Source organism: Salvelinus alpinus, chromosome 6 (assembly GCF_045679555.1).
Source record: "Salvelinus alpinus chromosome 6, SLU_Salpinus.1, whole genome shotgun sequence".
Taxonomy (NCBI): domain Eukaryota; kingdom Metazoa; phylum Chordata; class Actinopteri; order Salmoniformes; family Salmonidae; genus Salvelinus; species Salvelinus alpinus.
This window is the reverse complement of record NC_092091.1, coordinates 20,309,668-20,598,025: the sequence shown is the minus strand read 5'-3', so window position 1 is coordinate 20,598,025 and position 288,358 is coordinate 20,309,668. Positions and strand designations below refer to the sequence as shown.

The 288,358-nt window shown below is 42.9% G+C and overlaps 9 protein-coding genes and 2 long non-coding RNA genes across 37 annotated transcripts; 8 read left to right on the top strand and 3 right to left on the bottom strand.

Annotated features, from left to right (window-relative positions):
- Positions 1 to 9,500: 9,500 nt before the first annotated feature.
- On the bottom strand, positions 9,501 to 20,744 carry LOC139578325 (nuclear factor interleukin-3-regulated protein-like). Its single transcript, XM_071405758.1, has 2 exons — positions 20,611 to 20,744; positions 9,501 to 11,394 (listed from the first exon to the last, which is right to left on the bottom strand). Exon 2 carries the CDS (start codon positions 11,286 to 11,288, stop codon positions 10,449 to 10,451), a length of 840 nt encoding a protein of 279 aa, XP_071261859.1. The 5' UTR covers positions 11,289 to 11,394; positions 20,611 to 20,744; the 3' UTR covers positions 9,501 to 10,448.
- Positions 20,745 to 40,944: 20,200 nt separating this feature from the next.
- LOC139578324 (phospholipid-transporting ATPase IC-like) lies at positions 40,945 to 71,033 on the top strand. 2 transcript variants are annotated; one of them, XM_071405756.1, is made up of 30 exons: positions 40,945 to 41,170; positions 41,496 to 41,675; positions 41,805 to 41,863; positions 41,961 to 42,024; positions 42,566 to 42,657; positions 42,801 to 42,914; positions 43,859 to 43,957; positions 44,297 to 44,358; positions 45,736 to 45,808; positions 46,109 to 46,179; positions 46,305 to 46,396; positions 49,365 to 49,523; positions 49,649 to 49,737; positions 49,953 to 50,146; positions 50,348 to 50,559; positions 53,152 to 53,183; positions 53,345 to 53,501; positions 54,667 to 54,855; positions 55,171 to 55,283; positions 55,815 to 55,979; positions 56,158 to 56,269; positions 56,349 to 56,424; positions 56,619 to 56,742; positions 59,264 to 59,450; positions 59,643 to 59,866; positions 67,947 to 68,030; positions 68,168 to 68,392; positions 68,522 to 68,660; positions 68,775 to 68,905; positions 69,165 to 71,033. In XM_071405756.1, the coding sequence occupies exons 4-30, from the start codon at positions 41,988 to 41,990 to the stop codon at positions 69,417 to 69,419; spliced, it is 3,507 nt and encodes a 1,168-aa protein (XP_071261857.1). In that variant the 5' UTR covers positions 40,945 to 41,170; positions 41,496 to 41,675; positions 41,805 to 41,863; positions 41,961 to 41,987; the 3' UTR covers positions 69,420 to 71,033. The 2 variants fall into 2 exon arrangements, with proteins under 2 accessions (XP_071261857.1, XP_071261858.1); XM_071405757.1 differs by lacking the exon at positions 42,801 to 42,914.
- A 6,733-nt stretch (positions 71,034 to 77,766) lies between these two features.
- Positions 77,767 to 94,614, bottom strand: LOC139578322 (hepatocyte nuclear factor 6-like). Of its 2 annotated transcripts, none has more exons than XM_071405754.1 (2): positions 93,244 to 94,614; positions 77,767 to 78,161 (listed from the first exon to the last, which is right to left on the bottom strand). In XM_071405754.1, the coding sequence occupies exons 1-2, from the start codon at positions 94,283 to 94,285 to the stop codon at positions 77,869 to 77,871; spliced, it is 1,335 nt and encodes a 444-aa protein (XP_071261855.1). In that variant the 5' UTR covers positions 94,286 to 94,614; the 3' UTR covers positions 77,767 to 77,868. The 2 variants fall into 2 exon arrangements, with proteins under 2 accessions (XP_071261855.1, XP_071261856.1); XM_071405755.1 differs by lacking the exon at positions 77,767 to 78,161 and adding an exon at positions 83,188 to 84,222.
- A 52,690-nt stretch (positions 94,615 to 147,304) lies between these two features.
- On the bottom strand, positions 147,305 to 149,759 carry LOC139577822 (forkhead box protein D4-like). Its single transcript, XM_071404991.1, has 2 exons — positions 148,940 to 149,759; positions 147,305 to 147,969 (listed from the first exon to the last, which is right to left on the bottom strand). The coding sequence occupies exons 1-2, from the start codon at positions 149,372 to 149,374 to the stop codon at positions 147,589 to 147,591; spliced, it is 816 nt and encodes a 271-aa protein (XP_071261092.1). The 5' UTR covers positions 149,375 to 149,759; the 3' UTR covers positions 147,305 to 147,588.
- Positions 149,760 to 151,748: 1,989 nt separating this feature from the next.
- On the top strand, positions 151,749 to 163,065 carry LOC139578320 (E3 SUMO-protein ligase PIAS4-A-like). 3 transcript variants are annotated; one of them, XM_071405749.1, is made up of 11 exons: positions 151,749 to 151,901; positions 152,863 to 153,241; positions 154,948 to 155,032; positions 155,134 to 155,175; positions 157,669 to 157,759; positions 157,874 to 158,002; positions 158,177 to 158,282; positions 158,395 to 158,468; positions 158,839 to 158,999; positions 159,615 to 159,754; positions 159,938 to 163,065. In XM_071405749.1, exons 1-11 carry the CDS (start codon positions 151,875 to 151,877, stop codon positions 160,177 to 160,179), a joined length of 1,476 nt encoding a protein of 491 aa, XP_071261850.1. In that variant the 5' UTR covers positions 151,749 to 151,874; the 3' UTR covers positions 160,180 to 163,065. The 3 variants fall into 3 exon arrangements, with proteins under 3 accessions (XP_071261850.1, XP_071261851.1, XP_071261852.1); XM_071405750.1 differs by having other exon boundaries at positions 151,870 to 151,981; XM_071405751.1 differs by lacking the exon at positions 151,749 to 151,901 and adding an exon at positions 151,921 to 151,987.
- Positions 163,066 to 166,004: 2,939 nt separating this feature from the next.
- On the top strand, positions 166,005 to 176,790 carry LOC139578321 (dual specificity mitogen-activated protein kinase kinase 2-like). Of its 2 annotated transcripts, none has more exons than XM_071405752.1 (12): positions 166,005 to 166,438; positions 166,731 to 166,848; positions 167,119 to 167,329; positions 167,540 to 167,686; positions 168,089 to 168,166; positions 170,622 to 170,673; positions 171,467 to 171,591; positions 171,772 to 171,991; positions 172,179 to 172,243; positions 172,358 to 172,419; positions 172,830 to 172,875; positions 175,441 to 176,790. In XM_071405752.1, exons 1-12 carry the CDS (start codon positions 166,432 to 166,434, stop codon positions 175,549 to 175,551), a joined length of 1,242 nt encoding a protein of 413 aa, XP_071261853.1. In that variant the 5' UTR covers positions 166,005 to 166,431; the 3' UTR covers positions 175,552 to 176,790. The 2 variants fall into 2 exon arrangements, with proteins under 2 accessions (XP_071261853.1, XP_071261854.1); XM_071405753.1 differs by having other exon boundaries at positions 166,007 to 166,352.
- Positions 176,791 to 179,089: 2,299 nt separating this feature from the next.
- LOC139578319 (zinc finger and BTB domain-containing protein 7A-like) lies at positions 179,090 to 195,857 on the top strand. The gene is given in 5 exon segments (XM_071405748.1): positions 179,090 to 179,851; positions 179,854 to 179,891; positions 189,299 to 189,850; positions 190,512 to 191,440; positions 195,440 to 195,857. Coding segments are annotated over 5 exon segments (2,121 nt in total). The 5' UTR covers positions 179,090 to 179,667.
- A 21,058-nt stretch (positions 195,858 to 216,915) lies between these two features.
- Positions 216,916 to 245,858, top strand: LOC139578316 (transcription factor E2-alpha-like). Of its 13 annotated transcripts, XM_071405742.1 has the most exons (22): positions 216,916 to 217,227; positions 219,075 to 219,219; positions 220,481 to 220,582; positions 222,122 to 222,194; positions 231,232 to 231,305; positions 231,767 to 231,839; positions 232,435 to 232,475; positions 232,742 to 232,877; positions 234,784 to 234,830; positions 240,659 to 240,758; positions 240,925 to 241,061; positions 241,221 to 241,362; positions 241,561 to 241,619; positions 241,720 to 241,798; positions 241,980 to 242,056; positions 242,163 to 242,372; positions 242,537 to 242,648; positions 242,816 to 242,957; positions 243,254 to 243,316; positions 243,879 to 244,114; positions 244,382 to 244,533; positions 244,625 to 245,858. In XM_071405742.1, the coding sequence occupies exons 3-21, from the start codon at positions 220,502 to 220,504 to the stop codon at positions 244,525 to 244,527; spliced, it is 2,028 nt and encodes a 675-aa protein (XP_071261843.1). In that variant the 5' UTR covers positions 216,916 to 217,227; positions 219,075 to 219,219; positions 220,481 to 220,501; the 3' UTR covers positions 244,528 to 244,533; positions 244,625 to 245,858. The 13 variants fall into 13 exon arrangements, with proteins under 13 accessions (XP_071261843.1, XP_071261841.1, XP_071261844.1 ...); XM_071405743.1 differs by lacking the exon at positions 219,075 to 219,219 and having other exon boundaries at positions 216,973 to 217,227; positions 241,251 to 241,362; positions 244,625 to 244,759; XM_071405741.1 differs by lacking the exon at positions 219,075 to 219,219 and having other exon boundaries at positions 216,973 to 217,227; positions 240,925 to 241,082; positions 244,625 to 244,759.
- Positions 245,859 to 251,189: 5,331 nt separating this feature from the next.
- LOC139578318 (uncharacterized) lies at positions 251,190 to 252,062 on the top strand. Its single transcript, XR_011675532.1, has 2 exons — positions 251,190 to 251,747; positions 251,926 to 252,062. It is a non-coding gene; the product is annotated as an uncharacterized lncRNA (long non-coding RNA).
- Positions 252,063 to 265,880: 13,818 nt separating this feature from the next.
- Positions 265,881 to 276,889, top strand: LOC139578313 (methyl-CpG-binding domain protein 3-like). Of its 10 annotated transcripts, none has more exons than XR_011675529.1 (9): positions 266,922 to 267,219; positions 267,569 to 267,646; positions 269,750 to 269,909; positions 270,159 to 270,296; positions 270,424 to 270,514; positions 271,318 to 271,495; positions 271,659 to 272,584; positions 272,617 to 272,986; positions 273,856 to 275,494. XR_011675529.1 is itself a non-coding variant. In XM_071405729.1 (8 exons), exons 1-7 carry the CDS (start codon positions 266,092 to 266,094, stop codon positions 271,795 to 271,797), a joined length of 798 nt encoding a protein of 265 aa, XP_071261830.1. In that variant the 5' UTR covers positions 265,881 to 266,091; the 3' UTR covers positions 271,798 to 271,802; positions 273,856 to 275,494. The 10 variants fall into 10 exon arrangements, 7 of the variants coding, with proteins under 7 accessions (XP_071261830.1, XP_071261831.1, XP_071261829.1 ...); XR_011675530.1 differs by having other exon boundaries at positions 271,659 to 272,650; positions 272,715 to 272,986; XM_071405729.1 differs by lacking the exons at positions 266,922 to 267,219; positions 272,617 to 272,986 and adding an exon at positions 265,881 to 266,105 and having other exon boundaries at positions 271,659 to 271,802.
- Positions 276,890 to 287,333: 10,444 nt separating this feature from the next.
- On the top strand, positions 287,334 to 288,136 carry LOC139578315 (uncharacterized). The gene is made up of 3 exons (XR_011675531.1): positions 287,334 to 287,442; positions 287,665 to 287,709; positions 287,895 to 288,136. It is a non-coding gene; the product is annotated as an uncharacterized lncRNA (long non-coding RNA).
- The last annotated feature ends 222 nt before the right edge of the window (positions 288,137 to 288,358 follow it).

The window sequence follows — 288,358 nt, the reverse complement described above, 5'->3', positions numbered from 1 at the left end:
CAGCTGTCAGAGCAGCTCACAGATCACTGCACCTGTACATAGCCCATCTGTAAATAGCCCATCCAACTACCTCCTCCCCATACTGTATGTATTTATTTATCTTGCTCCTTTGCACCCCAGTATCTCTACTTGCACATTCATCTTCTGCACATTCTACCATTCCAGTGTTTAATTGCTATATTGAAATTACTTCGCCGCCATGGCCAATTTATTGCCTTACCTCCCTTATCCTACCTCATTTGCACATGCTGTATATATACTTTTTCTACTGTATTATTGATTGTATGTTTGTTTATTCCATATACAACTGTGTTATTGTATGTGTCGATCTGCTTTGCTTTATCTTGGCCAGGTCGCAGTTGCAAATGAGAACTTGTTCTCAACTAGCCTACCCGGTTAAATAATTTTAAAAATCAGTCTAAAATGTTGCACATACACTGCTGCCATCTAGTGGCCAAAATCTAAATTGCAACTGGGCTGGAATAATACATGATGGCCTTTCTCTTGCATTTCAAAGATGATGGTACAAAAAATACAAACAAATTTATGTTTTTTTCTTTGTATTATCTTTTACCAGATGTAATGTGTAATATTCTCCTACATTCCTTTCACATTTCCACAAACTTCAAAGTGTTTCCTTTCAAATGGTACCAATAATATGCATATCCTTGCTTCAGGGCTTTTGAAAATATGCTTTGCAGCGAAAGCAATCCAAGCTTTTCAATGCTAGAACAGCTAGCCCCAAATTAGCATGGTCACGAAAGTCAGAAAAGCAATACAATTAATCGCTTACCTTTGATAATCTTCGGATGTTTGCACTCACGAGACTCCCAGTTACACAATAAATGTTATTTTTGTTCGATAAATATTACTTTTATAACAAAAAAACACCATTTGGGTTGCGCGTTATGTTCAGAAAACCAAAGCCTCGTTCCGTTCGACGAAAATTCCAAAAAGTATCCGTAATGTTCGTAGAAACATGTCAAATGTTTTTTATAATCAATCCTCAGGTTGTTTTTAACAAACATAATCGATAATATTTCAACCGGACCGTAACCTATTCAATAAAAGAGAGAAAGAAAATGGAGAGCTACCCCTCTCGCGCGCAGGAACTAATCAAAGGACACCTGACTAGTTTAAAAAAATCTTGCTCATTTTTCAAAATAAAAGCCTGAAACTATGTCTAAAGCCTGGTCACAGCCTGAGGAAGCCATTGGAAAAGGAATCTGGTTGATACCCCTTTAAATGGAAGAAAGACGGGCAAGGAAACACAGATAAAAAAATATATAAAATCACTTCCGGGTTAGATTTCCTCAGGTTTTCACCTGCAGAATCAGTTTTGTTATACTCACAGACAATATTTTGACAGTTTTGGAAACTTTGGAGGGTTTTCTATCCCAATCTGTAAATTATATGCATATTCTATGATCTGGACCTGAAAAATTGTCCGTTTACCTTGGGAACGTTATTTTAAAAAATAAAGAATTCTGACCCCTAGCGTCAAGAGGTTTAAGAGGTTTTTAAAGTAGTTGGCAAAATCAGTGGGCTATGTGATGAATGAGCCATCTGATTCAATGAATGATGGAGCCGAGTTGGCCTTTTTCACGCTAATTTAATTTAAGGTGCCCCAAAGCTTTTTACTATCATTCTTTATAACATTTATCTTTGTTTCATAGTATAGTTTATTTTGATTTAGTTTAGTCACATGATTTCTTAATTTGCAAAACGTTTGCCTGTCAGTTGGGCTGCGGGCCAGAAGATTGAGAGTTCGCCGACCACCGCAGACAAGCTCCCTCTCCCTGCCTGTTTCATTACACTACGATCAGAGCTGGCTGCAGACAATGATCAGCTAGGGGGAAATCAGATTTTCAACATTTTGATGCCGTATTTATGATTATATCAAATATATGCAACGAATTTTCCACCTGTGCCAATACACCACACAACCAATAAACAAAGCATACCGACTTCAGGCGCTTCAATATCATGGTTTGCGTTTTCAACACCACAATAAATAGACTTTGTCAACCTCGACAAACAGAAAATACATCCCTCCCTACCTTATAAGCTATATCCAGTATCGAAGGCTTGGTTTAACAATCTCCGAATGTCATTCAACTTTTTGGTGTTTTGTAACAGATGTTTCTTTCCATTCATCTAATGGCCGCTGCACAGTTTGGATTGATTGATTGATTGACTCTATTTGTCAGTTTCAAAAAATACATACATACACAAAGATTTTTTTAAGTGACTGGGATTGCACACTAATGCCGGGGACATATTTCTATTGTGATCCCTATATTTTACATAAATAGATATACAATTACATAGATACAGACACATTACAGAGATAGAGACGAAAACATTCTCAACCTCCAGATGAGTATGAGGGGGGCGTTTATACAGGTGAAGTTGGAAGTTTACATACAGTGGGGCAAAAAAGTATTTAGTCAGCCACCAATTGTGCAAGTTCTCCCACTTAAAAAGATGAGAGATGCCTGTAATTTTCATCATAGGTACATTTCAACTATGACAGACAAAATGAGAAAAAAAATCCAGAAAATCACATTGTAGGATTTTTTATGAATTTATTAGCAAATTATGGTGGAAAATAAGTATTTGGTCAATAACAAAAGTTTATCTCAATACTTTGTTATATACCCTTTGTTGGCAACGACAGAGGTCAAACGTTTTCTGTAAGTCTTCACAAGGTTTTCACACACTGTTGCTGGTATTTTGGCCCATTCCTCCATGCAGATCTCCTCTAGAGCAGTGATGTTTTGGGGCTGTTGCTGGACAACACGGACTTTCAACTCCCTCCAAAGATTTTCTATGGGGTTGAGATCTGGAGACTGGCTAGGCCACTCCAGGACCTTGAAATGCTTCTTACGAAGCCACTCCTTCGTTGCCCGGGCGGTGTGTTTGGGATCATTGTCATGCTGAAAGACCCAGCCACGTTTCATCTTCAATGCCCTTGCTGATGGAAGGAGGTTTTCACTCAAAATCTCACGATACATAGCCCCATTCATTCTGTCCTTTACACGGATCAGTCGTCCTGGTCCCTTTGCAGAAAAACAGCCCCAAAGCATGATGTTTCCACCCCCATGCTTCACAGTAGGTATGGTGTTCTTTGGATGCAACTCAGCATTCTTTTTTACCAAAAAGTTATATTTTGGTTTCATCTGACCATATGACATTCTCCCAATCTTCTTCTGGATCATCCAAATGCTCTCTAGCAAACTTCAGACGGGCCTGGACATGTACTGGCTTAAGCAGGGGGACACGTCTGGCACTGCAGGATTTGAGTCCCTGGCGGCGTAGTGTGTTACTGATGGTAGGCTTTGTTACTTTGGTCCCAGCTCTCTGCAGGTCATTCACTAGGTCCCCCCGTGTGGTTCTGGGATTTTTGCTCACCGTTCTTGTGATCATTTTGACCCCACGGGGTGAGATCTTGCGTGGAGCCCCAGATCGAGGGAGATTATCAGTGGTCTTGTATGTCTTCCATTTCCTAATAATTGCTCCCACAGTTGATTTCTTCAAACCAAGCTGCTTACCTATTGCGGATTCAGTCTTCCCAGCCTGGTGCAGGTCTACAATTTTGTTTCTGGTGTCCTTTGACAGCTCTTTGGTCTTGGCCATAGTGGAGTTTGGAGTGTGACTGTTTGAGGTTGTGGACAGGTGTCTTTTATACTGATAACAAGTTCAAACAGGTGCCATTAATACAGGTAACGAGTGGAGGACAGAGGAGCCTCTTAAAGAAAAAGTTACAGGTCTGTGAGAGCCAGAAATCTTGCTTGTTTGTAGGTGACCAAATACTTATTTTCCACCATAATTTGCAAATAAATTCATTAAAAATCCTACAATGTGATTTTCTGGATTTCTTTTCTCATTTTGTCTGTCATAGTTGAAGTGTACCTATGATGAAAATTACAGGCCTCTCTCATCTTTTTAAGTGGGAGAACTTGCACAATTGGTGGCTGACTAAATACTTTTCTTGCCCCACTGTACACCTTAGCCAAATACATTTAAACTCAGTTTTCCACAACAACTCAGTTTTCTTTTAATCCTAGTAAAAATTCCCTGTCTTAGGTCAGTTAGGATCACCACTTTATTTTAAGAATGTGAAATGTCAGAATAATAATAGAGAGAATCATTTATTTCAGCTTATATTTCTTTCTTCACATTCCCAGTGGGTCAGAGGTCTACACTCAATTAGTATTTGGTAGCATTGCCAATAAATTGTTTAACTTGGGTCAAACGTTTTGGGTAGCCTTCCATAAGCTTCCCACAATAAGTTGGGTGAATTTTGGCCCATTCCTCCTGACAGAGCTGGTGTAACTGAGTCAGGTTTGTAGGCCTCCTTGCTCGCACACGCTTTTTCAGTTCTGCCCACACATTTTCTATAGGATTGAGGTCGGGGCTTTGTGATGGCCACTCCAATACCTTGACTTTGTTGTCATTAGTACATTTTTCCACAACTTTGGAAGTATGCTTGGGGTTATTGTCCATTTGGAAGACCCATTTACGACCAAGCTTTAACTTCCTGACTGATGTCTTGAGATGTTGCTTCAATATATCCACTTCATTTTGCTTCCTGATGAAGCCATCTATTTTGTGAAGTGGACCAGTCCCTCCTGCAGCAAAGCACCCCCACAACATGATGCTACCATCCCCGTCCTTCATGGTTGGGATGGTGTTCTTTGGCTTGCAAGCCTCTAACTTTTTCTTCCAAACATAACGATGGTCATTATGGCCAAACAGTTCTATTTTTGCTTCATCAGACCAGAGGACATTTCTCCAAAAAGTACAACCTTTGTCCCCATGTGCAGTTGCAAACCGTAGTCTGGCTTTTTTATGGCGGTTTTGGAGTAGTGGCTTCTTCCTTGCTGAGCGGACTTTCAGGTTATGTTGATATAGGACTCGTTTTACTGTGGATATAGATACTTTTGTACCTGTTTCCTCCAGCATCTTCACAAGGTCCTTTGCTGTTGTTCTGGGTTTGATTCTCACTTTTCGCACCAAAGGACGTTCATTTCTAGGAGAGAGAACGCGTCTCCTTCCTGAGCGGTATGACGGCTGCGTGGTCCCATGGTGTTTATACTTGCGTACTATTGTTTGTACAGATTTTCTGAGGTCGTGGCTGATTTCTTTTGATTTTCCCATGATGTCAAACAAAGAGGCACTGAGTTTGAAGGTAGGCCTTGAAATACACCCACAGGTACACCTCCAATTGACTCAAATTATGTCAATTAGCCTATCAGAAGCTTCTAAAGCCATGCCATCATTTTCTGGAATTTTCCAAGCTGTTTAAAGGCACAGTCAACTTAGTGTATGTAAACTTCTGACCCACTGGAATTGTGATACAGTGAATTATATGTGAAATAATCTGTCTGTAAACAATTGTTGGAAAAATGACTTGTGTCATGCACAAAGTAGATGTCCTAACCTACTTGCCAAAACTTAACAATAAATTTGTGGAGTGGCTGGAACCGAGTTTTAATGACTCCAACCTAAGTGTATGTAAACTTCCGACTTCAACTTGATATATAATGTAGTATATATATATATATATATATTTACTACATTACCAAAAGTATGTGGACACCTGCTCGTTGAACATCTCATTCCACAATCATGGGCATTAATATGGAGTTGGTCCCCCTTTGCTGCTATAACAGCCTCCATTCTTCTGGAAAGGCTTTCCACTAGATGTTGGAACATTGCTGCGGGGCCTTGGTGACATTCAGCAACAAGAGCATTAGTGAGGTCAGGCACTAATGTTGGGCGATTAGCCCTGGCTCGCAGTCGGCGTTCCAATTCATCCCAAAGGTGTTCGATGGGGTTAAGGTCAGGGCTCTATGCAGGCCAGTCAAGTTCTTCCGCACCAATCTCGGGGGAAAAAATAAAATAATAATAATAATTTTGTGCACAGGGGCATTGTCATGCTGAAACAGGAAAAGGCCTTCCCCAAACTGTTGCCACAAATTTGGAAGCACAAAATCATCTAGAATGATGTAGCATTAAGATTTCCCTTCACTGGAACTAAGAGACCTAGCCCGAACCATGAAAAACAGCCCCAGACCATTATTCCTCCTCCACCAAACTTTACAGTTGGCACTATGCATTCGGGCACGTAGCTTTCTCCTGCCAAACCCAGATTTGTCCGTCAGACTGCCAGAAGGTGAATTATGATTCATCACTCCAGAGAACGCGTTTCCACTGCTCCAGAGTCCAATGGCAGCGAGCTTTACACCACTCCAGCCAACGCTTGGAATTGCGCATGGTGATCTTAGGCCTGTGTGTGGCTGTTCGGACATGGAAACCCATTTCATGAAGCTTCTTGTGCTGACGTTGCTTCCAGAGCCAGTTTGGAACTTGGTTGTGAGTGTTGCAACCAAGGACAGAGGATTTTTACTCTTTACGCGCTTCAGCACTCGACGGTCCCGTTCTGTGAGAGTGTGTGGCTTACCACATAATTAACCAGGGCAGCTCTAGCAGGGCAGAAATGTGACAGACTAACTTGTTGGAAAGGTGGCATCCTATGACGGTGCCACGTTGAAAGTCACTGAGCTCTTTAGTAAAGCCATTTTTTTAACCAATGTTTGTCTATGGAGATTGCATGGCTGTGTGCTAAATTTTATACACCTGTCAGCATAGGGTGTGGCTGAAATAGCCGAAATGTCACGCCTACTCCCGGTCCCTCTCTCCAGCTCTCGACGTCGGTCTACTCACCACCGGCCCTGGCAACCATTATTACGCACACCTGCTCCACATCATTACGCCCACCTGGACTTCATCATCACCTTCATTACCTTCCCTTTATTTAGCCCTCATTAGCCTCAGTCATCAGTCAGTATTGGTTTGTTTTCATGTTCAGTACGCAACCCCTGTTTTGTTCATTTGCATTGCATCTTTGTTATTAAACTCTCCATCTGCACCTGCTTCCTGACTCCCTCCATATACGACACTAATCCACTCATTTGAAGGGGTGTCCACATACTTTTGTATATATGCATATATTGTATATGCATATATTTACAGTACCAGTCAAAAGTTTGGACACACCTACTCATTCAGGGGGTTTTCTTTATTTTTACTATTTTCTACATTGTAGAATAATAGTGAAGACATGAAAACTATGAAATATCACATATGGAATCATGTAGTAACCAAACAAGTGTTAAACAAATCAAAATATATTTTCAATTTTAGATTATTCTAAGTAGCCATCCTTTGCATTGATGACAGGTTTTCATACTCTTGGCATTCTATCAACCAGCTTCACCACGAATGCTTTTCCAACCGTCTTGAAGGAGTTCCCGCATATGCTGAGCACTTGTTGGCTGCTTTTCCTTCACTCTACGGTCAGCACTCCATCACTCTCCTTCTTGGTCAAATAGCCCTTACACAGCCTTGAGGTGTGTTGGACTCATCACACCAAAGGACATATTTCCACTGGTCTAATGTCCATTGCTCATGTTTCTTGGCCCAAGCAAGTCTCTTCTTCTTATTGGTGTCCCTTAGGAGTGGTTTATTTGCAGCAATTCAACCATGAAGGCCTGATTCACGCAGTCTCCTCTGAACATTTGCTGTTGAGATGTGTCTGTTACTTGAACTCTGAACTTATCCTCTGCAGCAGAGGTAACTCTGGGTCTTCCTTTTCTGTGGTGATCCTCATGAGACAGTTTCATCATAGCGCCTGATGGTTTTTGCGACTGCACTTGAAGATTTTCCAGATTGACTGACCTTCATGTCTGAAAGTAATGATGGACTTTCGTTTCTCTTTGCTTATTTGAGCTGTTCTTGCCATAATATGGACTTGTTCTTTTATCAACCCTACCCTGTCACAACACAACTGATTGCTCAAACGCATTAAGAAGGAAAGAAATTCAAACAAATTAACTTTTAACAATGCACACCTGTTAATTGGAATACATTGCAGGTGACTACCTCATGAAGCAGGTTGAAAGAATGCCAAGAGTGTGCAAAGCTGTCATCAAGGCAAAACGTGGCTACTTTGAAGAATCTCAATTAAAATATATTTTGATTTGTTTATCAATTTTTTCGTTACTACATGATTCTGTATGTTATTTCATCGTTTTAATGTCTTCACTATTATTCTACAGTGTAGAAAATACACTGTGTAGAAAATACCCTGGAATGAGTAGGTGTGTCCAAACTTTTGACTGGTACAGCCAATATAAAGTAAGAGAAGCTTAGTCATAACCCTAGTGTCACGTTTCTGACCTTATTTCCTTTGTTTAGTCTTTATTTAGTTGGTCAGGACGTGAGTTGGGTGGGTATTATCTATGTTGTCTGTTTCTATGTGGGGTTTTCTCGTTTGGCCTGATATGGTTCTCAATCAGAGGCAGCTGTCATTCATTGTCTCTGATTGGGAACCATATTTAGGTAGCCTGTTTTCTGTTGGGGTTTGTGGGTGATTGTCTATGTGTAGTGTTTGTGTCAGCACTATTGTTATTTAGCGTCACGGTTGTCACTTTGTTGTTTTTGTAGTGTTCAGTTTCTTTCATTAAATAATGACGAACACTTACCTCGCTGCGTATTGGTCCTCCGATCCTTCTCGCCTCTCCTCGTCAGATGAGTATGACGAAGACAGCCGTGACACCTAGAGAGATAGAGATAGGCCCGTGGTATGCTACGACACAAACATGCATTTCTTTATGTTAGATGACTACTGTGTCTGCTATACAGATATACATGTAGCCATAATGAAGGAGGATTATTAGTTCATTTTCAATCCAAATATTTTGTATAAATGTAAGCATGATATTGTTAGATTATAGGAGTAACTCTGAAAGGCCTGATACAGTCTTCCTCACCTCAAGTTCAACTGTCGGAGTCAGTTGGAGTGCCGTGGCACACTGCCTTCATATCATAGGCCTGCAGTAGCAATAGCTTGATAATAATAGCCACACCATACCAAACATTCACAAGCCTGTCTAAACTTTAATAGGATAATATCAAAAGTAAGTCAGGCCATTGTTTATTTGGAAAATACGAGCAGAAGAGCGAATGAAAACCAAGGAAAAAAACGCACTCCCCTCCCCTTTGCTCCCCAAAAAACCACACAACCCTCCCCAAAGCTTAAAAAAAAGTTTGTCAACCCTCCCCTATTTTGGACCAACCAGTAAATTTCGACCTATCCCTTAGAAAACATGTCACAGATGGCCCATCTCTCCACCTCAAAGTTTATGAAGTACATTTGAAATGCTGGCAGGCAGAGCAGACAAAAATAATATGTCTGTAACCACAACCCAAAAACACACTCCTCACCAGGGTTGTTGCCAGGGTCTGAATTTTAGTGCAGTCTTGAGAACAGCAAAAACAAGCATAAATTACCCCAGCATTTATCACATTGGTTGCTGTAGCTTCACCCACCTCAGTCTCTCTGAAAACACATAGCTATTAGCTATACAATTAGCCGCTACACACTAACTCAGCACCGGGAGTAAAAATATAATTTAATACATGAGGGATCTGTTAGCAGAAAAGTATTTTATTAACAAAGGTAAACAATTAAGTTTGCTTTACAGAACACATTTTTTCTTCAGTTTTACAGCCAATTTCCTGCAATTCTACACATTTTGCCATGACTTTTGCCAGGTTAATATGATATCTGAGTGAGAGTGACTAACAAAATCAATAGGGGCTCTGTGGAGGTCAGGGCAGCTTGCGTTTCCGATTGGTAATTCGGCCATGATTACTACAAGTTTAGATAGCTGGCTAGACTAACTAGACTAATTGACCAATCTAAAAATATTTAACTGACGTGGGTTAATTGAGTGACTGTCAGTGAGTGACATATACCAAGAGGAAAACTGCTGCAACAAAGTTTTGAAATTGCACCTTGTATGTTGTACTATTCTAACACAACAGTAAGTTGAGACCCCGACAGATTTTTTAAATGTATTATTATTTATATATATATATATTTTTAAATGACAGCGGTTTGGAGCTCGGCGTCCTCATGTGTAGCTACGGCCCTGCTCCTCACTCTAGAGAGGCACTGAACCACAGTGCTATCTTGCTCTACCAGCCAGCCAGCCAGCCAGCCAACCAACAAAACCTAAACATTACCCACACAGCAACGTAAACACTTAATTCGATAAAAAAAAAAAAAGATAAATTCCATCCAACCCCCCGGAGTCCCTCAGTACTATCAAACATAGCTTCATCCCAAAGTCCAGCTGGTTCAGCATGCTTTCCAGTAAAGTATATTACATTGTATTTAATCCAGTTAACTTGGGCAGTAAAGAAGCAAAACCTGAGAAGCAACAACTTTCAGAAAATCAATCAAAAGACAAATGTCTGTTTTAAGTTGGACATAGTCCTTTACTGTAAATTTGGTGTCAATGTTACAGCGCTAAGAGCATGGATCCTTCATGTTCTCAGTGCTGTGGTTGGTCTGCTCTGTGCCATGTGGTCAGTCAGTCAGATACATAGAGCGGGAGCGGGGGGGAGGCCCTGTCTCTGACATCCCTGTGGACAGTAGGAGCTCTGAGGGCCTTCAGCCTCAGCTTGTGCGGTAATGCAGCACTGGAGGAGGCTGCTGGGACCTGCTGTTCCCCCTCCTCATCTGAACCCCCTCTCCTAGGGGTGGGCCTCAGGAGGGAAACGCCCGGCCAGGACAATAGGGGAGAGGGGAGTAGCGGGGGCAGGAGAAGGGAGGATGAGTTTGCAGGGTGGACAACACCAGGAATTTCTAAGAAGTATGGATAGGCCCTTCTAGTTGGTAGAGCATGTGGATTGATCATGCCAGGAGCAAGTTGTCCAGTCAGGACAGGGGGTAGGTGGTGGTAATTTGGCAAAGTAGAGGGGTCTCTGTAGCTGGGCCTCCTACCCCAGTAGACGTCCTTGTCCAGGGGCTGGGTTGGGCTGCTGGGTGGCGGAGAATGAGGGCTGTGGGTATGGGCATGGTGGAGCCGTAGCAGGCTGTTCTGGTGGGCAGCATAGCCCACAGGGCTCACCAGGCCAAAGTGGAGTTTGAGGGCCAGCAGTTCTGTGTTCAACCGGGCGTTCTCTTTGTTCATGGCCGCCAGGCGGCTCTCCAGCACATAATCGTTTACCCTCCTCTTCTCCCTGGAGCGCTTGGCCGCCTCGTTGTTCTTGCGACGCTTCTCCCAGTAGGTGACGTCCTTCTTCTCCTCTGGAATGAACTCTCTCTTGCGCCTCAGGCCCTTGGGTGTCAGCGCCCCCTCTAGGGAGGCTGTATGACCATCCTCCACTGTCTCCGTGCTCCCATTTGGAGATACTGACATGGGCTCCATCTGGCCTCAGTATAGAAAGTAGGATGGCTATTTCTTGGTTGGGCAGATAAAAGGAGGATAAGTAAGTTCTCGTGCACTTCTGTCAGGTAGCTGTCTAGGATTTCACCTGTGAAGGGAAGGTTTATTATTAGTTATTTGCAAAATCCTATGATTAGGCTATACATTTACACATTTCTGCTATACAGTCTGGGTCACAGATCAGAACATTTATTAATTTCTGTGTTTGAGCATTGAAATCTTTGAATGACATGGTGTTGTAGAGCCACAAACACACTCATATCCCACTGTCTAACCGGATATACAGGCTGAATAAAGCAGTGGTGTATATGGTGGAAGGGCAGAGAGGAGGAGTTGTCTGAGGTGTAGCCATCCCCTCAAATGTGACTAAAATAATGTAACACGTTTTGCTCTTAATGTCTGAAAGACGTGTACATTTAACGTGTGATTCATCTCGTATACACAGAGACCAGACAGTATGCATGGCCTGCACGTTAAAATGCTCATGTTGGAGAGTTGGTATGATATAGTATACGTATATATAAGTATATATAGTCTAGTCTTTGCTGTGCCAGCTTTTATGTCAATCACACAACCAACTTCTAGATTTGACACAGGAACATCTCTGGACCTGTCTCTTCCTTCAACTTGACTAATAAACTCATATTGTTTTCCTAGATTACTATTACTTTTTTACTACCACTATTTCGTCTGACAGAACAGGCAAGTCAAGTGGTTGAGAGTTACGATCACACTCAATCTGCTTGATGCAGATCAGGCTCGTTTTAGAAACAAGGAAAGTTTTGGTTTCACAATTCTGCTCTCTCCCTCTCTCACACTCTTTTTTTCTGTGTCTCTGTGTGTCTCTGTGTGTCTCTCTCTCTCTCTCTCTCTCTCTCTCTCTCTCTCTCTCTCTCTCTCTCTCTCTCTCTCTCTCTCTCTCTCTCTCTCTCTCTCTCTCTCTCACACCGTCTTCTTTTTTTGATGGTGCACTGACTTGCCCACCCCTTCACAAGCAGCTACTGTGAAGGGGTGCTCATCTCAGGCTCCATATCCTCTACCTCCCTTTCATCTTCTATCCCCTCTGTATGAGATAAGAGGTTAGGTGCATGGGCCCTAGCCACAGCACAAGCTGTGCTGAAAAATAGAAACCCTAATACAACCCTAATAAAAGGCTCTCCTGAACCATTACATGCTTATTTGTAGGAAGAAGCCACTGCTCCAAAACCGCCATAAAAAAGCCAGACGACGGTTGCAACTGCACATGGGGACAAAAATCGTATTTTTTGGAGAAATGTTCTCTGGTCTGATGAAACAAAAATAGAACTGTTTGTCCATAATGATCATCGTTATGTTTGGAGGAAAAAGGGGAGGCTTGCAAGCTGAAGAACACCATCCCAACTGTGAAGCACGTGGGTGGCAGCATCATGTTGTGGGGGTGCTTTGCTGCAGGAGGGACTGGGGCACTTCACAAAATAGATGGCATCATGAGGAAGTCAAATGATGTGGATATATTGAAGCAACATCTCAAGACATCAGTCAGGAAGTTAAAGCTTGGTCGCAAATGTGTCTTCTAAATGGACAATGACCCCAAGCATACTTCCAAAGTTGTGGCAAAATGGCTTAAGGACAACAAAGTCAAGGTATTGGAGTGGCCATCACAAAACTCTGACCTCAATCCTATAGAAAATGTGTGGGCAGAACTGAAAAAGCGTGTGCGGACAAGGAGGCCTACAAACCTGACTCAGTTACACCAGCTCTGTCAGGAGGAATGGGCCAAAATTCACCCAATTTATTGTGGGAAGCTTGTGGAAGGCTACCCGAAACGCTTGACCCAAGTTTAACCATTTAAAGGCAATGCTACCAAATACTAATTGAGTGTATGCAAACTTCTGACCCACTGGGCATGTGATGAAAGAAATCAAATCTGAAATAAATCATTATCTCTACTATTATTCTGACATTTCACATTCTTAAAATAAAGTGGTGATCCTAACTGACCTAAGACAGGGAATTTGTACTAGGATTAAATGTCAGGAATTGTGAAAAACTGAGTTTAAATGTATGTGGCTAAGGTGTATGTAAACTTCCGACTTCAACTGAAGCTCTAGTCCATAAGTCAGTATAGACAAGATTATAGACAAGGTTATAGACAAGGTTATAGACAAGACCATAGACAAGACCATTGACAAGGTTATAGACAACGTTATAGACAAGGTTATAGACAAGACCATTGACAAGGTTATAGACAAGGTTATAGATGTATTTATAGACAAGGTTATACACATATTTATAGGCAAGGTTATAGACAAGGTTATAGACAAGGTTATAGACAGGGTTATAGACAAGGTTATAGACAAGGTTATAGACAGGGTTATAGACATGGTTATAGACAAGGTTATAGACAGGGTTATAGACAAGGTTATAGACAGGGTTATAGACAAGGCCATAGACAAGGTTATAGACAAGATTATAGACAAGGTTATGAACAGGGTTATAGACAAGGTTATAGACAAGGTTATAGACGGGGTTATAGACAGGGTTATTGACAGCGTTGTGGATAAGGTTATTGACCTTGGGGCTCCCGAGTGGTGCAGCGGTCTAAGGCACTGCATCTCAGTGTTAGAGGCATCACTACAGACCCTGGTTCGAATCCAGGCTGTATCACAACCGGCCGTGATTGGGAGTCCCATAGGGCAGCGCACATTTGACCCTGCGTCATAGTGTTTGGCCGGGGTAGGACGTCATTGTAAATAATAATTTGTTCTTAACTGACTTGCCTAGTTAAATAAAGGTTAAATAATAAATAAATATAAAATAGACAAGGTTATAGACAGGTTTATAGACAAGGTTATAGACAGGGTTATAGACATGGTTATAGACAATGTTATAGACAGGGTTATAGACATGGTTATAGACAAGGTTATAGACATGGTTATAGACAGGGTTATAGACATGGTAATAGACAAGGTTATAGACAAGGTTATAGACAACGTTATAGACAGGGTTATAGACATGGTTATAGACAGGGTTATAGACAGGGTTATAGACATGGTTATAGACAGGGTTATAGACAGGGTCATAGACATGGTTATAGACAGGGTTATAGACAGGGTTATAGACAAGGTTATAGACAGGGTTATAGACATGGTTATAGACAATGTTATAGACAGGGTTATAGACATGGTTATAGACAAGGTTATAGACATGGTTATAGACAGGGTTATAGACATGGTTATAGACAGGGTTATAGACATGGTAATAGACAAGGTTATAGACAAGGTTATAGACAATGTTATAGACAGGGTTATAGACATGGTTATAGACAAGGTCATAGACAGGGTTATAGACAAGGTTATAGACATGGTTATAGACAGGGTTATAGACATGGTTATAGACAGGGTTATAGACATGGTAATAGACAAGGTTATAGACAAGGTTATAGACAAGGTTATAGACAGGGTTATAGACATGGTTATAGACAGGGTTATAGACAGGGTTATAGACAAGGTTATAGACAGGGTTTTAGACAGGGTTATAGACAGGGTTATAGACAATGTTATAGACAACGTTATAGACAGAGTTATAGACAGGGTTATAGACAAGGTTATAGACAAGGTTATAGACAGAGTTATAGACAAGGTTATAGACAGGGTTATAGACAGGGTTATAGACAATGTTATAGACAACGTTATAGACAAGGTTATAGACAGGGTTATAGACAAGGTTATAGACAAGGTTATAGACAGGGTTATAGACAACGTTATAGACATGGTTATAGACAGGGTTATAGACAAGGTTATAGACAGGGTTATAGACAGGGTTATAGACAAGGTTATAGACAGGGTTATAGACAATGTTATAGACAACGTTATAGACAAGGTTATAGACAAGGTTATAGACAGGGTTATAGACAAGGTTATAGACAGGGTTATAGACAAGGTTATAGACAATGTTATAGACAACGTTATAGACATGGTTATAGACAGGGTTATAGACAAGGTTATAGACAGGGTTATAGACAAGGTTATAGACAGGGTTATAGACAATGTTATAGACAACGTTATAGACAAGGTTATAGACAAGGTTATAGACAAGGTTATAGACAGGGTTATAGACAGGGTTATAGACAAGGTTAGCAGGGACAAGGTTATAGACAAGGTTATAGACAAGGTTATAGACAAGGTTAGCAGGGACAAGGTTATAGACAACGTTATAGACAAGGTTAGCAGGGACAAGGTTATAGACAGGGTTATAGACAAGGTTATAGACAAGGTTATAGACAAGGTTAGCAGGGACAAGGTTATAGACAGGGTTATAGACAAGGTTATAGACAAGGTTATAGACAAGGTTAGCAGGGACAAGGTTATAGACAGGGTTATAGACAAGGTTATAGACAAGGTTATAGACAAGGTTAGCAGGGACAAGGTTATAGACAGGGTTATAGACAAGGTTATAGACAGGGTTATAGACAAGGTTAGCAGGGACAAGGTCATAGACAGGGTTATAGACAAGGTTATAGACAGGGTTATAGACAAGGTTATAGACAAGGTTAGCAGGGACAAGGTTATAGACAAGGTTATAGACAAGGTTAGCAGGGACAAGGTCATAGACAGGGTTATAGACAAGGTTATAGACAATGTTATAGACAAGGTTAGCAGGGACAAGGTTATAGACAAGGTTAGCAGGGACAAGGTTATAGACAAGGTTAGCAGGGACAAGGTTATAGACAGGGTTATAGACAAGGTTATAGACAAGGTTAGCAGGGACAAGGTTATAGACAGGGTTATAGACATGGTTATAGACAAGGTTATAGACAGGGTTATAGACAGGGTTATAGACAAGATTAGCAGGGACAAGGTTATAGACAGGGTTATAGACATGGTTATAGACAAGGTTATAGACAGGGTTATAGACAGGGTTATAGACAAGGTTATAGACAAGGTTAGCAGGGACAAGGTCATAGACAGGGTTATAGACAGGGTTATAGACAAGGTTTGCAGGGACAAGGTTATCAGGGACAAGGTAATGTCCTAGTGGTGTGTTGCAAACAAGATAGCTTGTAAATGTGAAATAGACAAAAATACACTAGAGATTTACACTACATTTATTTGCCAGTTATGTAACATGAGACCAACAATTATGTCATTTGAGCTTAGTGTAAGTCATACGATTTGGAGATATGAGGCCTTGAGGGAAAGGCATGTATTCAACTTCGTATGGCTTGTGCTGCTCTGCTCTCACTGTACCCTGGGACGAAGCTCAGTAAAATGTCAGTGTAAAAGGAAGTAAGCTACCGATTTGGGGATTTACTCTCTCAGATTTAAAATGTTGTAAACATACCAGCAATGACTGTGCCCTTGGGTGAGACCACTTACTCATCATACCTTTGATCAAATGTCTGATCACAATCACAACTGTAGGTAATACAGTGTGTCCATTCTAAACTGCTATAATCACACTGGCAGCCACACGTCTGTGTTGTACAAAATTCCCCAAAGGTTGTCATGTCTATGAAGGTAAACATTTTGCTCTGAGAGATAAAAATAACAATGATTTGTTAATAACCATGGGTCTGAGGGATGTTCCCACCTCACTCCCTTTTAGGGTTGCCAAGATACCAGTATCATGATACTCAGAAGTATCATGGCACGCAAACCAAACATGATAATTATTATTATTATGAAGCGGACTACATTTCTTGGGGAAAATCATTGTAATATTGAAAACATACAAACAGCCTTATGTTGTCATTCAGAGTCAAATTTGCAAATTTTCCTAACTATAGCACACACTATTTAACAAAAAGCAGGTTTTTAAAGAGTTAAGTCTTCTTTGTGTTTTACTTTTTTTTCATGGAAGGTCAAGTATAATAGTATTGTGATACTGGTATAGTGAGAGCCCTATTGCCTTTGACCAAGGTTTCAGCCTTTGGCTAATTAATATGATGAGTATATTGAGTCTTTTTAACTGCACATGCACACATGGGACACGCTCTCTTTATTGTCTCCATTTGTCAGATGTGTGCGTACTGGTAGCGAAGTCAGGTGCAGAAGAGCAGAGATTTGTGAACAGGCGCACACTTTATTTAGGCAAAAGTGCAAAACGCGCAAAACAGTCACAAGAATTATGTTTAACAATAAACATCTTTGTGAAAAAATAACACGGAAAAAACAAGCCAGTCTGGCGCGTCAACAAAACACACGTAACACAAACAATGATGGGGAACAGAGGAATAAATACATGTAGATTGATTGGGGAATGAAAACCAGGTGTGCAGGGAACAAGACAAAACAAATGGATACATGAAAAATGGAGCGGCGATGGCTAGAAAGCCGGTGATGTCGACTGCCGAACGCCGAACGAACAAGGAGAGGAGCCGACTTCGGTGGAAGTCGTGACACCATTAGGCAACATTACTGCTTCTTACCAGGCAAAATGTACAATCAGATATTACACCTCTTGTTGACCGCTGTACTTAACACTTCATAGATGCACTGCAAAATACGTTTTCGCACAGGATTTTGCACACGAACCAGTGCTGTATAAAGTGCATAAACATAACTATTATAGCTTTTTACCTCAACTTATAGTGAAATATCCTGCATGTTCTCGTTTTTATGAATACTTTGCGAGAAGTTTCACTGTCTGTCCTATTAGATTTATTATGTAGATCTTTGTCTGAAGCAATTTCACAACAACAATTAAATATTATGAAAGCTAACAATATTGAAAAGGAGTTTAAAAATGGAAATGTTGCATGTACGAGAACCCCAGAAAATACAACTCTGAGAATTTTACTATTCATGTAGATCACAGTAGACCGACGTTGTTGCGCGTTGCTGATACTTACTATTTGAAGTGGCAGTCAGAGCAAAGGACATAAACATTTACCCAAAGACTGAGATGAGAGACAGAGATTAGTGCTCTGCCTTGTGGTGGAGAGTACACGCGTTTAGAGGTCAAAATACCTATATATAGTCTACCCACTCCCCTACACCAGATATAGCTGGACTTCTCAACGTTTCCCTTGCAGTTGTACCTTCTCTTTACATTGTTGTATGAGAAGCTAGAATAATTGCAGGCCATAATAATTTCTTAATGCACATCTTCATCAATTGATAACTAGAAGCAACCAATCTGTTTATGGGGTGTACAATACACATCCAGACCATTTTAAACCTCATTGACATTGCTGCTGTACTGTTGCACAGTATTTCAAGCGGTGCTACATATTTACAGCCTGGTGCTAGAGGTGCTGGATGTAGAGCAGCTCTGTGTCTGGATGGCAGAGTGGCCTAAATGGGTACAAACTGGAAAAACTTGCCCCAACCCTTCCGTAAAAAGATTGCAGTCAGAGTGCAACATAACAGCAGTATACTGAAAATACTGCTTCCTTAATAACCGTTTTTTTTTACTGCAGTAAGTTTGCAGTGTAACTGCAGTTAAAGTGCAGTATAACTGCAGTTTTACTGCAGTTTCAAAACCTCAATCTTTTTTGTAAGGGAACAGTAAGTTGGAGGACATTTGTCAGGGGTCAAGGGCTGAGAACTAGCAAGAGGAGAGCAGTGATGATGTGTACAGCATTAGCGATTAGGGAAGCTTGCCAGCACAGGACTGCAGCAGAGAGAGTTGCTCAGCTTCCTGAACAGTCCTCTCCAGAGACGAGAACCTCAATGCTAGAGTTCTGCACCTGCTTCTTATTGACATGCTTATTATAGACCCTGCTTTTTAGTAAGAAACTCTCAAACTTCTTCTTTTGACACCTATCTGTTTTTACAGCAGCAGTCACAGCACCCGTTGGTCTGTTGTTGTTTCCTTCCTTGCTTTGTGAAGTACTTGAGTCTCTCTCCCTGGTTCCTAATAGGAAACCATTGGTTAACCTCCTGACTTTTGCTGTTTATGTTTTCAGCGAACTGTCACGGTGGCAATGATAGAAAATATCCAGTACCTCTTAAATTCTCCATGGAATATTGCCTTCATTACAAGCATGCTTTTCAGTTAACGCATATATTCTTCAAAAAATAACATATCAAATCAGTTAGGATCTTTCTTGCATTGTATGTGTCGATAAGAAAAGTACTTTTTTATTAATAACACTTTAATTGACTCTTATTTATTAGCTCGTCACCAGAAGAAGAAGAACAACAACAACGAGTTCCATTATGAATTTTCTGGTTGTTCTACCTTCTACAAGCTTTATACAGTATGTAGGGAGAAGTAACTAAGCCTTTAACTCTACAAAGTTTATACCATTTTCAACAGGGAATAAAATAGAAGATAATATCCGTCTGATACCCTTTTTACAATTATACATTTTCACCCTCTTATATATATCTTGCCATCTTTATGTAATACATGTATCACTAGCCACTTTAAACTACGCCACTTTATGTTTATATACCCTACATTACTCATCTCATATGTATATACTGTACTCTATACCATCTACTGCATCTTGCCTATGCCGTTCTGTACCATCACTCATTCATATATCTTTATGCACATATTATTTTCCCTTTACACTTGTGTGTATAAGGTAGTAGTTGTGGAATTGTTAGGTTAGATTACTCGTTGGTTATTACTGCATTGTCGGAACTAGAAGCACAAGCATTTCGCTACACTTGCATTAACATCTGTTAACCATGTGTATGTGACTAATAAAATTTGATTTGATTTGATTTATAGAACAATAATCGGTCAATTAAAAACATTTGTCATTGCTGTAATCACTTTTACTATGTAAATGTAGAAAGGTCTTACAGGTCCTACACTACCTGACTACATTTCACATTTCTCCTAGTTTACACTTATGCAACACATATGCAATAAATAGCATTATTGTATTGGTTTTTGTATGTTGTACAAATGTATTCTAAATAAGTTAAAGAAAGATGTTAATTTGTTTAAAAAACTAGCTCCTATCCAGTGTCAACATTTTATAAAATGTGTGATCTTTTTTGAATGGGGAAGTCACCTCATTTAAAATATACCCAGATCTGAGATACCATATCTAAAATAGACTTGCTATGATAACACACTCCAAAAATCTGAAAACCAGAATACTGTACATCAAGAGTAACTTTTCAAGTCTGAAAATATTAGTTACGAATTCAAAAGTGTAGTAATATTCTCTGATGACTGCTGCAAGCTGAGACTTGAGAGTTAGATCAGACGGCAGAGCATGACTCTAAAAAATGACATATTGTACCCAATCAACTCCTTGATATTTACCTCACTCTCTCTGTTGCTGTATACGTCATATGTGAAGGGAACTTTAATTTAGTTGGGTGAAAATTAGGTGAAAATGAACACAGGATCTTACCTTCTGCTGCCAGACAACTATATTCCAGTGAGTCCACCACTGATGCAACATGACAATGACCTCACTCAAAGTGCCACCGCCCACCCATTGCGTTTCTGTGAGAAACAGACGGCAACTTACAGAACTGTATAATCATCCTTCCACTGTAACTCAACTGAAGTTCACCTACAGTAATGTGGCTATGACCACCAATACTATGTGTGACATGTCACAACCTTTTGTTTTCTCACTCTTAGTGCATTAAGTCTGTCTGCCTGTTTTTCTTTCCACCCCTGCACCATCGAGCCTAGCCCATCTCTTGTGTTCTGTGTGTCTGTATCCCCCTCAGTCCCCCTCAGTCCCCCTCAGTGTAAAGTTCGAGGCTTACGCATGTTATCATCTGGGAGATGTGTTTGATCAGAGAGAGCCTGGAAGGGTCAGCCTTTAGATCTGATGATACCTGGCTTACCGTGTCCTTCCCAGAAACATCAAATATTTGTTTCTCTCTTTCTAGCCCTTAACCATCACTATGTATTCTATGCGGTGATAAAGCAATTTACTTTAAGATGCATAAAGTCCCTCATATGACCTCAAGTTTCCCACAAATGTTCAATAAAAATGTCTGTCCTTTTGTCATGTTAGGAATGACATACAGTACTTCTTTATCCACTAGGTTAAACACTGGAAAGTGGAATCTCTGAAAACGTTCTATTTCTTTATTATAAAATATTGTGTTGCAAATTTGAAATCAAGATCCAATTGGGAAATTCCAGTGCAATGGCAAAACATCATAGACCTAGTGTGTCACCACACTTTTTAATTCTCCAGCATCAACAGTTAGGCTACATTTGTTCACAACTGTCACAAGCTTTCTAGTTTGTTAATAACTAGTTAATAATTACTTCATACAATTTTACATCAAATATTTTTGGGATTAACCTGTAGGATTCGGAAGATTTTGACAAACAATACTTTATTGACCAAGCATGTCATGACTGAGATTCTGTGTCTGGTAGTAAAGTACTCCATCTACTGGCTTATCATAGAAACAGGTGTTGCATTTTTCTGCCATGTTGTGCAGTGTTCAGAGTGCTGTACTGCAGTATCCTCTGCTGGAGGTCTAATAACCTTTTACATGTAGAATAGTGCTGGTCTGAGGACCATGCTTCAAGGGTTCATGAGTTGCCCAATTGATTCTCTAATGTGATCTTGTTTTGTTATTATAACTGTTACTATACTGGTTTTGTAGTTACTGTCTACAAAATGGTTAGTTATAGTTGTAGTTATAGTAGTTATACAGTACCAGTCAAAAGTTCGGACACGCCTACTTATTCAAGGGTTTTTCTTTATAGACATCAAAACTATGAAATAACCCATATGGAATCATGTAGTAACGAAAAAAGTTGTAAACAAATTAAAATATATTTTATATTTGAGATTCTTCAAAGTAGCCACCCTTTGCCTTGATGACAGCTTTGCACACTCTTGGCATTCTCTCAACCAGCTTCATGAATGCATTTCAATTAACAGGTGTGCGTTAATTGAGGTTGTTAAAAGTTCATTTGTGGAATTTCTTTCCTTCTTAATGCGTTTGAGCCAATCAGTTGTGTTGTGACAAGGTAGGGGTAGTATACAGAAGATAGCCCTATTTGGTAAAAGACCAAGTCCATATTATGGCAAGAACAGCTCAAATAAGCAAAGAGAAACGACAGTCCATCATTACATTAAGACATGAAGGTCAGTCAATGCGGAAAATGTCAAGAACTTTGAAAGTTTCTTCAAGTGCAGTCGCAAAAAACTTCAAGCACTATGTTACCAGCCTCAGAAATTACAGCCCAAATAATTGCTTCACAGAGTTCAAGTAACAGACACATCTCAACATCAACTGTTCAGAGGAGACTACGTGAATCAGGCCTTCATGGTCGAATTGCTGCAAAGAAATCACCACTAAAGGACACCAATAATAGGAAGAGACTTGTTTGGGCCAAGAAACACAAGTAATGGACAATAGACCTGTGGAAATCTGTCCTTTGGTCTGATAAGTCCAAATTTGAGATTTTTGGTTCCAACTACTGCATCTTTCTGAGACGCAGAATAGGTGAATGGATGATCTCTGCACGAGTAGTTCCCACCGTGAAGCATGGAGGAGGAGGTGTGATGGTGTGGGGGTTCTTTGCTGGTGAATGTCAGTGATTTATTTAGAATTCAAGGCACACTTAACCAGCATGGCTACCACAGCATTCTGCAGTGATACGCCATCCCACCTGGTTTGCGCTTAGTCTAACTATTATTTGTTTTCAACAGGACAATGACCCAACACACCTCCAGGCTGTGTAAGGGCTATTTTACCAAGAAGAAGAGTGATGGAGTGCTGCATCAGATGACCTGGCCTCCACAATCACCTGACCTCAACCCAATTCAGATGGTTTGGGATGAGTTGGACCGCAGTGAACAAGCCAACAAGTGCTCAGCATATGTGTTAACTCCTTCAAGACTGTTGGAAAAGCATTCAGGTGAAGCTGGTTGAGAGAACGCCAAGCGTGTGCAAAGCTGTCATCAAGGCTACTTTGATGAATCTAAAATAGAAAATATATTTGGATTTGTTTAACACTTGCTTGGTTACTACATGATTCCATATGTGCTATTTCATAGTTTTAATGTCCTCACTATTATTCTACAACCCATATATCATATTGAATGAGTGATGTTCTCACACTGTAGCATGGGTGTGAAGGGCCTCAGTCAAAAATGAGATGAAACCAAAATAATTTAAAAAATATGTTTCAAGCTAATTCTTCAGGGACCCCCTCGTAATCAGAACAGATCTTGAGTGCGATAAAAAAAAGTCTACAAAGAGTTTCACTATGACATCTGCAGTGCATGGCTGGACAAACCAAGTCTCGAGCCTGGGGAAAGAACATTTAAAAGGCCCGCCTCTTGGCATCGTAGAGAGATTTTTGCAGTTTTCAAGCTTATTTCCGGCAATTCTACACATTTTGCCATGAGGCAGAGAGAAAACGTTGATGTATTAAAGCTTAAATTACAGTGCATTTATGTAAAAATTGACAATTGTTGGTGGAGTACTCCGGATACCAATGTCCCTGGGAGCCTCCCAGGCCCATGTTGCCCAGGGTTGAGAACATAAGTAGGCTACCTCGTCCACCGACCGCACTTTGAAGACCGTTGTTCTGAGGCATACAGTTGAAGTCGGAAGTTTACATACACTTAGGTTAGAGTTTTTCAACCACTCCACAAATTTCAAACTATAATTTTGGCAAGTCGGTTAGGACATCTGTGTGTATGACACAAGTCATTTTTCCAACAAATGTTTACAGACATATTATTTCACTTATAATTCACTGAATCACAATTCCAGTGGGTCAGAAGTTTACATACACTAAGTTGACTGTGCCTTTACACAGCTTGGAAAATTCCAGAAAATGATGTCACGGCTTTAGAAGCTTCTGATAGGCTAATTGACATAATTTGAGGCAATTGGAGGTGTACCTTTGGGTGTATTTCAAGGCCTACCTTCAAACTCAGTGCCTCTTTGCTTGACATCATGAGAAAATCTAAAGAAATCAGCCAAGACTTCAGAAAATATATTGGAAACCTCCACAAGTCTGGTTCATCCTTGGGAGTAATTTCCAAACGCCTGAAGGTACCACGTTCATCTGTATAAACAATAGTATGCAAGTATAAACATCATGGGACGACACAGCCATCATACCGCTCAGGAAGGAGACGCGTTCTGTCTCCTAGAGATGAACGTACTTTGGTGCGAAAAGTCCAAATCAATCCCAGAACAACAGCAAAGAACCTTGTGAAGATGAGGGAGGAAACAGGTACAAAGTATCTATATCCACAGTAAAACGAGTCCTATAACAACATAACCTGAAAGGCCGCTCAACAAAGAAGAAGCCACTGCTCCAAAACTGCCATAAAAAAGCCAGACTACGGTTTGCAACTGCACATGGGGACAAAGATCATACTTTTTGAAGAAATGTCCTCTGGTCTGATGAAACAAAAATAGAACTGTTTGGCCATAATGACCATCGTTATGTTTGGAGGAAAAAGGGGGAGGCTTGCAAGCCGAAGAACACCATCCCAACCGTGAAGCACGGGGGTGCCAGCATCATGTTGTGGGGGTGCTTTGCAGCAGGAGGGTGGTGCACTTCACAGAAGAGATGGCATTATGAGGAAGGAAAATTATATGGATATATTAAAGCAACATCTCAAGACATCAGTCAGGAAGTTCAAACCTGACTCAGTTACACCAGCTCTGTCAGGAGGAATGGGCCAAAATGCACCCAATTTATTGTGGGAAGCTTGTGGAAGGCTACACAAAACGTTTGACCCAAGTTAAGCAATTTAAAGGCAATGTTACCAAATACTAATTGAGTGTATGTAAACTTCTGACCCACTGGGAATGTGATGAAATAAATAAAAGCTGAAATAATTAATTATCTCTCTACTATTATTCTGACATTCACATTCTTAAAATAAAGTGGTGATCCTAACTGACCTAAGACACGGAATTTTTACTAGGATTAAATGTCTGGAATTGTGAAAAACTGAGTTTAAATGTATTTGGCTAAGGTGTATGTAAACTTCCGACCTTAATTGTATGTGAATTGTATTGTTTACACCTGCTGTATCCTGTACGCGTGACAAATACATTTCGATTTGTTTTGATTAGAAAATGTCTGCTTTCCCACGACAATGCATTGAATTAATGTCTAACTTTCTGCAATGTGCAATAGTTGTCAATAACGGAATTCTCAGTGTGGGGTAGAGGGGATTACCACCCACCAACCAAAAAGAGCACCCAGTTTCGATGCTTCACACCACAGAAAAAACACAATTTGAACGGTAAAATTCCTATAAGGCTAAGCTAAATGTTCAAGCCAATGTCGCTCATCTCCGTTTGCAGATGTCAAAGCATTTTAAATCCATATTTGCAGCGTGCGTTAGAAGGTCTGCTTGACGTGTTAGTGTCACTTCTTGACATTAGGCTAAGAAAGCAATAGTATTCCCCCACACCTAATAGAACAAAGTGATTGAAAATGTCACTTTGATCGCCTTCAAGCCTGCCCTGCGCTATATTGCTTATTTCAGAACTAGACAAATATTTGATTATCTTTGAAAACGTGTATGTTTCATTGGTGTAAAGATTCAATAATTAATTGAAAGAATATATAATCTGTCTATTTTATCCCTAATAATTGAATCTTCACTGTAATTGTAAAAGTTGTTAAACCAGTTTTGTTGCTGCGGTTAGAAAAATTACACTTGTAGGCCTATGAGGTATACAGCAGAATTAACTCGTTTTGATAAAAACTGATGAAATTAGAAAATACAAACAGAGTTAATTAATTGTAAACTTGTGTTCGATTAAAATATATTGTGTTTGAAAGGCATTTGTTTCGAAGAATAATTGTGCGAAAATGATAATTTTCTTAATCAAAAATAAGTACATTACATTCTCAATGGTTAATCTGTTTCTTGGGAAATACCAAATTGACGTTTTGCCCCCCAAAAAATGTTATGATATTCCTGCATGTAATAGTCTGACATTCATTCAATGAACTCCCAATTCACTCTCAAAATGTTATTTCTATACGTAATGCATTTATAACAATATTTGAAATGATAATTGCAATTGTTGATTAGTAACCTTTAATTAAATACAGTGTCCATTTATTATCTGACATTATCTGACATTTAAAAGACTCTTAGAAAAAAGGGTTCCAAAAGAGTTCTTTGGCTGTCCCCATAGGAAAACCTTTTTTTGTTCTAGGTGAAACCCTTTTTGGCTCCAGGTAGAACGATTTTGGGTTTCAGGTAGAAAGGGTTCTACGTGAAACCATTAACGGTTCTACTTGGAACCAAAAGGGTTCTACCTGGAACCAACAACAGTTATTCAAAAGGTTCTCCTATGGGGACAGCCGAAGGACCCTTTTAGGTTCTAGTTAGCACCTTTATTTCTAAGAATACCGTTACAATATGTATTAATATCTAGGTCTGATTTCTTCTTCGCGTCTCTGTTAGCTAGAAGCTGTTTGGACTGCGGTACCTTCTGAACTGAGCCAGAGTGTTGAACCTTCCCCTGAAGCCCCTGTGTATGTCCAAGACCTGGTGCTGCCCCTCACGCTCCTCCAGTGGCAGGTGGAGAGGCAGGCTGGGGTACAGGGCTGACTGGGGGAGGCTGGGGAAACCCCAGGGCATCAACAGGTTGGTATGCACTGAGGAATGACTAAGATCGGGCATCAGCAAATTCTGGGGTGGGCATGAAGAGGGGGTGATGATGGAGGAAGTGGGGAAAGGGTGAGAAGGGGGAAGGAAGGCTCTATTAGAGGCAGAAGGGGGTTCCTCGTTGCCAGGAAGATCATTGCTGGAGGAGACCTGGTGGTGAGCTGCTTTCTCTTGTTCAGCCAATCCAACACTCTCTGGAGCACAGGCTCTTCTCTGCGAGAGGAGGGATTGAGGGAAGAAACTAGGAAGACCTGAATCAAAACCAATCTGAGGACTACGTTGATTGAGACCCACACCACCACTGCTGGTTATCAATGTAGGGTTTACCATGGTTCTAAGGAACAGCCCTTCCAGATCCTGCTGGTCACCTAGGAGGGAGGTGGGATGGCGCCAGAGCAGTGGAGCTGAGCCATAGGAAGGCAGGGTGGCTGTGCCTGCCTCTTTCCCCAGGTCCATGTGGTACTGCAGGTTGAACACCTTGGCCCTCAGCCGGGCATTTTCCTCACTCAGGGCCAGCAACTGGCCCTCCAGCATAAGGTCATTCACCCTCCTCTTCTCCCTCGAGCGTTTGGCGGCCTCGTTGTTCTTTCGCCGCTTGTCCCAGTAGCTGGCGTCCTTCTTGTCAGTAGGGGTCATCTCTCTCTTGCGGCGTGTAGTCTCAAGCCTCAGTAGTCTCTGGCCCAGAAAGGACGGCCAGGCCACAGGGAAGATGAGGCCAGGGTCTGTCGACACCTCCTCCTCCCCACCACTGCTCTCAAACGAGGAGGAGGGCTGGCATATACCCTCCTGGGGCCCGTCCCTACTCCGTGGGGTAGACATGTCACTCAGTAGGCTATGAGAGAACACAGAATTTATTTATTTATCAGGGAGTCATACTGAGACCAAGTCTCTTTTACAGATTAGCACTTTACAGGATAGGCTCTATAGTAAAATTGTTTAAAGGTAATATATTGGACTTTGAAATATTTATCTTACACGGTAATTGACTTGATAATAGTTGACTTGATACAAAAAAAGCCAAGGTTGGAATTTCAACAAAATATACTGGAAAAGGTGATATTCTTTAGACTATTACAAAATATTGAGAAAACTATTAACTGCACAGTGGTGTAGGTATTTCCCATAATTTTCAAATAACGTTTTGGTAAGCTATAGTGACCGCTATAGTGACCGTATTTGGATGTTTTAGGCCTACCTTTGTTTCGCTGTCATGATGTGAAGTGATAATGAGACAATGCGCTCTGAAAACTTTTAAGCGTCTTGTGTGTGCGTGTGCACGCATGGTGTGTTTATTTCTGTGCACGCGCATCTATGTGGTTGGAAACAATGCTTACTTTCAGTAGTCTTACCTAGCTTCTTCAGGAGTTCTGAAAGGGAAATCCTGAGCAAGGTTGTAAAAAAAAAGGTTAATCAAGAAATTACTCAGTCTGAATTACCCATCCTACAGTATGTATCACTAATGTAGCCTACCTTACAAACATCCTATCCATAGAAATGGGTCAGTGTTTGTGTATCTATGGTTGAGCCATAGGCATGTGGTGAGTGGGGGGGTTATCCAGGCAGTAAGTGAGGGACAGTCTTGTGAGGAAAGGAAGCGTTGTGTTAAACATGTTGCTTGCGCTCTCCTGTGAGCCATCCACAGGTCTTCTATAGTTCTGAACTGCCAAAGCTCGACAACTTGTCAGATTCTGTGGTAATGATGACTCATAAAGTCTTGTCTATATTTCCGAACAACTGAAAGGGTTTAACCACAGACATTCACCTGAATTTGTATCAAGTCCGACTTACCGAAAGCATACCTTTTATGCCATTATACTGTAGAAGTGAAAAAGCACTTTGAAAAAACTGTCTTTGTGGGAGTACGGATCCATTTTGAGATTTAGTAGACAGGGCTTGTTGTGGTGCTCAGACTTATTATTGGTAGTGATTTCAAGATTCATTCTATACTTTACAGGTACCAGGGGGCAGTGTTTGGGAAGCTACTCTAAAAATATAGTTTACCAAGCTTCCAATTACTTCACACTGGAAGAAGTTAAGCTACACTAAAGCTAACCTTAATTAAGAAAAATATAGTTTGGTTAACTAAAGTAACTTTGAAAAAGTAGTTAACTACATCCAAACCACTTTGTGAAAAATTATCATGTGTAAATCTGTAATGTCATAGACTACAAATTGCAAGACAGATCACTTTGGGGTCATATGTTAACAGAATGTGTAATTTAGCATATTAAACACAAAAACTATGTTTCAAGTGAGAAATAGGCAGGTTTGATACCGAAAAAGAAGGAAATGATTTAATTTAATTTTTGCATAAAATGTAGTGTATAGTTCCAGTAGTTCCAGTGCATCGGAAAGTATTCAGACCCCTTGACTTTTTCCACATTTTGTTACGTTACAGTCTTATTCTAAAATGTAGTACATTGCCCCCCCCCCCCTTATCAATCCACACACAATACCCCATAATGACAAAGCAATAACAGGTTTAAAAAAATTTTTTTGCAAATGTATAAAAAAAAAAATCACATCACATTTTCATAAGTATTCAGACAATTTACTCAGTACTTTGTTGAAGCACCTTTGGCAGTGATAACAGCCTTGAGTCTTCTTGGGTATGATGCTTGGCACACCTGTATTTGGGGAGTTCCTCACATTCTTCTCTGCAAATCCTCTCAAGCACTGTCAGGTTGGATGGTGGAGCGTCACTGCACAGCTATTTTCAGGTCTCTCCAAAGATGTTTGATCGGGTTCAAGTCCGGGCTCTGGCTAGGCCAATCAAGGGCATTAAGAGACTTGTCCCGAAGCCAATCCTGCGTTGTCTTGGCTGTGTGCTTAGGGTGGATGTCCTGTTGGAAGGTGAACCTTCGCCTAAGTCTGAGGTCCTGAGCGCTCTGGAGCAGGTTTTCATCAAGGATATTTCTGTACTTTGCTTTGTTCATCTTTCCCCCAATCGTGACTAGTCTCCCAGTCCCTGCCACTAAAAAACATCCCCAAAATATGATGCTGCCACCACCATGCTTCACTGTAGGGATGTTGCCAAGTTTCCTACAGAAGTGACTCTTGGCATTCAGGCCAAAGAGTTAAATCTTGGTTTCATCAGACCAGACAATCTTGTTTTCATGGTCTGAGAGTCCTTTAGGTGCCTTCTGGCAAACACCAAGCTGACTGTCATGTGCCTTTTACTGAGGAGTGGCTTCCATCTGGCCACACTACCATAAAGGCCTGATTGGTGGAGTTCTGCAGAGATGGTTGTCCTTCTGGAAGGTTTTTGCTCTGACATGCAGTGGCAACTGTGGGACCGTATATAAACAGGTGTGTCCAATCAATTGAATATACCACAGGTGGACTCCAATAAAGTTGTAGAAAGATCTCAAGGATGAACAATGGAAACAGGATGCACCTGAGCTCAGCTTCAGAGCAAAGGGTATGAATACTTACAGTACCAGTCAAATGTTTGGACACACCTTCTCATTCAAGGGTTTTTCTATATTTTTACTATTTTCTACATTGTGGAATAGTAGTGAAGTCATCAAAACTATGAAATAACCCATATGGAATCACCTAGTAACCAGAAATGTGTTAAACAAATCAAAATATATTTCATATTTGAGATTCTTAAAAGTAGCCACCCTTTGCCTTGATAACAGCTTTGCACAGTCTTGATATTCTCTCAACCAGCTTCATAAGGTAGTCACCTGGAATGCATTTCAATTCACGTGTGCCTTGTTAAAAGTTAATTTGTGGGATTTCTTTCTTTCTTAATGCGTTTGAGCCAATCAGTTGTGTTGTGACAAGGTAGGGATGGTAAAGAAGATAGCTCTATTTGATAAAAGACCAAGTCCATACGCAAGAACAGCTCAAATAAGCAAAGAGAAATGACAGTCCATCATTACTTTAAGACATGAAGGTCAGACAATACGGAAAATGTCAAGAACTTTGAAAGTTTCTTCAAGTGCAGTCGCAAAAACCATCAAGCACTATGATGAAACTGGCTCTTATCAGGACCGCCACAGGAATGGAAGACCCAGAGTTACCTCTGCTGGAGAGGATAAGTTCATTAGAGTTACCAGCCTCAGAAATTGCAGCCCAAATAAATGCTTCACAGAGGTCAAGTAACAGACACATCTCAACAGCAAATGTTCAGAATCAGATCTTCATGGTTTCGAATTGCTGCAAAGAAACCACTACTAAAGGACACCAATAAGAAGAAGAGACTTACTTGGGCCAAGAAACACGAGCAATGGACATTAGACCAGTGAAAATCTGTCTTTTGGTCTGATGTGTCCAAATGTGAGATTTTTGGTTGCAACCCTTGTGTCTCTGCATGTGTGGTTCCCACAGTGAATCATGGAGGAAGAGGTGCGATGGTGTAGGTGTGCTTTGCTGGTGACACTGTCAGTGATTTGTTTAGAATTCAAGGCACAATTAACCAGCATGGCTACCGCAGCATTCTGCAGTGATACACCAGCGCTTCGTGAGACTGTAATTAGTTTTTTAACAGGACAATGACCCAACACACCTCCAGGCTGTGTAAGGGCTATTTGATTAGGAAGGAGAGTGATGGAGTGCTGCATCAGATGACCTGGCCTCCACAGTCACCTGACCTCAACCCAATTGAGATGGTTTGGGATGAGTTGGACCACAGAGTGAAGGATAAACTACCAACAAGTGCTTAGCATATGTGGGAACTCCTTCAGGACTGTTGGAAAAGCATTCCAGGTGAAGCTGGTTGACAGAATGCCAAGAGTGTGCAAAGCTGTCATCAAGACCAAGGGTGGCTACTTTGAAGAATCAACATTTTATATATATTTTTATTTGTTTAACTTCTCTGGGATATGTGGGACGCTAACGTCCCACTTGGCCAAAAGCCAGTAAAAATGCAGAGCGCCAAATTCAAATAAATTACTATAAAAATCAAACTTTCATTAAATCACACATGAAAGATACCAAATTAAAGCTACACTTGTTGTGAATCAAGCCAACATGTCTGATTTCAAAAAGGATTTACGGTGAAAGCACACCAAACGATTATGTTAGGTCAGTACATAGCCACAGAAAAACACAGCCATTTTTCCAGCCAAAGAGAGGAGTAACAAAAAGCAGAAATAGAGATAAAATTAATCACTAACCTTTGATGATCTTCATCAGATGACACTAATAGGACTTCATGTTACACAATACATGTATGTTTTGTTCAGTAAAGTTCATATTTATATCCAAAAATCTGAGTTTAGGCGGTACGCTATTGTCTCACTTGGCCAAAAGCCAGAGAAAATGCAGAGCGCCATATTCAAATAAATTACTATAAGAATTACTATAAAAATCAAACTTTCATTAAATCACACATGAAAGATACCAAATTAAAGCTACACTGGTTGTGAATCCAGCCAACATGTCAGAATTCAAATAGGCTTTACGGTGAAAGCAAACGATGCTATTATCTGAGTTAGCACCATTGTAAACAAAGGGAGATAAGCATATTTCAACCCTGCAGGTGCGACACAAAACGCAGAAATAAAAATATAATTCATGCCTTACCTTTGACGGGCTTCTGTTGTTGGCACTCCAATATGTCCCATAAACATCACAAATGGTCCTTTTGTTCGATTAATTCCATTGATATATATCCAAAATGTCCATTTATTTGGCGCGTTTGATCCAGAAAAACACCGGTTCCAACTCGTGAAACATGACTACAAAATATCTCAAAAGTTACCTGTAAACTTTGCCAAAACATTTCAAACTACTTTTGTAATACAACTTTAGGTATTTTGTAACGTAAATAATCGATAAAATTGAAGATGGGATGATCTGTGTTCAATACAGGATTAAAACAATCTGTAGCATGCTTTCTTGTCACGCGCCTCTTTCTAACAGTACACAACAAGTGACACTGATTCAAAATGGCCATACTTCTTCATTACACAAAGGAAAAACCCTCAACTAATTTCTAGACTGTTGACATCCAGTGTAAGCGGTAGGAACTGCAAGAAGGTCAATTAGAAATCTGTATTCCCAATGAAAATCCATTGAAAAGAGTGACCTCCAAAAAAAAAAATCTGAATGGTTTGTCCTCGGGGTTTCGCCTGCTAAATAAGTTATGTTATACTCACAGACATGATTCAAACAGTTTTAGAAACTTCAGTGTTTTCTATCCAAATTTACTAACATGCATATCTTATCTTCTGTGGATGAGTAGCTGGCAGTTGAATTTGAGTATGCTTTTCATCCAAACGTGAGAATGCTGCCCCCTATCCTAGAGAAGTTAACTCTTTTTTGGTTACTACATGATTCCGTATGTGTTGTTTGTGGAGCAGCGGTCTAAGGCACCTCATCTCAGTGCTTGAGGCATCACTACAGACACCCTGGTTTAATTCCAGGCTGCACAACCGGCCGTGATTGGGAGTCCCATAGGGCGGTGTACAATTGGCCCAGTGTTTGGCCGGTGTAGGTCGTCATTGTCAATAAGAATTTGTTCTTAACTGACTTGTCTAGTTAAATAAAGGTTAAATAAAAAAGTTAAAAAATGAAAATATCCGTTTGGATTTCTTCACTATTATTATACTATGTAGAATTTTTTTTAAATAAAGAAATACCCTTGAATGAGTAGACTTTGACTGATACTGTATGTAAATAAGGTATTTCTGTTTTTATTTTTAATATATCTGAAACATTTCTAAAAGCTTGTTTTCGCTTTGTCCATTTAATCCATTTTAGAATAAGCCTGTAACATAACAAAACGTGGAAAAGGGGAAGAGGTCTGAATACTTTCTGAATGGACTGTAGCTACACTGCTACATGGCAAAAAAAAGTAATTAACTACAGGAAATATTACCTATATTTGAGTTTAGTTCAACTACCACAAAGCTACTGCAAAATGTTTTAAAATTACTAGTTGAACTACATGTAGTTCACTACTTCCCAACACTGCCAGGAGGGCATATCAATAATAGTCTAAAGTAGTTTAAACTCATTTATCTGCACTGAACTGAGAATACATGGTGGCTGAAAACAATGTGGTGGATGGCCTATCGGGTATTTTCTCACAACTGTCCAGTTCTTTCACATTAGTGCAGATGGAGGTATGAGGAGAGGAAGCCACTTTAAACTATTGAGATACACTACAGGTTTCAGTTCATTGTGTGGCAAAACCACTTCCTGCCTTTATGCTTGCATGGAATTTTCCTCCTCTGCATACATAGGCCTACAGTATATCAACAAAGCGACACGCTAGCTAGCATATCTATAGGCAAGCAGCAGAACCCTGTCCATCTCACCTCTTCATCCTCCCAACCCCCATCTTATCACAGCTAACACACAGGGTGCTGCACCCATACACAGTCTCACATACAGTACTTCCGGAAAGTGGTTAATTGTGGTGTCCTGTAAACTAGTACACATCAAGTATTGTTTGACAGGTTACGACTCTTCATCTTACATGGTTAATTAAAGAGTTGATCAAAAAAATACTTTTAGAAAAAATATAAGACCTTTGGGCCTTGTTTCTTTTGCTTTCTGTTTCTAGTTGTCAGAAGTGTGTGCATGTGCATTTTGACAATTTAACATAATGTAATGTGAATGACAAGACGTGGTTCAATTTCAAAATAGATCATGTCTTCATGTTCACCATCTTGGTCGAAAGGCCCTTTTGAAATATTGTTGTCTTTGCATGATTCCTGCTCCTCTCCTGTCGGCTAAGGCTCTAACCACTCTACACAGGAAGTTTCACTGCCTCATTTAGCTCACAAGTGTCACCTCCTGCCTCAGATGCAGTGTGACTGGGTGACAGGGTGACAGGTTGACTGAGAGCAGAGGTTGGTCAGAGCCTGGATGGTATTCCCTGGCTGGTAGACTCTTCAAAGAGGAAAGTACAGTTCTCCCACACTAATCCACTCACCCATCGGTACATGTCACATCCAGTAGTATGTAAAGGGCCACAGAGATTACAGTTTGACCTCACAGTGTGTGAAGGTTTACAAGTCTGTAATTCGGGTCAGGGTGTTGCACTGCTTTTGAGCTCATGTGGAAGTTTTTCTAATGGCACCGGTGGGGATGGCTGCCGTTTTACAGGCTCCTAATCAACTGTGCTATTCTGTTAGTTTTATTTTGTACTTAAAGTTGCTGCTATTGTCTCTTATCACCAAAAAGAGCATCTGGACATCAGAAAAGCGATTGCTCACCTCGAACTGGATGAAGATGTTTTCTTTGATGAGTCCGACGCGAAGGATATACAAGACCTTTAAACAGGTCAACAGTCACAAGGCCGCGGGCCAGACGAATTACCAGGGCGTGTACTCAGAGCATGTGCAGACCAACTGGCAAGTGTCTTCACTGACATTTTCAACCTCTCCCTGACCGAGTCTGTAATACCTACATGTTTCAAGCAGATCACCATAGTCCCTGTGTCCAAGAATGTGAAGGTAATCTGCCTAAATGACCACCGCCCCGTAGCACTCATGTCTACAAATACCTAGGTGTCTGGCTAGACTGTAAACTCTCCTTCCAGACTCATATCAAACATCTCCAATCCAAAATCAAATCTAGAATCGGCTTTCTATTTCGCAACAAAGCCTCCTTCACTCACGCCGCCAAACTTACCCTCGTAAAACTGACTATCCTACCAATCCTCGACTTCGGCGATGTCATCTACAAAATAGCTTCCAATACTCTACTCAGCAAACTGGATGTAGTCTATCACAGTGCCATCCGTTTTGTTACCAAAGCGCCTTATACCACCCACCACTGCGACCTTTATGCTCTAGTCGGCTGGCCCTCGCTACATATTCATCGCCAGACCCACTGGCTCCAGGTCATCTATAAGTCTCTGCTAGGTAAAGCTCCGCCTTATCTCAGCTCACTGGTCATGATAACAACACCCACTAGTAGCATGCGCTCCAGCAGGTATATCTCACTGGTCATCCCCAAAGCCAACACCACCTTTGGCCGCCTTTCCTTCCAGTACTCTGCTACCAGTGACTGGAACGAATTGCAAAAATCTCTGAAGCTGGAGACTTACATTTCCCTCACTAACTTTAAACATCAGCTATCTGAGCAGCTAACCGATCGCTGCAGCTGTACATAGTCCATCTGTAAATTGCCCACCCAATCTACCTACCTCATCCCCATATTGTTTTTATTTACTTTTCTGCTCTTTTGCACACCAGTATCACTACTTACACACCATCATCTGCTCATCATCATCTGCTCATCTATCACTCCAGTGTTAATCTGCTAAATTGTAATTACTTTGCTACTACGGCCTATTTATTGCCTTACCTCCTCATGCCATTTGCACACACTGTATATAGACTTTCTTTTTTTCTATTGTGTTATTGACTGTACACTTGTTTATTCCATGTGTAACTCTGTGTTGTGTTTCTGTCGCACTGCTTTGCTTTATCTTGGCCAGGTCGCAGTTGTAAATGAGAACTTGTTCTCAACTAGCCTACCTGGTTAAATAAAGGTGAAATAATAAAAAATAAAAAAATGTCGGTAGCCATGAAGTGCTTTGAAAGGCTGGTCATGACTCACATCAACACCATCATTCCGGAAACACTAGACCCACTCCAATTCGCCAACCACCCCAACAGATCCAAAGATGACGTAATCTCAATCGCACTCCACACTGCCCTTTCCCACCTGGACAAAAGAAACACCTATGTGAGAATGCTGTTCATTGACTACAGCTCAGCATTCAACACCATAGTGCCCACAAAGCTCATCACTAAGCTAAGGATCCTGGGACTAAACACCTCTGTCTGCAACTGGATCCTGGACTTCCTGACGGGCCGCCTCCAGGTGGTAAGGGTAGGCAAAAACACATCTGCCACGCTGAAACTCAACACCAGGGCCCCTCAGGGGTGCGTGCTCAGTCCCCTCCTGTACTTCCTGTTCACCCACGACTGCGTGGCCAAGCACGGCTCCAACACCATCATTAAGTTTGCTGATGACACAACAGTGGTAGGCCTGATCACCGACAACGATGAGACAGCTTACAGAGAGGAGGTCAGAGACCTGGCAGTGTGGTGCCAGGACAACAACCTCTCCCTCAATGTGAGTAAGACAAAGGAGCTGATCGTGGACTACAGGAAAAGAAGGGCCGAACAGGCCCCCGATAACATCGACAGGGCTGAAGTGGAGAGTTTCAAGTTCCTTGGTGTCCCCATCACCAACAAACTATCATGGTCCAAACACACCAAGACAGTCGTGACGAGGGCACGACAACACCTTTTCCCCCTCAGGAGACTGATGAAAAGATTTGGCATGGGTCCCCAGATCCTCAAAAAGTTCTAAACCTGCACCATTGAGAGCATCCTGACCGGTTGCATCACTGCCTGATATGGCACCTGCTCGGCATCTGACAGTAAGGCGCTACAGAGGGTAGTGCATATGGCCCAATACATCACTGGGTCCAAGCTTCCTGCCATCCAGGACCTATATACTAGTCGGTGTCAAAGGAAGGCCCGAGAAATAGTCAAAGACTCCAGTCATAAACTGTTCTCTCTGCTACCGCACGGCAAGCGGTACCGGACCTCCAAGTCAAAGTCCAAAAGGCTCCTTAACAGCTTCTACCCCCAAGCCATAAGACTGCTGAACAATTAATCAAATGGCCACCCGGGCTGTTTATTATCCATGCATAGTCACTTTACCCCTACCTACATGTAAAAATTACTTCGACTAACCTGTACTCCCGCACATTGACTCGGTACAGGTACCCCCTGTATATAGCCTCATTATTGTTATGTAATCTTATTGTGTTACTTTTTATTACATTTTTTACTTTAGTTTATTTAGCAAATATTTTCTTAACTCTATTTCTTGAACTGCATTGTTGGTTAAGGGCTTGTAAGTAAGCATTTAACGGTAAGGTCTACAACTGTTGTATTCGGCGCATGTGACAAATACAATTTGATTTGATTTGATTGGACTGAGTACGGGTTTGCTCTAACCAGGTGAGATGGAGCTAGCTCAAAGGGGCCTCCAGTCCTCTCTCTTCAGAAGGTGTTATGTTGTGCACTATAGTGCTGCAGTTTGACACCAACACAGTGGTACTGATGTACTCCCAACTAAATATACTGCAGCATGTCTGCTGCCCATCCAGCTCTCTGTGTGTGGACATCAATCAGCAACTGTCCCAACGGTTACATGTACCATCATAAGTAGGCCTCCTCCTGTTGTGCTATTTCCAGTGGTGTGGTAGATTCACATCGAAGCGTATGTGTGTATGTGTGTATGTATGTGTGTATGTGTGTGTGTTTGTGTGTTTGTGTGTTTGCTGAGGGATATGAGGTTTAGCAGGTATAACAGGCAGCAGTTAAACTGTAGTGGAAAAAGCCTGGCCGACTGGTCTTATTGTGTGTGGAGGTTTGAGACTCCATGCCTCAACGCATCTCAGAAAACCACTCTGCTCAAGCCCACATTTAAAAATAGATGGGACTGATTGTTCCTGATAAAATACACAGTGTGCACACACAAAGACACTTGCGTTCAAGGTTTAGTATGGGGCCCTTTTGAGGATAATCAAATATAGGTATGAGTAAAAAACATAACCACATTTAACGCTATGTTAAATAGAGTACATATAATTGAACCATTTGAACTAGCTGTAAGATATTTATATGTGTTGACAGAACATGACGTCTTGTTAATGTTTATAGACTGGTAATAAATTGTTGAGTGGATTGTCAAGCTGCAGTGGTTATTTACAACCACCAGATGGCAATGCAACAGAGAAAAGCACAAGATGGTGGGCTGACTGAACAATGGATTTGTATGATATCTAAATGGCTCTGATAACACATGCCTTTTGAAGCTAAAACATGCTAATTGGTGTGGCCAATTAGTGGGAGCAGTCAACACACACACTTAACAAGATAGAGGATAGAGAGAAATTGAATGTAACCATGTTTGAACTTTTAGGAAACGTTCTGTGAAAGTAATGAAGTACCAATATATATTTTTTGTCAAGTTCAATATCCTTTTACTGCCGTGGGTTAAATCATGGTCACACAGAGGGTTTCTTGGTCGTCTTAAACAAATCTACTTCGAAACAAATGTATACACCTCACACACATGGTTAGGGTTTTAAACAAAAGAAGACACCTGTACCATGTCAGATATAGTTCAAATGTCTTACATTTAGAATTTGAATCCCAATGTTACACTTGATGTACATCACAGGAGACTGAAATATAGCAAAACAGTTTGACATAGAAACACCGGATAAAAAAATAAATTAAATAAAAAAGTTGATTAATTATGAAAAATATGAATAACATTCCACCCATGAGGCCACTAGAAGGCGATTTGGTCATTTGACTGTAGGAAAGAGCTACATGTGCTGTGTCACGTTCGTCATAAGGAATGGACCAAGGCGTAGCGTGCGTAGAGTTCCACATATTTTAATAAATAGAAACTCACCAAACAAAACAAACAAGAACAAACGGAACGTGACGTTCTGGACTACTCACAGGCAGCTACACAAACACAAGATCTCACAAAGCACAAAGGGGAAATGGCTTCCTAAATATGATCCCCAATCAGAGACAACGATAAACAGCTGCCTCTGATTGGGAACCATAACAGGCCAACATCGACATATAAACGCCTAGATGACCCACCCTAAATCACACCCCGACCTAACCAACATAGAGAATAAAAGTTCTCTGGTCAGGGCGTGACATGCTGAGAATGTTCCAAAGCCAAGCAACTTTCCTGCACCATTTCCAGAAAGTTGTATGCAAAATAACCATAAGACAAACACACTCTCACTGAGTTCTAAGAAACATATGGTTCTCAGAACATTATGTGCTAGCTGGGTGGTTTTCTGGTCCACGCCAGTCCTCTGAATGTGGTTGAGAACTTGAAATACACAAGAGGACTGGAAAAAGAATTTAGACCAGAATGGCTATTCAAATACTATAGGCCATACATATTGAATGTAATAGGCCTCTTACTGTAACATATTTTCCTTCACAGGTCTCATTGATTATCCCAATGCAATAGTGAGTTAACAGAACATGTCACTAAATAGCAGACAATCTTATGCCATAAACAATCAAATTGCTTATGGCATAACGTGGTATACCGAAAGCACTTTCCTAGTTGAGGTGTATGGAGGTTTTTCATCATGTTGTAAGGTCGATACATGGGGCTTTGTGTGGACAGGAGCTTCCCATTGAGGATAAAGACATAGTAACCACCCATGGGAGGGAGCTCACTGTGCCCCTCCATCCTCATCTCAGTCCTCCTGCAGCTTGGAGTGATCTAATAGACAGAGAAGGAAGGAGAGAAGGAGAGAGGAGGAGAGAAGAAGGGAGAAAGAGAGAGAGGGAGAGAGAGGTAGGGAAAAATAGAGCGAGAAGGAGAGAGGAGAGAGGAATGGAGAAAGAAGGAGGGAGAGAGGGAGAGAGGGAGAGAAAAGACAGAGGAAGAGATAGGAGGATAAGGAAAGGGAGAGGAGGGAAGAGGGAGAGAGGGGGATGTGGGGAAGAAAAGACAGAGGAAGAGATAGGAGGAGAAGGAAAGGGAGAGGAGAGAAGAGGGAGAAAGGGGGATGTGGGGAAGAAAAGGAGACCTCTGTGTTGTGAGGGGAAAGAACATGAAACCCATGGTGAAAGGAAATCAGAGCTGGGAATTTGGCCTGGTATTTCCAGGACAAAGATGGTGACCTATTACCTACTTATACATACTTTCACCTGACATTCAGGCCTGTGTTAGTTAGCCTTATTAGCATTGTGACAAAGACTAAATCTCAAAATAATTTCCTTGTTTTCTGTAGACCGCTTTCCCATCCTCCTTAAACTATTGAAATTCAGCCAAAGACGTCAATGAGTCCCTCTGTCCAGACGAGTACATCTCAATGGTCCAGTGTTGAATGGCCAGGGAAAAGGGGCTGGGGAACGAGGGACCACTGGTATTTGTGTTCTCCCACAAACTCTTATAACCTTTCCACCTTTCATTTTATTTTTTTCTCCCATCTCTCCTCATACATTGTCCCTCCCTCCCTCCCTCCCTCCCTCCCTCCCTCCCTCCCTCCCTCCCTCCCTCCCTCTGGCAGGTGCAGGTAGAATATGTTGATACTGAAGCTACCTGGGAAAGAGAGATGGGCAGGGACTGAGAGAGGCAGGAAGAGAGGGAGGAACGCCAGCAGGTGAATTGTTATGAAATGCTGTGGAGAATGTGTGGAAAGTCACCACCATGTTAATATTCAGCTGTGGTCTGACTGCTGAGGTCGTTGGCACGTGCGCCAGTCACCTGGTAACAGGTGTTATGTGACACACAGAGACACACATGCCATGGAGGGATACTCAAAGGCTGCTGTTTACAGGTGAGTGTTATTAACGACCACCTACACACCTACAAACTTTTTAACATCGAGCTATGAGTTTGTTAGGAAGTACGTTTCTTAGTTCATTTATTGTGGGAGCTTATTCGAGTTTGTGCTGTTTAAGCTAAATTGTGTGCGGGAGGCTAGTGTTTAGGGTTGGTGTTTGTTGTCATCAGGTAACATTTACCTGTTATCTCTTTTCTTTGTAAGGAGAAGAGGGAATTAGAGAGTTATAGCTAAGGAGGTGGAGTCCCTCTCTCTGGTCTATCTGAGGTGAACTGTGTCGACATTCATTCCACTGAATACGATCATTACTCCTCTTTAGGTCATGGTGACAGATGAAAACAGGATATCTACCACCGAACCACGATTCACCGCCTCTTGTTGTGTTACCTGTTGAGAGTCCTGGCTTAAAAGTATGATACTCAAATAGTTGGATCGACAAGTTTTACCAACTGCTTACCAAACAAAGACTTTCAACCAAAGCTGGGTTAACTCATGTTCGGTAGGTATTTTGTCATCTACTGATCGAACGTCTTAAATGTTAAACCTTGGGACCATTTGAGTTCACACTCAGTCACCTCAAACGACCAGTAGTAACATAGGATTTTGTGTGTCTTTCTGATGAGAATAGGTCACAGTCAATGATTTGAGAAGTCAAGATTCCCTCTTTCTCTCTGTGTGTTCTATGAGGTAAGCAAGCATGGCAGCAGTGTAATGAGTTACAAGGCTGGCATGAGAGTCAATGTTATGAATAACTTGCCTGTTGATTTCTATTTCACTCTTCCAGAACAGTATATTTAGTCATTATAGCACCATGCCCAAAGGGGATACTACCACCAACCCTGAAACAGGTCAGTCCAGTCTTTGTGTCCATCCATATTTGCATGAAACAAGTGAAAGTGTGTCTAGATGTCAAATAAAGCATCCTATATATGACCTTTGACCTAGTTTGATAATGACGGAGTGTTTTAAGGGATCCGGTTTCCTCAGAAGAAGCTATTAGAGTAATTTCTGCCTTCTCCAGGCGCGGGATAGGGGAATAAGGGGTTGCAAGATTCCCCCTGAGAGATGTAATAATAACACACTACAGTCTGTCACACACACACACACACACACACACACACACACACACACACACACACACACACACACACACACACACACACACACACACACACACACACACACACACACACACACACACACACACATACACACACACACACACACACACACACACACACACACACACATATGATCTCATCCTACCCCATATGTGATGGACAGTGACGTGACCTAGTCCCTGTGCTATGCCCTCCTCAAATCTCATTGGTGATAGAGAAAGCCAATTTGTGGTTGTAATAGGCTTTTCTTTAACCCTGTCTTTATCAGATATTACGTGGGAGGTGAGAGCAAACAGCCGCCACTTCCACAAACATCGACAGCGGAGATCCTTTCTGTGTTTCCGCTGGGGCCGATATGCCGTGAGTCACAGTACACTGTGTTGTTGTAACCCAACACTGTAGGCACAAACACACTAACCCACTAATTGACAAACACTCACATCTCCCTTGTGTCTCTCTCTCTGTGTTTCTTTCTGTGTCTGTCCGCTGGGTTGGGTTGCCAGGACAATGTGGTGCGCAGTTTTAAGTACTCCCCTCTGACCTTCCTACCCCTCACGCTGTACGAACAGTTCCAGCGAGTAGCTAACCTTTACTTCCTCCTCATGGTGGTGATGCAGGTCAGACTCTGGGTTTCATTTATCTACTCAGTTCATTTCTATGGTTTCTGAGGATGGGTAAATCATATGTTTTTTGGAGGCAATATTTGACATGAGTGATTTTATTTATCTGTATATATGTTGACAAAAGAATGGTAATATTTTCGATTGTTTTAGACTAGTGTTCTAGTATGAGCAGCTTATGTGCAATTTATACTTGTGATTCAGTGAATGTGGTACTCAATATGTGTGTGTGTGCGTGCATTAGTGCTGAGCGAACAGTGCTTTTTTAGGTCAGTTTGGTTTCAGTCCAATTATTAAAACATAATTAGGGTTTTTTGATTTTGGTTTTGATATTTTTTTTAAACATTAAATGCATTATGAAATAATGACATTGAAATGACTTTAGAGCTTTTTAATGGAAATTCTAAATCCGAAAATAGTGAACATTCAAATTCTATATCCTAAGTATGTCTGACAAAATCATTTGACTAGTTCTTCAAAGTAGATAAGGCATACTATCACATTCTTCTCTATCCCTCTCGTTGTTGTGTTGTGTACGTTCCTCTCTCATGCGTTCTATGCGGTGTGTCAATCTAACCTAATGTAGCAGCTGTAAAAGTGTATCCGTCTCTGTCCGAGCAGGAAAGAACAGGCACAATGGATTATGGTCATTGAAGGCAATTACCACATTTATGCACTGAACTAGGTTGAATATTTGCTTAATGTGAACTACAACTTCCTTCAGTCCAGGGTCCCACATAGTTCTTGACTTGATTTCTCTCGGGAATAATTTGATTTCTCTCTAGAGAAACAGCTCGTTGGGCTCACAAAAAAAAAATGGTATTCAAGTAATTGAACCAACGTCGGTCAATTAGTTGCTTAATAACAACAACAATAAAAATCTTGGTTAATCGCTCAGCACTAGAGTGCATGCATATGTGCATGTGTGTGTGTGTTTCCAGTGTGTCCCTGCCATCTCGTCCATCCCCTGGTACACCACCACCATTCCCCTGGTAATAGTGCTGTCAGTACGGGGGCTTAAAGACCTGGCCAATGACCTGGTGAGATCACTCACTCACCCTCCAATCACGCACCTCTCTTATTCATTGTCCTCATTTACTCCTTGTACTCATTGACAAACTGATCTTCCAAGTTGCATAGATTTTAGCTAGCTTCTCTCCTCCAGCAGCGATTATGTTTTGCATGGAGCATTCTGTGGTTAAGTGCATCACTGCGTTATGGTGTTGACTTGTCAATTAGTGAAGGATGTAAATCTCTCAGCTTGTGTCACTATATGGTCCCCTAATTGTGTTTTCTTTCTCTCTTTCTCTCTCGCTCTTTCCTATTCACCATTTACTATCTGTCTGTCTGTCTCTACTATCTCTCTCTCTCTCCCTCAGGCCAGGAGACGCAGTGACTCTCAGATTAATAGGCGACCCAGTGATGTTCTCATCTCCCAGAGGTGAGCACAAAGATGCCAGCTCTGCCTCTTAGGGCACAAACCTAACTTCAGACACCCTTGTGAATTGTAAAACATTTAAACGTTTGTGTCAATCTACTCTATGTCAGTTCCTTTGTGCTTCTAGTACAAGAGAAATAATATAGGTCTTTACCTCAACTCCTTTCTTTGTCCATTCTGTCTCTCTACTTTCTGTCTCTCTCCCTTCTGTCTCTCTCCCTTCTGTCTATCTCCTTTCTGTCTCTCTCCCTTCTGTCTCTCCTTTGTGTCTCTCTCCCTTCTGTCTCTCTCCCTTCTGTCTCTCTCCTTTCTGTCTCTCTCCCTTCTGTCTCTCCTTTCTGTCTCTCTCCCTTCTGTCTCTCTCCCTTCTGACTCTCTCCCTTCTGTCTCGCTCCCTTTTGACTCCCTCCCTTCTGACTCTCTCCCTTCTGTCTCTCTCCTTTCTGTCTCTCTCCCTTCTGTCTCTCTCCTTTCTGACTCTCTCCCTTCTGTCTCTCTCCTTTCTGACTCTCTCCCTTCTGTCTCTCTCCCTTCTGACTCTCTCACTTCTGTCTCTCTCCTTTCTGTCTCTCTCCCTTGTCTCTCTCCTTTCCGTCTCTCTCCCTTCTGACTCTCTCCCTTCTGTCTCTCTCCCTTCTGACTCTCTCCTTTCTTTCTCCCTCCCTTCTGTCTCTCTCCCTTCTGTCTCTCTCCCTTCTGTCTCTCTCCTTTCTGTCTCTCTCCTTTCTGAGTCTCTCCTTTCTGACTCTCTCCTTTCTGTCTCGCTCCCTTCTGTCTCTCTACCTTCTGACTCTCTCCTTTCTGTCTCGCTCCCTTCTGACTCTCTCCCTTCTGTCTCTCTCCTTTCTTTCTCTCTCCCTTCTGTCTCTCTCCCTTCTGTCTCTCTCCCTTCTGACTCTCTCCCTTCTGTCTCTCTCCTTTCTTTCTCTCTCCCTTCTGTCTCTCTCCCTTCTGACTCTCTCCTTTCTGTCTTGCTCCCTTCTGACTCTCTCCCTTCTGTCTCTCTCCTTTCTGTCTCTCTCCCTTCTGTCTCTCTCCCTTCTGTCTCTCTCCCTTCTGTCTCCCTCCTTTCTGTCTCTCTCCCTTCTGTCTCTCTCCTTTCTTTCTCTCCTTTCTGTCTCTCTCCCTTCTGTCTCTCTCCTTTCTATCTCTCTCCCTTCTGTCTCTCTCCCTTCTGACTCTCTCCCTTCTGACTCTCTCCCTTCTGTCTCTCTCCCTTCTGTCTCTCTCCCTTCTGTCTCTCTCCTTTCTGTCTCTCTCCTTTCTGGCTCTCTCCTTTCTGACTCTCTCCTTTCTGTCTCGCTCCCTTCTGTCTCTCTACCTTCTGCCTCTCTCCCTTCTGTCTCTCTACCTTCTGTCTCTCTCCACTCCACGTCTCAGTTTCAGCCCATCCCAGTGGAAGGATGTGTGTGTGGGAGATGTGTTGCGGATTCACAAAGACCAGATAATCCCGGTGAGTTTCCATGCCTAGGCTTTAGCTTCAGCTAAATCAGCACCACCTGCAGGTTTGCATAGAGTCAAATTAAAATCTGTTTATTCGTCATATACACATGCTATCCATGGAGAACACAGTGCAATTAAATGCTTACTTGCAGGTTTACCTCTCGACAGTCAACAACAATAGAAAAAGTAAATGGATAAAGAAAGGGTACTAAAAAAGGTCCAAAGCGGTTCCCTAGCCCTGACTGTCTGGTCGCCCATCTCCCTTTGTGCTTCTCTCTATAGACATCTTCTCCTTCTGTATCCCTTGTAGGCAGATCTACTGCTCCTCTGCAGCTCTGAGCCACACAGCCTGTGCTACGTAGAGACAGCTGACATTGATGGGTAGGGGACAGAAACATCCATATACTGACAATGTACTCTTGTCTATACTGTACACTGAACCAGATATGACCTGTTTATTTTAAGCTGAGGGTTATGAAGCCTGACCGTGGTCCCTGTCTTTGCAGAGAGACCAATCTAAAGTACCGGCAGGCCCTGGACGCCACCCACACAGAGATGACCTCTGACCCCACAGAACAGACCCTGGCTGCCTTCGATGGTAGGCACCACCTGACCCAAAGCATTAGGAGAGTTAGGAAAAAATGCAAAGCGTATGCAAAATAAGGTGAGCTCATAACTGAAGCAGACCCTATCTGCCTTCAATAGTAGTCACCGCCCTGACTCAGAGCATTAGGAAGTAAAGGGAATTAGGAAAAAATGCAAAGTGTATAAAAATGAGGATGAGCTCATAATAACAATATGTCAGTGTCAGGTTGCATTTGACATTTGAGTCATTTAGCAGACGCTCTTATCCAGAGCCACTTACAGTAGTGCGTTCATCCTAAAATAGCTAGGTGAAATTACAACATATCACAGTCATAGTAAGTACATGTTTCAGAGCTAGTGGGGGGGGGGGGGGGGGGGGGTGAAGTGTGAGTGTGAGTGTTAATTTACGAAAGGCAATTTATTTATTTAGAAAAATGTGGGTGCGAGGTTTTTTTTGGGAAGATGTTTTCGGAAGATGGGGAAGCTCTATGCTGTTTTAGCTTCACGTTCCACCATTGGGGTGCCAGGACAGAGAAGAGCTTGGACTGGACCGAGTGGGAGCTGGCCTCCTGTAGGGGTGGGAGGGCTAAGAGACCAGAGGTGGCAGAATCGAGTACTCGGGTTCGGATGTAGGGTTTGAGCACAGCCTGAAGGCAGTTCATCTTGCTGGCAAGTACCATGGTCTTGTAGTGAATGTGAGCTTTGACTGAAAGCCAATGGAGGGTGCGGAGAAGCGGGGTGACATGGGAGAACTTGGGAAGGTTGAACACCAGGTGGGCTGCAGCATTCTGGATAAGTTACAGGGGTTTGATGGCACAAGCGGGAAGCACAGCCAACAGAGAGTTGCAGTAGTCCAGACGGGAGATGACAAGTGGCTGGATTAGGACCTGCACCGCTTCCTGTGTGAGTTAGGGTCGTACTCTACGGATGTTGTAGCTAGAGCATGAACCTGCAGGAGCGAGTCACTGCTTTGATGTTTGCAGAGAATGACAGGGTGTTGTCCAGGGTCATGCCAGGGTGTTGTCCAGGGTCATGCCAGGGTGTTGTCCAGGGTCATGCCAGGGTGTTGTCCAGGGTCATGCCAGGGTGTTGTCCAGGGTTCTTTGGACTCTGGGTGGGGGACATTGTGGAGTTGTGAACCGGGATCGCTGGCATAACAGTTTCCCATTTTTAGACTTCTGGCTGGTGGCAATTATGTAATTACTTGTTCATTAATTAAAATGTAAAATTCAAACACTGGAAATTGTAAAATGTATTTTCGATGCAACAGCATACTAATCAGCTACCAATTATTTTTTTTGAATATACAACTGTCCTTTATAGCCTAACTGAACCTGAGCTGTCATCGCGCTCTCTTCCAGCTTGGATAGAAAGTGCTTAAAAACAATCTATTAATGCCAAATAATAGTCAGTCCACCCTAAAAACACAAGCTTATTGGGGATTGTTTCATTATGCAGTGTACTATCTATAGCTATATAGGCCTACAGTATTTACCCGCTATTTATAAACTTTTTATAAAAATGACAAATCAAATAGCCTGACAATGAGGAAAAAAGTGATTGAGTATAAATTCAGTCACTATTTATCGTTGAACTCAGTGGGTTTTATCTGGCCTACACAAATGGGCTGCAATATTTAAGGAATTTAAATTAAATGAAATCCAACTTCTTAGACTCCTCTGGTCTCCTGAAGTTCTCCTTTTTTGTGTGCAAATGTTTTCATTAGGCCTCTAGGTCCAGGTTGATTTCTATACTTAGTATTGCCAACCCAGACAGTCTTTCCTGACACATTGTGCATTATATGTCCATTGTGCTGCACATCAATTGAAATGAATGATATTGCAACCACACAACTCAAACACCGGTTCACCAGTAGGCCTATAAAAAAAGTCAAGCCCTCAAGAACTGTTTTCCACTAAAGATTATAATCTGTTTGCATCTGACAATTTATTGGCTGTCCACAATCCAGATGACCTATTGCCTGTCCTCAGAGCTTCCTATACAGTTAATCTCTTCCATAACGTGTTCAGGCTGGCAATTAAGGAGAATGAGAGTCTCAATTTAAGATGTTGCAGAAGTAATATGATTCACTACTCCCTTCTTGCAAGTTTCCCTGATGTTGCTGCTCTCCTCTGTGACACAGAGGAGAGCAGTCTCGGTTGAATGACCCGTCTTGAAGGCTGACTAGTTAGGGTCAGGAAGATAGTTCTGAGAGAGATAGCAAGAGAGTTGGTCAGAGACAGCACGCTGAAGTGTTTTGGAAAGAAAAGAAAGAAGGGATACCGGTTTGTACTTTTTGATGCCAGAGGGGTTGAGTGTTGGTTTCTTGAGGAGGGGAGTGACTCTGGCCATTTTGAAGTGAGGAATAGGAGAGGGAAGTGAGGAATAGGAGAAGGTCTCCAGAGATGGTCTGGAGAAGGGAGGAAGGGATGGGGTTGAGTTGGCAGGTTGTTGGTAGAAAGGGGCTTTAGCAGCAGATACAGAGGAAGAGAAGGTAGAGAGGAGGGAGTGAAATGATGATAGGTCCTCTGGAAGTTTTGTTTTCCACCAGTTTCGCTCAGCTGCCCGCAGCCCTTTTCTGTAGACTCCCACTGAGTCATTGAGCCACAGAGCAGGAGTGGAGGGCCGACCGGGAGGAAAGGGGACGGTGCGAGTCATAGGGTGTGGAAAGGGAGGAGAGTAGGGTCAAACAGGCAGAATTAGGAGACAGGAGGGAGTAGGATTTAGCAGAAGGGAAAGACGATAGGATAGAAGAGGAGAGAGTAGTGGGAGAGCGAGAGCGAAGATTGCGATGGCACATGACCATATGGGTAGGGGCTGAGTGGGTAGGGTTGGAGGAGAGGGTTTACAAATGTAAACAGCCTTTTCTTTCTTTTTATCCCTCCATCATTCTCTCTCTGCCTCCCTTTCTCTCTTTCTCCCTCCTTTCCTCTCTTATTCGCTCTCCACCCCATCTCTCCCTCTCTCCCTCCCTCTTTCAGGCGTTGTGTTGTGTGAGGAGCCCAACAGCCATCTGTACACCTTCCGGGGGGAGCTCCGCTGGAGAGGAGAGCGCCACCCTCTGGACAGTGAACACATCCTGCTGAGAGGAACAGTACTTCGAAATACAGACACAGCCTTTGGCATGGCCATATACACCGGTACTCAGCACACATACATAGCCCCTGCTTCAATACTTTATGCACCCTCTCTTTCCCCCTAACAGATCAATGACAAGGACAATGAAATTGAACATGTAAATAACACAGATCTTCCTGTCCCTCAGGCTCAGATAGTAAAATCCTTCGCAACGTTGGTCGGCTCAGAGTCAAGATGACTCAGATTGAGAAGGTCCTGAACAAAGTTGTCATTGGGGTGAGTGATAAAGACCAGGAGAGGATGAGGAAGTAAAGCAGTGTGAGAGTTATGGAGATAGATGGTTTAATCTGCTCATTTATATAACTCTCTTGTCTTGACTCATTTTATTATGATAAAGGATCCAACTTTTTTTATGTGTGTGCTTTTTTAAAGAATGATTTTATGTTAATGTGTGTGTTCATATACATGTATGTGTGGGTCTGTGATCTCAGATAGTGCTGTTCATACTTCTGATGGCTCTACTGCTGGCTGTGGGGTCGGGAGTATTTCAGGGGCGTGTGTCGTCCCAAATAGAGGTTCTGTCTGCCTTAACGAACGGAAACTCGCCCATCTACACAGCCTTCCTCACCTACTGGAGCTATGTGATCCTGCTCAGCCCTGCCATGCCCATGTCTCTCTACATCACGTGAGTAACACTACCAGGGTTGGTGTCAGTTCTATTTGAATTCATTCAATTCCAATACGAGAAATCGAAAAGTGGAATCAGCTCTTCCAATCCTATAGTACTGTACACAGCATACTTATTCAGCAGTCTATGAATCTCTATTGAAATGTATTTTGTCGGTCACATATCTAGTATTGAGTCTGTTTATGTCTCTGTGTGCAGGTTTGAGATGATCCACGTGCTGCACAGCCTGTTTATAGGCTGGGACGTAGAGATGCGAGGAGGGGTGGAGAGGTCCATCCCTGCCCAGGCCCGGAACACCTCTCTGAATGAGGAACTGGGTCAGGTGGGACATCTGTTGAGTGACAAGACAGGCACCCTCACCCAGAACCGCCTGCTCTTCAGACAGTGCTGCATTGCAGGGGACGTCTATGGTAAGGATGGCCTATGACCTGGAAACAACCACCCTCTGTCTGTGTGTGTTAGATTTGGTTTCACCACTAAACCTACAAGGGCCTGGAGTGCCTTGTGTTATTGTGCAGCGGGTTCTCAGTCTGCTCCCTGGTTCGGAAAGACAGTGACTGAACTCACTTTTGTTTGCATCTGACTAAAGACCAAGACCTATAATTGTATGTGTGTCAGACTCAGGGCTTGAGTTACAAGGCTGTCTGGAAGTGCTGGGCACTATAACAAAAAGTAACCGCCCCGCCCTCCTGGATACCTTTTCCCCAGAGCTGAAGATCCAAATCAAGTTCTGCGCATGTGTTTCTTTGCCTCTACTTTCCGAACACATTGTTGTGGTCACCCCCCTTTCACCTTTCTCACTGTCAATCGTAAATGCTAATTCTTCAAGTTTAACCGGTAAGACGTTTACGCAGCGTCTGCATACCAACCATTTGATCTCAATCAGTTTTATAGAGATATGCATTTAGATCATATTGAGTTATTCAGTGTTGTTTCGAAGTAGCCTACAATCTTGTTGTGAAGGATGTACAATGACCTCTACACCAGGCGGTGTCAGAGGAAGGCCCTAAAAATTGTCAAAGACCCCAGCCACCCCAGTCAAAGATTGTTCTCTCTACTACCGCATGGCAAGCGGTACCGGAGTGCCAAGTCTAGGACCTAAAGGCTTCTGAACAGTTTTTACCCCCAAGCCATAAGACTCCTGAACAGGTAATCAAATGGTTACCCGGACTATTTGCATTGTGTGCCACCCCAACCCCTCTTTTTACACTGCTGCTACTCTCTGTTTATCATATATGCATAGTCACTTTAACTATACATTCATGTACATACTACCTCAATTGGCCCGACCAACCAGTGCTCCGGCACATTGGCTAACCGGGCTATCTGCATTGTGTCCCGCCACCCACCACCCGCCAACCCCTCTTTTACGCTACTGCTACTCTCTTTTCATCATATATGCATAGTCACTTTAACCATATCTACATGTACATACTACCTCAATTGGGCCGACCAACCAGTGCTCCCGCACATTGGCTAACCGGGCTATCTGCATTGTGTCCCACCTGCCAACCCCTCTTTTCCGCTACTGCCACTCTCTGTTCATCATATATGCATAGTCACTTTAACCATATCTACATGTACATACTACCTCAATCAGCCTGACTAACCGGTGTCTGTATGTAGCCTCGCTACTTTTATAGCCTCGCTACTGTATATAGCCTGTCTTTTTACTGTTGTTATATTTCTTTACCTACCTATTGTTCACCTAATACCTTTTTTGCACTATTGGTTAGTAAGCATTTCACTGTAAGGTCTACACCTGTTGTATTCGGCGCACGTGACAAATAAACTTTGATTTGATTTTAGAGCAGATGGTGTTAACAAACTGTAGCATAGCCTACCTGTGTTTTAGTTGAAATCAAAGCCTATGTTTTGCCTAGTGGTCATGCTGTTGAGTTTTGAAAAATCTGATTTGAGAGAAAAATGTGACCATTCGCACAATCATGAATCATGAAATTAGGTGGTGTTTTTGTCTTACAGTAATGGTATACTCTGCTATTATATTTGGTTCTATTATGTAGAATACTATCATTATCTGATCTTGCAGACTTTGATTCAACTTTGATCCAACTTTATTAAACCAGCACCATTTACCAGAGTAGCCTGGCCTCTACGAGTAAAGCAGAGACTGTTTGTAAAGTAGAGAATCCTGCACATGCGCAGAATCTTCGGGACCTTTAGCTGTCGGGAAAGAGGGGTCCAGAAAAGTCGGATCCGCAGCCACTCTGATAACAAATCAGGGCACACTCGTAAGTGTTAAAATAATAATATAGACACGCCCATAAGTGTTAAATATTGAATGTTGGTCCAGCCCTCTAGAGTCAAGGTGTAATCTGAAATTTGTCTGGAATCACATTCCACATCTGCCCACTGTCTACTACTACTATCGGTCTGGTAGTTAGAACATGCTTACTGTCAGTCTAAAGGTCCCCACTCTAGCCACTCTCGCCACTCTCCCCACTCTCCCCACTCTCGCCACTCTCCCCACTCTCCCCACTCTCGCCACTCTCCCCACTCTCCCCACTCTCGCCACTCTCCCCACTCTCCCCACTCTCGCCACTCTCCCCACTCTCCCCACTCTCGCCACTCTCCCCACTCTCGCCACTCTCCCCACTCTCCCCACTCTCGCCACTCTCGCCACTCTCCCCACTCTCCCCACTCTCCCCACTCTCGCCACTCTCCCCACTCTCCCCACTCTCCCCACTCTCGCCACTCTCCCCACTCTCGCCACTCTCCCCACTCTCGCCACTCTCCCCACTCTCGCCACTCTCCCCACTCTCGCCACTCTCCCCACTCTCCCCACTCTCGCCACTCTCCCCACTCTCCCCACTCTCGCCACTCTCCCCACTCTCGCCACTCTCCCCACTCTCCCCACTCTCCTCACTCTCGCCACTCTCGCCACTCTCCCCACTCTCCTCACTCTCGCCACTCTCGCCACTCTCCCCACTCTCCCCACTCTATCTCAAAATGTCTTAATTTCTCTTTTTTGAAATTTTCAGGTGATGCGTCAATCAGTGCAGAGGAATCACAGGTAATGCTCCAGATTTAGATGTACCAAATCATTGTAGAGGAAAACATTCACGTTATGTGGTTAATTCAGTTTATTTGCACATTGTCAAATCAGTCATGAAGTAGTAGACAAACAAAATAACATAACTTCCATCTCTCTGCCCCACCTCTGCCTCCCCCCAGACATTAGACCTGAGCTGGAACCCGTTCTCCTGTGGCGGTCTGTATCTGTCTGACCAGCGGCTGGTGGACAAGTTGAGGGGGCAGCAGTGCACACAGAGCAGACAGTTCCTCACCACACTGGCACTCTGCCACACCGTCATGACCGAATGGAAGAACGGTGAGGGCAAACAAGTAATTATTGTGTAATTAACATTTTATCATGTAAGTTCGTAAATTTAACTCAGTAAATACTTGGTGTTTTCTGTACAGTAAAATAAAATTGTACTAAACCCTCTCAAGAAGTAGGAACACATCTCAGCATGATACAACAATACAGCTGGGTGATTCCATGCCAGCGTAGGCCAAATATATTTTTGGTATGGCAGATTGTTCTTGCAATTCACACATAGAAAATGAATTGGGAGGAAGGATGTTTGACATGCTTTTTACATTTGTATCACAAACCCTTTTGAAAGTGAAAGTTGACATTTTATGCCCTTTTTAGACCTATACATGCATCCTGTAAAACCCTATGATCTGTGAACCGTACCGTACAGACAACATCTTGGTGTCATTATACTCTTTGTAGTGTTCTCCAAAATATGGAGTTTGTCATGATTCTGAAATACATATTTTAAAAGTAATTTATTCAACATTAAAAACATTAATATCTCAAAAGAACCATTTTTGATTTTGTTCATTTTAAGACATATTGTTTGGAACAAGTACATCACATTTCCAGAGTGGGCTCTCTGCTAATTCTGAAGGTATGATACATTTTATGAGCAAGACAGTGAAGGGAAAATGGATTCAAAGGGAACATTATATTGATCTATAATGTCAATTTCTATGTATAAAATGGGTCATATCATTAAAAGTAGCAGAGCACCCACTCTGGAAATGTGACTTGTTTAAAGAGTATATTGTTCCAAGCAATATGTCTAAAAATAAGAAGCTATATCTAAAAGGGTTATTTTGAGATATTCATATTCATAATTCTGTGTTGAATAAATGAATGTGAAAAATAGTATTTCAGAATCTAGACGTACTCCATATTTGAGAGAGCACTATATGGAGCATAATGACACCAAGATGTTGTCTGTATCACGTACGGTTCACAGATCATAGGGTCTGACAAGAGGCATATATAGGTCTAAAAAGGGCCTAAAATTGCCACTTTCGTGATTTTCATGTAAAAAGTATGCCGAACATCCTTCCTCCTAATAAATCTACTATGTGAGAATTGCCAGAAGAATCTGAGATGCCAAAAAATAAATGTGTGCTATGCTGGCTTGGAATCGCCCAGATACTGTTACAGTTCTGTTGCGTGATGTTTGTCCCAGGGGCCCCGGTGTACCAGGCTGCGTCCCCAGACGAAGAGGCCCTGGTGGGGGCAGCCAGGGAGCTGGGCTGGGTCTTCCTCTCCAGGACCAGGGACTCTCTGACAGTCAGTGAGCTGGGCCTCAAACGCCACTACCAGCTCCTCACTCTGCTAGACTTCACCAGCCAGAGGCGACGCATGTCTGTACTGGGTAAGACTGACATTACTATCTGGCCATGTTAGAAAGGATGAATGTACGACCCTAACCTTGAGCTTACCCGTAAAAAATATATCCTAATGATGTACTTTCTCAAAAGATCTGACAGAATTTCCTCTTTTGTACGTTCTAGCATGGCTATCTAGTGACTACCTGAGTGAGACTGGATGCATCTGCCCCACAGCTCCCCTATCCTGGACCCTTTCCCTTTCTCTCCCTTCATCTCTCTATCCCTCAGTCTCTCATCTTGATGTATTCTCCTGACATGTATAAATGTGTTCTATCCTCTGATGTATTTTGTGTGTGCAGTGCGGGAGCCAGAGGGAGGGCTGAAGTTATACTGTAAAGGTGCTGACATAGTGATCCTGGAGAGACTACAAAAAGACTGTCCACATCTGGAAAGCACTGAGAGAGCCTTAGATGTAAAACACACACACACACACACACACACACACACACACACACACACACACACACACACACACACACACACACACACACACACACACACACACACACACACACACACACACACACACACACACACACACACACACACACACATACACACACACACACACTGGGGCGGCAGGTAGCCTACATGTACAAATTACATCGACTAACCTGTACCCCCGCACATTGACTCGGTACAGGTACCCCCTGCATATAGCCTTGTTATTGTTATTTTATTGTGTTACTTTTTATTAAATGTTTTACTTTAGCTTATTTAGTAAATATTTTCGTAACTCTATTTCTTGAACTGCATGGTTGGTTAAGGCCTTGTAAGTAAGCATTTCACTGTACGGTCTACACTTGTTGTATTCGGCGCATGTGACAGATACAATTAGATTTGATAATAAGCAGAGTAAGTAGATCTCATGCAGCATCTCATCCAGCATCTCATACAGCATCTCATACAGCATCTCATACAGTATATTCCTGTCCTCCTCCAGCTGTTTGCCCAGTCCTGTCTGAGGACTCTGTGCATAGCTGAGCGTACTGTATCTGAGGCCAAATGGGAGGAGTGGAGCAAAACCATGGCCCAGGCTGCCATGACAACCCGTAATCGTGATGACATGCTGGAACGGCTGCATGACGACATGGAGAGAGATCTAAAGGTATCCTCATAATCAGGGCACTGCATTACAGTATGTTTACCATACAATGACATTTGAGGAGAATTCCTATGCTCCAAAGGATGACGCCCATCAAGGAAACTCATGAACGCTTTATATAAATGCAATGTGATCCAAATCAGAGTGATAAACTCTCTACATCCTGGTTCCTGTTGTGCAGCTGCTGGGGGTGACAGCTATAGAGGACCGGTTGCAGGACGAGGTCCCTGAGACCATCTCCATGCTCAGACAGGCTGGACTCAAAGTCTGGGTGCTGACCGGGGACAAGAAAGGTAACTACTGCTCCCCGCTGTCTGTCTGTCTCTGTCTGTTGGTCTTTCACTCCTTTTTTCTCTCTCTTTCTCTCTGCAGAGACAGTGGTGAACATAGGGTACGCCTGCAGACTTCTGGATCCTGATACCAGACTACTAGAAGGGGATGAACTGAGGTCAAACATATTTACACACACACATACACACAGACGAAAACACACAGACACACAAAGACACACATTCCCGCACACACACACACACACATACACACGGACAAACACACAGAGACACACGGACACACACACATGGACACACACACACACATTGACGATACTTTCCAATATATCTATTTTTCTGTATCCTCCCACAGGCAGCTCCTCCAGTCTCCTGATCCAGAGATTACTTTCTCCAAGGGCAAAGAGACAGAGCTGTGGTGTGTGGACAGGGAGAGGGCTGGGGAGAAATCAGCACTGGTCCTCACCGGCCCTGAACTGGTAAACATACACTACCGGTTAAAAGTTTAGAAAACCTACTCATTTAAGAGTTTTTCTTTCTTCATTTTTTTAACACATTTGGAATCATGTAGTAAGCAAACAAGTGTTAAACAAATTCTTCGAATAACAACCCTTTGCCTTGACGACAGCTTTACACACTCTTGGCATTCTCTCAACCAGCTTCATTAGAAATGCTTTTCCAACTCTTGAAGGAGTTCCCACATATGCTAAGCACCTGTTGGCTGCTTTTCCTTCACTCTGCGCTCCAACTCATCTCAAACATCTCAGTTTGGTTGAGGTCAAGTGATTGTGGAGGCCAGGTCATCTGATGCAGCTCTCCATCACTCCCCTTGGTCAAATAGCCCTCACACAGCCTGGAGGTGTGTTGGGTCATTGTCCTGTTGAAAAACAAATTACAGTCCCACTAGGCACAAACCAAATGGGATGGCATATCGCTGCAGAATGCTGTGGTAGCCATGCTGGTTAAGTGTGCCTTGAATTCTAAATAAATCACTGACTGTGTCACCAGCAAAGCACCCCCACACCATCACACCTCCTCTTCCATGCTTCACGGTGGGAACCACACATACAGGAGATCATCCATTCACCTATTCTGCATCTCACAAAGACACGGCGGATGGAACCAAAAATCTCACATTTGCACTCCAGACCAAAGACAGATTTCCACTGGTCTAATGTTCATTGCTAGTGTTTCTTGGCCCAAGCAAGTCTCTTCTTCTTATTGGTGTCCTTTAGTAGTGGTTTCTTTGCAGCAATTTGACCATGAAGGCCTGATTCATACAGTCTCCTCTGAACAATTGATGTTGAGATGTGTCTCTTACTTGACCTCCATAAAGCATTTATTTGGGCTGCAATTTCTGAGGCTGGTAACTCTAATGAACTTATCCTCTGCAGCAGAGGTAACTCTGGGTCTTCCTTTCCTGTGGCGGACCTCATGATAGCCAGTTTCATCATAGTTCTTGATGGTTTTTGCGACTGCACTTGAAGAAACTTTCAAAGTTCTTGAAATGTTCCGTATTGACTGACCTTTACGTCTTAAACTAATGATGGACTGTCGTTTCTCTTTGCTTATTTGAGCTGTTCTTGCCATAATATGGACTTGGTCTTTTGCCAAATAGGGCTATCTTCTGTATCCCCCCCACCTTGTCACAACACAACTGATTGGCTCAAACGCATTAAGAAGGAAAGAAATTCCACAAATTTACTTTTAAGAAGGCACACCTGTTAATTGAAATGCATTCCAGGTGATTACCTCATGAAGCTGGTTGAGAGAATGTCATGAGATTACAAAGCTGTCATCAAGAAAAACGGTGGCTATTTGAAGAATCTCAAATATAAAATATATTTTCAATTGTTTAACACTTTTTTTATTTACTATATGATTCCATATGTGTTATTTCACAGTTTTGATGTCTTCACTATTATTCTACAATATAGAAAATAGTAAAAAAATAAAGAAAAATCCTTGAATGAGTAGGTGTTCTTATCACCTTTTAAGGAATGACCCAGGTGCAGACTGTCACGTTCGTTGAAATGAGCGGACCAAGGTGCAGCGTGCGTAGAGTTCCACATCTTTAATAATGAAACTCACAAAAAACAATAAACGATAAACGATACGTGAAGCAAATGCAGTGCTCACAGGCACTACACAAAAACAAGATCCCACAAACTAAAGGTGGAAAAAAGGCTGTCTAAGTATGATCCCCAATCAGAGACAACGATAGACAGCTGCCTCTGATTGGGAGCCATACCCGGACAACAAAGAAATAGAAAAACTAGAATGCCCACCCAAATCACACCGCGACCTAACCAAATAGAGAAATAAAAAGGCTCTCTAAGGTCAGGGCGTGACACAGACAGTGTTGAAGAAACTAAAGTTTATTCTTTAAACAGGGGCAGGAAAACGACAGGTCAAGGCTGGCAGGGGTCAATAATTCAGAGGGGATATAAGGCACCGGAACAGCAGGCAAGCTCAGGATCAGGTCAGGCAGAGGTCCGTAATCCACAGTAGTGGGTCAAAGGTACAGGACAACAGGCAGGCTCAGGGTCAGGGCAGGCAGAACGGTCAGAACCGGGAAACTAGAAAACAGGAGCAAGGAACAAGCGGGGGCAGGGAAACAAAACACAGGTAGGTTCTAAGAACAAAACGAACTGGCAACAGACAAACAGAGAACACAGGTATAAATACACAGGGGATCCTGGGGAAGATGGGCGACACTTGGTGGGGGGTGGAGACAAGCACAAAGACAGGTGAAACAGATCAGGGCGTGACAGTTCTAAATCTTTGGACCGGTAGTAAAGGTGTTAATGCTAATACGCTCAATTTTAAGACCATAAGACTGAAAACCTTATAGCTTAGTGATTATCCATAATTCTGTATCATTCATTTGCTCTGAGTCTAGTAAACACTCCCTTTATCTAAAGACTGCCTTATCTTGTTGTTTATTCAGAAAACCATCAGACAAAAGGTTAATAGTGTTCATGGTTTGTCCCTTCTCAGGCGGAGTTTGATGCCAGGCCAGAGTGGGGTGCCAGGTTCATGTCCCTGGCAGGGCTGTGCCAGTCAGTGCTCTGTTGCCGTGTGACTCCCGGCCAGAAGGCTGACGTGGTCACACTCGTTAGGAAAAACACCGCCTCCATCATCATGGCAATAGGTGACGGCGCCAACGACGTGAACATGATCAAGAGTGAGTGTGATGGACAAAAAGGTTGACTGTGAAATTATGTTATGATTTCTGTTCAAAGACAGGGTGTATTTAACATGTTCTTTCTCTCTCTCTCTCTCTCTCTCTCTCTCTCTCTCTCTCTCTCTCTCTCTCTCTCTCTCTCTCTCTCTCTCTCTCTCTCTCTCTCTCTCTCTCCCCTCCTCCCTCCTGTAGCGGCTCATATAGGGGTAGGTTTGGCTGGGGTAGAGGGGGGTCAGGCAGTTCAGAATGCTGACTATACCCTGGCCAAGTTCAGATTCCTACAGAGACTCCTATTGGTCCACGGACGCTGGTCGTACCGCCGAATTGCTGTCTTTCTGCGTTACTTCCTGTACAAAACCTGCAGCTTCGCTTTGGTGCACATTTGGTTCGGCTTCTTCAACGGCTTCAGTGCCCAGGTTAGATGGCAACACTGGTCACATTGGTTTAGCACCAGAATCATTCATATAACGCTAATGGTTTACGGGGGAGAGGGTTCTGGGTGGGGAATGACCAATGGGTGGGTTTCCCTGTGGGTCCTGTTTTTGTTTCACATCCATGGGCTTATTAACACTAAAGATAACAATTCCATCGTTAATAATGCATTCGTTTTTTTATGGCAACGCTACCCATTATTTCTTGGAATTTGAAAGGCCTCAATATTGCTATCAAATGTTACAGCTGTCTTGATATCCTAGCAATGAACCAGTGGTGGAAAAAGTATACAATTGTCACACTTGACTTAAAGTAAAGATACCTTAATAAAAAATTACTCAAGTAAAAGTGTTAGTCACCCAGTAAAATACTACTTGAGTAAAAGTCTAAAAGTATTTGGTTTTAAATATACTTAGGTATCAAAAGTAAATGTAATTGCTAAAATATACTTAAGTATCAAAAGTAAAAGTAGAAATCATTTCAAATTCCTTATATTAAGCAAACTAGACAGCACTATTTTCTTGTTTTTTAGTTTATGGCTAGAGGAGCACACTCCAACACTCAGACATCATTTATAAACGAAGCATGTGTGTTTAGTGAGTCCGCCAGATCAGAGGTAGTAGGGATGACCAGGGATGTGTGTGAATTGGACCATTTTCCTGTCCTGCTAAGCATTCAATGTAAGTACTTTTGGGTGTGAAGGAAAATGTATGGAGTAAAACGTACATTATTTTCTTTAGGAATGTAGTGAAGTAAAAGTACAAATTGTCAAAAATATAAATAGTAAAGTTAAGTACAGATACCCTTAAAAACTTCTTAAGTAGTACTTTAGAGTGTTGTTATTTAAGTACTTTACACCACTGCAAAAAAAACTACTCATTCAAGGGTTTTTCTTTATATTTACTATATTCTACATTGTAGAATAATAGTGAAGACATCATATGGAATCATATAGTAACCAAAAAAGTGTTAAACAAATCAAAATATATAAAATATATGTTATATTTCAGATTCTTTACAGAAGCCACCCTTTGCCTTGATAACAGCTTTGCACACTCTTGGCATTCTCTCAACCAGCTTCACCTGAAATGCTTTTCCAACAGTAAAAAAATATATTTAGATTTGTTTAACACTTTTTTGGTTACTATATGATTCCATATGTGTTATTTCATAGTTTTGATGTTTACAATGTAGAAAATCGTAAAAATAAAGAAAAACCCTTGAATGAGTAGGTGTGTCTGAACTTTTGACTGATACTGTACAGTTGAAGTCGGAAGTTTACATACACTTAGGTTGGAGTCATTAAAATTCGTTTTTCAACCCCTCCACGAATTTCTTGTTAACAAACTATAGTTTTTGCAAGTCGGTTAGGACATCTATTTTGTCCATGACACAAGTAATTTTTCCAACAATTGTTTACAGACAGATTATTTCACTTATAATTCACTTTATCACAATTCCAGTGGCTCAGAAGTTTACATACACTAAGTTGACTGTGCCTTTAAACAGCTTGGAAAATACCAGAAAATGATGTCACGGCTTTAGAAGCTTCTGATAGGCTAAATGACATCATTTGAGTCAATTGGAGGTGTACCTGTGGGTGTATTTCAAGGCCTACCTTCAAACTCAGTGCCTCTTTGCTTGACATCATGAGAAAATCAAAAGAAATCAGCGAAGACAGAAAAAATATTGTAGACCTCCACAAGTCTGGTTCTTCTTTGGGAGCAATTTCCAAACGCCTGAAGGTACCACGTTCATCTGTATAAACACTAGTATGCAAGTATAAACACCATGGAACCACACAGCCGTCATACCGATCAGGACGGAGACGCGTTCTGTCTCCTAGAGATGAATGTACTTTGGTGCGAAAAGTGCAAATCAATCCCAGAACAACAGCAAAGGACCTTGCGAAGATGCTGTAGGAAACAGGTACAACAATATCTATATCCACAGTAAAACGAGTCCTATATCGACATAACCTGAAAGGCCGCTCAACAAAGAAGAAGCCACTGCTCCAAAACCGCCATAAAAAAGCCAGACTACGGTTTGCAACTGCACATGGGGACAAAGATCATACTTTTTGATGAAATGTCCTCTGGTCTGATGAAACAAAAATAGAACTGTTTGGCCATAATGACCATCGTTATGTTTGGAGGAAAAAGGGGGACGCTTGCAAGCCGAAGAACACCATCCCAACTGTGAAGCACGGGGTGCTAACATCATGTTGTGGGGGTGCTTTGCTGCAGGAGGGACTGGTGCACTTCACAAAATAGATGGCATTATGAGGAAGGAAAATGATATGGATATATTAAAGCAACATCTCAAGACATCAGTCAGGAAGTTTATTAAAGCTTGGTCGCAAATGGGTCTTCCAAATGTACATTGACCCCAAGCATACTTCTAAAGTTGTGGCTTCAGGACAACAAAGTCTCTGATTGTAAATCCAGACCAGGCCTGACTAAGTTCTTTCTAAAATAATGAGGAACTCATCTTCTCTCAACAGAGGAAGCCACCTCGCTGGGAGACCAAGTCTCTCTCAATGATCTCAAAAGGGCATTGGGTAGTATGAATAAAGGCAAATCGCCTGTATGGGACGGTATTGCTTCTGAGCTCTATTTAAATTGTTGAAATCAATTAGGTCCAATATTGCTCAAAATTATTAACACAGCCGTTTACAAGGGTTTATTTAAGATGTGAATACAGCACTAATTTCCCCTTAATAAAACAAAGGTAAGGATGCCACCCAGTGTTCGACACTATGGCCCCAAATCTTTGATAAACACAGATATTAAACTGTTTTCCAAAATGTTGTCATCCCATCTCGAGATGTACTTACCAAAATTGGTCCACACTAACAAAATTAATTATCGCTGGATAACCGCCATCAATTACTACATACTGTATCTAAAATGCTTCATCAGAAACAACAGCTCCTTGACCTGTTTTATCTCTCGATGCATCATTTGTTTTTGATAGACTAGATTGGTCATATCTCTGGTCTGTCTTGGAACATACGGGAATTGGCTCCAATTTAATTAATATAATTAAAATGCTATATGCCAATCACATAGCCAAGTTTTAACAGGTCATATCTGCTCCTCTCTGTTCAGAATTACTAAAAGCAGCAGAAAAGGCGATCCAATTTCTCCTTTGCTAATTTTATTCTCAATGGAACATATGCAATTCATCAATCAAAGGAAATAATAGAAATTTCCCTCAAATCTACTGATCATTTAATCTCATTATACGCAAATGATACTTTACCATATCTAGACAATGTATATCAATCGCTCCCAAACGCATTGAAGATCATAGATAAATTCATCGTAATCTCAAGTTATAAAATTGATATAACCAAATCAGCCCTACTGCCTGATGGAAGACTCCACCTCTACCTGTGGAGGCTCCTCAGAAGAGGCAGGGGAGGACCATCCTCAGTGAATTTCATGAACATAAAAATAGTGCAACATTAAAAAAGTTAGCCTTTTTAGATAAAAATATTGTAAATATATTCACGTCACCAAATAATTGATTAAAACAGACTGTTTTGCAAGATCTACAGTAGCCTCAGCAGCACTCTGTAGGGTAGCACCATGATGTAGCCAGAGGACAGCTAGCTTCTGTCCTCCTCTAGATACATTGACTTCAATATAAAACCTAGGCGGCTCATGGTTCTCACCCCCTTCCATAGACTTACACAGTAATTGGGACAACTTCCGGAGGATGTCCTCCAACCTATCAGAGCTCTTGCAGCATGAACTGACATGTCGTCCACCCTATCAAAGGATCAGATAATTTATCTAGTACTGAAAGCATAAGCTACAGCTAGCTAGCACTGCAGCAAATAAATTGTGCTGAGGAGTTGACTCAAAGAGAGAGAAAGATAATAGTTGAACAGTTTTGAACACATTAATTTCTTCCAAAATTAAGGAGAAGCAAAAAGAGAGAGAGAGAGCGAGAGAGAGAGAGGGAGAGAGAGAGGGAGAGCTAGCTATATTTCCTAGTAAAACATTTTTCACTTTCACTTTCACTTAGCTAATGCAGCTAGTTAGTTTAGCCTACGTAAACACCCGGTTCAAACAGAGAGGGATGCTATGTTAGTTAGCTGGCTATGGCTATCCAACACTGGAAAAAGATGGCACCGACAGACATGGCAGCTCTGCTTCTAGCTCCTAAGCAACTTTGCAGTATTTTTTTTTTGTGTGTATTATTTCTTACATTATTACCCCAGAAAGTTTTTTGTGTTATTAGATACAGCCGGAAATAACTTTTGGATATCAGAGCGGCGGTAACTCACCTGCATTACGACCAGGAATACGACTTTCCCGAATTGGATCCTTTGTTCGAACACTCCATGGCAATTTAACTTATCCCAGAGGCTGCTCCAAGGCGCCACCGGTGGAGAAGAGGTATTCGGAGTGTACTTCTAGTCTGACTCAGGAGGCGTGCACACCATCCACCGCTTCCAAGTATATTACTCGCTAATGTTCAGTCTCCAGACAATGAAGTAGACGAGCTCAAGGCTAGGATCACCTTCCAGAGAGACGTCAGGGACTGTAACATTCTCTGTTTCACAGAATCATGGCTCTTTCCGGATATACTGTCCCCGTTCAATACAGCCAGCTGGGTTCTCAGTACATCGCGCAGACAGGAATAAAGAACTCTCCTGGAAGAAGAAAGACGGGGCTGTAGGTTTTATGATTAACCACTCATGGTGTGATTGTGATAACATACAGAAACTCAAGTCCTTTTGTTCACCCGACCTAGAATACCTCACAATCAAATGCCGACCGTATTACCTCCCAAGGGAATTCTCTTCGGTTATAGTCACAGCCGTGTAGATTCCCCCTCAAGCCGATACCACGACAGCCCTCAAGGAACTACACTGGACTTTGTGCAAACTGGAAACCACATATCCTGAGGCCCCATTTATTGTAGCTGGGAATTTTAACAAAGCAAATTTGAGGAAAACGCTACCAAAGTTCTATCAACAAATTGACTGTAGTACTTGCGCTGCTAAAACACTTGACCACTACCTCCAAGGCCCTCCCCCACCCTCCCTTCAGCAAATCAGATCATGACTCCATTTTGCTCATCCCTTCCTATAGGCACAAAACTCAAACAAGAAGTACCTGTGCTTAGGTCTATTCAACGCTGGTCTGACAAATCGGAATCGATGCTTCAAGATTGTTTTGATCACGCGGACTGGGAAGTGTTTCGGGTAGCCTCTGAGAATAACATCAACATATATACTGACACGGTGACTGACTTCATCATTTCCCACTGTGATTATTAAAACCTACCCAAATCGTAAACCGTGGATAGATGGCAGCATTCGCACAAAACTGAAAGCACGAACCACCGCATTTAACTATGGCAAGGTGACTGGGAATATGGTTGAATACAAACAGTGTAGTTATTCCCTCTATAAGGTAATCAAACTGGCAAAAAAATCAGTACAGAGACAAAGTGGAGTCGCCGAAGACGTATGTGGCAGGGTCTACAGACAATCACATATTACAAAGGGAAAACCAGCCACGTCACGGACACCGATGTCTTGCTCCCGGACAAGTTAAACACCTTCTTCGTCCGCTTTGAGGATAACACGGTGCCACACATGGCCCGCTCCCAAGGACTGTGGGCTCTTGTTCTCCGTGGCTGATGAGTGTAAGACATTTAAACGTGTTAACCCTCGCAAGACTGCCAGCCCAGACGTTATCCCTAGCCGCGTCCTCAGAGCATGCGCATGCTGGCTGGAGTATTTACGGACATATTCAATCTCTCCCTATTCCAGTCTGCTGTCCCCACTTGCTTCAAGATGGCCACCATTGTTCCTGTAGCTGAGAAAGCAAAGGTAACTGAACTAAATTACTATCGCCCCATAGCACTCGCTTCTGTTATCATGAAGTGCTTTGAGAGGGTAATTAAGGATCATATCACCTCTCCCTTACCTGACACCCTAGACCCACTTCAATTTATGATCGCACTGCACACTGCCCTATCCCATCTGGACAAGAGGAATACCTATGTAAGAATGCTGTTCATTGACTATAGCTCAGCCTTCAACACCAGGTGGTGAAGGTAGGAAACAACACCTTCACTTCGCTGATCCTCAACACAGGGGCCCCACAAGGGTGCGTGCTCAGCCCCCTCCTGTACTCCGTGTTCACCCACGACTGCGTGGCCACGCATGCCTCCAACTCAATCATCAAGTTTGCAGATGACACAACAGTTGTAGGCCTGATTACCAACAATGACGAGATGGCTTACAGGGAGGAGGTGAGGGCCCTGGTGGAGTGGTGCCAAGAAATTAACCTCTCCCTCAACATTAACAAAACAAAGGAGCTTAAACATACATGAATTTGGGGATAACGGGGATTAACATACATGAATTTGTCCAATAGAAACTCTTGTTTGCAATTATTGGACTAATGATTACACCCTAGATCAGCTAGATGCAGTCAAGAGTGCAAAGCGGTATTGAATGTGTCACTGTCTGTCACCTTGATTACTCAAAATTATCTCGACCTGTGCACCTACGTTGTAGTCTTTCATTCATAGGCTACATTGTAGCAACCTCATGATGGGTACAGAGAACATTTAAGACTGATGTAGTAGCCTCAACCTATCGATGTTACATTGAACTGGGTGAATGGGATTGAATGACAGTCATCCAATATGCTGTAATAGAAATAAATCCATGTTCATTAAAAAAAGTATAATTCTCCCTCATCTTAAACGGCACCGACCGCCACTGGTCTCTGCTCATGGAATCCCAGTTGTTTCCCATTTTACATATTTGGGAGTAGATATATTTCCTTCCTTGGATAAAACCACTGTCAGAAACCTTAACAGAACGCTCAAATCAATTCAATCCAACCTCAGTAGATGGAATAACTTTCCAGTTGCTTTAACCGGCAGAATAAATATTATTGAAATTAATATATTGCCCTGGCTGAATTTCTGTAGTTCAATGCTTCCCATGGCTTCCCCTTCTGGCTATTGAAAAACAATGTAACTGGTAATCAAGGTAATCAAAATGGCATGCCCATACTCCAATATTTCACAATAATGCCTTGCAATACGGAGGGAGGCCTTTTACATCCCAACCAACAGTCCAAATGTGGAAACCGTACCCTTGGCGATATCATGTACAGTAATGGTTTGAGAACATTCCAAGATTTGAAAGATACATACACATTACCAGGCAACTCCTTTTTTCTATATTTACAACTTAGGTCAGCTATCCTGGCCTATGGAGTCTCTCGGGAAACGCAACTCCCGAACCATCCAATTATGGAATTTAAAAATAAATTATCAACTTTTGGAAAGCTCATATTCTGAGACAGCCATTAAAAAGTATGGTCCACAGATCTGACTGAATCTGAACGACCGTTTAACTGGAAGAGAATATGGAAAAATATGACATTGGCATCCAGCAATCTAAACCAATTTATACATTTTAAGTTTGTTCACAGACTGTATTTAACACCAAGGAAACGTTTTACGATTAAATTGGCCCCAACTCCCACCTCTTCACTGTGTCCCCTAAATCAGGTAGCCACTTTCCTTCATATGATGTAGGAGTGCCCTGCAGTTAAATGTTTCTGGGGCAAAGTTACAAAATTAATTTAGAAGTGCTTGAATGTAAATATTCATGCTTTGCATCTATTATGTTACATAACGATGATAGCTCCTTGAATCTCTCAATCAATCAGAGACTGTTACAGCTGGCTGTTGGCTGGGGTTGGGGGAATGGGAGGCCCTTTTCTTTTTTTGTTTTCTTTTCCTGTTTATACTTAATTTATTATTAATTAAACAAAAAATATGATCCTTTGTAATGTTTTTATTTTATGTTCTCTTCTTTTTTTCTTCTTCTTTGGAGTGGCAGCCCACAGGTACAATGTATATATAATGAATAGAAAATATATGGATTATGAAATTATATGAACGTAAATACCTGTAACCCCCCCCAACAAATACCCCCCAAATCATATAATGGAACTGCAACCTTTTTTAAAAGAGCCCAATGTTTTAGCCATTTTCTGTGCTGTTTTCTTCCAGTCTCTGTATGAGAATTGGTTCATCATCCTGTACACTGTGTTCTACACTGCAATGCCAGTAGAATGCCTGGGCATTTTTGAGCAGGTAAGAGAAAAGAGAAAGGCATCTTTGTAACGAGGTGTGAAATCTCAAGGGGCCCAGTGTTTCTGTTTTACACCATGTGGCCATGGACACACTCCTGACTCTTACCATACTGTTGTTTGATCTGCTCTCTCCTATAGGATGTGAGTGCAGAGTGCAGTCTGAGCTGGCCGGAGCTCTACAAGGTTGGCCAGAGACAGGAGCTGTTCAACACCTGGCTGCTGGCTGCCACCCTGCTCCATGCCCTCTACACCTCTCTGGTTCTCTTCTTTATGCCCCTGGGGGTCTTCTACAACTCTGCCCTGGACTACCAGACCATGGCCGTCACTGTCAGCATAGCATTGTTGTTCTCTGCCACCATTGAGGTTAAAAGAGTTAGAGGTCATGGAACGGACGTAAACAGTTCTATGAAGTTACACATCACTGCTGATTATCGTTGATGATTATGATACATGTATTGACATGGACATTGTGTGTTGGTTTGTGTGTCTCAGATCATTCTCCTGACCAGACACTGGACTAAGTGGAGTGTGGCTGCGATGTGTGTCAGCTTTGACCTGTTCTTTGTGTGTACGCCTATCACTCACAGTCCCAAGCTATTTGAGATGTCCCCAGTTGACTACTACTTCCCTGGTACACACCTCACTTCTACCACTGTCTTAACATTGATATTTTATACTGTCTTGAACTGACTATGTGTGTGGTAATATTGAGGTGGTTGGGTGTGTCTGTCTGTGGTCTGATCAGGTGTGTCTCAGAATGCCTTCCCCAGCCCGGTGGTGTGGTTCACAGCCCTGCTGACAGCCTGGACTGCTGTCCTACCCTCCTTTACCATCCACACCCTCAACATCATCCTCACTAACCCAGACAAACATAGGGTGAGACTGCCATTGACTCTGTGTGTGTGTGTGTGTGTGTGTGTGTGTGTGTGTGTGTGTGTGTGTGTGTGTGTGTGTGTGTGTGTGTGTGTGTGTGTGTGTGTGTGTGTGTGTGTGTGTGTGTGTGTGTGTGTGTGTGTGTGTGTGTGTGTGTGTGTGTGTGTGTGTGTGTGTGCGTGCGTGCGCATGTGGAATGGCCATGTTACATTACCCACAGTGGAGAGAAGTCATGTTTGACCTGTTCTCTGATTTCCCCCAGGTTCACATCACCAAGCACGGGCCTGTAGAGCTGCAGAAGTCTGGCTTCAGGAGAGGAGACTCCCACCGCCGCTCCTCCTACGCCATGTCTCAGGGCCGAGGCATCGGCCGTCTCATCACTTCTGGAGCTAGTCGCCGTAGCACAGCTCCCCCGGTGGACAGGAGGGGAACTTTAGGTGAAAATGTCACACTAGCAGGCCAAACACAGAGCGATGATGCTCCGAAGAATATTACTGAAAATGGTTCATCCAAATAGATGGAAATGGGATTGATAATGTGTGTAGGTCCCTCCACAACTACAAGAATAATATATTTTCTACAGCAGTAAAAACATTGCAAATAGGGCCTGTCTATAGGGTCATAGTTTAACCCATGATTTAGCACTGGTAGTTCAGCACCTTGGACAGCAGAATCCCAGACCGGGGTGTAGCTGTTCAAATGATGGTTGGATGATATGGGAGTGGTTTGTGAGGATGGCATACAGATGTACGATCTTAATTTGATCACCCTGTTGCAGGAGATACACTACATTACCAAACATCTGTGGACTCCTGCTGGTTGAACATTTCATTCCAAAATCATGGGCATTAATATGGAGTTGGTTCCCACGTTGCTGCTTTAACAGCTTCCACTCTTCTGGAAAGGCTTCTCATTAGATGTTGGAACATTGCCAGTCAAGTTTTTACACACCGATCTCGACAAACCATTTCTGTATGGACTTCGCTCCATGCACGGAGGCATTGTCATGCTGAAACAAGAAAGGGCCTTCCCCAAACTGTTGCCGAAAAGTCTGAAGGACAGAATCGTCTAGAATGTAATTGTATGCTGTAGCGTTAAGATTTCCCTTCACTGGAACTAAGGGGCCTAGCCCGAACCATGAAAAACAGCCCCAGACCATTATTCCTTTTCCACCAAACCTTACAGTTGGCACTGTGCATTTGGGCAGGTAGCGTTCTCCTGGCATCCGCCAAACCCTGATTCATCTACTGGACTGCCAGATGGTGACGTGTGACTCATCACTCCAGAAAATGTGTTTCCACTGCTCCAGAGTCCAATGGTGGCGAGCTTAACACCACTCCAGCCGACGCTTGGCATTGCGCATGGTGATCTTAGGCTTGTGTGCGGCTGCTCGGCCATGGAAACCCATTTCGTGCAGCTCCTGACTAACAGTTATTGTGCTGACATTGCTTCCAGAGGCAGTTTGGAATTCGGTAGTGAATGTTGCATTTTTACGCACTACGCGCTTCAGCACTCGGTGGTCCCGTTCTGTGAGCTTGTGTGACCTACCACTTTGCGACTGAGCCGTTGTTGCTCCTAGATGTTTCCACTTCACAATAACAGTACTTCCAGTTGACCAGGGCAACTCTACCAGGGCAGATATTTGACAAACTGACTTGTTGGAAAGGTGGCATCCTATGACGGTGCCACGTTGAAAATCACTGAGCTCTTCAGTAAGGCCATTCTACTGCCAATGTCTGTCTATGGTGCTTGCATGGCTGTGTTCTCAATTTTATACACCTGTCAGCAACGGGTGTGGCTGAAATAGCTGAATCCACTCATTTGAAGGGATATAAACATACTTTGTATATATACAGTAGTGCATTTCCTGTAATGCTGAAAATGCATAACTTGTAGTGTATTTGAAGTTTAAAAAGGCTTCTGAAGTTTGTAATTTACCTTACGAAATATGTATCAACTCCTACAAAAATGTCAATTAATTATATAATCCACATAATAATTCACATGTCCTGTTGTTGCAGGATTATTTTCCTCCTGTAGCAAACTGTCTCAAATTGAAATCCTACATTTGTATGTTTTTCTGTTCTCTTTTGTATGCATTTTTTCTAAATAAATGATATTTGACACCTTATTGGTTTAAAAATCATATTTTTATTTCAGCAGTCACCTACATTGTTAAATTAGATGAATTCAATACACCTTGGGATGCATAGTAATTGAGAGAAGATTGTTTGGATTGCAACATACTGTAGGATGTGTGTGCCCCATGTTTTGGGGTATACATTTGTGTATTTTCCCATAGAACATTACATCCTTTCAAGAGCGAAAACAAACCAAACTGAGACAGCACAGATGTTTTACAATTGTTTTATTTGTTAATTTGTTTCAAAACACGCAATTTACCCATATTATCCTTTTTAAATTCTTATTTTCTGTAACGGTTATTACTCCGATTTTTTTCCCTTCTCGAAAGTATCCACTAAAGCTAAATAAAGAGTTATCCACAGGCTCTCCTGCTTCTGCAGTAGGAGGAGGGACAAGAGGCTCTCAGTGTGTTGGGCCTTCAGCACAGGTGTGTGTGTGTGTGTGTGTGTGTGTGTGTGTGTGTGTGTGTGTGTGTGTGTGTGTGTGTGTGTGTGTGTGTGTGTGTGTGTGTGTGTGTGTGTGTGTGTGTGTGTGTGTGTGTGTGTGTGTGTGTGTGTGTGTGTGTGTGTTTGTGTGTGTTTTCTAACAGCAAGGGAGGCATGTTTACATGGCCAGTGTTGAAATCACTCACAGGAAACTAGAGCAGCTTTAAGAGCTGGGCATGGTCTCGGTTCAGTTGTCAGATTGTCATACCTCTGAATTCAAATGCTCTCAAAGCGCAGACTTGTCTGTAATTCCATGCAGGTGAGTGAGTTTGTGTGTGTGTGTGTGTGTGTGTGTGTGTGTGTATGAGTATGTGTACTGTAAGTCGCCCTTGCCTTTAAAGAGTGCTCCTTCCATATGGATGTCTCTGCATTGATTGATTGGGGCCTTCGTTGCCCCTGAACAGAGACTATACAGTACAACATTGTAACACATTGAACCATGTAGCAAATTGATTTAGTCTACCCACTTGGGCATGGACTCCATTTCATGTAAATGACAGTTTGGGGTCTTTCTAAAAGCTGTAAAAGCACAGTCTGGTACACACTAGAGAGTCAGTGCTGCAGTGCCTCTCTTCTCCAGGCCCTCTCTACAGTACCCTGAGTGACTGAAGCTGCTAAACCCACTCTGGCGGAAACCGGGAAGGGGGCAGATGTCATGAAATGGAAAGGGTAGGTGGGGGATAGAAGTTTGTACACTCTGACCCAGCAGCAATGATTAAGATTGGGGGGTCAGGTGATTGCATAGTTTTCTGTGCAAAAGCCACCAGCCAGAGCCTCATATCTCTCATGGCTGGTTTCATCAACATTAGATCAGCAGGAGACCATGTTGGACAGGGGTCAGATGGGAAATGTAGTAACAGCTGTCTTGCATTGCACAGCACTGCATTGTGGGTTGCGTAGTTTGCATTGGGTTAATCATATAGACAAGGGGTGTCAGAGTAGGAGTGTCTCGAGGTAAGGTATAACTGTTTGGTTTGAGTTGTTTGTAATGATGTGTTGTTTGTGATGAGATTGATGATAGGGTGTGGGGTGGTGGGTAGTAGTGGGTAGTGGGCATATTTTTGCAGTCGGCGCAATACATCTGTAAATGACCCAGAGAGCCTCTTTTCCCGATTTCTCCTTCCAACCCCCCCTGCTGGCCTGTCCTCTCTCTACCTTTTTCTTGTTTTGAAACTGATTGTCTTCTACCATCACAAAGACACTTGGTTCTGATTGATTAACAGGCACCAGAAGAGGGAGAGCACAGTGAGACTGGGGTGTTAACCGGGTCTGACTGCAGGCAGACTGGCAACTTTACATCCCAAAGGAAGATGATGCACATATGCTGTTTAACAGTAGATGAACATTTCTAGTTGGAGGGGTCAGTTGCCAATGTACTGGTTGGTTGGTAAATGTTAGAATTTCGCTTGACAAAGATTGCAAACCAAAGAAAGATCACTTCTTCAGATAAATACAAATGCAGGCACACATACACACACAGACTGAAGAAAATGATGGCATACAGTACATACAGGCCTGTGGCTTAGTCCCTCTGATTAACTCCAAGGAAACAACCCGGCCTTGGAAAAGCAGGACAGCCACCAACAGGACCATGTTAGTAGCCAGGCTGAGGAATGAGATTGAATGAGATTGATTGGAGAGGAGGGGTGGAACCTCCCCCAGCACACTGTCCCCTACTGTCAGGATTTATATGCATTAAAAAAACATGGGGAGGGGAGAGGGTTGCAACAACACATGCACACAACCAGAGAATCCAACAGTGACAAAAATTTCTAAAAACAAATGCCAAATCCCGACCCCAGCCCACCCTTTTGCTAAATACCCCCCTCCATCCACCTCAGTCTTTCCTTCCTCTTATCGCACGAAATCACAGGTCATTCCTGTAGGTTTCTATACAGTTATACAATATCCATGCAGAAAAGAAATGTTGCACCTCCCTTTCAATAGGAGGTGCTGTTTTCAATATATTAATAACATCAGGAGCACTTGGAACACACTTCAAAAGTAACTGTTTTGGAGAAAAGAGAACAAAATGGCAGAAGAAAGCTTGGGATGAGTAAAAAAACATCTTCCTAAGATTGATATTCAAATTATGCTTTTTTTTTATCCGATCCAAATCCGTTACATTTTTTTTTCTTTAAAAATACACACCTCAAATAGCTGAGCTAAATATCTATCTATGTGTTAAGTAGCTCTTGTAGCCCTCTCTCTCTTCCCTTCCTCTTCTAGCATTCTCTCCTGTCTCTTCCTCTTTTTCCACAGAAACATTCACAATGTCTTTACTTTATGAAAACATTAAGTGCATGCCGCAGCAAAACAAACAGGAAACGTAAAAGAAAAATAAGCAAACAAATAAAAACATTGAACAGTATAAAGCTTCAAGTCACAAGTTCCAAAACTAACTATCATAGAATCATAGAATCATAGTATCATAGAATCATAGTCATTTTTATCATTAGGATGATTATTTTCAGTTAATTACATAAACTTGAAAGGTTTGAGGTATTTCAGAATTAATTGTCAACAGATGCCTACCAAGTCTTAGCTCTGGCCAGGGGGAGAGGTTGATGTGTGAGTATAGACAGGGTGGAGGCGGAGGGAGAGAGAAGTTGTGTCTGTCTATAATTGTCAATGACTGTTCAGGTGCCCCGCGCAGCATTAGTGCTTGCAGCAAGTGTGGAGGGAGAATGATATACAGTGGTAAGATATTACAACTACATCCTGGCCACTGTTGACTTCTGCCAAGCCCTTTACCTCCTCCCTCTCTGTTACATAAAAATATCTCTGTTGGGAGGAGTGAAGGGACGGAGAACAGAAGAACACCAGGCTAAGAAAACAAGGGCACCCTCTGAGCCCCTCCGACAGCAACTACTATGCAGTAACAAAGTGATTTACGGAATTCAAAGTAACATATTTTTGTCTGAAATAAATTGTGTCTAGAAAATGTTTTCTAGACTTTCTACATGATAAAGTGCTTTTATTCTAGTGTATCAAGATGGAAAGTCAATATGAAAGAAGATGCTGACACAGCCCCCACTCTGTGCCCCTTTCTGTCCATCTAATAACAAATTGTGTGTGTGTGTGTGTGTGTGTGTGTGTGTGTGTGTGTGTGTGTGTGTGTGTGTGTGTGTGTGTGTGTGTGTGTGTGTGTGTGTGTGTGTGTGTGTGTGTGTGTGTGTGTGTGTGTGTGTGTGTGTGTGTGTGTGTGTGTGTGCGTGCGTGCGTGCGTGCGTGCGTGTGTGTGTGTGCGTGCGTGTGTCCAGAGCAGTCCCACCTGTGGTTGAAGGAAAAAGGCACTCAACTCTATCTGCATGGTAGCCACCTCCTCCTTTGTGGTACAATGCAGCCTGACTGCACTGTACATTTACGGTATGTGTGTGGAGTGTGTCAGTGTGTCTGTTTGTGTCAGTGTGTCTGTCTTTAACAACGTTGGGGCAGAGGGGGGCTCTTTTTGGTGTGTGTCCCCCGGGTAGCATGGGACTGGCAGGCTGGAGTAATCTTTGGTATTCGTGGCGGTTTCACAAACCACTCAGCTTAGTGAGGTAGCCACATCGGTTCTCACTACAAACAAAGGTCATTTATTCAGCCACGTACATAAAGCTGAATTCTGTCCTTGCTGAACTGTGTACCACAAATCAATTTTTCTCATCGTTCGAGACTTTAAACTCACTGCTTATAGCAAAGCGAGTTTAGAGGCGTTCTATCAAACTATCAAAGTGTCTTATCTATTCTGCACAGTTAATCTAACTACATAGTTGGAAATGCTACAGTTGCATTTTAAGACCCCACAGATAACATCCATGTTCTAACTCCCCTTTAACCTTCATCCCTCCCTCCCCATACACACATATAATCAGCAAGGACATATGGAGGTCATGTTGTGTCCCCTTTTCACAGCCCGTTTTTGGGGCTCAGATGAACGAGGTGCTGAAGTACAGACCGCAGCCCTGACATGTAACGGCATGAAGAATACACCGTCCATCTCCCTGCTTTCTCCTTGTCTTGGGAAATGTCTCCTCCTTGTCAATATTCACATATAATGCAAAAAAAACGATGTCCTTCATTGGTCTAGGTCCACACATCGCTCTTTTTTTATTTTAAAAAGTCCTTTCATTTGTCTTTTTTTGATTTATCAACAAGGTGCCTTACTTATGCACGACAGAGCACAGAAGTAACAAGAAAGAGAAACTTTGTGTCTATGGTACTAATTACCCGCATCAATATTATAGAGTGAAAGAGGGAAAGAGAGGGAAAGAGAGAAAGAGAGAGAAAGAGAGGGAAGAGGGGGATGGGGGAAGAGGGGGTAGAGAACCAAAGATAGAATGAAAGAGAGAGATTTTCCTCTGTTTCAAAAATGTGTTGGTGGATTTGTCTTTGTTACACATATTGTGGTATCTTGTGGTTTTGAGGTTTGGTATTGTATGCCTTAAAATCTGGTTAACTTTTCGTTTTCTAAAAAAGTAGATTCTAATTCACTTAAAAGTTGATTGTTGGTTGCTATGGTACATGCTGCCCATCATTATGGGTAGGGTACACTGTAGCTGTGTGTGAATGCAGTACCATATTCTCTGATTATCATTAAGGCAGTTAGCATTGGCACTAGTTCTTGTAGCATTTGTGACTGTAGTGTGTGATGGCTAGCCACAGATAATAACCATTGTGTGGGAATATCCAGTGGGAAATTTGCTCTTTTCCAAATCTGCTGATCATAATTTTTGGTAACAGACGGATAAATGCATCTAAACTGTGTGTCATTTGAGATGTTTCAAAACAGGAAACCTCCTCACCATTTTTGCATAAATGATGAGGTAAAGCTCAATCTCCGTAGCACCTCAAATGTTTCTGGATCCATCATTACCCCTCTGTCCACTAAATGAAACTGAGACATATCTCTATATCAGCTGTATGTGTTTCTGTGTGTATCTTTTCAATACCCTAGCGTGTGGGTTGTGACACAAGGCCATCTATTTGCTTGGTGAGTATTATCAAGGTAACGTATTTGGAGTGTTTGCTAAAAACCTGACTTCTATTTTCCAGAGTACTGGGCGCTACTTGAACCATCCCCCTCCTCCTACTTCACCAGTCCTCGTTGGATGAGGAACAACAATAGGATAATGGCTCACTATTGATCTGCCTTCAGAGATCTGCGAGGGCCTGAACATGTGCCATGGCCTCTCTCTCCCCAGCCCTGGAACACACCGTGAGGCCTTTCCTAGAGGACTGCTGGCTGCAGCTTACTCTTATAACCAGCAGGGGGCACTGGGGCACCTTATGTGCAGAGCAGACTGGGCAGCTGTTAGGCCATTGTGTCGCCACCTCCACTGGGTTCCATGTGCTCTTCTTACATTCTATACAGCAGTTATAATGCCGTTCGCTTGTCGCCTGCCTGGCCGTGTTGTCGCTTGGTTTCTGTATTGATCAGTGAAAAGCAGCTCCCTCCTGAACAAAGAGCATGTCCAGACGTATCGCTCCCTCACCTCCCCGACAGACACTTCTGCTTCTCCCAAGCAACGAAAGTCTCCCTGCAGGCCTCCAACATCTGTGCAACAATATAGACCTAGGCAGCCGGGCAGATCTGAGTATCTTTATTGCCAAGCGTCTTCTGTTTCACCTTCAAGAAGGGTCAAAGCCCCGTTCCCTCTCCCTGTCTGCATCGATTCATTTTTCGATTCATTAGTTTGCCAGAGTATGATTCGAGTGGCTCGCTGAAATGGCTGGCCATCAGGGAATACCTTTGGCGAAGAAGGAGTGGATAGAGGGAGGAGAGGAAATGAGAGGTTGAGCTTTTGTTTTTTCAATGGGGTTGTGTTATTTTCTCCAGGATGGCCTTGTGCACAGAACTGGGTATGATCACAGGGCTGTGTGCTGTCATGTTTATTGCCGTTCTTCTGTCCTTTTTGCTTTGTGGAGAGATGAGAGATGTGAGGAGAGACTCAGAGTAGCTGACACAAAGGGGAGTGCTGGGAGGGATTCAGTAGCAACTACCTGGATAGGGAGGCTGGCCGAGGCTTGATTTTGAGATCGTTTAAACAAAGCAACATATCATGGTGTCTGTAGTGTAAATGGACTGACACCATCAACAGAAAGCTGATTCAATCGAAAAACAGATGATTGTCCTTGTGTGGACCTGACTACATGTTACCTTTACGTTTCACTTGCTTCATAACAGTCCAGTGGTGAGATGTTCAGGATCGTGGTGGTTACAGTTACGACTGACCAAGACGTGGTTGCATGGCACGAATGAGGAGGCATCAACATGGTTATTAGGAACGAAGTGGGATACAGGAGGTACCACCTCCCCATCCCCATGCCACCCCGTGGCTCCCCCCGGGCGTCTCAGGCCTTGGAGAAAGGGGTGGCCGAGGTGCCCGGCTGGCCGGGGCTGATGCTGTGCTCGTCGTGCCAGCGGTCCACGCAGCGGCGCCGGGCATTCATGAAGAAGTTGCTGACAGTGTTGAGCTCCAGGCCCAGCTGCTGGGAGATGGTGATCTGCATCTCCTTGGACGGGCGCTTGTTCTCCTTGAAGATGGCGATGAGTGTGCGGCGCTGCAGGTCCGTGAAGACCAGCCGCTGCTTTTTGGGCACCATGTTGCGGTCTTTGTGATGCTCCTGCTCCTTGCGCTTGCAGGCTGTGAGGGGTGATATGGGTGGGGTTGGGGAGACAAAGGGGGAGAGAACAACATAGCATAAATGCAGTGTTACAGTTATGGTACTGCAATACTATATGATTACGACTACTTCAGTGATAGTAAAAAGGTGAGAGATGCAGAGGGAGAATTAAGGGAAGATGTGGGAAATGAGTCATTAGCCAGTACTTAAAGATGTAAAAACGGGTTTATACAGCAGCAAAATATATTGAGCTTGCGTATATTGCCATGTATTAAACTTGATTTAAAGCTAATCCATCCCTGGTGCCCAGTGGGAATATTCCTTCCATCCTGCAGAGTGCAGACAGGGAGCTAGCCTGCGGTGAGCTGCTCTGGCTGCCTGGTGGAGACACTGCTGTTTGATTCAATATTAATGCAGTTTGGGTCGCAATGGGAGACTGAGTGACTGTTGCACAATAGTAAGCATTTGTGTGCGCGTACGCGTGCGTACGTGCGAGAGAGAGAGAGAGAGAGAGAGAGAGAGAGAGAGAGAGAGAGAGAGAGAGAGAGAGAGAGAGAGAGAGAGAGAGAGAGAGAGAGAGAGAGAGAGAGAGAGAGAGAGAGAGAGAGAGGAGAGCGAAACAGAGATCAGTGTGTGTGCATGTGTGTATGAGAGAAAAGGAGTGGTGGAGAGGGATATATTGACCCACATTGCTGTAGGAATTGGGGGGTTCTCTACAGGGACTGAGGTCAGAATCCCCTCCAGCAGGTCTGCAGTCTGCTACTTCAAACAGAGCCCACTGGAGCCCTATCCATTGAGCGCTGAGATGGTATTTATAACTGCCTCCAACACAAACTGGAGTGTTAAGTGTGCACTGACTTCTATGGGGAGAAATTTGAAAAGAAAACCTCTAGTAGTACTTAGAAGCACCAAATAGAAACATATACTGCTTACCGTATGTACTGGACCTGTGTATAAAGGTGATATGAACAGTGAAAACATGAGGAGACAGGTTTAGATGCATAGGAGGAGGATTTGATGCAGTCAGTTTTTTCCCCTGTTGTCGCCTCTCTTTTTTCACTCCAATCTTACTTTATTCCTTCATTCCTTCATACTCTCTCTGGTGTGTGTGTGTGTGTGTGTGTGTGTGTGTGTGTGTGTGTGTGTGTGTGTGTGTGTGTGTGTGTGTGTGTGTGTGCGTGCGTGCGTGCGTGCGTGCGTGTGCGTGCGTGTGTGCGTGTGTGTGTGTGTGATTGTGCTGAAATTGCTGGAGCCACGCTGTGGTGCTGTGTGTCTAATTACAGTGGGACAGAGCCCATTGATCAACCATTGCAGTCAAATCTGTTTACTACAGTGGCCTAACCTCCACATGAGCACAACTATCATATTTGTATTTCACATCAAGACTACTCCAGACCTCTCCTAAGCACAATCATACACTATACACTGTGTCTGCTCTATAGACAGACTGGTGGTGGTGATGATGATGATGATGATGATGATGATGATGATGATGATGATGATGATGATGATGATGATGATGATAGTTTCATACGGTCTAGAGTGGATATATCATCATTGTAGTTTTCTTGGGCAACAGGTGATAACAGATTCAATATCCTAGTTATGTGTGTATTGTATAATTATTAACACAGCTATCCATTCGTATCCCTCTCTCCATCCAGCCCCTTCATCCCATTATGTTTGAGTTGTACACAGAGCTCTGTGGGAGACTTTTGACCCTGTTGTTTTATCGTCTCTTAGTCAGTAGGTGTCACTCGCGCTGTGCCCTGGCCGTACGGGGCGCCATACTGGGCTGTCTTGCTACAGGCGCTGGATTTAGTAGGCAAATCAATAGTGATCGATCGGTGAGGAAGGGGGCCCTGATTACTGAATCACGCTGTAGAAAAGAAGAAAATCGATCATTGCAGCTTTTAGAGCTACAGAAGACACAGAGCACAGAGTCTGACATAAACTCACATAAACTCATGCACGAAACACAACCCATATTGGACTCATAATACAAATGTATTTGGCTTTTATTTTCGTCTTTCACGATGGCCTACTCTGCCCAGACTACAACCCCCACACCATGGCAATTATTCTACCCGTTCGCTACTTCAAACTGTGGCATCAGTGGAAGCCTTATAAATTGATAGACATTATTTATTTACTTTCAATATTTTTCAGTCACAAACCTGAGAATTGCTTTGGATAATGTAGCCTACGGTTTGGCGTGTGTAGACGGTTAGGGGGACGTTGTGTTATATTAGCAACTCATTTACAAACATTACAGAGTATACCCTACTCAATGAATCATCATCATTACCAATCAATACATTTGGGTCCGTGTAGGGTTTACCATAATATAGTCCAATGGGTGTTGGCTTTTGTCATGGTCACTCAAAACAATCTCACAATGCACGGGCAGATCATGACTTCAACACATTTGTATTGAACCCCAATCTAAAACGGGAGTCAATATAAAGTTTGAAGTTATTTTATAACTTTTCTCTTTCTCTGGTCGTTAATATTCGTAGCATTGCAACGCACCAAAAAAGGTTACGAGAAAGGCCCTGGGCGTTCAATATCGGTCGATAGATTCGTGAGTAATTCGTGTGTGAAATTCAGTTCGTCCAATTAATTATGCCTCGGAGGGAGAATGGGAAGGGAAAAGATTCATAAGTTTCGAGAGATGCTTCTCGAATTGGTCAGTTGTAGGTTTTATTTGCTCAAATTTTGTGGTTGCAATGGTCCTCATAACCCGTTAGCACCAGTTAATTGCACTCATAATGGCGCCCAGCCAACCAAGCCTGTTATTTCAAGGACTTCGCTTCAAAAGTCAGTTCCTGTCTGGGTTATCCAAAGGCCACTCTTTTGTCAATTTTGTGCTGCGGTTCTATTTTTTCGAGAAAAACAACAGCCTACTACGTCAAAATAAAATAGATGTTTATCTCTAGACATTGAAATCATACTGGATCTATGTAATGCACGTAATGTTGTGATGTGTTTTGGTTATTGGCACTGCAGAATGAATAGCCCATAGGTCTTTGATCAGCTAGTCCAACATGTTACTAATGTCTAATAGCCATGGCTACATATTTAATGACAACACTCCTAAATGTAAACACAGATTCATGTAGGCTTACTGTTAAAGTGTAGCCTATTGGTTGTATATATGATCTAGCCATAGACCACTGTTTTAATGAATCTCCCAATATTTGTTTTTACTGGCTACGGTTGAACATGTTCATGCACACGATAAAGTCAACTTCAAGTCCTGCTTCCATTGCCCTTACAGAAAAGAACCCCAGGCACTTCTCTCTACCTTATAGGCTCTGCCAGTTGGCATGTATCAGTGTGTTATCTAAAACTCTATTATTTCCCCCTGCAGGATTCTAGATGCCACAGAATCGGATGCACCTTTTCTTCAGACCTTGGGTAGTGCTGTAAAATGGGGCGTACAGTATTTTAAATCCATGGATTTTGTTTTGACTTATGTTGCACAAAGATTGGTAGGCTGTGTATCGACTGGGCTGCACTTTAAACGCTAGTTTGTACAGTATTTATTCCATTCAGACCGCAGGGCAGTGCCAAGGTTTCCCAATGCAAACTTACAACTCAATACTCCTTAATGTAATGAGGCAGAGTTGGTGCTAATATACTGATAACTTGATACAATTTGTTTGTTTACCTTCCACACGGCTCCGCTGCAAGGCATTCCCCCACAGCTTCAATAACACTCACTCGGGACCACTTTGAAAGTCAACCTGCTCAAATATCTTATTAGGAAGAAGAATGGTTCTAACTGCAGTTCAGAATAAATTCACTGGTAGCCTACATTTTCATTTGACTTAAGCTTTTTTGTTCTTTTTTGAAGAGATACTTTATATTTTACCAGTCATTAGGCTTCCATTATATCTGAGATCATCAAATAGATTTCTCTGTGTGCAAAATTCACCAATCAAATGTTGTTATTAGATGTTTGTTCTTTAATAAAAGTGAAGCGAGCACTTCCTTAATCACCTTTAGATAAATACCCTGTATTTACCTATGCAGGCCGAGAACCTGATGTGATATAATATCAAAATAATACCATAATGACTATATAGTCATATAGAGCTGCAAAATGCCTTTAGAAACAGTGCTCAAGTGCTCACATTATCGATGGAAACATGAATTTATACTTACAAGTAATGTTTAACTGAAGTCAAATGTGACAAAATGAGTGACTTGGAAAATGTTGTAGACCTCATGCTTAAATTTATTGACATGGCATATCATACATAATTGGCAACGAATGTCAGTGAAAGTTGCAAAATGAAATATGGTGGCATTGCTAAGTAAACAGTCAGGCTGCTGAGGAAATTTAGGAGTGCCCATCTAAAGATTAGTGATATAAATTCAACTTTTGTTTTTTGATTAAACATATTTATAATTTAGTGACACCTCGTTACTTTATATAATGTATGTACATTATGATGTTTCCCTGATTAAGAAAGGCAATAACCGACGGATAATTTTTGTCAGAGAAGTTCATGTGATACAGCACTAAAAGGGCCAGTGCAACATGTTTGTAAGAGTGGGGTAATGTTAACATTGACTAACTTCGCTGAGATTGACTCGATCTATTATTTACATAATAATAACTATCATCTTTTTTACGTCAAGAGGTCTGCGGTGCCTGTGAGAGCAAACCCACAATAACAATAGGTGTATCTCTCAGTTGGACTCATTTGTTGAATGTAGGTCTACCACATCATCAGTAAAAACATTGTTTGATAACAATAGGCCCATGGGATACGTGGTAAATCAATTGTGAATGTATTTAATATATATTTAATATATGATTACAATACAAATTTGCTTAATTGTGTCTCATTGAATTATTATACTTGAGTTACTAATCCCCAATTTCGGTAAAAGCCTGCCCACGCATACTTCCAGATTCAAAATGGTATTTAAATAAATATGTGAGCGTGTGAAAACTGCCTCTGCAGCCTGGCTAGAGGTGTGTGCTCTGTCGGATTTGAAGTGAGGGGGGGGGGGGGGGGGGGTATGGTGGGGGAATCGATAACTAACCGCACCGTGCAGCCAACCGTTCTGCCTGGGATCGATGGCTTGAATGGGGCTGATCTGAAATTGGGTGCGGTGCGACTCTCTCCCGCTGAGGCCGGGCTACTGCAGGCGAGAAACAGTCACTATGTCAACCATGGACTCTTATTCATAATTACTTACTATTAATAGCTGGCTTCTAACAAGTCATTGGGTCAATGTCTGAGGTGGACATACAAGATGCACACCATCATCAGCTACGACTGACTCATTTTAAATCGTTATTATGGGCTGTTACTTTTATTTTACTGAAATAGAGATTATTAAAGCATAACTTCATCGGCCTCCATGATTTAATTGCAGACATATTATGTAGATATTGTGAAGGTAGGCAGTCTTTTTTTGTGTGATCGTATTTCTGCAAATGTTTTGCATAAAGCCTATTCTATTGTTAAGTTGTTTTATAGCAACAAGTTTAGCATCATCAAACGATATAGGTCTACAATGAAAAACTGCAATACCCTGTACCAGAGCCTTTATTGAGGATTGTTGTATTACTTTTTGAAATAAAAATTAAGAATTCGCCTCCATCAAAGGTCAAATGTAAAGACAAATAAAAAAGGCAGAGTTATTTAATTGGCAGTATGGAAGACTGGCCACAACAGATCACAGATTAGTGAATATCTTTTTTGAGTGACCTGTGTGGCCAGCAATATCACTGTGCAGACAGAAGGCTATTGTCAACATTGTGAGGGGCTCCTGTTAAAACGCATAGCGCAACTGTGATGTTTGTTTCTGTAAGCATAGCCTACTGTTCATGGCATGTTAAGAACTGGTTAATTTGCTCTCTGGCACCATAAAACATATGGCCTCTAGTCCTACCTCTATTTACTAAGTCAAACCTTAAGTTTAAAAACTTTTCGTCAGTCATTTTGTGTTTTTCTTCTTTTCAGTGATTTATGGGACGGGCTGAAAATGTTATCAGTGAAGCAGCCTGCAAATCGTCTCAAAGGTCGATCTTGATGGACGTAATTCTGCAGTTGTCAGCTGAAAAGAAAGTGCAGATGAGTACTTGTATAAAAAATGTTATTCAACCAACGAGGCAGCTCAAATGTCTGAAAATATGGCTAAATATTAGGCAATAAAACCATAATCATAGTATAGTATAAATAAATAATAAATAAAATACTACTACTACTACTACTAATAATAATAATAAATGTAATAACCAAGTCAGAGGAAATTAAATGAATCCAATATTTGATCAAATAAATAACTAGTCTTTATCGAACAAAAGTGCAGCATGTTAAAAGAGTTGGGCTTGAAGTTTGTCATAGTATCTTTGGGTGCGTGTTGGGTTAATGCAATTGTCGCACACACACACACACACACACACACACACACACACACACACACACACACACACACACACACACACACACACACACACACACACACACACACACACACACACACACACACACACACACACACACACACACAAACACACACAATGATTAAATGTGTTGATTTTGATATTGAATCATTGAATGTGATATGAATATGTGATGTAATGATGTATTTGTATATCTTTTTCAAGCTACAACATTTTTAATCTTTAGCCAATAGTGGATAAAAGGGGGCCTAAAGATGCCGTCTCAGAATAGGCCTTAGGCCTTTAAACATAGGCCTAAAAAGATAGCCTGGCTGGATGCCTTGGCTGAATAGATATTCAAACACAAATTCAAATTCTTATGTTAGAAACCACTCCGTTTGTTTAAATAGCATGTAATATAACATTGATTAATGAATTAATTGATTTCACGGTCGTTTTGTTTCTTTGTTGATTTGTGTGGGTTTGCCCAACTGGAGTTTCGGGTTGCATCTGTGGGTACGGCGTGGGGTGTGTCGTGTGTATGACTGCGGTTTTACTGTGTGATCGACCCTGGTTGCATGTGGTGTATTTGAGCGCATGCAGGCTCGGCTCTCAGGGTAGGATTAACTGTCAAATATTTGTATTTGTCAGGCTCTCTAGTGATTTCTCTATTCAATAATATTTCTGTAATGTAAAATATTTTTTTCATGCCAAATGATTATAAGTTTTTCAGTTTTCAATGTAAGAGTCAGGCTGGGATGCTCTTCGGAATTACTTGTCTACTATTCAACTCTGAGTTCATTGAAAGTTTCAGTGTTAGAAAATAGTTAGCTGATGTGAAATAAGGAGTGGTAAAATCAGAGATTGTCTCCAATCCTATTTTTGGAACTATTACCACTGTAAAATGTAGACAAACGGTGTGTTATTGTGTGCAAATAATCAACATCAACATGTGGAATTTTTGGCCCAACTTTAAGGCCCTCGACTACTTATTTATCTCTTTGCTGTCACCTTTAAAAACCATGATCCTCTTTTGACAATAATCTATGAAGCCAATGCAGCATGCAGGAGATTGTTGGCATGCGGTGCCCGAACACGTTTTATGTTATTAAGGGCCTATAATGAGACCCGTTTCTGAAGTCATTTTTAATCACAGTTTAAAAAACGTTTTTTACTGCCTTAGAATGTGTTTAGACTTATAGTCTACAACCGAACCTGCACGCAAGCATGGTTGTGTTTATCAAATCACTAACTACGATTATGAATTCAGTATAGGCCTATGGATGAGGCTGTTGTCATTGCATGTTGCCATTCAATTATCACTGCAGGCTAATTAGTTGACTGTTTGCTAATGCTACTATTAGCCTATTCGTTCAAGGCCTAAATGGGGATGTGTGCCTTTTCTCTCCTTAAGAATTGGGTGAACAATGTGTACTTTGTTCTTCGAACGTTGCAGTATTCGCCTTAGATCGGGCATTAAACAAGCCATTATCGGACCTTGAATAAGCGATGACCTGTCGGGACGTCAGATAAGCGGCCACTTCTAACCGGAGAGACAGTCGGCATTTCAACACCACTGCTCAGGGATTTACAACCGGTTACACAGGGCGCGCGAGAAGTGCTGTATTGCAGGGTTTCCCAAACTCGGTCCTAGTGTTTTGTTTTTAGTTTGTGTGTGTGTGTGTGTGTGTGTGTGTGTGTGTGTGTGTGTGTGTGTGTGTGTGTGTGTGTGTGTGTGTGTGTGTGTGTGTGTGTGTGTGTGTGTGTGTGTGTGAGGGGGGGGGGGGGGGGGGGGGCAGTTAGGTTTCAAACAACCAAGTAACGCTTATAGGTAGGCTAGGGATAATGTGGTCTCGTATACTCTGATTCCACGCCACCAAAATATTTATGGAAATCGACCCAATTCAAGATGCCTTTGTTTTTACGGTGCCAAATATGACAATATAAGCTTAGGCTTATTGACATTGATTTTGGATAGAATATTCAATGCATTTCATGTGTCTAATAATACATATAATGCAAACAAAATAATGATTCTATTATCTGGCAGGGAAGTGTTGCTGTGATTTTACAACAATAATCTTATAGGATGGCTTCAGAAAATGGCTTCCCTTACTGTTTGATATTTGAAATCAGTGACGCAATGCCATTTAACCCTTTGATGCTAACCTCATGCGCACAGTTCATTCTCCTAGCAATTTGATTTAAAGGTCATTCTCTCCTATCGATCCGGTTTGTAGAGTGGGCGACAGAAAAGCGTAGGAATTGATCATCTAAAATAGAATAGACGGTATTCTAGACTGTAAGCCTATTGATGCAAACGGGTTAGAACTATGTGCTGCATTTATAATTGCAATGCCCCCGTGTGTATTATCTCTCTTTTGTGTGTGCATATGTGATGCAAATATGGTAAAGAGACAGTGAAGTTCTGAGGTTATACTAAAGGCTACTACTGTACAGTGTGAGTGGAGCGACTGCCCACATTGGCTTGTGTAAGTGACGGAACAGTCTTCTGTTATTGATCCCTTTACCTAATGGAGACATTGTCATTTTCACCGTAGGTCTGTCTGGCCATAGGCCTATTGGCTATACTGGGTTGATGGGACGAAATTAAGCTAATGTCATTTTCGGCTATTCCCTTATCTACAGCATAGGTTAACTGCTTCGCAATTTTTGAGAAATGTCAACATAACATAGCCTATGATTAGTGGAATACCAGTTTTTACAGCATATGCTGTAGCTGCATCGTGCCAATGAAAGCGTGCGTTTATTATTCATTCCGTTGTATGTTATGAAGGGTGAGCTGTTAATGGGGGAAATGGTATTGCACAGAAGAGGAGGGGGAAAGGGGAGTATGCCTGCATGTCACAGCTCCAGCGATGGAAAGGAGAGACCCGAGAATGGAAATCGATACAGATTCAGATCGGACATAACAATGTATGGCGCACTCTATATCCTGATCACACACGCACATGCAGGCACGCTACACTGTAAAAATTGGGAGATGTATGTGAGTGCACAATTCGCCTCCTCGAAGGCAGAAAAACACAGAACAAATCATTATTCGTCATCTGGCTGCCTTGACAAACATTTGGAATGGATTTGAAGAATGTGAATATAGCTTTTCATTATTGCACCGGGGAAAATGGCTGCGTACTGGCCATTGTCCACAACAGCCACAGGATTTCACTGTGTGTGGTGTGTACGCGAGCGCGCGTGTGTGAATCCCAGTATTTACAACACACATTGCTGTGCTTAACGAAGAGCGTCTGTGAAACCGCAGCTGCATGATTTTCTCCCGTTGTCTTCCCCATGCTTATCAATTATTAAAGTCCGCATCGATCATTTCGCAGGCCTGCATCAACACGTCTCTTTATGAAAAAGCCTGTTTTCGATTATCCTAAATCAATCACTTCTAAAGGTTCTATGCAATCAAAAAGAGGAACCGGATTTCCTGGGAAGATTATTAACAACATTCTGGCTTCACAGCTTTTGATTAATTTTATGCTCAGTCTCTTTTGTTGAAACCTTTAGTTTTGTTGTGCACCATAGGAAAATGTGTATTTTGGAGGCGAATATCCCGGGAAAGCATTTTCCGGATTTGATTGAATATGGACCTTATTCTTTGGACTTTGGACTATGTGTCTTAACATAGCCTACAACAAGATGGTGAGACGGATCTGATTGTGAAATTGTGTAATATTATTGATCACGTGTTGACTGGTGTTGGGTAAAGGACTTATGCTAGACGCAGGCTAGCCTATGAACAATATATATATACATTATTTATTTAATTTGACTCATCTGGCACACTAGCCTACTTCCATAGCATACCTCATCCATGTTGTACAGCCCCTTATTAAAGCCATAATACATGGCCTCAAACACAGGCCAACAGCGCCATTCATATCAAGATTTCAGCACCAAAGACAGCGGTGATCCCAATTGAAAATGGTTTTGTTAGGTGTTGAAAATGGTTTTGTTAGGTGGGGGTAAACATTTATGTAGCCTGCACTTGGAGGTGGATGGAAATGCTAGTGCTGTGTGGAGCAGGCTGGGTTGGTCGTTGCTTAGGTACAGTGATGACATTTGGATTATGTCCCAGACAGGCAGCGTTACTTCGGGAGTAGGGAGGCTGCATACATGTGGCTTACTTGTGCATATAAACTGTTGGATGATAGATTCATAAAATACTCCTTTCACTTATATTAGTTTATCATGAATATCCTAGCCATCCCCCAAAAATCTTGCTCCATAGTAATAGTATGGGGACAGCAGACAGGTTGACCTCCTTTGATGTGATTGGCATGTAGACTAGGCCTAGTCTGTGATGAAGTTTGTTATTGAGCTATTCTCTCCCTATCCATGATTTGCCTGTATTTTCATTGAATAGCCTATTACTAGAACAGAGCATAATCTCATCCTCAAAATCGACATTTTACAAACGATAAAATGTTGATATCCCCCCTTTACATGTTTGGATAAATGAGATCGATTCTCTTGCGTAATATTTCATTGCGTCGTATTTTCCACATGGGAGGTTTGGCAGGATCGAATCATTTTGGTTGTCTCTCTGTTGTCTTCCTCATGGCTCCGGAGTGATTCTGGAACAATGCGTTGATGGATACATGTTTACACAGATCCAAGCTGATTATATAACCCAAACCCCAAATGGCGTTTTGAGGGGGAGTTTTCCATCCAGTCTACATGTAACATGATTACAACAGAGAGAAAGAAAAATGTGTGCAATGGGGGCTTTTCCCAGTCTCTCATCCCCTTTCCTAGCTCCTGCCTAAATCCCCCAGCCATCCCCCAACACTCTGGGAGAGTCCAATGGGAGAGAGTGCTGAGGGGGAATAATTGATAGATGCACTGGCTATCCTTATCGATCACTGCTTTATTGACCCGACCAAATACATTGAGATGGAGTGTGGAATTCAACACAGATGCAAAGACGAATTGTTTTCATCGGTTTGTATCTTCTGTGAGATTCACCTTGCCCTCCTCACGCGGACAATACTACACATCATTCCAATTATGAACCATGCGTTTTAGGGTTTCAATGGACTACATCGTATTTTACATTTTCTGGGGAGGATTGTCATGTGAGTGTGCAGACACTGGCGTTTTCACATTAGCTAAGCAAGGCAGCGGCATTGATTTGTGTGACTGTGATGAATTTGGAATAGTAATTTGAATGTATTGATTGATATGGCCGACCGAGTAGGCCTATCGCCAGCGTCCCTTTTAGAATCACAACCACCAACTCCCACTCCGCATGCGCACATGCATAATGGTGGATTTAAATGCAATAAGTAAAATGTAGCGCCCACCATTTCCATACCACAGTCATTTGTCATTTTGCCCAACTCCATGTTGCTAGAGAGCAACTGACAACAGAACAAGGTAGCTCACAGGACAACAGACAGCACGTCAGGGCCAGGTGACACCCTGCTGGAACAGCGCTCGCTCTCAAAGAGTGCAACTACTAAACAATTATAGCCATAATTATTACCATAATAACAATAACCATAACAATTACGATAATATCTCTACTATAATGGTTGATAATTGTTAATAAATTATGGTACTTGCACTATACTGATTAGAATAGCCTATTGAAGTATGAAGAATGTCTATGTAGCCTATATCATCCTCAAATATCCGAAGTCAACCTTAATGCGTTCAGGCTAATACCCACCGGGAACAAATAGAGCATAGGTCTATCAATTCTAAAAAATAATGCATACGAACGGACATGCATGCTGCACATATAGACCCTATGCATGCAGAAACACAAGTATGGGAAGTTATGTGCCATAGTTCTAGTATAGTGCATGCAGTTCACAATCAACCATGTCTCAGAGCATTTCGTATTATTCTGTATGTAAATCCGAAACACTCCATTTAGTATGATATGTTACGTTTTGCATGGTATGTATTAGTTTGTGGATGTCCATCAACCATTTAGTATGATATGTTACAAATTATAATTCATATTATATGTTGCGAATTTGCAAAACGTGCAATATGTTACGAATTTGAAAAATTTATGAATTTTCTAAACATATGATATATTATGAATTTTAGCTAGGTCGCTAACGTTAGCTAGGCTAGGGGTTAGGGATAAGGTTAGGGTTAAGTTTAGGAGTTAAGTTAAAGGGTTAACGTTAGGGTTAGGGGAAGGGTTAGCTAAAAGGGTTAAGGTTAGGGTTAGAGGAAGAGTTAGCTAACATGCTAAGTAGTTGCAAAAGTAACTAAAAAGTAGTAAGTAGTTGAAAAGTGGCTAATTAGCTAAAGTTGTCTGTAATAAGACCCAGACTTGCAACCTATGAGTTGCTAGAAGTTTGCGTTATAAGCCTACCCGTTCACCCTACCAATCATCCTACTTTGTTTTTGCCTTAAGTAAACATCTTCCTTATGTAACCATGTAACAAATCATACTAAATGGAGTGTCTCGGATTTATGTACAAAATAAAACGAAATGCTCTGAGACCAGGTTGCGACTATATAAAAAACCCACTGTCCAATTAGGTTTAATTAGGTTTAGCAATGGCACTTAAAGAGACAATTGTGGAGTGTTTAAATCTTTATATACCAAAACGCCGCTAAATGTGCAAAGTAACAATTTATATTCCATGAAGTGCTTTTCAATAGGGCATTGACTGGAACTAAAATATGCCACTATATCTGCTTAATTGAACTGTCCACTGAAATACGACACACAGAAGTACTGATTGACGTTTGAAGCGCATGCATGTTCTAACGGAGTGCTCTGCAGAAACATCAAAGTGGCGCTCACTTCCAACTCTTCTGATTGTATAGCTTTCCACCCTTAATTAAGCCTCTTTAATTAGCTCCTAAGCTTTATAGCTTGTAAAATAACCCTATTTCCAGTAGATTTGTTTGCCTTCGTAGAGTTTTTACGGTAGAGGCTTGGAGTACAATACTGGACAATGTTTCAAACTGTTATCTCTCACTGGCAACGTGGGTGGATAAATGAACCAATGAACGAATAAATAAATATGAATAAATTGTTGCAACTTTTGAATTCAAAGTGAAATATAAAAGTAATGGATAAATAGACAAGTTCAATCGCAGGCTTATTTCAAATGATTTATATGAACATCCCCTCTCAAAAATATCTGTCTCGAAGTTGAGTGATTAGCAATATGTGACAATTAAATGGTATATGTCTGTTGAATTTCCAAAATGAAGTATGATTCTTTTGTGGTTTAACTGTTATTAAATTAATTTCCTTATGCTTTTTTGCCTTGCCATCCTTAAGCAGGCTAGTGTAGGCCATAATCATTTGTAATTATATATACTATAATTGCATAGACCTTTGTACAAACAAACGTTTGACTATAGGCCTGTGTATGTTTATTGCCAGCATAGGCTACAACACAATGTTCAACCTGGGTTGTAGTGTTATTGTCCGGTGTAGCTCAGTTGGTAGTGCATGGCGCATGCAATGCCAGGTTTGTGGGTTCGATTCCCACGAGGGGACCCATTACTGTAAGTCGCTCTGGATAAAAGCGTCTGCTAAATGTTAATGTTTTAGAGTTGGTATGTTGTAGATTCAAGAAAAGTCCCCTTTGACCACAAAGATAGGCCTATTTGTAGATTCAACTAGGCCTATTTCACCTCCACTCCGTTCTTATTTTACTTCTATTTACACATATTTACACTAGTTCACCATGAACTCGCTATTCGACCTGTATGACTTTATAATTTATTATAAATACTTGAGAAATAAAGTGTAGCCTAAGCAGAATGTTTAAAAAAAATCATAGACAGACGCATCTGTTTCTTGAGCTGTCTTTCAGATCCAAATTGATCATTTATTAGTGGCTACTTTAAAAAGGGACGCCGGGACCCGAAGTATCGATTCGCGGGAGGTCACGCTCCCCTGACTCGCTGCTCCGCTGCTAGGCACACCTCAGACGCGCCTTGTTTACGCCTCCCGGAGTAGACAGGAGAAGGGAAGGCCCACGAGAATTCCAGGTCCATTTGAACACATAAATATAATTAGCGCGAGGCTTGTGGAACGACTCCACACCAGAAGAAGAGTGAATATGTGAAACTTGACAAAGGGTCATCAATACTACAACACTACAGTCTTTTTGTCAATAATCGCACCATTTTATTCTCGTTATTGTGGCCCAAATGATACAGTTACAGAGATACACAATCAATTTGATTCAGGCCATTCCCTGTTTGATTTAATTTTGTCTGTGGTCGAAACACCTCGTTTGTGAGTGTGTGTGTGGTCCCTATTACGCGCGTGCGTAAAATGAATTACAAGTATAGGCCTACTATAATGTTGCCAGCAAATAAGAGCATGACTATTCAAAAACTTAAAACAAGTTGATTTATCTTTTTCAGGTTTAACATCTAATTAGGATATCACCAACAGAGTAGACTACCACAGCACAACCTAGCTTGTTTACTCTTTCTACTTTATTATCTGAGCATGAAGCAGTCAATCCAATCTGGATTTACTTATCTTTTCAAACAACCAATTCAACATGGTTATTTAACAAAGTTTAACGAATAATAACCATCGTTAACTCCTCCAAGAATCCATACTAACTTGTTTAAGTGATAATCTGTTGGAGTAGCAATTGATAGTCTCGCCACATTGACTTTTAATTGATCCCTTCACATTAGCCACATTTCTCCTCACTCACCTGCTAGTCTGAGCGCCGACATTCTCTGGAACTCAGGTTCCTGCAGCCACTTCCACATCCTCCGGAAGGTTTCCCGGCCAGACTTGAGTTTAGTCCAGGGTTTAGGGTTCCTCAGCAGGTCAGACAGGGTTCCCTGGGACCGACACAAGATCCGCTGGGCGAAGATGGCCTGGGGAATGCTGTAGCGCTTGAGCTCCGCAGTTATTCGCTGTGCCACCTCCTTGGTGTTTATTTCTTCCACCTGCCCGGACCCACCTCCCTGCCCGCCCACCGCCGTCTGCCTCTCCCGGTCAGAGAGCATGGACCCGTTAGCCTGAGAGTGCGGATGGGTGTGATGGGGCATACCGTTCAGGGATGACATGATCCCGGCCCCGTGCCCCCCCAATCCCCGGCTCAGGTGGTCCTCGCTCCGGGACAGCATCGCTGCGTGAGACTCGAAGCCTCCGGACGAGAGCATTTTGTCGTTGGAGAGGTGGGCGCCAGGACCATAAGCGCAAAGAGTCTGCTGAGAGTTGTGCAAAGACCCGAGGCCGTTGGAGAGAGGGGACAGCGACTGGCACATGCCGGACATGTCCTTAGGGTAGTGGCCATAGAGATTTCCCATCGAGGCAAGGCTCCTGTCGTCCCGCATCAGGGTGAAGCTGCCACTGACGTTGCCGGCGGCGAGTCGCTGGTGCGCCGGGTGGTGGTGGGCGTGCGGGTGGGGATGGTGGTGAAATTTCTCCGAGACGGTGGATATGGGAGGCAGGTGCTGCAGCGGCGTCAGCGTAGTGTAAGTGCTACTCATGGTCATCCCGGAGTCGCAGGACATGGTCATTGCGGGGTGCAAGGGACCGGACAACGCATGGTCTGTGCGATACTCCCCAGATCCATCTAATATTGAGGCCATACTGGACACCATGGCTGAACGTCCGTGTGACACCAAGTTCCGATGCGACGCCAAGGACTGCCGTGCGTGGTGCGGAGAGTTCATTAAGTCACCCGTTTGATGAGAGTGAGATACGCCGTGCAGATTTCCAATGTTTTCCATTGTAAGTTCCATCGTTGAAATAATCTTTATTTCCACCTCTCTCTCTCCTCTCTCCTCTCTCGCGCGTTCCCTCTCCCCCCGTCTCACACACTCCTTTCCAATAAATTGTGAACGATTTCAAAGCCAATCCATTGATTGTACTAGCCTCTCTTCAGTCACTACAGCATGATTTAAAGCGATCAGTTGCCCGCGACAGAACTGTGCCACAAACCGCTGCTCGCGTTTCTGATAGGTGTCCGTCCTTGCTTGTAGCCTGTTTTATTCGCTGTAGAGCACCACTACTATAGAAAGCAAAGGCTGTGATTCCAGCGTCTATGATGACGTGCCCGCGCGTATGTCAAGACGTGACTGTGCCTGTGTATGTGTGCACCCACTGTTCCAGCGTTAGCACTCAGTCTGGGGCTGTCTGACGTCACCAGCTCTCTGTCAGACAGATGTTTGCTCATGTTGTAAACTGAACCTCGAATTTCTCAAAAAGATGACATTAGACATTTAAAGAGATACGAGACAGACACGTATCTTGAGCAAAACTGCAAGCCATCGCCATGCAACATTTACCTTGAGATATTGGGGAGTCCTGCCTGGATAAGAAACTTGCGCCTTTGGTTTTCCCTGACAAAGCCGCTTAACTTGGCGCCAGGACATGTGATTTCTTAATGGTTAAATATTAATTGACATGCTTAGCATCATACTACTGCCATAAATAAAAAGATCTGTTATTTTAAACAATCTATTAAAATGCACTCCATTAAGATACAGGCTATGGTATACACCTTGGAGTTTCAGTCAGGAGAGGACGCACACGTGGTTTATTTCCGGATATGATATGCTGATTGATTTTCAGAATGCAATTTAGGAAAATGTCATAGAAAAATGCTATGCATTTTATTGTGTGAAAGACATATGATAGGCCTATTTGCTTCTGTGTTTAGGCCTACATGTAATCACGAGGCCCAATGTCTATGCACTATATTATTTTTCATATTTTCACTTATCGTATCTTTTTTTCAAAAGTCAATAAGGAAAACGGCTAATTCTAGGCTAGAATAACTATTACTGTCTGCTATATGCATACAGTGCCTCCTTTAGGTATATCCTATGATGTACAGCAAATCGGGTAGACCTGTTCCCATGAACGAATAAGTCCAAATGGTTTAGGAAAAAGCAAACTCTATTTTAATTTGTCTTAAAATTTACCCAATATTTGAGCCTACTAAAAAAGCCATGAATGTATTGGCTATATGCCTTTATGCTGTATGCGCTGTGTATGCAGTTGATGGACGTCAAAGGCTATACGGGGCCTCACCTATATTCTCATTTTAAGTCTAATTTTCCTTCACAATTTCCCACCTTCTGACTTGTTATGACCCGTGTTAAAGCTCGCTGCCTGCTGACGTCAATCCAGCTCAGCAATCCTAATTCATCAGTGTCAATGGATGTATAGATCAGTGGGCGATTCATCGATACTGCAGCAGTAAAATATACAGAAGCCATAGGTGCTTCATTTGATCACAAGAAACCTCAGATATATCTGGTTGTGGAAAAATATTTTTGGGTAGGTCCAAACTTTGCGAAGATTTAACTCGTAGTTCCATTTCAGTTTGGAATTTAGCCTGTCAGGTGGTTACCTCAAAATATGTACAATCATTTATTATGTGGCCTATTTGTATTGATTTTCTTAGCCTGGTTTGTACAGTATGTATTTGTCATTTTTTAAAGAGCATCAGTTTCAAAATACTATTTTGCATGCGTAAAATGTGTGTGGAGTCCATTCTAGTTGTATATATATGCCTTTCATGTACAACCCTGTATAGGCCTATATTTATAATATGTTAATTAATATAGTATTGGACCTATTTTACATTGTATTTGCACCACAAAACTAAGGCCCAGTAGCTAATCTAACTAAGTGTAATGTTGCAATCAAGACATGGGTCTGTCCTAGGTCTTCAATAGCCCATAACCGAGGAAACCATCGAGGACAGCATTATGAGATGTGGCCTATCTCTCTGCACACACACGACGTGAAAATACGTGTAATAGGCTGTATAACATGAAAGCCTGTGGCTTAAAACACGGAAAATCGCCATAAAATTAAGAGTTCCGTGTATGTGACCCGCAATGTCGTGGGACAAGCCTATGTTTGTTGAGCGCTTCGAATCAAATCAAATCAGATTTTATTTGTAACATACACAGCAGATGTTAATGCGAGTGTAGCGAAATGCTTATGCTTCTAGGTCCGACAATGCAGTAATAACCAACGAGTAATCTAACCTAACAATTCCACAACTATTACCTTATACACAGAAGTGTAAAGGAATAAAGAATATGTACATAAAGATATATGAATGAGTGATGGTACAGAACGGCATAGGCAAGATGCAGTAGATGGTATCGAGTACAGTATATACATATGAGATGAGTAATGTAGGGTATGTAAACATAAAAGTGCATAGTTTAAAGTGGCTAGTGATACATGTATTACATAAAGATGGCAAGTTGCAGTAGATGATATAGAGTACAGTATATACATATACATTATATTAAGTGGCATTGTTTAAAGTGGCTAGTGATACATTTTTGATCAATTTCCATCAATTTCCATTATTAAAGTGAGCTGGAGTTGAGTTAGTATGTTGGCAGCAGCCACTCGATGTTAGTGGTGGCTGTTTAACAGTCTGATGGCCTTGAGATAGAAGCTGTTTTTCAGTCTCTCGGTCCCTGCTTTGATGCACCTGTACTGACCTCGCCTTCTGGATGATAGCGGGGTGAACAGGCAGTGGCTCGGGTGGTTGTTGTCCTTGATGATCTTTATGGCCTTCCTGTGACATCGGGTGGTGTAGGTGTCCCAAGTAGCTTCTTGCTACTTACTGTGTGTATCAACAACATTCACTCCAATTTCCATTTGAATGAGATTTAAAAGCAGCAGAAAGTGCCCAATTGGAATATGGTCCTCATTTCAGACGTACATTTTAGCCATTTAGCAGACGCTCTTATCCAGTGCGATTTACAGGAGAAATTAGGGTTAATTGTCTCGCTCAAGGGCACATCGACAGATTTTTCACAAAGTCGGCTTGGGGATTCGAACCAACGACTTTTCGGTTACTGATCCAACGCTCTTACGCTCTTATTAAGCCTATGCTCATTGAGTGAATAAGGATGTGATATATTTGCATACACTACAGAATTTTCTCAGAATTGATTTTGTGACAACTTAATTAAGGCTAAATCTACCCAAGTTAGGCTGCATTCAAATTATGAAAAGGTGCTATGCAGGCCTAGGCCTATCTAACCCCATTTTATGGGTCCCCTGATTGTAAAATGGTGCCTTGTTGTTAGCCAATGGAGGATGGTAGTGGTGGCATCAGGGAAACAACAGTGTTCGCCCGGGTTAATGTCCCTCTATTGATCACTGAGACCACTGCTATCCAAAATGAATTACTCTACCCAGCAGCGAATCTGTCATCTCCGCGCAGCGAACCTATTGGTCAGCTCTGTGATGGATGTTAACTTTCATCCTTCTTCGCTGCTAATTCACACGGGTTTACCACACAGAAAAAAGGTTGTTCAAAGTTTTTATAGTGCCACTTTGTAAACGGTGCAGAAGGTTGCATACGGCAGAAGGTTCCTTGGTAGGCTATAGTCCTACCTGATGCCTTATCATCAAAACTATATTTGTCGACATAACACTATCCCTTTATTTGTTTGTCATAACGTCTCGTTTCAGATCGATGTTAAACTTTGTTGTTGTTGTAGTTTGACTTTCAAAAACTGTTGAAAACACGGTGCACTGGGCGATCAATAGTAGCTTATTGAGCGTTGTAATATAATCGAATGATCTACTGGACACACACACACATTCTTAAAAATAAATATATTAGCCTAGAGCTGGTTTTAATTTGAATTTCAATATAGGCCTACTGTTTTCGAATGTCCAAATAAGCGTATCCTGTGGTGAATAGGCCAACAATATAAAATATTAACGTTGTCGATATCTGCGGTGTAAGAGGGGCGATGCCGTTGAGGCTCAGATATTTATTTCACATTATTAACAGCGGGTGGGTCGACGGATTCAGCACCATCGACTTTACTCAGCCACCCTGGTGTTGCTACCGCCTACCTACTTCGAAGCATCGGGTCACCATAATAACAGGGAGATGCAGTCTGGTAGGAAACATAAACAACTTCCCCCCCTTAAAGTGAGATATGCACGGTGCCTTACCAAGCTTTCACACATTACCTAATCACTTTTTTTGTAGCACCTGTTGTTAATAAGTAGAATAGCAGCAGCAACAAACGCGTTTCTTTATCAATAATTATATGAACTTATTTTCTGGCTCTCTGGTAAACCACAAATCTGAGAAATCTGAGTCTACATTAGTTTTTTTTTTGTAGGCCTAAACATCATTTTTATTTTATTTATTTAAACTGATAAGTTGCGCTGATGTTAATATCAACCAGTTTAAAAATATGATAAAAATTATTCTTTTTATTATTATTATTATTATTATGCCTATTTAGGTCTAGGGATGATTGATTTCTGTATTCACAAACGACATAGTGCTTCTATAAACGTTTTATTTTTAATAACAATGTTAGAATAATTCGTTTCAAAGTTTTCTCTCAATGTTGTTGGGAGACATGGTTGAAAATTGGAATATAGTTTTTTTTTATACACAAATAAATAGTACGAAAGTTAATCTTGAGTAAGGTTTTTGGAAGTCCTCGAAGAGATGCATGTAGTGTGAACATGTTATTCTTGCAGTATGTATTACCAAAAATTCCAGACCACATAAGCTGTCTGTCGTCTCACAGCGTGAACCAATGAAAGTGAATTCGTACCAAGGAAAGTGAAGCCCTTACACAAGCTATATTTTTCCGAGTCTTTAAAGAGATCACTCGATATGGAGACAGACTAATCTTTTCATGGCTTCTTGAATGACTCCGTCGCTGATGCATCACGGTTAATGTATTCTAAAGTATATTTACTTGAATCTGGCTATTGGCAAAAGTTAAGTACCCGTGTTTAGTAATGTCGCATTCATCAGAGGCCTCTGAGCAAGTCAGCGGGATGGAGCACTCTGCAATGCCACAGAGCCCCAGATGCTGGATGGTCTTGGGTGTGAGAAACTCGGGAACTCGCTTGTTTGACGAGCTCTACTTTAAGTAAGGCCGTGTGTGTCTATATGAAACTTGTGTGTGTGTGTGTGTGTGTGTGTGTGTGTGTGTGTGTGTGTGTGTGTGTTTGTCAGACTATCACCACCTCCACTATGTTTCCTATTCTCATATGCATTACAATGATCTCGTAGGCTCATATGCTTAGCATTTTGCTTTCAGTTTCCTTATTAAAAACGTCATAACCAGCTCTACTGTAGTTTATTGAAGTTGGCTATAAATGTATTATTTCAAACTACCGGTAGCTTTCTCTTGCATGTCTGTTTTGTGTTGGAATGTCCTCATATCTCGACGAGCGACAGCTGAAACACATTGACAACTGCGTCCTCACATAACTCTCTCTGTTTTTAGTAATTCTGTTCATTTCACACATAAGTCTACCTGACACAGAGGCCTGTACCAACGCTGATGTAGGGACATTCAAGTAATGCATAGTCCTGCCTATAAGCTTTATAACATTGTGACGCTAAAGTCTTTTAAAAAAGTAATGCTGTTTTTTTTACATTTGACTTAAAGGAACATATCTTGAAAATATCTCCTGTTGAAACACTTCTATGACTGCATAATAGTTGATTTTGTAAATGTGTGAAAGATCCACTTGCTCTCATCGAATCTCCGTGTTTGTAAAGCGTTTGCCTGCAGTTTGTTAAGATATTAGTGTGTTGCCATAGATTATTATTTAGGGACCTTTGCATTTGAAAGCATCCTGCGCATAGAGGACTTGCAGTGATCAATAGCCCTGGTGTCATATTGATCTATCCGCATTCTGATCGATTGACAGGTAAAATTGGGCCTAGAATGCTTAGGGACCGGACCCTATTGCAGGTTTACTTGAATTAATGTAACGGCTGTCCTCTCTCTCTTCATAAGAAGAGGTGGAGTAGTGATCGAGCCAAGGCGCAGCGGGTTGTGAATACATGAATGATTTATTAAATAAACAAAACGAACAAACACGAAAACGAACTATACTTGAAAATGATACAAAATAACAAAACGAAAGTAGACAGACCTGAACAACGAACTTACATACAACGTGAAGAACGAAATGAACAGGAACAGACTACATGAAATGAACAAACCGTAAACAGTCCCGTATGGTGCAAACATCGACACAGACACAGGAGACAACCACCCACAAACAAACACTGTGAACAGCCTACCTAAATATGACTCTCAATTAGAGGAACGCCAAACACCTGCCTCCAATTGAGAGCCATACCAGGCAACCCTAAACCAACATAGAAACAGATAACATAGAATGCCCACCCAAACTCACGTCCTGACCAACTAACACACAAAACTAAACAGAAAACAGGTCAGGAACGTGACATAACCCCCCCCTCAAGATGCGTACTCCGAACGCATCACCAAAAAGTCCAGGGGAGGGTCTGGGTGGGCATCTGACCACGGTGGTGGCTTAGGCTCCGGGCGTGGTTCCCACCCCCCCATAATCAATCCCCGCTTCCCTATCCTCCCCACAATGACCACCCTCCAAATAACCCCACCTAAATTTAGGGGCAACACCAGAATCAAGGACAGCTCTGGGACAAGGTAGCTCAGGACATAGGGATAGCTCAGGACAGAGGGATAGCTTAGGAGAGAGAGGTAGCTCAGGATAAAGAGGTAGCTCAGGATAGAGGGGCAACTCCGGACTGAAGGGCAGCTCCGGACAGAGAGACAGCTCTGGACTGAGGGGCAGTTCTGAATTACTAGCCGCTTCTGGCTGAGGGACAGCTCATGGCTGACTGACGGCTCTGGACGCTCATGGCAGGCTGACGGCTCTGGACGCTCATGGCAGGCTGACGGCTCTGGACGCTCATGGCAGGCTGACGGCTCTGGACGCTCATGGCAGGCTGACGGCTCTGGACGCTCATGGCAGGCTGACGGCTCTGGACGCTCATGGCTGGCTGACGGCTCTGGACGCTCATGGCTGGCTGACGGCTCTGGCTGCTCATGGCTCTCTGACGGCTCTGGCTGCTCATGGCTCTCTGACGGCTCTGGACGCTCATGGCAGGCTGACGGCTCTGGACGCTCATGGCTCTCTGACGGCTCTGGCTGCTCATGGCTCGCTGACGGCTCTGGCTGCTCATGGCTCGCTGACGGCTCTGGCAGATCCTGTCTGGCTGACGGCTCTGGCAGATCCTGTCTGGCTGGCGGCTCTGGCAGATCCTGTCTGGCTGGCGGCTCTGGCAGATCCTGTCTGGTTGGCGGCTCTGGCAGATCCTGTCTGGTTGGCGGCTCTGGCAGACCCTGTCTGACGGACGGCTCTAGCGGCTCCTGTCTGGCGGGCGGCTCTAGCGGCTCCTGTCTGGCGGACGGCTCTGTAGGCTCATGGCAGACGGGCGGCTTTGCAGGCTCATGGCAGACGGGCGGCTTTGCAGGCTCATTGCAGACGGGCGGCTCAGACGGCGCTGGGGAGACGGATGGCTCAGACGGCGCTGGGGAGACGGATGGCTCAGATGGCGCTGGGGAGACGGATGGCTCAGATGGCGCTGGGGAGACGGATGGCTCAGATGGCGCTGGGGAGACGGATGGCTCAGATAGCGCTGGGGAGACGGATGGCTCTGGCCGGATAAGGCGCACTGTAGACCTGGTGCGTGGTGCCGGAACTGGAGGCACCGGGCTAAGGACACGCACCTTCATACTAGTGCGGGAAGCAGGGACAGGGCACACTGGACTCTCAAAGCGTACTCTATACCTGGTGCGTGGTACCGGCACTGGTGGCACCGGGCTGAGGGCACGCACCTCAGGACTAGTACGGGGAGAAGTGACAGTGTGTACAGGACTTAGGAGACGCACAGGTGGCTTAGTGCGTGGGGCCGGAACTGGAGGCACCGAACTGGATACACGCACTATAGGGAGAGTGCGTGGAGGAGGAACAGGGCTCAGGAGACGCACTGGTAGCCTAGTGCGTAGTGTAGGCACTGTAGGTACTAGGCTGGGGCGGGGAGGTGGCGCCGGAAATACCGGACCGTGCAGGCGTACTGGCTCTCTTGAGCATTGAGCCTGCCCAACCTTACCTGGTTGAATGCTCCCGGTCGCCCGCCCAGTGCGGGGAGGTGGAATAACCCGCACCGGGCTGTGTAGGCGAACCGGGGAAACCATGCGTAAGGCAGGTGCCATGTATGCCGGCCCGAGGAGACGCACTGGAGACCAGACGCGTTGAGCCGGCCTCATGACACCTGGCTCAATGCCCAATCTAGCCCTACCAGTGCGGGGAGGTGGAATAACCCGCACCGGGCTATGCACACGTACAGGAGACACCGTGCGCTCTACTGCGTAACACGGTGTCTGCCCGTACTCCCGCTCTCCACGGTTAGCCTGGGAAGTGGGCGCAGGTCTCCTACCTGCCCTTGGCCCACAACCCCTTAGCCCCCCCCCAAGAAATTTTTGGGAGTTACTCACGGGCTTTTCGGGCTTCCGTGCAAGACGCGTCCCCTCATAACGCCGGTTCCCTTCTCCGGTTGCCTCTGTTCTCCTCAGTGCCTCCACCTGTTCCCATGGGAGGCGATCCCTTCCAGCCAGGATCTCCTCCCATGTGTAGCAACCTTTACCGTCCAATACATCGTCCCAAGTCCATTCCTCCTTCTTTCGCTGTCCCTTACTCCGTTTACACCGCTGCTTGGCTCTGGATAGGTGGGTGGTTCTGTAACGGCTGTCCTCTCTCTCTTCATAAGAAGAGGTGGAGTAGTGATCGAGCCAAGGCGCAGCGGGTTGTGAATACATGAATGATTTATTAAATAAACAAAACGAACAAACACGAAAACGAACTATACTTGAAAATGATACAAAATAACAAAACGAAAGTAGACAGACCTGAACAACGAACTTACATACAACGTGAAGAACGAAATGAACAGGAACAGACTACATGAAATGAACAAACCGTAAACAGTCCCGTATGGTGCAAACATCGACACAGACACAGGAGACAACCACCCACAAACAAACACTGTGAACAGCCTACCTAAATATGACTCTCAATTAGAGGAACGCCAAACACCTGCCTCCAATTGAGAGCCATACCAGGCAACCCTAAACCAACATAGAAACAGATAACATAGAATGCCCACCCAAACTCACGTCCTGACCAACTAACACACAAAACTAAACAGAAAACAGGTCAGGAACGTGACAATTAATATATACAACTTGGTTTTTACATATATGCATACTTTATTTATATGATGTAGCATAACATGTATAATGTAATGTGGGGTAGTAAAAGTTTTCGGCTGCCCCAAAAACAACTAGAGTAGTCATCATCCTTTATGGCTGTGAATCTATCGAAAATCAATATATTTAGCCATGCCAGGGATGTTTATTGGCATCGTATTAATCACCAACATCAGAGAGCGGTTTCACTTTTAAGATGAACTGCTTGGAGGAAAACATAAACATTCATTGTGTGGTAGACTATAATATTATCAAATAAAATACAACCTGAAATAAAACATTTTCATTATGCAACATTTTTTTTTGTGTTCCTTTCTTAATTCGTATTTAATGGCAAATTGTACGATGGCAAATTATCTAAATACGCAAAATATAAACAATGTAGTTAATTTGATAATAATAAAAAATAAGGCTTTATAACAGTGTAATAATCCATATGTAGCATTTTTCCTTTTGCTATAGTTTGTCAAACATTGCAATTTACAAGGGAGTCGTTTATTATATAATATAGATAATACATAAGCATACATACTAATAAGCGTATAGAAATAAATATGTCGATGACATTAGCTAAAACTGAATCCTATTAAGTCATCGATGTTTGTGAATCTGATCGTTGATTTCTTTCGAGTTTGTGAAGTGCATGTACGAAAGGGCTAGGCCTATGAAATGAACATGCTGTTATTCTCCAAATAGAGGTGTCATATCCTGATGGTGTCTTACTGTTGAATGTTACTGTTTACTACTAACTGTTTACTATAATCACTGATGATCTAGCGAACCAATGTTCAGTCACCTATCGACACTTCAGACATATTCTGTTTCAGCGATGTAAAGCCATTTAGAAAAATATGGCATGTTTGACTATTTTGGCACTTATGCTATGCATATGAGTTTAAGATTGAGCCACTGAAAATCAAACATGCATTTTTGATTGCACTGAAAATCAAACATGCATTTTTGAACGCACTCACAACAATCTGGGCTATGCTTATAAGGCTACATGCAGGCCTACACATGCATGTCTGACTATACTTTTTAAAATTTATTATTTTCTACAAACAAAACCTATTTGTATATATATATATATATATATATATATATATATATATATATATATATATATACAGTTGAATTCGGAAGTTTACATACACTTATGCTGGAGTCATTAAAACTCGTTTTTGAACCACTCCACAAATTGCATGTTAACAAACTATAGTTTTGTGCATGACACAAGTAATTTTCCAACAATTGTTTACAGACAGATTATTTCACTTATAATTCACTGTATCACAATTCCAGTGGGTCAGAAGATTATATACACTAAATTGACTGTGCCTTTAAACAGCTTGGAAAATTCCAGAAAATTATGTCATGACTTTAGAAGCTTCTGATAGGCTAATTGACATCATTTGAGTCGATTGGAGGTGTACCTGTGGATGTATTTCAAGGCCTACCTTCAAACTCAGTGCCTCTTTGCTTGACATTATGAGAAAATCAAAATAAATCAGCAAAGACCTCAGAAAGAAAATGTAGACAACAAGTCTGGTTCATCCTTGGGATCAATTTCCAAACGCCTGAAGGTACAACGTTCATCTGTACAAACAATAGTACGCAAGTATAAACACCATGGCATCACGCAGCCGTCATACCGCTCAGGAAGGAGATGCGTTCTGTCTCCTAGAGATGAATGTACTTTGGTGCGAAAGTGCAGATCAATCCCAGAACAACAGCAAAGGACCTTGTGAAGATGCTGGAGGAAATAGGTACAAAAGTATCTATATCCACAGTAAAACGAGTCCTATGTCGACATAACCTGAAAGGGCGCTCAGCAAGGAAGAAGCCACTGCTCCAAAACCGCCATAAAAAAGCCAGACTACGCTTTGCAACTGCACATGGGGCCAAAGATTGTACTTTTTGGAGAAATGTCCTCTGGTCTGATGAAACAAAAATAGAACTGTCTGGCCATAATGACCATCGTTATATTTGAAGGAAAAAGGGGGAGGCTTACAAGCCGAAGAACACCATCCCAACCGTGATGCACGGTGGTGGCAGCATCATGTTGTGGTTGTGCTTTGCTGCATGAGGGACCGGTGCACTTCACAAAATAGATGGCATCATGAGGCAGGAAAATTATGTGGATATATTGAAGCAACATCTCAAGACATCAGTCAGGAAGTTAAAGCTTGGTCGCAAATGGGTCATCCAAATGGACAATGACACCAAGCATACATTTACATTTACATTTAAGTCATTTAGCAGACGCTCTTATCCAGAGCGACTTACAAATTGGTGCATTCACCTTATGATATCCAGTGGAACAACCACTTTACAATAGTGCTTCCATACTTCCAAAGTTGTGGCAAAATGGCTTAAGGACAACAAAGTCACGGTATTGGAGTGGCCATCACAAAGCCCTGACCTCAATCCTATAGAAGATTTGTGGGCAGAACTGAAAAAGCTTGTGCGAGCAACGAGGTCTACAAACCTGACTCAGTTACACCAGCTCTGTCAGGAGGAGTGGGCCAAAATTCACCAAACTTATTGTGGGAAGCTTGTACAAGGCTACCCGAAATGTTTGACCCAAGTTAAACAATTTAAAGGCAATGCTACCAAATACTAATTGAGTGTTGTAAACTTCTGACCCACTGGGAATGTGATGAAATGTGATCTCTACTATTATTCTGACATTTCACATTCTTAAAATAAAGTGGTGATCCTAACTGACCTAAGACATGTCACACCCTGACCTGAGATATCTCTGTTTTCTTTATATTTTGGTTAGGTCAGGGTGTGACTAGGTTGGGTACATTAGTTTTTGTATTGTCTAGGGTTTTCTGTAAGTCTAGGGTTTTTGTAGGTCTAGGTATTTGTATGTCTATGGTGGCCTGATATGGTTCCCAATCAGAGGCAGCTGTTTATCGTTTTCTCTGATTGGGGATCATATTTAGGTAGCCATTTTCCTTTTGGTGTTCGTGGGTTCTTATTCTATGTTTAGTTGCCTGTCTGCACTATGTCATATAGCTTCACGTTTCGTTTGTTTTGTTGTTTTGTTAGTTTGTTCAGTGTTCTTTCTTTATTAAAGAAGAATGTACGCATACCACGCTGCACCTGGTCTCCTTCGTATGACGAACGTGACAAGACAGGGAATTTTTACGAGGATTAAAAGTCAAGAATTGTGAAAAACTGAGTTTAAATGTATTTGGCCAAGGTGTATGTAAACTTCCGACATCAAATATATATATACAGTCCCAGTCAAATTCTTGGACACACCTACTCATTGAAGGGGTTTTCTTTATTTTACTATTTTCTACATTGTAAAATAACAGTGAAGACATGCAAAACTATGAAATAACACATATGGAATTATGTAGTTACCAAAAAAGTGTAAAATAAATCTAAATATTTGAGATTCTTCAAAGTAGCCACCCTTTGCCTTGATGACAGCATTGCACGCTCTTGGCATTCTCTCAACCAGATTCATGAGTAATGCTTTTCCAACAGTCTTGAAGGAGTTCCCACATATGCTGAGCACTTGTTGGCTGCTTTTCCTTCACTCTGCAGTCCAACTCATCCCAAACCATCTCAATTGGCTTGAGGTTGGGTGACTGTGGAGGCCAGGTCATCTGATACAGCAGTCCATCACTGTCCTTCTTGGCAAATAGCCCTTAAACAGCCTGGAGGTGTGTTGGGTCATTGTCCTGTTGAAAAACAAGTGATAGTCCCACTAAGCGCAAACCAGATGGCATGGTATATCGCTGCAGAATTCTGTGGTAGCCATGCTGGTTAAGTGTGCCTTGAATTCTAAATAAATCACTGAGAATGTCACCAGCAACGCACCCCTACACCATCACACCTCCTCCTCCATGCTTCACGTTGGGAACCACACACCCGTACATCGATTTCCACCGGTCTAATGTGAAAAGCCAACTGACATTTACTCCTGAGGTGCTGCACCCTCGACAACTACTGTGATGTCCATTGCTCGTGTTTCTTGGCCCAAGCAAGTCTCCTCTTATTATTGGTGTATGTAGGGATCTCTTTTATATCCATTCAACCATGAAGTCCTGGTTCACGCAGTCTCTTCTGAACAGTTGATGTTGAGATGTGTCTGTTACTTGAACTCTGGTAAGCATTTATTTGGGCTGCAATTTCTGAGGCTGGTACCCCTAATGAACTTATCCTCTGCAGCAGAGGTAACTCTGGATCTTCTTTTCCTTTCTCAAGAGAGCCAGTTTCATCATAGCGCTTAATGGTTTTAGCGACAGCACTAGAAGAAGGTTTTAAAGTTCTTGAAATGTATTGTTAATTGAAATGCATTCAAGGAGACTACCTAATTAGCTGGTTGAGAGAATGTCAAGCAGGTGCAAAGCTGTCATGAAGACAATGGATGGCTACTTTGAAGAATCTCAAATATAAAATATATTTTGATTTGTTAAACACTTTCTTTTGATTACTACATGTTTCTATATGTGTTATTTCATAGTTTTGATGTCTTCACTATTATTCTACAATGTAGAAAATAGCAAAAATAAAGAAAACCCTTGAATTAATAAATGTGTCTTAACTTTTGACTGGTACTGTATATATACACTCCATGACCAAAAGTATGTGGACACACCCTCGTTGAACACCTCATTCCAAAATCATGGGCATTAATATGGAGTTGGTACCCCCTTTGCTGCTATAACAGCTTCCACTCTTCTGGGAAGGCTTTCCACTAGATGTTGGAGCATTGCTGCGGGGATTTGCTTCCATTCAGCCACAACAGCATTAGTGGGATCGGGCACTGATGTTTGGCGATTAGGCCTGGCTAGCAGTCGGCGGTCCAATTCATCCCAAAGGTGTTCGATGGGTTTGAGGTCGGGGCTCTGTGCAGGCCAGTCAATTTCTTCCACACCGATCTCGACAAACCATTTCTGTATGGACCTCGCTTTGTGCACTGGGGCATTGTCATGCTCAAACAGGAAAAGGCCTTCCCCAAACTGTTGCCATAACGTTGGAATGACAGAATCGTCTAGAATGTCGCTGTATGCTGTAGCATTAAGATTTCCTGTCACTGCAACTAAGGGGCCTGAACCATGAAAAACAGCCCCAGACCATTATTCCTCCTCCACCAAACTTTACAGTTGGCACTATATATTGGGGTAGGCAGCGTCCTCCTGACATCCGCCAAACCCAGATTCGTTAGTTGGACTGCCAGATGGTGAAGCGTGACTCATCACTCCAGAGAACGCATTTCCACTGCTCCAGAGTCCAATGGCGGAAAGCTTTAAACCACTCCAGTCGATGCTTAGCATTGCACATGGTGATCCTAGTCTTGATTGCGGATGCTCGGCCTTGGAAACCCGTTTCATGAAGCTCCGGACAAACTTTTCTTGTGCTGACGTTGCTTTCAGAGGAAGTTTGAAACTCGGTAGTGAGTGTTGCAACTGAGGACAGACGACTTTTATGCACTACGCACTTCAGCACTTGACGGCCCGGTCTGTGAGCTTCTGTGGCCTACCACTTCATGACTGAGCCGTTGTTGCTCCTAGACGTTTCCACTTCACAATGCCAGCAGTTACAGTTGAACGGGTCAGCTTTAGCAGGGCAGAAATTTGACGAGCTGACTTGTTGGAAAGGTGGCATCCTATGACGGAGCCAAGTTGAAATTCACTGAGCTCTTCAGTAAGGCCATTCTACTGCCAATGTGTGTCTATGGAGATTGCATGGCTGTGTATTTGATTTTATACATCTGTCAGTAACGGGTGTGGCTGAAATATCCAATTCCAACAATTTGAAGGGGTGTCCACATACTTTTTTATATACAGTGCATTCGGAAAGCATTTAGACCCCTTGACTTTTTCCACATTTTGTTACGATACAGCCTTATTCCAAAATAGATTAAATTACTTTTTTCCTCATCAATCTACACACAATACCCCATAATGACAAAGCAAAAACGGATTTTCATACATTTTTGCAAATGTATTAAAAATAAAAACCGGAAATATCACATTTACATAAATATTCAAACCCTTTACTCAGTACTTTGTTGAAGCAACTTTGCAGGATTAACAGTCTCAATTCTACTTGGGTATTACGCTACAAGCTTGGCACACCTGTATTTGGGGTGTTTCTCCCATTTTTCTCTGCAGATCCTCTCATGCTCTGTCAGATTGGATGGGGAAGGTCGCTGCACAGCTGTTTTCAGGTCTCTCCAGAGATGTTCGATCGGGTTCAAGTCCGGACTCTGGCTGAGCCACTCAAGGACATTCAGAGACTTGTCCTGAAGCCACTTCTGTGTTGTCTTGGGTGTGTGCTTAGGGTAGTTGTCCTGTTGGAAGGTGAACCTTCACCCCAGTCTGCGGTCCTGAATGCTCTGGAGCAGGTTTTCATCAAGGATCTCTCTGTCCTTTGCTCTGTTCATCTTTGCCCCAATCCTGACTAGTCTCCCAGTCCCTGCCTCTGAAAAACATCACCATAGCATGATGCTGTCACAAACTTGCTTCACTGTAGGGATGGTGCCAGGTTTCCTCCAGATGTGACGCTTGGCATTCAGGCCAAAGAGTTCAATCTTGATTTTATCAGACCAGAGAATCTTGTTTCTCATGGTCGGAGAGTCCTTAGGATGCCTCCAAGTGAGCTGTCATGTGCCTTTTACTGAGGAGTGGCTTCCGTCTGGTCAGTCTACCATAAAGGCCTGATTGGTGGAGTGCTACAGAGATGGTTGTCTTTCTGGAAAGTTCTCCCATCTCCACAGAGGAACTTTGGAGCTCTGTCAGAGTGACCATCGGGTTCTTGGTCACATCTCTTCCCAAGGCCCTTATCACCCGATTGCTCAGTTTGGCCGGGCGGCCAGCTCTCATTTGTGGCCAAAAGTTGTGAGAATGACACAAATATTTATTTTCACAAAGTTTGCTGCCTCAGTGTCTTTAGATATTTTTGTCAGATGTTACTATGGAAAATTGAAGTATAATTACAAGCATTTCATAAGTGTCAAAAGCTTTTATTGACAATTACATGAAGTTGATGCAAAGAGTCAATATTTGCAGTGTTGACCCTTCTTTTTCAAGACCTCTGCAGACCACCCTGGCATGCTGTCAATTAGCTTCTGGGCGACATCCTGACTGATGGCAGCCCATTCGTGCATAATCAATGCTTGGAGTTTGTCAGAATTTGTGGGTTTTTGTTTGTCCACCCGCCTCTTGAGGATTGACCACAAGTTTTCAATGGGATTAAGGTCTGGGGAGTTTCCTGGCCATGGACCCAAAATATCGATGTTTTGTTCCCCGAGCCACTTAGTTATCACGTTTGCCTTATGGCAAGGTGCTCCATCATGCTGGGAAAGGCATTGTTCGTCACCAAACTGTTCCTGGATGGTTTGGAGACGTTGCTCTCTGAGGATGTGTTGGTACCATTCTTTATTCATGGCTGTGTTCTTATGCAAAATTGTGAGTGAGCCCACTCCCTTGGCTGAGAAGCAACCCCACACATGAATGGTCTCAGGATGCTTTACTGTTGGCATGACACAGGACTGATGGTAGCGCTCACCTTGTCTTCTCCGGACAAGCTTTTTTCCGGATATACCAAACAATTGGAAAGGGGAATCATCAGAGAAAATGACTTTACCCCAGTCCTCAGCAGTCCAATCCCTGTACCTTTTGCAGAATATCAGTCTGTCCCTGATGTCTTTCCTGGAGAGAAGTGGCTTCTTTGCTGCCCTTCTTGACACCAGGCCATCCTCCAAAAGTCTTTGCCTCACTGTGTGTGCAGATGCACTCACACCTGCCTGCTGCCATTCCTGAGCAAGCTCTGTACTGGTGGTGTCCCGATCCCGCAGCTGAATCAATTTTAGGAGACGGTCCTGGCACTTGCTGGACTTTCTTGGGCGCCCTGAATCCTTCTTCACGACAATTGAACCTCTCTCCTTGAAGTTCTTGATGATCCGATAAATGGTTGATTTAGGTGCAATCTTACTGGCAGCCATATCCTTGCCTGTGAAGCCCTTTTTGTGCAAAGCAATGATGACGGCACGTTTTTCTTTGCAGGTTACCATGGTTGACAGAGGATGAACAATGATTCCAAGCACCACCCCCCTTTTGAAGCTTCCAGTCAGTTATTCGAACTCAATCAGCATGACAGAGTGATCTCTGGCCTTGTCCTTGTCAACACTCACACTTGTGTTAACGAGAGAATCACTGACATGATGTCAGCTGGTCCTTTTGTGGCAGGGCTGAAATGCACAGGATTTTTCTTTTGTGGATTCAGTTAATTTGCATGGCAAAGAGGGACTTTGCAATTAATTGCAATTCATCTGATCACTCTTCTTAACATTCTGGAGTATATGCAAATTGCCATCATACAAACTGAGGCAGCAGACTTTGTGAAAATTAATATTTGTGTCATTCTCAAAACTTTTGGCCACAACTGTAGGTAAAGTCTAGGTGGTTCCAAACTTCTTTAATTTTATATTAATGGAGTCCACTGTGTTCCTGGGGACCTTCAATGCTGCAGAATTTTTTGGTACCCTTCCCCAGATCGGTGCCTCGACACAATCCTGTATCGGCGCTCTACGGACAATTCCTTCGACCTCATGGCTTGGTTTTTGCTCTGACATGCGCTGTCAACTGTGGGACCTTATATAGACAATGTGTGTGCCTTTCCAAATCATGTCCAATCAATTTAATTTACCACAGGTGGACTCCAATCAAGTTGTAGAAACATCTCAAGGATGATCAATGGAAACAGAATGCACCTGAACTCAATTTCGAGTCTCATAGCAAAGGGTCTGAATACTTATGTAAATAAGGTATTTCTGTTTTTTGTTTTTAATACATAGGCAAAATTTTTGAAAAACTTGTTTTCACTTTGTCATTTTGGGGTAGTGTATGTAGATTGATGAGGACCATTTTTTATTTAAACAATTGTAGAATAAGGCTGTAGCGTAACAACATGTGGAAAAAGGGAAGGAGTCTGAGTACTTTCCGAATGCACTGTATAGTGCACACCTACTAATTCCAGTGTTTTTCTTTATTTTTACTGTTTTCTACATATAACTATAATTTTATAATTTTACTGTTTTCTACATATTTCTACACATAACCTAACCCTTTGTAAAGAATGGAACATCTGATCACACTATCCCAATAACTCAGACATCGTATCGCCTATCATGTGCAGTGATTTCAAAACAAGACTATTAATTTTTCTTTATTTTTACTATTTTCTACATGGTAGAATAATAGTGAAGACATCAAAACTATGAAATATCATATATGGAATCATGTAGTAAACAAAAAAGTGTTAAACAAATCAAATGAATTATATATTTGAGATTCTTCGAAGTAGCCACCCTTTGCCTTGATGACAGCTTTGCACACTCTTGGCATTATCTCAACCAGCTACATGAGGTATTCACCTGGAATGCATTTCAATTAACCTCACTAGGGTATGTGGGACGCTAGCGTCCTACCTGGCCAACATCCAGTGAAATTGCAGAGCGCCAAATTGAAAAACAGAAATACTCATGATAAAAATGCATAAAACATACAAGTGTTATACATGGGTTTAAAGATTAACTTTTTGTTAATCCAACCATGATGTCAGATTTCAAAAAGGCTTTACGGCAAAAGCATACCATGCGATTATCTGAGAACAGCGCCCAGCAGACAAATCATTACAAACAGTAACCAGCCAAGTAGAGGAGTTACACAAGTCAGAAATAGTGATAAAATAAATCACTTACCTTTGATGATCTTCATATGGTTGCACTCACAAGACTCCCATTTACTCAATAAATGTTTGTTTTGTTCGATAACGTCCATGTTTATATCCAAAAACCTCTGTTTTGTTCACGCGTTTTGTTCAGTAATCCACAGGCTCAAACGCAGTCACAACAGGCAGACGAAAAATCCAAATAGTATCCGTAAAGTTCGTAGAAACATGTCAAACGATGTTTATAATCAATCCTCAGGTTGTTTTTAGTCATAATAATCAATAATATTTCAACCAGACAATAACGTCGTCAATATAAAAGGTAAACAAGAAAGGTGCGCTCTCGGTCATGCGCATGAAAAAGCTCTGGGACACTGTAGTGTCCACTCATTCAGAGAGGTCTTACTCCATAATTTTTTGGAATAAAAGCCTGAAACTATTTCTAAAGACTGTTGACATCTAGTGGAAGCCATAGGAAGTGCAATTTGAGTCCTAAGTCAATGGATACTCTAATGGCATTCAATAGAAAACTACAAACATTAAAAAATCCCACTTCCTGGATGGATTTTTCTCAGGTTTTCGCCTGCCAAATCAGTTCTGTTATACTCACAGACATTATTTTAACAGTTTTGGAAACTTTAGAGTGTTTTATATCCAAATCTACCAATTATATGCATATCCTAGCTTCCGGGCCTGAGTAGCAGGCAGTTTACTTTGGGCACGCTTTTCATCCGGAAGTGAAAATAGTGCCCCCTACCCTAGTGAAGTTAACAGGTGTGCATTGTTAAAAGTTAATTTGCGGAATTTCTTTCCTTCTTAATGTGTTTGAGCAAATAAGTTGTGTTGTGACAAGGTAGGGGTGGTATACAGAAGATAGCCCTGTTTGGTACAAGTCCAATTCCATTTTATGACAAGAACAGCTCAAATAAGCAAAGAGAAACGACAGTCCATCATTACTTTAAGACATGCATGTCAGTCAATACGGAACAGTTCAAAAACTTTAAACGTTTCTTCAATTGCAGTCGCAATTTTTGTTTTAACTACTCCTATTGAAATTGTAGTCTGTCAGGTACTCAGCAGGAAGGTCAGATTTTTATATTATTAAAGCAAGACCCAGATGGCAAATATAAAGACCTAGTCTATCTTAAAAACTGGAGACCCCTTACACTTCAATGTTGTGATGCAAATATACTAGCGAAATGCATAGCACTCCGATTTAAAAGGGTTTTACCAGGTATTGTTCATCTTGATCAGACAGGTTTTTTACATGGACGATACATTGGAGATAATATACGACAACTACTAGTAATAATAGAACATCATAAAACGTCTAAGAAGCCAGGCCTGGTATTTATAGTGGATTTTGAAAAGGCATTTGATAAAGTAAGATTGGATTTTATTTAGAAATGCCTGGATTTTTTCTATTTCGGCAATTCTCTTATAAAATGGGTGAAAATAATGTGTAGCAACCCCAGGTGTAAAATAGTAAATAACGGCTACTTCTCAGAGTTTTTAATTGTCAAGAGGAGTTAAACAAGGGTGTCCGCTGTCACCATATCTATTCATTATGGCCATCGAAATGGTTGCTATTAAAATCAGATCCAATAACAACATTAGAGGATTAGAAACTCAAAACAAAGGTGTCCATGTATGCCGATGACTCAAGTTTTATATTAAGTCCACAAGCTAGATCCCTGCAATGTCTCATTGAAGGTCTAGATAACTTTTCTGTACTCTCTGGACTAAAACCTAATTATTATAAGTGTACAATATTACGTATTGGATCTTTAAAAAATACAACTTTTACGGTACCCTGAAGTTTACCTATAAAATGGGCTGATGGTGAAGTAGACATACTTGGTATTCATATCACAAAATATATAAATGAGCTCTCCACAATGAATTTCAATAGAAAACTTGTAAAAATAGACAAGATCCTGTTACCATGGAGAGGAAAATACCTGTCTATTTATGGAAAAATTGCCCTGATTAACTCCTTAGTCATATCTCAGTTTACTCACTTACTTATGGCTCTGCTTACTCCTGATGATTCGTTTTTCAAATCATATGAGCAAAAAATATTTATCTTTATCTGGGACGCTAACCAGACAAAATAAAACGTGCCTATCTGTATAATGAATATGAATTGGGTGGGTTGAGATTATTAAATATAAAAGCACTAAACCTCTCTCTAAAAGCTTCGCTTATTCAAAAGTTTTTCTTGAACCCTAAATGGTTCTCAAATAGATTACCAAGAAAAGCTCATCCATTGTTTAAAAATTGCCTTTTTGCCTTTGTGCAAATTGTCATGTCTCATTTTCAATTAATTGAAATATTAATACTTTTTTTCAAAGTATCTCTCTTTTGCAAACAAGCATCGCAGAGCTGGCTACAATTTCAATTTCATACCCCTGAAAAGATAGAACAAATAATACAACAAATATTATGGCTGAACTCAAATGTGCTGGTTGATAAAATACCTGTATTTATGGGAAAGATGTTTGAAAAGGGTATTTTGTTCTTAAATGATATTGTAAATTGGAATGGTAGAGTTATGTCCTTCATGGTGTTATCAGAATTGTACGGTAAAGTCTGCTCAATCCAAGAGTACAACCAATTGATTACAGCATTACCCCAAAAATGGAAGAGGCAGGTGGCAGCAGGAGGAGGTAGGGAACTGGTCTGTCTGCCCAATATAAAGGATCAAAACTGGCAGGAAAAAATATATAATAAATAGGAAAGTATACCAGTTTCATTTGAGGACCAGGATGTTGACAACTGTGCCATACAGATTGCAAAATATTTGGGAAGAGATTTTTGATGTACCGATTCCATGATACGAGTTGAGTTGAGTATGAGTTGATATATAAAACAACGTAAGATTCAAGACTTCGTGCTTTTAAGCTAAAATTATTATATAGAATTCTTGCCACCAACAAAATGTTGAATATTGGGGAATAAAATCATCGAAACTCTGCAGATTTTGTTGTGAGGATACAGAATCAATAGACCATTTATTTTGGTATTGCCCTCAGGTAGCCTGTTTCCGGTCTCAAGTTCAGGAATTGCTGAAAATGCATAGCATTGATCTAAAATTGACCCTAGAAATAGTACTGTTAGGAGATCTGGAGAGACTGGGTCAGTCAATTACTAATACACTAATACTCTTAGTAAAAGTATTTATCTTCAACTCGCAATCTGAGGATTCTATTCGATTAGATAAATTGAAATATTACATTAAACATCACAGCGTAGTTGAAAGATATGTGCTGCGTAGAAACCCGAAGTGGGTGGCCAGCAGAGATAGATGGGATGGGCTGAGGGAAGCTGAGGGTTGGGATGTGGAATTGGAGACATGTGGGAGTGGAGTTGCTTTGCGGGAGATAGAATGATGGTCAAAGATAAAAGTACAAAAAAAAGTCTAAATAAAACAGAATAAAAAGTATGTTTGAATGACACTGAGGGGCAGTGTTTTTACAACTAATGCCGGTTGCCTGAGGCTGATGCCATGCAGGTGTTTGTACGCATGCATAAACACACACTCTCATTCAAATAAACACATACAAGAACAGACACATACATGTAATAGTGCCAGGCATGCACACAAACATATACAGTTGGCATTGCTGTTCTTCTTGGGGAGGTCTCGAATGGTTGAGGGTCAGCTATTAGGGGACTGTGGGGGGATCTTGAAGGGTTCAGGTTCACCTTTTTTGGCCTAGTGGGAGATCTGTCAACGTGCCCTTGAGAAGGACATTGACCCTGGATGCCTTTGTGTGTCACTCTGAATGGGAGTCTGTTGGATGACTGGTATGATGTAGTTGTTGAGCGACTTCACTGCAAGTACATTTTATGTTTCAGATATTCAATTAAATTAATTTGCAGTCGCAATATTCATCAAGCGCTATGATGAAACTGGCTCTCATGAGGACCGCCACAGGAAAGGAAGATCCAGAGTTACCTCTGCCGCAGAGGATAAATTCATTAGAGTTACCAGCCTCAGAAATTGCAGCCCAAATAAATGCTACAGAGTTCAAGTAACAGACACATCTCAACATCAACTGTTCAGAGGAGACTGCGTGAATTAGGCCTTCATGGTCAAATTGCAATAAGAAGAAGAGACTTGATTGGGCCAAGAAACAGGAGTAATGGACATTAGACCGGTGGAAATCTGTCCTTTGGTCTGATGAGTCGAAATCTGAGACTTTTGGTTCCAATCGCTGTGTCTTTGTGAGATGCAGAGTAGGTGAACTGATGACCTCCGCATGTGTGGTTCCCACCGTGAAGCATGGAGGAGGAGGTATGATGGTGTAGGGGTGCTTTACTGGTGACACTGTCAGTGATTTATTTAGAATTCAATGCACACTTAACCAGCATGGCTACCACAACATTCTGCATCAATACGCCATCCCATCTGGTTTGTGCTTATTGGGACTATCATTTGTTTTTGAACAGGACAATGAAACAACAAACTTCCAGGCTGTGCAAGGGCTATTTGACCAAGAAGGAGAGTGATGGATTGCTGAATCAGTTGACCTGGCCTCCACAATCACCCAACCTCAACCCAATTGAGATGGCTTGGGGTGAGTTGGACCGCAGAGTGAAGGAAAAGCAGCCAACAAGTGCTCAGCATATGTGGGAACTCCTTCAAGACTGGTGTTGAGGGTAGGTAGCAACACATCTACCACGCTGATCCTCAACACTGGAGCTCCCCAGGGTTGCGTGCTCAGTCCCCTCCTGTACTCCCTGTTCACCCACGACTACATGGCCAGGCACGACTCCAACACCATTATTAAGTTTGCAGACGACACAACAGTGGTAGGCCTGATTACCGACAACGTCGAGACAGCCTATAGGGAGGAGGTCAGAGACCTGGTCGGGTGGTGCCAGAATAACAACCTATCCCTCAACCTAACCAAGACTAAGGAGATGATTGTGGACTACAGGAAAAGGAGGACCGAGCACGCCCCCATTCTCATCGACGGCGCTGTAGTGGAGCGGGTTGAGAGCTTCAAGTTCCTTGGTGTCCACATCAACAACAAACTAGAATGGTCCAAACACACCAAGACAGTCGTGAAAAGGGCACGACAAAGCCTATTCCCCCTCAGGAAACTAAAAACATTTGCATGGGTCCTGAGATCCTCGAAAGGTTCTACAGCTATAACATTAAGAGCATCCTGACTGGTTGCATCACTGCCTGGTATGGCAATTGCTCGGCCTCTGACCACAAGGCACTACAGGGGGTAGTGCGTACGGCCCAGTACATCACTGGGGCTAAGCTGCCTGCCATCGAGGACCTCTACACCAGGCGGAAAGCCCTAAAATTGTCAAAGACCCCAGCCAACCCAGTCATAGACAGTTCTCTCTGCTACCGCATGGCAAGCGGAACCGGAGTGCCAAGTCTAGGACAAAAAGGCTTCTCAACAGTTTTTACCCCCAAGCCATAAGACTCCTGAACAGGTAATCAAATGGCTACCCGGCCTATTTGCATTGTGTGCCCCCCAACCCCCCTTTTTACGCTGCTGCTACTCTCTGTTTGTCATATATGCATAGTCACTTTAACTATACATTCATGTACATACTACCTCAATTGGGCCGACCAACTAGTGCTCCCGCACATTGGCTAACCGGGCTATCTGCATTGTGTCCCGCCACCCACCACCCGCCAACCCCTCTTTTACTCTACTGCTACTCTCTGTTCATCATATATGCGTAGTCCCTTTAATCATATCTACATGTACATACTACCTCAATCAGCCTGACTAACCGGTGTATGTATGTAGCCTCGCTACTTTTATAGCCTCGCTACTGCATATAGCCTGTCTTTTTACTGTTGTTTTATTTCTTTACTTACCTATTGTTCACCTAATACCTTTTTTGCACTATTGGTTAGAGCCTGTAAGTAAGCATTTCACTGTAAGGTCTACACCTGTTGTATTCGGCGCACGTGACAAATAAACTTTGATTTGATTTGAAAAGCATTCCAGGTGAAGCTGGTTGAGAGAATTCCAAGCGTGTGCAAAGCTGCCATCAAGGCAAAGGGTGGCTACTTTGAAGAATCTCAAATATAACATATATTTTGATTTGTTTAACCTCTAATTCCTCCCAAACCCGGATCCGGGAGCACCCCCCACAGTAAAAAAGCTGACTAGCATAGCCTAGCATAGCGTCACAAGTAAATACTAGCATCTAAATATATTAAATCACAAGTCCAAGACACCAGATGAAAGATACACATCTTGTGAATCCAGCTATCATTTCTGATTTTTAAAATGTTTTACAGGGAAGACACAATATGTAAATCTATTAGCTAACCACGTTAGCAAAAGACACCACTTTTTTTACTCCACCAGTTTTTTACTCCATCAGTAGCCATCACTAATTCGACCAAATAAAGATATAAATAGCCACTAACCAAGAAACAACTTCATAAGATGACAGTCTGATAACATATTTATTGTATAGCATATGTTTTTTTAGAAAAATGTGCATATTTCAGGTATAAATCACAGTTCTACATTGCAGCTGCAATCTGAAATAGTGCCGAAGCTGCCAGAATAATTACAGAGACCAACGTCAAATACCTAATTACTCATCTTAAAACATTTCTGAAAAATACACAGCGTACAGCAAATGAAAGCCCAACATCTTGTGAATCCAGCCAATATGTCAGATTTTTTAAGTGTTTTACAGCGAAAACACAATATAGCATTATATTAGCTTAGCACAATAGCCAGAAACACAAGCAATTTACCAGCAGCACAGGTTAGCGATCGTAACAATACAGCAAAAGATATATAATTTTTGACTAACCTTGATATACTTCATCAGATGACAGTCCTGTAACATCATATTACACAATGCATATAGGTTTTGTTCGAAAATGTGCATATTTAGCAGCACAAATTGTTGTTATACAATGTGATCAGTGGCAACAGGTCATGCATTCTGGCCGGCGCCATCTTGGAAAGGCACCTAAGTTTACGATTATTTATCGATTAGATTGACTAAAAAATACAGGTTGGACAGCAAATGAAAGATGCATTAGTTATTAATGCAACCGCTGAGTTAGATTTTTAAAATTAACGTTACTAGACATACAGTGTGCGTTACAGCCAGACTAGTGCCGCAATAATGGCGGACAAATGCGTTTACATTTTTCCACATAAATACGGAATAACATCATAAATAGCTCTTACTTTTGGACGAGCTTCCATCAGAATCTTGGGCAAGGTGTCCTTTGTCCAAAAGAATCGTTGCTTGGTTGTAAAACGTCGTCTTCAACTTCGGAATTAGCAGCTAACAATAGCTATGTGGCCACAACATGCCCAAATCCCCAAAACGCAATACTAAGGAAATTCCGAAAATAGCAATATACTCGCATAAACTGATATAACTCGGTTTAAAATAACTTCGTTATGATGTTTCTAACATCTATATCGAATTCAATTACAGACGGATATAGCTAAGGCCGATAACTGAGCGTTTCAAAATGCCATCTTGAGGTCTTGCTTTGCGCAATGACGAACAACGAAAAGAGAGCTCACTTCGTTCCTTGGCCTTTTATAAGCTCTGAGAACTACGTAGACACTCCATTCCACTTCTCATTGGTTACTGACATCCAGGGGAAGGCGGGTGCAGTTCATGTCGACCCATAGGATACATACAGAGCTTTAAACTGATCTGAGAACAGAGCCTCGTTTTCAGACCTTCGCAGTTCCTGTCATGGATTTCGCTGCAGAAAGAGTTCTGGTTCACCCACAGACATAATTCAAACGGTTTTAGAAACTAGAGATTGTTTTCTATCCAATAGTAATAATAATATGCATATTGTACAAGCAAGAATTGAGTACGAGGCAGTTTAATTTGGGAACGATAAATGTCCAAGTTGAAACAGCACCCCCTGTAGTGTCAAGAGGTTTTAACACTTTTTTGGTTACTACATGATTCCATATGTGTTATGATGTCTTCACTATTATTCTACCATGTAGAAAATAGTTGAAATAAAGAAAAAACAACAGTCCTGTTTTGAAATCACTGCACATGATAGGCGATACGATCTCTGAGTTATTGGGATTGTGTGATCAAATGTTCCATTCTTTACAAAGGGTAAGGGTATGGGTTTTATGAACTGCGTGCAGGAAGACATAATCCTATATTCCAGGTTGAAACTACAACTCCAGATTACTGCATAACTCCCAAATTGACCTCTTTTTGTGGGTGCAAAATGTAGCTTTTTGGTAAATCCCTATTCGGTATTTAACTCTTTTAGGTGGTTTTGTATCAAAATGATGTCACTATTAAGCTTATAAGGAAATTAATTGGATGCTGCATCAGTTTATACCAATTGTAAAATGGACACATTCTAGCATAATGTTGTTGTGTATGATGATATTAGAGGGTTATATCTCACAAGTGGATAGTGAGGATTGAGACATTAGTTTGCTAACAATTAGAGTAGTTTATCTTTTTTTGGCTCCCGAGTGGTGCAGCGGTCTAAGGCACTGTATCTCAGTGCTAGAGGCATCACTACAGACACCCTTGTTCGATTCTAGGCTGTATCACAACCGGCCGTGATTGGGAGTCCCATAGGGCGGCGCACAATTGGCACAGCGTCGTCCAGGTTTGGCTGGTGTAGGCTGTCATTGTAAATAAGAATTTGTTTTTGACTGACTTGCCTAGATAAATAAAGGTTAAAAAAATAAATAATTTCATCTCAGTCAGTCAGCTGATAGTGTGCACATCCTGAGATTAATTATCATAGAATATTCTCTCTATTCCAGTCCCCTTCATACAGATGTAGGATCTTTATTTGATCACTCTTTTGTTGCTGAGAATTTTCCTGCGGAGAAGGAAATGCAACTTGTTTTGTATTTGAGTTTTAAAAGGCTTCCAAAGTTTGGATTTTCCCCTTAGACATTTCAGACTTGATTTGCTTTAATGAAAAATGTATCAACCCCTACAGAAATGTCTGTTAATTCTTATCTTTCAGTATTCTTATTTTGACTCCTATGCACCTGGAACCAACACTAAGTAGTAGTAAGGACCGCAGACGGCTGCTTATCATAAATTATAATTCACATAATAATTCACATTTCTTGTTGCTGCAGAATTATTTTCCTGCTGTAGCAAACTGGCTCAAATTAAGATCCTACATTTGTACCACACAGCTTTTCACACTCTTAAACACTCCTATTTACCACATCCTAAATACTTGCTGGATATAAGCTTATTTAAGATAGAAACTGTTTAACACTTTTATGTTAGAGCTGGACAAAATTCCAGTAACTTTTCCAAAGTTCCCAGGTTTTCCAGAAACTCTGTTTGGAAGATTTCTGGAATCAGGAGGGAATAAGCAGGAAATCCGGGAATCCTCCAACCAGGATTTCTCAAAAACCTGGGAATTTTGGGAAAATTACCTGACTTTTGCAACCATAAACTGGACATAGTTCAAGGATTTGGGATGTTGGTTCACAGTCACATCACACACAAGGTGTCACTCATTATGCCTTTAATGTTCCCCTGTAATGTATTGTTATGGCAGTTGTGTAAATGTATAGAAAGACCTCTAAAATAAAGTATTTTGAAATAAGGTTATTCCATGAAATCAGGAAATTAGAAAGGCTATCCCAATATTCATCAATATCAACATGCTCACCAATGTACAATAAGCTGTTGCTCCCCTCCCCCTCCAACCCCCCCACCCATTCTAAAATACCCAACCTCCACACACTGATAGTGCACTGGTTGCTAAGCGACAGAGGGAGAGATGGATTGAGGAGGCATAGTCGATCAATTCTACAGCGGGAGAGGGAGAGCACAGAGAGAGTGACCCAGAGAAAGAGGAGAGGGTGAGAGGAGGGGAGGAGGGAAAGGCAGAATGCAGAGTAGTGGAGAGGGGTTAGAGATGATCTTATAAAACATATATCTTTGTTAACGGTATCTTGCCTTTGCAAGAACTCTCCGCCTCTCAATCTCTGTCCAAATATATTCCACTTTAATATCTTGATCACTACACATTATAATCTGTTCACCCTCCCCATGTGGAATGTTAACCAATTCAAGAGAGTTTATAATTTTATATTTTATACTTTCGCTCTCTATCACACACACACACACACACACACACACACACACACACACACACACACACACACACACACACACACACACACACACACACACACACACACACACACACACACACACACACACACACACACACACACACACACACACACACACACACACACACACAATCCCACAGCAGTAGCACATCTCCCCCAGTGTGTGTGTGTCTGTGCAGAGCTAGGTGTTGAGCGCATCGACTGAGTATCGATCCCTCCACTCACCTCCCCGCAGTCAGCTCTTGTCCTACCTAGCATACCCTGTCTGATTTCTCCCTTAATGGCTTTTATCCAGCTCCAATCTTTATTTAAACTGAAAAGCAGGAATTAGCACTCACTCCCTTCCAGCTACTCCTTCCCCATCCTTTTCACCCTCCTCTCCAGGATGTCAACACATCACTGAACCCCATTCCTCCTTTACTGGCTTTCTCTTTGTTCTCATCCACATTTTACTTACTCCCCCCCACCCACTCTGTTTCTCTGTGTGTTGGCAATGATTGTGGTGCTGTTTGTGTGTCTGTGCAAGAGAGAATGAGAGAGTAAGAGAGAGAGAGTGAGGTGGATTTCATACCAAGATCATATGAGTTTCAGTCATGTAAGAGAGAGATTTCAGATTTCTGCATGTTACCAAACAATATGCAACTTACCCATCAAACACTAATATCTCCTGATAATCATTATTTGTCATATGTGATTCTGATTTGCGCATAATACAAAATAAATATTCAGGGTTTATATGTACAGTACAGTGAGATTAATTTCCATCATCCAGTCACTGACATTTCAGCCTGGGAATGAGAGGCATTTTTTCTATGAGGAATAATTTGTTATTGAACGGATTTCCTTATTGTGACTACCCAAGCTGCCCCGGGGAGGACCTGCTGCATGCCGTCACCCCACCATTCCATTTGATTTGATTTGATGATGTTCATAGAAGGAAGTGATTGGAGACTTATCTTGGCTGAGCAGAAAACAAGCCCTACCAAATAAGACACCGCCGACTATCTGTGCTGGCACACACAATGGGGATTAATTGATCACCTAATACCACAAATAAATCAATTCCTGCCTTCCCCTTGAGCTCCTCTGTCCATTTGGAGGGCTTATTGTTTGATCAACAGAGGCTCCGTGGCCAATGGGGAGGCAGGTGGGAGGGAGACTGACAGAAAGCAGAATGGAGGTTAGCCCTACTATGGCCAGTGGAGAGCCAATCAGAAAGCCATTGGCAGGAGAATTGTTCCTGAGTTGGATTGAATAGAATTAGTGCTAAATCCACAGAGCTACAGAGTGCCCTGTGTAATCCTGGCAAAACTGTAGTGGGAAACTACTGTATAAGAAGGCATCTATGGTTGGAGAAAAATGACTAGTTGATACAATATTCACATCAATCTAATAGGAATAAATGTGTTTGTTGAGTCAATTGATATCACAAAACACATGGTATACCCTCTTTAGAGTCACTGTAAACCTTTCACAATATCACATCAAGTATCACTTGGTCACTGTAAACCTATCACAATATCACATCAAGTATCACATTAGTCACTGTTCCATCCTTTCTTCTCTCAGTCAGCCCATACGCTCCTCCTCCCATGCAGCCAAGTCTCTGGTCTGGTCGGGGCACCGGCCATTTTCTCCCAGTCGCCTCCTCTTATCCCCTCCTTCATTTGATTAATCTCCATTAGACTATCGTTTCCATCCACTAGCACTCTTCTTCTCCTTCTTTTGTCTCTCTCTTCTTGTCTCTCCTAGTCTCTTTTATCAGTCACTTTGCTGTTTCTGCCTTTCCCACAAACATGCTTTCGTCTTACAGCTCATATAATAACGGGCTAAAAATATGCCTTTTTCTTTCTGGAAAGTATTGATTTTGCCCGTAGCATTGTCTATGGATAGGCAGAGGAGAAAGAGAGAGGGAGAGTGAATGGGAGAGAGAAATGAACTAGCAGGAAATAAGGAAAGGATCAGTCTATGTCTGGTTAAGCTCTCACCTTCTGTATTACTGGACTTAACCCAGTTGCAACATACGTTTGCTGTACATTACAGCACAATAATAACCCCACTTTGGCGGTTAGGGTTGTTATTGTACTGGTCTACAGCACAGGGAGGGATTACATGTATAGGTACTAGTATAGCCTACTGTCTACATGTATTTCAAGATATGAAAGAACATTTGACAGTGTGCTCACCGAATATGTTTTAGGTCAGTGAATGGTTGGCTCTTTTGGCACTTGTGTGTAATGGAAATGGAGAGAGCTGATCAATAGAATATTGATCGCAGCTGGCCGTAGTCAGGGGAATTGAGAGTGAGAATAGGCGGGAGTTGGGGGGGGGGTTGGCTGCAAGTTGAATTTTTAAAATGCTTTATTTTAGAGATGACTTATAGCCTGTTTGAAGTGAGGGGAGAATGGAGGAGCCAAAGCGTCTCCTTCCAGTATGCCTCTTTCTGAACAGTCATCGGACAGACTGGACTTCCCAGAAGTTGTCTCTTGAATCTGAGCTGAATCTACTACAAAGCGATGGAGGCTTTTAAGGCCACAGCAGCTTGTGTGTGGGGATCTCTGTTTTAAAGGCTTTCAGAGCCATCCAGCAGTGTTTTAAAGCACTGCAAGCACATACAGTTTAGTGATTTGTACTTCTATCCAGGGTGCAAGAGTGTCTGGAACCCCAGGGGGCACAGAGACACACAGTACTTAGGTAATATTTACACACACACAGAACACAGGCTCTGATTGAGGTGCTATACCCATACAAACCAACACTGGAGGAGTGGATAGTAGAGGCATCACACATCAACATTTTATAAAAAGGGCACTGATGGTAAATGTATTTTGTGTGGAAAAAATAGCATATTTTTACCATACAAATGGATAACGTGGTGGGGGCATGTAGGCTACCTCCTCAGTTTCAGTAGGTATACTGGCTGTGGTGGACAGGACCAACTAGTAACACAGGTCCACAGGAGCCATTGGTAAGGCACTGGTACAGTTTAAGTCGGAAGTTTACATACACTTAGGTTGGAGTCATTAAAACTCGTTTTTCAACCACTCCACAAATTGCTTGTTAACAAACTATAGTTTGTTTTGGCAAGTCGGTTAGGACATCTACTTCGTGCATGACACAAGTAATTTTTTCAACAATTGTTAGCAGACAGATTATTTCACTTATAACTCACTGTATCACAATTCCAGTGGTCAGAAGTTTACATACACTAAGTTGACTGTGCCTTTAAAAAGTTTGGAAAATTCCAGAAAATTATGTCATGGCTTTAGAAGCTTCTGACAGGCTAATTTACATAATTTGAGTCAATTGGAGGTGTACCTGTGGATGTATTTCAAGGCCTACCTTCAAACTACTGTCCAGCCTCTTTGCTTGATATCATGGGAAAATCAAAATAAATTAGCCAAGACCTCAGAAAAAATTGTAGAACTCCTCAAGTCTGGTTCATCCTTGGGAGCAATTTCCAAACGTCTGAAGGTACCACGTTCATCTGTATAAACAATAGTACGCAAGTATAAACACCTTGGGACCACGCAGCCGTCATACCGCTCAGGAAGAAGATGCGTTCTGTCTCCTAGAGATGAACATGCTTTGGTGTGAAAAGTGCAGATCAATCCCAGAACAACAGCAAAGGACCTTGTGAAGATGCTGGAGGAAACCGGTACAAAAGTACCTATATCCACAGTAAAACGAGTCCTATGTCGACATAACCTGAAAGGCCGCTCAGCAAGGAAGAAGCCACTGCTCCAAAACCGCCATAAAAAAGCCAGACTATGGTTTGCAACTGCACATGGGGACAAAGATCGTACTTTTTGGAGAAATGTCCTCTGGTCTGATGAAACAAAAATAGAACTGTCTGGCCATAATGACCATCATTATGTTTGGAGGAAAAAGGGGGAGGCTTGCAAGCCCGAAGAACACCATCCCAACCGTGAAGCACGGGGGTGGCAGCATCATGTTCTGGAGGTGCTTTGCTGCAGGAAGGACTGGTGCACTTCACAAAATAGATGGCATCATGAGGCAAGAAAATTATGTGGATATATTGAAGCAACATCTCAAGACATTATCAGGAAGTTAAAGCTTGGTCGCAAATGGGTCTTCCAAATGGACAATGACCCCAAGCATACTTCCAAAGTTGTGGCAAAATGGCTTAAGGACAGCAAAGTCAAGGTATTGGAGTGGCCATCACAAATCCCTAACCTCAATCCTATAGAAGATTTGTGGGCAGAACTGAAAAAGCACGTGTCAGCAAAGAGACCTACAAACCTGAGTCAGTTACACCAGCTCTGTCAGGAGTGGGCCAAAATTCACCAAACTTACTGTGGGAAGCTTGTGGAAGGCTGCCCGAAATGTTTGACCCAAGTTAAACAATTTAAAGGCAATGCTACCAAATACTAATTGAGTGTTGTAAACTTCTGACCCACTGGGAAATGTGATGAAAGAAATAAAAGCTGAAATAAATCATTCGCTCTACTAATATTCTGACATTTCACATTCTTAAAATAAAGTGGTGATCCTAGCTGACCTAATAGAGGGAATTTTTACTGGGATTAAATGTCAGGAATTGTGAAAAACTGAGTTTAAATGTATTTGGCTAAGGTGTATGTAAACTTCCGTCTTCAACTGTAATTGGTTAGAGCCCTGGTCTATAAGTAAGTATCCCTGAGAGAGAAAGGCAGTAAAAATTCAGTAGAAATTCAGCTGTAAATAATGTATTGAATGAAAACTTAAGGTCCAGAGGGAACAACGGATGGGCTCTTATTCTTTTTGTTGCCTATTTATACAGTGCAGGATCAGACTGATGGGTTTCCAGCTCCATTCTCTATTGTAATTTCAGCAGCCTACATATCATTTTACATGTGGATATGGATTTGGATAGTCTTGTTTTTCCATTTCACGCTCAAGTTTGCATACAATACACCTGTGCGCCCACATGTTTCTCTGCCCTCTCATGGTTGGTGTGCATGTGTGTGTTATCTAGGCCGGTAGCCGAGGCGGATGCATGGTCCTAGGTGTGTGTGTGTTATCTAGGCCGGTAGCCGAGGCGGATACATGGTCCTAGGTGTGTGTGTTATCTAGGCCGGTAGCCGAGGCGGATACATGGTCCTAGGTGTGTGTGTGTTATCTAGGCCGGTAGCCGAGGCGGATACATGGTCCTAGGTGTGTGTGTGTTATCTAGGCCGGTAGCCGAGGCGGATACATGGTCCTAGGTGTGTGTGTGTTATCTAGGCCGGTAGCCCAGGCGGATACATGGTCCTAGGTGTGTGTGTGTTATCTAGGCCGGTAGCCGAGGCGGATACATGGTCCTAGGTGTGTGTGTGTTATCTAGGCCGGTAGCCCAGGCGGATACATGGTCCTAGGTGTGTGTGTTATCTAGGCCGGTAGCCCAGGCGGATACATGGTCCTAGGTGTGTGTGTTATCTAGGCCGGTAGCCCAGGCGGATACATGGTCCTAGGTGTGTGTTATCTAGGCCGGTAGCCCAGGCGGATACATGGTCCTAGGTGTGTGTGCTCTGTTAATGCGCAGAGCCGGGATCCATTGATCTCTGTGCAGGATGTCAAACATTTTAGCGCGGATCTTGTCCTTGTTATTGCCCTACACAAGCAGGCTGTTAATGCATTAAAAATCGTTTCTCCCTATCTTTCCAAACCCATTTCGGAGCCCTGCCCGGAGCAACAGAAGAATATACCTCCATTGTATCATATACCACTCCTGACCCCCCTTCCTCCACCAACTGTTTCTCCCTGTCCTTCCATCCTCTTTGTCTCAATCAATCTTTACGACACCCGGTTGCATCTCTCTAATGTTTCCGGACTTGACTGTATCCCCGTTCAAAAATTCTTAATTAAGCCCGTTCTATCTGTTTACAGTTGGGCAAATGCCAATCTGACAGGGCTAATAAAATAACATTTGAGAGAGGAGGCCAAGAAAAGCATAAAGGGACCATTCTCTATTACCCTTACCTCCTTCATCTACCACTCCATCTCTACCACTCTTTATCTCCATATGTTCTACCTCACAGCTCACGCGAAGAGGGGAGTGATGAACTGATACCTGTTATTCAGGCCCCTGTGTTAATTTCATTTCTAGCCAGCTTTCATCTCTGGCTATTGAGATTCATTAATCTGCTCCCTGAAGTACAGTTAGTGCTACTGCTGTGAGTCATATGCCTATCTTTGCACATTAGCATTCTCTTGATATAGTTATTGACATATGCAATATCTAGACTTCAGGAATGTTTTTGTTTATATTTCGTATCTCTATTTCCGTCCAATGTATGTTTTAAAGTGGACAGCTGCAGGAGCAGTGGGTGAGGTGGGGAGGGAGAGCGGACCTCTCCAGCAGTTTAGGGAGACCTAGGGGGGGAATAAGGTTTGACGGCCTAATATCCCCTCAGAGCAGAGTCCAACCACACGTGTCTGAGGTCAGCGGTCATGACAGGAACAAATAAGGGGTGGTTTTCTAAGCAACTGAAAAGAAAGCAATACACCTCAAATGACATGACAGATGTTCAAAGGGAGAATTAATTAAGGGAAATATGAGAGGGCCCAGGTTCACACAAATTAGGTACATTTATTGACCAAATTATTGGTTTGGTACAAATTTGGGTTTAACAGTCATACTTATTTTCTATTATAACCAACAAAAACTTAAATAAGTAAAATGAGTTTTATGCTCTTTAAAGTGTATTATTTTCTTCAGTATGTGTGTCCGTGGGAAAGAGAGGGAAAGAGAGTGTGTCTTGTATGATACTTTGTATGTTGCTCGACACAGTCTGACAGGAGCAAAGCCCCACAGTATTGTATTTCACACTCCACCGGACATATACCTCACATTGGATGTGTGAGAAATCCATTGTGGTCTTTGAGGACCTATCACAGAGCCTCTGTGAACACATCCTCACCTCCTGTATGTCAGCCACACACACAGGCTACCCACTGCAGTGTGATGTGTTCGCCCCTCCCTCAGGAGGGGATTTGTGAGTGTGTGAAGTGAAAGAGAGAGAGGCTCTGAGTTTGTGTCATAGGATCAGAGTGTGTGTGTGTGTGTGTGTGTGTGTGTGTGTGTGTGTGTGTGTGTGTGTGTGTGTGTGTGTGTGTGTGTGTGTGTGTGTGTGTGTGTGTGTGTGTGTGTGTGTGTGTGTGTGTGTATGAATGTCTGTCTTTAGTGCAGTTAATCAAAGGAGAGGCCTGGAGAGTGTCAGGCAGCTCAGTTGAAGAGTCCTCAAGCTCTCTCGCTGTGCGTTGACACCTCTTAACCCCAGTCTATCATCTCTCACACCGACACGGCCTCTCCATTGACACTTGCCACCGCCGTACAGCATACAGCCCTCTCCAAAGGCTGAGAGTCCACTACAGGGGTTGTTAGCATAAAGACAGTGTTCAGAACAGTAAAGCATGTGCATGGTATGAACTGTACGTATCAGAACCCCCTGAAATATTACAATGAAGAATAAGAAAAATGTATCAAAGAAAAATAAAAGGGAAAAGGATTTGTTCTGTAAAAATATGGATTATAGAAGATGCAAATGTATATAAGTATAATGACTTTCAGCTCCCATGACCATTCACTGCATGCCTGTCACCTTCACTCTTATTTTTCATTCATTGTGCAAATGGATTGATATGGATGGATGGATGACAAAAAGATGGATTGACTGGTCAGTGATGGAGTGAAAAATAGCATCAATTTTTAAGACCCCAGAAACAATGCAAATTTGTTTATTCAAATAAGTCCTTCTCCTGTACAGCTGACCAACGGAAGTGAGAGAGGGGTGTCAGTACTGTCACTGGCCTGTGTAAGTGGGGTCAGGGGGTGGAATCAGAAGATGAGGGTCAGTGGAGGAAGGTAAAAGGTCCCAGAGCAGTGGGTTCTTAAAACTCCTTTTAGCCTCCTTCAGGGATGTTATGTAATAGCTTGGGACAGGTTTGCAGGGTGAGGGGGTGCTAGCTAGGAGATTGTATATGCACTATGCAGGATGTATATTTATTACCCTTTTTATCAGGATTCAAAGTGAAGGCATAAAGGTCAAGAGGGTCAGGGTTCAAATTGATGTTGTTTTTTGGGAAGTATTAATATGATTATGTTTTACATAAAGAGGATGTCTTTATGTAGCATAGTTTAACTTGAACCTTCCAGACATGTTAGTGTCATTGAATGTCATCAAATTAGGTCTTAATAAATGTTCTCATCAACAGCCTTGTGTCATGAACAATGATATCCACCTTTTACACCACAAACTCTATCACTCCCTCTACGTCATCATTGATCACTCCACAGCCCCAGTCTCTCTCTCCCTCGGCTATCTTTCTCCTCACACCTCTAACCTCCCTCCATCCTCTAGCCTCACTGTAAAATGTGTCCTTATTCCCTGCTTCAGGACACTAACCATGTGCAGTCCCTATTATCAGTCCAGAGCTGTTAAATTAATAAATTGATATTGACGAGCTATCAGCCAGGGGATAAATTATTTGGGAGCGGAAGGCTAGGGTCACATGACTTTTAGTACCCACGATTCTGCAATTATTCCCTGCGAGTAGGCCAGTGGTGCATTTCCCATCCCCCCTTCCATACATTCACACTTTGGCCTATAAACATCAACACGTAGCCTACAGTGGGTTACAGGGGCTGTGGGGAATACCGATGATCATTATTGCTGTCATAAACGTAATTTCGTCATACAGGGGTTAGAGCTGAATATTGTGCATTACTCGTAGCCTACCGATAACTCATAAAATACATAGAATGTCCATCCGTGTGTATATGGGCAATATATGTATGAGGATGTATAGAATCAAATGCAATTTGTAGACTATTGAGCGCACATACGTTGCCTTAAGAGTAGAATACCTACAGAAACAAAAATGCTAAAATATGGAATGTTATGCACTGATGTTTCCAATATAAATGCAAATGGGAGGTGAAATCTGGGAGAAAGGTGAGGACTGCAGATGAAGGGGTAGTGAGGTGGCAGGTAGCCTAGCGGTTAAAGCGTTGGGCCAGTGACTGAAAAGTTGCTGGATCGAATCCCAGAGCTGACAAGGTAAAACTCTATTGTTCTGCCGCTGAACAAGGCAGTTCTCCGGTAGGCTGTCATTGTAAATAAGAATTTGTTCTTAACTGACTTGCCTAGTTAAATAAAAAAAATAGAGTGAGCATCAGAGTGCCAATCATGGAAGTGCTCTCATTGCCCTCTGGCCACCACTGACCTCTTGACCCTGGCCATGGCCTAAAGGTTAAGGGTCAGCAGGGTTCACTGCTGGCCTGGCCGAGAACCATCACCATAGAAACCGTGGTCCCCAGGGAGGGAGAAAGGGAAAGGGCACTGGACTCTAACATCTACCATCTCCCCCTGACCAGAGGCTGTATCACATCTTTCCTGCTTTTAGAGATTTCAGCTTCCCCTATTAGCACACATTAGACTAGCATACGGTGGTATTGCTTAGCCCTACAGTAAAAGGAGAGGGAAAGGGGGATACCTAGTCAGTTGTGCTCCTGGATGCCTTCAACTGAAATGTGTCTTCTGCATTTAACCCAACCCCTCTGAATCAAAGAGGTGCAGGGGACTTGCCTTAATCAACATCCACATCTTAGGAAAGGTAGCATAAGGCATCTAGTAAGGGAACATTATAATGATCAGGTTAGTATGATATTTCCAATATAATGAGCAATCTGATACTCACCAGGAGAGAAAGAGCTGATCTCTTGAGATTTTTTTAAATTAGTGTCTTGTTCTGTGAAGTATTGCTTTCCTGGTCTTACTAAGATGTCTTAATCTGTCGCTTGTATTTTGTACCCAGAAAGTGACATGCAAGTCTACATATTGCGTGTGTAGAATTTCCATAAATTGTGACGAATTAGAGCCCTACTGAAATATTTGTTTCAAATGGTCAAAACAATGTCGAGGATTTATTGACATCTTGCGCCATCTAGTGGTTATATGCCATATCGCTCTTTACGCAGCGCGGCACCGCTGGTCCTTTCTCCTCTCCGCTCTCATCACCGCTCCCCCTGCAAAAGAAAATCACTCCGTCTGCCTCCGTCTCCCGGGAGCGCCGGTCGATGCCTCGTCCTAGCATATGTCTGAGCCCAGCTGCCAATCAACAGGTCAACGCGACCCCGGGGACAGAGAGGGGGTTGTGGGGAGAGATCAAACAGTGTACCTCAGGGATGACAGATGCAGATGAAAAGAAAGGCAATAAAACATTGCTTCAAAGATGGCAACGGTGCATTGGGAGGAAAATTATTGTTAACAGTAATGTGTAGAATAGCGCCTCGCATTCATGATAATCGATTGACTATTATGGGGCCTTTGATGCTCAGGCAGCTGAGGCTATTGTTCCTGTGACACAACTGTACACGACGGAGATAACGGTTCAGGTGCAGCCTAATGCTGACGTCTGAATATTCTACCTGTTTCTATCTATTCATAAGCTTTACAATACCTTGTTTCGACCTTTTCCAAAACTTCAAGTTCATGCAAGTCTATCTGCCATGGGTCCGTGTACCTTTTATTATTTTGATTTCCCGAGTCATAACTAAGAGTGGATAAACTGAAAATGTCTCGTTTCTCGTTTCTGATAACCAATTATAAAAAAGGTGTTCTTATTTATTGTGTCATCATTGGACATGGAATAACAAAAAAACAAATAACAACAAAATGTATATATTTTTTGTCTCTCCGTTTTTCATTTGGTTCATAACTGGAAGCAGTGGCGACCCATCATTCAGGGCAGGTGGGGCTGTTTTGAGCGCCATATTTAAAAAAAAATATATATATATTAAAAACGAAAACATAAATAAAATATACACTACCATTCAAATGTTTTGGGTCAATTAGAAATGTCCTTGTTTTTGAAAGAATTTTTTTTTTTTGTCCATTAAAATAACATCAAATTGATCAGAAATACAGTGTAGACATTGTTAATTTTGTAAATGTTATTTCACCTTTATTTAACCAGGTAGGCTAGTTGAGAACAAGTTCTCATTTGCAACTGCGACCTGGCCAAGATAAAGCATAGCAATTCGACACATACAACAACACAGAGTTACACATGGAATAAACAAAACATACAGTCAATAATACAGTAGAAAAATAAGTCTATATACAATGTGTGCAAATGAGGTGAGATAAGGGAGGTAAAGGCAAAAAAAGGCCATGGTGGCGAGGTAAATACAATATAGCAAGTAAAACACTGGAATGGTAGATTTGCAGTGGAAGAATGTGCAAAGTAGAAATATAAATAATGGGGTGCAAAGGAGCAAAATAAATAAATAAATACAGTAGGGGAAGAGGTAGTTGTTTGGGCTAAATCATAGATAGGCTATGTACAGGTGCAGTAATCTGTGAGCTGCTCTGACAGCTGGTGCTTAAAGCTAGTGAGGGAGATGTGTTTCCAGTTTCAGAGATTTTTGCAGTTCGTTCCAGTCATTGGCAGCAGAGAACTGGAAGGAAAGATGACCAAAGGAGGAATTGGCTTTGGGGGTGACCAGTGAGATATACCTGCTGGAGCGCGTGCTACGAGTGGGTGCTGCTATGGTGACCAGTGAGCTGAGATAAGGTGGGGCTTTACCTAGTAGAGACTTGTAGATAACCTGTAGCCAGTGGGTTTGGCGACGAGTATGAAGCGAGGGCCAACCAACAAGAGCGTACAGGTCGCAATGGTGGGTAGTGTATGGGGCTTTGGTGACAAAACGGATGGCACTGTGATAGACTGCATCCAGTTTGTTGAGTAGAGTGTTGGAGGCTATTTTATAGATGACATCACCGAAGTCGAGGATCGGTAGGATGGTCAGTTTTACGAGGGTATGTTTGGCAGCATGAGTGAAGGATGCTTTGTTGCGATACAGGAAGCCGATTCTAGATTTAATTTTGGATTGGAGATGCTTAATGTCAGTCTGGAAGGAGAGTTTACAGTCTAACCAGACACCTAGGTAATTGTAGTTGTCCACGTATTCTAAGTCAGAGCCGTCCAGAGTAGTGATGCTGGACGGGCGAGCAGCTGCGGGCAGTGATCGGTTGAAGAGCATGCATTTAGTTTTACTTGCGTTTAAGAGCAGTTGGAGGCCACGGAAGGAGAGTTGTATGGCATTGAAGCTCGTCTGGAGGTTAGTTAACACAGTGTCCAAAGAGGGGCCAGAATGGTGTCGTCTGCGTAGAGGTGTATCAGAGAATCACCAGCAGCAAGAGCAACATCAATAATGTATACAGAGAAGAGAGTCGGCCCGAGGATTGAACCCTGTGGCACCCCCATAGAGACTGCCAGAGGTCCGGACAACAGGCCCTCCGATTTGACACACTGAACTCTATCAGAGAAGTAGTTGGTAAACCAGGCGAGGCAATCATTTGAGAAACCAAGGCTGTCGAGTCTGCCAATAAGAATGTGGTGATTGACAGAGTCGAAGCCTTGGCCAGGTCGATGAATATGGCTGCGCAGTAATGTCTCTTATCGATGGCGGTTATGATGTCGTTTAGAACTTTGAGCGTGGCTGAGGTGCACCCATGACCAGCTCTGAAACCAGATTGTATAGCGGAGAAGGTACGGTGGGATTCGAAATGGTCGGTAATCTGTTTGTTAACTTGGTTTTCGAAGACCTTAGAAAGACAGGGTAGGATAGATATAGGTCTGTAGCAGTTTGGGTCTAGAGTGTCACCCCCTTTGAAGAGGGGGATGACCGCGGCAGCTTTCCAATCTTTGGGAATCTCAGACGATACGAAAGAGAGGTTGAACAGGCTAGTAATAGAGGTTGCAACAATTTCGGCAGATAATTTTAGAAAGAGAGGGTCCAGATTGTCTAGCCCGGCTGATTTGTAGGGGTCCAGATTTTGCAGCTCTTTCAGAACATCAGCTATCTGAATTTGGGTGAAGGATAAATGGATACATGGTGGGGGCTTTGGCGGGTTGCTGTGGAGGGTGCCGGGTAGTTGACCGGGGTAGGGGTAGCCAGGTGGAAAGCATGGCCAGCCGTAGAGAAATGCTTATTGAAATTTTAAATTATAGTGGATTTATCGGTGGTGTCAGTGTTTCCTAGCCTCAGAGCAGTGGGCAGCTCAGAGGAGGTGCTCTTATTCTCCATGGACTTTACAGTGTCCCAGAACTTTTTTGAGTTAGTACTACAGGATGCAAACTTCTGTTTGAAAAAGCTAGCCTTAGCTTACCTAACTGCCTGTGTATATTTGTTCCTAACTAACTTCCTAAATGATTATTGTAGCTGGAAACGGCAGAGTTTTTATGGAATATCTACATAGGCGTACAGAGGCCCATTATCAGCAACCATCACTCCTGTGTTCCAATGGCACGTTATGTTAGCTAATCCAAGTTTATAATTTTAAAAGGCTAATTGATCATTAGAAAACCCTTTTACAATTATGTTAGCACAGCTGAAAACTGTTGTTCTGATTAAAGAAGCAATAAAACTGGCCTTCTTTAGACTAGTTGAGTATCTGGAGCATCAGCATTTGTGGGTTCGATTACAGACTCAAAATGGCTAGAAACAAAGAACTTGCACTGGAGCCTCCCACTCTTCTTTCCATTCTGGTTAGAGCCAGTTTGCACTGTTCTGTGAAGGGAGTAGTACACAGTGTTGTACGAGATCTTCAGTTTCTTGGCAATTTCTCGCATGGAATAGCCTTCATTTCTCAGAACAAGAATAGACTGATGAGTTTCAGAAGAAAGTTATTTGTTTCTAGCCATTTTGAGTCTGTAATCGAACCCACAAATGCTGATGCTCCAGATACTCAACTATCAAATCAAATCAAATGTATTTATATAGCCCTTCTTACATCAGCTGATATCTCAAAGTGCTGTACAGAAACCCAGCCTAAAACCCCAAACAGCAAGCAATGTAGGTGTAGAAGCACAGTGGCTAGGAAAAACTCCCTAGAAAGGCCAAAACCTAGGAAGAAACCTAGAGAGGAACCAGGCTATGAGGGGTGGCCAGTCCTCTTCTGGCTGTGCCGGGTGGAGATTATAACAAAACATGGCCAAGATGTTCAAATGTTCATAAATGACCAGCATGGTCAAACAATAATAATCACAGTAGTTGTCGAGGGTGCAGCAAGTCAGCACCTCAGGAGTAAATGTCAGTTGGCTTTTCATAGCCGATCATTAAGAGTATATCTACCGCTCCTGCTGTCTCTAGAGAGTTGAAAACAGCAGGTCTGGGACAGGTAGCACGTCCGGTGAACAGGTCAGAGTTCCATAGCCGCAGGCAGAACAGTTGAAACTGGAGCAGCAGCACGGCCAGGTGGACTGGGGACAGCAAGGAGTCATCATGCCAGGTAGTCCTGAGGCATGGTCCTAGGGCTCAGGTCCTCCGAGAGAGAGAAAGAAAGAGAAAAAGAGAGAATTAGAGAGAGCATACTTAAATTCACACAGGACACCTCATAAGACAGGAGCAGTACTCCAGATATAACAAACTGACCCTAGCCCGACACATAAACTACCGCAGCATAAATACTGTAGGCTGAGACAGGAGGGGTCAGGAGACACTGTGGCCCTATCCGATGATACCCCCGGACAGGGCCAAACGGAAGGATATAACCTCACCCACTTTGCCAAAGCACAGCCCCCACACCACTAGAGGGATATCTTCACCCACCAACTTACCATCCTGAGACAAGGCCGAGTATAGCCCACAAAGATCTCCGCCACAGCACAACCCAAGGGGGGGCTCCAACCCAGACAGGAAGATCACTAGTCTAAAGAAGGCCAGTTTTATTGCTTCTTTAATCAGAACAACAGTTTTCAGCTGTGCTAACATAATTGTAAAAGGGTTTTCTAATGATCAATTAGCCTTTTAAAATTATAAACTTGGATTAGCTAACATAACGTGCCATTGAAACGCAGGAGTGATAGTTGCTGATAATAGGCATTTGTACGCCTATGTAGATATTCCATAAAAAATCTGCCGTTTCCAGCTACAATAGTCATTTACAACATTAACAATGTCTACACTATATTTCTGATCAAATTGATGTTATTTTAATGGACAAATTATATATTTTTGGGGCTTGCCTGTTATGCATGCTATTTTGGCATTAATACGTGTTACATATCAGTTTACATACAATGTAAATAAATATATTAATATCATTGAGTTAATAAAGCCGCAAACACACATGGTCTCTTTTTTGTTTTCTTGAGTGAGGCAGCTCCAAAATGCAGGTGTTTCAGCCTAGCTCAGTGTTTTCTGTGGTGCTGGGGCTAGCCAGCAAAAAATAGGAGCATTCCGCTGTGATTGGCTCAATGTTTTGTCAGTCATGGGGACAATACGTCATCACCAAGTTTAAGTCCTTAGTAAGGGTAGACATCCAAAATTTCAGCCCTTTGAGTCCTGCCATAGAGTTATATTACAAGTGCCGTTCCAAGAAGGCTCAAAGTCATTGACGACAGATAAAATTACGTCAAATCATGTTATATGTACAGTAGCTTTTATTGGACTGATCATGTCAACATCTTACTTTCAAAGTCTTAGCTAATAGTCATCATCATGAATCAAGTCGACAAACTACTGGCAAATCCTTTTTAATCCGTGTCATATGAAGAGAAATAATGAAGAGAAATTATAGATAAAACTTATCGGTGCTCATCAGCCATTGGACATAAAGATTACACAACAAGTTGGAAATCGCAAATTCAACAATGAGTCGTTTGGAAGGAATCAGTGGCTAACTGCAAGAATTGCAAAGCAACCAGTAGCCTGCTATTCAATGGAGTTCCCACCATAAATCCAGAGAATGCCAGATTTTGATTACAACGTTTGATGACAAAATTGTCCCACAAAGGACCGCCGCGCCACCTTCATGTTTAAGTGAGCACATCATAAGCCAAGGTTAGTCCAAAAATGTCTTGTATGCTGCTGCATAAATTATGTAATATGCAAGGGTGTAACGGGCTTCCTCCTTCTCTTCATCCGAAGAGGAGTAACAAGGATTAGACCAACGTGCAGCGGGTTGTGAATACATAATGATTTATTATAAAGACTAAGACAAACACGAAAAACACTTGATACTTTTACAAAACAACAAACGAAGTAGACAGACCTGGTGCGACGAACTTACATGTAACACGAAGAACGCAATAACAGGAAAACTGACTACATAAAACGAATGAACAAACAAAACCGAAAACAGTCCCGTGTGGCGTAACATACTGACACAGGAGACAATCACCCACAAACAAACAGTGAGAACAACCTACCTTAATATGACTCTCAATCAGAGGAAACGTCAAACACCTGCCTCTAATTGAGAGCCATACCAGGCAACCCAAAACCAACATAGAAACAGAAAACATAGACTGCCCACCCAAAACTCACGCCCTGACCATCAAACACTTACAAAACAACAGAAAACAGGTCAGGAACGTGACAAAGGGAGATATATGCACTATAGCTAAGAATGTAATACTAAATGTATGTTGTGCAGTAAGCTGTTAGTAGCCCATGTGCCTCACCCTAATAATTTGGTATATTTTCACTTCTTAATTTCACCTAACATTACTGTTCTGACTCAGTGGTTGTGCACATGTAGCCTATAACCTGTTTTTGAGAAATGTCATCATCTAATATTGTAAGAGGTTTCAATGTCTGCTTATATGCCCCCTTTATTTATCTTACGGTTCTGACTTGGTGTACAGGGAGAATACTGTAAGAGCAGCCCATGTTCTGCATTCTGTCGCTGTACATTTCAAAAGTGCTAAACACATAGTTATATTGACTACATCCGTCGTCGCTCACTCATTAATGTCTTAATTGAAATGACGGAATACCTCTTATCCGCTCATCGTTCCCTTATGCCATAGTTTGTACATCTCAATTGTCAGTAGAAACCAGATTTGTTTAAGCAAGTCAGCCATATCAGCTAAGTCTTTTAAAAAGGCAGTAAACGAGGCTGAATTAATTGTTTTGCTGCCAGACAAGGCTCTGCCGATAGCGAGGTGTAGCAGTGGTAAGGATTCACTCCATTGTCCTGGAAATAAAGCTCTGCTGTTGGGACAGCTTTATGTAGGCCCTAACAGTTTGTGGGCACCGCTTGTCACCGTTATAGTGCTATTGATGTATTGTTTAGTGTTGTGTTGTGTAGTGTCTTTCCTGGCATGCATCTTTTTTTGAGTTTGCCCCACCAAGATTAACATGCTAAAATCGACACTGCATGGAAGTACACACCCCCTCATAGAATATTCACAGGGTTTAGGGGGGGTGTTACAGTCTAGGTTGGCAGCACAAATAAAGGATTAGACAGTGTGAGTGTGACAGGAAGATAAAAATACTAATGTTAGACTAAGATGCAGAACTTATTATGAAGTTAGCACACTAATAGAATAAACTCAACAACAACTGAACAAAGTTGGTTTGCACTAGTTGGCTACAAGGCTGGCTAGCTAGCCCTACCTGGTTACTGGTTATAGTCATGCTAGCTAGTAGTAGCTAGTGGAAGTAAGTTAGTCCCTCAACCTGCTATGAAGCTGCCCGGCCAGATCTACTGTACCTGCTGCAGAAAGGTTTGATTTCTAGATTACTTCTGCAGGGAAGAACAGGAGGGTCTCAGCTGATGTCCAATAATTATTATACACTGCTCAAAAAAATAAAGGGAACACTAAAATAACACATCCTAGATCTGAATGAATGAAATATTCTTATTAAATACTTTTTTCTTTACATAGTTGAATGTGCTGACAACAAAATCACACAAAAATTATCAATGGAAATCAAATTTATCAACCCATGGAGGTCTGGATTTGGAGTCACACTCAAAATTAAGGTGGAAAACCACACTACAGGCTGATCCAACTTTGATGTAATGTCATTAAAACAAGTCAAAATGAGGCTCAGTAGTGTGTGTGGCCTCCACGTGCCTGTATGACCTCCCTACAACGCCTGGGCATGCTCCTGATGAGGTGGCGGATGGTCTCCTGAGGGATCTCCTCCCAGACCTGGACTAAAGCATCCGCCAACTCCTGGACAGTCTGTGGTGCAACGTGACGTTGGTGGATGGAGCGAGACATGATGTCCCAGATGTGCTCAATTGGATTCAGGTCTGGGGAACGGGCGGGCCAGTCCAGCCACATGAGGTCTAGCATTGTCTTGCATTAGGAGGAACCCAGGGCCAACCGCACCAGCATATGGTCTCACAAGGGGTATGAGGATCTCAACTCGGTACCTAATGGCAGTCAGGCTACCTCTGGCGAGCACATGGAGGGCTGTGCGGCCCCCCAAAGAAATGCCACCCCACACCATGACTGACCCACCGCCAAACCGGTCATGCTGGAGGATGTTGCAGGCAGCAGAACGTTCTCCACGGCGTCTCCAGACTGTCACGTCTGTCACATGTGCTCAGTGTGAACCTGCTCTCATCTGTGAAGAGCACAGGGCGCCAGTGGCGAATTTGCCAATCTTGGTGTTCTCTGGCAAATGCCAAACGTCCTGCACGGTATTGGGCTGTAAGCACAACCCCCACCTATGGACGTCGGGCCCTCATACCACCCTCATGGAGTCTGTTTCTGACCGTTTGAGCAGACACATGCACATTTGTGGCCTGCTAGAGGTCATTTTGCAGGGCTCTGGGAGTGCTCCTCCTGCTCCTCCTTGCACAAAGGCGGAGGTAGCGGTCCTGCTGCTGGGTTGCTGCCCTCCTACGGCCTCCTCCACGTCTCCTGATGTACTGGCCTGTCTCCTGGTAGCGCCTCCATGCTCTGGACACTACGCTGACAGACACAGCAAACCTTCTTGCCACAGCTCGCATTGATGTGCCATCCTGGATGTTGCACTACCTGAGCCATCCTGGAGCTGCACTACCTGAGCCACTTGTGTGGGTTGTAGACTCCGTCTCATGCTACCACTAGAGTGAAAGCACCGCCAGCATTCAAAAGTGACCAAAACATCAGCCAGGAAGCATAGGAACTGAGAAGTGGTCTGTGGTCACCACCTGCAGAACCACTCCTTTATTGGGGGTGTCTTGCTAATTGCCTATAATTTCCACCTGTTGTCTATTCCATTTGCACAACAGCATGTGAAATTTATTGTCAATCAGTGTTGCTTCCTAAGTGGACAGTTTGATTTCACAGAAGTGTGATTGACTTGGAGTTATATTGTGTTGTTTAAGTGTTCCCTTTATTTTTTTGAGCAGTGTATATTCTGTCCAGTTATTCCTCAAACAGGCATGCAGGTGTCATCAATCAGCTAACATGCCATCTGTGAGTGAACTGTGAGGATTGTCATGTTTCCCATGCCAATAAATCCCATTTGAATTGGGAGAGAGAGAGAGATAATCACTGTTGAGCATTCCATTTCAAATAGTGTATAACTGTTCTATAGTCTATAGTCAGCCTTGAGAGCATCATGTTTCCTGGATAGGGCTGTTTGACTGAACTGTGTGAATGGTCCTGTCGGTGTGTGTGTGTGTGTGTGTGTGTGTGTGTGTGTGTGTGTGTGTGTGTGTGTGTGTGTGTGTGTGTGTGTGTGTGTGTGTGTGTGTGTGTGTGTGTGTGTGTGTGTGTGTGTGTGTGTGTGTGGGAGAGAGAGGGATAGAGAGAGAGCGAGAGTGTGTGTGTTGGGTGGGGGCAAATAATATTAGACTGGTTGCGTATCATTGATCATTGACCCACCCCACAGGCGATATGTACATAATTTAGGATGTTAATTTGATAATTTTCTCACAGCATAAAAATTATCCTGCTGCAACAGGAAATGTGAATAATTGTGTGGATTATAATTCATTGATACTTTTGTCAGGGTTTGATAAATTCTTAGTTAGGGCAAATCAAGTCAGTCATTTTAAAGTGGAAATTACAAACTACAGAAGCCTTTTTAAACCTCAAATAAGCTATACATTTGCAACAACTGGGTGATCAATTAAGATCCTACTCCTGTTTACACGGAGTGTACAAAACATTAAGGACACCTTCCGAATATTGAGTTGCTCCCCCCCTTTTGCCCTCAGAACAGTCTCAATTCGTCGGGGCATGGACTCTACAAGGTGTCGTAAGTATTCCACAGGGATGCTGGCGCATGTTGACTCCAATTCTTCCCACAGTTGTGTCAAGTTGGCTGGATGTCCTTTGGGTGGTGGACATTCTTGATACACACGGGAAACTGTTGAGCGTGAAAAACCCAGCAGCATTGCAGTTCTTGACACAAACCAGTGTGCCTAGAACCTACTACCATACCCTGTTTAAAGGCACTTAAACATTTTGTTTTGCCCATTCCCCCTCTGAATGGCACACATGCCTCAATTGTCTCAAGGATTAAAAATAATCCTTCTTTAACCTTTCTCCTCCCCTTTATCAACACCGATTGAAGTGGATTTAACAAGTGACATCAATAAGGGATCATAGCTTTCACCTGGATTCACCTGGTCAGTCTATGTCATGGAAAGAGTAGGTGTCCTTAATGTTTTGTACACAGTGTATATTCAGAGAAGTAGGCCAATTGTCAAAACAATAGTCGTGTTTTGTACTGAGTATAGCCTTGGTCTGCCTTTCAGTGAGTAGGAAGGGATGTTGGTGAAGTATACCAATGCCAATAAAAAGGCTTATTTTAACTTACTGTATTACTTGATGTAACTACATGAAGTTCATGATGATCAGCTGAGATGCCATATTGTACTTTTCTCCTACAGGGACATTCAGAACTCTCTCTCACACACACACACACACACACACACACACACACACACACACACACACACACACACACACACACACACACACACACACACACACACACACACACACACACACACACAAACACACACACACACACATCAGCACTGACTATAGTTTAGTAAGGAGATTATTGTATACATAAGCAATAGCAAAGTTAGCTATGCAAAGTGCCAGATAGGTAACTATTTACAGTAACTGCAGTTACTTAGTCAACAAACACCATTAGCCAACAGAAGATCGAGCTATCTTTCTGCCGCAAGTAGACTTGCCTAGTTAAATAAGGGGGACTAATTTACTCCCATTAGCTACTACTAGCTAGCATGACTATAGCCAGTAACCAAGTAGAGCTAACTAGCCAGCCTGCTAGCTATTCTGTAGCCAGCTAGTGCAAGCTAGTGCAAGCCAACTTTGTTCAATTGTTTTTGAGTTTGTTCTGTTGGCATGCTAACATCATAATTAGTTATGCAACTTTGTTAGCATGAGTATTTTTATCTTTCTGTCACACTCACACAGTCTAATCCTTTCTTTCTGCTGCCAACCTAGGCTGTAATCCCTGTGAATATTCTATGAGGGGCGTGTACATCCAGGTATGAATAAAAAAGGAATATATTTTGATGTTGTTTGTTTTCTGTTATTCCATGTCCAGTTTTGACACAATAAATGAGAGAACAAGTAGATTTCAGAAACACATTTTTCACACTCTGTCTTGACTCGGAAATCAAAATAACAAAAAATACACAGACATATTCCGTTATGAATTAGTTAACCTAGTTGTTATATCCTAGGTCATTGAACTAGGTTAACCATTGGCTAAATTTAGGTAACGTAAGGCTTGACTAATTCAAATAATCTAACACATTTGACACGTTTATTGAAATAATAATTTTTATATGCCAAGTTTTGGTGGTGCAGTTGTGCTTCCTGTCTTATCAAATGTCATTCACATAAAACCCCCAGCTTTATGTCATTTTCTTCTGTTTTACAGATGCTCTGTGGAATCAGACATCAGCCAATGTTTGGTCAACATTTGTCAATATTGTGTCTTGTGTTGAGCCATAATCAATCCAAGAGATACTACAGCAGAGCTATCAAACTAGCTTTGGAATACTGTAATGTACTAATGTACTAGAACATGGCCATCAGTTTTCATCGCAGCAGGACACATCTTCTTACCTCACTCTCAGATCTGTTAATCAGGCACAAGTCGTGGACAGTAATCCCCTGAACCCTTCAGCCTATCCTATTAGATTAAGAAGTTAAAGCACCCAACCTGACAACCTCCCTCTGCAATGGCCCTACAGGCTGGGGCTGAAGTGTACCACACACTGACCGCGTCAGTCATCTTAAACACTGTTACCTTCTGATCATCATTCATTGAATGGAGAGTTTATTTGGTAAATTGAGATATCAGGTTTCTTGACGATGGACAACTCACATATTCCTAAAATGCATGGCACACCTACAATGTCAGAGGCCGAAAGAATATAGCACATTGCTTGACTATTCCCCCCCCAAATTGAAACCTTCAATTTTGCTATTTTGGATTAGACATCATTACTAAAAGTTTAACAACTTGACAACATGTGTTGTGTCACGTTAAAGTCATTCAAGGGGCTCTACATTGTCTGTACATTTTACTGTGAACTTCAACCTTATACTTCACAACCACCAAATAGGTAACTGTGTGTGTGGGGGGGGGGGGGGGGGGGTTGCGTGTGCGTGTGCGTGTGCGTGTGGTGGATGCAACCTGTTCAAAGTCTTGTATCCTGCCAGCATGCGGCAAACATATGCAACAGAATTAAAGCCCTAAAGCTCACAAATTGATGAGGATTTAATGCAGAGTGCAATTGATGGGAATTAAACAAATTAGTGATCTAATTAGCTTGTCCACAACGAATCGAGAGATTTGGTCAACAAAAATTAATTAGATGGATTTGTCATCGCTCTAATGAACATAGATGGAAATTGGGTATTGAGATGTTTGTCTCTTGTATTTTAGCCCTTTCCCATTAATATATTCATTCTATTTTATTTTTACAATGTAATCTAATCTACATGTCAGATGTATTGCTTTATCTGGAAAAAAAACTCACATAGCATAGTTCATTCAAAAAAACAACTCAAGTATTGTGAATTTAAATGTCAACCTTTGGAAATCACATAGGAATTTCCTATTAATGGAATAACTGATAGCTGATGATTGACTTTTCTTTTTAATCTTGTTGTATTCTCCAGATATGATTTTCTGACCATGCTGCTGCATATTTTAACACGTTTTGCCCTTTGGGAAAGAAATATGGTGCCAGTTCCCTATCCATTTTCAGATCTGTTTAAATATCATTATTATTGTATACTGTATCATATCTATATCACATTTCCAGTTGAGTTTGATTGACTGTTGGGTTTGATTGACTGTTGGGTTTGATTGGACCTGTATACCTTCTACTTGTTGTTGCCTGTGATGACTTTGACAATGACCTTGTCCTCTTGGCCTTTCCATGTCCACTCCTCCACCTGCACCTCCCCCTCTCCATGACATCCACTCCCCCTCCCCCTCACATCTCCCTCCCTCCTTCCCTCACCCCCCCCCTCTTCCCTCACCTCCCGCAGTGTCTCTTCACCACAGGAGCGGTTACAGATTACACTGTGTGATAAGCTTCCTATTTTTTTCGAAACTCCTTGGGATCTCTGGGATTATCCAGGTGCTTATCCCCGGAGTCAGCTTTGGGAAGCCTGCTTTAGTCTCTCTTACGGCACAAGATTTGGTATCCTGGCAGCTCTGACTAATTAGCATCTAAACTGCGCCGGGCTGCCGGAGTGGGCTCACTTTTAACACCCTGTATCTACACACAACCACACACAGACACAATTAGGAACACACAACCACATACAACCACACACGTGAATACACAGGCACACAAAAAGACACACAGACACAAAAAGGTATTCACTCGCACGCACGCACACACACGCATGCACGCACACACACATGCACATGCTCAGTTGATGAACTGTACTACCCGTACCAAATGTCTTCTCAGAACAGTCATCTGTATGGTCCATTATTCTGTACAGATTTGTTACTTTGAAGTGCTTTATTTACTAGTTCAAAAAGTTATCATTCAGTTTAAGCCTTTTCTCGTCTGACAGAAATCAATGACACTTTGCTGGGTGAGTTTTTTGTTTATTTATTTGAAATTGTGCAAGATATATAAAATATTGCAAATCTTCATCAGTATATTTACAATTCATTTTCTTCATATACAGAATTCATCAAATACAATATACATGTATACTATCACAGTACAAATCTGGTGTATTACATTTCAAACAAAAATTGTGCAATATCGTACTTTGGTGCTTTGGTACTCTTATTTGTGCCAGCCAGCCACATATTTCACAATCATACTCAATACATCTCTCTCAGCCACCTGTTATATAAAGAACAGACCAACATCCAACATGCATCCAATTCTATGTGGTGCTATTGAACCGGAGCGTGGCTGGGTGTCGTCTGGTCTGCAGGCTGGCCCAGCTCCAATAGATCCTGGCTGAGACGTAGGACAGAGGGTGGGCGGCGGAGAGAGGGTGGGCTGGGGGACAGCACCAGCACCACACACCCCTGGGCCTATGGAGGGGATAATAGGGTGTGTGCAGGGCGTAGGGAAGCTGTCCTGTTACTCTGCGGATCCTGCGGCGAGCCCGGCGGCGATGGTAGTCCCCATTGGAGAAGTCCTGGAAGTTAGTAGGGTGGATGGCCCAGAAATGGCCTTTACCATTGTCACTCCGACCAGCCTTCACAAAGCACTCGTTCAGGGATAGGTTGTGTCTGACGCTGTTTCTCCAGTTCTTATCCTGTAGGACAACAATAAAGTTCACATATGAGACATGAAGTATAAAGTTGAGTAATGAATGAAGTGTTGTATGTGGCCCTGGAACAGAAAGTATCTTAATTTAATATAAACTAATAATCGTTTTCCCTCACAGCTGAATCCCCAGTATATACATTGATACACTGTACTGAGAATATGGCAATTTGCTTTTGCTTTCATTTCATTGGTTCCAAGTTCATGTGAAGGGTCCATGGTGACCTTTGGTCAATGATGTTTCAGTTGGCTGCCAGACGAAACCATCATGTTCACTTTGTCAAACTCCCCCAATCATATGAGGTAAACTTGCTGTTACACCTGTTAAAGACCTAGTTTTAGTTTTTAGCCTGTTGCGGCTATCAACAGGTTTACCTATAGCCTTGAGATGACTCAGTTAGACCTTCTATGCAACAACAGCATCAGCCGAGCCAGGGTCCTGCATGCAGCAATTATACTCATTACTGAGTCAGACCACTGTGTTTCTACAGCTTACAATAGGAATATAGTGAACATTTAAAATTATAGATCAACTTTTTTCAAGCTCTTTATTTTCAGATGCAGCCTTATGACTAGAGTGGAGGAAGTGCGTAATGTCCCAGAATAGTACTTTAAGTTTTGGAAACTTTCCACACACTAGTCATTGCTTGACCAAAGAACTTTGTTTTTTTTCATGAGTATCTTGTCTACTGTTATTCAGTTAAATTGATAGGAATATCAGTAATTGGCTATTAGCTATACAGGGTTGGCAATGTCAATTAAATTCAGTCCATATATTAAGTGAATTGAAATTGCATTTCAATAATTTAAAAAATCTGCTTTCTAAATAAATGGCACTCTTTTAAATTATTGAATTGGAATGTACTGTATCTCCTGAATTGAAATGAAACTGTCCCCAACCCTAATTCAGACAAATTCTCAACTTGAAATGAACCCTGAAATTAATCAATTGGACATACCTTGCTCTTGAAGTAGGGGTAGTTATCCATGATCCACTGGTAGATGTCACACAGCAAGAGCTTCTTCTCCTCTGAAGCAAGTATGGCCATGGAGATAAGGGAGATGTAGGACTGGGAAGGCTTGTCCTGTGGGCTGTCTGTAGTGGTTTCCTCTTCATCTTTTCCCCCTTTGATCTCCTCCTCCTCTTCATTCTCCTCCTCTGACCCCTCTTCTCCCTCTGGCCCCTTCTCAGGCTTCCCAGGTTTGATCATTTTCCTCTCTGAGAGGATGTCAGGACTCTGGCCCTCCAGTAGGCTATGAGCGGTCTGCTCCACTGCGGGAATATTTTGCTCTTCTCTCATACACTTACTGTCCTTGTTGTACAGCAGGTAGTCTATGGTGAAGCGTATTCCCAAGCGCTCCCGGTCATTGTTGCAGCTGCTTCTGTCCTCCATGGTTCTTCTTAGACTTTTAAGGCAGTTACTAATACTTTTGATGTAGATTATTTATAACCACCACAATAGGCAATCCTCAGATTCTTTCACAGGTGTTTTTGTTTCTTAATTTAAAGATGCTGGTCTAGGACACTGCTGTGCTCTCCATCAGGTAGGATGCCTCTCTTCAATGTCCTTTGGGCTAAGTAAGTTAAGTCTCTCTGGTCACAAGATCAAGTTAGGACAATTAAAAGGGATCCTCCCAATGTACTCTAATTATTTGGTGACTCAAACTCAATGTGATGCCAAAGCTTGAATAGGTTTAGAAAAATCTAATTTGTTAGACCAAATAGATAGGTTAGAGAAAAAAACAGTATATTTTTACTATCTATGCAGTGCTCAACTGTATCTTGTGTACACTAGATCAGAATGGATCACAGTTGTGAAGGTACCACTATTTAAATGTTCGTAAATTTATCCTTCACAGTGAGGGGCAATAGACACAGGAGAAGCAGAGGTAGGGGGTCTAATCGAAGCGGATTAATTTTATTAACCACAGCAAATCTTTGTAATTACGGGAGATTAAACACTCTGATTTAGTAGAACATGGTGTTCAGAGGGTGCTTCAGCAGCACCAAAAGGCATTTAAACAGCGTTATCCCTACTTAAATGGTTTTCGAACAGAGGATGCGCTGCATAGTGTGCATCATTAGAGTTAGGCTTACTGTAAGCCTTTCTGTTATAAAACATTAAATCATTTATCATAAATGATATGCTAAAATCAAACTCCTTTGGCACAATGACAATAGCCAAGAGGCTAGACATAATAACTCAAACTACACTGCTTGAGTTTATCTACTTAATCTAAATTCAATCATTTGGTTGCAGATGTTGAGTGCCAAATCAAGAGCAGAACTATCTCAACCTCATTATTTTACGAATATTCTACTATTTCTCGCATAGGTCTTGTCACAGTTGCTAGGTTCCAAACGGAATATGAAATGTTTAATTGTTCTATGTAAAAAGCTTTAATGCTGCTGACTATTTGTAACTATTATAACACTAGAAAGTGTTGCACTTGTGCTATTCTAGAGTTAAACTACAATAGCCCTGCCTATAGCCCTGTTCTGTACATAATCTTGCTATAAAATGTATTATCCTCAATTATATTTCATTTCATTTGGTTAGAGAGCACATTCAAAGTGCTCCTTTCCAGGAATGTCCCTAGCGTCAGTAAAGAAAGCTAAGTTGTAATGCTGTATTAGAACAAGGTAGGGCATGCAAACCGTCTTACACTGGCCAAGAATGAGAGGAATGAAGAACCACCAGTGGACTATATCGCCCTCGTCTGTCCGAGTTGTGGAACTACTACTACAGCATATACAGTACTATCCAAGTATAATGGGTGAGCCATGTGGTAAAATGTGCCGTTAATTAAAGCTAGAATCCTTAATTTAAAGAATAACAAAGAGGTTACATCCACCTATGTATTGGTAAAAAGCTGAGGGATTGGCCTGGAGAAATGTAACCACTCTCAAATATATAGACAGAGATATGGATGCAAGGACTGACCATCCATAATATCAAAAGTCAAAAGTATAGTTTTAATTAGTTTTGAGGCTATCCAGCAGTCAAACTCATTCCATGGAGGGCCTAGTGTCTGCGTTTTTCTTTTCTTATTTCAATTAAGACCTAGAGCAGAGTTAGGCTACTATGTATTGTTCCAATAGTATACTTAAGTTATGGCAAATTTGAGGTTAACATATATCAAAGATGATATATGACAGCGTATATAATCTTTAATTCGATTTTATGAATCAATTTGAACCATTTCTGTTCTTCAGCACAAATCACGAAGTTTGGAAATCCAGAAATGGATCTTCATTGGAGAGTGTGAAATCGGGATTTATTTAACTCATGACTGCTCTTATTCAATGCACTGCATTTTCAAATTGAAAATCAAATATAACCTCTCATCAGAACGTGACTTCAGTACGCTACATCTGTGTACTGCATTTTGACTTGACTCCCTGTGATTATTTAGGTTTTGTGTTAAAAAAATATACAAAGCATTTATAGTTGATAGCTAATAGTTCATTGCAAATCCCGAAGTGTAGCTTTTCACTCGGACAGGAGTTGATTTGGCCATGTGCCTCTCCCCATTTAACAAGTCATGCTTTCCTCTTGTGTTGAATTTGGATTATTTCCACAACGCATATTCTCTTTGACTCGATAGTATAAAACTCAGCAAACCCCAACGTTCAGCTATTTGGAGGCTGGTTATGTTTTCTTATAATTGAGGCCTAACATATAGGGGAGGCCTGTCTTTTAGTGTTTAAAAAAAAGTTGTACTGTCACTTTAAAACAATGCTGGCACGCCTACTTTCAACACACTCCTTGAGGCTCGTGATGTAGTTGCGCTGTGATTGGAAGCAGAGAACCGTCGACCAGCGACCCCTCTGCCTCTCATTGGCGAAGGACTATCTTTCGGCTCTGGCTCTCGCGGGGCTGCTGTACGAAGATGGCGGCCGAACTGGTGGAAGCGATGGTATGCAGAGCTCCGCTCGCCTGGGTTGATAGAAAAGGGTCTGCTGTAGCGTGGGGGATGGCCTGCTAGGCTGGGAAACTGTAAGGGTGTGTCATGAATACTGTCTAAAATGGTTTAACTTAGCTACTTAGTGGTGGTTGATTAATTGGTATATTGAAACTGGTTTCCGTGCGCTGCTAAGTGCGTCTAGTTAGCAGGGACAGTGATGAGACCATAAACATTCGCCAGCAGGGAGTCGGCGTGAAATTGTACCATTCAGTGTTTAAGCAAGATATTGCATTAAGCATTCGGGCCATCCGCTGTCCATTTGACTTGTCAATTCAGTTATGGGGGTGACAACAGAACAAGTGGAGTTAGCTTAGCTAGCTAGCTATGTAACCAATAGCCTAGCCTCTGTTGTCAGACAAGGCACTTGCTCAATGCCGCTGTCTGGACAAAACAGTAAGCATGTCACTGAGCCTTATACACGAACTGTAGAAATTAAGTCAATTGATGAGATTGACTGATGTAGCTAACTTGTACGGTAATTTTCTTATTAACTAAATAGCAAGCTAACGTTCCATACATTGCTGGGTCTTCGACTATACCGGTGTTGTGTCCTATAGTAGTTAAATGAGGGACCAGTCTAGGTTTTGCTTGCAGGAGAGATATGTATGGTGTTAGGAACCGAAGGGGCTCATAGGTCACGTTACTGAATTCTAGAGGGTATGGATGGGAAATATTGCTCCAAGCAAATACTAACACTGATATTTCAACCCATCAAAAAATAAGTTGGCATGACCTGAGTATACACTTTAAACAACATTTTTTAGACACCTGTGCCCATCTCTTTGTGTAGGCTATTTTTCTTATTGGGACTTGCCTAGGTCAAGGAATCCAAAGATTGTAATCCAAAATCAAAGATGGTAATCCAAAACCTCCCCTCTTCTTCCTATCCCTCTCTCCTTTGTCTTCCCTCCAGAACATGGTGAAGAATTTTCGGGTGTCTGACCTGCAGACGCTGCTGGCCTCCATGGGCCGCAGTAAAAGTGGTCTCAAGCAGGACCTGGTGGGACGGGCGCTGAGGCTGGTGCAAACAGAGTGCAGCCCAGAGCTGCTGAAGAACGTGCGGCAGCTCTATGAGTCACGCTTCCCCAAGGCGTCGGGTTGGCTGGCTGCCCGGCGCCCGGAGGGGGTCTCTGTGGCCTACTCCTCCCTCAGCTCCTCGCCCACTGGCACACAGGGCGCAGACTACCTCAACGGCATCCCCAAGCTGTCCTCCACACCAGCAGCTGAGGTCAAGCTGGTGTCACTGCCCTTTTACCAAACTCTGGAGAAGCTGTTGCTGCCAACGGAGCTGAGTGAGTGATTTTTGTGTTTTTTTCACTCGCAGTGAGATATCAGGCTAGTCTTTGTAGAGAGGCCCAAACATTTTTACTGCTCAAATGATAAAGCTTAGAAGAATACTTCCTGGTCAGGTCTTGTGGTCAGAAAACCCCCTGGCAACTGGGCCCTGGCCCTACACATACAGTGTATTCGGAAAGTATTCAGACCCCTTGACTTTTACCACATTTTGTTACGTTACAGCCTTATTCTAAAATTGATTTTATTTTATTTATTTTTTATGTCACCGTCAATCTACAGACACTACCCAATAATGACAAAGCAAAAACGTTTTTGGACATTTTTGCTAATTTATATATAAAAAATAAACTGAAATATCACATTTTCAGACCCTTTAGACAGTACTTTGTTGAAGCACCTTTGGCAGGGATTTACAGCCTTGAGTCTTCTTGGGTTTGAAGCTACAAGCTTGGCACACCTTTATTTGGATAGTTTCCCCCATTCATCTCTGCAGATCCTCTTAAGCTATGTCAGGTTGGATGGGGAGCTGCACAGCTATTTTCAGGTCTCCAGAGATGTTTGATCGTATTCAAGTCCGGGCTCTGGCTGGGCTACTCGAGGGCATTCAGAGACTTGTCCCGAAGCCACTCCCGCGTTGTCTTGGCAGTGTGCTTAGGGTCGTTGTCCTAGTCTGAGGTCCTGAATGCTCTGGAGCAGGTTTTCATCAGGTTTTCATCACCTTGCTCCGTTCATCTTTCCCTCGATCCTGACAGTCTCCAGACCCTGTCGCTGAAAAACATCCCCAAAGCATGATGATGCTACAACCATGCTTCACCGTAGGGATGGTGCCAGGTTTCCTCTAGACGTGCCGCTCTACCATAAAGGCCTGATTGGTGGAGTGCTGCGGAGATGGTTGTCCTTCTGGAAGGTTCTCCCATCTCCACTGAGGAATTCTGGAGCGCTGTCCGTGACCATCAGGTTCTTGGTCACCTCCCTGACCAAGGCCCTTCTCCCCTGATTGCTTAGTTTGGCTGGGTGGCCAGCTCTAGGAAGAGTCTTGATGGTTCCAAATTTCTTCCATTTAAGAATGATGGAGGTCACTGTGTTCTTGGGGTCCTTCAATGCTGCAGAACATTTTTCGGTACCCTTCCCCAAATTGGTTCCTCGACACAATCATGTCTCGGAGGTCTACGGACAATTCCTTCGACCTCATGGCTTGGTTTTTGTTCTGACATGCACTGTCAACTGTGGGACCTTATCTAGACAGGTGTGTGCCTTTTTCCAAATCATGTCCAATCAATTGAATTTATCACAGGTGGACTCCAATCATGTTGTAGAAGCATCTCAAGGATGATCAATAGAAACAGGATGCACCTGAGCTCAATTTTGAGTGTTCATAGCGAAGGGTCTGAATACTTATGTAAATAAGGTATTTCTGTTTGTTTAATACATTTGCAAACATTTCTAAAAACCTGTTTTTGTTTTGTCATTATGGGGTATTGTGTGTAGGTTGAGGACAAATGTATTTTTATCAATTTCAGAATACGGGTGTAAGATATCATAATGTGGAAAAAGTCAAGGGGTCTGAATACTTTCCCGAATGCACTGTATATTAATGATAGAAACATGCCATGGCATTCAAATGAGAAGTACTAAGGACATTGCGACGCATAGTGATGTTGTGCAATGTGTATGATCTATTTTTCTGCACCTGTCCTTGTAGTTGCCCAGAACAGTGAGAAACTGCAGGACAGTCAATGCGTATTTGAGTTAACACAGAGCCAAGCGGACCAAGTCAGAAACTCAACGTAAGTATAACACTTTTATTCAAAGTTAACTGTCTATCCTACTGCTTGTGACTTTGAATGAGCACTGAGGGTACCATCATTTTACCCTCTTGTTGTTTCAGTGAGCTTCGGCCAGGAATGAAGGCAATCCAGGTGGTTCTTAGGTGAGTTAAGATGTCCAACTGTTTTACACACAGCAGCACACCAATCCCACTGTTAATATAATTGCATAGGTACGTATAGTTGATACATACAGTACCAGTCAAAAGTTTGGACACACCTACTCATTCAAGGGTTTTTCTTTATTTTTTACTATTTTCTACATTGTAGAATAATAGTGAAAACATCAACTATGAAATTACACATGTAATCATGTAGTAACCAAAAAAGTGTTAAACAAATCAAAATACATTTTATATTTGAGATTCATCAAAGTAGCCACCCTTTGCCTTGACAGCTTTGCACACTCTTGGCATTCTCTCAACCAGCTTCACCTGGAATGCTTTTCCAACAGTCTTGAAGGACTTCCCACATATGCTGAGCACTTGTTGGCTACTTTTCACTCTGCGGTCCAACTCATCCCAAACCATCTCAATTGGGTTGAGGTCGGGTGATCGTGGAGGCCAGGTCATCTGATGCAGCACTCCACCAATCTCCTACTTGGTCAAATAGCCCTTACACAGCCTGGAGGTGTGTTAGGTCATTGTCCTGTTGAAAAACAAATTATGGTCCAACTAGGCACAAACCAGATGGTATGGCATATCGCTGAAGAATGCTGTAGTACACATGCTAGTTAAGTGTGCCTTGAATTCTAAATATATCACTGGCGGTGTCACCAGGAAAGCACCATCACACCACCACCTCCATGCTTCACGATGGGAACTACACATGCGGAGATCATTTGTTCACCTACTCAGCGTCTCACAAAGACACAGCGGTTGGAACCAAAAATCTCCCGTTTGGACTCCAGACCAAAGGACAGATTTCCACCAGTCTAATGTCCATTGCTCATGTTTCTTGGCACAAGCAAGTCTCTTCTTCTTATTGGTGTCCTTTAGTAGTGGTTTCTTTGCAGCAATTAGACCATGAAGGCCTGATTCACACAGTCTCCTCTGAACAGTTGATGTTGAAATGTGTCTGTTACTTGAACTCTGTGAAACATTTATTTGGGCTGCAATTTCTGAGGCTGGTAACTCTAATGAACTTATCCTCTGAAGCAGAGAACTCTGGGTCTTCCTTTCCTATGGTGGTCCTCATGAGAGCCAGTTTCATCACAGCGCTTGATGGTTTTTGCGACTGTATTTGAAGAAACGTTCAAAGTTCTTAATGTTCTGTATTGACTGACCTTCGTGTTAAATTAATGATGGACTGTCGTTTCTCTTTGCTTATTTGAGCTGTTCTTGCCATAATATGGCCATAATATTGCTATCTTCTGTATACCCTCTTACTTTGTCACAACACAACTGATTGGCTCAAATGCATTAAGAAGGATAGAAATTCCAAAAATGTACTTTTAAGAAGGCACACCTGTTAATTGAAATGCATTCCAGGTGACTACCTCATGAAGCTGGTTGAGAGAATGCCAAGAGTGTGCAAAGCTGTCATCAAGGCAAAGGCTGGCTACTTTGAAGAATCTCAAATATATTTTGATTTAACACTTCTTCTTTTTTGGGTTACTACATGATTCCGTTTGTGTTATTTCATAGTTTTGATGTCTTCACTAATATTCTACAATGAAGAAAATAGTAGAAATAAAGAAAAACCCTTGAATGAGTATGTGTCCAAACTTTTGACAAGTACTGTACATGTTAGGTACATACAGTTGATTTGTAAAACTCAAGTATACAGTTATAGCCTATGCCATATCAGTATCTAGGTTTCCATCAATTCGTTTAAAGATTTTCATGCAAATATTTGCTTAAAATATGCACATTTCACAAGCAGTGGTCGATTTCCATCAAACTGTCTTGTTAATTAAAAGCTGTGCGGAATGACGTAGTGCACATAAAAAGCACTTTGTCCTTTAACTTAATTTACAAAAAAATAAAAAAGTACAATGTGTTTCCATCCAGTTTTTAACTCTGCCGTTGGTATTGGCACAAGAAGTCTGCAACAAACGGTAAATGTTCCCATTGGTCTTAGCACGTGTGCTCTAGCCAACAGCTCGCAGAGGGTAGGCTTCATGATGACATTTTGGATAAGAGTAAGATCATTTTTATTTGTCAATTGACAGCCAAGCATTGATCATCATGTCACCAGCGTCAAACTAAGACCCTGAATATTTACTGGAAAGGAGCATCATGATCACCACTGTGCACTTTCACAACTTATTTCATCTGTAGCCTAATAAACTGTGCAGTGTGGATGCTTTTCTAAGTCGTGGGAGAACCACTCAACATTCAAAATTTTACTTCGAGATGATGGTATTTTGTTCTGTCGACATTTGGAAAGTTTTCCTCTACAGTGTCCTCGTTTGTCAACAGTGAAAGTCAAAAAACAAAATGGTGTACAATTTGAAATGTGTGTATTGAATGACAAATCTGACCACCTCAACCATTCATTGTGAATGGCTCAGTGTCTGAGGCTTACAAATGTTGCAACTTATCTAACACTGCTAACCAATGAACCTCCTATGCTGTTTCTACGATGCTTTACAGAATCTGTTACACAGACTCCGTCGGTGTGCAGGAAGATCAGTACCCTCCCAATATTGCTGTCAAAGTCAACCAGTCTTACTGTCATGTACCGGTGAGTATTCAAGATGGGGAAACCCATCAGGCATACAAACCAACTAACTAATCAGAAGGAAATGCCTAGGCCTAAATATTGGAGGCTTAACATGTCTATATTTGTTCTGTACAGGGTTACTACCCTTCTAATAAGCCAGGTGTGGAGCCGCGTCGGCCCTGTCGCCCAGTCAACATCACACCCTGGTTACACCTCTCCACTGCCACCAACCGGGTCACTGTCACATGGGGCAACTTCGGCAAGGTCAGTCTCTGGTTGACACTGTTCTGTAATTGAAAACCTCGCTGCTGTATTCCAAATTTGTTTTGATTCATTTTTATGACAAGTATTTGAAATGGTGTGGTTTGTTTTCTGTAGAACTTCATATCTGCTGCTTTCCAGTGTTCATTCTGCTCACTGCTCTCTTTCTGTGTGCAGCGCTACTCGGTGGCAGTGGATTTAGTGAGGGTCTTCACATCAGCAGAGCTCTTCGGCCAACTCAAACACTGCTCAGTGGAGAGTGCAGAACGCTGTCGTGAACGCAGTAAGTGGCCTCAACATTTCTTTCTCCCTGTTTTTCATGCTTCTTGCATTTTAGTGATGTTCACCATGTAATGCTGTGTGATGTTGAACTAGTTTCTCTCTGCTGTGTCCAGTCCAGGACAAGCTACGCTTTGATCCAGAGAGCGAGATCGCTACCACAGGGCTACGGGTGTCCCTCATCTGTCCTGTGAGTATCTGGCTCCCACCCTAATCCATATCCACCCAAGAGAGGAAGTCACAAACCTTTCAGTTGTTTCTGACCAAAACAAAGAGAACTCACGACACGACAAACAGGCTACAACCCACCATTTGTCCACAGCTTAATAATCAAATAAAATTGTACCTTACCATGAAATGCTTACTTACAAGCCCTTAACCAACATTGCAGTTCAAGAAATAGTTAATAAAATATTTAGTATATAAACTAAAGTTTTTTAAAAATCAAATAAATTTAAATAACAGTAACTAAGCTATATACAGGGGGTACCGGTACTGAGTCAATGTGCGGGGGTACAGGATAGTCGAGGTAATGGCATGTCTCCCTTTCCTCCTCTCAGCTGGTGAAGATGCGGATAGGCGTTCCATGTCGGGTGATCACCTGTGCCCACCTACAGTGTTTTGACGCCATCTTCTTCCTGCAAATGAATGAGAAGAAGCCCACGTGGACCTGCCCTGTGTGTGACAAGCAGGCTCCCTTTGAGCTGCTCACCATCGATGGGTAAGTAAGGCACGTTGAGACTTGAGACTTACTAGCACTACCACTCACAGGAATTTGAGAACCACGCTTCCTCTTTGCATGGGTCATTGCTTGTTCAACCTTGGAAACAAACATTTGCATTTTTGGAGCAATTTGTAGACTCCTGTTAAAACTTGCAATGGCTTACCTACACTGGGCTACATTTTCAATAAGGCTGTTGTCTCTCCCTGTTCTATTGTGGAACAGAGTAGAATAGTAGAATATCAAACCATTTCCATTGGGCTCCCGAGTGGTGTAGTGGTCTAAGGCACTAAATCTCAGTGCTAGATGTGTCACTACAGACCTTGGTTCGATTCCAGGCTGTATCACAACCGGCCATGATTGGGAGTCCCATAGGGTGGCGCACAATTGGCCCAGCGTCGTTAAGGGTTTGGTCGGGGTAGGCTGTCATTGTAAGTAAGAATTTGTTTTTGACTGACTTGCCTAGATAAATAAAGGTAAATAAAATTCCACAAACTTCCTATCTAAGATTTGAGAGTTGATAATGTGTGTTGTGGGACACATCCGATCGATCTCTTCTTGTGTGTCCTGGTATGATATGTACTTCTCTTACTGACTGTTTGTCTCATGTTTTAGGCTGGCATCTGAGATCTTAAAAGAGACCCATGAGGATATTGAGGAGATTGAATATCTGACTGACGGTTCATGGAGACCCATCCGAGAGGAGAAGGAGAGGGAACGCAGCAACACGCCTGACTACCCTGTTCTGGATATATGTAAGTGCATGTCAAATATTGCCATTATTGCCTTTTCGACAATTGCAGACTAACGTTTTTATTTTTTATTTAAGTTTTCAAAATTAATTTAAGACTCCACGCTGTGTAGGTCATGTCTGTTTATTTATTTATTTTAAACGGCATTGGTTTGTAATAGTGTGTGAACCTGTTCCTTCTTCTCAGGTGTTCCCGAGGTGAATGGCCACTCCCCGGCCCACAGCAGCACCAGCCAGACGGGGAAGTCAGGAGCTGGGTCCACGGCAGGGGGGGCGGGAGGAGGAGTGGTGGTAGATCTGACTCTAGACTCTGAGGAGGAGGGGGGAGGGGCTGGAGGAGACAGCGACGACACTGAGGACAGCCAGGACAGCCCCGCCCCCAAGAGGGGCCGATACGACTATGACAAGGACCTAGTCACAGCGTACTGACTGGCGGACTGACCCCACAGACTGGGAAAGAGGGTTGGGCTAAATTGGAGGACTGGAAATCATTAGTCCCTACTACATCGCCCGCCCCCACTACTCTAGCATATATTCACACAGACACATGCACATACATGCACTGTCAACCTCTGGAGTGGTTAGCCTTCCTCAATACACCACTGGAAAAAGCAGCTCCCTGGCACTTGTGACCCTCCCAGCATTCAAATTCTGTATCCTCCATCATAAAGACCATTGAAAAGAGTAACCGCCCAAACTATTTCTCCCCTCCATCTTCTTGTACTTTGTATTTGACTGGAACTTAAGGCTCTCAAAGCCACAAGCATTTGGTGTTTGCGTCTCAGAATTTCGCCACTTTTTGTGATCGCAGGCAGAGGGAGATATGGCGCCTCCTCCGTAGTTCAGTGGTAAGAGGTCTAAATAACTTAAATGAATAATTTGGGACACGAACAACAGACTAGATTTTTCTGGAATATGATTAAATTGAACAACACCCCTACATTTTCTTTCTGTTTAATTTATTCAGACAATGAAAATAAATTAGTTCTAACAAAACCTTCCCCCATTTTTGTCTTTAAATGCTGACAACCTACCTCAGTCATACACAGCAAACTTACTTGACCAGAGAACGTAGCACCTGAACTAAGGTTGCTATAGTATTTAACAAGAGGGTCTATTTATTTTTTTATTTTTATTTTTTCCACTCACTCGCCTCACTTTTCCAAACAATTTATGTATGGCCTTTTTAAGGAATGGGTTATTGGAATCAGGGTCGTGTTCATTAGGGCACATGTTGCAAAACATATTTTTATGGTTTGTAACAGAAAATGAGCATTTCTTATTGGACAAGTACAGTTGGTACCTCCCTGTTTAACTCCATTAGAGCATTTTCGTTCTAATTTGTGCCTACTGAATACGACCCAGGAATGCTGTGTCTTTGACAAGTTCTTGTATATACTCCCCACTGCATTGAAATCTACAATTTGATTTTGTGGCTGAATTCATATGACAAGCAATTGTCTTTGTGGAGAGTTTGCAAAAACAAGCAGTTATCATTTGAGGTTTTGGAACATACTCTTTTCAGATTCTTCCCAATGTTCTGTTTTGCCAGTGTTGTTCATATTGATCAAGGAAACAGATGCAGGAACTATTCTTTTCACTTGCCTATTTCATGTCAGTTTTCAACAGTTGGATAGTCTAGAGACTGACTACTGCTGCATTCAACCTTCCACTGATATCCTGAGAGCTTTGCAGGGTTTTGAACTGGACTAGAGTTTTTTTTATTTTTTGAACAAGGCTCTAACTAAAGAATGATCATGTCACAAATATTAGTATCCACACAATTGGTCAAGATCATGTTGAGGCAATTGTGCCAAACAGATTTGGGTCAGTTATCTCTTGTTGTTTGGCCAGATTTGGGTGCCTTTTTGTTTTGAGTTAAGATTGGTGGAGGCTCAGTAAGAAAATTAATTAATTCCCCCCCCTTTTTTTCCTGGAGTGGAGGACTTGAGATCTTCAGATCTGGAATGGGATTAATTTGTGAGTGTCGACATCCTTTTTGACTTAATTTTCTTCGTCTTAAGTATTTTATTTATTGATAATTGATTGCTTCACGCCTTTGTTTTATTTGAATGGCAGTTTATATAAAAATGTACATATGTCTCAATGGAAAGAGTGCTTTACCAGAGCATTTATATACGGCTCTGATCTGTACACGTTTTCAGTAAGGGATAGCAGAACACTTACGGCGCTTGGACTTTTTGTGGAAGAGTGAATGATTGCGGCACAAAGCACTGCCATTGTTAGACAGGTTCCATTCCTTTTCCTCTGAGGAAACTTAGCACTTCTAACCAATGACACATTCAGCCTCCTCCCAGTTCAAGGATATTACCCTCAGAAATCAGCATTTATTATCACATAGATCCTAGATGAATGTCCTCTACATCAGTAATAGCTGCTTCAGAGGAGCTTTTTCCACAGGCACAATTAAAATTGTAATAAACAGTTCATCTTTTGGGTATCAACAGTTGTTGAGAGAATTTGGCTACATGGATGGTATGAGTTTAAATATCCTCTCACTTTTATTTACTTTCCATGTCATTAGATTCCTCACCCCAAGAGTCCCTGTTTTCAATCTGTACTTTAGAGATGGCATTTCTGTTTTTATAGAACTGTGTGTTCTGAATTCCTAAAATGTCTCAAATGGTATTGATGATGCATGCATTTGACTATGATCACAAAATGTCAATATGCTATTCTGAATTCAGACTTCCGTAGACATTTTGTCCAAAGTGTAGTAGTATACCTAATCTAATAATGAGATGGTAACGACCTGAGGAAACTTATGGGCTCTGGTCTTTTATGCTAACCTGGTCTTCCAATTTTCTGCAGTACTCATGACATGTCCATATAGCTTGCGGATTGTTATACCGATTGGTGAGTCCTGTAAACATGGGAAACCCGCAATGATTGATGGCACTTTCTGTAAAAGAAACTCAAACCGTAGCCGTGTCCCTGAATATGACAGTCGTACAATTTAATGCATTTAAGCAACATGTTAATACATCTTGCAGAATTTCATCTTCAACTAACAGAAAGTACTTTACAGATTTAATTGTATTGTCTACATTGTTTACATTTCCAGGTGCAAAAGTGTAGAAGAACATCGCTGCGCAGATAAGATTTCCTCAAGTTTTCATATCGTGGGCAAGGCGAGAGAGGTGAAGTACATGTTGTTTCTAAGGAACTCAATTATAATAATGCTTAAGGTAGCATGAGCAGTGGCTTGCAATCCATGATGTAAATGTTTTGTTTGTCTTTTTATATGTTCATATTAAAAGACAATACAATTAAAATATTTTATTAAGCTTTGAATTGCCTCCAGTTGTTCCAAAAGTCCAATAAAATCACAAATACCAGTGTTGGAACTGATGCCACTTTAGGGGTAAGTGAGGTGGTTGAGGTGTAGATTGGTGTGATGTCCTGTACCTGATGCTGTGGCCTCAGGGACACATTTGTCTCCTGTTCAAAAAGAACTGTAAAATTCTAAATAATTGTATTCGAACACCTGTTATTGATGTGTGGAACTAATTAAAACATTTTTAAATATAATTGTCTTAAGTAATTTTAGCTCTAAAAGTATCTAACTGAAGTTCCTTCTGGAAAAAGTGATTTAAAACAAACATTTAATCATGATCAAATTACTTTTGCCAGTTGTCCCATAGGTAATAAAATTGTATTTGTCACATGCTTCGTAAACAGGTGTGGACTAACATTGAAATGCTTACGTATAGGCCCTTCCAAAGAATGCAGAGAGAAAGAATAGAGAAATAATAGAAAAGTAAAACACGTAGTAATAACTAATGAGTAACGCTAACTTGGCTATATACAAGGGGCACCGAGTCGATGTGCAGAGGTATGAGGTAGATGAGTATATACATATAACTAGGAATAAATTGACAGATAGTAAACGGTAGCAGGAGCGTACGTGATGAGTCAAAGTTAGTGCATGTGGGGGGGTCTGCTGCTACTGCATGGTTACCTGAGAACTTCAGGCGTCATGGAGGCTCTGAAAGACTGGCTGATAAAACAACACATGACTGTGAACGTGTGTGGTCTCCTCTGTATGACTGGGTTTACATACTGTGTGTTCAAGTGAGAACATGTCCTGGCTTGGAGGTGGTTTCTTAATGGGTTATCTAGGTATAAATATTTCTGAGGTTAGATGTTTTATGTCATGTATTTATGTACATATCTACTGTATGTGGTAAGATTTCCTTTTCTACACTGTCAGTTGGGAATTACTTAAGTATGACTGTGTTGCTAAGAGATTAATTATATTTAAGGGCCTCCGAGCCTCACTGTCACCAGTACCGCGTGCAGTGCAGTGGGGGTGGCCTTCCTCTGACACCGCCTGGTATAGAGGTCCTGGATGGCAGGTAGCTCTGCCCCAGTGATGTACTGTGCCGTACGCACTACCCTCTGTAGCTCTTTGCGGTCGGATGCCAAGCAGTTGCCATACCAAGCGGTGATGCAGCCAGTCAAGATGCTCCCAATGGTACAGTTGTATAACCTTTTGAGGATCTGAGGGCCCATGCCAAATCTTTTCAGCCTCCTGAGGGGGAAAGGTGTTGTCGAGCCCTCTTCACGACTGTTGGTATGTTTGGACCATAATAGATCCTTAGGGATATGTACACCGAGGAACTTGAAGCTCTCAATCTGCTCCACTTCAGCCCGTTCTATGTGAATGGGGCTGTGCTCGGCCCTCCGTTTCCTGTAGTCCACAATCAGCTCCTTTGTCTTGCTGACATTGAGGAAGAGGTTGTTCTGGCAGCAGACTGCTAGGTTTCTGATCTCCCTGTAGGCTGTTTTATTGTCCTCTGTGATCAGGCCTACCACCCTTGTCATCAGCAAACTTAATAATGGTGTTGGAGTGGTGCCCGGCCACGCAGTCGTGTGTGAACAGGGAGTACAGGAGGGGACTAAGAACGCACCCTTGAGGGTCCCCTGTTTTGAGGGTCAGCGTTGCGGATGTGTTACCTACTCTCACCACCTGGGGGTGTCCCGTCAGAAAATCCAGGAACCAGTTGCAGAGGGAGGTGTTCAGTCCCAGGGTCCTCAGCTTAGTGATGAACTTGGAGGGCACTATGGTGTTGAACGCTAAGTGACGTTTTCCATCATAAATTTAAGCCTTAATAGTATTTTGATGCACGTGTCTAAGTAACATACTAAAACAATCCCCATCAAAATCTGTCAAATGTTCTCCATCCACCGCATCCGGCTATGTAGGCCTTCTGCATCTGCGGTGGAAGGTGGCCGAGCTACAGCGATGTTTGTCAGGCCATGAGGCATCCCTAAAATCAATCTTCTCATGAAAACGTCTGTAGCGTCCGAACCATTTGGGTTACAAACTAATATCACCCCACTATGGAAAGGGGAGATTCTCATAAACACGATGTTCTCCGTTTTGCTTTACAACCCCCACAAGTGTCACAGGACTCGTCTGAAGGTAATCGATAGTTATTTTTTTTTAAGTTATGGAGGTCGTTGTGTCCAAAAAAACAATATTTACTTAGTTTTCTTATCTCCTAGATATAGGAAAGACACTTAAAAACCTTATTCTATATGATTATTTATTTTACTGTGTTCTGACATTTATAAGTGTTTTTCAGTGCGCTTATATGGACGATAGTGGTCAAATTTAAATATTTTATCAAAATTGTATATACAGTACCAGTCAAAAGTTTGGACCCACCTACTCATTCAAGGATTTTTTTATTTTTACTATTTTCTACATCAGATAGCTAAATGATCCATGGTATGACCATCTTAAAACAATGCTATATATTAGCTTAGTTAAAAACTCCTCCCCCAGGCTTAGACTTTAGGTGAAATACTAAAATGAAACAAAAATCCAAGCAAACCTTTTGAAAATTGAAGTAAATTTGTAGTCTGAACTGAAGTATTTGAGTAGCTAGTTGTCGAAAACGGCTTGATTTGTAATTTCTACAACCTTCCATTGGTGGTCGCTAATCATGATTTACCTGGCGATAGTTCAATTGCTATGCCCATGATGGCTCAGTCTCGCGATTTTTGGAAGACTCCACGTTGCTGGGTTTACGCTAGATAGCACAGCCACATAGTCAAAATTGTTTAAGGTTAAGATTAGCCATAAGGTTAACAGTGTGGTTAAGGTTAGGTTTAAAATCAATATTTAAGAAGATACATTTTAGTTATAGGCGGGGTTTATGACTTTGGTAACTAGTGACGAACATGTCTCTGTTTCCTGTACAGAAACCCCATAAGCAAAGATAGTTCACTCATGCCGTTTACCATTGGAAAAAACAAGTCAGTTCCGGTCTACTTAACTGGGTGTGTCTCCCTTAGACACCAATACAATAGCAGCTGGGTCCATTAAACCAGAAGAAAAAAACTGCGAGTGGGGTGTCTCGCTTCCTTTTCAGTCTCTGCCGAAACCCTTCTCCGCAACCAAGCTTCACACCCGGCTGCATAGGGAAGGTCCACCGCTGCACCCCCCCAAACCTTCGAAGGCCAACCATCCTCCGTCAGTGACCAGTCCTGTCAACCACCGCCGCTGTCCTTTCCGTGAGACCTCAGTGGCGAGGGCCGCTCCAATTTGAGGAACGCAGCACACGATTTTCGTAGGGGAGCTGGTTCTACTTATCGCCTAGCAGCTAGCTTGCTAGCTAGGCAAGAATCGAAAGGAACAGTAACGTTAATATGTTGTGTAAGAAATACTGCTAGTGTAACGTTACTGTTATAGCTAGTTTGTTTGTGAAATATTATTTACTCGTTAACTAGCTAGTTAAGTTAGCTATCTAAATAACGTTAGTCAAATGCACCTGACCTGATGGTGACGTGCATTAGGGATTGTCCTTAAACAGTTATCTGCCATGATCGCAAAGTAACGTTACTTAGCTAACGTTAAGTCACAGACCGCCAGCAACATTTACCCCTGTTGCTGTTTTAGAACAACTTTGAAATATCAGTTAATTCTTGTACTGATTTGCTTTGGAAAGTCGTCCAGTGCACTGTCAAATATTTCGAAATGGCTCCGAAGAGAAGACCCGTTCCCCTAAATATCACGCCCATTGGAGAGGGGCAGTCCATCTCCACGACCATCGATGCTGCGTCGGAGTGAGTGTTCAAGGAGGGCTGAGGGCATGTACTGTACTGATATTAGGCAAATGTTGATTCCGGGAACTGTAGTTGCATAATTTAGTTCCAGGCCAAAACTAACCTACTTAACACTAGTCTAACACACCTGATTCAAACCAATCATGGGCTCAGTGATCAGTTGTATCTGGTAGTGCTCGGCTAGAACACATGTGTCCCCAGGAAAATGGTCAGTAATATGGTTGTTTAATATTGATCTGTGCCATGCTCACTCCATGCATATCTCCTTAGAGCCAATCTGGAGGCCTTACAGAAGAAGCTAGGCGAGCTAGATTTGGACGAACAGCAGAGGAAACGTCTGGAGGCTTTCCTCACCCAGAAAGCCCAAGTGGGCGAGCTGAAAGATGATGATTTCCACCCCATATGTGAGCTGGGCGCTGGCAACGGTGGAGTGGTCAACAAGGTCCGCCACAAACCCTCCAGACTGGTCATGGCCCGGAAGGTGAGTCTAACCTTGTATGTACTTTTGACATTATTCTCCAAATCCAGAGTTTTAGCTCTACACTTCACTACACTACTGAGACATACAGCTATTGAAAGAAACCAGGTCCACACACAAGTCTAAGTTGGTTTATGACTCTGAAACTGATAGTTATTCTAGATGAGCAATAGATTATTTGGATGTTTATCTGATCTCTCTTCTCCTCCACAGCTCATCCACCTGGAGATTAAGCCTGCCATCAGGAACCAGATAATCAGAGAGCTGCAGGTGCTCCATGAGTGTAACTCTCCCTACATCGTGGGCTTCTACGGGGCCTTCTACAGCGATGGAGAGATCAGTATCTGTATGGAGCACATGGTAAGAGTCAGAGAGACCGAGGTTTGAGTTGGGGGGGAGCGTCTGATTTACCTCAGTCATTGAACTAACATTATGCTGGAATGATGAAACTTGTTGGAAGACAATGGGGGGGTCCATGGCAAAAAGGCAGATGTGTGAATTCTCATTTTTGCTGAGAGTATGAACATTTGTGTGTGGTTTTGAGACGGCAATGGTGCTTATAATAGGACCTGTGGTATAACACTAACAAACCAGTTGTAACTTTGTTTTAACAAATTGATGTGTTGCAATGGTTGTTACGATATACCTTGTCATGCACCTGGAGCTATTGTGTATTACTGTATGACAAAACAATACAAAATGCAGACTGTGTACAGTAGCAGTGTGTGTGTCAGACATTAAGCCGTGGCCTGTTGGGTACAGGATGGAGGCTCTCTGGATCAGGTACTGAAGGAAGCCAGGAGAATCCCTGAGGAGATCCTGGGCAAAGTCAGCATAGCAGTGAGTATTACACTACATAATAAAGATTTATTTGTGTATTATTTGTGCTTTATTCAGTGGTACTTGCATTTATTTTGTAGATGTCTAGATTTATCTCGTTTTACAGCAAGTTTCCTGCAATTCTATATATTTTTCCATGGGGTGGAGACAAATGTTTGCAGTTTTTAATATGATGACCGGAGTGACTAACAAAAGCAATGAGAGCCCCACGGTCGGTGATTCAACCATGATTCCTACAAGTTTAGAATGCTGGCCATAACACAAATTACCAAACTAAAAAGTTTTAGCTGACACAGGCCAATTGAGTAACTAACATAACAAGATACTAAAACTACTAATGCACAACCACATTTAAAAATTTCACCTTGTGGGGGAATTGATCTGTGGGCCAGTTGCCCATCCGTGCTCTGAACAGAACAACTTCACAGTATGTCACAACTGTGATCAAATGCACTCTGCTCCCTTCCCATGTGGTTAAAGGCCCGATGCAATTATTATCAAATAATTTCTGGGTAACAATTACTACATTACTGTAATACTTTTCCATAATAATAGCTTTTTGCAAGCAAACATTTAGCCTTTTATGCTGGCTTCGAGGCAAGCAACACTGAAGCATGCATGAGAGCACCAGCTGTTCCGGACGACTGTGGGATCATGCTCTCCGTAGCCGATGTGAGCAAGACCTTTAAACAGGTCAACATTCACAAAGCCGCAGGGCCAGATGGATTACCAGGACGTGTACTCAAAGCATGCACGTACCAACTGGCAAGTGTCTTCACTGACATTTTCAACCTCTCCCTGACTGAGTCTGTAATGCCTACATGTTTCAAACAGACCACCATAGTCCCTGTGCCCAAGAAAGCGAAGGTAACCTGCCTAAAGGATTACCGTCCCGTAGCACTCACGTCTGTAGCCATGAAGTGCTTTGAAAGGCTGGTCATGGCTCACATCAACAACACCATGCCGGGAACCCTAGACCCACTCCAATTCGCATACCGCCCCAACAGATCCACAGATGACGCAATCTCAATCGCACCCCACACTGCCCTTTCCCACCTGGACAAAAGGAACACTTATGTGAGAATGCTGTTCATTGACTACAGTTCAGCGTTCAACACCATAGTACCCTCAAAGCTCATCACTAAGCTAAGGACCCTGGGACTAAACACCTCCCTCTGCAACTGGATCCTGGACTTCCTGACAGGCCACCCCCAGATGGTAAGGGTAGGCAACAACACATTTGCCACGCTGATCCTCAACACCTGGGACCCTCGGGTGTGTGCTTAGTCCCTTGTTGTCCCAGGACAACAACCTCTCCCTCAATGTGAGCAAGACAACGGAGCTGATCGTGGATTATATCACCTGGTATGGCAACTGCTCGGCATCTGACTGTAAGGCGCTGCAGAGGGTAGTGCGTATGGCCCAGTACATCACTGGGTCCAAGCTTCCTGACATCCAGGACCTATATACCAGGCGGTGTCAGAGGAAGGCCCTAAAAATTGTCAAAGACTCCAGTCACCCAAGTCATAGACTGTTCTCTCTGCTACCGCATGGCAAGCGGTACCGGAGCGCCAAGTCTAGGACCAAAAGGCTCCTAAACAGCTTCTACCTTTGTTTTTACATTGCTGCTACTCACTGTTTATTATCTATCCATAGTCACTTTACAAATTACCTAAAATAAACTGTATCCCCGCACATTGACTCGGTACCGATACCCCCTGTATATAGCCTCTTTATTGTTATGTAATCTTCTTGTGTTCTTGTGTTATGTTCTTGTGTTCTTGTCTTCTTGTGTTATGTCGGGATTTTTTTCTCTCACTTTAGTTTATTTAGTAAATATTTTCTTAACCAACAATGCAGTTCAAGAAAGAGTTAAGGGCTTGTAAGTAAGCATTTCATGGTAAGGTCTACACCTGTTGTATTTGGCACATGTGACAAATAACATTTGATTTGATTTTGCTGGGAATGTCTGAGTGCCCTGAGTGAGGAACATAACCTGAAAACTAGCTGTTATTGGCAGTGAGGTTTGGAACTCTCTTTGTGGCCTGTGGTATTCTATTAATTTATAACACCAGGCAAGCCAAAACTCCATGCTGATTAGGTCCTGTGTAAATTGTATTTTCAACCAGAAACTATCAGGAAATAACACATTTCACCAGTTGTACAATATGATAGGAAAAAACTGAATTTGGATTGCACTGGGCCTTTTGGAAAGCGGTTCTTATTGTTTCTCAATGGACTGCTTTTTCTACTGTCGTGATAATCAGGAGTCACAGGAAGCTCGGCATGCAGGCCTCACTGTTCTCACCGTTCACACTGTGTGTGTGTTTTTGATATGATATCCTGTATGGATGTATCTATGGACTCAGAGCTGGTCTTTGTATGATTTCAGGTCCAGGAAGTGTGGGTTATTATATGTTGTGTTAAATAAAATGTTTGCATCTCACTTTTAAAGGTACTCAGAGGACTTGCCTATCTGCGGGAAAAGCACCAGATCATGCACAGAGGTAAGCGACAGCTCTCCATATCGAATGTGTGTGTTTTTGTGCATATTAACAATATGATTTGAGACCCTGGATAGTGTTTGATTTGGATGGAATAAATTAGTGTGATGTCTATAGTGTGTTTGGGTGGATCTGAAGCTGAGGAGTTCTGGTGTCTAGTGTTCTGAAGTTGAGGCCGGTGGTGAAGTGTTTTGAGTTGAGCGTTGTGGCGTACAGGTTTTTGTTTTTGTTGTTGAGGGCACTGGTGTATGGTGATGTATGTGGAGCCGATGGGGTGGGCTCTGGTGTGTTGGGGTGTAGTTGGAGGCAGAGCTGAGCGCCATGGTGTATTGGGGTGTGGTGGTGTTAGGCAGCAGGGCTGAGGCAGAGCTGTCTAGGAGCCCAGTCGGTAATTACACGCTCTCCGATGTGATTACATGGCAGCCACACCCTGCAGCCCCCTCCCTCTGTCTCTGTCACTCCACCTCTCATACTTGCCCCTCTGTCTCCTCTGAAGTGGGAGGGGTCACCACAGAGGACGGATAGCAGGTCTACTACACCCCATTATTGAGAGAATCTTTCCAGACTAGAGGGATTGAGGAGGATTTGGCTTGTTTGTATGGTCTCAAATGTAAATGTTGCGGTCCATGCTAGCTAGCAGAATCAGTGGCTTTGTGAAATGTCAGTGGTGAGGTGTCTGGCATGGTAGAGGGACAGGGACGAAGAGAAGTAGGGGAGGGGCTGCTGGGTCTGGGCCTCCGGCCCTCTCTCGCTCTCTGACATCTCAACTGTCCTCCCTCCCTGCTCTGCCACGCAGACGTCAAGCCCTCCAACATCCTGGTGAACTCGCGCGGGGAGATCAAGCTGTGTGACTTTGGCGTGAGTGGCCAGCTCATCGACTCCATGGCCAACTCCTTCGTGGGAACGCGCTCCTACATGTCGGTGAGTCAGTTCTCCCTCCCCTGCCCAAGCCGCCTTGCCAAGAGCCGAGGCCGTACCCAGTAGAGGGCTGTGTCGCTGCCAGCCCTGTCCCCTTCCCCCAGACACCTGGAGGGAGCGATGCACAGAGCTGCCCGCCCACTTGGTCCACTCTGGGTGTGACGTGCGTGTGTTCCTCAACAGCCGGAGAGACTGCAGGGCACACACTACTCTGTGCAGTCAGACGTGTGGAGCATGGGCCTGTCCCTGGTGGAGCTGGCCATCGGCCGCTACCCCATCCCCCCGCCTGACGCCAAGGAGCTGGAAGCCATCTTTGGCCGGCCAGTACAGGATGGAGCTGAGGGGGAACCACAGGCCCCCTCCAACCGCCTCCCCAGACCACCAGGAGGACGACCAGTCAGCGGTTAGAACACACCTGAAGCCCTTTCTTCTCACACAATATTACAACACAGATTATATAACTGCATTTCAAACAGATTTATTTTTGCTTTTCAATAAAAGGAATTCTGGAAGAAAGAAAAATAATTACAAAAAATTGAATGTTTTATTTATGAAATCTAAATACCTCTCCATATTGTCCTCTTCCTCAGGACATGGGATGGACAGTCGACCTGCCATGGCTATATTTGAGCTACTGGACTACATTGTCAATGAGGTCAGATTAACTGCTGACTCTACATTATATTCTCCTTATTACATGTTCTCCTTGTTCGTGTGCTCTGGTTATTTTAAATGAGTTTTGTCTTGCGCACCTTTTCCTCATTCCCAGCCTCCTCCCAGGCTTCCACTCGGTGTCTTCACCAACGATTTCCAGGAGTTTGTGACAAAATGGTGAGCCCAAGCATTCATCATATAATAATACTGCCCATTATTACCTCAGCACCTTTTATTGTCAGCATTCAGACAGAATCCCCAGTTGGTTTACTATGATTGTTTGGTGGCTGTGTGTGGACTCTCCACATCTTGTGAATTATTGTATACACTAGGCAGAGCCTAGAGCAATATGGAACAAACTTAGCTTCAAAGGTCATTTTCTCACCTCTAGAGAATCACTTTATATTAGGTAAAGTCAGCAAAATGCTTATTGTGATTCCCTGTGCTACTAACCTACTCCAAGAACTTCTGGAGGGTTTAGAGAGAAACATCTTTCATAGTGGAGAAAGCTTTCCTTTTATTTCTCTGCTGAGTTTTCTAATGATTTCTCCGGAGTCATAGATATTATCAACTGTTTGTGTTAATAGTCTGATCAAGAATCCAGCGGAGAGAGCTGACCTGAAGATGCTGATGGTATGTAGTTTTCAAATTGGCTCAGGGGTCCTATTAGCTTTCAGAAATCTGCTTTTTTCAAAATGCAGACGTTAAAAAATATACGTTTTAAACCGCTTCACCTGCGTTTCATATTGAAAATCAAGTATTTTGTATTATTTTTTCAATAAAGTGATCAGGGGCGTGCAACTACAATCAGGGTTGGAGTGTAACGGATTACATGTAATCAATTACATGTAAGGGATAACAAAAACGGTAACTGTAAACCGTTACGTTACCAGCAAAAATATTGTAATCAGATTACAGATACTTTGGAAAAACTAGATCATTTCTTCGATTACTTTTAAATTCAGAAAGGTTTGCAAAGAAAAATCTTTCACACTTCTGTTTTCTCAATGACATTCAAATCAGCATTGAAAAAATATGCAAGTTTAAGTTTGTTCCACCTGAGCGAGTCTGACCACAAGTTAGAGACCACTATGATGACACACCAAATGTGTTTGATGGATCACGGGAAATGAGCAGGAATAGGCTTTTGTAGGCTACAGTCTAAGCTATGTCTTCCAATCGTACGACTGCTGTCGGCATCCAAAGATTATCCAACTTGAATAAACGCTTGGAGGTAAGGATGAGAACAGTGGTGTAGTCTACGGCGATATAGATATCACTTATTGATATCTACATTTGAATCACATTGCTGCTTTCTCATTTAGCTATTTGCGCCTTACGGATTGTGGTTGTTGTGGATGGCTGTTCACAAATCTAAATGTGTATTTGAACCCAATAATGGTTGAATTCAAGAAGTTTAAGCTGCTTATCAATCATTGTTTTTTAAACCAGTGGACAGTCAGTGAAAAATGCGCTCTTGCAACAGCTGCACAGTGCGGATCCCAGCCTATGGAATAAAAGTGGGGCTTTCATTGCTCAATCGAATTCATTAAAAAAATGTCAAACTCACACACTTTTGACTTAAAGGGGCAATCTAGTTGCTGCATCCATTTTTGGACTTGTAAATTATATTTATATCCATCCATAGATTGATTCTTGAAGAATATAACTTATAAATGACTCATGAGCTTAGTTCAACTGTCACACTCCATGAGAACCCAAAATATAAGCTTGTTTTTCTCCAATGTTTGTAAACATGGTAAATGTAAACAAACACTGTATAGCCTCATAACATGGTTAAAACAATCATTTTGATATCATGGATGGTCAGTCCTTGCATCCATAGCTCTGTCTATTAATGTGAGAGTGGTTACATTTCTCCAGGCCCATCCCTCAGCTTTTTACCAAAACACCAACCAACAAAAAGTAAAATAGGCCTATAGCAAATGCAGCATTCATTTTTCACATGTAAATAGCACTTTTTAGTAGTGTTCAAAGCATGCCATTCCATGAGCGCAGCATTTATTTTTCAACTCAAATCAATGAGCCCAATTAGTCCTCCATGACAACAAAATCATTAACAACAGAGTAGGGCTGGCTAATAAGTCCTTAGTTTTGGGGTTATGCTCAGGTAAAACAATTTGGCTAATCTATACTTCCATATTTCCAAGTCCTATTCTTGAAGATCAAGGGGTATAACATTTATTGGAATGACTGGAATTCTGATGGACGGGTGTTTAATGTAAAGATATAATTTAATCGTATTATAGTATGTAGTAGAAAGCGATGGGTTAGAAGAATCCTACATAACCAACCCATAAAGTAAAATTTAACATATGGCCAGCCTTGTAAACTTGAACATTGATTTATCCTGCAATAGATGTGCTTCAATTGGTAACATATACATTTTTGTCTTCTTCTAATTACTCTAAGGGGAAAGTAATGAAATGTAATCAGATTACGTTACTGAGTTTGTGCAATCCAAAAGTTACATGACTGATTACAATTTTGGATAGGTAACTGTAATGGATTACATTTAGAAAGTAACCTACCCAACCCTGCACAAAATACGCTAGTGCAACAGATTTGGCAGAAAATTGCTTCATTTTCATTACATGACAACAGAAGTGCAATGCTATTTTGGCTAGGAGCCACACAAGAAAATTAGTTTCCAATGAAAAAGCAAGTATTTTTTATTTTTTTAATTGCAAAAATTATACATGGCCATCATATCTAATGTTTGTCATAGGACATTTAGCTGGCTACATTCTTTCTAATGTTTTGCTTTAAATGAATCTATAATTTTACCAGAGAAAAATACAAAAAAGTTCAGGATAAAAGTAGCTTCACATCAGTCAAAGCACTCAGCTGATGGAATGCCTGTTCGAGAATGCAGGGATTTGATTGGTCTGATGACGAGAGCAAAGATTTCTCATCCGGTGGAGAAGTGCAACTGAATCACAAAATTAATCTGAAGTTGAGCAGAAATTACAATAAGAAGCATTTCAGATCTACTTTGACAAAAGGCAGCAATATATTTCTTATGCGTTTTATCTAAAATAATTGTGTGGAAAAACGCCTAAATTCTGCGTTAAAGTAGATATGTTACCTATCTACTGTACATGCCCTTTCGATATTAGCCATCAACTAATTCTGATGTATTAACTAACTTGCGTTTGCTGTTTTGTTATTGTTTAGAACCACACGTTTATCAAGCGTGCTGAGGTGGAGGAGGTGGACTTTGCTGGCTGGATGTGTAAAACCATGGGCCTCAACCAACCCAGCACCCCAACCCGCATCACAGAATGAACAGCCCAACGCCAAACTGCTAACCACATTAGGATCCATGGTGTCTCACTGTCACACACACACACTTTGGCACCCTTTTCGTCTTGCTCTTAAAAAAAGGTTTCAGCACTCTCTCTAAGGTACACATATCATCAACAGGGCCAATTGACTCAATGTATGACCACAGATTTCGCATACCAGTGGCAGGGTAGATCTACACACTAGTCATGATCTTTTTCCCCAATCATCATATTAAAGAGAAGGTACAAGGCATGAAAGGGCTGCCAGGTTATAATTTAATGATTTGTCATTGATATCATCTTACCACATTTGTATTGATAAATTCTGTATTAATATTGGCAAGAGAGTTGTTAATGGTTTGTGCAACTGCATATTAGTGAAGGCTGTAGAGGGGCCATCTTTGACAAAGAAAAAGTGTCCATGACAGAAATCACTGGAGTCAAGTGCTTTGTATTCACAGGAGGACAGCAAACCAAAGAAGGTACTCATCGTGACTACTAATGTTTTGCATTTAATGCCTTATCAAAGTACTTTGTTTTGTACATTCATGACCAGTACAGTTTTGAGAGAGGAGTACTTTGAATGTTGACATTTTTATTTGATTATAATAGTAATGACGTAGTTATCAAATGTGCTCATTTTTACAAAATGACATAATTTGCTATCTTATATATTTTCCAGACACTCAAGATCGTGGTTTTTTGTTGTTGTTTTTTTTACTTGTATCTTTTATCAACTGCCTGGAACGCACATCTGTGTCAAGTCAGAATATGTCCAACACCTTGACTACAGACGCTCTGAAATGTTCAGATTTTTGCCAGTCGACTCAATTTATTCCCCAAAGTGTTTTTGGTTCTGCTCGCACTGTTGTGCTTTGCGTGAGTAAGTGTAACCTACACGCCAAGCTTTCTTTTGGTGAAGCCGTGGTTACTGGCTCTGGTAGGGGTTGGGGTAGCATGTATTAATTAGCCTGTCGTCTGTAAGAGCCCCTGTATATATAATCTGCTTCTGGCTGACCTTTACAATTTTCAATAGATTTGCATTCGTTGCTAACAAAGTTAAGGCATTGTCGCCTGTATGTGTATAAAGCTATATAAACTGTACGCAAGTGCTATTTTGCAGTCTTAAGAAAAATATGTTGACTCGTTTAGACAGAAATGTAAGAAATTTCGTTTTATCTAAAGAAAATGTGTTGGATATTGTTATAATGTAAAAAAATAAAACGTATTTGTGAATGTATATGGCAATTTTGTTTTTATGTGGGGAGAGTTTTGTGGTTAGTTATGGAACAAATGTTAAATAGTGCTTTCTATTGGGCGAATTGAATGGCTTTGCCCTCTTGCAGGAGCGTTCCTTTAGAAACAGGACACTACCTGATACTTACGGAGGAAAGACAGGAGGTAAGTGCCAAATGATGCTCTTGACCCAGGTTATGACATGCTACACATATCCAAGGATTCAACTCTTGAGTCATGTACTGTAGCTATAACACAGCTTCCCGTTAAACTATGCTTTGGATACTTATTTTAAAACCAAAACACTTTAGGAGATACATTCCGTATTGCTCTTAAGTGTTTGATTAAAGTTTCTCGCCTTTGGCCCGAATTAAGTCAACCATGACTCAGTCACAAATGACAAAAGCAGAGTTGCTGGTGGGTGTTTGTGGTGGGTAAGGCTAGTTTATATTGGACTGTATTGTAATAAAAATGTCTGACATCATCTGACCTGCCAACCAGAAGGGAAAATTAACCCGTCTGCTGGTTAGCTAATTATTTAAGACTTGTATGAAAACTGTATAGTATCAATCGTTCAGATGTACAATGTATTGGATGTTAAACAGCAGTACTGTCGGTATAGATTAATTTATTGATTTCTAGCTGTTATTCTAGTGCAAATAGTTTATATGTATTGTCCGTATAGCAGGGGTATTCAAAAACGGAATGGTTTCCTGATAATGAGTTGCACCCACCTGGTATCCCAGGTCTAAATCTGTCCCTGATTTTAAAGGGCAACAATGGAACAAGTCCAGTGGAACACGCTTCGAGGTCCAGAGTTGAGTTTGAGGGATGTATATATTTGTTATATTCTGTGTTTTGTCTGATTGTGAACTACCTCTGCTACCTGCTGTAGTGCTGACACTGCCCTCTAGGCTGGGTGTGTGTTACTGCCTCCCCCATGCTGTCAGAGCATGCCTAGCCTAGTTCTTCTCACAGTGCCAAGCCATGCCACACAGTGTGGGGTGCAACAGATTCCAGTCAGACCGAGGAGACACCAGTCATGGCTAGCTGTTTCATCACATTACATAAGGTAAGCCATTTCACTTCATACATGATAACGTGTTCATACTCCGTGTGATGCCTGTTTAGAGTAAGGAAGATCTCCATCCCACTCTGACTGACTGTCCAGGTGTGCAGTGTAGAAAATTAAAAAAGTGCGTAGGCATGTTAGAAAACAGTCAAAATGCGTTGTCCTTATAAGAGATATAAAGCCCAACCATTTGATTTTGACTGGTGTCTTACACGCCACCTAAGAAGTGTTGGTAAAAGTGGGATTAGTATGACAAGAGGTGAGGCATGTTCTGTAGTCTTACCTGTAAAAGGTACAGGTATTCTAGTACAACGTGAGAAGGTGGAGGGACAGAGGGAGAGATTGAGAGTCTAGGGGGTTACTGGCAGCCCCTGTGTCCTGGAATGTACCAAGGCTTGTTTTTGGGGTGGGACACTATGACCTCAGGCTATGGGATGGGTGGGTGTGATTCGGTAGAAGAGAAAAGACTAAGGTAAGAACTACAATCAGTTCATGCCCAATTAATATGGACTCTGTTGTCAACTGTACCGACAGCAAGAGGATGAAGTCAAGTGCTCATTTTGAATTATGTCATTGAGATGACAAATGTCCATTCTTGATCGCAGACAAATCTCTTTTATTTTTCTCCCCAGAGAGGAGAGCAAGAGAAACATCTAGTGGAATGCTGTTTCTTTAAGAGAGAGAGAGGGTGAGAGAGAGCGAGAAAGGGAGGGACCTCTTTGCCCTCCAGAAACCAGGAAGGGAATTGAGTTGATCTGCTGGCGCTTGGTTAGCGCATACGGGGCTTTGAGCAGCACGACAGTTAGAGAGGGAGAGAGAGGAGGAGAGGAGGGCTGACCCATAACAAGCACCACCACGGCCATCGCAGGTGAGCTAAAAGCACCCCCGCTTACACCCCGCTGTCCGCCTAGGGCCTGTCGACCGGAGGGAGCAGGCACAGAAGGAGAGAAAGGAATGAGGGAGGGGGACAAGGAGAGAGCAAGAGGAAAGGGGAGGGGAGGGAGGGGGGGGGGGGGGGTTGTCGCAGGCAGTAGTTATGGATATGTTTTTATTCCTGGTAAAATACTTATCTGATTCCTGCTTTTACCTTTTGGGGGAGGCTTCAGTTTTATTTGGTGTGTTTGAGGCATGAACTTTTTGGGCAGGTGGAAGCACTTAGAGGATGAGGTGGATGGGGGGTTTGGAGGGGGGGGGGTTCTGAACAAGAGGAAGGAGGAACCAAAAAGAATTATGTAGAACAAGGTACGATGACAAGCAAATGACAACTTTTCAGAATTTGTCATTCACTAAGAAATCATGCTTGGAGGGAAAAGTTACGAGCAATGTGTTTAAATATATTTTTGCTGGGTTGGTCCTTTCCTCCTGGTTTGGAATTGATCAGAATAGAAATTAGTCTTTAATTTGGTCAGGCCTCTTGAAGTGTGTTTAAAACGTAGACAGAGGGGTAGTCTCACTGAATACAGTGTTTGGCTGTGACGTTCTGGCCGAGAGCCTTTTGTTAGTATGCAGCACGGCCCTGTTTGATGGCTGATCTGTACTTTTAATACCTGGCATCCTGCTAGCAACATACTGTAGTGTATAATTCTGCCCTGAGTGCTTACGTTGGAACAGGCTTGGAGCAGTGGGGGTGGCAAGGTACGGAAAGCTGGGACTCGTAGTTCACAGCAAGGGCTGTGTAGCAGGTCAAATAGCATTTATGGACTCTACATCCCAGAGTGCCTTGCCCTTGGCCATACAGAAAAGGGAACAGCTGCCAGCCTATCCCAGCAAGGAGGTGTGGTGAGTGAGCGGCTGTCAAGCCAATCACAGATGAGGAAGATATGCAAGAGCAGTGGGCTGAAAATAGGGGAGGGGGGAGTAGGTGTCTGCTTGTGTGGAATCAGGCAAGGGCTTGCCTGTATGACTAGGGCCACTCGGAAGTTTCCTGTCTGCAAAAGCTCCAGTACTGAGGCAGCAGGCAGGGCCCTACCCAGACACGGAGACAGGAGAGCCGGACAGGGCCTGGGGAAGGGACACGTGCTTCTGCCCAGCTGGTAAGAGCTCAAACTGCACTCTCTCTCCCCTGACACTGAGGAAAGAGAAAGGAGGAGGAGAGCTGAGGAAATAAATACCAGGTTCTCTCTTTGTGTGTGTGTGTGTGTGTGTGTGTGTGTGTGTGTGTGTGTGTGTGTGTGTGTGTGTGTGTGTGTGTGTGTGTGTGTGTGTGTGTGTGTGTGTGTGTGTGTGTGTGTGTGTGTGTGTGTGAGAGAGAGGCATGGGATGGGGCTTCAGAGCTCCTGACCCACTTGCAGATTAAAAAAAAAGATGGCAAATAGGGCACTGTTCAGAGCAGGTAGAGCACATCATGTTTAGAGAGACTTGTCTTAAAGATTTGGGAATACACACTGTGACATTTTAACACTTTACTTACTGGGATGATTTAAAATGAGGATTGTTAATTTGATCATCTAAAATAGTGTGATTGTGTGTAATGTTAATGGTTATTAATGGTGTCATGGTTATTAATGGTGTTATTAATGTTATAAGTGAGTCAGCTACAGATGATATCTCCCTCCTTACCTTCAGGCACAACTGTGACATGATGGAAGAAAATGTGACACCTCTTGTGGACAATTTCCCCTCATTAGTGAAGTGTAGAGAACGAGCCACCACTGGAAACTTTGCCCACTGCCCTTGGGAACTCCTGTATTAGTTTATTAACTTTCAGTTGTTCTTCTCCCCGGCTGCCCACACCCTCCTTCAGTTGTTCTTCTCCCAGGCTGCCCACACCCTCCTTCAGTTGTCCTTCACCCCTGCTGCCCACACCCTCCTTCAGTTGTTCTTCTCCCAGGCTGCCCACACCCTCCTTCAGTTGTCCTTCACCCCGGCTGCCCACACCCTCCTTCAGTTGTCCTTCACCCCTGCTGCCCACACCCTCCTTCAGTTGTTCTTCTCCCAGGCTGCCCACACCCTCCTTCAGTTGTCCTTCACCCCTGCTGCCCACACCCTCCTTCAGTTGTCCTTCACCCCGGCTGCCCACACCCTCCTTCAGTTGTTCTTCTCCCCGGCTGCCCACACCCTCCTTCAGTTGTTCTTCACCCCGGCTGCCCACACCCTCCTTCAGTTGTTCTTCTCCCCGGCTGCCCACACCCTCCTTCAGTTGTTCTTCACCCCGGCTGCCCCACACCCTCCTTCAGTTGTTCTTCTCCCCGGCTGCCCCACACCCTCCTTCAGTTGTTCTTCACCCCGGCTGCCCCACACCCTCCTTCAGTTGTTCTTCTCCCCGGCTGCCCACACCCTCCTTCAGTTGTTCTTCTCCCCGGCTGCCCACACCCTCCTTCAGTTGTTCTTCTCCCCGGCTGCCCACACCCTCCTTCAGTTGTTCTTCTCCCCGGCTGCCCACACCCTCCTTCAGTTGTTCTTCTCCCCGGCTGCCCCACACCCTCCTTCAGTTGTTCTTCTCCCCGGCTGCCCACACCCTCCTTCAGTTGTTCTTCTCCCCGGCTGCCCACACCCTCCTTCAGTTGTTCTTCACCCCGGCTGCCCCACACCCTCCTTCAGTTGTTCTTCTCCCCGGCTGCCCACACCCTCCTTCAGTTGTTCTTCTCCCTGGCTGCCCACACCCTCCTTCAGTTGTTCTTCACCCCTGCTGCCCCACACCCTCCTTCAGTTGTCCTTCTCCCCGGCTGCCCACACCCTCCTTCAGTTGTTCTTCTCCCCGGCTGCCCACACCCTCCTTCAGTTGTCCTTCACCCCGGCTGCCCCACACCCTCCTTCAGTTGTTCTTCACCCCGGCTGCCCCACACCCTCCTTCAGTTGTCCTTCACCCCTGCTGCCCCACACCCTCCTTCAGTTGTTCTTCTCCCCGGCTGCCCCACACCCTCCTTCAGTTGTTCTTCTCCCCGGCTGCCCACACCCTCCTTCAGTTGTCCTTCTCCCCGGCTGCCCACACCCTCCTTTTTGTCACTCTCTTCATCCCTCTCACCTCAAGTAGCCCTCTTGCCATTGTGTGATTTGTGTCACAATGTATTTTAGCCTACTGTCTGTCTGTCTGTCTGTCTGTTTGTCTGTCTGTCTGTTGGTGGGTTGTCAAAAGATTTTGCAGGAACCATAACTTATTCTAATTCACGGATGCATATTTCTGGCAACCCATACTTGTTGGACTTGTTTTGAAGTGTGTGGGTAAGAGAGAGGAAGGGGCATATTGTATTGTAATAAAGACACCCACAACTGAGAGGTGTTTAGATAGCTTTCAGAGGCAGTGTTTTAAAAATTATTCATCTGTCAAATGTCAGTGTTCTGATGTTACTTTTGCTACCCCTGAGTACCAATTGCAAAAGGCTGCACTTTCAGCCTGAATAAATTCCACTAAGAGGTTAAGTCGGGACGCTCCATGTTACCCACAATAGCATCCAGGGGAATTGCAGGGGACTTCAGTGGCTGTGGGTAGGCCCTAGACACCACCCATCAATTTGGCGGTGAGCATGTTGAATACAGTTTGATATTCTTGTATGTTGTGCACCATAATGCCCCAAACTAGCAGGTCCACAGTGACAGGAGGAGACAGGTTGCATGCATGCTTACTGACAGTCTTTGGAAGGCCTCATTTTGGGGTAATGTTGCTTTTGAGTGGTGCACTGAACTATAATCTGCCCCATTATTAAGGGGGGGAACTCCCCTTGTCAGCAGCTAAATGTCCCACTGTTCCTGTCCCAAGTAGACAGACACACAGACATGGCTCTGTCTGTTGTGTTGTTGTTGTGGAGTCTGGGGGGAGTGATAGGGGCTGTCCTGGGCCTGCTGGGTTATGAAGCAGCTCACACAACCTGATCAAATTAGAGGCTGAGATGCAGCCCAGGGTAAGAGTAGGCCGTTGTGTTGTGAGTGGGACTTCACTTTTTACACTTTCCTTTTACACGGTGGGTTGTCTCCAAGATGTCACACATTTTTGTCTGAGTAATCTATTGTCTGAGAAATCCCATGTTGACCTTGGTACTACGTATGGAGAGAGGAGTGTTCGCTTAAGTCTCCTGTGATCAGGGGGTAGCATATGACAATCTCATGGCTGGTGAGTTCCTGTCTCATTTCCAGACGTTGTTCTAGCCTTCTCAGCAGGCTGAAGGGGATGTGGGCGATGTGGTTGGCCAGCAGGGGCACAGCGCAGTGCAGTGTCTGGAAGAGAGAGAGAGAGGGATGGTCATCTGATAACAGAGCGGGTTCTGTTACACGCCTGTCACAGACACACAGGAAGTCCTCTGCACACAATGCACAGCCGCCTGCACAGAATGGCGCAGGGCTGAGGGGAGGAGGGCTACTGCTGCTGGGCCTGGCTCTACTAGGGGTGCTGATTTTAGTGCTACTGTGAGTTTGGATCCACTACTTCCTGACTGACAGCTTGGCAGCGTTAGGGAAGTATAGTTCCAGCAGTAGAAGAGGTTGTGTCTCTGTTTGAAACGGTGCTGCCAGATGTACAAGTCTGTTTCTGGACCAGCTAGCTCAGGCTGGAGGAGGGAGGCAAGGAAAGCCAAGTCGAGCGTTCACTTTGGTTTACTTTACTTTGCTTTGCTAGGAGAAGGGGGATGGTACTGTAAACCCATACAGTAGTCAGTTATTGATTCCCCACAGTGGCTCTCCAGCTATCTCTTGATCTCTGGGGTAATGGTACCCTTAAAGAACTTAGACCTTTGATATGAAATCATAAAAATCTCCCACTTCCTCTTGCACTGAACCTTTATTGACAAACATGGTAAAAGGACTTTATATAATGGTGTCTAACCCCTCCTGCAGTGTGAAGGGTTAGTTTCTTACAGGGGCTAAGAAAAGGTTTCTCGAGTCTCAGACACTTTCAAAGCACATTACATTTACAGTATTCCTTGGGCTGATGTCAAGGTTGTGAGTTTGTTTAAGATTGCCTCGCCCACTACCTTTCAGTCAGGGGCATTGTGTCTGATTCTTGGCAGCCGTCTGCCGTGTTTCAAGTTGAGCAGCACAGCCCCACCTCCAGTTTTATCAGTTGTTCGCCCTCTTCCTGCTCAGGACCTATCAGGCTTCTTATCCCGGGAAGCCTGGCAGTAATGAATCACACAGCCACACTAGGCCAGGCTCAGCCTCAGTCAGAATCCTGTTCTTCTTGGAACTGGCCAGCCCCTGCCCCCCTCCTCCCCATAGTATTTCTGATTATCTTGTAATATCCTATGACCTTGAACCCTGGTGACCTCGGTCCAGTGATTCCCTTTCTCTGGGCTCAATCAGCAGGTGGCTGGTCTTAGCCCGTGACAGTCGGCCAGGGAAAGACAACCTGTTTGCACTCTGCTGTCTATCTATATCACCCACCCTATACTTCTATGAGTTATACCCTAGTCTACTGTAATTGTTCCAGTGTTGTTGGAGTTAAATTATTCACAGATATACCACTGATCCCCCACACACTTGCACTGCTTGTTCTGCTAAGGATGCTTGTTTTCTGGTCTCTGTGTTGCTCCCTTCAGCAGGGAAACAAAGAAGTGTGCGGTGGACTGCACTTCAAAGGCATTATAGCAAAACACTCAGTTTCAGCGACTTTCATTTTGGTCATGTAAGGAACACCTGAGCTTGTCGTGGGTAAGGTTGATAGTCATTTTACTCCAGGAATGAACAGTATGTGTCAGACAAAGACTGTAGCTTCTTTGATCCGGGTCCCAGTTGACCTGAGATTATATTTCCAGTATAACGCACCACCCAGTGTATTCCAGGTTTTATAACTACCAGTATAACCACAAGGTGTCACTGTATTGGTCATTAAATAAGAAGGGTTCTATCTAGGACAGAAGCCTATTTATCACAGTCAGGTGTTAAAAGCCAAATAGACAAAGTTCAATAGAACTGAAACGAAGTCGATGTTCAGCTCAGAGTGTCTTGCATGGGATCGTCCCCGAAATCTAATCTTGATAGCTGTTCTCCACGTTTGCTGGGAGGCAGGGAGGGGTGGGGTGGTGGGATCTGCAGCAGTAAGTAGTGGTTTGACTTGCAAAGCAGCACCCTGTGCGTGCAGAGTAGGATCTAGTGAACTAGGCAGGCAACGCTGGGTCGGTGGTGGCCCTGGGAACTGAGACGTTGGGGACACGGTGTGGCGCTGTGGCCGCTGTCACCCACAGCCATGAATAAGTGATAAGGAATGTTTCAAGCCATGAGTAGGTGTCAGGATCAGGTTTGTTTGCACTGTTGTTTCCTCCTCTTTCTGTGGGTTCATCCTGGCCCAGGCCTCTTCTCCTCTCCCCCTAGCTCCTGTGTACAAGACAGGACACCTGCATGCCTCAATGGTGACTGGGCTGTATGAGGTAGCCTATGAGACTGTTTTTAATTCCTCCTCTCAGCCTCGACAGATCTGCGTGTGACCCAGGGTCGGGCGTGTATGTCCTGAGGATAATGTGTAAGCAGGTTTGCACCAGGGGCCAGCCCAGCAGCTTGGTGCAGTAAGCAGCAGCATCAGTGAGAGCAGGTTGACTTGGCTGAGGTCTCTGTGGGCTCACTCAGGATCTATTTCCACACTGTGAAGGACATGACCGTTAACCCTGCGGTTGCCTTCTCCGACTCTCTCTCTCGCTCTCTCTCTGAGTCTCTGTTCTCGCTGCCCTCCCTCGGCATATTCAAATGAGAGGTGGAGGATAATCAAATGTTCCCACGTCAGACAGGGCAGTTTTATCAGAAAAACAATGGGAGAGGTTGTAGTGGCGGTGTGGTCAGGTGCATATAAAATAGTAGGGGGTTAAAGGAGAAAGAAAGTGCTCTAACTTGGCTTGAGCCGAAATGAAAGGGCATTGTGTCATGAATAAAAGACACAAACTACTCCACATGGAACCAAGTGGGACAGTATTATTTCCATTTGCAAGCTTGTTTGTTTTAAGATTACCGCAAGACAGATGTACCGGTTTACCATAGTAAAGCATTTAAATGTCACACATTATGAGGTGGCATGATTGACAGGTCTTGTTAAGGATTTTTCCTCTTTGTTGAAGGAGTGGAGTTAACATCAGAGAAAGTGCAATTAGGTTTCTAGCACTACCCAGAGTTGACTTTTCAGAGAGCGTTACCGGAGTATGACCTGTGGTTAGTGTTGCTGCGGTGCCAGATCTCTAGGTGTGGAGAGAGGCGTTGCTTTGTGAGGTGTGGGAGAGAGCCAAGCAGGGGAGAGGAGAGGCAGCCAGGTTGAGCACAGCTAGTGTATATACCAAGAGCCTGAATCTGAAGGAATGTCATTTGAATGCGTTGCTCTTATAGAGAATAATCCCACTTGCCTCACCCCCTGCTGGGTCTCCCTGGCAGATGGAGAAGGGTGGGTGGGCTTTATTTAATGTGTGTGTGTTTGTCTGTGCTTGTGTAAGTGTGTTTGTAAATGGACAAATCAGGAAAGACTTGTGTTGCCGAGCCCCCCTCCCCCGTGCATTGCAAGCTGCAGTCGATCATTTTAATCTTCCCCACCCCCCACCCCCCACACACACACACACACGTGAGCGAGGGGACAGCCTTCCTGAAACTTGGCACACAGTAAAGGGTGGGGTAACCGGCTCAGACCGGATTGACAACCTCCCTTTTTAATACCGTTCCCTCGCAGCTTGTGCGTGTCCTCCTCCTCCAGTGAGGTTTTTCCACGGGGTCTGTAACCCCCGCCCCCCTCCTCCCCCTTTCCTAACTGACACAGAGCGACGCACAGCCTGCTGTACAGTCACGGCCCTGCTCCTCCTCCCAGCATGCACTCTGATCCTCCCTGCTCTCCCTCAAACTGCCCTTCACTCTCTCTCATGGTAATAGGTTCAGCAGTGGGCCAATACATCCAGCATTACAGATACAGCATGGATGACAGCTATTTTAACACTGACTATGTATGGGAGATGTTGGCCAAAAAGGATGTATGCCATAGCTATACTGTAGTTTCTATTAGATTGGTCTGTAAAGCCCGTATGTCGGCCAGTAGCTGTTTGTCAGTGAAATCAATGGTATCTGTAGTGTTTGTATGGTGGTGATGTTACAACATGGCTCACCTCCAGGCCCTTCAGGCTCTTTAATGAACTCTGGGGCCTGGTGTTGTAGAGGACTGTAGTGATGGGCTATTGACAAAAGAAATCACCGTTTTTGAAAACTTTCAGTTCTTCAGCTAAACTGGCCAATAGGAACTCTGACATGATTTAATAGTGATTGATCTACAGTATCAACTTTTATTCCTTGTTGGTTCTAGGGCTGTGAAGATACCAGTATCGTAATGTTATTTCCATGGCAAAAATGAAAACACGAAGCAGTTCACTCTTTGGTCCTTTTTAAAACCTTTTGTATGTAAAATATTGTGGGCTATAGTTTGGAAAATAATTAATCTGACTCTGGATGACAACATAATGATGTTTGTTTCCAACATTTGGGATTTTTTCCTAAAAAAGTCCTTGCCATTACACAAACGAGTTTCGCAATACTGGTATCGTCCCGGACCTAGTTAGTTCAGCATAATTTAATTGAAAGGACGTGGAAGAAACAATAATTCAACCAGTGTGTGCCCAGTGGGTATTAATGGCACGCCACATTATTGTGGCATTAGTGAGCAAAATTTCAACACATTATTATTTTCATGTATTTTCTCAGGTGTGAAGGTACTTTAAATTACTTTCTTACACAATTTCTAAATAACCACCAGCCCTTACCCTGAGGCACCTCTTATATATCTGGGTGGATGGAAAAATTACAGAGAAAATTCCACCTAGCCTACCACATGGTCAGGGCCGTAACCAGGGTTTTAGTGAGGTCGGGAAGTTTTTATAAAAATATATATATATTTGACCTTTATTTAACTAGGCAAGTCAGTTAAGAACACATTCTTGTTTACAATGACGGCCGAGGAACAGTGGGTTAACTGCCTTGTTCAGGGGCAGAACGACAGATTTTTACCTTGTCAGCTCAGGGATTCGATCTAACGACCTTTCGGTTACTGGCCCAACGCTCTAACCACTAGGCTACCTGCCGCCCCGAGGGTTGAAGATCATTTACTGCATTTTTATATAAGGAGAAAAAAAAGTTCAAATGCTGTTAAGAGAACAGCAAAAACAAGCTAGTGTAGGTTCATTCACCTCAGTCCATCTAGAAACACACAGCCTATTAGGAGAGCAGGCATGGTGGGAGGAGCTATAGGATCATGGACTCATTGTAAAGACTGGAATGGCATAGATGGAACGGTATCAAACATATGGAAACTACATTTTAGACTCCGTTCCAATAATTACATTCCAGCCATCACAATGAGCCCGTCCCCCTATAGCTCCTCCCACCAGCTATTAGCTATACAATTGTAATGTTATACCCCTGAAAGGGGGGAAATATGAGAACTGAATCACACTGACACCTAGCATCAGCGACTGTTCAGTCAGTTGTAATGATGAAATGCATAAAATCATCAACTCTTTACATAGATATCTCTTTTCTCAAATTACATAGCGTTCACATTTGTATTCCGAGCCATTACTAATCAAGCTCCGCACAGACAGACATCAATGGAGCACATAGATAATCGTATTATCAATTATTAGACTATTACTTACGGGGCCTCCAAAGTGGCGGCGTGGTCTAGAGGCGTCGCTACAGACCCGGGTTCAATCCCAGACTGTGTCCCAGCCGGTTGTGACCGGGAGACCCATGAGGCTGCGCACAATTGTTAGGGGAAGGTCAAGCCGGCCGGGAGGTCCTTGTCCCGTCGCAGTCTAGCGACTCCTTGTGGCGGGTCGGGTGCATGCACGCTGACTTCAGTTGCACAGTGTTTCCTCTGACACATTGGTGCGGCTGGCTTCCAGGTTAAGCCAACAGTGTGTCAAGAAGCAGTGCGGCTTGGCAGGGTCGTGTTTCAGAGGACGCATGGCTCTCGACCTTGGCCTCTCCCGAATCTATACTGGAGTTGCAGCGATTGGACAAGACTGTAACTACCAATTGGATATCATGAAATTGGGGAGAAAAAGGGGTCAACAAATAGAATATTATTTACTATTCTGTATTAATATCAGCGATGTGGTGGTAAAAAAAGATGGGTAAACTATAAACTCCATGTGCTGCTAAAATGGCAAATCCGGGGGCACAGGCGAAGATAACGAGCAACCACTGTCCATGATTCCATTCTTTCGCAAACAGGCAGGCGCGATTAGAACTCAGTCCGATGAAGAATATTAACGTTCTGAGCTTTGAGCAATATTTAGAATGATTTCCTTTGTGTACAAAATATATATTTTTATTCCTAAACTTTTTTTCAAACGAGAAAAAAATACAGTGGTCCGGACCTCGGTGTCCTCATATTATGGCCACGCACGTGATGCTATTACCATATTGCTACTGTAATACCTACCAAATCCCTAGGACTTTGGGCTAGGAATTGAATTGGGCATCTGTGTATTGTGTTTTAAAGACTGAGAACTGATTCTCTCCTCCTCCTTTTCTCCCCCTCTTCTTCCTCCCTCAGACAGGCAGACGGACAGACGGCAGGACGGACACGCGGGCGGCGGCTGTGATTGGCGGCTCTGCGGCAGGCTGGTGGAAGATGTCGTTGGGAGCCGGCGGGAGGGGCGGGCGGCGGCTCAGGGGCACTGGGGGTGGAGGAGGAGGGAGAGGGGAGGCGGCGGAGGAGGGCCTGGTGGGCATCCCCTTCCCCGAGCACAGCGCAGACATCCTGGGCAGCCTGAACAAGCAGCGCCTCAGCGGCCTGCTGTGTGACGTGCTCCTGGTCAACCAGGAGAAGGAGTTCCCCGCCCACCGCTCGGTCCTGGCCTCCTGCAGCCCATACTTCTACAAGCTGTTCACCTCTGGTCCAACTGCCGACCAGCAGCACGTCTACTCCATCGACTTTGTGGCGGCCGAGGCCCTAGGCGCCCTGCTGGACTTTGCCTACACAGCCACGCTGACCGTCAGCCACAGCTCCGTGGGAGACATCCTGGCCGCTGCCCACCTGCTGGAGATCTCGCCCGTCCAGGAAGTCTGCACTCACCTGCTGGACACCAAAGTGCTCTCCCCGCCGGTAGGCTGGTCATCATGACAACGCTAACTTACCAACACTCCGTCAGCAGTCTCTGTCTTACCATTACATCACAGGCCTCGCATCAAAATATGGTCACTTGACAAACTTTCTGATCCAAAGTTCCTGAAAGTTAAAATACATGTATTCAGTATGGCCTCTGTGGAAACCAGTCGAACCACTCTTGTTTTGAGTTGTTAAAACTATTGTGTTGCAAGTGCCATTCTGGAGCTCCATCCAAATGCGCCACCACAGACCACGTACCACACAACCTCATCGCGTCACGCTAACAAACTAACACTCAGTCATCAGTCTTTGTCTGGCCATCACATCATGCTCTTTATTAGTGTCTCTCTCACACACTGCCAAACACACATCCACACCCTGGGGTCACAATGACACTGACCTCGAAACATTTACCCATGCTAAGCCAACACCAGTCTCTGAGTCTCAGGACAGGGTGCTCTTTCACAAGCTGCATTCTACAGACAAAACCTATCGCAGCTACAACATTCGCATGGTGGGGAGCGTGTAGAATAGCAGTAGCAAGGCCATGTTCATAGTCATATATGTTTCTGTTGTGTGAATATGATATACATGTGTCCACTCACATTCTGTTAGACATTGGATGAGAGTAATGGAAACCTGTTTTATTTTTTCGTAGGCGGGCAGTGAGCGAGGAGAAGAAGAGGATGATGATGATGATGAGGAGGAGGAGGGGAAAGGTGGAGGAGGAGAGGTGGAGCAGGGGAATCGGCTGCGGGCCCAGGAGTATCTACAGTACTTCCAGAGAGGGGCCCACTGGAGCAGCAGCTGCAGCACGCCAGAGCTCAGGGACATGCCCACACACCTGCACTTTAATCATGGCAATGGGGCCCAAAGCAACGGGGCCCCCAGCGGCCCCAGAGAGTACTACTCTCCCCTGGACCTCGCCCTGACCCAGGCCCCCACACAGGACCCTGAAGATGAAGAGGATGAGGATGAGGAGGACGAAGGGGAAGTGGAGCACTCTGAAAGTGGCGGGGACATGCTGGCCTGGGCCAGGGGTAACGGAGGGGGGCCAGGGGCCTCTTTCTACGTCCCAGCCCAGAACGGACACTTTTACCTCCCAACGAAGCCCAAACTGGAGACGGAGGAAGAGGGGGAGGAAGAGGGGGGGCGGGATGGAGAGAGGGGCTCGGCCAGTGCCCTCCTGCAGAAGATGATGGACTCCATCGAGAGGCAGAAGGAGCGGGCCGCGGCCGGGGAGGAGCTGGGGGAGGGAGAGGACCCGGACGTGGAGTTTTACTTGAATTACTTTAATAGCACGCAGCACGAAGATGCCGCTGCCGCCGTCTCACAGGGACTGCTGCCCCTCTGGACGGCACGGGGCAGCTCTAGCCGAGAGAGAGAGAGGGGGGGAGGAGAGAGGGGAGGAAAGGGAGGAGAAGAGAGAGGGGGCGGAGGGGAGAGGAAGATGCGCTCCAAGGCCTTCCAGAAGTGCCCCATCTGCTCCAAGGTCATCCAGGGTGCAGGCAAGCTACCCCGCCACATCCGCACGCACACGGGAGAGAAGCCCTATGAGTGCGCCATCTGCAAAGTGCGCTTCACCAGGTAATCCCCAATTAATGCATTGACCACCCCATGTCACATCTACTCATGGTGAGGAGGCGTGATGGAGCAAAAACAAGACCACTGTTGTCCCACAGCCAAGGAAAGTCTTACTTAGCATTAGCTATGTTAGCTTAGCCAAATGTTTGCTCTCTGTCAATTAATTAATTTACTAATGTACTAATCTGAAATTGAAGTGAGAAACATAGTTGAAAGCATAGTACCCAATTTTTTAACTAGGCAAGTCAGTTAAGAACAAATTCTTATTTTCAATGACGGCCTAGGAACAGTGGGTTAACTGCCTTGTTCAGGGGCAGAACGACAGATTTTTACCTTGTCAGCTCGGGGATTCGATCTTGCAACCTTTCGGTTTCTAGTCCAATGCTCTAACCACTAGGCTACCTGCCGCTCTAGATGTCCCCTACCTATGTGGTAATGTAAATCATTTTGCCAAAACCTTTCTGGAAAATGTTAATCAGAGATGAACATGTTTGATATTTCATCTAGTGGATGGAATCAGGGTGTCATAAAGACGTGTTTTATAAAGACATTGCTCATGGCAAAGTCCTGGAATGTTAACAGGTGGTATAAAAGAGGGTTGTGACACGTTATCTAGGAGGAAGCTGCTGTAAAGTGTTCTGTTCTGATACTGACAGGGGGATTACAAGCCGAGTGGTGCCCTATCTGTGCCAATGCCGGAATTTGAATTTGTGATCCCTGGTTTTGTTGATTATTGCCCACGACAAAACCGACTGGACCTCTCTCTCCCCTCCCAACCGACCAGCCCTCTCCCTCTCTCCCCTCCCAAACCGACCAGCCCTCTCCTTCTCTCTCCCCTCCCAACCGACCAGCCCTCTCCCTCTCTCTCCCCTCCCAACCGACCAGCCCTCTCCCTCTCTCTCCCCTCCCAACCGACCAGCCCTCTCCCTCTCTCTCCTCTCCCAACCGACCAGCCCTCTCCCTCTCTCTCCCCTCCCAACCGACCAGCCCTCTCCCTCTCTCTCCCCTCCCAACCGACCAGCCCTCTCCCTCTCTCTCCCCTCCCAACCGACCAGCCCTCTCCCTCTCTCTCCACTCCCAACCGACCAGCCCTCTCCCTCTCTCTCCACTCCCAACCGACCAGCTCTCTCCCCTCCCAACCGACCAGCCCTCTCCCTCTCTCTCCCCTCCCAACCGACCAGCCCTCTCCCTCTCTCTCCTCTCCCAACCGACCAACCCTCTCCCTCTCTCTCCCCTCCCAACCGACCAGCCCTCTCCCTCTCTCTCCCCTCCCAACCGACCAACCCTCTCCCTCTCTCTCCCCTCCCCTCCCAACCGACCAACCCTCTCCCTCTCTCTCCCCTCCCAACCGACCAGCCCTCTCCCTCTCTCCCCTCCCTCTCCCAGTCCTTAGTCAGCTAATGAAATCTGTGTGCTCACAGTCAGGCTGCCCAGCTAGCTACAGGCCAGGGTGGACTGCTAGACTAGCGCGCTGTGTCGCTGGTCTCCCTGTATTTTAAGAGCACTACCTCTTCCTTGAATCTATCCTCTTAATGAATCAATCAATGGACTTGCATTGGAAATAGATGCACACTGGAAATACCCAGGACTAGGGTTGCAAAGGGAGGGTATATTACTGGAAACGTTTGAAGATCTAGTGGGCTTTTGGGGTACTTCAGATTTACACAGGTGTGTGTAATTATCTCTGGCCCTCTTGTGTGGCCTTATCACATGTAAAAAATATATATAATAATAATACAAAATAATGACAAAGCTGTAATACATTATTCTGAATATAAACCATGACCTTAGTGAATTACATTAGCATTTAATGAGGGTTTCCACATGAAATATCCTTTATTTATTTTTATATATATATATATATATATATATATATATATATATATATATATATATATATATATATATATATATATATATATATATACCCTTTGCGCAGGCGGGCGAGCCTGATCTAAATGTGCTTGCTTCTAAATGCAGCCTATCGGCAGTGAAGTGGGAAGCGGGTGTTGTAATCTTAATCCTATTTGATCAGGGTTACGAGTGTGCTGCTTTCGCACTGTAATAAACCACTCCTGTCCTTTAAATATTTCACCCTGTGTCACTGTATGTGTGTAACCATGGTAGCAGTAGTGCCCCTATGTGGCTTGTGTGGGTGCTAAGTAGTTTTCTTAACTCCGGAGGTTTGTTTAGGTGCACTCTGGGTGCTAAAGGGCTGGATGGCAGAGAGACGGATATTATGACTGGGTGGGTAGGTGAGGGAAGCTGAAGGACGGATTAAAATCAATGTTTTATTGTCACATGCGCTGAATACAACAGGTTTAGACGTTACTGTGAAATGCTTACAATGCTGTTCAAGAAATAGAGTTTAGAAACTAAAGTTAAAATAAAAAGTAACACAATAAAATAACAATAACTTGGCTATACGTATACAGGGTTACCGGTATCGCGTCAATGTGTGGGGTACAGGTTAGTCGAGGTAATTTGTACATGTAGGTAGGGGCAAAGTGACTATGCATAGATAATAAACAGTGAGTAGCAACAGTGTGAAAACAAAGGGGTGGTCAATGTAAATAGTCTGTGTGGCCATTTGATTAATTGTTCAGCAGTCTTATGGCTTGGGGGTAAAAGCTGTTAAGGAGCCTTTTGGATCTAGACTTGGCGCTCCGGTACCACTCGCTGTGCGGTAGCAGAGAGAACAGTCTATGACTTGGGTGACTGGAGTCTTTGACAATTTTTTGGGCCTTCGTCTGACACGCCTAATATATAGGTCCTGGATGTCAGGAAGCTTGGCCCCAGTCATGTACTGGGCCGTACACGCTACCCTCTGTAGCGCCTTACGGTCGGATGCTGAGCAGTTGCCATACCAGGCGGTGAAGCAACCAGTCAGGATGCTCTCGATGGTACAGCTGTCAACCTTTTTGAGGATCTGGGGACCCATGCCAAATCTTTTCAGCCTCCTGTGGGGGAAGCCTCAGTTAATAAAGTAGAGGGGCCTGAACTTGGCACTAGTAAGGTGTACAGCTAGCTGTCCTACTTTTACAAGATAGCACCTCTACAGACTGTAATCCTAAAGTGTATGTTTTGTCTTCTAGTTTTATTTCACTGTAAATTTGCTGCTGATGTTTTAAGAGGAGCTATTGACCCATTGATTAGTCTCTGAAGATTCTGGGTTTGTCCAAAAAAGTGACAAGAGAAACTAAAGCTTCGCAACCCTTAATCTAAAATAAAGGTTCAATAAAAAATATATACAGTTTCGTTCACCAACATTTTTGTTTAATTGAGTTTATTTCCACTTTCCAGTGTTATATGTGATATTCTTTGAAGGTAGCTGCAGCAGAAATAGATTTCCCCTGAACCTAGCCACACTGTCTGTGAACGTTGAGATCCGGGCCAGGTCTCTACATGTACTTTAAGAAATGGTGTAGATAAAGATGTAATGGTGTAGATAACTGTAAGTGAAAAGGAAAAAAGAAAGTAAAAAATAGTTCTACAAGCAAAGAATCCTCAATTCCAGCATGGCTGGAACTTTACGAGGCCTTTCTTCCAAAATATCCACACTTAAGACCGTGTGACCACTACTATTATTTTCCAAACTATTGTATTTATTCATGGCCTGTCCTCAGGTGACCTTGCTGCCATGGCAGAGTAAACAACCTGGAAGAGGTCCATTAGGTGTTATAGTGAAGGAGATAGACACAGGGAGACAAACAGCCTCCATAAGCACATTCACCCTGGACAAACACCCTACTTTAAGATCACATAACAATATGTACTGTAGCCTATGTTGCAAAGTAGTGGAACATTTTCTATTTTGTTTCAATGTCAACACAGACATGTTTTAAATTGTAATTTTTCAAGATTGTGATTCTTAGCCTATTGTTTGGTTAATGGTTGTAGTTTGCTTCTTATATTAACTACCCTTGTTGCTATCAGAGTTCCTACTGTACTAATCAATTCTGTTGTTTTTCTGTACTGAGCCTTTGTGTTCTTCCTCCGCAGGCAGGACAAGCTCAAGGTTCACATGCGTAAGCATACGGGAGAGAAGCCTTACTTGTGCACGCAGTGCGGTGCTGCGTTCGCCCACAACTACGACCTGAAGAACCACATGCGCGTGCACACAGGCCTGCGGCCCTACCAGTGCTCCAGCTGCTTTAAGACTTTTGTGCGTTCAGACCACCTGCACCGCCACCTCAAGAAGGACGGCTGCAACGGCATCCCCTCCCGCCGCGGCCGCAAGCCTCGTGTGCGGGACCCCGGGCTCCTGGAGGTCCCTGTGGGGCTGGCGGGCCCCGGCCCTCGGAGTGTCAGGGGGAGACGGCGCATGGAGGCGGCTTCAGCTGCGGCGGTGGAGGGGGCCTCCAGGGCCCATGCACACAGTCCTCAGCCCCAGGAGATGGCAGGGGAGCCGGGGGACTGAGACAGGGAGGGACGCTGGACGCCATATTCATACTGGGACCCTGAGGGGCCGCCACCGAAACCAAGGGAGAAAAGAACACGCTATGAACAACGGCAAACAAAATAAACACAACAACTAACTATTCCTCTATATACCAAATCAGGGTGTCACCAATCTAATATTTTCAGTTTATTTTATCCCTTTGCTTTAGGAAACAGAGTAGACACACAAACACGAGTCAGTGGTCTGTTAAAGAGCAAAGAACGCTTCAAATCACACCTCCATGATGTCTCCTTTCTGGGTCATTTCTGTCTCTTCTGGGTTTCTGTACATTTGGCATAAGTGCTTATGTATAACCAAACAACAGAAAAACCTGAGCAACTATGCAGTTAAAATAGATTATATTGGTTTGGACTTCATAGCCTTCAAACTTTGAGGTGTCCCACATCTATTGGCTGCTGCATTGGTGAACGGAGTGTGATCTCTCATATTCAGATGGAAAGCAACCGATCTTTTTCTATACTTTTGCATTTCTAAAATGTACAGTTACTATAGAAATAGTAGTATTGTCAGAATATGACAATATATGCAAGATTAACTCAACCACACCTCTGATGCAGAAATAATACTTTTTTTCAAATGCTCCAGAAAGAATCAGACAAGGATTTGATTTAAGTGTTACTTACTCTTTAAAATATATTTTTAAATCTATGGTTCATCTTTTTAAAATGTTAAATGTCGAGTTGAATCCACGTTTGGGGGGGCTCTTCCATTGCAGGGGTAAGGACCGCGAGAGGAGGGGGTGTGTTTCTAAAGCACTACCATGGTCATGTTGCCAGGTGACCACGTCGTTGACTACCAATCACAACCCTGACATTTCAGCCTTTCTATTTTCTTTTTGATTTGTCTTAATTTTTTTCCGTTGTTTGTTTCTTGTTTGAGTTGACTGCTTTGGGTACTTGACACTTTACATTTGTATACATGTAGATACATTAGGCGGTGATTATATTGGTCCCTTTTTAATGCTGAGATATATTAGCCTAACAATCGGGGTTTCCTTCAGCTTGATGTCAGATTTCTCACAGAGTGAAGCTTGTGGGTAAAAGAGAAAAGAAACTGTATCAATGTTAGAGTATATTGAATTGAGAAACCCATTGGTCCTAAACTTAACACTTGATTGAGATGTATAGAGTTACTGCCCGAAGGAAGAAGAGTTACTAGCTATGTGCTTAACTTTGTGCAGTTCTGACAGAATCTTCCCTGGTGTGAGGAGAGAGGGCAGTGTTTAACCAACAGCAGGTTGAAAGAGATGAAAAGCAGGGATAGACAGAGATGAGTAGAGGAGAGACGAGCACCTTTTTTATACGTTTGCACAGCTTTACTAAAGATATCCAACAGAGAGATGTATATTTAAAGGGGGTCGTCGGGAAAAGGAGGTGTGTAATAGTGCGTATTCCAATCTTTTTTTGTCCTGGGGACCACAAAACCACGAGGCAACCTGTGTGGTGAAGAGAGCAATAAATACCTGTCCAAGTTGGGAGGCCAAATAAGTGCGCAGCTGGGTGTTGGGGGATGGGTGGCGAGTGGAGGGGGATTTCACAATGTCTGTTGCATTCCAAAATATAATCTCCTCGGCACAGCCATGTTTCCAGGCAGATCGGGTTCAAATCAGGCCTTCTCTCTCCCACTTCAGTCCTCCAATGCCCCAAAACCAGCCTGTGGAGTGCAGGGTATTATAGAGCCCTGGGTAGAGGAGGTCTACTCAGTGACTGACTGGACTGCTGCTGGGTGTTTGTGTGTGTGGCAGCCAGGGTCTTTTCTCTGGCCACATCAGCGCAGTGTGACTCACTCAGACTGGCTGGGAGTGTCAGCAGCTCCTCCAGTTGTGGGCACGTTCAAACACGCTCCCCAAACTGCTGGCGCACTAAAAGCCAGGCAGACACTAAAGTGGGCGAAAAACACGAGGGCAGCCACTAGGTGTTGCTCTACAGACTTCTGACGTGTGTTCGGTATGGGCCACTGGCTCACATACATCTGGACATGTTTGTCTTGGTCAGTACACTCTTAACCACACAGAGGAGAGGGTGCCGTGCCAGTGACTTAGATCGAATTCCCCTGCCATTGCTGCAATGCGGTGTCCTGAGTATCAGTCCTTTGCACCTTAATGGGAAAGAAGCAGGTCCTGAATGCACTTTGTTACTGAGAAGGGCACTTTTGTCAAAGAAACGGGTACTTTGAAACAAAGTAAGGCGAATGAGCTTAATATCCCCATCACAAGTGCTGCCGTTAAGCTTGTTTTCTGGTTTTGTTCAGTTTTTGACGACAAGCTGCCAAAAAAGAAAGAAATGTATGTGCGTTTTGGATCTCTTAAGAGAAGTCAGGCAGGTTCAGGAATGAACATGTTGGGTTTTGTGACCATACAAACTTTTAAAAATACAAAATAACCCCATGTAACTGATTGCACTTGAAGATAAGTTTTGGTAAAAAAAAAATATATATATAGTCTATATTCATGTCTTAATGCAGAGCAGGGGACGAGTGGAGGTGGTGGGGCCGGAGTGTGTGTGAGTGTGTGTGCATGGCTGGAGGGTCTCAGGGCAAGCCTGGATAAACAAACTATCTCCACCCATCTGTTCACCAGCTCCCCTCTCATAGCTCCACATATTATCGCAGGGAAGAAAACACAGTCAGACACCAACTCCAACTGCACGGCAGTTCCATCATACACATACTATTTTCCAAGTAGTGGCTAACTAAGGGGTGTGTGTGTGTGAGTATACTTGAAACATCCACACACCCTAAACCATCTTTTCCATAGCTTTTCCCCGCTTTGTATTCTGTTGCAATCTTTATTTGCCTGGGATTTGTTATTGAACAGTTTGACTCCTTTTAGATGAATGTATTCAATAGTCTGTCAGTGTGGACATCTACAATGATCAAGTCAAATACTAGGAGGTAGTAGATAAGGGGTGGTTGATATGTATAGCCTGAATGCCAGGAGCTCGGTGTAGGGTCATGTATATGCATAGGTCTGATGAAAGCCATAGTTCGGTGAGGTGTTAGGCTTCTAAGTTACCCCTCCCAAGCATATGTAACCATTTAAACGGGTGACATTCTTGGGCCTTAGTATTGTGATTTCAAGTTTTATTCCTATTTTATTTCTTTATTCTTTGGCTAAGCCAAAATTGACCCAGATTGCACATAGGACACTCTTATAGAGATATGCCCTAGTTGTTCTCCATGTCTGGTGTATAATATGAAGGTATGAAAGTAATCCCAGACATATATAGAATGAGACCGCCTCTGACCAAGCCACACACCAACAAAGCCCACCCCCTCAATATGTATGCAGCAAATTGTGTGGAATCATACACAACATTTACTTGAGTTCACATTTCTCCCTTTATTTCTGTGGACTTTACAATGGTGTAGATGGAATAGCTTGTCCTTTATGTCTTTATGTAAAAGAAAATGTCTTAAAGGTTCCGCTACAGCATTCCTTTTTTTTCTAACCAACTTTATGGCTATTTTTGTGTGGGTGGGGGTCAGGGTATGGGATGTGGTTTAGGGAGGGTGGGGTATTTTATGAGGTCGGGCAGAGGGGTGTTTTGGGTGGGGTTGGGGATATAAAGCCTGATAGCACTGGAAATAGTGCTATAGCTGAGACAACAAGAGTTTGCACTAAAGTCATGTCCTTGTCCTGCTAAGGGTAGGAGGGCATGAGACCTCAGCAAGGCCCTTGAGTTTCCATGAGCACAGGGTGTTTACACACTCAGCGGTCCAACACAGAGAGTCCATCCATTCCCCTAACCAGCAGACTTGATCATGTAACGGTTCTTCTGAGAAGTATACCAACATTAATTAACCAAACCAAAGCAGAAAAAGACTTTGATAAGTCATTGCACATTTAAGCTGTCTTATCATGTTGAATGTATACAGCAAAGCCTGAAGGTGCTTTGAAAGTTGTAGAATAGTTCACACAGAGGAGACTAAAGTCATGTAACGACAGCGAATCTGAAACTCCCATGTTTGAAATGTTGTAAACATTCAGACCCTATATATAACTTATATAGCTGCCTCTGGGAGGTAGTATGACAACCCTCTGAGCAGTGTGTTCAGCAGCAGTGTCTAGATAATTTCAGGTGTCCTTTAGGTAGAGTGAGTGTTCTCTGGGACTCTGTGGCCTTGTCTGAGGACTAAGCTTTGTTTAATGGGTCCAGTAGCAGGCTGGGGCTCTGTCTGTCTGTCTCACCAGGTGGACATGGGACATGGGTGAGAACGTGACTTAAAACAGAAGGAATGGAAGAACCCCTCCCTCTTTCTAATTGTAGAACACCTTAATCTAACTTCCTAATGGTTAGTTAAAACATGTGGATGTTGAGAAGTGTGGCTGAAAATCTCTGGTGAGCCACTCTTAATCAAACTCCCACTGTATTGTTTGACCAAACTACTATGACTTACTTATAAATGTAAGAAGAGGTGAACCTATGAACCAATTGTTCTACTGGTTGATGTTGTGGTGTAGTTCTCTGCTACTTCGTTGCCCTATGTTCCCATGGTCCCACTCCTGGTGAGACCTCCCAGGCTCAGCCCCTGCCCTCTGTTACTCCGACACACGCTACACTGACAAGGTGTCTCACAACACCTTCAAGAAAATACTTATTATTGGTGTTTATCCAAATCCTCCTGATGTTTTGTTCCTAATTTATTAAGAAAAAGAAAAGAACATGTCTTAAAGCATTCAAATCTACGCAAAACATTTGATAACAATTATAACTGTAATAATCATAGAACAGGAGTGGGTAATGGTGGTGGAGGGTATGTTTTGTTAGTGGTGCTGCACACCTGAATGTCCAGGCTGGTGAAGCACAGCAAGCTGAGGATGACATATGCAGTATGGCACAATGCACAGCGTGGCTCTGGCACTGGCACAGCCATCCCTGGGGCCTATCAGAGGCTATTGGCTTGTTGGTCGGCCAGTTTACTGTAGGAGTCGCTATCTACGTCAGTGGGGTACAATGGTTTGCAAAAAGTGGGAGAGACCAGATCAGGGAAGTTGTGCTGTGCAATGGTTCAGGTTGCCCCATCTTGTTGTGTTTCACTGGGAATTATATGATGTAGCAAAATGGTGGATGATGTAGGGGAGTCACAGAACTGGTGATGGGGGAAATTACAGGGGAATGTTGATTATCTACTTTTCTGTTAGTGCTTCTCAGGTGGAAAGCAACACTGCAATGCATTGCGTTTCAATTTCTGTTTCTGTTCAGTTTGTGGTTTGACCCCAGTAACATCCATTTGTACAATTGCCAAATTGTACCAATGTTTAACGAAATGGTTCCCAGAGCGCGGAAACAGTTGGTACCCCATTGCCATGTGACTGTGACCCCTATTGCTTTACCTAATGTTGATTCAATGGCTTGTCTGTGGGAGGGAGAGTGCTGAGAAGTCTGTGTTAATCAGGTTGAAACATGTATAAAAGTATCTGGGTATGAGAAGCACAGAGGGGAGGGGAGAAGGGTGGGTTCTCTCTCCAGACCCTGGTTTCCATATCTCTAAAGACAGGCCTTTGATTAGAGATCACAGGCCCTCAGCAGGGGAAGCTGAGAGAGAGAGGGAGGGAGGGAGAGAAAGAGAGACTCACTTGTGGTTTAAAGCCACCAACCAATAGAGGATACATTCCATAACTTCATACAGTAATTCCCGCTTTTGAGTCTTGGCGTGGGGAGACGGAGGGGGTAGAGGGAGAGGAACAGTCAGCGTTTTACAGCCGAGTGTTTCAATCTGTCCATTCCACCTCCTACCACCCCCAGTCTGACAGACAGGCAGGCAGTGAGCTCGGCCTCTCCAGGCTTGGCCGTCCAACTGCCTGAATGTCTCAGCTTCTGCGATTGTAACAAAGCACTTTGCGAAAGGCCATCCAGAATATTGTTTGCTGTTTTTTGGGGGTTATTACTATTGTTATTATTGTTTATTCTTGTTGATATTTTTATTTCATTATGGATTATTATTTAAATGCAAAGCTACATGAAAATGAGAACTTGAATATTTGATATTTGGGTTGAAGTCCATTCGAGCTACCGCCCCACTAGGCCATACATACATACACCTCTGGCATACACACAGTCTCATCTAATAGATGCTGCTCAGTGGGGATACACTCAGAGTGAAAGGGTTTTAAGGCAAGGTCTCCTTCATCTCCACATACAATCTCTTTGGAAAACAAGTCATATAATCTCATTGGGAGAGTTGCGCTGCACAGAAACTTCCATAACAGTTGAGAAGCTTTCTGAGAAGGCTAACTGGGTAGTTCTACTTAATGTCAAACATGCAGTACTTTGTAGGTTTAAAGCTAATTTATTTTTATCTCTCACGTCACTTACACATACTGGTTCATTAATGTATGTGGTGTCTCTTTGCTGTACAATAGCGCCCCTTGTGTAGCTAGAGTAAATTGCTGGATCTGGTATCCTCAAATCATTCTGAGACATGAAAATAGGAACGACCAAATTATTGTGCAGTTTTTGTTTGGAGTTAAGGTTTTGGCCTTCACAGATTTTTCAGTCAAATCAAAATTAGTTTTAGCAAAATAGAGTAGTATGCAGACATATAGCAGAAGTGTGAGGGAGAAGAGATTGACTATCCATTATAGATTGATTTCTAACTGTAAAAATCACTATCCATCCATTCTAGTTTAAAACGCTGGGGCACAGACGGGGGCAGCAGAGTATTCCCTGTCTGTCAGGCATGGATGCTAAAAACCCTGTCCTCTTCAGAAAAGTCATTTTCATTAACATTGTCTGTCAGTGTATTTTGGAAGCTATGCAGGGCTATGCAGGGGATAGGTGGTTCTGGAGAATTTGCACTTTTGGCTACAAAAATAAATTGTATTGTATATGAGACCACTAAATCCACACCATCTAAACCATATAATTCCATTTGTTTTGTTCTGTTTTTCTCTTTGTAATATATCCCAAAATGTCTGGCGTCCTTGGTTGAAAGAAAATACGATCTTTCTATTAAAAAAAAACAATGGTTGTGACTTTTTTGTCTGCATGCACATGTTTGTTTATAACTAAGAATGGACACTAGCAAATGCATTCAAGAGCAAGCCTCTGGCAATTGTCATTTCAAATGTCAGGCAAATGGTTTCTGTCTCTATTCTTTTGCCCACACACTAAAACCACATCAAATAGTCTTCCCAAGTATAAGTTTCTCATCAAATATAATCTAAAAACAGCTAATAGTAATGCAATAGTTTGCATAGTTAATGAATATGTATTTGTACATTCACAATGTTTTGCATTTCAATATTTTGTCTAAATCTGCCTCACTTTAAAATCGTCCCACTGAAAAATACAGCAATCCAACCTGTTTGTGAATTTTTTATCATTAAGAATATTATAAATTACACATGTACCTTAACTATCAATGTAATATCCGAGAAATTATTGCTATCTTTTACAGTATTTTTCAATCGCTTTGGTGCTATTTTCACACGTATGTTATGAATATTCAAAACTCTTAGTACAAAACTCCAAACTGGTAACACTTGTAATGCAGCAAGTCTCATATTCAAAACTTTTTCACTATTGATCCCAAATATAAATTTACTGTGGAATACCATTGAGCATAAAACAATGATATCTTCTCAAAGAAATGTCTTCTTTTAACAAGTTTTTTTTCTCCAATCGCTTTGTGCAATTTTCATAAGTATGTGGTCAATTTTCACAACTCTTAGTACAAATTTAATCTAGAAATACAGTTTTCACATTGCAATACGTTCAAAGAAAGTCATTGCCTTTTTACTTTTGTTATGATTCTTTTCTCATTTGTTAAAATACATTTTATTACTTAATCTGTTAGCTCTTAATTGATAATCACTAAATTGAACACAGTGGCCTCCATCATTCTTAAATGGAAGAAGTTTGGAACCACCAAAACTCTTCCTAGAGCTGGCCGCCCGGCCAAACTGAGCAATCAGGAGAGAAGATCATTGGTCAGGGAGGTGACCAAGGTCCCGATGGTCACTCTGACAGAGCTCTAGAGGTCCTCTGTGGAGATGGGAGAACCTTCCAGAAGGACAACAATCTCTGCAGCACTCCACCAATCAGGCCTTTATGGTAGAGTGGCCAGACGTAAGCCACTCAGTAGAAGGCACATGACAGCCCGCTTAGAATTAGCCAAAAGGCACCTAAAGACTCTCAGACCATGAGAAACAAGATTCTCTGGTCTGATAAAACCAAGATTGAACTCTTTGGCCTGAATGCCAAGCTTCACGTCTGGAGGAAACCTGGCACCATCCCTACAGTGAAGCATGGTGGTGGCAGCCTCATGCTGTTGGGATGTTTTCCAGCTGCAGGGACTGGGAGACTAGTCAGGATTGAGGCAAAAATGAATGGAGCAAAATACAGAGAGATCCTTAATGAAAACCTGCTCCAGAGCGATCAGGACCTCAGACTGGGGAGAAGGTTCACCTTCCAACAGGACAACAACCCAAAGTACACAGCCAAGACAACGCAAGAGTGGCTTCGGGACAAGTCTCTGAATGTTGGAAAAGTACAGGAGCAAAGTACAGAGAGATCCTTAATGAAAACCTTCTCCAGAGTGCTCATGACCTCAGACTGGTTGGAAGGTGAACCTTCCAACAGGACAAAGACCCTAAGCACACAGCCAAGACAACGCAGGAGTGGCTTCGGGACAAGTCTCTGAATGCCCAGCCAAAGCCCGGACTTGAACCCAATCGAACATCTCTTGAGAGATCTGAAAATAGCTGGGCAGCAAAGCTCCCCATCCAACTCCCATCCGATTTATTGGAGGACCAAAAAAGGTCGATACCGATTAATCGGCTGATTTTTATTTATTTATTTGTAATAATGAGAATTACAACAATACTGAATGAACACTTATTTTAACTTAATATAATACATCAATAAAATCAATTTCGCCTCAAATAAATAATGAAACATGTTCAATTTGGTTTAAATAATGCAAAAACAAAGTGTTGGAGAAGAAAGTAAAAGTGCAATATGTGCCATTTAAGAAAGCTAACTTTTAAGTTCCTTGCTCAGAACATGAGAACATATGAAAGCTGGTGGTTCCTTTTAACATGAGTCTTCAATATTCCCAGGTAAGAAGTTTTAGGTTGTAGTTATTATAGGAATTATAGGACCATTTCTCTCTATACGATTTGTATTTCATATACCTTTGACTATTGGATGTTCTTATAGGCACTTTAGTATTGCCAGTGTAACAGTATAGCTTCCGTCCCTCTCCTCGCCGCTACATGGGCTCGAACCAGGAACTCCAAGTCTCAGAGCGAGTGACGTTTGAAACGCTATTAGCGTCGCACCCCGCTAACTAGCTAGCCATTTTACATCGGTTACACCAGCCTAATCTCACGAGTTGATAGGCTTGAAGTCATAAACAGCGCAATGCTTGAAGCATTGCGAAGAGCTGCTGGCAAAACGCACGAAAGTGCTGTTTGAATGAATGGTTACGAGCCTGCTGGTGCCTACCATCGCTCAGTCAGACTGCTCTATCAAATCATAGACTTAATTATAACATAATAACACACAGAAATACGAGCCTTAGGTCATTAATATGGTCGAATCCGGAAACTATCATCTCGAAAACAAAACGTTTATTATTTCAGTGAAATACGGAACCGTTCCTTATTTTATCTAACGGGTGGCATCCATAAGTCTAAATATTCCTGTTACATTGCACAACCTTCAATGTTATGTCATAATTACGTAAAATTCAGTCAAATTAGATCGCAATGAGCCAGGTGGCCCAAACTGTTGCATATACCCTGACTCTGTGTACAATGAACGCAAGAGATGTGACACAATTTCACCTGGTTAATATTGCCTGCTAACCAGGATTTCTTTTAGCTAAATATGCAGGTTTAAAAATATATACTTCAGTGTATTGATTTTAAGAAAGGCATTGATGTTTATGGATAGGTACACGTTGGAGCAACGACAGTCCTTTTTCGCGAATGTGCACCGCATCAATTATATGCAACGTAGGACATGCTAGATAAACTAGTAATATCATCAACCATGTGTAGTTAACTAGTAATTATGATTGATTGATTGTTTTTTATAAGATAAGTTTAATGCTAGCTAGCAACTTACCTTGGCTTCTTACTGCATTCGCATAACAGGCAGGCTCCTCGTGAGGCAGGTGGTTAGAGCGTTGGACTAGTTAACCGTAAGGTTGCAAGATTGAATCCCTGAGCTGACAAGGTAAAAATCTGTCGTTCTGCCCCTGAACAAGGCCGTCATTGAAAATAAGAATGTGTTCTTAACTGACTTGCCTAGTTAAATAAAGGTGTAAAAAAATAATTTAAAAATCTGCAAAATCGTCGTCAAAAATACCGATTTCCGATTGTTATGAATACGTGAAATCGGCCCTAATTAATCGGCCATAACGATTAATCGGTCGACCTCTAGTGCCAAGCTTGTAGTGTAATACTCAAGAAGACTCAAGGCTGTAATCGCTGCCAAAGGTGTTTCAACAAAGTACTGAGTAAAGGATCTGAATACTTATGTAAATGTGATATTTCATTTTTTATTTTTTTTATAAATCAGCAAAAAAAAAAAAATGTTTTTGCTTTGTCATTATGGGGTCTTGTGTTTAGATTGACGAGGGGAAAAACTATTTAATCAATTTTAAAATGAGGCTGTAACCTAACAAAATGTGGAAAAAGTCAAGGGGTCTGACTACTTTCTGAAGTCACTGTATATACAGTGCCTAAAGGCAGATTAACCAGCATGGCTTGACCAGCTTAACCAGCATAGCTACCACAGCATTCTACAGCGATACACCACCCCACCTGGTTTGTGCTTAGTGGGACTATCATTTGTTTTTCAACAGGACAATGACCCAACACACCTCCAGGCTGTGTAAGGTCTATTTGACCAAGAAGGAGAGTGATGGAGTGCTGCATCAGCTGACCTGGTCTCCACAATCACCTGACCTCAACCCAATGGAGATGGTTTTGGATGAGTTGGACCACAGAATGAAGGAAAGCAGCCAAGTGCTCAGCATATGTGGGAACTCCAAGACTGTTGAAAAGCCTTCTAGGTGAAGCTGGTTGAGTGAATGCCAAGACTGTGCAAAGCTGTCATCAAGGCAAAGGGTGGCTACTTTGAAGAATCTAAAATATATTTTGATTTTTTAAACACTTTTTTGGTCACTAAATGATTCCATATGTGTTATTTCATAGTTTTGATGTCTTCGCTATTATTCTACAATGTAGAAAATAGTAAAAATTAAGAAAAACCCTTGAATAAGTAGTTGTGTCCAAACTTGACCGGTACTGTGTGTGTATATATATATACACTGCTCAAAAAAATAAAGGGAACACTTAAACAACACAATGTAACTCCAAGTCAATCACACTTCTGTGAAATCAAACTGTCCACTTAGGAAGCAACACTGATTGACAATAAATTTCACATGCTGTTGTGCAAATGGAATAGACAAAAGGTGGAAATTATAGGCAATTAGCAAGACACCCCCAATAAAGGAGTGATTCTGCAGGTGGTGACCACAGACCACTTCTCAGTTCCTATGCTTCCTGGCTGATGTTTTGGTCACTTTTGAATGCTGGCGGTGCTCTCACTCTAGTGGTAGCATGAGACGGAGTCTACAACCCACACAAGTGGCTCAGGTAGTGCAGCTCATCCAGGATGGCACATCAATGCGAGCTGTGGCAAGAAGGTTTGCTGTGTCTGTCAGCGTAGTGTCCAGAGCATGGAGGCGCTACCAGGAGACAGGCCAGTACATCAGGAGACGTGGAGGAGGCCGTAGGAGGGCAACAACCCAGCAGCAGGACCGCTACCTCCGCCTTTGTGCAAGGAGGAACACTGCCAGAGCCCTGCAAAATTACCTCCAGCAGGCCACAAATGTGCAAATGTAAAATAGGGTCACCAAGCAGTTAAGTAATTGTAACATTTATTTTAACAAATGAGAAGAGAATCATCAAAAGTAAAATAAGGTAATAAGGTAATAATTTTTTATGAAAATGTATTGCAATGTAAAACATGTATTTCTAGACAAAACACTGATTAATTAAGGATTGGACTCTTCCCCCCCCCCCCAATTTTCACCTAAAATCACATACCCAAATCTAACTGCCTGTTGCTCAGGACCTGAAGCAAAGATATGTATATTCTTGATATCATTTGAAAGGAAACACTTTGAAATTTGTGGAAATGTGAAATTAATTTAGGAGAATATGACACATTAGATCTGGTAAAAGATAATGCAAGAGAAAGGCCACAATATACTATTCCAGGTTAGGCACCATTTAGATTTTGGCCACTAGATGGCAGTGCAACGTTTTAGACTGATTCAATGAACCATTTGAATTTCTGTTCAAAATGTTGTATCAAGACTGCCCAAATGTGCCTAAGTGGTTTATGACTACATGTTCGTAACTGTGCACTCTCCTCAAACAATAGCATGGTATTCTTTCACTGTAATAGCTACTGTAAATTGGACAGTGCAGTTAGATTAACAAGAATTTGAACTTTCTGCCCATATTAGATATGTCTATGTCCTGGGAAATGTTCTTGTTACTTTCAAATCAAATCAAATTTTAGTTGTCATATACACATGGTTAGCAGATGTTAATGCGAGTGTAGCGAAATGCTTGTGCTTCTAGTTCCGACAATGCAGTAATAACCAACGAGTAATCTAACCTAACAATTCCACAACTACCTTATACACACACAAGTGTAAAGGGATGAAGAAATGTACATAAAAATATATGAATGAGTGATGGTACAGAACGGCATAGGCAAGATGCAGTAGATGGTATCGAGTACAGTATATACATGTGAGATGAGTAATGTAGGGTATGTAAACATATAAAAGTGGCATTGTTTAAAGTGGCTAGTGATACATGTATTACATAAAGATGGCAAGATGCAACCTCATGCTAGTCACATTAGCCTATGTTAGCTCAACCGGACACTGATCCCGTAGAGGTTAAATTAGGTGAAAAAGTGGTTGTATGATTTTATGTTGTACTTAGTCAATAGAAATATGCTTAGAGTTTTTAAACAACTGCCTTTTTTCACCTTTATTTAACCAGGTAGGCTAGTTGAGAACAAGTTCTCATTTGCAACTGCGACCTGGCCAAGATAAAACAAAGCAGTTCGACACATACAACAACACAGAGTTACACATGGAATAAACAAACATACCATCAATAATACAGTAGAAAAATCTATATACAGCATGTGCAAATGAGGTAGGATAAGAGAGGTAAGGCAATAAATAGGCCATGGTGGGAAAGTAATTACAATATAGCAATTAAACACTGGAATGGTAGGGTGTGCAGAAGATGAATGTGCAAGTAGAGATACTGGGTGCAAAGGAGCAAGATAAATAAATAAATACAGTATGAGGATGAGGTAGATTGGATGGGTTAGTTACAGATGAGCTATGTACAGGTGCAGTGATCTGTGAGCTGCTCTGACAGCTGGTGCTTAGAGCTAGTGAGGGAGGTAAGAGTCTCCAGCTTCAGAGATTTTTGCAGTTCGTTCCAGTCATTGGCAGCAGAGAACTGGAAGGAGAGGCGGCCAAATTAAGAATTGGCTTTGGGGGTGACCAGTGAGATATACTTGCTGGAGCGCGTGCTACGGGTAGGTGCTGCTATGGTGACCAGTGAGCTGAGATAAGGCTGGGCTTTAACTAGCAGAGACTTGTAGATGACCTGGAGCCAGTGAGTTTGGCGACGAGTATGACGCGAGGGCCAGCCAACGAAGAGCATACAGGATCTGTTTATGGGTTTTGTACTAGGAGTTGTGAAAATGTACCGCATACTTTTGAAAAATGCACCAAAGCAATTGAAAAATAAATAGGATATTCTGGTATTAGGAGCTCCCACCTCAACTATATATTTTCCACATGCAGTACTCAGGACATCAGTTCCGCCTCAAGATGGCAGTATCCTTTCTAGAATGACCTGAATACTGAAGCTACATCCCAGTAGTAACTTGCTACTGCACACACAAACTTGCTGCTATTCATTCTGCTGAATCCACCACAGCGGAAGCCGGCCCAGCCATCAAATCAAATACATTGTTATTGGTCCAATACACATGGTTAGCTATAGACGCTAAGCAGACCATGCTGAACATTCAAGTACAGTACTATATTTTTTACCCACTTAAGCAAATACATAAACACACCACCATTATGCTTCTTGATGCTTTCTTACGTATTCTGAAATGTGTGCACTTTGACTCTTAACTTTAATTCCTACATTTTTGCTAAGGTCTTGTACTCTGCCGTGTCCACTTACACAGTTGTGTGTGTGTGTGTGTGTGTGTGTGAGTGTGTGTGTGTGTGTGTGTGTGTGTGTGTGTGTGTGTGTGTGTGTGTGTGTGTGTGTGTGTGTGTGTGTGTGCGCACGTCTGATTCCCTCAGGGTGTCCTGTGGGGTGAACGGAGTCACGTGACGGCTCCCTCCAGTCCCCTCACTCCAGGCCCTGCTCAGCCTGCCCCCTCCCACCACCCCACACACACACACATCTAATGCTCCACTAATGACAGTTAAGCAGACTAAGTCCACTGTGTGAGTTACATATTCTCACAAATGGTGTTATCTCGTGTGTTATCCATGTGGTTATAAATGTTTCCTAGCCTCAGCCTGTGATGAGAAGGCATACTGTCGGGAAAGTGTCCAAATCTCCACTTATTCTTCATCTTCACTGAGATAACGTCTATTTGTGCATGTTTGAGTATAATGAATCTAGTATTTTTGTGGAATACTTGAAGCTAACATAATCTATTTTCAAACAACAAAACGTGAATGGAGAACACCTACATTATACATGACTACAGTGAAGTGCAGAATGTCTTTAGGCTTGACGTGGTTGGTATCTCCGACACAGTAGGATGTGGTGTTATTTTCCAGGTTTAGGCCCATGTGTTGTAGTCTAAACATATTGGATAAGACGCACAGTAACACTGGGGGGGTAAGAGATGCCTGGGAGCGGTTGTCTACCGTCTCTGGTGACACCACTTTATGTGTGTGTGTGTGGGTGGGTGTGTGTCATCTTCGTTATGACCTGAGGTAGTTGGGCACCCTGCTGTTTTCACAATGAACACACAGAATACATGTTTTCTTTCTTATGTTGATCAGGGACAGTGATCCTTGACCCCTGAACCCTGCCACCCTCCTCTGCATCTACCCCCACTCTGCCCAACTCCCACCAGGAAGTATTTTGGGGGACGGGGGAGGCTTGGAGCCTCGCCGCTGGACATTCCCCTCCCTAGAGGAGAGGACTGAGGTGCATTTAAACCACTGCGGCAAAAACCCCACCAAAACTCTGCAGTCATTAATATGCAAAAATGCAAATGAGGAGGTAATTAAGAGCCTGAGCTCTCTGGAGGCTCTTTGATTGCTAATTAATTCTAATCTGCAAAGAAAGGGGGAGGGGATGCAAAAAAAGGATGGAAGAATATAGAGATATAATGAAAGAGGGTCCAATACCTGAATTTCTTACATTCCTAACTTTAGAAATCAAAGTTATTACCTGGGGTCATACGCTTAAAAATTATCCTAGTCATTTCATCCAATAACAAAATGGTAGATATAGGTCACAAACATTTTGGGAGAATAGCAATATGTACTTGATTCTTTTCAAAATAAAGAAATATAGTCTAGGCATTATTGTTATATTTTGCTGATGTAATTTTTACCTAAAGAGAGATCATGTTTTGAACAGAAAGGGTTGTGGTAAACAATAGAGTATCAGTGTAACGGGAGAACGTTAGACATACTGAAGCAGATTAGAACACACTGATAAACACACTTATGACCTGATGTGTGTCAGGGAGAAAACAGAAAAAGGCCAGGTATCTTGGCAGAATGTGTTCTACTGCTGCAGCAGCTGTGTTGTGGAGTAGAGGAGATGTCACTTCATCACGTTTGCAAGCAATAACACCCCCCTCTTCTATGCTCTTGCTCAGACACATGCACACACAAGCACACACACGCAGGCACTCACTCACACAGACACACACACACACACTGCTGTTATTGTTGTTCCAGTGCTCCCAAGACACCAACAATCTCTGTCTCCCTCCCCCACTCGCTCCCATCTATCTCCCTTTCTCTCCTTCTTTTCCTCCTCCTGTCCTGGATCTGCCTGACATGCCTGCTCCAATTGATTTAGAGTCAAGTCAAACCTTGATCTGATTGTAATCATATGACTTTGCCCTCCCACACTTCCTACTCAGTATGTGACTATTACATTATATTTACAAAATGTCAAGCGACCAAAGATTGGGAAGTGTTGATATTGCCAGGGACCTCTCTCGCTCTCTCTCTGTCTCTCTCTCTCTGTCTCTGTCTCCGTCTTTTGTTGCACTAACACATTTTTGCTCTCCTTCTCACTCATGGGACCGCAAGTCTGTTCCGTGGTGGGGGTTCTAATGTGCCTGCCTGACAGTGTTCTGTTCACCGTACCTGAAGCGTGGGTTGCAGAACAGGGGCTACCCATGGAATTACTGCTCAATAATGGGATTTCAAGATGGCAGGAGGGGTGTCAAAAATCACAAGAGAAAGGTAGTGGTCAGGAAACCACCCCATGTTAAAATGGGACAATAGGGTTTGTTGGGCTTTGTTAATACACAGTTGATTTGTTTTTGTCTGTGACATACAGCATTATGTTCATTTTAGCTTTGGGATAGTTGTGAGATTCATTTGAAAGTCAATCCAAAAAGCTCTGTGGGAATTATAGTTTCAGTCAAATGCAATATACTTTATTGGAAGTATAATACAGAACACATTTGTGTTCACATTTAACTTATACTTTGTGTACCATGAGGGTACTTTGTGTACCATGAGGGTACTTTGTGTACCATGAGATTATCTACGAACTATTTGAATTTGAGGTGTCTTCACATCACATATAGTCTTAAACTTGTCTTTCCTCATAGCTAGCTGACCTTGTAGCTTGTTAAACACTCTTCTCTGTGCACCTTGCTGATATTACACAGGTGGGCATCTGAGCTTGGATAGTTTCTGCTCTGTGGGGGTCAGTTTACCATGAGTACAGAGAGCACAACAGATAGGTCCTCCTCCCCTCCCCCTTTCCGTCTGCAGAGATAGACTCAAAATACAGGCATCCAGCCAATGCTATCAATCTATCCCCTGCTACCTTCAGCTCTTTTCATTGGAGCAATGCTTTCAAGGGGTACGGAAATATGAATCATTGCCCAAATACATAAGGTTTATTCTCTAAACACACGTGTTGTGGACCAAATGCTTTTTTAATGTCTGGTTAATGACATTCTCTCAAGGGATTGTCTTGATCCTGTAACAAGTTGCAGTGATGGGAGGGGCTAGCGTTTGAAGTGTTGTCGGTCTTGGCCTAGTTTCTTGTGTGATCAGAACCCTATGCACCTCTGCCCTTCCCCCACAACCAATCCAAAGCCTCTACCATTACGCAGTCATTGACTGTTAGGGGCTCAGTGTAGTGAGCAGCTTGTCTCACTGCTGTGTGATATAACCTGGTGATGTGGTTTGCATGAGTGGCTTTCTATAGACTGAACAGAGAGGATGCTGGGGAAGAGGGCTGGATTTGAAAAAAGATGTAAGAGACTGTTGAGACAGGTAGCACCAAACCACAAAACATAAAGAGGAAAGGTACATGCTGCCATTTGTTCAGTGTAAAATGGAACAAAGAGAACATTGGCCCACAATGCTTTCTTCCTTGTTCTCCCAGGAGTGGTGAATCCCCCTTTGTTTATTTGTTTCTGTTCTTTACTTAATTAATTTGATAAATACATCTAATATTGCATAATTTGTACACTTAGTGCACAATTATTACTTACATGAATTGGTCTATATTCAAAGATTTGTATACATTTGAATATTTTATACATGTGCCCAAATATATGACCGATTAGCACCAATGTGCAAAATATATGCTAATTTTTCTACGTGCATCTGGGGTTAATTACAGAGAGGAGGCAGGGAATGGCTTGAAGGAAGTAATGAGGGCAAATATGTCAGTTTCTCGCTCCAAATACATTCTGTCTTGTCTATTGTACTATTAATGCATTTGAAGATTGTATATTAAATATACAGTATTTTGGTATCCACTTGTTCTTCCAGTGACAATGATATATGATTATCATGATCTGGGGCTGCCAGGCTATCATTCTGCGACCTGTTAATCATAAACAACCATTGCAATATGAAGGATGGTTAAATGATGTGATTTTAAATCATATTTGTCTATTTCCCTGGCACACACATTATTGATACAACATTTACAGGTACACTTAACTCAAATCAATACTCCATTTTATGTTTCAAATTCTATACAATGCACCTTCCACTCCACCTTTATTTCTTGGAGTTCACTATCCACTCCAATATTCTATGAATTCATGTCTTTGATCCTTTAGTTAAAGGTTTTCAGACAATTTTTTTATTCCACCCCCTCCCTCTTCACTCTGGCTGCCCTTGTACATGCTCTCCATGTCAGGCCCAGCTGTTAATACAAACTACTTGGAGGGCTTACAAGCCTCATTGCTAACACTGACAACAGCACTATTCTTACCCAGGGCCCAATAGTGGGAAAATATATTTTTTCTTCTGTCAATTCATTTTCAAACAGATGTTTCCATCTGTTCAAATTTTTATTTTTGATGAATAGATACTTTAATTCCGGATTTTTCAAGTGGCTGTCAGATAAGTGAATCAGATGTTCTTTTTTGACAGCAGGGATAATTTTCTGTGTTTTTTCTTCCTGCCTTCCGTCAATGTGTTCAGTGTGTTAGTAAAGGTATTTATGGCCCATATGTGCATTTGTAGGCAATAACCCCATTACATTCCACAGATGGTCCCTGGGACTAATTAATGCACTGTGCTGCCGAGGCTCTCCTACCCAGGGGACACCGTGATTATTTACCTATATATTCTATTGGCAGCCAATCCCTCTCTCTCTCCTGGCTATCCTAAGTGAATGGACAATTAGATATTTAGTTGATGCTTTTAATAATTTCCATACAAAATCTTTGCTTTCCAATTGTAAACTTTGGCCACAACTTGGACCACAAACACAAATGGTTGTCATCATCCTCATCATAAAGATCATCATCACATGTTTATCTACCCATTAGCCAGTCTGAACTTGATGTTGGTCATGGCATTCCTTATCGCATCCTTGCCTCATGGTTGATCTAAAGGGTTTGTAGTTTCTACACACAATGCTCTCCAACCCTGTTCCTGGAGAGCTACCCTACTGTTTCGCTCCAACCCCAGTTGTAACTGACCTGATTCAGCTTATCAACAGGCTAAATGTTAGAATCAGGTGCGCTAGATTAGGGTTGGAGCAAAAACCTACAGAATGGTAGCTTTCCAGGAGCAGGGTTGGAGAGCCCTGTATGACAAGGTTTAAGGCGGAGCCTCTGACATTAGTTATAAAGCAGCCATTAGAATAACATAAGACCAGCTGTCTATAAGACATGCTATAAGAAACATATAAGCTGATTAAAACATATATTTCCAATAGTGTGTGATGCACTTAGAGTTTACATATATATTGCCCTTCAGTGTAATAACGTTTTGTTTTATTAGGGGAAGTGAGGTTGATTTAAAGTAATTGACATTCCAAAGCTGTGTATCTTTCGTGGAAATTTATAGAAAGATATAATCTAACTACCTAGCTATTAAGTCATATATATTTTTTTTTCTTAACGTCTTAATCACCAAAACGTAGACTTCAATATATGCCTCTCCGTCTCTCAACACATGCTCTCTCTCTCTCGCGCGCTCTCTCTGCAGCCAGACCTCCTCCCCTCCCCCCACATTCATGCTCTGTTAAAATCCTGTACTCTGTGATCCCATACTCTTTTCTTTCCCTCCTCTCTCAGTGGAGAAGACCAAGGAAGTTTAGTTTTATGGTTAAGGTTCAGCTTTTGTCAATAAATATTGTGTCCACAGTGAAAATAGCACGCAATCAATCAACATTATTTAGGGTCTAGAGCGTTTTCCCTGTTCATATCACCAGGTCAAGAAAAACTCAGGCCCAATAATAACATAGTTATCTATTATCAATTATCTTTAAAAAATATATATTATTCATTGCTTGGCAAACATTTAGTGAAAACGAGATAGATAGGCTTATCAATGGTGTGAGCAGTTTTAAGGTGAGAATTGAGAGGGAAATAATTGATTTCGTATGAAAATTGTCAAAAGAAAAATGGTTAAAGTCTAACATTGTAATACTGTTAGACGTGTGGTGTCTATCTGACTTTAAAAAAGAAAGACAAAAATTATAATAATGTAGAAACAGCCTATTACTCTGAGAAAGCATTGCAATAACCCGCAATAACATCTGCTAAATATGTGTGTGACCAATACAACTTAATTTGATTAAAGGCTAGATCATAAGGTCTGACATAACAATTTGGTGATGTCCACTCTGTTGATACTACGGTGCACATAGCCTATAAACCAATACAACTAGTATAGTGTGTGGTTGACATAGGCGATGAATGTTATTTATTTGACAATTTCACCCATCCGCTTAGAGTATGCTAGGGCTACGCTTTCAAAATGTAGAGCGAGAAAAAAACGATAACCACAGCATTAAAATGATGTCAGAGTTTACACTGTAGCCCCCCTCACAGCCTTCATTATCACACAGAAAAAGCAAGCGTCAAGAAGAGGGAGGTTCCAATATGTATTTCCGGTTGGCTATTGGCTTCCGTGTCTGCTTGTCACTCATACCTGCTTTTCTATTGGCTATGCTCTTACGGAATTATCAATCCATCTCGGGAAGCTGCTGTGTAATCACAGTGAACTTTCCTACAATAACCTTCCGCTGAAAGGCGTAGTCCTTTAGATCTCTTTTATTTTGAAGAGAACAATATGAACTGTTGACCAACGAACTAACATATGCGGCTGTTACATCAATTTAGGTCGTTATATCTTATATGTTTTATTGTCCTATGAGCAAATAGGTTGTCTTTCTATAGGCGTTTGAAATCGGACACCGCTGGCGTTGGGGCCCTCATTTCAAGCGTAGGGATACGTTGTTGCTTCTGACAATGTGGACGGAGGTGGTTAAGATGTCTACTAGAAGAATGAAATCATCTTAATTGTAACAACAAAAAGGAAGACGTGAGATTAATAACTATATATTGTTTGGATTCGGACTGGTTACATTGTACTAATGATGTGGGTAGTGTAACAGAGCAAGGTTCAAGAGGAATAAGGAAGACATCTACAGCGATCCAATGTGTTTCACGCGCTGAGGTTGAAATTCTCTTGAAGTTTTATGTTTTTTCCCCCTGCGATACTCAGCCTTTCTTTTTACTGTTGGATGCCAGACATTTGAAGATTGACGGTAAAAATGTTTCTGTTTCACACTCGCATATAGTCGTTAAAATGCACTAATTCATTGTACCTAATGTAGGCCAATTGTGGGACGTATGACTTCTACAATTATCAAAAGTTTTGGGAATGTGTGGTTGGAGCAGGGGGGTGTAAGTTTTTGTCTGGTTTCTAGTAAGGTGGTGAGTTCAGCCATCAAGTGTGTGATGGTCTCCGCACCAACCGTGTAGTGAGGGAAATTAGTCCTTTGTTCACCATAAATATATTGTAAGGTTATTCTGAATATGACTCATTTTTATGTGTTTGCCAGTCTCAATTATCCAATAAAGAAGCCTGTTTGATCAGTGGTTATGACGAAAAGCGAATTGACTAGCCTAAATAATGTTGAGGGGCATTATAAACTTGTGCTTTCATTTGTTCACCCTGCCATTTTAAAGGTTCATAACAAATGTAAAGCAAGTAACAAACCTTTCTATAACCACTAATACACAAAACAACCACCCCTTAATGAAAGTGGTTAAGCGGGTGTTCACAGGCTATACTTTAATTTATTTTATTGCACATTTGGCAGGAAATTCCTCATGCCCCCACCATCTCTCTGAACGAACTCCAATGCAAACTAACCTTGAGTTGTAAATTGTTATTTCAAAAGAAGCAACATATTTATTGCATTATTTCAAGGTCCTTCGCAGTTATTGAGGCCACATTTTTTTCAGTATCTTTCAGAAGCCCTTTTCATAAAGGTAATTCATTATTTTAAACTTTGTGTAGCTGCATATTCCACTATATAGAGCATTTGGAACCTGAATATCCTCCGGCTGAAAAGCGTCCCTTTTCAGTATAGTTATATAGGACCTAGATGTGGCCTATTATCAGTGGAAACGGATAGCTGACGGTGTAGAAGAGTTTATAATCTGGAATAAATATTTACGTTGTTTCAGTCTTGGAAACTACGCGGAACAATGTGGGGTAAAATGTATTGTAACGAACTATCGTTGGACTGAGCAGATTTGTTTTTATACGTTTGATCATGGTGTTCACACTGCTTGCTTCGTTTTCTGTCGATGTTACATTCTGGTTGGCTACATTGACATTCTATTATGTTTCTAAGAAGCAACAGTTGAGTTTAATTTATTTAAACTCAAACATAAGCAATTTGTTATGATAAAAACACAACTATCCAAAGCTCACATTCTACTTACTAGTTGTTGATTTTGGCTTCAATCTGCTCGAATATTTTGCGAAGTACATTATCCCAATGGATTTTATTTTGCTGTTAGTAATCAAATATTTGAGGACTATTAGGTCCGTTTTATCGAACGTGTGTGTGTATAAAATATATATATTTTATCATTTTTAAAATGTGTTCCCTTTAGGAATACATTCTATAGGCCTAGTTTTGCACTTGGAGGACTTCTTTCCTTGTCTGTCTCGCATGTGTACAAGGCAAACATAGACTTAATCTGTTGAATCCGAATATTGTTCGTATGGTCAGTAGCAAAATATGCAATTCTGCATTACAAAATGTGTGTATCCACAAAGTCCTTTTAACTATCAAGACATACCCACAACATTTTGGAACAGTAAATGTTTTTGTGGTTTATGTTTGGCAAGGTTTGTGTATCCTTGGCCTACCACCTTATCCGAAAGTCTGGCAAAACAACATTAGGCTTATTTACACTTGGGCCTAGTGTTATATTAGGGCATTAAATTTGTTTTATTCAAGGTTAGGTTATGTAGGCCTAACCTGCCTTCACTTTCAATACAAAGGCCTATTCCTGATGGATCCTTTGCATGGTATATAGCCATTTCTATAGTAAAATTCGATCTCCTTTTGAATCTTTTTTTTTTTTTACACAGGTATTCTCAGCCTTCAAAGAATATATTCAAGTTTCAAGATGCTGAAGCATCATTTGCTGAAACTCCAAACACATAAATTCCTTGATCCCACAGTGTGGTCTTGGCTCTAAGGAACTAGGTCCTATGTGTGACAAATACGAAGAAAGTAAGAATAGCTTTCATTTTGAAATTGATGTATTGTTACAAATCTGGTCTTTTACTTTTTACTTCTGAGAAGTTGCGTTTATTTTCTGGTTTAAGCCCCCAAATTGTTGATTACAGCAAATTGCACTAGTAATGGATTACAAAGAATGTGGTAAAAGTACACCACCTGTTGGTGCCCTAGTGCTTCTTTCCAGTTGCACTGGCAGTGTTTTTGTGTGGCATGTACTGCTGCTGCTGAGCATCCAAGCTCTACCCTTTGTGCCTCAGGCGCATGTTGGAATGCAAAACACAGGGTAAATCCAGTATTCATGCTTATTTTTTTTTTCATTTGACAAGGTTCCTCTGCGCTGACATATGGTAATTTGGTAATGACATGTTTGCATACATCCATTAGCTCTGCCTTTCACCCCTATTACCCAGTGCAAACAATGGTCCCAATTATGTCTAATTGTAAACCTAATATATTTTACTTTCATATAGAATTGGATGATTGACGTGTGTGTGATTTGTTGTGGAAGCATCAGAAAGGAAGACATGGTCTCAGAAGTGTGATTACTCTTGCTAAAGGTTGGATAAGGGATACAAAAACTACACAGGCCTATATGTTTCACATAGAATGTCAGATTCTCTCCTTTGCAGCCTGTGTAGTGAGCCTCACTATTAGTAGCTTATTTGGTCATGCCCAAAGGAGTTGATGACATTCTCTGGTTGTTCTTTAGGTTGTAGTTCATATGTTATTATTACCAATTAATGAATGCACTGGCCTAAATTGTAACTCTGTTACAACAAAATAGTGTTTCCCATTTTTCCGCTCTATTGTTTGAACAACAGTGTCCCATATGCCAAAATAGCCTTGACTCCTCACCCACGTCTGACGACAATTATTACCATGAAAAAGTCAGAGGCGATCAGGCGGCAGTGTTAAGGTTGTAGGGCTTCTGGAAAATCATTTAGTAAGAGGGGAAGGATCTTTAACTATTAGTCTGGGTACTCAACTTCCGTCAACTCTTTACTCATCTGTGTCCATAGATAGTGGTAGGTAAGGGTCAATGAAAAGGCCGAAAAAGCAGTATGTTACTATCTGTATGTTCACTCATTTTCACAAGTGATAGAACTCATGAATTCTTTAGTAATATCAGCCAGTAATATCCAGTGTGATTTTTTTTCTCTCTCTTTTTTCTCTCAGTCACATTCAATGTGTTTGTACTCTCTAGTCTGGTTCCATTAAGTCAGTCTATCCTATTTGCGAATCTCTCTCGTAGGGTTGTTAGAGACTGAGGGGCATGAACGAGCAGCCGCAGCAGAGAATGGCTGCAGTGGGAACACAAGACAAGGAACTCAACGACCTCCTGGATTTCAGTGCGGTAAGAGAGAGTGGTCTAGGTGTCTGGGGCCAGGTCATAAGGGCTGCTGGGCTGGGCCGGGTGGACGGTAGGGTGGACGAGAGAGATGAATGGGGAGGGACAGGCCCGTTACATTGCCAATATAATGACAGCTAAACTGTTAAACAGTTCTCCTTGTTCCCGATTCATTAACAAGTTATACTTTTTCCACATCGCTCACACCATGCTTTTTTTTATCCTTTAACTCCTGCATGACAGAAGTAGCTTAATTTCCCCCCAGACGTCGTTTGGGGGGGAAAAAAATCAGTTTTACCCCATCCCACATCCAAGTAAGGTCACCTGAATACAACACAGGTCCAAGGTGTTTATTCATTGGGTTTTAAATCAGTCTTTGAACATGAGAGAACATAATCTGCAGTAAGGTTGATTTATGGTTTGGGCTGACCTGAATGCTGAAGATTTATTTAGACTAGATGCATTTGATTCCTATGTTTGCAGTTATGTTTATATTTTGCTCCCGAGTTTGGTTTATCTTATTTTGTGCACAACCTTGCAATAGTTTGATTGCTGATAAGTTCCAGGACTTTTAAAGGGATGCTCCATACTCTTGAGTGGTTCTGGCACTCTCAAAGTATACACAGCTGAAAAACCTCACATCATATTCAACTCAATACATGCTGTGTGAAATGGGGTAGCCCTGACATTTATGTCTCTTGAATAGCAGGTCTTTATAAATGGTCAGATTAATGGGATTTTGGGTATGATTTTTATCCACTTGCTGGCATCAGCCTGTTTTTTTTTTTTTTTTCATTCATTTTTACCATATGATTTCTGTCTTGGGCTTTTGAGTTGACATTCATGTCAGTGTTTCTCTCTGAAAAATGTAATATCCTGAGGAAATTCATTGTTATGGAAAATTACCTTATACGGGGGACATCCATGGATTCAAGACCAGGAATTGTAATTGAGTAAACGCTTGTCATCAGACTTGATGTCCTACATTAATTGATATCTCTCTACTAACCACAGCTTACTAATGTGATCTGCCCATGTATTTGATTTCCTCTCCATTATTTTAGCCATATGATGTGTAACATTGGGAAATTCCATTGGTTCTGTTCCCTCTGTCAGTTAATGGGCCACTAGTGTGTGGAGCATCAACTATCATGCCCTCAATCAAGACCTTGGTTTGCTATGCACATCATTTGTGTAGCCACCACTCAAATCATAAATGCGTCCATGGTTCTATAAGTAGTAGCTATGTATGGCATCTAAACCCACTAGAGACAAAGGTGTGTGTGTGTGTGTGTGTGTGTGCCGTGCCGTGCTATGCCAGGATTGGCTGAAAATGCTGCAGTATGGCTGTCGCTGGCCCAGATGCCAAAGAGGCAGAAACATACAGTGGCTCATGAGATGGCATGTTAAACAAGCCCCTGTAACCAGGCATTAGGATGCATCACTCCTATCAGTGTCCAGCCCACATTTCATATCACAGATTATCTAGTTTTACTGTATGTTCAATTAAGGTGTATTTATGAATTTATTTCCCACCTCTTCTAGATGTTTGCACCACCTGTGGCTAATGGGAAGAACAGACCGACGACACTCGCTAGCAGTCAGTTTGGTGGATCAGGTAAGATTCTATTCAGAATGCAAGATACTGTCATGAGCCTTGAATATCCTGCAGGGCCATACTTAAACTGTATTGTATGAAGCTTTAGTTTTTTTGATAAGGTCAGTAAGTAATGGAGAATGGTTATGTAGCGGCAAAATATTTTTGTTGGAAGTACTAGGGCAGTGGTTAGTGCTTTGGTTCTATTGCACTATGCCTTCACCCTTTCACTTGGTTATATAATTAAAGATGCTGTATATGGGGCGGCAGATAGCCTAGTGGTTAGAGCGTTGGACTAGTAACCGAAAGGTTGCAAGGTCATTTCGGGGATTTGATAAGGTAAAAATCTGTCATTCTGCGCCTGAACAAGGCAGTTCTTAAACTGACTTGCCTAGTTAAATAAAGGTAAAATAAAAAAACATCCTCTGTGTGCGGACAGTATTTCATCACCTTTAGTGCTGGTAGTAAGTTGGCCAGATCTAGTTACTTTGATCCGAGATCTCCTCTGGAAACGTGAGAGCCTGCTCTGTCCCTCCATGTGTTCACATTTCCCCTCTTTGATCTAACCAAGATTATTCATCTGTGCTGAAGCTTCAGGACACTGTTGGTGCCTTTGAGCACTGTGTTGTTGGATGACACTTAAGAGAAAAGCTTTCTGGAGTTCAGCAGAATGTCTTCATTTATGGTTGTTGAATGAGACCCATGTTTTTTTTGGTGGGGTGATGAACAAATGAACAATCTTGGTAACCCTTTTAATTGATAGCAATATCTCAATTTAGCAAATGAGATCTATATATTTTATTTTCATTGCATCTTTTTCTTGCACCAATATACAAAAACTCAATTTTATTTTCCCACCTTGGAACACCTGAAACCCTTGTGTAAGCTAGTAGCTTTTGCTGAATGTTATTAGTAAGTCATGTTCCTTCCCACTGTCACCCTGCCAACCTGCAGTGTGAAATGGAGTCACACTGCGCGGCCCCAAGAGTGAAAACCCCGCCACAGAGGAACAAAGACGGAAAAGGGCTTATGGACTTGAAACAACTCCCCCACCCCGAAGTGTAAAACACTCCTCCCCCAACTCCGCACAGGACTTTTCCCCCCACTGGTTCACAGGAAATGGCTTGAGCCTGAGACAATGCCCCTCACCCACAGCTCTGGGGCACTTAACTGGCCCAGCATGGAGCGCTGGCTAGAGTAGGAGCCCTCTGAATGGGGATCAGTGGCAGGACTCTGTGTTTGTTTCTATTACAGCAGGCAATTACTTAGCAGTGAGGAGTTAATTCCTGCCCCCGTCCTAAGTGTGCCCCTTGGTCATTGACACCATTCGAATGTGATACTTCATGCTGTCACATTTAACTTTCAGAGAACTCCAGGTATCTCGTAATAGCATTTGAGTGCCACAGCACAAACCTCCATAGATGCCAACCTCTAGAGAATATATATGAGATTGAGACAAGCATATATCAATCCATGGAGCAAAATGTGGGTGTCCATAAACTACAATTCAGGCTTGTGTGTAAGCTACAAAGTATTGCACTTTGATGTTTTTATCAGTAATGGAAATAAAAGTGCTGAAAACATGTTGGATCACTATTTAAAAAGATGAAGAACAAGTTGTAGGATGAAAAATGAGTTTTGTTGCAGTTACAGCCGACTAGCGCTAGTTAATGCTACCTAGTCCAAAAAGTCTCTATTTTTACAAATTGGAGTCAAAGTATCGCTATAATATCATCCAAAATAATATTGCGATATTTTACTGTCGATTTTTCCATCCCTCAATCCCCCTTGTTATAAAATCAGATATACAGTGCCTTCAGAAAGTATTCATACACCTTGACTTATTCCATATTTGTTACAGCCTGAATTTCTCACCCATTTACACACAATACCCCACATTTATTGAAAATAAAATACAGAAATATCTCATTTACCAGTCAAGTTTGGACACACATACCCATTCAAGGGTTTTTCTTTTTACTATTTTCTACATTGTAGAATAATAGTGAAGACATAAGCTATGAAATGTCACATATGGAATCATGTAGTATCAAAAAAAAGTGTTAAAACAAATTAAAATATATTTCATATTCTTCAAATAATCCACCCTTTGCCTTGATGACAGCTTTGCGAACTCTTGGCATTCTCTCAACCAGCTTCACCTGGAATGCTTTTCCTTCACTCTGCGGTCCAACTTATCCTAAACCATCTCGATTGGGTTGAGGTCGGGTGATTGTTGAGGCCAGGTCATCTGATGCATCACTCTCCTTCTTGGTCAAATAGCCCCTATGCAGCCCTGAGGTGTGTTGAGTCATTGTCCTGTTGAAAACAAATGATAGTCCCACTAAGCGCAAACCAGATGGGATGGCGTATCGCTGCAGAATGCTGTGGTATCCATGCTTGTTAAGTGTGCCTTGATTTCTAAATAAATCAGTGTCACCAGTAAAGCACCCCCACACCATCATACCACCTCTTCCATGCTTGACGGTGGAAACCATACATGCGGAGATCATCTGTTCACCTTCTCTGTGTCTCAAAGACACAGCGGTTGGAACCAAGAATCTCAATTTTGGACTCATTAGACCAAAGGACAGATTTCCACCGGTCCATTGCTCGTGTTTCTTGGCCTAAGCAAGTCTCTTCTTATTGGTGTCCTTTAGTAGTGGTTTCTTTGCAGCAATTCGACCATGAAGGCCTGATTCACGCAGTGTCCTCTGATCATGTTGAGATCTGTCTGTTATTTGAACTCTGAAGAATTTATTTGGGCTGCATTTTCTGAGGCTGGTAACTCTTAATGAACTCCTCTGCAGCAGAGGTAACTCTGGGTCTTCCTTTCCTGTGGCGGTCCTCATGAGAGCCAGTTTCATCCATAGCGCTTGATAGTTTTTGCAACTGCACTTGAAAAAAAACTTTCAAAGTTCTTAATTTTCCACATTGACTGACATTCATGTCTTAAAGGTTAAAGTAATGATGGACTGTTGTTTCTCTCTGCTTATTTGAGCTGTTCTTGCCATTATATGGACTTGGTTTTTCCCCAAATAGGGCTATCGTCTTTATACCACCCCTACCTTGTCACAACACAACTGATTGGCTCAAAAGCATTAAGAAGGAAAGAAATTCCACGAATTAACTTTTAACAAGGCACACCTGTTAATTGAAATGCGTTTCTTGGTGACTACTTCATGAAGCTGGTTGAGAGAATGCCAAGAGTGTGCAAAGCTGTCAAGGCAAAGGCTGGATACTTTGAAGAATCTCAAATATATTTTGATTTGTTTAACACTTGTTTGTTCACTACATTATTCCCTATGTGTTGTTTCATAGTTTTGATGTCTTCACTATTATTCTACAATGTAGTAAAAATAAACAAAAACCCTTGAATGAGAGTAGGTGTGTCCAAACTTTGGCTGATACTGTATATATTCCCACCCCTGAGTCAATACTTTGTAGAAGCACCATGGGCAGCGATTACAGCTGTGAGTCTTTCTGGGTAAGTCTAAGTGCTTTCCGTGCCTGGATTGTGTAACATTTGCCCATTTCTTTTTAAAATTCTTCAAGCTCTGTCAAATTGTTTGTTGATCATTGCTAGACATCATTTTCAGATTTTTGCCATAGATTTTCAAGTAGATTGAAGTCCAAACTGTAACTCGGCAACTCGGGAACATTCACTGTCTTGGTAAGCAACTCCTGTGTCGATTTGGCCTTGTGTTTTAGGTTATTGTCCTACTGAAAGGTGAATTAATCTCCCATAATCTGGTGGAAAGCAGACTGATCCAGGTTTTGCCTGTGCTTAGTGACTCCCCAGTCCTTAACAATTACAAGCATACCCATAACATGATGCAGCCACCACTATGCTTGAAAATATAGAGAGTGGTACTCAGTGATATGTTTTGGGCAAATCCAACAACTCTTTTTATTCAGGACATAAAGTTAATTTCTTTTTTTGCAGGATTTCTTTGTGCCTTGTAAACAGGATGCATGTTTTGGAATATTTTTATTTGGTACAGGCTCCTTTTCCGTCTGTCAGTTAGGTTAGTATTATACAGTAACTACAATGTCTCCTATCACAGCCATTAAACTCTGGAACATGTTTTAAAGTCACCTTTGGCCTCATGGTGAAATCCCTGAGCGTTTTCCTTCCTCTCTGGCAACTGAGTAAGGAAGGATGCCTCTGTCTTTGCGGTGACTGGGTGCGTTGATACACCATTCAAAATGTAATTAATAACTTCACCATGTTCCGTGGGATATTCATGGTCAGTGTTTTTTAACCAATATACCAATATGTGCCCTTTGCGAGGCATTGAAAAACCTTGCTGGTATTTGTTGATGAATCTGTTTGAAATTCACTGCTTGACTGAGGGAACTGTGTGGGTTAGAGATGTCATTAAAAAAATCATGTTAAACACTATTGCACACGAGTGAGTCCATGCAACTTATTATGCGACTTGAGCACATTTTTACTCCTGAAAATATTTAAGCTTGCCATAACAAAGGGCTGGAATACTTACTGACTCAAGACATTTGTAAAAACAAAATTCTAAAAACATTATTCCACTTTGACATTATGGGATATTGTGTATAGGCCAGTGTCAAAACATTTAAATGTAATGCATTTTTAAATTCAGGCTCTAACACAACAAAATGTGAAAGTCAAGGGGTGGGATACTTTCTGAAGGCACTATACAATCAGAGGGGAGTAGCCTCAATACAAGGATAAAATGACATACTTTAGCAGTTTTACATCAGTTTTTCTCCTGAGGGTTGACTTCTATTGAAGAAGGCAATGTTTGTGATTCATGTTAACATTTTCCCCATGATATTTCCCCACCTCTTCCACTTTGTCCTGAAACGACAACTTGATTTTATTTATTTGGATATGTAGAGGCGGGCCTACACACAATACCTTAATGTCAAAGTGGAATGTTTTTAGAAATGTTTACAAATGTAATAAAAAAATGTGACCTGAAGTGTCTTGAGGTATTCAACCCCTTTGTTATGGCAAGCCTAAATAAGTTCAGAAGTGAAAATTTGCTTAACAAGTCTCATAAGTTGCATGGAGTCACTTGTGTGCACTGTTTTTTTTTAACCTCTCTTGGGTACGTGCGACGTTAGCGTCCCACCACTTCAACAGCCAGTGAAACTGCTGGGCGCCAAATTCAAATACAGAAATACTCATGATAAAAATTCAGAAAACAAAACATTTTACATAGGTTTAAAGATGAACTTCTTGTGAATCCAACCACGGTGTCAGATTTAAAATATGCTTTACGGCGCAAACATACCTTACGATTATTTGAGAACATAGCCCACTAGACAAATCATTACAAACAGTAACCAGCCAAGTAGAACAGTTACACAAGTCAGAAATAGAGATAAAATGAATCCCTTACCTTTGATCTTCATATGGTTGCACTCAGCAGACATCCATTTACTCAATAAATGTTCCTTTTGTTCGATAAAGTCTCTTTATATCCAAAAACCTCAGTTTTTGTTCGAGTTTTCTTCAGTAATCCACAGGCTCAAACGCAGTCAAAACAGGCAGACAAAAATCCAAATTGTATCCATAAAGTTCATAAACATGTCAAATGATGTTTATATTCAATCCTCAGGTTGTTTTTAGCCTAAATAATCGATAATATTTCAACCGGACAATAACGTCGTCAATTTAAAAGGTTAACAAGAAACGCACTGTCTCGGTCTCGCGCATGAAAAAGGTCTGTGACACTTTAGGGTCCACTCATTCAGACTGCTCTTACTTCCTAATCTTTCAGAATACAAGCCTGAAACAATTTCTAAATCAGTTCTGTTATACTCAGACACTATTTTAACCGTTTTGTAAACTTTAGTGTTTTCTATCCAACTCTACCAGTTTTATATGCATAATTTAATTAATTTGGGCATGCATTTCATCCAAAATTCCAAATGCTGCCCCCTACCCTAGAGAAGTTAAACATATTTTTTCTTCCGTCCTCCATTATGATAGGATCACAGGGCCTTAACAAAGAGCAGCCTGTTATGTTCTTTATTGTTCTCCTGGTAACTTGCGTCAACTTCCTGTTTGCCTGGGCCAACTGTATCCCGTGACATCACGGCTTCAGTGTGCCACTACTAGTAGATGACCCAGTGCGGGAAAGGAAGAAGCAGAGCTATTCACCAACACAAAGGTACTCAGAGCTCCCTTCGCAATTAGTACCCCTCTATCAGGCATCCCCTCACTCACCTTTGCAGCTGCTGGCCCCCGTCACCCAGCCAAAGGACAGCCCCCCCCCCAACCACAACAAACAACCCCCGTTCACACGCACAGACAAATGCTTGTGCACTCACTCCCACACAAATATTTTTTCAGATGATTGTCATGGGTTGTTTGTCACCTTATGATCTGAACAGCCAACTTCTATCTAATATGCCCTATACTGCTGGCACTAGAAAATGGCTGCTCTACTAGGTCTATATCTTGTTAAGACATACGCAAGAAACGATCTAGGCTGCCTTTTGGAGGCATATTAGATTTTGCCATGTGAGAAGGTTTTGTGCCTCAAAATATGATTATTTCTTCAGTGGCTGGCTGCTCCTGTACAGTGTTAGTATTGTCCTCATGGCCTTCACTAGATTCTCATTACTGAATCAGGTTATAAAGTTGAGGCGCAACATTTCAACAGGTAGAAAGTGAGAATAAAATGCAATCACACTTATAACAGCATTACACAAACAATTAAATTAATATGTTCTTCAAAAGAATGAAGAGTGAACTTGGAACAATGAAGTCTGTCCTCTCTTGTCTCATACCCCTGTCCTTCTCTCCTCCCTGTGCCTTTTACTCCCTCTGTTCCTCTAGTCGTTCACCCATGTCCCTCTCTCCTCCACTTGTCTTGTCTGTTTCTCCTCCCCTCTTCCTGTCCCCCTCTCCTCCTTTCCTTCAGTCCTTTACCCCTGTCCTCCCCTCCTCCATTGTGGCAGTAGGCTCAGTGTTTGGCTCCCACTTCTTAACATGGCTGGCTGTGTCATTGCCATCTCAGCAGCTCCCCACCTTATTTAATTGCCTTTGAGTTAATTACTCCACAAAGTGTGAACAATGTTGTCAGAGTTGTCCTCAGTAAAGCGATTCTATCTCAGACACTACCCACTCGCCAAATGGAGGCCTTTTTAAGTGGCGTAGGTCTAGGTGGGCACCAAATACTATTATTGAGTGGCTGCTGGACCAAAGCCATTGTAGACACTGGATAATGGAAAAGCTTGTTTTATAGACCTGGGGTTCCTCTTATTTGATCGTGTCTCAGTGTTGAGTGAACTAACTGCCAGCAAGGCTGTTTTAGATGAAGTGGTGCCCATGCAAAGCCTGTCTTACATATTTCGTTGTCCATCAGTTCTGTGTGCTGTTGTGACTATATGTAGCTGTGTTAGCAGTGTGGCCTTTCAGCCCACTGACAGTGACTGAGTAAGGCTGATCTTTGGAGGTCCTGCTCCCCTGCTTCTCCATGCCAGTGGCATCAGCTCCATAGATCATGGCTGTCATAGCGTGTGTAGGTGCTTGCACCACTCTGTTAGCCTCATCAGTCATTTTCACTCTTTAGTCGCTCATCTCACCCAGACCCTCCCTCCCTCCCCTCACACTCTCCCTCTCACGCACACATTTTTTTAATTAGGCAAAAATCAAAGGAGAAATATGAATATTCATAAGGAAACCACATTAATATGCACACTTATGCAAATTAGTATGCAATTAAGCCCTGTGTCTCCAGAGAGGCTTGGTAGCATTAACGGATAAGACTATGGGAGAAGGGGGTATTTGGAATTTCTGCTCCGCCAATCTTTAGAATCCTTGTTTTTCCTATGCCACAGCCGCCACTTGTGAAATAATTTAACATTTTCATATATGCTTTGTGTACTGAATATGTATGTTATTGGTTGTATTGTGGCTTAGCGTATGATGGCATCTGCAAAACTGCTGTGGAACGAATTTCAATGAGAAGCTGGACAATGACACATTCTGTTTATAGTTTGGTTTCTCAGCCAATCAGTGAAATGACCCCTCTATTAGACTGGTGATGGCGATTTTCACTTTGATGTTTTCACATGGATATGTATGGAATGGTCCCTCCTTAAAGGGATAGTTCACCCAAATGTACAAATACATTGATTTCCTTACCCTACCTTAAATAGTCTCTGCCTAGATCTTTGGGGTAGAGTTTTCCACAAACAATGTAAACAGTCTATGGACAAGGTATGACAGCAATCCATGCTTTGGTTTAGTTTCCCTGGCACTGTTTTCACATGCTAACATTTTAGCATTTGTGGCACAAATCCCTTTCAAGTCATGGGACCAATATTAACATTTTTTGTGCATCATGTTCAAAACCTCTAAGTGACTTTGAGCTTCACAATCAATTTTGAATACTTTCGGATGATTTGGACATGAGGTGCAAAAAATGCTAATATCGGTCCCCTGACCTGAATGGGATTTGTACCACAAATGCAAAAACGTTTGTATGTAGAAACTGTGCCAGGGAAACTTAACCAAAGCATGGATTTCCATCGTACCTTGTCTCTAGACTGCCTCCAAGTTGAAGAAACCAATGTCATGTTGTAATTTTGGTGAATTCAATCCCTTTAATGCAACAATGGCAGATTCTCTTAAAGATGACCTGTTGTCCCAGTGGCTTTGCCTTTAAACCAGTTAACTCTTGTGAATGACATGCATTGGCTCAGGGCCCTGCACTGCTGACAAGTTCACCTGAGTGACGGGTGCTAGCTTGTATTATGGCTACACGTCTACAAATAGGTTTGAGCTATAGGACCCTACCCCTAACTTCACTGTTGGTCGATGGTATTGCCCGGCGGCCACTCGATCCCACCACTGACACCAAATAAACACTTGCGCTAGTACTAGGAAGGAGGAACATGCCCACAGTCATTGTAACTTGCTGGTCTTAGTATAATTTGTCCGGATCTAGTAGTTTATGATGTAAGTTGTCTCTTCCATGGTCCACCCAACCTAATGTGAGTTTTTAAAGCTGTCTGTCTATACCAGTCAGTGAGTAACCCTGCCGTTTCTCTCATCCAGCTCTGGATGAGCGCAGTAGCTCTGGATCCTGGGGCCCTGGAGAACAGAACAGCCCCTCCTTCAACCAGGGACGGGTAAGCATTACCAGGGACTCCTCACATGCTCTCAAACTCTCTCACTCACACACGATAACAGCGGAGTGTGTTGGCAAACTTTAGATTCAGACTGGTAGTTTTTACTTTGTACCTAATGTCTTGGAACAGTGTCAGGCGTTGGCAGGCTCTGCGCTAAACTTTACATCTGTGGAAGCCCAATGGTAATTGCTGCTTCACAGCCACGGTAACTGTCTTGGCTCGTTTCGGTGTAAATATAAGGAACGGGATATAGGGGGTGAAGATTGGCTGCAGCAAACTGTGATTACTGATTACCACAACTTGATGATTAAGACATTTCTAGAGCCTGGATTCTGCACATTTCCTGAGCTCGCATGACAGTTTACAGACTGGGATGAACCAGTGCACTGGCCATGGCATGGAAGGACTTCAGTGAACTCTGCTGACTTGGACTCCAGTCCTCATCATGTGTTTTCCCACAGGGCTACGGAGATGGCTCCCACTACAATGAGCATGAGGGCCTGTCATCTCCCTTCCTCAGTTCAGGAATCGGAGGTAGGCTACGCTCAGAGTCTTCTGGCTTGTCTCTTTGTGTCTATCACTGTTGTAATGCAGTGGTTCCCAACCCTTTTCAGTTACTGTACCACCAACTGAATTTTGATCTGCCCGGATAACCCTGAAGTTACCCCCTCGTGCATTTTTACCAGTAGGGCTGTGGTCTCAAGTCTTTTCAAGTACCCCCTGTGGATAGGCCAAGTACCCCCAGGGGTCCTAATACCCCTGGTTGGGAACCACTGTTGTAATGGGGATAGGTTGTAAATAAGTAGCGGAGGTTACTGTTGGTGTGTACGTATTTTGTTATGACCATGAAATTGTTATCTGAGTGACAAAGTGCCAGAAACTGTGTGTGTAATGTGTATTTAGTGGGTGCTGGGGATGTTAAGAGCACTGAAGCAGAAACGCTCTCTTGGGGTTTGTCTGGCCAGCACCTGAGAGCTCTGAAAGGGGGAGGCCGCTTTTATCACTACTTCTGTATTTTAAATGGCTACTAATCATTTGTAACTTTGTCATTTTGAAATATTACTCTGAATACCCAATGTGTAACTTCCATTCCATAAGGAACCCGCTAATTGTACATTTCGCCTTGCAGGTAAAAATGAGAGGGTACCATACTCTTCGTTTGGAGGCCAGGTAAGAGTACTTCTGACACCTTTGCTTAGACCCTGTTATGATCATAGTTTAGGTTGCCCACATCACCAATTCTAACTTGATTTGAGCAAAATTCATAGTCAGGTTTCAGTATAAAGAAGACCTCGTTTTCTCACTTCTCCTTTCATCCGAAACACATTGAATTAGAGCGTTCTGGATTTCCCAGAACTGTGCATTCATGTGTGTTTTTCTATGCATTCCTGCATGTGTTGTTTGTTAACCCCTTGCTCTTTGTGTTGTTCTGCCAGCCTGGCTTCCTACCCAGTGACATCGCCATGCCCAGTCCAGATGCCATGTCTCCCTCTGGGCTAAAGTCTGCCTCTCAGTTCTACCCCGGATCGTACCCCAACAACCCCAGGAGGAGGCCTCCCGATGGCCAGCTAGGTAAGAGAGATGGATTCGGAAAAAGCTTTAGTTCTTTGTAGAAATGTTTTTCAGGCTCTTGCCTTTTTATGTCAGATTATAGAACAAGAAGTTGTCTCAGCCAAATATATGTGTAGCTTTAACCTTTTTAACTGGGTGAAAAATGCTAACAATACACAATAATACCGTCAATATGGTCAAATAATATTTTATTTTCAAACAAGACACTAACGGCTCTAATTTAATAAACCTAACACAATGGTAAATCTTAGTGCTGGCGGTAGCGCTATAGGTCTGGGGTGTGCCAGAAATATTTGTGCTATTTTGACAGCAGGAATTATGAGCGCATTAACTGGCAGTGCCGCGAAAGGACTGGGTTTTGATGAATAAATTAATTGTAGGTGTGACAAGGGCTTGGCCACTCACTGGCCAATCAATGCGTTTCATGGCTTAATACTGCATGCCATTGTCTCAAGTTCTGTAGGTCATTGATTGTCTTTGCGTTGTCGTTCAATTCGGCTGGGGGCACGGAATATTCTCGTCCTAGTCCCTTGTGGATTGATGCTACAGTTTATTAAATAGCATAGGCTACAGAAACTAGTAATTACTGTAAAAAAACATTCAGTGTTTGGAGTGTTGACAGAACATTGTTGTAGTTGACTTCAACGAGTATAGGCCTACATATCTTTATGCATCGCTCTTCTTTCTTCTCAAACAAAAAATACTAGGCTTCTGTAAATTGTATGTAAATTTTATTGTGTGAGGCACGTTCTCAATAAGCAAGATACATCCTTGGCCTACCGTTGATATGGCGTTATAGGACTGAATAATTTGAATATGTTTGGAAATGGGCTTCTTTGGAAACTAGACAAGAAGTGCTCTTTGGAAATGAGGATGGATACAACCTGAAAGACCTACATGCAGTGCATAGTCCAATGTGAATAATGCAAAAGCATCACGAGTAGACCATTTAGTAACCTTTTATGGATAGGCTACTTGGCTAATGCATGGCCAGGAAAAACACCTGACGCATTGCTGGTGAAACACCCTACTAGAATTACAGCTAAGGGTTTCCTACTTTGTGCTTGTTTTGTTATCAAATGGAATAGAAAACAAGCAATTGTTACAGGAAAATAACTTGAATGTTTCTAAATACAATGGTCACCGGCATCATCTCATCTCTCATTCCATTATGGACATGTAGCCTACATGGAGTGTTTGTTTTTTACACACATCCAAAATAATAACAGGCGCTGGCTAAAATAATGTACATAGATAAAAAGGGGATGTTCGCTCACTGTTTTGCTGCTCCAAAACGTGATCTTTTAATAAAGCTTTGGTGATTGAAATTTATTTCAAAGTGGTGTCACGAGCTTAACCCTTTATCGATAGTCTTGACTACTTGGCGAATGCATTGGGACAGACAAAAAAAAACTGCCTTAGTCAAATGAAACAAAGTGGGAAAATATAGTTTTTTTATGTTTCTCAATACGAGGTTTACGGGAACATAAAAATATTTTCCTTGTACCATGTGCATAGGGCACTGTGTGGCACGCCTGGACAGGCTGTGCTTCCGCTGTCAAAATCCATGCCATAACCAGCAGCTTTACCACTAAGGCCAGGTTTTGGTTGGTCTTAAATATTCCCACCAGCGCTGTCTGAAATTGCACTTTGGCGCACATTTTAAGAACACGCCTCAGATATTGCCACCCCTCCCACCTCGGCGCAAGCGAGCTCATGTAAGACAGTTCAATTACCAATCCTGGCGCAAGGGCTGGAAAATAGCAGAGCGCCGGCTTTAGCAGGTCAAAATCTTCAACGAGCGTGCGTTTGACAATTGTGCTGTCTTAACACCAGCCGAAAATAGAGCCCTAACAGTCAACCTTTATGAAGCGTGCTATCTGATTTACCTTCTGTCTCCCTGTAGACACCCAACCGAAGAAGATCCGGAAACCCCCTGGCCTGCCTTCCTCGGTGAGTGTTCATTCTACTCCCCTTCACAGACAGTCTCCCCACACTAACACTTACCACTGTCTGTCTGCTCCAGAAGCTCTCTGACAGACAGACAGGTGGGGCCAAATGGTCTCTGCTCACTCAGACAAACAACTGGCAGCCCAGGCGAGTGAGAGAGCCTCCAAACAAACATTTAGTTTCTACAACACTGGGCTCAGACTACTGACAAAGTACCAAATGAATAACTTTAGTCTATATTGTGCTCTACTGACAAATGCTACAGATGCTGAGCAAGCCTCCAAATAACCAACAGTAGTAAATAACACTGTAGAGTTGTTTTTGTTGGAACTAATGCTTGAGATTGCATGCCGTGTGGTATTTGCTTACCATGCCCTGTAAGATGGTCCAGTGTGTTCAGGGTGCCTGATGCCTTTTTAACTAATAGTGGAAGGCCCCCTGCCAGGGATCATTAAAATGATATATTGCCATTACACAAACATTTTCTGTAACCCAAACCATGGGCACATTCACTCTCCTGTACTCTCATATATGCATATGTGACACCGCAGTGAAGACAGTCATAGTGAAACCTCTGTGGCCAGGGTTCGTGACTGCACCACATAGGCAATATTAAACACCGTCTGGGTTTGAGGCCCTTCTCTCAGCCGCTCCCACAGTTTGAGCGATGGCCATGTGGTTTTAGTGTAAATTAATGTAAAACCTCTGGCTGCCCCCCTCCTCAACCCGTCCGCTTACGCTTCGCCACACGATGGTCTGGGAGGCCTCCCCCTATGAGTGACCCAGTTGTGAGGCGTGCTGCTCGCAAGGCCTCTTAGCCCGTGTCTGAGCCCAGATTAATGACTGCTGATGATCCTGTGTCCCTCGCCCTGCTCTCCCCCTCTCCTCTCCCCGCTCTCTCTCTCTCCCTCTCCCCGCTCTCTCCCTCTCCCCGCTCTCTCTCTCTCCCTCTCCCCGCTCTCTCTCTCTCCCTCTCCCCGCTCTCTCTCTCTCCCTCTCCCCGCTCTCTCTCTCTCCCTCTCCCCGCTCTCTCTCTCTCCCTCTCCCCGCTCTCTCTCTCCCTCTCCCCGCTCTCTCTCCCTCTCCCCGCTCTCTCTCTCTCTCTCTCCCCGCTCTCTCTCCCTCTCCCCGCTCTCTCTCTCTCTCTCTCTCTCCCCGCTCTCTCTCTCTCTCTCTCTCTCCCCCCTCTCTCTCTCTCTCTCTCTCCCCCCTCTCTCTCTCTCTCTCTCTCCCCCCTCTCTCTCTCTCTCTCTCTCTCTCTCCCCCCTCTCTCTCTCTCTCTCCCCGCTCTCTCTCTCTCTCTCTCTCCCTCTCCCCGCTCTCTCCCCCACCTGCTCCCCCTCTTCCTTTGCACCCTCAGCTCTATGTGGTAACCTAGTTCTAGCTCTCCAACCCAACTGCCAGACCTCTCAACTAAACTTCTAATACCTGTACATCAGGGCCTGGCCCTAACCCCTAACCTCCATGTCACACACAACACAGGCCATTCCTCAGGCATATTGTTACCCCTTAATATGGCGCCATCTACACTACATGAAAAGTATGTGGACACCTGCTTGTCGAACATTTCATTCCAAAATCATAGGCATTAATATGGAGTTGGTCCCCCCCTTTGCTGCTATAACAGCCTCCACTCTTCTGGGAAGGCTTTCTACTAGATGCTGGAACATTTCTGCAGGGACTTGCTTCCATTCAGCCACAAGCATTAGTGAGGTCGGGCACTGATGTTGGGCGATTAGGCCAATTCTCAAAGGTGTGAATTATATGGACCTCACTTTGTGCACTGGGGCCTAACCCAAACTTTTGCCACAAAGTAGGAAGCACAGAATCGTAAGATGTTGTCATGCTGTAGCGTTAAGAATACCCTTCACTGGAACTAAGGGCCCCGAACCATGAAAAACAGCCACAGACCATTATTACTCCTCCACCGGACTTTACAGTTCGCACTATGCATTGGGGCAGGTAGCGTTCTCCTGGCATCCGCCTGACCCAGATTCGTCTGTCGGACTGCCAGATGGTGAAGCGTGATTCATCACTCCAGAGAAGGCCTTTCCACTGCTCCAGAGTGCAATGGTGGCGAGCTTTACACCACTCCAGTCGACGCTTGGCATTGCGCATGGTGGTCTTAGGCTTGTGTGCGACTGCTCGGCCATGGAAATCCCATTTCATGAAGCTCCGGGACGAACAGTTATTGTGCTGACGTTGCTTCCAGAGGCAGTTAGGAACTCGGTAGTGAGTGTTGCAACCGAGGACGGATGATTTTTACGCACTAAGTGCTTCAGCACTCGGCGGTCCCGTTCTGTGAGCTTGTGTGGCCTACCACTTCGCGGCTGAGCCGTTGTTGCTCCTAGACGTTTCCACTTTACAATAACAACACTTACAGTTGACCGGGGCAGCTCTAGCAGGGCAGAAATTTGACAAACTGAAAAGTGGCATCCTATGACGGTGCCACGTTGAAAGTCACTGAGCTCTTCAGTAAGGCCATTTTACTGCCAATGTTTATCTATTGAGATTGCATGGCTGTGCTCGATTTTTATACACCTGTCAGCAACGGGTGTGGCTACAATAACAGAATCCACTAATTTCAAGGGTTGTCCACATACTTTCTTTAATACGTGCATACAGTACCAGTCAAGAGTTTGGACACACCTACTCATTCAAGGTTTTTTCTTTATTTTTACTGTTTTCTACATCGTAGAATAATAGTGAAGATATCTAAACTATTAAATAAATCAGAGACAGTGTCACCAGCAAAGCGCCATTACACCACCACCTCCATGCTTCACGGTGGGAACCACACTTGCGGAGATCATCCGTTCACCTACTCTGTCTCACAAAGACAAGGTGGTTGGAACCAAGAATCTCAAATCTGGACTCATCAGACATGAGGACAGATTTCCACCGGTCTAATGTCCATTGCTTGTGTTTCTTGGCCCAAGAAAGTCTCTTCTTATTATTGGTGTCCTTTAGTAGTGGTTTAGTGGTTTCTTTGCAGCAATTCGACCATGAAGGCCTGATTCACGTAGTCTCCTCTGAACAGTTGATGTTGAGATGTGTCTGTTACTTGAACTCTGAAGCATTTATTTGGGCTGCAATATCTGAGACTGGTAACTCTATTGAACTCATCCTCTGCAGCAGAGGCAACTCTGGGTCTTCCTTTCCTGTAGCGGTCCGGATTGACTGACCTTCATGTCTTAAAGTAATGATGAACTATTGTTTCTCTTTGCGGCAGGTAGCTTAGTGGTTAGAGTGTTGGGCCAGTAACCGAAAGGTTGCTAGATCGAATCCCCGAGCTGACAAGGTAAAAGTCTGTCATTCTGCACCTGAACAAGGCAGTTAACCCACTGTTCCTAGGCTGTCATTGTCAATAAGAATTTATTCTTAACTGACTTGCCTAGTTAAATAAAGGTTAAATAAATAAATAAAGCTGTTCTTGCCATAATATGGATTTTGTCTTTTACCAAATAGGGCTATACCACCCCTACCTTGTCACAACACAACTGAATGGCTCCAACGCATTAAGAAGGAAAGAAATTCCACAAATTAACTTTTAACAAGGCACACCTGTTAATTGAAATGCATTCCAGGTGACTACCTCATGAAGCTGGTTGAGAGAATGACAAGAGTGTCCAAAGCTGTCGCCATGGCAAATGGTGGCTACTTTGAAGAATCTCAAATGTAAAATATATTTTGATTTGAGAATTTATTTTATTACTACATGATTCCCTATGTGTTATTTCATTGTTTTGATGTCTTCTCTGTTATTCTACAATGTAGAATAGTAAAAATAAAGAATAATGCTAGAATGAGAAGGTGTGTCCAAACTTTTGACTGTTACCATGTGTATATGTCGTTTTCTAGACCAGCGTTTTCCAAAGTCTGTCCTTGGGACCCCAAGGGGTGCACGTTTTGGTTTAGTTGATTATTTGAATCAGCTATGGCGTGCTAGGGCAAAAACCAAAACTTGCACCCCTTAGGGTCCCGAGGACCGAGTTTGGGAAACCGTAATTTAACCTTTTATTTAACTAGGCAAGTCGGTTAAGAACAAATTCTTATTTTACAATGACAGCCTACCCCGGCCAAACCCTTCCCGAACCCGGACAAAGCTGGGCCAATTTTGTGCCGCGCTATGGGACTCCCGATCACTGTGATACAGCCAGGGATCGAACCATGGTCTGTAGTGATGCCTCTAGCACTGAGATGCAGTGCCTTAGACCGCTGCGCCACACAGTGGTAATAATACAGACCTACTGTGGTTGTATTATTAATGTAGAGGATATTTTCTCTAAGTTGATATTGTTTTCTACTAGGCCCATTCTATTGTCATATTACATCACTTGTTTTGCAAATGCTCACACAGTCAGAACCTGAATTACATTAAACCCCCATTAGTGAGGATTTTCCACAGAAATCCGAATTCTTTCTTCCTAAGAACACAATTATCCACCCGCAATCATTGTTTCATTCCCCCACACATCTATCTAGAGCAGAAGATTCGCTCAACATTGTTTCCCCTGAAAGACAAGCCTATTGTTAAATGAAGCCATCTCCGCCTTGTTCTCTCGAATTAACCGTGATGGTAGTAAAGCCCCTATTCACACAGACTGACTCCCCTGGCCATATCATGCTTTGTTTAAGTCATTTAGATTACCTTATTCTGTCCCCCACCCCAGCCTTATCTCTCTGCCCATTTCATAAATCATCAGCGCCTTAATTTCCCCCCCACACTCCCCACTTTGCCCCCGCCCCCTCCATTGCAACCTCGCTCTCTCTCGCTGACGGGCACCCAGCCCCCGCCTCTCTCAGCCCTCTCCCTCTCCTCGGCTCTCCTCAGCCCAGCTGCCTGTGGAGTTGGACCAGGTCCAGGAACAGGCAGATGGCTCTGTAATTAGAAGTGCATCTCTCCATTCCCTTTCCACTTCTCTCTGTTAAATCAAATTACAGAAAAAAAATCTGTTTTCTGGTTTAGCATTCTTTGCAGCATAGCCTCTCTCTCTTCCCTCTTTCACCCCGTACATGCCAGAAAGCGTGAGTAATGGGTTATAGTGTCAGGAAGCTGGGATCTTTGTGTCCATTTGAATTTTAGGGGAGTGATTCGACGTTTCCGACACATGCAGGGGAAAAAAGGTTTGGAATGGCTTGCCATTTTCAATGTAGCATTCATTGTGGTTCGGAATAACTTGGAATGGACCCTTGAAGGGCCATTTAACCAAATGGCTATTAGAATATTGGGTCACGGACCCATATCACCCCTAATTCAATAAATACAAATTCAGTACATGCGTATTATCTATGCCCCTTCAGTTGAAACTCACGGTCTTGGTACTATAGAAATCAGAGAAAGGATGAAATGTGATTCCCTTGTTTATTTGAGGTCATGGGCTGGACAATGTTGTGTGTTTGTGCACATCTCAGTGTGTGAGCTGCTGGTGAAAGGATAGCTTGAGGGGAGGCTCTGCAGGCACTAACCCTGCTATGTCACTGGGCTCCTGGGAGAGAGGAAGTGCTGGCTGTGCTGTGGGATTGTAACCGTCGCTGTGCCCGGCATGGCCACTGTGCCGCTCTCGCACACGGCATAGGCAAGGGAGGCATGCCAGGCCTCACCCTCGCCACCTCCTGGCTGCTTAGTGCTACAACCGTTAGCTAAACGTTAACACCATTGATTAGTGGCAGTTGTGCATTTGTTATCTTGGCAATAGTGATACCTGGCAATGGTAGATGTAAGGCGCAGACACCTTTTATTTTAGGGGAGGCTGACTGTAGGTATATATCATGACACAAGTGTGTTTTGTTGAAATGACAACTAATGTGAAATTTGTTTCACCTATTAGGTGTATGCCTCTTCCTCCGGGGATGAGTATGCCCGTGACAACGGAGGATATCCTGGCACCAAACCTGGCTCTGTCTACCCAGGCTCTTTTTACATGCAAGGTAACTATGTCAACCACTTAAGCACTGGCATGATGACACAGTCTAACCTCTTTGTTATGTTAACTTAATGATTTAAGGTATATGAAAATGTGTTATGTTCAAATGCACTGGAGTCAGTCATGTTTGAGTGAGTAAGTCCATTGCCTAACCCTGTTGTTGTTGACAGAGGGACTCCACCCCTCCTCTGACCCTTGGGCCTCCTCAGGACCTTTGGGTCAGTCTGGCTACTCTGCCATGCTGGGGAACTCTCCCCACATCGGCCAGCCCGGATCCTTCTCTGCCATCAACCCACAGGACAGGATGGTGAGGACAACCCCACGCTATGTAATATTTCATATAATTTACAATCAAGTAACTGTTGTATTGAGTTCTGTGTTCTTTTTTTAATGCTATTTCTACTCTCTGACGAATCCAACTTCCATACAAGTTGCTCTAACCCAAGCTGTTTTGTCTTCCCTCTAGAAGCGTCAACCCCTGCCTCTGTCCCCACAGAACTACCCTCTCCACGGCAGTGAGGTGAACGGCAGTCTCCCGCCCGGCTTCCACTCTGGGTCTGGGAGCTACAACCACACATCCTCCATCAACGGCGCAGACAGCATCATGGGTACAATAAAGGCTCACATGACAACCGTGCATTTTGTTAACCAATTACCTTGTCCTTCTCCTGTTAAACATGTTGTGTTGCCCCTCGGTTTAACAATGTCTTTAAAGCGGTCTCACTAGCTTATTGGAGACCTTTTATATAGTAGTTGCTGCCTTTTTAAATAATGGGTGAGGTCAATAAGCTGTCGTTTCTCCACAGCCAATAGAGGCACTACTGCAGGGAGCTCAGGGGATGAGATTGGGAAGGCTCTTGCTTCAGTGAGTAATCCTCTCAAAAAAAATCCTACAGACCTTTTGATTGAACTGCATTGTGTTCTGCTGTTCACTGTCTAAAGACACTTTGTCCTGTGTGGGTTAGATCTACCCCTCGGACCACAACAGTAACAACTTCTCCTCCACACCCTCCACCCCAGTGGGCTCGCCCCAGGGAATTGCAGGTATACATACTGGATTATACCTGCTGCATCTAATAGCTTGTATTAGTAAAGGGCTTGACTGGATCTCTGGAGCCCTGAAAATGGTTCTGGAGCTCCATCTACTGTTGGAAATCAGAGCTGTCATTTTGTTGGACAGGATTTTCTGTGTAAATATGGCATCTCTTCTATTCTCTCTCTGCAGGAGCTGCATCTCAATGGCCAAGACCTTCAGGGCAGTCTGCCCTGTCACCCAACTACGAAGGGCAACTGCATGCCCTGGTACGCCCTCTTCACTCCAAATAATTACAAAATCTATTATTTGATGTGATCGTATAGTAGTCAACATAGTGACTGAGATTTGCCCTTTACATCTGTCTCCTTGCAGCAGAACAAAATGGAGGACCGCCTGGAGGAGGCCATCCACGTGCTGCGTAGCCACGCTGTCCAAGGCCCGCCCGGCCTGGGAGGAGGAGCCCACTCTGACATGCACAGCCTGCTGAGCGCTGTGTCCTCTGTACACAACGGTGGCCTGGGAGGTCTCTCTCAGGCCTTCTCCAATGCTGGCCTTGCCCTCAGCAACAGACACCCTACCATGGTGAACACACCTTCTGACTCCAAGACTTAGCCCCCTGTTGTCTTACATTACTGAGATTATGATGATAATTTTTATTGAACTTTCCAAGCAACAGATTTAATAAAGCTTTTGTCATCGCGTTGCATGTTGTTGTGTTTGTCTCATGTTGTGTTACCGTTCTCCAGGGAGGGAACCACCAGGAGGAGCCCACAGGCCTTCCTCCCAGCAGTACCCTGCTGCACGGTCACCACGCCTCCGGACCCCCTCAGTCCACTGGACAACCAGAGAGCTTCACCAGTGAGTCACACACTCTGATTCACTGCTCATCCCCCACATGACCTGTGACCTTTACTCCTGTTCCCTGATTTAATGTATTAAACATGGCAAGCCGATAAGATAATTGGGCTACTTAATTGTTCTCTAAATCGGACATACTGAAGGTGCGTTTCTGTGCTGCAACACAGGTCTGCCAGGAAGTGTGGCCCGCTCCACACACTCGTCCAGCGGCTCGGACATCAAGAGGGAGGACAAGGAGGACGACGAGAACTCCTCCATCGCTGACAAGTCTGAGGACGAGAAGAAAGAAACCAAACGCATCAGAGCAAGGTAGGTGATCACCAACCTTCTCTCACCCCGACTATTGACACTGGCAACTGTCATAGAGAATGCATTCCTGTGTATTACCATTTGTTGATGAACATACTGTAGACTATTTTATCCCACATAGGTGGAAATGTTGTTCAATTTTGTTAGCGAAAGAAATACGAGGAGGAGCGCATGACATTAGCCTCGATGTAGATGCACAATTTCAACTGCTAGTTAGCTGTGTTAGTTGAGTTGGTCACTAATTGAATTGGTAGCTAGTTGTGTAATGCCCTCCCGTCATGTTCCATTGTTTTCAGAAAGGAGGCGTTGACCCTCCAGATCCTCTCTGGCCTCTCAGGCCTGTCAGACCCGGGAGATGAGTAAGTCTCCATCCATAGGCCATAGTGCTTTGTGCGCTGAAAGCACACAATTGGGGAGCCAATACTGTATATCAAAGTCTACCGTTCTGCAAAGCCTAGCACTTACATTTTCATTTGGTTTGATGGTAATAGACATAAGTTGGAAAACAAAGCAACATTGAATAGCATAATGGTAAAAAATAACAACATTTCCAAACCATGTGGGATAAATCATTATTGTTTAGTATTTTTACCAAATAGTCTTATAATGCGTTTCACTGCAATTGGTAACTTATTTTCCTAGTCTTGAGTAAATTAAATGTTTCTTCGGATCAATTGTATGACTTAACAATGTATCTGGAGCTTCCTTTTAATACATTTACTTTCAGAACAACATAACTTCCTGGTGCTACCCAGGATTCTTTTAGAATGACAGCTAAATGCTTAGGTGTCTATGCTGCTTCGCATGTTTTGCTGAGGTGCAGCTGGCACATGCGGCCCAACTCTTTGAAAGTCTAGTTGCTTGGTTTGTGAGTGCCGTCCTCCCGTGGCTTCATTCCTCTCCGTGTCTTCCGCCTTCTAGTCAAGAGGATGAGGATGACGAGGACCTTCCTCCTGAGGTAAAGGTAGAGCGTGAGAAAGAGCGGCGAGTGGCCAACAACGCCCGCGAGCGGCTGCGAGTGCGAGACATCAACGAGGCTTTCAAGGAGCTGGGCCGCATGTGCCAGCTGCACCTCAGCAACGACAAACCTCAGACCAAACTGCTCATCCTGCATCAAGCCGTCAACGTCATTCTCAACCTGGAGCAGCAAGTCAGAGGTAACGCAGGGCTACTGTGGCCATATCTCTTGTATTGTCACTTTTTACATGTTGACCTCTATATTACTTTGTCCCCTGTGTATATTCTTTTCTCAGTGGACCATCGAGAACCATCCCGAAAATTTCATCCAGCTATTTTTCACACCAGAAAAATCTGTTTTATGTATCTTTTTAATAAAGGATTGAGTTTTTATAGCACAGTGGAAGGTTGGTTAAATGACTTGTATGCAATGTAAACTCATATTCCCTGCTATCCCCTCTTGTCAGAACGCAACCTGAACCCTAAAGCAGCATGTCTGAAGCGGCGGGAGGAGGAGAAAGTCTCTGGGGTGGTGGGGGAGTCCCCCATGCAGCTCTCAGGAGGCCACCCCGGCATGGGGGGAGATGGCCATAACCCAGTCAGCCATATGTAATACCAGGTAGGTATCTCTTCATCCATATTTCATCTTTGTCAATAATTGTAGTGCTTTCAAGTTTAGAAGACTGACACTATTGTATTTTCCTTTGCAGATCTGGTGGAATTCCCTTGGCTCTCGGAAGATGTGTCCTTGATCTCTTCTTCCACCCATTCTTCTCAGTGTGTACATATACTGATGTGTCTTTGTATTGTCAAATTCAGTTTCAAGACACACATTCACACACCCTTATCCACACATGCATACTGCCAAAACTGACACAGCCAATTTGCCGCACTCCTGACCATGACTACCAGCGCAAATGTGAAGAACCTTGTACTTTTTTTTTTTTATATACATATATTTTTTGCTTCCGTGACATGATGGATCACCGGAGTACTAGTGTCCGGCCACAAATGGGACTTAAAACACTGCCGAGAGGTGCTCTGTGAAAGACAGAAGCCTAACAAACTACAAATGTACAAAAGGATTTGTGCCTAATTGTTACATGTTTTATGAGACATTTAAGCAAATGTGTGGAAAGTTTTATTTAGGGGTTGCTTGTATGTATGAGCAAGTGTAGATTTGTCATTCCCAACTTAATGGTACAGTCTTACATATGTTATGTAACCAAATCCATGTGATAGAGAGGGCAGTTGACCTGCATCGTGGGACAGAGTTGCAGTCCTACCCCAGCTCTGTGGGCCCTGGGCCCAACATGAGAGGCAGAAGGGGGAGGAACCTCACCTGCCTAGTTGTCATGTTCAGTGTTGTAGAAGGCTTTTTTTTTTTTAGAAGGCTCCAAGGCTTTTCTTCCCTGCCATAAACAAAATAATAGTATTTCAGACTCCAGTATTGTTCCAGCATCCCCTCGGTGTAGGTTAATTGGGAGACACCGGTTTACCTGGCATGGGGTAGAAAAGCAGTTTATCAGCACAAAAGAAACAGTAATTTTTCATCCTGTGTCTAACCCCCACCCATTGGTTACTATTGATGCCATCCGAAACTAGAGAAGCTTTCTGGAAAGCTTGTGGTGCTAACCAGCCACTTTGTTCCATCTAGTCATGAGACTGGAGGCTTGGTTTGGAATACTCTGATGGGCATCTTATGGCCATATTGTGTAGTGCCACCCTTTGAGTTTCAAATCAATTGACCCTGAACTTATGCCCCATGCATTGTTATTCTTAAAAAACTAACACTAGGCGCCAATGTGCATATGCAGGTTCAACCAGTGATACCCTTAATGGAATGAAATATCCTCTTAATACCAGACAAGCAATTTATTAGAAGTTCAGTTGTCTATTCTTAAAATTGAAGCTTTGAGCATTCCCAATGAACTACACTACATGGCCAAAAGTGTGTGGATTCGGTTATTTCAGCCACACCCGTTACTGACATATATAAATCGAGCACACAACCATGCAATCTCCATAGACAAACATTGGCAGTAGAATGGCCTTACTGAAATGCTCAGTGACTTTCAACGTGGCACTGTCATATGATGCCACGTTTCCAACAAGTCAGTTCATCAAAGTTCTGCCCTGCTAGAACTGCCCCAGTCAACTGTAAGGGCTGTTATTGTGAAGGGGAAACGTCTAGGAGCAACAACGGCTCAGCTGCGAAGTGGAAGGCCACATATGTTCCAAACTCCGGAAGCAACGTCAGCACAAACACTGTTCATCGGGAGCTTCATTAAATGGGTTTCCATGGCCAAGCAGCCACACACAAGCCTAAGATCATGTACAATGCCAAGCGTCGGCTGGAGTGGTGTAAAGCTCGCCGCCATTGGACTGGAGCAATGGAAACGCATTCTCTGGAGTGATGACTCAAGCTTCACCAATCTGGGTTTGGTGGATGCCAGGAGAAAGCTACCAGCTTGAATACATAGTGCATTGGTGGAGGAGGAATACTGGTCTGGGGGCTGTTTTTCAAGGTTTGGGCTAGGCCCCTTAGTTCCAGTGAAGGGAAATCTTAACACTACAGCATTTTTTAAATTTTATTTCACCTTTTTATTTAACTAGGCAAGTCAGTTGAGAACAAATTCTTATTTACAATGACGGCCTACCCCGGACGACGCTGGGAAATTGTGTGTCGCCCTATGGGACTCCCAATAATGGCCGGTTGTGATAAAGCCTGAAATTGAAGCAGGGTCTGTAGTAACTCCTCTAGCTTTGAGATGCAGTGCCTTAGATCGCTGTACTACTTGAGAGCCCCAGCATATAATGACATTCTAGACAATTCCGTGCTTCTAACTTTGTGGCAACAGTTTGGGGAAGGCCCTTTCCTGTTTCAGCATGACAATGCCTCTGTGCACAAAGCCAGGTCCATACAGAAATGATTTGTTGAGATCGGTGTGGAAGAACTTCATTGGCCTGCACAGAACCCTGACCTCAACCCCATCGAACACCAGACCTGATCACCCAACATCAGTGCCCGACCTCACTAATGCTCTTCTAGCTGAATGGAAGGAAGTCCCTGCAGCAATGTTCCAACATCTAGTGGAAATAGTTCCTAGAAGGGTGGTGACTGCTCTAGAAGCAAAGGGGGACCAACTCCATATTAATGCCCATGATTTTGGAATTAAATGTTCGTTGAGCAGGTGTCCACATACTTTTGGTAATGTAGTGTAGTAAGAGCTCACTCATGCTGTGAAGTCTTGACTATATTATTAAAATGTTAATGCTTAATGAGACAATCTGATTTGTAAATCCACCTCAAGCATACATTCATCTAAGGATATTGTTTCAAATGGAGCAAAATGAAATGCATATAAATATATATTTGTCTATACATTGTAGATTTTAAATCCATGACAATATTAGTTTGAAGTTTAGAGTATCGTAGTTGAGCAGAATGAAGAGCTGATATTTAATCTTAATGTATTTTCAAAATGAACTCAAATTGGACTGTCAGATTTGCCATTGGAGAGGAAAGCTTAACTTAAACAAGAACACAGGCTCAGAAAGAGAAACGAAGACCGATGGGGTCAGTTGTAGGCTTAATTATCATTATGTATTTAGTGGCCATTAAGCTGTCAGTCTTTGGTGCATCCCATTTTGATGAGATTGCAACATTTGACTAAGGGGTATAGTGGCCTAAAATATTGATATTGTTCCTGTTTTTTTTTATATATATATATATATATAGAGTAAGGAAGTTTTTTTGTCCATTACCCAGATTCATTATTTCTTTTCAAATGGGAATGTGTGGATGGAATTTATGCCACTGACTGTCCTATTGAAGTGTTCTTACTGAATGGTCATGTGGCTTCACAAAGCAAAGTCTATGAAGACGGGCACTGTCTCGAACAGTAATTATGCAACTGGTTTTGAATGTAACATTCAAATGTGGATTGCCTTCATTTTCAAGTACATATCCAGGTTTTGTCCGTCAGTTCAATGTTATTATTTTCTCTTCATTTCAAACGTTCCATTCTATTCTCTGCATTCGTCCATGTGGTTGTCAATGTGCAGCTACATTGTCCTGACATGTTATTTTGGAGTTTGTGTTTGGATGGTCTGAAAAAACAAGTGTTAATTCCTGTTGTAAGTTATTATCATGGCTTCAGACATGGTATAGCACCGACCTCTAACCACAGAGGCAGAAATGTACATTGTTACTTGTTGGTCATAGTATTGAGAAGGATTTAAGTTTACTTTGTAGAAAGTGAGGAAAAGAAAAAGACCGTTTCAAATCAATAGTGTGGCCTTTTCATTCTCAAGACTAAAGATGTCATTACTGGAGAGTGATGCCTTATCAGTGCCTGAACTTGTATTTTCATTAACTATAAAGACAGTTCTTTTTTAAACCATAACATTTCATGTATCGCCAAGATTAGAGGTACATCGGATGAACCACCCCACCCCCCCTTTTCACTTTTCAGGAAGAAGTTGGAAATTTAAAAAAATAAAATATTCTATGTATCTAGTTAAATAAACATTTTAACTTTTATGTAGATCTCTTGTTATTTTTATTTTTTTATTCAACTGGATTTGACCATACTACTGTTAAGTTGTGGCTGTAGGTTCAAGTCCTTGTTTTGTTTGTCTGTTCGCCCCCCTATTGATAAACCACTTGACACTACTGGGTTCTAAGAGATGATGGGTTCTGCCCTTGTGATCTGCTTTTCAAAGCACCTCAAACTGTCAATATAAATATATATATATATATATATATATGGCTTCAGCTTTGAAGTGGGGGGCTGTGTTATTTTGAGCCATGACAACTGGAGCTTTTTGTCACTAGAACTACCATTTCTGTGTAAAAGAGTAAGTCTCCTCCATTTACTTTGAGATCTCTTTTTTCTGATATCATTCTCCTTATTGACTTTGACAGTGACTTATTGTAAGGGGTATTGATGTACCTCTTCAGAGTTGATTTTGAAGATTTGTTTCTCTACTATTACAAGGTGAAATATGTGTAGGCCTACTAAATATTGCGGATTCGTTCTGAGATTTTTTTTTTACTGATCTGATGTCATTGCGGATTCTGTGAACGTCCCACAATGACAAAATGTACAACCTGTATTCTGAGTTGTTGGATAGGGGGAAAGATGGAGGGTCTTTTCTGTGTCTCGACCTGAATATTGACACAGGCCCTGTTTGAATACTTAGACATGCGTCCATCCGTCCTCGCTTAATGACATGACTGGATAGTGTGAGTTGTATTGTCAACCTGTTTAAAATCTGACATGAATATAACTTTATTTGATTTCATTTGTTATATGAAAGAACCTTGCTTTCACCTACCAAATTATTTCAGCCCATAGATCAATTCGAGGAGGGCACTACTGTTTTTTAATTCAAGTATTCAAGCGGGGCCACTCACTGCTACAAAGCCTGGCATCTTACACTTGCAGCGAGGACACAATCAAGACTGAGCAGTGTTTTCAGAGTGCCTCCAGTCCCGGTCTTTATTATAATTTCTTTTATATATAAAGTAGTTATTGAGAACTGTCCTGTATATAACAGTAATGTAGCAATAAATGTGCCATTTTTAATAACAGAATTATACCTTTTTCAATGTCTGGCTTTTGAATCTTGTAAACATGAAAGGAAAATAAAGGAAAACATTGTAATAAAGGGTTTATCATAGCTTGGCAAATTAATGTCTCCTCTCAATGATCTCCCATTGGTGAGAAAGTATAGCCCACAAGCCCTAACTAAAGTTTTCCAAATGGTTGAACTTGGTTGTCAATGTGATGTCCCTTAAGCCCAGACAAAGATAATGTTATTTACTAACCAGCCTCTTCCTCTCCGGCTCAGATTAAAAAAATAAATAAAATCACATTAGAGATTTAGCCAAATTAGGCAGTCATAAAACAAGAATCTTATGGAATTGATTGATAGGGAAATATTGACCATCTAGTAGCCCACTGTAAAATGAGCACTAAAACAACTATCATACATTCATACATTCGCTAGCTATAAATCAAGGCCTACTCACATTTACAGTATGACTATCTGTACACAAGATTATGTATCTAATATATATGAAAAAAATAAAATAATTTGATAGCTATATGTTGATTTAAAGGAAATTATGGAAAGCTAGATTGTGGCATAAATAGTAGCCAATGCCGTAGTATTGGTATAGTCTTTGTAGCGTATCTATTTGACATCAATGGGTCAACTCAGGTTAGCTATCAAATCTCATTGTTATTAAAATTATAAACTAAACTGTACAAACAATTGTCACTACCTAGTATTTTAAGAAACATTATTTTACGATGTTTATACTATTAGTAAATACTGTATTCCTTATGATGTATTTTGGAAACTTTTTAAAACATGCATTTAAACAGACATTCCTGAGGTCCTACAAAGCAGCAGCAATCTGCGACGGAGGTGAGAATGGTGCAAGTGATAAACAAGTTAATTGGGGCAAAATACATTGCCATCGCGTGGTAAATTGAAGTCTGTATCATAACTTTGTGAAGATTTATTTGACTTTAATAAATAGATTCTGACAACCGTCCAATGCGTCTCCATGAGCCATCACTCAATTGGCTAGGTGTAACGTTACTGGTCTAACGTTAGCTAGCTAACGTTACTGGTCTTTGCAAATCTGTTATCCAAAATAGTTAATCTCGCTAACAATGTCAGGCCTCTGGTTTAATTATGGCCTCAGTATTTACAAATTCCACCTTTTTGGAGTTTGTTTACTTTTACGAGTAGGGTCACTGTTAGCTAGCTACTGTAACTACCTAGCTAACGTTAGTTCCATAACAGAACAATGAGGCAGATGTTTCACCGAATGTATACATCTGAAGCATCCGGTTGGCGTTTATTTTCCACTCGCCGCCAATATAGTGATGCGAGGAATCCCAGGGGCGGCAGTGAGAGAAGATCGACCTAGATGGATTTTGAACGATATTCTGCAAATGTTCTCATCGATTAAACATTTAATCTCTATACAGTTTTCTGTTACAAACATAGTGGAGTACGTTTTGCAGACTTTACTCTTTGCCAAAGTAAGAAAAAAAAGAAGCTTTGTTTTGGAGTGCAATGGCAAATTTTTGTTATTCATTTCACAGAGTAGGCGTTCCCTAACGGAAATATGCAAATACATGCTAGAACGTGCCAATAGGATCTCGCTAGCTCGTGCTTGGCTCTCCCACTTTGCTTGTTCTGCCCACTGATTAATTTGCTCCAATTGGAAACAACAGGTTCCATCTTGTTAACATATTTTGGTCTTCTTGGAACAATTACCAACCAAGTGATTTATGGCCCTCATTAGCAACCTATTTTGAGTAACGTCCTCCTTCATATCTAAGAAATAATTTCTCCCCCATCAAAGTCTTTGGTTCTAGTCAGGAATGCCAGTAGTTTACAAAATTAGCCTTATATTCTTATCTGTCTAAATACCTTTGGCTTTGATTCTCAATAACAGTGTGACTGTGACCGCGTGAGACTGACCACTGTTTTTGATTTGGCAGGCATTTCAATACAAATTACACCACTTAGTGATCTCTAGGTTTAGGGGTCAAGGGGTTAAATACTGGGAGGAAAAGATGATGTTGGGACTTGACAGCAGTAGTGAAAACTCCTGTAGTAGGATACTTTACTTCAAATATCTCCTCATGTTATCATTTGTCCTGGGTTCCCACGATGGTTGGTTGGGGATCAGTTGGCGGAGTTGCCCTTGTCCACTTCACAGATTGGAGGCTGATCCTGGATTGTGTCCCCTACATCAACGGCAAGTTCAAGGACAACTAGAGTCACCTCTGGCTCAGAATTGTAAGTGAACATAAAGCAACTGAACAATCCTTTCCGGCCTGTAGTTGTAGGCTATTGAGTGACCAACAGATGGCACTGTCGTTAAATAACTTTTCAGTTGTCCCCTAAGGATATAAGCTAGCAAATGAATTAATAAATGACTGGACCGCTAATGACTGGACTGTGTGTATGTCTGCAGGACTACAACTTGGGGAAGGGCATGGGTGGAATGCTTGCTCTTTCTGCATTGCGAAGGAGTTTTCCCAAAGGGATGTCATGTTAGATTGAATGCTGTTTTGTTCCAATGTTATTTAATGTGAATAAATATTTAATTTACTTACTGTCTGTCAAATTATTCTACACATTGCCAATCATTCCAAATATGCATAAACTATTTGAAATCCAATTTTATTGGTCACATACACATGGTTAGCAGATGTTAATGCGAGTGTAGTGAAATGCTTGTGCTTCTAGTTCCGATCTAACAAGTAATCTAACAATTCCCCAATGACCAATACATTTGATGTGGGGAAAAAAGCTTTAAATACAGCATGTTTTTCTTTTGTCTAATATTAGTTAACATAAATACAGCACCAAATAAGGGTTTTTTGAATAGCATTTCATGCAAATAATTGGTTTAAGTCATTAGCTAGGTTACCATCCAATTGGTGACAGATTTCCATGTGAATATGCTAAAATCGTCATATAAACTATATGCACATTTTCCCACCAGAGATGTTGTGCGTGATGAGGTACTGCACATAAACAAATACTTTGTGGTTAAATTCCAATTGACCGGATAAAAAAATAAATAGTTTAATGGGTTTCTATTGCATTTTCAACTCTACTGATGGTTTTCTCACCAAGAAATGTGGGTTATATAGTGAGTGTTATAAAAATATATATATTTAACCAGGTAAGCTAGTTGAGAACAAGTTCTCATTTACAACTGAGACCTGGCCAAGATAAAGCAAAGCAGTGCGACACAAACAACAACACAGAGTTACTCATGGAATAAACAAGCGTACAGTCAATAGCACAATAGAAAAAAAGAATACGGTATGTGCATATACAGTGGGGAGAACAAGTATTTGATACACTGCCGATTTTGCAGGTTTTCCTACTTACAAAGCATGTAGAGGTCTGTACTTTTTATCATAGGTACACTTCAACTGTGAGAGACGGAATCTAAAACAAAAATCCAGAAAATCACATTGTATGATTTTTAAGTAATTAATTTGCATTTTATTGCATGACATAAGTATTTGATCACCTACCAACCAGTAAGAATTCCGGCTCTCACAGACCTGTTAGTTTTTCTTTAAGAAGCCCTCCTGTTCTCCACTCATTACCTGTATTAACTGCACCTGTTTGAACTCGTTACCTGTATAAAAGACACCTGTCCACACGCTCAATCAAACAGACTCCAACCTCTCCACAATGGCCAAGACCAGAGAGCTGTGTAAGGACATCAGGGATAAAATTGTAGACCTGCACAAGGCTGGGATGGGCTACGGGACAATAGGCAAGCAGTTTGGTGAGAAGGCAACAACTGTTGGCGCAATTATTAGAAAATGGAAGAAGTTCAAGATGACGGTCAATCACCCTCGGTCTGGGGCTCCATGCAAGATATCACCTCGTGGGGCATCAATGATCATGAGGAAGGTGAGGGATCAGCCCAGAACTACACGGCAGGACCTGGTCAATGACCTGAAGAGAGCTGGGACCACAGTCTCAAAGAAAACCATTAGTAACACACTACGCCGTCATGCATTAAAATCCTGCAGCGCACGCAAGGTCCCCCTGCTCAAGCCAGCGCATGTCCAGGCCCGTCTGAAGTTTGCCAATGACCATCTGGATGATCCAGAGGAGGAATGGGAGAAGGTCATGTGGTCTGATGAGACAAAAATATAACTTTTTGGTCTAAACTCCACTCGCTGTGTTTGGAGGAAGAAGAAGGATGAGTACAACACCAAGAACCCATCCCAAACGTGAAGCATGGAGGTGGAAACATCATTCTTTGGGGCTGCTTTTCTGCAAAGGGGACAGGACGACTGCACCGTATTGAGGGGAGGATGGATGGGGCCATGTATCGCGAGATCTTGGCCAACAACCTCCTTCCCTCAGTAAGAGCATTGAAGATGGGTCGTGGCTGGGTCTTCCAGCATGACAACGACCCGAAACACACAGCCAGGGCAACTAAGGAGTGGCTCCGTAAGAAGCATCTCAAGGTCCTGGAGTGGTCTAGCCAGTCTCCAGACCTGAATCCAATAGAAAATCTTTGGAGGGAGCTGAAATTCCGTATTGCCCAGCGACAGCCCCGAAACCTGAAGGATCTGGAGAAGGTCTGTATGGAGGAGTGGGCCAAAATCCCTGCTGCAGTGTGTGCAAACCTGGTCAAGAACTACAGGAAACGTATGATCTCTGTAATTGCAAACAAAGGTTTCTGTACCAAATATTAAGTTCTGCTTTTCTGATGTATCAAATACTTATGTCATGCAATAAAATGCAAAGGAATTACTTAAAAATCATACAATGTGATTTTCTGGATTTTTGTTTTAGATTCCGTCTCTCACAGTTGAAGTGTACCTATGATAAAAATTACAGACCTCTACATGCTTTGTAAGTAGGAAAACCTGCAAAATCGGCAGTGTATCAAATACTTGTTCTCCCCACTGTATATGCGGTGTGTGCATACGGTGTCTATATACGGTGTGTGCAAATGGGATGAGGTAAGGCAATAAATAGGCCATAGTAGCGAAGTAATTACAGTTTAGCAAATTAACACTGGCGTGATAGATGAGCAGATGATGATGTGCAAGTAGAAATACTGGTGTGCAACCGAGCAGAAAAGTAAATAAAAACAATATGGGGATGAGGTAGGTAGATTGGGTGGGCTATTTACAGATGGGCTATGTACAGCTGCAGCAATTGGTTAGCTGCTCAGATAACTGATGTTTAAAGTTTGTGAGGGAAATATAAGTCTCCAGCTTCAGCAATTTTTGCAATTCGTTCCAGAGTGTTTATTGGCACTTGTGCTCTGGCCAACAGCTCGCAGATACAGTTCGGGTTTAGCCTACATGATGAGATTATAGACAAAAGAGTGAGATTTTGTATTTGTCAAACGGCAGTCAAGCATCGTTCATGTCACCAGAATAGGACCTTCAACATTTATTGGAAAGGAGCATCAAGCTCATACTGTGCGTTTTCACCACCCTGTGAAGTTATTTTATCTGTAGCCTAATAAACTGCATGGTTTCCTGAATCGTAGTGGGAGGACCATACACCATGTCATCGTGTGACTCTTAAGTTTACTTATATTATGGTTATATCAATATTTGTGCATAAAGGCGTTTCTACCGCAATGTTTTGCATAATTATACTGAACAAAAATATAAACGCAACATATAAAGTGTTGGTCCAATGTTTCATGAGCTGAAATAAAAGATCCCAGAAATATTCCATATGCACAAAATGTTTATTTCTCTAAAATGTTCTGGGATCTTGTGTTTAGTGAGCATTTATCCTTTGCCAAGATAATCCATCCACTTGACAGGTGGCATATCAAGAAGCAGATTAAACAGCATGATCATTACACAGGTGCACCTCGTGCTGGGGGCAATAAAAGGCCACTGTAACATGTGCAGCTTTGTCACAAAACACTGCCACAGATTTCTCAAGTTTTGACGGAGAGTGCAATTGGCATGCTGACTGCAGGAATGTCCACCAGAGCTGTTGCCAGAGCATTTAATGTTAATTTCTCTATCATAAGACTCCTCCGACATCGTTTTAGATAATTTGGCAGTACGTCCAACCGGCCTCACAACCGCAGACCACATGTAACCACGCCAGCCCTGGACCTCCACATTCGGCTTCTTCACCTGCGGAACCGTCTGAGACCAGTAACCCGGACGGCTGATGAAACTGTTTGCGGAAGAATTTCTGTACAAACTGTCAGAAACCGTCTTAAGGAAGCTCATCTGTGTCCTCACCAGGGTCTTGACCTGACTGCAGTTTGACGTTGTAACCGACTTCAGTGGGCAAATGCTTACCTTTGATGGCCACTGGCACGCTGGAGAAGTTTGCTCTTCGTGGATTAATCGCGGTTTCAACTGTACTGGGTACATGGCAGACATCGTGTATGGTGCTGTGTGGGCGAGTGGTTTGCTGATGTCAATGTGAACAGAGTGCCCCCATTGTGGCAGTGGGGTTATGGTATGGGCAGGCATAAGCTACCGACAACAAACACAATTGAATTTTATTGATGACAATTTGAATGCACAGAGATACTGTGATGAGATCTTGAGGCACATTGTCGTGACATTCATCCGCCCCACGTCTCAGGGATCTGTACACAATTCCTGGAAGCTGAAAATGTCGCAGTTCTTCCATGGCCTGCATACTCACCAGACATGTCACCCATTGAGCATGTTGGGGATGCAATGGTTCAACGTGTATGACAGCATGTACCAGTTCGCGCCAACATCCAGCAACTTCACACAGCCATTGAAGAGGAGTGGGACAACATTCCACAGGCCACAATCAATAGCCTGATCAACTTTATGCGAAGTAGTTGTGTTGCGCTGCATGAGGCAAATGCTGGTCACACCATATGCTGACTGGTTTTCTGATACACACCCCTACCTTTTTTTTAGGGTATCTGTAATCAACAGATGCATATCTCTATTCCCAGTCAGGTAAAATCCATAGATTAGAGCCTAATGAATTTATTTCAATTGACTGATTTCCTTATATGAACTGTAACTCAGTAAAATCTTAAAAATTGTAGCATTTTGTGTTTATATTTTAGTTCAGTGTAATTTTACAGATGCAAAAAGATCCCACCATGTCGAACGAACAAATTATGTCACCATTTATAAAATTGTACCAAAACTTTTCCATCACAGCTTTTAATTCAGTATGACTTTACTCGCATAAACTGTGAATGGAAACGTGGTTAGTGAGATCAAAATGATTATTTGTAAAATAGTCTTAAAATGTAATTAACACAATAGTTTATCCAACTGAAATACAAAGTGATATTAGCAACAACTGAAGGATCCGCCCCTTTTTTTCTATTTTCACCTAAAATGACGAGGATATGCATATTCTCGGTACCATTTGAAAGAAAACACTTTGAAGTTTGTGAAAATGTGAAAGGAATGTAGGAGAATATAACACTATAGATCTGGTAAAAGATAATACAAAGAAGAAAAAAAACGTTATTTTGTATTTTTTTGTACCATCATCTTTGAAATGCAAGAGAAAGGCCATAATGTATTATTCCAGCCCAGGTGCAATTTAGATTTTGGCTACCAGATGGCAGCAGTGTATGTGCAAAGTTTTAGACTGATCCAATGAACCATTGCATTTCTGTTCGAAATGTTGTATCAAGACTGCCCAAATGTGCCTAATTTGTTTATTAATAACTTTTCATGTTCAAAGTTGTGCACTCTCCTCAAACAATAGCATGGCATTATTTCACTGTAATAGCTACTGTAAATTGGACAGTGCAGTTAGATTAACAAGATTTTTAGCTTTCTGCCAATATCAGATGTCCTGGGAAATGTTCTTGTTACTTACAACCTCATGCTAATCGCATTAGCCTACGTTAGCTCAACTGTCCCGTGGATGGGATACCGATCCCGAAGAAGTTTAACATGTAGGCTGCTTTGAAATTTCAGAAAGGTAGATTCATTGTCTTGTTTCTTGTTGGCTACATTGACACAGTGGTGGGGGGGTACTTTGCTTCAAGCCCCCGTTGATATCCATTATCTGTCTCTGGGTTCGTCAGGAAGTGCGAGGATGTTGTGCCTACAGTGACGATTAGAACATACCCAAACCAAAAACCGTGGATAGATGGCAGCATTCGGTCAAAACTGAAAGCGCGAACAACTGCATTTAACCAGGTAAAGTGACTGGAAACCTGAGAGGCAAAAATAAAGTACAGGGACGAAGTGGAGTCGCAATTCAATGGCTCAGACACGAGACGCATGTGGCAGGGACTTCAGACAATCCCAGATCATAAAGGGAAACCAGCCACATCGCGGAAACTGAAGCACCACTCCCAGACATGGTCAACACCTTTTTCACATGCTTCAAGGAAAACAACACAGAGCCTCCAATGTGTGTCCCCGCTGCTCACGAGGACTGCGGGCTACTAATCTCTGTAGCCGATGACCTTCAAGTATGACCTTCTGTCACGACTTCAACCGAGGCAGGCTCTCCTTCCCGTTCGGGTGGCGCTCGGCGGTCGTCGTCACCGGCCTACTAGCTGCCACTGACTCTTTTTCCTCCCCCTCCTTATGTGTTTATTTGTATCACCTGTGTTCAGTTAATTGTTAATTAGTGTGGCTTTATTAGTCAGCCAGCCCGGACACTTCTTTGTGCGGGATTGTTTCATTGTGGCTTTTGGATTTCGGGAGTGGATGTTATTATTGTGGACTGGGTTTGTTTATCGTGTCGTTGGACCGTTGTGTGTGACACCCAGTACGTCCGTGTTGGACATTGTGTTTGCAAGTTGAGTATTAAAAGACTCAACATATTGAAGCTCTGCTGTTCCTGCGTCTGACTTCGCACCTCCCGACACTCAGATCGTTACAGAATCCCGCACCAATGGAGTCAGCAGGAGCAGCAGCCAACCCTCTCCCATCGATGGAGGAACGGGTTCTCCACCACACCACCGTCCTCCATCGGATCGGATCAGCCATGGACCAGATGATGGAGAGAATGGAGCGATGGGAGAGGAGTGGGCTCCTCTCTCCACCTTCGGCTCCCCTTCCTCAGGACTCTCCATCCCCCGGCTCCAGCGCGCTCCGTCTTACGCTCCCGAGGGATTATGATGGAGCGGCGGCAGGGTGCCAGGGGTTCTTACTCCAGCTGGAGCTATACCTGGCCACTGTTCGCCCCACTCCCTCGGGAGCGGAGAGGGTGAGTGTCCTCGTCTCCTGCCTAACGGGTCGTGCTCTGGAGTGGGCCAACGCAGTCTGGAATGGCCCGGACTCAGCGAAGGAGCACTACCCGGAGTTTTCGTGCCGTGTTTGACCACCCCCCAGAGGGCCGAGCGGCGGGTGAGAGACTATTTCATCTCAGGCAGGAGAGGAGGAGCGCACAGGATTTCGCGCTGGAGTTCCGGACCTTGGCCGCGGGATCAGGGTGGAACGACAGGGCCCTTATTGACCACTACCGGTGTAGTCTCCGGGAGGACGTCCGCAGGGAGCTAGCGTGTCGGGACATCGCTCTGTCTTTGGATGAGCTTATCGACATGTCCATCCGACTGGACAATCTGCTGGCTGCCCGCGGGCGTTCGGAGAGGGTCCTGTGCGTTCCACCACCCAGCGCCCCGGCTCCCATCCCGATGGAGTTGGGAGGGGCCGCGCCTAGGGGTATCGGAGGAGGAGGCCTCCCCTGCACCAGCTGTGGTCGGAGAGGACACACGGCCGATCGGTGCTGGGGGGGTCTGTCTGGGAGTCGAGATGTCAGGCGGAACGCTTCTCGATCACCCCAGGTGAGTCAGCACCAAACTCACTCAGAACCCCCTGTCGGTCACATGTTTGTCTCAATTTTTTTTCCTTGTTTTTTTCCCCTCTTCCCAGCATAGGGCACTAGTCGATTCAGGTGCAGCTGGGAACTTTATGGATCGCGGACTCGCCCGAGAGTTGGGCGTTCCGCTCGTGCCGATAGATTCTCCCTTTCCCGTGCACTCCCTAGATAGCCGACCATTAGGGTCAGGGGTGGTCAGGGAGGCCACAGTTCCCCTGGACATGGTGACGCAGGGGAATCATAGGGAACGTATCAGTCTCTTTATTATTGATTCGCCTGCGTTTCCAGTGGTGCTGGGTATTCCCTGGTTGGCCCGGCACAATCCCAGTATTTCGTGGAGACAGGGGGTTCTCCAGGGGTGGTCAGAGGAGTGTTCTGGAAGGTGTCTGGGAGGTCCATTGGTGCCACGTCGGTGGAGAGTCCAGACCAGGGTTCCACGGTGCGCATTCCCCCCGAGTATGCCGATTTGGCAATCGCTTTCTGTAAAAAGAAAGCGACGAAATTACCACCACATCGACCGGGTAGGGATTGTGCGATAGATCTCCAGGTTAACGCTGCGCTTCCCAAGAGTCACGTGTACCCTTTGTCCCAAGAGGAGACGTTGGCTATGGAGACATATGTCGCGGAGTCTCTGGGACAGGGGTACATTCGGCCCTCCATCTCACCCGTCTCCTCGAGTTTCTTTTTTGTGAAGAAGAAGGAGGGAGGTTTGCGTCCGTGTATTGATTATAGAGGTCTAAATGCCATCACAGTGGGGTTTAGTTACCCACTACCTCTCATCGCTTCGGCGGTGGAATCATTTCACGGAGCGCAGTTCTTTACAAAACTGGACCTCAGGAGCGCGTACAGTCTGGTGCGTATTCGGAAAGGAGACGAGTGGAAAACCGCATTTAGTACCACATCGGGCCACTATGAGTACTGCGTCATGCCGTATGGGTTAAAGAATGCTCCAGCTGTTTTCCAATCCTTTGTAGACGACATTCTCAGGGACCTGCACGTGCAGGGGGTAGTTGTGTATATCGATGACATTCTGATCTACTCAACTACTCAAGCCGCGCATGTATCTCTGGTGCGCAAAGTGCTTGGCAGACTGCTGGAGCATGACCTATACGTCAAGGCTGAGAAGTGTGTGTTCTCCAAACAAGCCGTCTCCTTCCTGGGTTATCGCATTTCCACCTCGGGGGTGGTGGTGGAGAGTGACTGCATAAAGGCCGTGCGTAATTGGCCGACTCCAACCACGGTGAAAGAGGTGCAGCGGTTTTTGGGTTTTGCCAACTACTACCGGAGATTTATCCGGGGTTTTGGTCAGGTAGCGGCTCCCATTACCTCACTGCTAAAGGGGGGCCCGGTGCGGTTGCGGTGGTCAGCGGCGGCGGACGGAGCTTTCAACAGGTTGAAGGCTCTGTTCACGGATGCTCCCGTGTTGGCGCACCCGGATCCCTCTTTAGCATTCATAGTGGAGGTGGACGCGTCCGAGGCTGGGGTGGGTGCCGTGCTATCACAGCGCTCGGGTACGCCACCAAAACTCCGCCCCTGCGCTTTCTTCTCTAGTAAGCTCAGTGCAGCGGAGCGTAACTATGATGTGGGGGATCGGGAGTTGTTAGCGGTGGTCAGGGCTCTGAAGGTGTGGAGACACTGGCTTGAGGGGGCTAAGCACCCTTTTCTCATCTGGACCGACCACCAGAATCTGGAGTATATTCGGGCAGCTCGGAGACTGAACCCGCGTCAGGCAAGGTGGGCCATGTTTTTCACCCGGTTTAGGTTCACGTTGTCCTACAGACCCGGTTCCCAAAACGTAAAGGCTGACGCACTGTCTCGCCTTTACGACACGGAGGATAGGACCACCGAGCCCACTCCCATCATCCCCGCCTCGAGGCTGATAGCGCCAGTGGTATGGGAGGTGGACTCGGACATCGAGCGGGCGTTACGGGCGGAACCCGCGCCTCCTCAGTGCCCGGCGGGCCGTAAGTACGTACCGCTTGGTGTTCGGGACCGACTGATTCGGTGGGCTCATGTCCTACCCTCCTCGGGTCACCCTGGGGTGACGAGGACAGTGGGGAGCCTTCGGGGAAGGTATTGGTGGCCTACCTTAGCTCGGGACGTTAGGGTTTATGTCTCCTCCTGTTCGGTATGCGCTCAGAGTAAGGCTCCTAGGCACCTTCCTAGAGGGAAGTTGCAACCCCTCCCCGTTCCACAACGGCCATGGTCTCATCTGTCCGTGGACTTCCTGACCGATCTTCCCCCTTCTCAGGGAAACACTACGGTTCTGGTAATTGTGGATCGGTTTTCTAAGTCCTGCCGTCTCCTCCCGTTGCCCGGTATCCCTACTGCCCTACAGACTGCGGAAGCCTTATTCACTCACGTCTTCCGGCACTACGGGGTGCCGGAGGACATCGTTTCTGATCGGGGCCCCCAGTTCACGTCCCGAGTATGGAGGGCGTTCATGGAGCGTCTGGGGGTCACGGTCAGCTTGACTTCCGGTTTTCACCCCGAGAGTAATGGGCAGGTGGAGAGAGTGAACCAGGAGGTGGGTAGGTTTCTGCGGTCCTATTGCCAGGACCGGCCAGGGGAGTGGGCGAGATACATTCCCTGGGCCGAGATGGCTCAGAACTCACTACGCCACTCCTCTACTAATGTGTCCCCCTTTCAGTGTGTGTTGGGGTACCAGCCGGTCCTGGCACCATGGCATCCGAGCCAGACTGAGGCTCCTGCGGTGGAGGAGTGGGTACAGCGCTCCAAGGAGACCTGGAGGGCCGTCCAGGAGTCCCTTCAACAAGCCACTAGGAGGCAGAAGAGGAGCGCTGACCGCCACCGCAGTGAGGCTCCCGTGTTTGTACCGGGGGAAAGGGTCTGGCTCTCGACCCGAAACCTACCCCTCCGCTTGCCCTGCCGGAAGCTGAGGCCGCAGTGTGTAGGGCCCTTCAAAGTCCTGAGGAGAATAAACGAGGTGTGTTATCGATTAAAACTCCCTTCCTATTATCGTATTAACCCCTCGTTTCATGTGTCTCTCCTCAGGCCGGTGGTAGCTGGTCCCCTGCAGGACGGTGAGGTGCCGGAGGTCCCTCCCCCCCTCTGGACATCGAGGGGTCCCCGGCGTACACGATACGGGCCATTCTGGACTCGAGACGCCGGGTGAGGGGCCTGCAGTACCTCGTGGACTGGGAGGGGTACGGTCCGGAGGAGAGGTGCTGGGTACCGGTGGAGGACATTTTGGATCCATCTATGTTAAGGGATTTCCATCGCCTCCATCCGGATCGCCCCGCGCCTCGTCCTCCGGGTCGACCTCGAGGCCGGTGTCGGCGCGCTGCGGGAGCCGCGCGTCAGAGGGGGGGTACTGTCACGACTTCAACCGAGGCAGGCTCTCCTTCCCGTTCGGGTGGCGCTCGGCGGTCGTCGTCACCGGCCTACTAGCTGCCACTGACTCTTTTTCCTCCCCCTCCTTATGTGTTTATTTGTATCACCTGTGTTCAGTTAATTGTTAATTAGTGTGGCTTTATTAGTCAGCCAGCCCGGACGCTTCTTTGTGCGGGATTGTTTCATTGTGGCTTTTGGATTTCGGGAGTGGATGTTATTATTGTGGACTGGGTTTGTTTATCGTGTCGTTGGACCGTTGTGTGTGACACCCAGTACGTCCGTGTTGGACATTGTGTTTGCAAGTTGAGTATTAAAAGACTCAACATATTGAAGCTCTGCTGTTCCTGCGTCTGACTTCGCACCTCCCGACACTCAGATCGTTACACCTTCAAATGTGTTAACCTGCACCGGATGGAATCCCAAGTCGTGTCCTCAGCACATGCACAGACCAGCTGGCTTGAGTGTTTACTGACATTTTAAACCTCTCACTATCCCAGTCAGTCCTCACTTGCTTCAAGATGGCCACCATTGTTCCTGTACCCAAGCAAGCCAAGGTAACTGAACTAAATGACTATCACTCACTTCTGTCATCATGAAGTGCTTTGAAAGTCAAGGACCATATCACCTCCCCATACCTGACCCAAATCAAATGTATTTGTCACATGTGGCAAATACAACAGGTGTAGACTTTACCATGAAATTCTTACTTACAAGCCTTCCTAACAATGCAGAGTTAAAAAAGTAACACAAATTAGCAAAAAATAAATAAATAGTAACACAATAAATAGGCCTTTATAGAAACAAGCCATTTTGCTACACGGGCCTGCCATCATTCACTTTGAACTGGATTATGTGTTTATAGGCAGTTACAACAGCGCAACTTTAGATCATTAGAACAAATTCGCCAAAAGCCACAAAATACACCTGAATGGATTTCTGCAAATATGTAAATACCACGGGAGTCCTCTTACATTTGGGAACTTTACAGTCCTATTGATCAAACAACCATGAAAAGGTAGGCTCTCTCTGTTATGCACATTAACAACAACAAGATCAACAACTAATGCTAGCCAGGGCAAGAGGAGATAAAATCTAACGAAGGTACATTAGATAAACCCTCTCAAACTGAAGGCCTATAGGTTCGCCACTGTGTAAACATGTCTATAATGTATATAAAGGCTGTTAAGATATTAATGTTTCAAGAAAGGAGTGTATATATTTGGCCTGGCGAAGTGGTTTCATGCATTGACTGAATGGAAGCTAATCATTTTGTTTTTTACTCTGCTGGTCTCCTCACTGTCTGAGACCGAGTCAAGACCGAGTACAAATGTAACGGACACCGAGACAGGACACTGAGACAGGACACCGAGACAAGACCGAGACACTCAATATATGGTCTCGAGACCTGAGTGTCAGTGTAGTATGTGTGTGTGGGTAAAGTCCGGTGGTGAGTGTGCATACTCAGTGCAAAAAAACAGGGTTAATGCAAAAAATAGCCTAGCACCAAAGAGAAATGCTAACAAACGCTAAATCGCTAATAAGCATGCTAAATAGTAATGCCTTCCGGATGACAACACTAATGCAAACTGGAGCACGCGAGCTAGCTAGCAGGTTTAACATCAATGGTACATATTTTCAAGACACTATTTAGCTCCAGGACTTTGGGACTTACATTTATCTGCACACACAATAAAACATCAGAAAATACAATTATTAATTTCTAAGGAGGTAGAGTAAGCAGGATGGAAACCTGGTTAGTCATCAGGATGGAAACTACTGACTGACTGAGGCCTTGCCTGGTCGGGTCCTACGCTAAGTTCTGTAAAAAATTTAAAAAGTACAATAATGATGATTGGCGTGACCTTATTTCAATAAGAAAACCAAAAGAAAGTTGGGGTCTTGGAAAAGAGATGAGACGTTTTTACTTCTGGTATAGAGATCCTGGATGGCAGGGAGCCAAGCAGTTGCCATACAAAGCGGTGATGGCAGTCAAGATGCTCTCAATGGTTCAGTTGTAGAACCTTTTGAGAATCTGAGGATGTTGTCGTGCCCTAGACCCACAAAAATGTGCATACCGCCACAACAGATCCACGGACGACGCAATCGCCATTGCACTGCACACCGCCCTATCCCACCTGGACAAGAAGAATACCTATGTGAGAATGCTGTTAATCAACTACACCTCAGCTTTAACACCATAGGGACCTCCAAGCTCATCACTAAACTCAGGGCCTTGGGTCTAAACTTCTCCCTGTGCAACTGGATCCTAGATTTCCTGTCAGGGCGACCCCAGGTGGTGAGGGTAGGCAACAACACCGCCGCCTTGCAGATCCTCAACGCGGGGAACCCCTAGGGGTATGTGCTCAGCCCCCTCCTGTACTCCCTGTTCAACCTTGACTGAGTGGCCACGCACGGCTGCAACTTAATGACCAATTTCGCTGACGATTCAAAACAGTGCTAGGCCTAATTACCAACAAAGACGAGACAGCCTAGGTTAGAGCCCTGGCGGAGTGATGCCAGGAAAATAACCTTGGGCTCAACGTCAACAAATCGATGGATCTTATCATGGACTACAGGAGACAAAAGAGGGCGCATGCCCCCATCCACACCCAGTGGATGGGATCAAAAGGTTAAAGTTCCTTCGACGTTCACATCATTGTGGTGTGAACAGCGCCTCTACAAGCTCAGACGGCTGAAGAAATTTGGCATGGCCCTTAAGACCCTCACAAACTTCTACAGACGCACCATTGAGAGCATTCTGTCGAGTTGCATCACCGCCTGGTATGGCAACTGCTCCGCCTTCAACTGCATGGCTCTCCAGAGGGTAGTGTGGACAGCCCAAAGCATCACTGGGCCACGCTGCCTGATGCACACTATATCACACAAAACGCACACACACAAGCTATCTCACACACACAACTCATGCTCACGAACACATTTAGTTACACACTCACACACTTTAACAGCCAACACTGCTGTCCCATGTTGTTCCATGTTATAGAAACATTGAACCACTCACTTCTCGTTTCACACAAATGCTGTATCACCTTCATCGCTTATTCTAACTCAAGATATAGTTTATCTTGTAAATTCCCCGGTGTACATATGTATAGATTGCATTTTGACACTGCTCGAGTGCTATTTGAGTTGTTAATTGGATTCGCACCGCCATTCTTGATATCTTGCCTTTTTTATTTTGTAGTATTGTTTGACATTTGACTGCATTGTTATGATCTAGTAACAAGCATTTCGCTGCACCGCTATAACACCTGCTAAACAGTGTACGCGACCAGTAAACTTTGATTTAATTCGATTTTTTATTACCAGTCAGGTTTAATCTGGGAACGATTCTGTCTTTGCGCGGATAATGTCTTTCATTTCTATCATCGAAGGGGGAGGGGAATGAAAGAGGAGAAGGTAGAAGGGATTTAACACAGACTGAAAGAGAGAAACCGAGATAGTATGCGAGATGGACAAAAACGAGTAAGTAACCAAAAAAGAAGATGAATAACGAACTATATTTCTGCTTTTCCTGTCTGTGACATAAAATATGTTATGTTAGCAAAGAATTGTTGCACAATATATTTTTTTCATCGAGGGGTTTAGGTTCTCGTGTGGGAGGCGTTTCGGTGGTCTCGAGTGTCTGCAAACCATAACTGTAGGCAGTGTTATGGGATTCCAAATGTAGTTACACACTGTTCTTTCTTATTGGTGTTGCAGTGTTTAACTTTTCTGAAAAGCAATGCATTTATTCAAAATAGGACGAGTAATTCGTTATTATTAGTTAGTACCAGTTATTCTCCTTCAAATGCAGTCATAGGTAGGCCTATATAATTCGTGAGATATCTAATAGATCATTGTTTTATACCTAATATTTGCAGACAAGTCCTATAATTAATGTCGGTCCAGCTAGCCCAATCAAAACTCCATTAAATGATTGTATTGCCTAGGCCTACTTTGTCCAATGACTGAATAAAAAGTGAGCATTGTCGTGATGAAAACGACTCCTACTGCATTCTCGAATTTCACCTATAGTCAGTGACATGAATCTTTGCCTAAATTATCTCCATTGTTGACGTTGTGAAATCATTTTATGGTCATCTGTAGATATTTTTGGGATATATAATGCACAACGTTTGGAGCTAAATTGTGTGACATGCGGTAGCCTACCGCACGCGACAAATCAATGATTTATGTTATCGGATCAGGATGCAATAATGTGTAGCCTACATGTATTGCGGATGTAGCTCTCATTGGCATACAGGTAGTGATGTGGCTGAGGTTACGGCGGAGGGATATTCTTTCTGTACGACAAAGAGATACGATAAATCGGGAGAGAGAGAACCATGAATAGTGTGTGAGCCGAGATGTATGTCACATAGTAGGCCTAATGGACTTATTTGTATAAAACACGAAATTTAACCCCAAATATAATAACGTTAGGATCAATCACTGAACACTTCAACGGAATTAAACTCTGGGAGAACATGGAGAAGAAACGGTGGGATTGCTCGGCTCTCCCCAAGGGCTGGCAAATTGAAGAAGTGACCAGAAAGTCGGGTTTGTCTGCGGGGAAAAGCGATGTCTATTATTATAGGTACTGAGCGGGCAGTATTTCAAGACGGCTAGGGCTGAATGGGTTTACTTGAGGGAGAGGGGGGTGACCAGGAGACAGAAAGTTGGGGAGGGGTGTAGCCGATATTAGGCTACTCTTATACATTGTTGGATATGGAGCTTGTAACCCAATGTTTAGCCTATGTAGGCCTAACAACCTGTCAATCAGCTAGGGAGCAGGCCTAATGCAACAATTTTAGGGTATTGAATGATCGCCTTCCAAATAGCCTAGCCTGAATCTAGGTCCATGCTATAACCTATATATAGCCTAGTCTTATCCTTTTATATGACCGGAGCAACAATCAAGAAACGACAAGCTATTCTTTTTTTAGCCGAGGTAAGGAAGAAGAAGAAGAGGAGGAGGAGCAGAGGCGAGAAAGGGGGGAGGCGGGTCGGTTGTATAGTTTGTGGTAGGCTACCATATACCGAATTTTCATTCTGTGGTGTGATGCACGCACGAAACTCGCAATTGTTGTCTACCTTTTTTACATGAATTATCAGCAAGCACGAACGTTTCCATACTTTGGTAATCATTCAAAGTTTTCCATTTTTAGAAAATCATAGTGCATCAAAATAAACTACATTAATATGCCTACTTATTTGAAATAGAAATGCTGCCACAGTATCTGGCCGTTAAGGCGTCAGCATACTTCAGTTCAGCTTGCGCTAGCTGAACCGAACGAGTGTGCTCGCATACTTACTTAATAAAAGACCTTCGCTTGAAAAACGAAAAAAGTGTCAATAGTACTGTTTGTCCATTTTGAGACGCTGTAGCCACTATACATTTCAAAATATTTATAATTGATCAAAGGTAACTCAAGAAATCTGTCATTAATTTGGACGTTTTGACGATCTTAGTTGTTCAATTTTAGGCTTACATTTAACAAAAATATATTTGCTGCAGTACTTTTCAATTAAAAACTGCGTGAAAACGAGTGATGTCTTTTTCAATGACAACAAAGACTATTGAAGAATCCCTACTGTTGACTAATCACTGACGAAGGGGCGTAGACTTCAGCTCCGTTTTTCGGCTTCCCTCCAGAAAAAAATGTAATGTAACCAAACAGCCGAAAAAAACCTCAGCAAAGTCAAAAACGTCACAAAATGTCGTCATAATATATGCACGAACTTTACCGAACTGTTTCGGCGGAGAGTCATGCAGACACCTTTAGAGATGTTGATGACTATGACATCACTTCTCTAATTACCCGTTTACATCGTGAAGTGTTTCATTACGCCATATGTCATCTTCACGGAGTCTTGCCCTGCTACTGAACAGACAAGTTTAGCAAATTAAAGTGATAATGCCGAGAAACCTGTGTTTTGGAGGATATATTGGTATGATGTTCATCTTGGCAGGGTGCCAATATAATATCAGCACCGGCTTCTGTGGCATTATCACTTGTGTACAAGAGGGTTACCAACATATTCAAATAATATACATATTTTCATAAAAAAACGTTTTATTTTGATGAATTTATTCATACTATTTCATAATTCCACGAGATCTAGTCCCAAAACAAATCTATGGTTGCTACCCAAGCCGGCTGGTCATTATTAGTTCTACCGGTTCAGTTGACAGGGACTCATTAAGTCTTTCTGTTGTAAATCTATGGACATGACCCAGTCGTTTGTTCTAAAAATTCCGTTGCAATGATGGCTGGCTACGTTCTTATCCCTTGCTTGCTAGCTAGCCAACTTAAGTTTGTTACTCACCAAACATGGAGTTTCACTGAGAAACTATCTCTGTTTACTCCCGTTATGGCTGCTATGTACTTTCAAAAAGGTCTGCCCCATAGAAATGGATACTCTTTGCTATAATAACCAGTTATATTACTAATTTACCAAGGCCTTTGTCCACTGATTTAAGATTTAGATTAAATTGGGCCTGCCGTTCTGCCCACTTTGTCTAGGACCAGTGAACATTAACTCTGAAACAATGTTTCCAATTGAACTTTAGGAAATGTTGCAAAATGTATTGCACTTGATCACCCTGTTACTTTGTATCCCAATAGTTGATCCCTACTACTCCTTATTGAACATATAAGTTAGATCAGTTAAGCCATCTTAAACTCTAAGGTCTATAATTTGAATGGCGAATTGGTTATACATTTGGGAATATGCTGCAATATATTAAAACTTATTATACTGCTTAAATAGTTTATTACAATTAGCTATACACATTAAATCGTCATAAAAATATGTATTGTTAAATAAATTAATGAAATGCTAATGCGAAGACTCATTGTTCACACTCTGATTCCATACCATTATACATGAAAAATCAGATATCTGTGAATAGTTCATCCGTCTGTAGTCTCCTTTGCGGTGTTGGCTCTTGCATGATTGTTTCACATTTTCTCATGTCTACAGTTTATTTGCAGCATCAAATGTGTTTGTTGCAGATTGTTTGTTGCTTTCCTGATCTATCTTGCTACTTTTCTCTTCTTGCTATCCTCTGGTCAGTTGTCCATATCCTCACACTGTGGTTTGTTGTCCTTTACCTCTCCTAGTCCAACCGGGAAGAAGTTTCGGAGCAAGCCTCAGCTGGCTCGTTACCTTGGCAACCAGATGGACCTCAGCTCATTCGACTTCCGCACGGGGAAGATGCTCATGAGTAAACTGAACAAGAACAGGCAGAGGCTGCGCTATGACAACAACAATCAGACCAAGGTGAGAGGGTTGTTTCCTGAAATTAATATTTCTATACACGTTGGACACACTCTTCTAAATGACTTAACACTTATTTGCTGTCAAACCAGCAGTTAGAAATTAGAATGCTGAAAACCGTGTTTCAAGGCTTTCCCCAGGTGCAAAGGATAACTGACATATATCTAGCGTTATCTAGTATTTGAGGAACATCTCTATGGCTACGTAGTGTTGGTTGTCACTGTCAGCTGTTTCTTTGTGCGTGTCTTCCAGGGCAAGCCAGACCTGAACACCTCACTTCCCGTCAGACAGACTGCTTCCATCTTTAAGCAGCCTGTCACCAAGGTTACCAACCACCCCAGCAACAAAGTCAAGACCGATCCACAGAAAGCCGTGGACCAGCCAAAACAGGTAAACACAGCCATTAGCCTGTATGGTGAAACTGCAGTTACATTGGGTTATATGCTTTTCTTCCTGAAGGTTATTTTGACTAATGAGATACCAAATCTAAATTAATGTGCATTTGTTTTGTCCACAGCTTTTCTGGGAGAAGAAGCTTGGTGGTCTCAATGCATTTGACATCGCAGAGGAGCTAGTGAAGACAATGGACCTGCCTAAAGGTCTGCAAGGTAAGAGAAAGGGCCATGTACACTGAGAGTACAAAACATTAGGAACTGACCATGTGAATCTACATGAAGGCTATAATCCCTTATTGATGTCACAGTAACCCCGCACATTGACTCGGTACCCCAATAGCCTCGTTAGTGTTATGTACATTTATTGTGCTACTTTTTTATTTTATTTAGTAAATATTTTCATAACCAACAATGCAGTTCAAGAAATAGAGTTATGGGCTTGTAAGGAAGCATTTCACGTTAAGGTCAACACCTGTTGTATTTGGCGCATGTGACAAATACAATTTGATTTGATTTAAATCCACTTCAAACAGTGTAACTGAAGGGGAGGAGACAGGATACAGAAGGGATTTTAATCCCTGAGGCCATTGAGACATGGATTGTGTATGTGTGCCATTCAGAGTGTATTCAGAGTGTGAATGGGCAAGACAAAATATTTAAGTGTGTTTCAATGGGGTGTGGTAGTAGGTGCCAGGCTCACCGGTTTAAGTATGTCAAGAACTGCAACCCTACTGGGTTTTTCACACTCAGCAGTTTCCCGTGTGTGTCAAGAATGTTCCACCACCCAACGGACATCCAGCCAATTTGTCACAACTGTGGGAAGCATTGGAGTCAACGTGGGCCAGTATCATGTGTGGAACACTTTCGACACCTGCTCTGACCAATTGAGACTGTTCTGAGGGCAAACGGGAAGAGGTGTTCCTAATCTTTTGTACACAGTGTATAATCCCCATTTCCCATTAGATTTTTAAATGTCTTCTCACTTCTGTGATTGTGAACACCTGTCTGTCCTACAGGAGTTGGACCTGGATGTACAGACAAGACTCTACTGTCAGCGATAGCCAGCGCCCTGCACACTAGTGCAGCCCCCATCACAGGTCAGCTGTCTGCAGCCGTGGAAAAGAACCCAGGGGTGTGGCTCAACACGACCCAGCCCCTCTGCAAGGCTTTCATAGTCACCGACGAGGACATCAGGTACATACAGGAGAGGACATGAGCTCCAGAGTCATATTAGTGCTATGAATAATTGAATCTGTGTAATTAAGAGCTGATTTTGATTCCCCATGCTATTTAGCTAAATTTCAGTCCATATTTCTAACAGTTGTATTTGTATGTTATCTCATCATGGTGAGTGTAGGAAGCAGGAAGAGCTGGTGTACAGTGTGAGGAAGAAGCTGGAGGAGGCTCTAATGGCGGACATGTTGGCTCATGTGCAGGAAGCAGCCAGCGAGGGTGACTCACTCAATGAAGGCAATGATGACATGGAGACTGTATAGCAGAGGTAGGCTACCGTTTAGAGAGACTGTATAGCAGAGGTAGGCTACCGTTCAGAGAGACTGTATAGCAGAGGTAGACTACCGTTTAGAGAGACTGTATAGCAGAGGTAGGCTACTGTTCAGAGAGACTGTATAGCAGAGGTAGGCTACTGTACAGAGAGACTGTATAGCAGAGGTAGGCTACCGTTCAGAGAGACTGTATAGCAGAGGTAGGCTACCGTTCCGAGAGACTGTATAGCAGAGGTAGGCTACCGTTCAGAGAGACTGTATAGCAGAGGTAGACTACTGTTCAGAGAGACTGTATAGCAGAGGTAGGCTACTGTACAGAGAGACTGTATAGCAGAGGTAGGCTACTGTTCAGAGAGACTGTATAGCAGAGGTAGGCTACCATTCAGAGAGACTGTATAGCAGAGGTAGGCTACTGTTCAGAGAGACTTTATAGCAGAGGTAGGCTACTGTTCAGAGAGACTGTATAGGAGAGGTAGACTACCGTTCAGAGAGACTTTATAGCATAGGTAGGCTACTGTTCAGAGAGACTTTATAGCAGAGGTAGGCTACCGTTCAGAGAGACTTTATAGCAGAGTTAGGTTACCGTTCAGAGAGACTGTATAGGAGAGGTAGGCTACTGTTCAGAGAGACTTTATAGCAGAGGTAGGCCACTGTTCAGAGAGACTTTATAGCAGAGGTAGGCTACCGTTCAGAGAGACTTTATAGCAGAGGTAGGCTACCGTTCAGAGAGACTTTATAGCAGAGGTAGGCTACCGTTCAGAGAGACTTTATAGCAGAGGTAGGCTACTGTTCAGAGAGACTATAGCAGAGGTAGGCTACCGTTCAGAGAGACTTTATAGCAGAGGTAGGCTACTGTTCAGAGAGACTATAGCAGAGGTAGGCTACTGTTCAGAGAGACTATAGCAGAGGTAGGCTACTGTTCAGAGAGACTTTATAGCAGAGGTAGGCTACCGTTCAGAGAGACTGTATAGCAGAGGTAGGCTACCGTTCAGAGAGACTGTATAGCAGAGGTAGGTTACTGTACAGAGAGACTGTATAGCAGACGTAGGTTACTGTACAGAGAGACTGTATAGCAGACGTAGGTTACTGTACAGAGAGACTGTATAGCAGACGTAGGTTACTGTACAGAGAGACTGTATAGCAGAGGTAGGCTAATGTTCAGAGAGACTGTATAGCAGAGGTAGGTCACAGTGTCAGTGTTGTTGAAAGATGAGAGAGACCTTGCAGACTGTTGAAAAATAGGAATAAATCCAATACTGATGATGGCTTGATGCCGAAACATTTGTGCTTTGTTTTTCACCTTTAATTTACGCATTTTTCTGCACAATGAACTTTTAGGCATCATTATCTATATTTTTGCATTTTTTGGATGTATTTCTTTATCTTATTTTTTACCTTTTTATTTTGACAGGGAGTCAATGCTGAGACCAAGGTCTCTTTCCAGATCTATGTTTAGCACAACAATACACATGAAAATACAATCAAAATCCTATTTTTCGAGAGTGTCGGGTCTCCATCTCTTCCAGTATTCTCATTTTGAGAACGGACACTATTTGGTTTAAAGGACCTTTAAAGTGCGCAGACGGCCAGCCTCCTGTTGTTGAAAGTACATACGTTGCTGCTGCTACTGTTTATTATCTATCCTGTTGCCTAGTCACTTTACCTATACCTATATGTACATATCTACTGCCATTACCTCATACCCCTGCACATCGACTCGGTACTGGAACCTCGTGTATATAGCCAAGTTACCGTAACTCATTGTGTATTTATTCCTCAACTTTTATCTCTGCATTGTTGGGAAGTAAACATTTCACTGTAGGTCTACACCTGTACACAATTGCATTTTATTTGTTAAATGAGAGGGTTGTTCAGGCTTTTACAGCATTTATGGGCTCCCCCCAGTTTCTCAACAGATGTCAGTATTTTAAATTCAGAGCTGCAAATCATGCCACCCAAGGGATATGATATGACACATTTATAATTTGATTTACCATCTGTATTTGTTTAGCTATTTCAACAAACGTCTGTCTTCATCCTCTCTTCCAGGGAGATGGGGAGTTATATAGTAGTCTGGATGGGTTTTTCAACTCCTTGTCAAATGACAATGAAACCTGGAACCCTGTACCAATCCAACCAAAAGAACTGCCCACTTTCTGCCCATCCCCTTCCACGTGCTACCCCTCTGAAGCTTTGCCTACCTACTGTCCACCTCGCCCACTGTTTAGCCTCTTCTGGCTCCAGCCCTATGAAAGTACTTGGACTCAGGAATTCTGAATCAAATGGATTAGTAGCTAAATTAGCTTTTTTTTTTAAGATAGCATCAAATACAATGTTGGCAGGGCAGAGTGAAAGAGATCGGTTTCGTACAGTATGATGAATTCAGTGTTCAATGATGTAGTCTTTTTTTTTTGTAAGACATTTTATGTATTTGCTGAATGTGAGTTATATATTGTGACGATCATGTCATTGTTAACCCACCCCAAAACATGTTTTAAATTAATTGGGATATTTTGAATTAGAAGTGAATTCTGTTTTTTCCATGGGTTTTTCTTTCTGGGTTTCTAATGCACTCCATGGGGATAGATGGACCATATTTTAAAGGTACTTTGGCTTATTTTATAGGGCTATGTGAGAGAGGCTTTGGTGAGAGGGAACAAGATACTTGCCTAAATGATGATACTGCGGCAGGTAGCCTAGGGGTTAAGGGCGTTGGGCCAGTAACCGAAAGGTCACTGGTTCAAATCCCTGAGCCAATGAAAAATCTTTCCATGTGCCCTTGAGCAAGGCACTTAACCCTAGTTGCTCTGGATAAGAGTGTCTGCTAAATGACTAACATGTCAATTATGCACTCTAAATTCAAAGGCTTGTGTTAGTCACAGGAGAGAGTCTTAGTGAAAAATCATTGGATCATGTTCTCAAGAAAATATCCTTATTGTTGTAAGTAAGTCCATATAAACCCCTTAACCAGTACTTATGAGTCAGGCCATACTGTACTTAGTTATAATGGGTACAATGGTTATGAGTCAGGCCATACTGTACTTAGTTATAATGGGTACAACGGTTATGAGTCAGGCCATACTGTACTTAGTTATAATGGGTACAACGGTTATGAGTCAGGCCATACTGTACTTAGTTATAATGGGTACAACAATTATGAGTCAGGCCATACTGTACTTAGTTATAATGGGTACAACGGTTATGAGTCAGGCCATACTGTACTTAGTTATAATGGGTACAACAGTTGTGTATAAGTCACATGGACCCTCTGCTACATGTTGTAGATTTTATTACTTTTTAAAACTCCCTGTATAGGACTCACTGAAGTTGTTGGTTTAACGTTGGTGTTTCTAGCCAATGCACATTTTTCCCATGGCCATGACTTCAGTCAACATGTTTTTACATGTTTCCAATAATGTGTCAATGCCACCACAACACATGCTGCCTCCTTGTTATCTCGTTCACTGGGTGCCAGACAGTAAGCTAATCATATTTTGTTTGAATAAAGGTGAAGATTCTCAGTGTTGAGAAAATGAATTGCGCTTTGAACATTTACCTACATTTCTCAAAGTTTGATGTATGTATGAAATGTCAAGCTCAATGAGATCCCTATCCCACATCAGCAGGCTGACTGCTGAACTGAATTGGATTGTGTTACTGAATAAAATGGATCTGTATTTCAACAGTAGTACAGTTTCTTTGTCAGTTTTTGGTTTAATGTCTATATATATTGATGACATACTTGATACTCCAATGTCTTTTGTATCATTTGAATACTACAGGTGTTCCAGCAGTGCTGACAGAAGGCCTCCATAGCTCAGGGTTAACTGCTGCTGTGAATGAGACCATAGAAGAGAAAGTGCTTGTAAATCCTTCCATCTCAATCACCTCCTTGAGATGAACAGTTAACCTGGCTGCTCTGAGGTTTTCATTTCAGCCTGTCAGACCAGTCCTTGGACACATGATAGGGGAAGAGGACACACACTTTTTTAGACCTCTGCCTGTTGGAGTAACTTAGGAGTCTATCTACTCTGGACATGGTCAGGGCCTTTGCAGGCAGAGGCTTCATGTCTGAGAAAGCAAAAAAACGATTATGATTGGAACTATTGAGTTGTACACCAAGGTAAGTGTTTGATCAGGCATATCTGACTGTAGCTGAGTGGACTTAATTTATTGACAGTTTGCTTTCACTGATGTGTTCTTGGTAGAAATTGATTTGATATCATGTTGTCATTGTGAAACCCAACCCTGTTAGTGCATTGTTATTGATTTCTGTGCGCATATGTGAAGTTTCAAAGACATGTTGGACATTTCTGTCCATTACTGGGAGTCAGTTTGGATCAGCTAATGTATGTTGGCCTACATGTCATGACATGTCAATATCGTGATAGAAAGGCACATAACTGCTGTATAAGCTCATGCTCAACGGATTGGCAATGATCCACATTGTATGTGGTGCACAGGATCTTGTGCCAAGAGGTTGTCAATACGAGGATAGCTGGGATGATTGAAAAGATGAGTAATCCGAGCTGAGAGAAAGGGATGACAGACATTTATTTTTTACTGCATTTAAGAGTGTTTTATGCTAATGGGAGAATGTAGAGACTGTATAGCAGAGGTAGGCTACTGTTCAGAGAGACTGTATAACATAGGTAGGCTACCGTTCAGAGAGACTATAGCAGAGGTAGGCTACTCTTCAGAGAGACTGTATAGCAGAGGTAGGATACTGTTCAGAGAGACTGTATAGCAGAGATAGGCTACTGTTCAGAGAGACTGTATAGCAGAGGTAGGCTACCGTTTAGAGAGACTGTATAGCAGAGGTAGGTTACTGTACAGAGAGACTATAGCAGAGGTAGGCTAATGTTCAGAGAGACTGTATAGCAGAGGTAGGTCACAGTGTCAGTGTTGTTGAAAGATGAGAGAGACCTTGCAGACTGTTGAAAAATAGGAATAAATCCAATACTGATGATGGCTTGATGCCGAAACATTTGTGCTCTGTTTTTCACCTTTAATTTACGCATTTGTCTGCACAATGAACTTTTAGGCATCATGATGCAGAAAATAAAACATCTATATTTTTGAATTTTTGGGATGTATTTATTTTCGTATTTTTTACCTTTTTATTTTGACAGGGAGTCAATGCTGAGACCAATGTCTCTTTCCAGATGATCTATGTTTAGCACAACAATACACATGAAAATACAATCAAAATCCTATTTTTCGAGAGTGTCGTGACTCCATCTCTTCCAGTATTCTCATTTTGAGAACGGACAAAGGCCGACAAATGTCTTGCTCGGGTGGCACCTGGCAGAGTAACAGGGAAAGGCACATAGAGTAATAACAGACTGTAGAGTTGATAGTGTCCTGTGTGATGTAAAATTATCCTCTCCAATTTCTACTCTGCAGCTGTGTGTTGGACCACTGGCTGTTAGGTCTGTCCACCTAGTGTAAACATTAGTATAGGAAATCCCCCTCAATGCACGCTCACTTCTTCACTAGGTGTCCTCTTATTCAATAAGCTCAATGTTTGTGATAATGTGTATTTCTGTAACAGGGTGCTCGTGTGTGGGTGCCTGACCCAGAGGCAGTGTGGGTATCAGCCAAGCTCCTCAAGGACTACAACCCTGGAGACAAGAATGTACTTCTGCAGATCAGCACACGCACACGCACAGTCAACATCTATACTGTACTGTACTGTAGATGTGTTGTTAGTCGATCTTGATAAGCGTCGCAGGTGGCTGGTGGCACCTTAATTGTGGAGGACGGGCTCATGGTAATGGCTGGAATGAATTAATGGTATCTCACACGTGTTTGATACCACTCCATTCCGCACATTATTATGAGCTGTCCTCCCCTCACCAGCCTCCTGTGATAAGCATCTGCTAATGTCAAATATTTCATGTGCCACCCTCATCCACCCCTCTCTCTAGGATGTGCAGTACCCAGTGGTGCCTCCCTCTGGGGAACCCTGATATTCTGGAGGGGGAGAATGACCTCACTGCTCTCAGCTTCCTACAAGAGCCTGCTGTTCTTCACAACCTGAGTGTGATGGAGGGACATAGTGAGAGAGGAATGGTAGGAATAGGTTGAAGGAGAAAGTGAGAGAGAGAGGGGGTGTGGGTGTGGGTCTTCAGATTCTGTTTGGCCATAGGACAGATGCAGCTCCTGTGTGCTCCTGCTTTTATGGTCATGACATCATAATGCCATCTTTACTAAGTGTTAAGTTAATTGGAGCAATTTCAATGTACACTGAGTGTACAAAACATTAGGAACACCTGCTCTTTCCATGACATAGACTGATGTCACTTGTTAAATCCACTTCAATCTGTGTAGATGAAAATGCCTTTCCAATTATTAAAGTGGCCACTGATTTCAAGTCTGTATGTAGGCAGCAGCCTCTCTGTGCTAGTGATGGCTGTTTAACAGTCTGATGGCCTCGAGATAGAAGCTGTTTTCAGTCTCGGTCCCAGCGTTGATGCACCTGTACTGACATCACCTTCTGGATGGAAGCGGGGTGAACAGGCCGTGGCTTGGGTGGTTGTTGTCCTTGATGATCTTTTTGGCCTTCCTGTGACATTGGGTGGTGTAGGTGTCCTGGAGGGCAGGTAGTTTGCCCCCGGTGATGCGTTGTGCAGACCGCACCACCCTCTGGAGTGCCCTGCGGTTGAGGGTGGTGCAGTTGCCGTACCAGGCGGTGATACAGCCTGACAGGATGCTATCAATTGTGCATCTGTAAAATGTTGTGAGGGTTTTAGGTGACAAGCCTAAAAAAATTCTTCAGACTCCTGAGTTTGAAGAAGCGCTGTTGCGTCTTCTTCACCACACTGTTTGTGTGGGTTGACCATTTCAGTTTGTCTGTGATGTGTACGCCGAGGAACTTTAAACTTTCCACCTTCTCCACTGCTGTCCCGTCGATGTGGATAGGGGAGTGCTCCATCTGCCGTTTCCTGAAGTTCACAATCATCTCCTTTGTTTTGTTGACGTTGAGTGAGAGGTTATTTTCCTGACACCACACTCCGAGAGCCCTCACCTCCTCCCTTTAGGCTATCTCGTCGTTGTTGGCTGTCTCGACGTTATATGTGCCATTCAGAGTGTGAATGGGCAACACAAAATATTTTTGTGCCTTTGAACGGGGTATGGTAGTAGGTGCCAGGACTACCAGTTTGTGTCAAGAACCGCAACGCTGCTGGGTTTTTTACGCTCAACAGTTTCTCCGTGTGTATCAAGAATGGTCCACCACCCAGTGGACATCCAGCCAACGCGACACAACTGTGGGAAACATTGGAATCAACATGGGCCAGCATCCCTGTGGAATGCTTTCGACACCTTGTGGAGTTCATGCCCCGACGAATTGAGGCCTTTCTGAGGGAAGGTGTCCTTGATATTTTGTGTATAAAAGGTCATAGAGGGAAAAAAATATGTTGTATTCCTACAGGACCTTTCATTCTACCAATAACACTGTAATTTTCACCAACCGTTCATTCCAGGTATTGTGTTAGTGGCTCTCAACCCGTATGACCAGCTGCCCATCTATGGAGCGGGCAGGACATGGCTGACATGGAGCCTCACATCTTCTTTGTGGCAGAAGAGGCCTACCGCACCATGACTAGGTCAGGGGTTAAAGGTCAATAGCCAGGGGTCACCTTCCTTGGCCTCCATTTTATATGCCCTTGCCTGCTTTTTGGGGGTTTGGGCGAGGTTTGCTGTTGTTTGTAAAGATCTACAGGTAAAATGTGAGTGACTTATGGATGTTCTTGAGTCTGAAAACAAGAGAGCCTTTGATCGAGTCTCTCCACCCTGTGTGACAAATGGTTCTGGAAATAGGAATGGTTATTGAGTGTGTAGTTGTCTCTGTGAGCAGGGAGGATAAGAACCAGTCCATTATAATCAGTGGGGAGTCTGGAGCAGGGAAAACGGTCTCTGCTAAGTTCACCATGCGTTACTTTGCCATGGTGGGCGGAGCAGCCCAGCAGACCAGTGTGGAGGAGAGAGTACTGGCCTCCAACCCCATCATGGAGGTACATATGTGGGAATGTGTGGATGAATTCTGCTTTCCTGCAATCAAATGACCTTATATGCCCTCATGGGTGGAATACAGTACTATTAATATTTTTCATAATTAATATTTTAAAAAATGTAAACACCAAAAATCTGGTGTTTCTTTGTGAAGCCGTTTTGTTATATTACAGTCTTATGTGATGTATATACTCTAAAGTATAATATTGGGATGAAAACTCAAAATTGAATACATGTCAACTCTATATCTGACATGGTACAGGTGTCTTCTTCTTTTAAGCCCATAACCATGTGTGTGAAGTGTATACTTTTGTTCCAAAGTAGATTTGTTTAAGACTACCAAAATACCCTCTGCATGACCCTGATTTAGCCCACTGCAGTAAAAGTTTAACCTGTAAAGCTGTTCAAGGTTTTATTTTTTGAAGAGTGTAATTTTGGAAAAAGCATATGAAAAATGTGTACTGTATTGTGGCAGTATTCAGTTGTAAAGGTAATAACAAAAATTATGTAATCTATTGTAATTATGATTATCTCCTTTACTCTTTAGTCTATTGGGAATTCTAAGACTACCTGCAACGACAACAGTAGCTGGTTTGTGAAGTACATTGAGATAGGCTTTGGGTGGAAGGGAGATATCATTGGGGCCAACGTGAGGACGTACCTGCTGGAGAAGTCTCGAGTCGTCTTCCATGCATCACAGGAGAGGAACTACAACATCTTCTACCAGCTGTGTGCCTCCAGAGACCTGCCAGAGATGAGAGTCCTCAAACTGGGTGATACTGCATAGAATTCATTAACCTATTACAACAATAACAGGGAAGACATGAACATCAATGGGTCTAGCAGTGTTTTTCAGAAAGGGTTCATTATGTAAGTGTTTTGATGTGTATCTCTGTAGGTGGTGCTGATTCCATGCAGATCCTAGGCACTGATGATGTAGTAGATCTGTAGCACACTCGCAATGCATTCACTATACTGGGTTTACAGCATCTATATTACACAATACACATATCTATGCTAACATGTTTACTCTGCATATAGTCCCATCCAGTATGATCATGCTGCTATGTGTGCTCCTACAGGTGGGCCTCCTGACCAGCAGATGGAGCTCTTCAGGATTCTGGCAGCTGTTCTGCACCTTGGCAATGTCAACATCCAGGCCAATGGGAGAGCTGGTGATCGAAGTTACATTGTATTATTTTCTTAACTTTTTCCACATTATTTCCCTGAAACTCACAAAATTCTCTCAAATATCCCATAATCAGTGGGAGGAGCGTTCCCTGGCTGTGTTCTCCAAGCTGCTGGGGGTGACCCACTGGCTGTGCTAACGCAGGCTGGTAGTAGTGGGAGACATGCTGGTCAAGCCCATGCCCGGTCAGCAGGCCCTGGAGGCCCGGGACGCCCTGGCCAAGCATGTGTAAGGTCAGGTGTTCACCTGGACTCACCACAGCCCTCCTTGCCCAGAGGGATCAGGCCTAGTCATTTATTGGGGTGCTGGACATCAATAGCCGAGTAGTAAGGACAGGGAGTAACACTTGACTTTAGGTTGGTCTTATACCTGTGTAGTGACACTAATTACTGTAGTAACAACATGGTATTAACATATTCCCCTCTTTGTCCATTTCTCTTTGGCAGGTTTGAGAACTTTGAAAGGAACAGTTTTGTACAGTTCTGTATAAATTATGGCAATGAGAAACTGCAGCAGCAATTCAACAGGGTGAGTCACCAAGTGTTGTGTGTGAACCTGCAAGCATGCGCATAAATATGAATGTCTGTCTGTTTCCATGAACTCGTTGTCCTCATGTCCCCTCAGTAACCCTTGGTCTCCTTCTCTCCTCTCCCTAGCATGTGTTCCAGTTGGAGCAGGAGGAGTATGTCCGTGAGGAGCTGCCGTGGAGCAGGATAGAGTTCAGTGACATCCAGCCGCTCATCGCTCTCATCGAGGGACAGCTCGACCTGCTGGATGAGGAGTGCAGGGTCACTCAGTTACAGTCCTGGTTTCAATCGAGACCACATTGTGTTGTGTCTGTTAATGTGTCCAAACCAGCTTGAAATACAATGAATAATGTAGTCAGGATATAATACTGAATCATCACTGTTTGCACTGGCAAGCCAAGAATACTTTGTGGTGGATTTGAAAAATATACTGTTGTCTTAAGTCCAAAAAACCAAGTCCTGCCAGAAAAAGTATTGCTCTATTAAAAGTCAAACTTCAAAGTATTTATATAAAAAGCAAAAGATTTCTCAAATGTATGTTGATCCAGAAAAACCTTACCCCCATGGTGTCTGTTTCCTTGATCAGATGCCTAAAGGTTCAGAGGAGAGCTGGGCTAGGAAGCTGTATGATCAGCATCAGAGTAATGACCCACACTTCTGCAAACCTCGCATGTCCATCACTGACTTCATCATCCTGCACTTCGCTGGGCTACAGGAAAAGGAGGACCGAGCACGCCCCCATTCTCATCGACGGGGCTGTAGTGGAGCAGGTTGAGAGCTTCAAGTTCCTTGGTGTCCACATCAACAACAAACTATCATGGTCCAAACATACCAAGACAGTGGTGAAGACGGCACGATAACGCCTCTTCCCCCTCGGGAGACTTGGCATGCATCCTCAAACCCTCAAAAAGCTCTACAGCTGCACCATTGAGAGCATCCTGACTGGTTGCATCACCACCTGGTATGGCAACTGCTCGGCCTCCGACTGCAAGGTACTACAGAGGGTAGTGCGTATGGTCCAGTACATCCCTGGGGCCAAACTTCCTGCCATCCAGGACCTCTATACCAGGCAGTATCAGAGGAAGGGCCAAAAAATTGCCAAAGACTCCAGCCACCCTAGTCGTAGACTGTTCTCTCTGCTACCGCACGGAAAGCGGTACCGGAGTGCCAAGTCTAGGTCCAAAAGGCTTCTTACCAGCTTCTACCCCAAGGTATAAGACTCCTGAACAGCTAATCAAATGTCTACCCGGACTATTTGCATTGTCCCCCCCACCCCTATTTTTACGCTGCTACTCTCTGTCTATTATCTATGCATAGTCACTTTACCTCTACCTAGATGTACATATTACCTCAATTACCTCGACTAACCTTTACTCCCGCACATTGACTCTGTACCGGTACCCCCTGTATATAGCCTCGTTACTGTTCTTTTATTGTTGCTCCTTAATTATTTGTTATTTTTCTTTTTCTTATTTTTATTTATTTTTTACTTCAGTTTATTTTAGTAAATACTTGAACACTTAAAAAAACAAAAAAAACCACCATTGTTTAAGGGCTTGTAAGTAAGCATTTCACTGTAACCTGTTGTATTCGGCACGATTTGATTTGATTTGTACTGGCTATTTGACCAAGAAGGAGAGTGATGGAGGGCTGCATCAGATGACCTGGCCTCCACAATCACCCAATGAGTTTGGGATGAGTTTATTTTTATTTATTTAACCAGGCAAGTCAGTTAAGAACAACTTCTTATTTACAATGACAGCCTACCCCGGCCAAACCCGGACGACGCTGGGCCAAGTGTGCACAGCCCTATGGAACTCCCAATCACGGCTGGTTGTGATAGAGCCTGGATTTGAACTTGGGACTGTAGTGATACCTCTTGCACTGAGATGCAGTGCCTTAGACCGCTGCGCCACTCGGGAGGCCAGAGTTTGACCGCAGAATGAAGGAAAAGCAGCCAACAAGAGCTCAGCATATGTGGGAACTCCTTCAAGACTTTTGGCAAAGCATTCAAGGTGAAGCTGGTTTCTACAATATAGAAAATAGTAAAAAAAAAAAAAAAAAAAAAAGTTAATAAAAAAACTTGCATGAGTAGGTGTCCAAACTTTTGACTGGTACTGTATATCCATGCTGTATCTTTTCACTTAAACGCATTGTAGGACTGCATGAACACTCTTAGGGAAAAAAAGGTGCTGTCTAGAACCTCAAAAGGGTTCCCAAAAGGGTTCTACCTGGAACCAAAAAGGGTTCTCCTATGAGGACAGTTGAAGAACCCTTTTGAAAACCTTTTTTCTAAGAGTGTAGGGATGATCTACAGCTTTCCCCTTGTCAACACTCTTGGCTCATTGTTGCAACCTCTTTGTCCTACTGTAAGTATTTGAGTGCATCTCAATAAGAGGTGTCCTCTTGTCATTTTGAGGGAGGCTTTACTGAGGAACCAGCTCTCAGCTGTCCACTTTTGTCAGTTTGTGGTGAAATATTGGATCTCATCCTAGAGTGAAATGAAGGACAGTAGACAAAGAGAGGAAGCATTTTTAACCCACTGTAACCCTCTCTGTTAACCTTGTGTCTGTACATTGTCTATTGCTGGTAGCATCTATTCACTAAGTCAATCCCGGGTTTCTGTAAATGGACTGGGCAAATAAACTGATTGTGATTGTCTGTCTCTGTCAGTGTGAGTTGGTGGCTGAGCTCTTCCAGCAGGTGCCAGCAGGGGGCACTCTGTCCCTGTTAGGTGGGAAGTCCTCTCTGCCCAACTGCAGTCTGTGCTCTGGCCCTGGAAAGATATTTCACAGGGATCACAAACTGTGGGCTTCCAGGTACTGTCTCCCCCTGCTCTGGCCAGGCAACAATACAGCCAGTATCTACACTTATTATTGAAATGTATCTTAATTCCATTTTTTTTTCAGTTGACAATGTATTTGTTTTCTTGCTACCATATAATGTCTGTATTGCTTGTCATCCTTGTTGTTCTGTGGGGTTCAGACCTAGTAACAGATTCAGGCGTCGTGCCAGCGGGCCCTGCTAGAGATCATCCCAGACCCGGAGCAGTACTGCTTTGTAAAGACCAGAGTGTTCTTCTGGACGGGGCAGGTAGCTCTGCTGGAGAGGCTGAGGGCGTAGAGGCTGAGGGCATAGAGGCTGAGGGCATAGAGGCTGAGGGCTGTGGGGATAATCATCCAGAGCTGGGTCAGAGGCTGGCTGGGCCACAGGAGATACATCAAGACCCACTTGGGCAACACTCACCATCCAGAGACACACCAGAGGAGCCCTGGCCAGGCGGTGAGAGCAGAATAACTGACTGTGTGGCACGATAACACATCAATGTTATTTGACTGTGTACTCGTACTGCCATATAGTACAATGTGTCTCAGCAGTATGGGCACCTACATTTGTCCAGCAATTCAACCTACTGTAGTGCTCTGTGTGGTGTAGTCACTGCACCGGCATCATCCAGACCTTGTGTGGTGTAGTCACTGCACCGGCATCATCCAGACCTTGTGTGGTGTAGTCACTGCACTACACCAAGGCAGCACTGGTCATCCAGAAGACCGATCTTCCTGATGATCCGCGAGGCCACCGGCATCATCCAGACCTTCACCAGGGGCACGCTTGCACGATGCTAATACAGACTGGTGAGGAAACACTGGCACGAAGGCCTCACAATCTATCTAGCAATAAATCAAATGTTTTTATTTACGGCTTAAATATAAAATGGATTTTATATATTTAATACCAGGCCTAAACCTCCAGAGATAAGGCAGGACAGGACCCAGGATTTTCTCCTTAGTAACATCTGATCCAGATTCTAGACTGTCCTTACTTACTACTTTATCACAACTGTAATCCTTTAGTTCGCATCCAAAACCCTGGCAGGTTCTGTTTGCGATAATATAATGCGTCTCTTCTATCCTCCCCTTCCCCAGCTGGTGGCAGAGCGGGCAGTGGTGTTACTGCAGTGCATGGCTGGCTGGCCCGGCAGGCGTACAGGCAGGTAAGGGCATACATGGTGCTGATGCAGTGCTGTGTGAGGCGGCGAGCAGCCAGGAGGGAGCTGGTGAAGCTGAAGGCAGAGGACCGCTCGGTGGAGAAGTTCAGAGAACTCAACAAGGGCATGGCGGTCAAAAGGACGCAGCTGCAGCTCAGGGCCGACCAGGAGGTGAGCTGCCAGGGTTATGGTGGGTGGTGAGAAAGGGGATGGGATGGTGCATTGGTGGATGTGTAGAAGGGTGGAGAAGCCTAGGAAGGAGATGGTGAGGGGGCTTTAGAAGACATTGGACTGGGGTGGTTTTGGATAGGTATATGAGACCAGGTGTTTGTAGTGTGCTGGTGAATTTCGAGGTTTTGGTACATCCAGGGTGAAAAAAATAAATGTGCAAAATGAATAATACAGAAGTGAAAATGTGTGTGTGTTTATGTGTGTGTCTTCAGATCAGAGATAGCAGTGCTCTGAGAGAGACCCTCCAGGCGGAGCGTAAGGCCCACAGCTCTGTTTTCTGCAGAGTAGTGGTATTTAAGGTCACTGTCACTCTCCTTTTTCTCTGTTTACAGTAGGTGAAGGCCCCGCCCTGTGGGGGGGCGCTAGTTAAACTGGAGAACCAGCTAGAGACACAGCTCCAGGCCCAGCAGTCCCATCCCAGCCCCTCCGTCACAAAGACGGAGATAGATAAGATGGGGGCAGAGGAGAGAGCAGCCCAGGAGATTCTACGACTCACACAGGTAGATATTGTTGATCCTAATGGATCAGGAACATGGTTTTCTGCAGAGTAGTGGTATTTAAGGTCACTGTCACTCTCCTTTTTCTCTGTTTACAGTAGGTGAAGGCCATGCCCTGCAGGTAGAGAGGGACTCTTTGGGGAAAGAGAAGAAGGATCTGAGCACTCGCTTACTGAAGCAGGGTAAGGCTCAGGAGGGTAGGTGTATTCATAATTGCTATATGTTCTGATGAATGTGTGTATCTACATTTGTCTGTAATCGTGTGTGTGTGTGTGTGTGTGTGTGTATATATATATATATATATATATATAGCTCATATTATGTATTAACATTTAATATTAAGTATTAACATGTAAACATTAATAGCTCATATTATGTATTAACATTTACTATTATGTATTAACATGTAAACATTAATAGTTCATGTTCACCTTTACCCCCTGCCCTCCCTCTTACCTCCCTCCCTCCCCCCTCTCTCTCCATCCACAGTTGCTGCCATACTGGAGAGTGAGATGATCCCAGGACTGTCTGGGTCAGGGGTGAAGCTGAGGGGCTTTAGGAAGCGTGCAGGGTCTGACCCCAGGGACAGGGCCAGGGACAGGGGTGGCCCCCAGTATGGCTGCGGTGCTGAGGGAGCTGGGTGCTCTCCACACGGCCCTGTTCCGCCAGGCCTTGCCTTCAGCCAGCTCACCCATCTCCTCTCTGCCTCTGCCCTCAACAGCCTGCTGCTGCGCAAGGACATGTGTAGCTGGAGCCGGAGGCCTGCAGATAAGGTCAGAGGACAGACACACACACACATGCATGTATACACACACAGGGCCTGCGCAGGAACAAGTTTCAGTAAAAGATATGCAACCAGATATCTAACATAATCTAGAGTTGGTTTGTAAAGGTAAGTGTTAAACAAGGTAAGTGTTGGATGAGACTATAAGGTTTCATCCTTGCGTTCTGCCAGGTATAATTTGAGTCTGCTGGAGGAGTGGCTGCGGAGCCGTGGGCTGCAGGCAGGGGGAGCTGTGGGCTGCAGGCAGGGGGAGCTGTGGGCTGCAGGCAGGGGGAGCCGTGGGCTGCAGGCAGGGGGAGCTGTGGCCATGTTGGAGCCTCTCATCCAGGCCGCTCAGCTCCTGCAAGTGGGCAAGACGACAAGACGCTGACGCGCAGGCCCTCGTTCATACCTGCACTGCCCAGGTGGTTTTTAAGCTGGTATTGGTAGGGGGAAATGTTCAAAGTGTTGCAGATATTAATTCAATAGAATAAAAACCAATATTATTCTGTGAACATTATAGTCTTTGCTAGAGAACTGTGTCCTTTCTATACAGTATATGTCTATGTCCAACCTCGTGAATGTTTCTTCCTACTGAACACACGCTTGCAGGGCTAAGCTAACTGTCTGTCTCTGTTGTGCCACAGATTGTGAAGATTCTGACACTGTACACCCCTCACAGTGACCTAGAGGTGAGAGTGACACAAATTTTTATCTGCACAGTGCAGGTACTGTACCGTAACACATACAACAATAATGGAAATACGTCTAGTCATAAAATGTCAAAAGGCTGTCTGAATTCACTAGGGTTGTGGTGTGGTCTAGTTACCAGTAGTGTGGTTGAGTTGCGTTCATCATCTCCTCTCTGTTCCATCAGGGTCTGCTGAAGGAGCGTTGCTGATGGACGTACAGCGTGTGTTCACTGTCACGTTCCCCTACCTGCCGCCCCCAGACCGTCCGCTCTGAGCAGCTGGACATCCCAGACTCCCTTAAGATGTGTTTCCTGCGAAGGGCCTGAGAGGAAGCAGTAGTTATACAGGTCTGTGGATTACAAGTCTTGGTACTGCTGCACAAGGTCTTTTCTCTGCAGGATATACAATAAATCAAAGTAATACGTGAGTAATGTGTGTGTAATTGTCTTGTTTTGTATCAGGCATTACTCCTTCTTTCAGTAGCACATGTACGGGCAGAATATTACTGTTCTTCTTGTTGAGCTGGTAGAATGCTCATATGGATTTTATTCTTATCTGTTTCATAGTATTGATTTTTGACACAGACATTTCCTTATCTGTACTAAGATTACAGTCTGCCTGTCTGCTACTAGACATTTCCTTATTCGAG

What these genes read in the sequence shown, in the direction of transcription:
- LOC139578325 (XM_071405758.1), bottom strand. Translation starts at nt 11,288, where the DNA reads ATGGAGCCCATGTCAGTATCTCCAAATGGGAGCACGGAGACAGTGGAG.
- LOC139578324 (XM_071405756.1), top strand. Translation starts at nt 41,988, where the DNA reads ATGCCCAAAGGGGATACTACCACCAACCCTGAAACAG. An exon ending in GATGTTCTCATCTCCCAGAG is followed by an intron (nt 44,359 to 45,735) that starts GTGAGCACAAAG and finishes TCCACGTCTCAG; the next exon opens with TTTCAGCCCATCCCAGTGGA. An exon ending in TGAACAAAGTTGTCATTGGG is followed by an intron (nt 49,738 to 49,952) that starts GTGAGTGATAAA and finishes CTGTGATCTCAG; the next exon opens with ATAGTGCTGTTCATACTTCT.
- LOC139578322 (XM_071405754.1), bottom strand. Translation starts at nt 94,285, where the DNA reads ATGGAACTTACAATGGAAAACATTGGAAATCTGCACGGCGTATCTCAC. An exon ending in GTCGGCGCTCAGACTAGCAG is followed by an intron (nt 78,162 to 93,243) that starts GTGAGTGAGGAG and finishes CACCCCTCACAG; the next exon opens with CCTGCAAGCGCAAGGAGCAG.
- LOC139577822 (XM_071404991.1), bottom strand. Translation starts at nt 149,374, where the DNA reads ATGGAGGACAGAAGCAGCTGCAACAATGACCGGGAGCGCTTGGGAATA. An exon ending in ACCCCTACTTCAAGAGCAAG is followed by an intron (nt 147,970 to 148,939) that starts GTATGTCCAATT and finishes GTTGTCCTACAG; the next exon opens with GATAAGAACTGGAGAAACAG.
- LOC139578320 (XM_071405749.1), top strand. Translation starts at nt 151,875, where the DNA reads ATGGCGGCCGAACTGGTGGAAGCGATG. An exon ending in GACCAAGTCAGAAACTCAAC is followed by an intron (nt 155,033 to 155,133) that starts GTAAGTATAACA and finishes TTGTTGTTTCAG; the next exon opens with TGAGCTTCGGCCAGGAATGA. An exon ending in GAGCTGCTCACCATCGATGG is followed by an intron (nt 159,000 to 159,614) that starts GTAAGTAAGGCA and finishes CTCATGTTTTAG; the next exon opens with GCTGGCATCTGAGATCTTAA.
- LOC139578321 (XM_071405752.1), top strand. An exon ending in ACCATCGATGCTGCGTCGGA is followed by an intron (nt 166,849 to 167,118) that starts GTGAGTGTTCAA and finishes ATATCTCCTTAG; the next exon opens with AGCCAATCTGGAGGCCTTAC. An exon ending in GAACGCGCTCCTACATGTCG is followed by an intron (nt 171,592 to 171,771) that starts GTGAGTCAGTTC and finishes GTTCCTCAACAG; the next exon opens with CCGGAGAGACTGCAGGGCAC.
- LOC139578316 (XM_071405733.1), top strand. Translation starts at nt 220,502, where the DNA reads ATGAACGAGCAGCCGCAGCAGAGAATGGCTGCAGTGGGAACACAAGAC. An exon ending in GCCTCCCGATGGCCAGCTAG is followed by an intron (nt 232,878 to 234,783) that starts GTAAGAGAGATG and finishes GTCTCCCTGTAG; the next exon opens with ACACCCAACCGAAGAAGATC. An exon ending in CTGTCAGACCCGGGAGATGA is followed by an intron (nt 243,317 to 243,878) that starts GTAAGTCTCCAT and finishes TCCGCCTTCTAG; the next exon opens with TCAAGAGGATGAGGATGACG.
- LOC139578313 (XM_071405726.1), top strand. Translation starts at nt 267,110, where the DNA reads ATGGAGAAGAAACGGTGGGATTGCTCGGCTCTCCCCAAGGGCTGGCAA. An exon ending in ACAACAACAATCAGACCAAG is followed by an intron (nt 269,910 to 270,158) that starts GTGAGAGGGTTG and finishes CGTGTCTTCCAG; the next exon opens with GGCAAGCCAGACCTGAACAC. An exon ending in GTCACCGACGAGGACATCAG is followed by an intron (nt 271,496 to 271,658) that starts GTACATACAGGA and finishes TGGTGAGTGTAG; the next exon opens with GAAGCAGGAAGAGCTGGTGT.